We start from the raw sequence: 288,358 nt of genomic DNA on the forward strand, positions 1-288,358 counted from the left end.
GTGATTGTGTCGACGCGCCCATTTGCCGCGCGAGCCATGGAAAGTATGAGCCGCGTACGGCGGTTGCAATAGACCCGTTTGGAGAGACTGCACTCTGTTAGCAGCTGTGGAATCCCTGCACACTGGCTTACTGAAACCGCAACGTGACGGCACTCTTTATGCGTTTTTTTGGGGTCAGAAGGCACAAACACACCAACAGAGAAAGGTGGTGAGCGCAGTTACGTTGTACTTTCGCCGCTGTTTATTTGGCCCATCGGCTCCTAGAGTTGGCCGCGCTCTGACGTTTGCTATCTCTTGGAATGACTTGCATGTTCCTCGATGCCAGTAGTGCCGCCATCGTGCAGTGGTTCTGATCTTCTAATAATCGGCACGTGACTTTCGAAAAGGGTATACTGGCTGCGTGTGTCGGTGATTGTTTCGTCAGCATGCACCGCGACAGAGTAACCGAGTGCTTTCAAGTTACACTCTAAACAAAACTCTGATTGTACAAAAAAAAAACTTTTCGAAGTTCTTCGGCTTATCTATATTTTGCATCCTAAAAAAGTTACTCCAGGCACCCTTAGAAGGTTTTTTTTTTTAAAAAGCTATAATAATGGTTTTTTTCAGCTCCTTTTTTAGGCAAAAGAGTTCTTCATCGCCCAGTTGCCTTTCTAGTGCACCAGGGGACGATAGCGCTTGAGGTGAAACAGATTCTTCACAAGCTGAAGGAGTTCTTGGAGTGTCAAAAAATCTTTCAAAAGCGATTTTTTTTTTTTTTTTTTTTTTTAGAGTGTAGTATAGTACGAATGGAAAAAGAACGAACGTGGCCGCAGATTACTGAGTTTGCGGGAAACAATTTGTAGCGGCGGGTGACGGCACTTTTCTAACTTCGGTTGCGTTAAAGTCAAATTTGGGGGTTCTTTACGTGCCAAACCAACGACGGACATCTGACACGCCCCAGCGGAAAATTGGCGATTAATTTCGACCACCCGGAGACCTTTCGAAGTGCAACCGAGAGCTCGGTTTGCACGGTGCTCCCTCCGCAATAAGCCTCCGTCAGATTGCGGGCACCTCGGCCGGGATTCGAACCCGCCACCGTAGGCCGGCGCTTTGCCTCGGAGTCACCGAGGCGGCTCTTAGTTACGTTCACGCACGCCTTTCGATTTGCTTTGCCCATTCGTGATGTGGACGCCCTTTGTTTTTCGCTTCATTACGCCGTTTCCATGTTTCGAGCGCACATTTGGGGCTTTTTCTTGCAGAATGCAGGCGAGCGTGCTGTTCCGTGAGCGACCTCGACGTCGGACCGCGCGTCGCATTGTCGAGGGTGACCTCGAGTGACACATGCCAAGGCTGACAAGGGCGAAAGGCGTGAAAAAACACCATATGACTGATACAGCGTGTATTAATGCTGTATCGCTAATATACTGCAAAGCCGGCGCTTTATCATCAAGACCAACTCTATTTCCAGTGCCCACTCCGCCGCTCACCGAAGCAATGAAACAAGGCAGGTAGCTTTTGCCTCTGCCCACTAACCCTTACCGTCACAGCTCGACAATCCACAAAATAACCTCCTGATTTGCATCGACAGAACGACGGCCGCGCCGAGGCCTCCTTTGGTGGAGTGGTTTATGTGGCGACGCCTTCTCCCCCACACCGCCTCCTCTCGCCGCCAGTTCACGTGACCAGGGTACGCTTCGGAGTGCGGTGCGGATGACGGTTTCGCGGGTGATGAGGTCGCGGATGCGAAGACGGTACCGCTGCCGCCGTCACGCCTATTTCCACGGCTCTACGTTGTCGTCTTTCTCGATGTACTCGGGGAGTGTCCTGTATTCCCCCTAGTAATATATTTGTAAATACTTTACAAATGCTCTTATCTACCCGCGCATTCTCATTTCCCTTTCTCTCTCTGTTTATCTCGCTATACCTCCCAGCTGGCAAGCGCCATAAGCTAGGGCCATACCGAGCCACTCAGAACGTCAGTGTGCGGCACATGCCAATGTACCGTCAGCGTAAACTCCTCCCGTGGAAAGCTCTCATGTGTTTTGCTCCGTACGGCCTGATTGGTTCACAGCGGCTGTAGCGTTTCTCCTTTATCAAGTTGTGCTTAAACGAAGTATATGATGCCTCAACATTGTAGAGTCATGGCTGGACTGGATACGCGCTCACTGTCCAGTGAGGCATAATAACACCTATGTTTCCGAAGCGGCGCTGGCACATTGTGGCCTTATGCGCCACTGGGCCGCCGGAAGCTGCGCCAGAGCGCGGCTGCAAACACCTTATCAAAGGTATGGAGGTCTCGCTTGAGCGCTGATCAAAGCTCTGCACGCGTGCTTTCTTCCCCTCTGGAAAAGCCACAGAAAGTTGTCCACGAGTGTAGACTCTGGCATGGCCTCCTCTATATTGACAAAGCCTGGGAAATAGTCACGTGACGCGGCCGCCGAAAGTGGAATGGTAGAGCAGCAAACAACGGTTAAAGGGGCCCTGCAATCATATTTAAGCATCTACCTTTTTTGCGGTTTCCACGGCTCTTGGGGTTCGGGCAAGCCAGCGGGCACGGAGAGAATAACTAAATATCAGTGCGTCATATTTTAACCGGACGGCGCGGAAACCTCCTCCGCCGACGAGGGCGACCCGCGGTACCGAAAGCGCGCAAAATGTGACGTTTTTGGTCCTGGGCTTGCCACTGGTCAAAGCCGCTAAGAGCTTTTTTTTAGTCGAGATACAAAATAAAAGTGTCGCGAACCGTTTCAATTATGTATGAAAGTAGTTTTTGTTCACTATTTTTGATCAGAAAAGAAACAAATGCAGTTTAGAAAGTACGGAAACGAGAAATGACCCGTCGACATACCCGCCACCAAGCGGCGGAAAAAAAACGGCGCATACTAGAAAAGGCTAGTGGGATGAGGCTACGACGAACGAGGAGCGTAGAAAGGTCCCGGATGTACGCGGCGGCGCTGTGGTCGTATACCGGCTCAAGAATCCGACCGGTTCCGAGCATTCCGAAGGCCTTCGGCGCGGGCACTGCTGGCGATTTGGCCATTTGGCGGTGCGTCAGCGCGAAGTGGCTCCCATTTCTGAACTGATCTTTACCCCGTGTTTGCTGTCGTTTGTGGCCAATGAAGTGTTATGCCGAATTAGTTATTAGTCGCGCAGCAAATGCTATGCGAGTTGCCCTGGCCGCCCGCTTCATACAGCATATCCAACACGTGCTTCAGTGGCGCCCTCTCGAGCCGTCGACACGGAGTGCGGCAGCCGTGTGCGCTCGATGAGCTCACTACTCCTCCTCTAGTTCAAGGTTACTTAAGCCAGGACCTACGACGTCATGAAGGAGGTTATTTTTAGCTCGTTTTTGTAATTCTAATTGGCCTATAACTTTTAAAATAAAGCGAAATTTGAGAAGAGAAAAGTTGGATTAAGTTACTACGTTCAGTACGCTCAGGTTCAGTGCGAACTAAAAAACAGTCAAAAAGTCATTGCAGGGCCCCTTTAAGAGGAGTGTCATGTAACGGGTGCCCCGTTGCGGCGAGACGCGGAAACACGTCTCTCTCGTGTTGGTGAGGGTAACTGGAATGACACACCTTCCCCGTTCTTCTGTTTCGGTTTCGTCTGGTTCGTTTCGGCCCAAACTTGTGCGGCAAACTGCCGGGGCTGATTGATTACAGACTACAGATATTGATACACGGGAACAGCGTCGAAAAGTCTGTATCCCCTGCTTGGAGTGTTCAGCGCTCCATGCGCCACAGGGCACACAACTGCCCAGACAACGCAGATGGTCCTGAGGACGTCCTTAGCTGGTCGAGACGTTTTCGTCCCGACGAAGACGTCTCTAAGACGGCTATGCGAGGATGTTGTCACCTAGAATAGAGGCCTCTGATACAACGCCGTAAATAGACGTCGAAACAAAACTGTCGGTTCTTCCCTATGGCTTCTTCCGCTGCGCAGCTGCACAATGCGACGACGAGGCTGAGCACGCTGACTCGGCAGCCGCAATCGCCGTAGCCTCGATATCACCAGCCAGTCGCATCGGTTACTCCCGAGCAAACAGTGTGTTTCGGGTCCGCGCTGCTCAAACGCTGTGCGCTCACTACCAGACTCCCCGAGAAATCTTCTGTGCTACCAGATCCTCGCGCTCTAAATCTGCGACCGGGCGCTCTATGGCTCTGTCGTCGAACTGCCAGGCTTTGCAAGTATTGAGGAGGCTATGACTCTGGTCAAAGCGATCTGGAGAAGCTGACAAAGAAGCGAACGCGCCAACCGTTTGGAAACTATCGCAAAGCCTGCTATGCCCTATTCCTCACATTATGCTGGAAATGTGACAGCGAGTCAGTTGCTTCTAGATTCTGAGTATTAATTTTGGAAATCAATAGAAGATTCATAATTACAGCGCAGGTCGAAGATTTCAATGGTAACTCTCCCTGGAGGTAATGCCACGGCACGAAAATCGCAGGGTATGAGCATTTTCTTGTTGATTAATTTGATTGCCTTTAAAGCAATAGTCAGCTAAATGCTTCACTAAGGGAATAAAAAAACGTTTACGCGCACACCGTGGATGGGAACTTGTTGACAACAAGGATCTTTCTTGGTAGCTTCTTTTTTAACGTGGTGCTTAGTGATTCATCGCTGAACAACTGGTGGAAAGACACGCCGAAAGTCTTCCCCGATGTTAACGTGCAATTAGGGACACAACAGTACTGGGCCAGGAGAAACAGACCCCTTTGAGCTGCAGGGTCAGCAGAGTGGAACAACGAGAATAATCGGCTGCCAATGCCCCCGTGCAGAAAGATGTAAATGTTTCTCTTGTGACGGAAATGGGCGCATGAAAAAGAAGCGCTCGAATCCAGTCCGGTAGTGGTAGAGCCTTTGTTGGTGATTAATAGTTTGGTTTCAGCAAGGCAAGCGCCTTTCGTACTACTTCAGCAAAGTAAATAAAAACGAACAGAGGAGGTCCGGTAAGAGCAAATTAATAAATGTTTAATACAGAGCGTCGCACCCCTGAATGAGGAGGATAGCGACCTCTCCCTTCCCCTCAAGCGCGCTTGTTTTTTGCTTTATTGCAGTTTCCGCCATTACTATCATTCTCGGATATGATGCAGCATTGCTACATTTGGATTGATTGGACGTGAGAGCCAGTCGAGGGTAGTATCGCGAGATGTGCATCAAATGAGAAAAGTTAAGGAATTATAAACTTGAAAGCAGCTGCTGCTGCGTTATATTAACTAAATAATTTATTATTTAGTCCATTTTGTATAGAACCAGCGAACGCTCGATTCAACAAAGACGTGCGACGGTAATAATATATATCTCAAAAAGTGAAGTGAGAGTCTTCTGAGAGTTCCAAATAATTATAAATTGTAGACATTGACAAAAAAATTGAAAGTAACTAAGTTTCTATGGCGAAGTAACTGTAACTGTAACCCGTTACTTTTATTTTTAAGTAACTGTAACTGTAACTTAAATACATCTTTGACAGACTATCTGTAACTGTGGCTAATTACTTTTTAAAGTAACTCACCCAAGACTGGTGAGAGCGCAATGTCACGGTGCGTATTTTCGGATCTGATTAGGTTAGCTGCAAAGAACACTTTAAAAAAATATGTCCATAGCCATGACGGGATGAAAGGGGAATGGGCATTCCCTCTCTCCTCCTCCTCCTCTTCCGCCGCTGCGTGCAATTCGTTTCGTTGCTCCCCGCTTTCGCCAGCCACTATGATTGTTCCAGGATAGGGACGTTCTTTAAAGGATGTCGTTTACTCTCTATGGAGGGGCTTTACTTAGTACCGCTCCCACAAAACGTCTATGAAGCGGCCTTGTATAGTTGAACGCGCTTAACTTTCGTCTTCCAAAAGCAACAAATCTAGGACTTACCTTGAACAGCCTCTCTCGAGCATGACAGCAGCCGGTACGTCATGAGCGACCAAAAGAAAAGGACTGTGACGGATGTGAATGTATCACTTTTATTTCACCCAGCAGGGGTGTGAGAAAACAAGAGCGCGACGACAGGACCGTGTGCCGATAACGCGCGATCTATGTACAAGACCCGCAGAAGGGCCGACGCTCGCTGCGAGCGGGCAGCGCGCCTGAACTCGACCGGCCGAGGGCAGGACACCGCACGACGAAGATGACCGCTGAGAAATGAAGGGCTGGAGGGACCGCTCTGGAGCTCTAAGTTGGACACTCGGTAAGAAAGTCGGCGAGATATCTGCGCTGGCCAATCGCAGCGGTAGGCGATCTCGCCGACTTTCTCGCCAAGTGAACAATTTAGAGTCCCTGTTCGTACAAACTTTGGCGTGAGGCTGCTCAAAATGCGCAGACGACGTGACCATACGCTTTGCGTTTTTTGACAATGACCTTATGCGTTCATGGCGTCATCTGTGGACAAGTTCTTGGACCGCGGCTTGGCAGGTTGGCAACCTTGATGACGTGCGAGTAATGGCGCTGAAAGAATGTACTTTCTCCAACAATGCGTATGACCCCTTCCACGAGGCAGTTGCTGGCGGTTCTGCGGCATTCGCTTAGGCCGCGTTCACATTGCAAGGAGTGGGAAAGTAAATTGACCTTCTTCTATTGTGTCTCTGAGAAGGGCCTCTGACCGAAGTATAGACGCTTTCAGGCAGCTGTGCATGGGCGCCGCCATAACCGACCTTCAGCTTTTGTTTCCTCTTATTTCGTTCGATCCACTTCTTCATTACCACAGCAGGACAGGTAATTGCCATTTCAGATTCTACCGTGTCCTTCTCCCCAGCATAGGCCCTTGTGGAGACTCGTCAACGCCCGCTTCAGTCGCTCGACATCTCGGTAAGACAAGAGAAGGTCGGCTATGGCGGCTGAATTTGGCGCGCGCTGAAAGCGTCTATACATAGCAGCACCGCATAAACTGCCACGGCGATTGGGTCTTTCATATTGTAGTAGTCTGTACATGGGTGTAATGAAAAGTTTAACTGAATCACAGATGCTGCACGCCATAGCCATCACGACAAGACATTGTGATTCCGCCATATCCGTAGACTGCAACCTGAGGGGGCCGTAGATGGAATCCCAAGAGCATACAAGGAGTATCCCGCTGCCAGTCTAGCTATTGGTGGGGGCGATGGGATTGACAATGAGGGTTCGCGTTGACTATGCGGCGCCTGGCCCTCGACGGCAGGGATGGTGTGGTCAAAAGTGGGGTCGAAAGTGAGACACCGGTTAGGACCCCGTGTTCGGGATCCTGTTGGGAAGGAGGGGCGTACCGCGGAAAATCCCCTTCGGGTGAGAGGGTGCCGCGAGAGGAAGTGGACGACGCATGCTCCTTGGGGTTGCGAGAGCGATCAGATCTTATTCCGAGGAGGTCGGGAATCACCAGACAGTGCACTTGTTGACTGGGTTCATGGGAGATCCGACCGGGCAGTTGAACTCCGCGGCAAACTCAGGCGTGTTGGACATGGGACCGATGACCCTGCACGGCAAAATCAACATTCGATTGCAGTAATAAATCGAAGCGGTCCTAGCGGCGTAGTACCGTGAGAAGCATCTTGGGAACCCCTTGGTTACAGTTTCAGTTTCGATTTGCCAACCTCATTTTACGACATCTCGTCACAACCAAATGCTGCGCTTGCATTTTGGAATATCTGACTTTCCTCAAATGTATAACACTGTAGGCGTTACATACCAATACTAATAAAATGCTGGGACACGGGCTTTCTTTTTGGGCTCCCGGCGTGCCAGTGTTTGTGCGCTCCTAAAGAGGACTACGAATGCACATGAAAGAAGAAGTATACTGGGCCGGTCACCCTGTTTCATCTTCCTCTCAGTATGCTTCTTAAATTATTCGTGAGCCCGGTAGGTCATGCTGCACTCTAGAGTGGCAGCCAGGCCGCCAAAAACGTACGGGACGCGGTCGGCCGTACCCCTACTGCCCTCTAAGCCTGGGCGTGTCCTTAGAGCCGCTTGAGGTCCCTGTTTCAACAGGGCCCACGAAGATGAATGGGTGCAATGCAAGCGAGCCCTAACTTTATTTTTATGCAGTGCTGAGATACACTACTTTGTCAACGGGGCGATTGAAATCGAAACCATGCCACTCCTCTCCGTGGCCAAGAGTGTTCGACGGGGGCAGTGCTGCGCGTAGAGATTTTGGAAGTAATCTATTCCTGGATCTATTGTAAACACAAAACTAATGTTGATAAATACGCATGGGGTCACGTGGAAACTATGGCCACTGCCAACACCAAAATGAATAATCAAGGCAGGCGAACATTCTCGTATTTTTCCATGAAACGTCATCACTGTCAGATGACGCCAACTCAGCAGTTGGGCCCGGGCGCGATGCCGACAGTCTTTCGACGCGTTGATTGAATACGAGGCGCAACCAAACCCTGACGCGGCACTCGTATCAAATCAGTGTCTTCGTTTGATCTGTGTGATGATGATGCCAATATTCTAGTGCTCAGGCATTTGAATATTTTGCGTGATGTTGGCACTGCACGTATACAGAGGGCTCTCGCTGTTTTACCTTAAAGAAAAGCTGAAAAGGTTCTTGAAAAAAAAAAAAAAAACACTTGTTGGCTACCTATGAATTGCAATAGCATTGTCATAAGATTCACGACGCAGTTCATTGTGAATGCAACAGCGCAAATTTTGAGTAAACACTTTATTTTATAAATGGTTTACGACGAAATCATTGACGTCAACACAACTGCAGCGCGCCACTTCGAAACCGAGTGATTGCTTCGTCTCTGTGTTATCGTTTAATCTTCTGTCTCTGTGTAATCGTTTAATGATCAAGCTGTTTCCTCGACATCATTGACCGTGTAACAACTATATATATATCTCAACTCAAGCCAATAATTTCTTCGTAGCTTGGGCACAAATGTGAATGTGTGCGTACTGCCGCTCAGAGTATGTGCGGCGTGGGCTTATCTGCTTGCTAGGACGACGTCTAGGACGACCTCTAGGACGACCTCTAGGACGACCTGTACGGCCACCTCAAGGGCTACCTCTACGACAACCTCATTGACGACCCTAGAAACACGTCGAGGACGACGTCCGCATGCGTGTGGCACTTGCGTATGCGAACGTTGTGTGCACACGGAGGCGCCGGGCCGCCGCGCGGCGCGTTCCCTTACGCGCGCCGCATTCGAGGCCAAAGAGTGTACCGTGAAGACCGGGTGAAATAGCTAAGAATGCTATCGCGTTAAAAACGAGTTAGAGGTGAATTCTAGAGTACTTTTATCCGGTGTGTTTGAATATCACGTTCGTTTTCCCCGAAGGTGAAAACGAACGTGATATTCAACGTTCAATATTCAACACGGAAAACGTCGAACCAGTCCTTACATCATAAGAGGACATTTCGGCCTTCAAGGACGTGTCGTTCGCGTGGGCAGCACGTGCAATTGCGAGCTTACCAGCTATAGTGCCCCGCACTGACACCAGTTGTGACGTCTTTTACTGACCTTGTTGAAAATAGCAGGAGTGTGCGTGCATAGCTTCAATGGGCGCTGGAGATGCGCGAGAGCGGGGTTTCCGAAAACTACGTTTATGACGTAACGCTCCGGGAAGAAGGGGCTTCGGCGGTACTTGGAAAAAATAGTTTCCTGCAGCCTTCGTGCACCAAATTGAGAACAAATATCGATATTTGTGATCCTGGAGGCTAAACGAAGGCGATTTAAATGGTTTTACTCTAATACAATATCAATCGTTTCCCTTTAAAGGGGTTCTGCAGCGATATTCGCTTGGGATGTTTTTCACTTTACACGAGCTTATTGGCACTATTGTCAGTTACAAATCTGTCAATCTCTACTTCGCACAACTTTATGACACAGCTGGGAGGTCACAGTCCGGTATTTGAACGTGGCTCATTGATTGGACCAGAGCATTTGGTGAGCACTCAATTTGGGCTCGTGATAATCAATAGCTCGACAAGCGTTCGGGTAGTGACTCGTGTCCAATCACGGCAATAACAATAGCCACACCATAACAATGTCTGCAGCTCAGCACGTGTCCTGTGCTTTGCCAACCTCAGCGTGGTTAAGGCCGGTTCAGACACTTGCGTTTGAGTGCGTTTGACTGCACTGCGTCGAGAACCGAAAGTGAGTCACCGGCACAACTGTGCTTCGTATGAAGCATGGAATCCAATTCAAGGAATCATCTTGGCACGCGATACAGGCAGCAGGGATGCCCTGGTTTCTCGCTGCCGCAACGCAGTCAAACGCTGTCAAACGCAACTGTCTGAACCAGGCTTTACGCACTGTCGGCCTATATTCGGCTCCAGATTATGTCGTCGCTTGTTGTGGCTGCAAGTTGAGGGAGTGAACTCTGCTCGTTTTTATTTAATTTGTAAAGCTCTTCATAGGTCAGTAACGTGAGGATTCATTCTAAACGGTATTTGCGCAAAAGTAAAAAAAAATGTTGCATTTCTTACGCACAGTTTCGTTTGAGAGCGTTTGAGAGCGTTTGAGTGCGTTTGACTGCGTTGCGTCGAGAAACGAAAGCGCGCCACCGGCGCATATGTGTTTCGTGTGAAGCGTGCAATCCTATTCAAGAATAGCTCGGCATGCGACATAAGAAGAAGGAATGTCCTGGTTTCTCGCAGCCGCAACCCAGTCAAACGTACTCAAACGCCCTTACAACTCATTTGTGCGCAGGGGCTTTAAGTGTAAGCGAAGCGGAACCTACAAGAGAAAGCATTACTTATGCACTCCACGGGAAGGGGTGTTCGGCAGGTCCGTTCCAAGCTCGGCGCTCGTTTATTCAGTCTCTGCTACAATCAAACCGCCCAATTCCCATAAGGTGTTCGTGAAACGTCGGGAAAGTGCCACCGCCGGGAGTAACGTCAAATATGAGTTCGTGTATGAGGACATGGAAATTTATCTCATCCATGTAAATATATGACAAAAAGCGCTAAATGATTCAAACACTTTTTGCGGGCAAGAGGCATCGAGAGTGACATGCACGTGACAAGGCTGTTTGCATGTATGCCGGCTCCTGGACACCACAGGCATGGCATATATAATAAACCCCTTTCCAAATAGAGCCCTCTGACGAGCCAATCAGCGAGCCATCACACGTGATGGCTCGCTGATTGTCTCGTTGGCTCGTAGTGTTGGCCGAGCTCCGACGTTCGCTCTCTTATGGAATAACCTGCACGCTCCTCGACGCAGTTGTTCTGCCATTGTGCAGTGGTTCTGACCTTCTATTTATCGGCACGTGACTGTCGAAAGCGGTTTATAATGAAATAAGTAACATGGAATAACTTTCCCGGAGTCATGAGAGAACTGTCAAGCTCCTAAGAGCGCTTCAGCAATCTGGCCGCTCTATTTGCTCCGTCGTTGAGGCGGTGCTGCCGCCGGTCGGCGTGAAGCCTCTTGACACTGGCCATGCATTCCAGTTAGCGAGTATTCACGGACAACGAACATACATGACAAAGCACATTTCGTGTAAAAAAGACGACGTCTTAGTGGGTAGCGCAAATAATGTCCCCACTTCTACGGAGCGCGGAGTGTGCTTTATGATCCTGAACTTTGTCAGCCAGTTCGGAAAGCGTTTATTCTATCCCGACGCAAATCGCGCGGATCACAGTCCAAGTCTTTGGAGCTCTTTGGCCTGAGAAACCCTTGCGCCGTAAAAAACCCAATCCAAGCCAACTGTTCAAGCGTACTAGCATGCCAACAAAAAATGAAACACGAACTATAGTTTCTCTACCTCTAAGTTTGTAAGGCCACTGACCATGAGCGTGTTCATCGTGATTTCAACACCGCTTTAGGGTAACCACAGCGGACATCTGGCTTCCATTTCAAGTCACAGTGAAACAGTATTTATTCATCTCCTTTAGGGCCTTCGATTAGCTTATTTGTAGTGCTTAAAATCTTGCCTGTACAGCGGGCTTGCTCAAAGGTCAAGCAAAAGTGCGTAACACAATCAACATGAGTAAAACACCCATGATAACACCAACCCGCGTCAGCACTGTCAAGTTCTGGATTGAGCGGCAACGGTACCACAAGCAGTATTCGCGCCGCTGCTAGCAGATTGCATGAAGGAGGGCTCGGCTCTTATCACTGGTCCTATTTCCTTGTGACATGGCAGAATAATACTTCTCTAAAATTCTGCTACTCTCACTAAAAGAAATGTGGCGAGGTTCTGAATCTTTTATAGTCGTAACTTTTGGCCGGCTTCTGATATCACACTCTAAAAATCATCTGCGGAAAGCCTATAAACCCCGTTCCAAAGTAACGTGCCGATTATTAGAGGGTCAGGACCACTGCACAATAGGAGAACAACTGACATCGTGGAAGGTGCATGTCGTTTCGAAAGCGGACGTCGGAACGCGGCCAATGCTAGGAGCCGACGAGTCAATCAAACAGCACCGGACGCGCAACGCCACTGCGCTCTTCGCATCTTCTTGTGGGTGTGTTTTTCTCTTCTAATCCACCAAAACGTATAAAGTGTGGCGTTGCATTGCGGTTTTAGTCCGCCATTGTGCAGGGATTCCACAGCTGTCAACAGAGGACGGCCTTTCGAAAAGGGTCTATACTTCGCTTTTTCCTAATTCAGAGTGCTACCAACGCCATGGCCCAGTGGTCCAATCAAGCTTTACGGAAAGCACTAGATCACGGCGTTTCTTGTAGTTTTATGCGAGTTTTAGCGCCAACTGGACCTGTCAAGCGCGAAGAGTGCGTCTTTAAGTCGCGTATTACTTTGCGCAAATGTATCTATCTGTCTTGGAACCAGTTTTTGGCCCTGCTTAGAATTACGATGAAACAGAATATATACAAAGAAGCCCCCTTCTCTAAACACCCCTCTTCTCTTTCCCCTTGGCATGAAAGTTTAAAAAAAAGTTCTCGCACTTTTCTTTTCTTTTTTCTTTCAATATAACGTTGGTGCTTGTGCGCCCTGTTACCTAACGCAGAAACCGCACGAAAGCGCTTATCACAGTGAGCTCAGCATCTGTGAAAGAAGCTAGGAATTTTCGCGCATGCGCACAGCACTTCTTGCAAGGGTACATTACACGCAAGAAAGCAAGCGCTTGGGCTTGTATTTGGCAGGATATTCCGTGTCAGAGCTGCTGCACTTCTCAGCAGGGCCCGCAGCCTGCTGACTCGTACTCTGGTTAGAGTATATAAAAAAATACTTGAAGTAAAGTACGAAGTAAATTAGAGGCTATGTACTTCAAGTAATGTAGTACGTACAACGGGCGCAATGTACTTTCAGAATACAGGTATTTTTTTAACAAATTTTTCATGATGCCCTTTTATTCCCATGCTGTTTCTTTTCTTTTTTTTTAATTTGTGTCCCTTGTTTTAGAAGTAAGGGGGGGGGGGGGCATCAGTTATTTCCGAAAATGGCGGCAAATTTTGAATAAACACAAGTCACCACAAACTAACTACCCGTATTTACTCGCGTATAGGTCGACCTGTTTTTCAAAAATCGCCTCATCAAAACTGGGGGGTCGACCAATACGCGAATCCCGGTATTATATTTTTCAACTTTTTTTTTTTTGGGGGGGGGGGGGGGGGGGTCCCGAAGTTAGGGGGTCGACCTATACGACGTATCGACCAATATGCGAGTAAATACGGTAGTTCTTTTACTCACCAATGAATTATTTAACACAATCAACTTATAAGAAACATATTTGTTGGGAAAACATCGTTTTTTATCAAAACTTGATAAGACCGAATTTGGGGAATACGCTATAAAGTCGGGAGTTGTACTTTTTTTTCGGAAAGTACCAGAAACGAGTATCCTAAGTACAAGTATATACTCCGAGAATGTACTTCAAGTGAAGTACAAGCTTTCTAAGCCTTCTTTAAGTCGTACTTTAAGTACCATGTACTTAAAGTACGTCCCAACACCGGTAGTTTCAATCAACACCACCACCATCTGTGACGCACCTGAATGGAGCCGGGCTGTGCGAGCCCGAGAGGATGCGGAGCTTCATGACCTCGGGCCGGTACTTGCCGCACCATACCTGCGTCGTGCCGTTCAGAGTCAGAATCGCAGAGAGTCTCCTTAAAAAGTAATTTACTTCCTGTATTTAATTACACATTTTTTAATAAATACTTTGAATGACAATTACGTTTCGGTATTTTTAACTTACCTACATTTGGGGGGGCAACTTGTAACATAGTTCAGTGACAGATACGTCTCCAAATTATGTTGACCAGGGCTCCAATTACAAGTTGATCAATTTTCAACGCTAGCGCTTCGCGCTGTCCCTACCTTAACCTACGCTGAAACAAAACGAAGCTGTGCGAATACTGTACTCAAACAACTGAAAAATGGTTTCCAGTGAGAATCATTGTTCGAAAATCGCATTCAAAAATTGGTCAGCGGTTGCAGCACAACTATGCTCCGCCTCACAAGTTCATTTCAGGGCTTGCAAGGCTGCGGGCACGACCGCGTGTTTTCGGAAATTACTTTCAGTGCGTGAGTGCGCGTGCACACAAAGCATTTAGCAAAGCCACGCCATTGCACCCGGGCATTTTAAGCACCCAAGAAACCTTGTCAGATAGAGTAAGGACACTTCATAGGATATATCAAAAGAAATTTAAATCAAACGTGGTTACTAACATTTCTGTGAGTTACCGTAATTGCAATTATACACATTTGTAGAAATCTAACTAGTATTCTTACATTAACATTCTAGAAAACATGAATATAAATTGCAACTCAATTATCTTTAGGAGTAACTTTTAGAACCCTCTTAGAACCGAGGCGGCAGAGATATCCTCAGAGATATCCTACGCATGTCTGGATGGCACTTGTGTAGCCTTAGATATCTTACAGACGTCTGCATAAAACGTATTAAAAAAAGAAGAAGAAAGAAGGTTGCAAGCATTTTAGCAACAGAGCCAGCCAAGCTTCAAAATACCCCCAGGCCCTTTGAAAAACGCACTAACCAAACAAATACAACCCGGAAACACAGACCACCAATCACAGTTTCTCCACTCAACTTCACGGAAAAATTAATGACACGTGACCTGACGTCACGTGACATTAGCTTTGGGGCTGACGAGGTGTTAGCAAGAGGCTAGCAAGGGTGCTGGCAAGGGTGCTGGCAAGGGTCCTGGCAAGGGTCTTGGCAAGGATGTCCGCACCCTTGCCAACCCTGAAGTCCCATTCTGAGATCGAGCATAGTTGTGCTGCGACTAATGGCCAATTTTTGAACACCGACACGAAACATTCAGTTTCCCCACTAAATTTGATAGGAAAACACATCACGACCTTGAAATCATTTATGCATTAACAATCAACGCAGCGTCATTTCAATATCAGATCCCCATTTGACGCACGATCGGCGCAATGTCAATCGATCGTCATCGTCATATCGTCGAATAAGCAGCACGGCTGCCGCTCCCTAAACGCACCACGTCGTGTGATCGTCACGCAGTTTTAATTGGAGCGCTTTGCACGTTAGTCATGTGGATACGAATATTTTTAGAGCGCAGCTCTTAGGCGCCCGTTTTCGGCTTGAGCGACGTCGCCGTCGGCGTCGGCGTAACCGCGCGGTGCATTATGGGAAACGTCCCATAATGCACCGCGCCGAAAAAGTTGCGTGACGACGCGCGTTTCGCGCGTGAAAGAAGGAGGAGGGGAGGAGGGAAGGGTACGAATGGGGAGGAGGGGCATACAGTCCCCTCAGTACCCTCCCCTCCTTCTCCTCAAACGCTGCGCTCTAAACCGGCGCCACAGGAAGGCGTACACGTCTTTCTTTTCTTTTTTTCTCTCTCTTCCCATTGTTCGCCACTAGTTTTAGAAACGTTTCTTCTACAATTATTCTATTCTTCTGGATTAAATGCGGTTAATATACACCAGCTTTTCGGCGCTATTGGGCACCAGGGTGCATGTCCGGTCTCTGGGCTCTGGCCGCTGGCAGTAGTTGCACAGGTCATCCAGCATGATGCAGAAGCGTTCAGAAGAGGCACGCCAAGCACTCACATTGGCGGCGCTGATCCAGAAGAGCTGCGATGGGGTGTACTTGAGGCCCGGCAGCCCGGCCTCCGGACCGTTTTCCTTCACCCACTTCTTGTAAGCCTGCGAAAAAAACAAAAAACGGGCTGTCAGACGCTGCGCTTCAACGTCGTCAGGTATAAAGGACCGTTTACGCAGTACTATTTGCTTACGTATGCGTTGCGAGAGTTTACATCTGCGTACGCAGCGAGTTACCGGGACAGCCGTGCTTGATTACGAAGTGTAGCAATCAGTTCAAGGGGTAATGACACGCGGCGTACGAAGCACGGATGTCCCAGTGATTTGTAACTAGATTTTTTTTTATTCGGGGTGTTTTTTTTTTGTTTGTTTTTTTTTTTGTAATGTTTGACACAGATTTCGTATTTTGCATTGTCTAGTTTCGGGGTCGGACAAAACGTCGGCGCTTATCTGGACTTACGGGGAATAAAATAAGACACGGACATAGGATTCTCCAAATTCAAGGAAACATGCGCGTGACCCGAATGCTTGAAAAACTCTCCTGTAGCAATGAAAAAACGAAACGAGATAAGCAGTCTGGTTTCGAAGTAAGAAGGAGCTTCGCGCACAGCTCATTGGGCTATGTGATTCGGGTCGACAAGAAATAAAGCTATAGAAAGATAATTCTCCCCACGAAGCTTGGACATTTCTCTTACTCAGGACAGCTCCAAATCGTTTTTTTTTTTTTCATTTTTTTCTCTGATTTTAATAAACCCGACACAACGTTAATTTTTTTATTTTATTTTCTGTGTGTGTGCGGGGGTGGGGGGGGGGGGGGGGGGGGGGAGGGGTTGGTGGTGTTACTGGTATCTTTCGAAAACGAAAAATCCTGCTAGTGATGCATCGTAAGAAAACAAATAAGCGAACGGTCGTGTGTGAATGAACCTCGAGTCGTCTAATGGCGTTACTTACGTTAAAGGCTTCCTTGATGCCTCCGTTGTCGGCGATGTTCTCACCCTGTGTGTTCACGCCGTTCACCTGCATGAGGGGAGAGAAAACGCTCGCGTTATTTGCGACCACGGCAGTGACATGCACTTTAGAAGCAGTGTGGGCGTCTACTTCGCCGTGGGATGAGTCATTTGTCGAGAAGCCCCAAAAGTAAGAAGGATGAGAAAAAATAAATTATTTTGTGGAAAGATTAGCTGGCTCAGATGGTGTGACTCGAAAATAAAGTGTTTTTGTTTATGCATTGCTTTCTATGAATGTGGTGGCAACTTTCCGGCACTCGCATGGCAGAGGACGATCATACTGCAATAGAAGACATAGAAGGTTAGATATGCGAACACTTATCCGGGGGAGCCGCTTCCCCAGCAGAAGCAAGCACAGAAGACTAGCCTTTCCCAAATATTTGCAAAGTGCACTTGTCCTCCGTCACCTGCGTCTCAACCTAAAGTAAAACGGAGCATAGTTCCGCTCTATAACACAACCTGGGTGGGGCCCGAATATCGTGGCTAGAAGCGCGCAAAAATTATTCCCGATGTTGTGCGACCGCGCCGAAAACTACTGGGACAGACGAGTAGAGTAAGCGTCGAACACAAAAAAAACTCCGCCTGTCCAGCCGTCAGAATATCGTATATTTTCTTTATGTTAAAGAAAAATATATTGCTAATATTACCACTAAAGTTGCACGTTAATGCATGCCACTCTAGGTTATTTTATATCACAAGATTATTTTATATAACACATTGTTTGCTTTACATTGAAAGTACTGCCGGCTTGTATGGGGCAATACGAAGAAATTAAACCTAGACAGATTATACATCGCACAAAAAAAATCTTGCGTTTAGTAGCCGATGTACTACCATATAATAGTCTAGCCAATACTTTATTCTAAAAAAAAAAAAAGTTAAGGCAACACGTGTTTTTGACTTATATACACAGACTTTAATCCAGCAATATAAAGATAGTATTTATTATAATAAATCATGTCTTCACTTAGCTTCGCTGGATAAAAGCTCTTCGTCTTATCATACGCGTAGTCCAGAGCACTGGAGAGTGCCGCATCCAAGAACCAATTACGCATTTCAAATGTATACTGTACAATCTACGATTAATGAACTCATAAAAAACAATATTCACATAGCGAATATGCCAAATAACCAAATTATACCATTGTATTTTAACAACAAATAGCATTTTAAAAGTTCTGTACTGATCATGGTATCAAAGGCTGTATCATGGACTGTACGTTTTTGTTTTTTTTCTTGTTTTCTGCAAGTGCCGACTAATCTGCCCAAGTCTGTATGGGAGGCAGAGACCTGTCAAGCTACTGAACGCAGCTTCTTTTCCTGTCTCCTTCTCCAAACTGGAGACAATAAAGATTAATCAAATTGAATTGAATCGAATATTATAGATACAACGACTCTCACCTTCATGGTGCCTTCGGATACCGTGTAGTTTCCGTACTGCTCCACGATGCACTGAGCCCTCTGGCGGAACTTGAGGTCTGTCTCGTGCTCCCACCAGTTGATATTGTTGCCGTCCTTGTCGAACTGACGCCCTGTACAGCCGACACCGAAGTGCACCAGGGAGTCAGAGTGGGGACACCACCTGACAGCCTGTCCTTTCTTGTGAATGGCAACTTCATGAATGGACATTGGCGCGCCCACCTACCACGATCGTCGAAGCCGTGTGTAATTTCGTGGCCGATGACAAATCCGATGGCGCCGTAATTCATATAGCTGGAATAAAAAAAAAAAGAAACGGAACACGTTTTAGGCCGGGACATTTCGACGACAGCTCAAGCACATTGTTTCACCTGGGCCGATCTTTAGAGAAGAAGGCTCCCTGCAGGATGCCAGCAGGGAACTCTGCGTGAGCAAGGAAAGAAATACGTCGTTATGTGCCACCCCACGTAAAAGGGAACGCGCGAGTTATCTTTGTTAACTGCAGTGACGTCCTAAACAGTATTTTAGATGTCAATCAACCTTGCCTTGTTGGTGCGGCGCTTTTCCAATAATACTGCATTATAATGATGGTGATCTTGCAGCGTATACTGATGATGAATGCCTTAATATTATCAATAATATTATAGCGTAGGTCACATTTCCGATATACTTGTATGTTCACGTGAAGCGTTTGCTAGGGATGCAAACTTGACTTTGGTTAGAAATGATCTTATCCGTTAGCCAAAGCCTAGTAGTCGTCATGTTCTGTTAACTGAACAATTTGCTTATGCAGCTCCATTAACACTTCGGTTGAGGTCACAATCTGGTTCTAACTAGTTTTCTTTTGAGAGGTAGTGAAGCAAATAACAAAAGAGGAGTTCAACAAAACTTAATATCTCCCTCTATATATCTCTCTTCTATCAATGAATCTCTGGAAATTGAACGTTAAGGTCAGCTCTATTTCTTAAGTACTCATGGATCAGAAAAGTATCTACACATTTTCCTTATCGCCTCACTTTCAGCGTACCAACAGTGGCCACCTGAGATCCAGTCTTTCCTTCTGAGCGTACCGTTAGTGCATCGAGACACGATGACCAGTGAAGCGACATCCGCCGACCAGTGACGTTGCACTCACCGATGCAGTTCTCCAGGCTGTTGTAGTAGGCGTTTACCACAGCAACCTGGGCGTGCTTCTTCCACTCGCCCTTGATGTGCGGCTTGCGCAGCTGCCCGAAGGCGTAGTCCGTGGACCACTTGCGCAGCCGCATGATGTTCTCGAAGTACGCGTCTGGTCGCAGCGTCACGTTGCGGTAGTGCTCTTCCACTAGCGCGTCGCGCAGTAGCTCCTCGGGGTATCCGATGTACGGCTGGATTGCCTGGGCCTTTTGCCGGGCACGTTGCCGCGTCTGCTCGTCCATCCAGTCTATGTCGTCTAGGATGGCCACGAACTCCTTGAGGATGAAGTTAACCATGTCCAGCGCTGCGCCCTTGCTGTCCTCCTGGAAGAAGTGCCGCACGTAGAGCGAGGACAGCGCGATGCCCAGGGAGCCCGTGAGCGAGCCCATGCACTGCTCCCAGCGGGCTGTCTCGCGAGTCTTGCCCGTCAGCACTGCGTTGAACTCTTGGAGCCGCTCGCGCCATGGCTTGCCCAGCGTGGCGTACGACTGGAGCACCACGCGCCACACCATGTAGTTAGCGACGGTGCGCGCCGGCGTGCGCAGGATTAGAGACTCGAACTGTTGCACGAACTCGGGCACGACCACATTGATGGGCTCGTCCGAGGCCACCTTGTCGACGAGCAGCGAGTTGAAGTAGCGGTCCCAGTCGATCTGCGTGTGTACCATGGCAGTTTGTGAGCCGACCCGGACTTTCTGTGAGCTCTAGCTGCGGCTCTACCACAGTTCACCCAAGGTAATTTCATCCCAGGACAGTTCACCCCGCATGCATCATATTAAGGGCTTTTTATTCCGAGATGTTTTAATGTCAAGATCTTTTATCTCATGCGAGGACGTTTTATACCACTAAATTCCATGCCAGTAGAGCTTATGCGGTATGTAAAGCACTGCAGGGTGTACCATTTCATCCGAGGTAATTTTATCCTGGAGAGTTCATCCTGAAAACTTTAAACCAAAAACTTTCACCCCAAAACGCTTAATATGAAGACACTTCAACACTAAGGATTCATACAACCAACCTTTCGCAGTGGTTCGTAGATTGCAAAAGGTTATTTCCGAAATTCAGACTGACCACTTCGATAACTGTAACCATCTATGTGTATAGCATATGTCTATGCTAGAGCCACTAAATGAGCTAAGCTTAGAATATCGCCACTCTGTTCCCCGATATTGCTCTGGGCGCCGTCATCTTGGTGCTTAGTGCACAGAAGACACAACTGCCGATCGTCATGATTCAAAAGTGCGACATGCTCAGCATTAGATTCGGTGTTAGGAAGCTCATGTATAATTGCTTTGCTTTGTCGCGAACTGTTTAAATATTTGTGGAGAACAAAAAAGCGTTTCCTGTGATTTGAGATAAAGCTTCAGGTAACTGGCAACCATGATTTTAAGCTTCAAGATGGGTAAGTGTCGTTACTCTAAACCGTAGTTTATTTAGTGGCAATAATCTATGCCAACGTCAATCCATGCTAATGGCGGCATTTCAGAGTAAGTTGAAGAAAATAACCGATGCAGAACCTGAGCATTCTAGACTTTCGTTCGATATTTTGTTCGATGTCAGCGTGGTGTCCCTTATAGGCTTCTACGCAAGTTATATTTGAGGGTGTCGTCTTAATCTTAGGAATGCTCACCTTCGGCACGTGCCAGGCAGTTCATACTAACAAAATGATAGTCATTTTGGACTCGAGTCTAATAAATCAGTCGGCACACTCTCAGCCCACCACATCCTTGCTGTGTAGGCAATTTTTTAATCCTTGCACCACTCTGGAGGTGCAAGTAAGCACCTCAGAGTGGTCGATTCTTGTCACCATCAAGATTGAAACGAATGGAGGGAGAATTCTACAGGAAAAAAACCGTCACTTTCGTCCACCTACCGTTGGGTAACAAACGTTCCTGTGCTGCTAGATACTAGATTTGTAGCGCCATTAGCATCCGAAATGTTAGACTGTGCATAGCCCACTAGATGGCACTGGATACCTGAAGGGGTTAACCCTTTCGTGCCCAAAACTTTACTTGAAATACTAGAGACCTACAAACTCTGACATTGTTTTAGAACACAGAGAGTAACATAAATCTGGTCTAAAAAACAAATATATATATATATATATATATGTATTACCTTTTCCGTAAGCAGGTTTTCGAAATGCTGCTCGTGAGCAACATTGGGCATTTGCGGCGCTGCTCCACGTTAAACGAATTAAAGCAGTTACGACATAGGAGAAGGCCCAGGCGCATTTCGAATTTTGTGCAGTAGAGAAAGGTAATATTGGTTGAATTGGTACTATCTCTATCTGGTAATATTGGTAGTATCTGCGCCGGTCTTCCTTGTCGCAGTATTGAGGCCAGTGGAACACGCCGTCATACGTCCCATCCACCGTCGACTTTGGTTTTGAGGGACGAGTGATCTGTTTTGAAGATTCATTCCGATCCTCTACTGCTAGCGCAGGTATCCTCGCCCATGCGACAGATGGCGCTAAATTTATTGAGGCGCACGTGGCACGGGAGGAAATAAATACTTCTTGAGTTGGTGCACCTGGGCAACGCTGGACGTCAAAGGGTTAAAGCCCCTTCATGTTTTAAAATTAGCGCATTGCAAGGTGCGTCGGTGCAAGAGGCACCTACAACGCGCAGCCCTTGGGAAGATTATGGCGGCACAGCGCAGCACTGAGCTAGATTTCAGACGCTGTGTTCTTACCAGAAATGGCGCGCGGCACGTGTCTCGAGCATTTCCACAACAATGAATGGCGCCACTTTTACCAGGATTGAAGGGCTTTAGAGGGGGTCAATCATGCTATGGGACTTTAGGTCTATCTGCTGTGATCTTGGTGGCTATTACGCACTGCGTCTTCTACTTCGTTCGAAACTGCGCGTCCGTGTCCGGCGCATTATTTGAGTCCGTGTTCTTGCAAAGCGCTCATAACAGCGGGCTAGCGCTGTGCCATGTAAGGCATTCGTCCACTATAGTCTGTACACTGTCGGCATCACCCAGTCAAACAGTCCAGCCGGTCCACTTCATCTGTAGCAATTTGGCTTCCGTACAGAAGCATGGTATACTTTCATGGCCTCTCGTCGAGACGCGCAGAGGCTGTTCTTCGGAGGTTACATGCACAGAAAGCGGTCGTGAGGACCAGCACGTTCCGCACGCCTTGCAAAATTCGAATACTAAATGCACGTATACCTGAAATCGGGCACGGAAACGTCGTCTCGCAAAATGTTTTATATTTTTTTTAGAGCTTAACTGAGGGGTGGTGAAATCATTAAATATATAGCAAAACGCGGCGGCCGAGCATTTCCTTTTTCCTAAACAGGATGTTCTTGATCAGAACACTGGTCTGCGAGCTTGCGCCCGGGTGGTCATCCTCCATATATTTTGTTAAAAGTATTACGGTACCTATTACAATTATCCTACGCGTCGCCAGCCTCTATGGAAACCCCGGCGTGTTTGCGTTCAGCAAGCCACACGGGAAGTGAGCTCGTAATATAGTGTAAAGACGACGAACAGGCTGGTATAAGACACAGGACATGCGTGGCCGACGTTTTTGCTTTATTTGTAATATTTCACCACCACTGAGTTGAGATCTAAACAAAACAAACATTTTCTTTACGAAACAACGCTAACGTGCCCAATTTCAGGTGTATACGCTTAAAATTCGAAATTCGCAATGCGTGACAAATGTTCTGGTCCTTAAGGCCGATCTGTGTATATTAAGCACAGAGGCGACGAGGAGGGGACAGCATGGAGATGTGAGAGGTAACAAGGTAGTTGCCGTGAACGAGCGGTTACTGAAAGTGAGACGACTACTTTGACAGAAGGTCCCACTTGCCATCTGCCGAGTTCAGATAATCTCGCTTTAGCGCTTCTGCGGGATGTAGTGAAAACTGCAGCCATGCGTTCCTACGGCACCCCTATTAACTTTCTTGCTGCACGCAGGGATTATCACAAAAAAAAACTATTGTTTGTTGTCTTTGATTTGCGGTAGCATTTGCGTAAGGTACACGACGCAGCTCAATGTGAATACGACGGCGCAAATTTTGAGTAAACACTTAATTTTATTAATGATTTGCGACACAATCATTGACGTCAGTACGACTGCAGCGCGCCACTTCGAACTTGAGGAATTGCTTCGTCCCTGTGTAAACGTTCAATCTTCTGTCTTTGTGTAATCGTTTAAGATACAGAATCCTGGACAAAAGCTCACCGGACAAAAGCTCACCGGACAGAAGCTCACCGGACAAAAGCTCACCGGACAAAAGCTCACCCATTTTTTCACACACCCGGACAAAAGCTCACCAGGAGAAAATTTCATGTTGGTCTTCACACGTGTGCGGACAACTTAGGTGCATGCGTACGACACTAAAATACAACGATAAATTAAATTAAAGAAAACCCATACATTCGTAATGAAGTGGCATTGTGCCTAACCTTTATGTGCGCGTTTAGCGTGACATAAGCGCAATGACAAAGCGAGGTCAAGAAAGGGTGACTTCGCTTCTTCGGTCACTCTTCGGGTTTAAAAACTTCGGTTCACGAAGTTTCTTGGGCGTGGCACACGGGTGCTCCGGCATAACTTGAGTCAAGGAAGCTTGATCTTATCAGCTCCATTCAATTTCAGTGACCAAAATGTTGGTCCCAAATAGTTGCTTCACTGCCTGTAATGGCTTATCTGTCGACACCTTTGCATGGAATGGGATGCCAGTTCTCATAAAAATGGTGGAATGTCCATCGCGTCCGTACTTTATAACAGCCCGTGTTTCACCCGGGGTAGCAAAAAAAAAAATGAGGTGAGCTTTTGTCTGGGTCTCTGAAAAAACGGGTGAGCTTTTGTCCGGTGGGCTTTTGTCCGGTGAGCTTTTGTCCGGTGAGCTTTTGTCCGGTTACCCAAGATTCAAGCGGTTTCCCCTCCATCATTGCAGCTTCGTGTGTGTATGTCTTCTCCTGTCTCTGTGTGATTGTTAAATGTTCAAGCTGTTTCAGCAGCTCAACTCAAACCGATAATTGCTTCGTAGCTTTGGCGCATGTGTGAATGTGTGCGCACTGCCGCTCCGTGTATGCGCGGCGTGGGTTCATCTGCTTGAGCCGCAGCCATGAGTGATTGCTTCGTAGCTTTGTGCAAATGTGAATGTGTGCGTTTTGCCGCTCCGTGTATGCGCTGCGCGTGTTTATCTACTTGCTAGGTCGACGTCGAAGACGACGTCCTAGAGGAAGACGTCAAAGACGACGTCTAGGACGACCTCTAGGACGATCTCTAGGTCGATCTCTAGGACGACCTCTTGGAGGACCTCAAGAACGACGTCTAGGACGACGACTAAAACGACTTCTGGGTGATCTCGAAGACAACCTCTAGGACGACGTCAGGAGCGACGTCTAGGACGACTTCTAGAACGACCTCTAGAATGACGTCGAGGACGACGTCAAGAACGTCAAATCGTTCGAGGAAGGTGCGAATGTGAAGGAGCTAGTCCGTACTGCCACTCCGCACACGCGCGGCGACTGCTATACGCGCGCCGCGATATACGAACTCCGCATCCGAGGCCAGATACCGCATCACGAAAATCGGAAGAAGTAGCTAAAAAATGCTGTTAAATAAAACACAAATGATCATCGCTGAAAAGAAAAATTAACAGATTTCCACGCGAAAAACGTGACACTGTTCAAGATCCCCACCGAATCGAAGACATCAAAATATGAAACCACCTGCGTATGACAGCGGCAGCATTTCCTGAATCGCTTGTTGCAGGTGACACGGATGTCAATAACTCGGAAACTATTATTTTTGCCTCTAACACAAATCTGAGCCGCCTAAACGCGTGCAAAACCTGGCTGTGCGATGGATCATTGAAAGCCGGAAATGCTTTATCGGCTCTGGGTTCTTCACAGGCTCTATGAAGAAGGGTGCTTCCCCTTGTCTGTTGCCTTTTGGCAGATAATCGCTAAGCAACCTATAAGTGAACAACGCGCCTGCTACTTGGTGTCGTTGACTGCTCATTGGCATGGGTTTCGAAAAGGCTAAAAAAAATGCTAAAGAAAACCTATTTCGCGAATACTTTCCTGGTGTCGAGGTCCGTGGATCCCTGTTTCATGTCGCACAAAGCATCTCGCGCCAAATTCTAGAGCTTGACGTGTATACAGAATTTATTGCCAAATCTAACTATTACCTGATGCTAAAGAAATCCATTACATTATGGTTTCGTGATGTTTCCGACGTTAGCAACGTCAGATTCCTCGTCAAACAGTTGCTGGAATTGTTCGAACGAACGGAGCAGCACTAAGACTTTGTAGATTACTTTGAGAATACCTGGGTTGGTCGGAATCACAAAAGTCCAAGGTGGAATTTGCAAGCACGTGACGGAGGGATTCCTTGGGACGAATAAAGGAGTTGAAAGTTGGCACAGAGTATTTGAAAAGTGTCTCGGTGCCTCCCATTCTATAGTCTTCAAGCTATTCAATGCCCTTCTTTCTGAGTAATTCAGTGTGAACACCATAGCAATCCGGCTCGACGTGGGATTCAAGCCATCGTTACACAAAGAAGTACGATCAATAAAACCAGCTTCTCCGACGAATTCTTGATGATTACGACAACCAAGACGCTGACGGCTTGCTCAAGGCGTGCTTGTGCTATGTTCTTAGTGATTCTTGAGTGTATTGGTTTTTTTCTGTGTTATGGGCAAGTGTCATTAGGCTTTTGTGTCTAGTAAAAGCTATATCTCGTTATTCAGAGATGCCCACTTTGTTTAAAACTAAACTAACCAGTGGCTTCATATTCGTGGGTAGAACCAGTGGCGAGGAGCCTTTTTCACTCTAAAGGTGGCGGGTTTGCTTGTATAAAGATTAAATAACGCCCAACGACTCATAACGGGTGTATACAGGGTACCGAATTAATCTGGTGTGAGTCATTGCATTAAATTTCCAAAGAAATGGATGTCTGGAAAAAAATTATTTTGGGATGAAACCACTTTGGAGTGAGGGGTCTGGAATTAATTGTTCCGGTATGAAATAATGTTGGTATGAGAAGTCCGGGATAAGTGCAACGTGATGAGGTGTCCTGGGAAGAGATGGGATGGGGCCAGTAGAAGGGTACAAAATATCCGGTTATGGAATGTCCCTCGGATGAAATTCCTATGGGACGAAGAGTCTCGGGACGAAGCGCCTTGGGATATGAAACATCTTGAGTTGAGATATCTTTGGTATGAAGTGTCCGGATGAACTGTTCTGGAATTGAGTGTTCTGGGATAAAGTGGGTCAACCTTATAGCGGATGTGGAGACCGCGGTTTTCGGAGGAAAGTTTCCACGCGGTTGTCTTTCGTCGCTATAGGTTTTTGCGGCGAGCAGAAGGTTTTTATAGTTCGCTTTAAATTTCGAACATTTTTAGGAAGTTATAAAATCGTATAGACATTCAAACGCTAAAAATGTGCGATCAATTATTTATTACTGAGATACTGGCAGACATATAGGCGTTACTGAAATAAAGTGGCTAAATATAATTACTCGTTATTCACTCGAAATGTAACTAAGGATGTTACACGTTACTGCGATTCAGAAGGAACGCGTTACCTCACTCTGAAAGTAACGCGTTTTTTTCTCGTCACTGTGGATCTGTCGTTTTAATGAAGGAGTAGCCGCTTTTAATACTTGTCGTCGTTAATAATTTCTTGCTTTCCGCGTTCATTCAGAGATAACTGTGGCTATACTGAAATGGAGAGCCAATCACCGCAACTTACGGAGGCAGCTCAGCGAATGACGATGACGAAACATATGTTTAGACCGAAAAAACGCAGTCTGGGTTGCGACATTACGCAATGCAAAGCGTCACGCTTGCAATGCTTAATATCAGAACTCATACTGCATTTTTTGGTCTAAACATATGTTTCGGCATCGTCATTCGCTGAGCTGTCTCCATAAGTTGCGGTGATTGGCTCTTCGAGTGTTGTGCGGGAAAGTACACGCAAGGGCTTTTTGAGTGTGCACTTTGTTACCGAAAAAAGTAAATAGGTAGAAGTAGAGCGCTACATTCAACGCTTTTCGTACACGTCTGGTGGCTACCTTCAATAGGTATCGACACTAAAATTATTGGTCACATTAAAGCCACAAACGCGGAGCAGATTATGACAAAAAAAAAAAACAGCGTTATGTCGCCTTATTTATGCACAAAGAGTTTTAGTTAAGTTTTTCGTTAAAATCAATGGGACGGATTTAGCAAAGTGTTTTCCAACCTTTGTCCACTTCTTTATGTTTAGCCGCCAGGTGTTGTTGACGTTCGCCACGCCCGCGAACGGACTATTTCCTCAGCTTCCTGCTTTGACTATCTCATCCTATGATTTCGCTGGCGTCACCAATTCTGTGACTACCGACTTATAAGACAAGCGTCTCCGAAACCTCTCGCACGTACCTGTGGTGCGAGCTTCTTGAGCTCGTACAGGGGCATCTTGTTGTACAGCCTGCTTATGTTGCGCCTTTCTTCGCGTGGCAACGAATACTGCAAAATAAAAAGAAGGGGATCATTACAGTTCGCTTCATTGTATGTCCGACCAAAACCGAACCTGCAAGCAGGAGTATGCTGCGCCGAATGTTACTTGCACTGCCCTAGCGCATGTGCTCGGCAGACTATGAAAGCCTGTAGCTCGCTCTTGTAGCTTCTGCTTCGCTCGCACTCGAAGTGAAACGAAGTATATATAAGGCGACTAATCGCTTCTCCGTGCTCGCTGAATTTTACATACAGGACTATCGTCAGCGACAACTTTTCTTGGCAATGCAGTGGAAGGTACAGGCCGCGTCCCCTCTCCCATTTTGAGTGTGTGCGGGCTCTCCTCCTCTCCCCAGAAATGGGGGAGGAGAAGAGCCTGCGTACACTCAAAAATGGGCGAGGGGACGCGGGCCTGTACCTTCCACTGCATTGCCAAGAAAAGTTGTCGCGGAGTTATAGACCGACACGCGGAGCGGCTCTGTTTACCAACACGGCCGGAAGGCCGCGCATGCGCGGTAGCTATGTGGGCAAACGCGATTCGGCCCTCCGTGTTTTCGCCATTGCGTTGTGTGGCCGCGCTCGTTGTTGACGTTGTAGGGACGCTTCTAGCTTTATTTGTGATCTCATTTCCTGGCAACGTATGTCGTATGCTATGCCCGACTATTTGAGCTTGCTACCCGAGCCTGAACGGCGGCGTTATCAAAACAGACTATGCGTGGACGGCGTTGCCTACGAGGATCCGTACGCCGTAAACAAGCAGCCCTGCTGGACTTCCGACGTGATGTTGCTGCCACCGAAGTCGACGGCTCACGTCGTCGTTTATTTCGTTTTTTCGCCAAGCCAGTTCACGGACGACACGGAGCAGGCATACAAGTCTCTCGAGGCCTACGATTACTTCGAGTCGGTTTCCGTACTGTCGGCGGGATCAGCAGACTGTGGGTCTGCGGAAGTATATTTATTAATTAAATAAATATACACAGCGTCTTCAAGTCAAGGTATGCTATTTTTCCTACTCTCATGACCACATGTGCACAAGGCATTACAAGCAGTAACGCTTTGTCCGTTCTGCAGTCTTGGCGGTAACACGTAACAAGTAACGGCGTTACCAGGAACACGTTACTTTTTTCAGTAACGTAGTAACCTACTATAGTATTTTTCGACACAGTAACGGGTAACGTACTTACGTTACTATTTCAAGTAATGTAGTTACGTTACTCATTACTGCAATCACACTTCAAGTTTTTCCGTGTTTTTAGGCATCAAGCCATGTTTTTCTTTGCGTTTTTTCTCGTCAGTATTTAGGTGAAACCGTAAAAAGAGATAAAGTAATTATGTTCTGTTTCTGCATGAACATAACGTTTCTTGATATATGAGCTTATGCATACCTGTATCTTCAAAACCGTAAAACGTGTTAAATCATAATTTAAAAAAGTAACGCAGAAGTAACATGCTTTACTTTTTATCGGTAGCGGTAACGCGTTCCTTTTATTTTTAGGCAACGTCGCTCAGTAACGCGTACCGTTGATTTGCAAGTAATGAGTAACGTATTTCGTTACTTATATTTTGGTAACGCCTACCACACTGCCGTTCTGTCGCCGATCCCCTTCTGCTGGGTAACACGGGCGTAGCGAGCCTCCGACGAGCGCTTGGCCGGTGCTTTGTGCGCATACACCGTGGGAACAAAATCCGGGTAATCTCGATCAGAGGACGGTTTCCCTGTACATAAGCAAGCATCGGGACGAAGACTGAAATGGAAGCCGCACTTGACTCCAAGAAAGTGCTTGCCGCACAAACGCGCGAGGCGACCATTCTTTTCGATCCACGGATATTATCCACCTTCTATGCCTTTCAGAGTCTGCCGGGAACTTGTAGAAGCTCACTCCGCTACTTTTCTTGTACATTTCGGTGAGATTAACGGCAACACAGCTTCGCGGCATGCTGAAATGCTATGACGCTCATGCGAAACGTGCGCGCTTTTGCCCACACCCCCCGGCTCCGGCGCGATCGCAGCGCCGCCGCAGCGCCGTGACGTCAAGCCCGCGTGTCGGTCTATAGGTACTAAAGTACTCTTTAAGTATCAGGAGCCGGTCTTCCTTTAATCAGCCTAGCCAGTGAAAAGGACGAGCCTTACCTAACTTTAACCAACACATCCTGATGACAAGGCCGCACTGCTGGATGTGTGACGTAACATACCGGAGGCCAGAGCGTGGCGCAAGTCGGACGCGAGCTCTGTGTCAGCGTTCCACAGCGACTCGTGTCCAATTTGCGCCCCGCGCTGGCCTCCGGAGATGACGTAGAATATTTAGCACAATCGCATTGATTATACTTCTTAATAAGTTTGGACGCAGCCGACGGAACGAGGTAATGAGACCAATCAAACATCGTCAAAAGCACAAGTCCCTAGGACTTTTCTGTTTGTAATTGGTTCAGCGATAATAGAACACGTACAGTAACGTGACGAACAGCGAGAAAGTGCGCTTTTGATGCCGTCTGATTGGTCCCATCAGCTCGCAGCGTCGGCTGCGTCTAGTCTTAAAACGAAGTATAGTAAACTGTGATCATAACTCTTAGTAACAAAAACGGATGGGTGCCTTTTGCCGCTTTTAAGAGGAAGATGAATGGATGTTTCTTCAAGGGCAGAGTGCGTCAGTATGAAATGAATACGGTGGCATTTCTGAGCGTGCGTATGGAACTGATGTTTCTTGACGGCCGCCATGTCGAATTTGGACGTAGCTGCGTTGGGGCAAATGGGCAAAATACCAACAAACTTTATTTGACAATTAGAAGACGCTAGAATTCTAGGGGTTGGTTCCACCCTAACCGCTGACAACTTGTGGAACGGAGCGCATGCACTCTAAAAAAATCCCGTGCGTCTGCTTTCCCGCACAGCACTCGGAAAGCCAATCACCGCAACTTACGGAGGCAGCTCAGCGAATGACAATGCCGAAACATGTGTTTAGACCAAAAAACACAGTCTGAGTTGTGACATTAAGCAATTCAAGCGTGACGTTTTGCATTGCTTAATGTCACAACTCAGACTGCGTTTTTTGGTCTAAACGTATGTTTCGGCATCGTCATTCGCTGAGCTTCCTCCGTAAGTTGCGGTGATTAACTCTCCGAGAATTGTGCGTGAAAGTAGACGCACAAGCTTTTTTTAGAGTGTGGCGGGTCCCGAGCAGATTATTGTTGATCGACAGACAGACCAATTGCGGCATGAGCGATAAGAACGCCCAAGAGCCAATCGCGAAGCGTGAACATAATCAGCCACACCCTGCATTGCTGAACCTACCAGTAGGCACACTCTACAAACTACCCGTGCGTCTACTTTTCGCACAACACTCGGAGAGCCAATCACCGTAACTTACGAAGGCAGCTCAGCCAATGACGATGCCGAAATATATGTTTAGACCAAAAAACACAGTCTGAGTTGTGACATTAAGCAATTCAAGCGTGACGTTTTGCATTGCTTAATGTCACAACTCAGACTGCGTTTTTTGGTCTAAACGTATGTTTCGGCATCGTCATTCGCTGAGCTTCCTCCGTAAGTTGCGGTGATTAACTCTCCGAGAATTGTGCGTGAAAGTAGACGCACAAGCTTTTTTTAGAGTGTGGCGGGTCCCGAGCAGATTATTGTTGATCGACAGACAGACCAATTGCGGCATGAGCGATAAGAACGCCCAAGAGCCAATCGCGAAGCGTGAACATAATCAGCCACACCCTGCATTGCTGAACCTACCAGTAGGCACACTCTACAAACTACCCGTGCGTCTACTTTTCGCACAACACTCGGAGAGCCAATCACCGTAACTTACGAAGGCAGCTCAGCCAATGACGATGCCGAAATATATGTTTAGACCAAAAAACACAGTCTGAGTTGTGACATTAAGCAATTCAAGCGTGACGTTTTGCATTGCTTAATGTCACAACTCAGACTGCGTTTTTTGGTCTAAACGTATGTTTCGGCATCGTCATTCGCTGAGCTTCCTCCGTAAGTTGCGGTGATTAACTCTCCGAGAATTGTGCGTGAAAGTAGACGCACAAGCTTTTTTTAGAGTGTGGCGGGTCCCGAGCAGATTATTGTTGATCGACAGACAGACCAATTGCGGCATGAGCGATAAGAACGCCCAAGAGCCAATCGCGAAGCGTGAACATAATCAGCCACACCCTGCATTGCTGAACCTACCAGTAGGCACACTCTACAAACTACCCGTGCGTCTACTTTTCGCACAACACTCGGAGAGCCAATCACCGTAACTTACGAAGGCAGCTCAGCCAATGACGATGCCGAAATATATGTTTAGACCAAAAAACACAGTCTGAGTTGTGACATTAAGCAATTCAAGCGTGACGTTTTGCATTGCTTAATGTCACAACTCAGACTGCGTTTTTTGGTCTAAACGTATGTTTCGGCATCGTCATTCGCTGAGCTTCCTCCGTAAGTTGCGGTGATTAACTCTCCGAGAATTGTGCGTGAAAGTAGACGCACAAGCTTTTTTTAGAGTGTGGCGGGTCCCGAGCAGATTATTGTTGATCGACAGACAGACCAATTGCGGCATGAGCGATAAGAACGCCCAAGAGCCAATCGCGAAGCGTGAACATAATCAGCCACACCCTGCATTGCTGAACCTACCAGTAGGCACACTCTACAAACTACCCGTGCGTCTACTTTTCGCACAACACTCGGAGAGCCAATCACCGTAACTTACGAAGGCAGCTCAGCCAATGACGATGCCGAAATATATGTTTAGACCAAAAAACACAGTCTGAGTTGTGACATTAAGCAATTCAAGCGTGACGTTTTGCATTGCTTAATGTCACAACTCAGACTGCGTTTTTTTGTCTAAACGTATGTTTCGGCATCGTCATTTGCTGAGCTGCCTTCGTAAGTTGCGGTGATTGGCTCTCCGAGTGTTGTGTTGGAAAGCAGACGCATGAACTTTTTTTAGAGTGTACATTATAGTTTTAATTTTTTTCCAGTTATTCATATTTCTATGTTACGGCGTGTCTCCTAAAATATATGTACAGTGTTTATCTCACCGCAAATATAAACTGTGTATCGCCGAAGGCTTATAGTCTCTACCCCATATAGTTGGGGGTTTGAACCAGATGTCAAAGTTTCAGAACTAACCGTTATCTTACTCAAAAGCTATATACGCACTTTTCAGAAAATTTGATGAGAAAATTGGAGCCGCGTTCCCTGTAGCTGAAGTCATTTAGCATACATTCGTGGGGTTCGTCGGCCGCCATTTTCACATTGAAAATTTCCGAAAATCGCTCGTAACTTTTGGACTAGATAACGCCAAGATCTGAAATCTTTGCACCTGGTACGGACCGTTAGTGCAACATTTCTGCCTAAACACCTGAGCGAAGAAATCAGACGTCGCGTGGCGGTTGCCATAGCAACCGCCACAGACGTTGTGACGTGGACGTGTGCCATGCAGTTATGTCACAGTGTCCGCGGCAGTTGCGATGAAAACCGCCGCCCGACGCCTCTTTTGGTCACTCATATGTACGGGGCTTTACTTAATTATCTGTCGCCCAACACAACCAAGTCCTTTTTCAACGTGGCAGCCGTCACACAACAACGGTCTATACTGAGACTCAGGCATGGAGGCAGGCGCCGCTCACGTTGGCCAGCGTGGTCTCGAACTGGAGCGCCTCCCGGAGCTCGGCCTCTGCTGACTTCTTGTCGGCACCGAGCAACTGGGCGGCCTCCGTCATGAGCTTCAGGTAGGCCGCCACGGCGCTGTCGTTCAGCCCCTTGAGCAGGTAGGTGCGATCCGGGAGCCCCAGGGACGTCTGATCCAACTGCAAGCGCGGCGAAGAATTCATTTTTAACATTCAGTTCGTTCCAGATTCATCTCACACACTGTAGGGCGGTTTCACGAAATGCCCGCTCACTTCAGGAAAACCGCGTTCCGCCATGTTGATAAACTGCATCCGCCATTTTCCCCATTGGTTTGCATGCAGGCCCTCAGTTATTGGCCTTATTTTATGGTGTTGGTGAAGTGCACAAGTAAAACGAGTCGCTCCCTCGACGAATTAAATCGCTAAGTGCGACCGCGGATGTTTTTTAAATACATAAACACATGCTTACTTCGCTTTTATTTTGTGCGAAGTCACCTCGACGGCACCTATGCCGGAGCCATTCTGGTTACCGACGGGTCGACTTCTCGATCGCCGAATCGTTTTAAGTCCAAATAAAAAGGGGAATGTATAGACTCGACTAGCAGCCAATGCTCTTTCATGTTGCCTACTACTCTGCTGGTGCAGTCAATCATAATGTTAAAAAACTAGAGCAGCCTGTAAAAAATTTCCTTCGCGCTTAGGAAGACAGAAATAATGTTAATCAACATCGCACCCGGAGAGACTTCGAGCCAGATATATATTACGTGAAACCTCAACATAGATAACATTCGTGCGTCTATTTCTTAGCAGAAGTCATGGAAAACTAAGGGCTGTGATCAATGGAGGAAGCCGAGCGGACGATGAACCTCAAAAATATTCATGATTTTCAAACCAAAGTCACTAAACCCTAAAAAAAAAAAAAAAAAAAAAACGGTGCGTCTACTTTTCCGCACAACACTCGGCGAGCGAATCATCGCAACTTACGGAGGCAGCTCAGTGAATGATGATGCCAAGACAAATGTTTAGACCAAAAAACGCAGTCTGAGCTGTGACATTAAGCAATGCAAAACGTCACGCTTGCATTGCTTAATGTCACAACTCAAACTGCCTTTTTTGGACAAAACATGTGTTCCGGTATCGTCATTCGCTAAGCTGCCTCCGTAAGTTGCGGTGATTGGCTCTCCGAGTGTTGTGCGGTAAAGTAGACGCACGGGCTTTTTTTTTTTTTTTTAGTGTGTACGGTCCTAGCACATCTGGAAAATCAGACGTAATGCTATCAGTGTCCCAAAGCGAATTTCATTTTCGATTTTTCAACTCAGAAGGTTTCTAAGTGTTGGGGAGCGAATGACGCTGCACGCGCTGCGGTTCACGCGGCTGACCGAAGTTGTTTTTGTTTTCTTCTTTTACTCTAAACCGCCGATCTATCAAGATCGGCCGCGCCGAAAAATAAGGCAAAACGACGACGACGACGAATAAACGCTCAGTCTTGTGACAACCAGCTAGGCGAACATGACTCCTTCATTTTGTCTTCCGAATTTACTTCATTGGCGACGAGGATGAACCCAATGTCTGAAACCGGTCAACCCACCTCGACCAAGCACACCATGGCCTTCTCTGTTCCCCAGTTCAACGAGGGATCAGATAAGTGGACCACCTATTTGACACGCTTGGAAGCGTTCTTCGAGGGGAATGCAGTGACCGACGCGGTGCAGAAACGAGCGTTGCTCGTGTCCGCCTTAAGTTCAAAGACAATTGAAGTCTTGCAAGCGTCCAGTTCGTCGACAGCGGTCAATTCGCTTACATATACCGAAGTCGTGGAGCGCTTAGGAACGTACTACGCACCGAAACTGAACGAAATCGCTGAGAGCTTCAAGTTTTTTAAAAGAGATCAGAAGCCAGACGAGACCGTCCCGGAATACTTCGTCGCGATTCGCCGTCTAGCCGAGACCTGCAACTTCGGGGACATTCGCGAACGCCTTCTCCGTGATCGCATAGTCCGCGGAATCACCAACGAAGATGTAAGGAAGTTGCTGCTCACGAAAAGAGACTTAACGCTACAAGTGGCCGAGGACATAGTGCTCGCCGCGGAATCCGCTACCGTAAACATCGCAGCCATGAAGCCGACGCCGGAGTCCGATATCAACGCGGTTACACAAGGCCCACATCGCCGATCGCCACTTCCTCAGCGCTCCCGGAGGCGTACGACGCTAGCCTGCTCACGCTGCGGAAGCTCCACGCACGACGCGGAATCGTGCAAATTTAACAGAGCCTCGTGTCATCACTGTGGTCGGGTTGGGCACATTGCCAGGTGTTGCCGAGACCTTACTACTCCCAGGAAAGGGGGCCGTGGATTCAAAGCCAACCACGAACCTGGAATGAACGCCGTCGAATACAGCGACAGCTTATCAGGCGAGGAAGGAAGCTTGTTTACGCTCCAATGTTCTCACGCTAGGTCTGACAACTTGGTTGGTTTAGTAGAACCAGTAATACGAAAGTTTGTTTGGGCCGGCGTGCCCCTCAAGATGCTCGTAGACACAGGGTCTCCCGTGAGCGCAATTCCCCAAGACGTCTACCACAAGTACCGAAACTCCTGGCCGAAACTTCAGAAAACGTCTGTTCGTTTGTCGTGTTTCCTTGGAACATTGCCAGTGTTAGGCGAGCTGAACATGCGCGTGAAGTACCAGGACAAGACTACAGAGGGTAGTCTTATTGTGCTCGGCTGTTCAGGTCCTTCTTTGTGTGGCCGGGACCTGATTACTGACATGAATGCTCGCGGAGTTCCTGTCCTCAGTCTTTCAGGCGCTAGAACGCCTACTTCCACTCCTGCCGCCGGACCCGGAGCACCAATGGACGATCGGAACCTTCAAAAGCTACTCGAGGAGTTCTCGGATCTGTTTGAGCCTGGACTTGGAACCGTGGAAGGCCCGCCGGTGAGTCTGCTCGTACGCCCAGACGCGCAACCCAGGTTCGCGAGAGCAAGGCCTGTACCTTACGCGCTACGCGATAAGGTATCCAATGAGTTGGATCGCTTAGTGGCCGAGGGCGTGTTATCTGCCGTGCCCTATTCTGCTTGGGCTGCCCCGATAGTGCCGGTCGTTAAAAAGGGTGGTGACATCAGAATCTGTGGGGATTTCAAGCTCACGGTAAATGCGGCATGTCATACCGAACAGTACCCATTGCCTGTTATCGAAGACATATTTGCATCTCTTCGTGGTGGTGAGGTCTTCAGCACGTTGGATTTGAAAAACGCGTATCACCAGCTTTGCCTTGACGAAGACGCGAGACAGTTGGCCGTGATCAACACGCACAAGGGGTTGTTTTGCTACAATAGATTGCCATTCGGCATCGCATCCGCACCGGCCGTCTTCCAGCGCAGAATCGAGTCCATTTTGAAAGATCTCCATGGAGTACAAGTTTACCTGGACGACGTTCTGGTAGCCGAGAAACATGGCGAGTCAACGCTGCGGCAAGTGCTACAAAGGCTGCGGGAGTACGGGGTCAGGTTGAACAGGGACAAATGTAAGTTCCGTCAGAAAGAAGTCAATTACCTGGGTCACAAAATAGATGCCGCAGGTCTTCATCCCAAGGAAGAGAACATGGAAGCAATCATGCAAGCCCCTAGACCGCAGAACGTTTCGGAACTGAGGTCCTACCTCGGTCTCATAACGTATTACAGCAAGTTCCTGCCGAACATGTCGACCCTGTTAGCTCCGCTTTATGCACTGCTAGTGAAAGGCCAAAAGTGGCAGTGGTCTGGCGCCGCCGACAAGGCTTTCGAAGGTAGCAAAGCAGCTTTGAAAAACGCAAATTTTCTTGCTCACTTTGACCCCAGCAAGCCTCTAAGAGTGGAGTGTGACGCCTCGCCTTATGGCATTGGGGCGGTATTGTCCATTAAGGTTGGAAGCGAGTATCGACCGATCGGGTTTCGTTCACGTACGCTATCCGTAGCCGAGCGTAATTACGCTCATCTCGAAAGGGAGGCTTTAGCTCTGGTTTTTGGAGTAACAAAGTTCCGGCAGTACTTGCTGGGCCGCCATTTCACGTTGGTCACCGATCACAAGCCGTTGATTGGCCTTTTTCGTCCGGATCGGCCAATCCCATCGATGGCCGCCGCTCGCATACAGCGTTGGTCGTTGTTACTGCGGGCTTATTCATTCGATCTGGTGTACCGAAAAGGAACTGAGAACCTGAATGCAGATGCTCTCAGCCGGCTGCCGTGCTCAAGGGAAGGTGAATCATCAACCGAGGAGCTGTCGGAGTATGTTCTTCTGATGGAGCAGCTCGATGAAAACTTCGTTTCAACGGCAGACCTGCAGCGGCTGACGGCTGAAGACAATGACTTAAGGCAGGTCCAAAAGTGGGTTCAAAGTGGGTCCTGGCCTCAGAAGAGTCATAACGGGAAAATGACCCTAAAGCCATTCCTGGAAAGGCGGAGCGAACTAACCACCTCGCACGGTTTGGTATATTGGGGATCTCGAGTCGTAATACCACAAAGGGCTCGGAAGACTGTACTTGCTCTCTTGCATGAAAGCCACCGCGCCGCATCGGCCATGAAGGCGTTAGCTCGGTCCATTATATGGTACCCTGGAATTGACCAAGATCTGGAGCGTATGGTCAGTCAGTGCACGAAATGTGCCCAAGTTTCTCCAGCCCCACCGGCAAGAGATCCTGTGCCATGGCCGGAGACGAACGAGAAATGGTCGAGAGTGCACGTGGACTTCGCCGGCCCAATAGACGGGTTCATGTTGTTAGTTCTCGTTGACTCTCATAGCAAGTGGATTGAAGCAGTTCCACTCAAGTGCACGTCAGGGGAAGCAACCACGTCCGCGTTACGCTCTATCTTCAGCCGATTCGGAATACCACGGACTGTGGTTTCCGATAATGGGCCCCAGTTCGTAAGCGCCGAGTTCCAACGATTTTGCGAGCGGAACAATATCCGACACATTTTCTCGCCTCCCTATTTCCCCCAATCAAACGGACTCGCGGAGCGAGCCGTCCGCACTGTAAAAGAAGGGCTCCAACGGCTGAGCAGGGGCAGTATGGTGACACGACTAGCGCGATTTCTGCATGAGTATCGTCGTACACCCGGCAAAGACGGTTGTTCCCCATCTCAGCGTTTACTCGGCTACGATATACGTTCACGTCTGGACGCCGCCTTGCCTCCATTACCCACTCCTTGCAGTCAATCGGAAGCTAGTCCCTTTCGCCCAGGTCAGCCAGTGTGGTTCCGAAACTACGGTCCTGGCGACAAGTGGAGCCCCGGAATCGTAAAGGCAACAACTGGTTCCCGCCTGGTACAAGTTCAGTCCCCAGGCGATGGCAAGGACCACCGGCGCCACGCCGACCAGCTTCGCCGTCGTGATCCCGGTGACGCAGCTACTGAGCCTCCCGCGCCAGCACCCGCTTCCGAGACTGTCCCACCTGAGGCGGCTTCCGCGCCAGACCCCGCTCTCGAGACCGTCCCACCTGAGGCGGTACCAACATCCGTGCCTCCAACTCCGCGACGATCAACGCGAAGTCGTCGCTCGCCATCACGTCTCTTCTACAAGGGGAAAGGAGTGTTGGGGAGCGAATGACGCTGCACGCGCTGCGGTTCACGCGGCTGACCGAAGTTGTTTTTGTTTTCTTCTTTTACTCTAAACCGCCGATCTATCAAGATCGGCCGCGCCGAAAAATAAGGCAAAACGACGACGACGACGAATAAACGCTCAGTCTTGTGACAACCAGCTAGGCGAACATGACTCCTTCATTTTGTCTTCCGAATTTACTTCACTAAGCTTTAATTTGTTTCGGTCTCTACGGTTTCTAAAACTCTACTGTAGAGAAGCCACGCTTTATGAAAATCGTCTTGTGTCTTGGGCAGCCAATTACGCAAAACACAGTCTGACACGAAATGACAAAAACAACGGTAGCATTGGCAGTGACATTCAACCAAGCTGAATTCAACATAACATATCAGCGGTGGCAGTATAGTGCATGCTCGAGGCCTATTCACAAGTATATTAAGCTTCACGCATTCTGGCCACTGTGGCACGAAACCCCTTTGTGCAACAAGAGCTCCCGAAAGCTTCTTTTTTTTTTTTTATGGAGCTATATACAGATGTTGAGCAGCTTTGGTCAGCATACTTACAATTTAAACCATCATATATACACTGATTACCTGAGTCATTTTAATGGCAGGTGAGTGAAAACCGGGAAGACAATTATCGCCCCATGCTGGTTGTTTTTGGATTTCTGTTTAAACTCAGTAGCCTGGCATTATACCAAAAACAAAAATAATTGTATTTGTTTTTGTCTTACTTTCTATGTTTGTTTTGAATATCTGCCATATATGGGCACGAGAACCGGGTCTACAACAATTTTTTCTTCCACAATGACTTCAGGCACCCGGTTCTAGCATCTTTGAATACGCCCTGGGCGCTAGTTAAATGTCTCGAAGTTTCTTATGTTCGCACTGTAGCTGATATGGCCGATGCAGAATTTCCCGCGTAAAAATCTGCAACACCTCTGTAAATGTTTGATTGCAACAATCATTAACGTTTGCGAGTTTGACCGCACTATGACAGAATTGGCATTAAAATAAAAAATTTTGACCAAAGCCAGACATTTCTGCGCTTGTAGTTGCTTGCCCACTATACGTGTTTGGTCACTTGTTTGACGCGTATATGGCAAACTTCGAGGCTGCCACCGGGACGCAGGTGAAAGTTAAGCAGCGATACGACAGGCGACCTGGACATTTGCCAGAGACCGGTTTTGCTTACGTCGATGATGTACCGCGTGTTGTTGCGGAAGTCCGGGATGACAGACAGGTCGAGCAGAATGTCATGGCTGTAGCCGAAGTTGCGGTACTGTATGAGCGCGTCCAGCCAGTGGAACTTGGACGCGTTCCATCCGGGTCCCTCGACCACAGGCCAGCCTCCGAGCACCTTCAGAACCTTCTGCAGAGGCTCCTCGGCGTACGAGTCGATAAGACTGGTGTTGAAGCAGGACCGGTACATGTGCTTCATCTTGTGGATGAAGCCTGGCTCGGAGTCCTGCGGCGGCTCCTCGACCAGCGTGCGCAGTTTAGCGTCCAGTTGGTCCTGGATAAGGGAGAACTGGGACAGCGAAGACTTGTCCTCCGGAATGAGGTGCCGATGCACCCAGCCGCCGCACGCGAACTCGTAGAAGTTCTCGCACGGGTCCACGCTCTGGTTCATGTTCTGGAGCAGGGTGGACGCTGCGCAGAAGGAAGCAAGCAGCTGCAGTCAGGCTGTCGGTCTTTCCTGTCTAATACCAACGTAATGGCGCAGCATCCCTATCCTATGACCGTAGGGTCAATAGCTAGTCAAGAGCTTCCACCTGCAGCAGAAAGCTGCCTGGTTGACAACGTTTTGACGCGATGGCGTCGCTGGCCAATAAATGTCACATTTATGTCAACAAGTACTATGGGACAATTTAGCAGGCTATGAGTGAACAGACTCCATTTCAGCGCTCTGCGAGGGACTACCTATACTTTAGCCCACTATAGTCTGTTGCAAGTAAAGACACCAAGACAAGCTCCTCCGCACAAAGCCCTTCACCATTTCTACTTTAGAAGTGCGAACGCTGGACGAGAGGGGAGACTCGGCGTTCTCTATGCTAAAGTGGAAAGAGCGGAGAACTTTAGCGGAAGGGGCTAGTATTCGCAAAATAGGGGCTTTCTTCTCTTTCTCCTGTCCGTGGCTTCCACAGCACTCCGGGCAACTAGTGTGCGAATATTGAGACTGCACGCGCTTAATGCCAGTATCCAAGGGACTGCGCTTGAATGGATCTCCAACTGCAATGCTCTTGAACGCTTCTGATGAATGATATTTATAAAGCCTAACAGCATTGCCAGTGCGCTTTTTAGTTAGAAGTGTGCGAACAGTGGTTCGAGTAGAATAGCGCTGGGTCGTTCTTAGCTTCGAAGATGTTAAGAGAGCCTGTAGTCGGTGGCTTTCCCTGTCAATGTGAAGGCTATGAATGGCAAAGTGCTGCTCAGTTCGAACAAATATCCGCTAATTTCTATTTTTCATACCCGGAAGAAACGTCTGTCAGAGTTTTTCGCTCGTTAATATTGGTGCAACTACTAACTAGTGGTTTTAGAACTCTGAAGTACCTATTCAGGTATACTAAGAAATAGGATGACCATATTCCTCAAGGTAGAAAACGGGACATCCCAGCGGGACGGGGGGAGGGGAGGGGAGGGGGGGGGGGGGGTTGTAAGATTGAGATTGGGAGAAAAAAAATTTAATGAAATAACTGCTCTCATTTCGAAACGTTACCATATTGCACTAACCCCTAGGGTCTACGGAACAGTCATACTGCTTCGCGTCTTTCTTTGGTGTGAACGCATTTTGCCGACGACTGAAGTTTCCTAAGCAGTACTTTATCCTGCAAAACTCGGTCGTAAAAGTCTGAGCACTTATATATACAAATAAAATTATGTCCCGAAAACGGGACATGATTCTTTATTGGGACAAAAAGACGGGACGGCAGAAGCGGACCTCAAAGACGGGACTGTCCCGGCCAAAACGGGACGTCTGGTCACTCTACTAAGAAACCATGCACGAATACGTGCAATTTAGACTCACAGAATATCGCTTGCCTCATAATCTGTAATTTCTCGGTAACATTAACTCAGACCGTTAAACATTTCGTAGACCTAAACTTCTTGCACCCATTGACACGACTTCTCATTTCTGAAGCGTTCGTTTTCTTCTATAGCCCTCCAGCCCTCAGCTTTGTTTGGAGTCAGTATTGGAAGACTGCGGGCGATACAAGATAGCATGGCTCTCAAAGGCAATCGGTATTAAGGTGTGCAATTTAAAAAAAATTGGTGAATTATGAGACGAAACGAAAGAGTGCAAAAGAATTTAAAAAAAAAAAAAAACATTGACAGGTGTAACGCACGAACAGAGTGCCGATGTATTTTGTTATAAAGGACAACGACAGTCGAAAGTCAGGGCTGTGCTTGTTTGTGTTTCCACTTATCCTTGTGTCCTTTTTGCGCTCTTTTATTTACTCTCAAGGGAAAATCGGAGAGGGTAAATGAATGCTTTAGGAAGTTGCCGTCATCTGAGGCTAGAGTGATCCCTCACGGGATCTGATGCAGCGTGCTCTTACCGGCGTTGACGCAGCCCGGCGAGAGGCAGAGCTTGGCGCTGTCTTCTCCGACCCCTGCGCTTCCGATGAGTCGGTCCGCGTTCGAGGGGAAGGGCACGCCGCTGCGCCCTGCGGAAAACACAGCACATGTGCACACCTTGCATTAGACACATAGACATTCGACACACTATTAAGTCACCGATAGCTTATTAAAAGCAGTGCGCAGCTTATTGTGATCGTGCTTCTTGCTTAGGGACTCATTCTTCGGGTTTTTGATCGGATAATACTGCAATCTGACCGGCTTTGGAGTGATAATGAGTTCTCGTTACTTATCACGCCCTTTGTCCCTTAAGTTGTGAGTGAATATGGTGTCCCAAGCGGACCTTCCGCTGTATAACGAGCCGTAAAAATCGGCGCCCGGAAAGCTCGAATTTTCACTGAATGTGCACTAAGCAGGTCAGTTTTGCAGTGTCAAATTTCAAGACGCAGCTCTCTTCCTGTATAAAAAACAGAGCAAACAAACTTGCCAATGTCAAGGGTGGGCGCATTCGCAGACGACCAAGTTAGTGACGGTTACTTGTGGCGCCATCTCCCAATAGGCGCGGCGAGTGGGCAACAGGGTGCGTCAACAGTTCGCTGCGCTTATCGGGAGATGGCGCCACAAGTAAATAGCGTCGCTGACTCGGTCATCTGCGAACGCGCCCAACACAGGTTTTGATTTTATTTCATAAGAAGCGCACTACGCCTTGAAATTTCGCAAGGTAAAACTGACCTGCTCAGTGGCCATTCGGTGAAAGCGGGGGTTTCCTATATGCAGACGCCAATTATCCCGGCTCGTTATATAGCGGAAGGTCTGCGTGGGACACCCTATACTGACTGAGAGCTTAAGAAACACGGGGCGTGGTGAGTACGAAGCACCTCAGCTACTAAACATATCTAAGGTTGTCACTAAGCCGCGGAGCCTTTGCGGTTAGGAGGGAGCGATTAGATTTACTCCAGAACGCCTCTACGCATGATGAAGCTCTGTGCACTCAAAAACTCGACTTTCTTTTTATTTGATCCAGCCGAGCTTATTATGATGGACGGGAGACGATGTCACACTTCAGTGGTTACGAACTGCTAAGGCTGGTTTACGCACTTGCGTTTGGTTGCAATCGAGTGCGTTGGGCAACCTTATGCAGCATTACGACGAGAGAACACTGACAACACATGGAGGGCCTAGATCGTAGACAGGGCCCATCTCAAATCGTGGGGAGTGAGCATTTGCAATTTAGTGGCACAGGCCTCCTACGAAGATTGGTCGTAAGTGCGCATGCGCTGCGTTACAGACTGGCAAGGAGGAGAGCGGGCAGAAAGGCTGAGACGTTTGCAGACAACCAATGCTTTCGTCACCTTCTCGCAGCCCGTATTGCAAATGTAACACACAAAGCACGTGACCAAGATCAACCAGTTGGAAACTGTAATACTATCTCTCTGAGAACACAATGGCACGCTGGCGCCATCTACAATGTAGTCCCGCCACTGCATTCACTAAAGTGAATGTTCTGCAGTATTTCCGAGATCAAATGTACACTGCGCGACACTGTTAGCGCGAACAAGCGATCGATGGTTTTAACTTCTTTATTTTTCAAATCAAGATGCTGTTATAAAAGCTACTATTATGAGGGGAAGTGCTCAGCTGCAGCACTAACTTTAGGGGTAAAGGTTAATGAACTCCAATACTCTTTCGTAGTGAAACGCTAAAAACGCACACCCCTGTCCGCGCAGACAATGTCGGGCAGTATGTACGTGCTATCTACGAGAAACGGTCGGTCGAGAAACGGTCGTAAGAAGGTTGGAGTCACTGTTTAGTTAGCGGAAGAATCGACGGACCACAGATGGCGTTACTTGCAACCTGAAATCTCAAATTTCAAAAATTCCTACACGGAGCGGTCCCAAGAACCATCCCTATTGGCGCGCCTCGCAAACTTTGAATTACAAAACGTGAATATCTCAAATTGAGCAAGCAAACGTCGTTTTGCAAAAACAAAAAAAAAGTGTTATGTCAATATTTTTTAGACCTTGGCGGTAAGTCTAAAAATAAAGCAAAAACGGCGGAAGTTCATTTCCTCTGTCTTATACGGCTTTTTCGTCGTCTGCTCACTGCTTCGCGAGCTGGCTCTCGAATAGCATGTTGTATGCAAAACCGATCTGAACGCTATAGTACAGAGGCTGGCGACGAGCGGGATTATCACCATAAGTAATAATTTTGACGAACGCGATAAGTAAAGGTGCAATCTTAAAGGAGCCGTTTCATGGCTCCTTTTAAGATTGCACCCCCTCTGAGTTGAGTTCTAAAGGATAGAGTCATAAAAATGCCTGAAAACGACGTTTGCGTCGGACTTTCCAGGTTTCTACGTTTGAAATATGAATTTTTCTAAACGTGCCAAACCGTGCTCGTTTTAGGTCCGCTCTACATGCACACTGCCCGGCGATGCAATGGATAGACCGATGATTGACCGTCATTTGACCAGCTTAGCCCCTGAAGTAGGTGATACAACTATCGCTTTTCGGTGGTTACAACTTCTCAGTTTGCGAAATTCGTATAAAATAACGCGAAGAATTACAAACCAAACTAGGTTTTGGAGTATAATAAATTGGAGAACCCATTGAATGGTGCTGTCTAAATTATAATGGTTTAACTTAAAATGCGCAATGCCTAACTCGATTGAGAGAGAAAGGTTTCCTTTAGTGTGCACTTGAAACATTTCGAATGGAGACGTGATTAGTTGACAATAGGAAATTAGCAGCAGGGTTGTTAATGTGCCTTGGTAAATAAAAAACTGACGACTGAAATTATTGACGTTATCACTAAGCAGTGTAGAAGTCGGTAAATTAGACCGCCCACTACTAAAGGCAATTAAAACAGTCGTAAGCCTACGTAAAGTTTGAAAGAAAATTTAACATAAGACGCATTATTAGAGCAACACCATATTCCAATCATACCCAGCCAACGACAAAGAGAAATATTTCTTGTCGAATCCAAACTCTTGACTGTCTTTGATCCCTCTTTGCGTCACTCGCAAAAGATTAAAAGTTAATAAAAACAAATCTCGACTTTTGACTATGCGGTGCGTCACAGCTGCACAAGATATTCTCGTATATTTGAGTAATGAGTCAGGCACTATAAAATAAAATGCCGTGCAAAGTCGAAAAAAAATATATTTTGCCCAAACTTACTTGCTCACCATCGCGCCCTGTAAGGGTGGCTTTGCCTAGTTGCGCAGCTGCGTTAGGGGGAGCGATCGAGCAGGAAGCCGTCGGCAACAAACATAGGCAAGATAAAGCGAGTACTATCACAAATCAAAGAATTGCATCAGTTGTCGTAAAAATAACTATCCAGAAGCCTTTTTTTGTATAATTCAACTTTTAACATTCTTCCTACTTCAGGTGGTTGCTGTTGCTTCAAGTTTCGCGCCTGTAATGGCTGAGAGAATGTATGGTACTAACCGTCGTTTTGCACACCGCGTAGTGCAGCTGGGACGAAATAAACATGAGGACAAAACTAGACACGCGGCAGCACGCACTGCTAGCACGCATGCTTGCAAACTATTCACTCTTACGTTGCTTCCCCGCAATGCATTCGTGCTATGCGTCAGAAGCACGCCGCTCAAGAAGCTGGAGAACTTGTTTGGTGCTTGGAATTACGATAAATATTATATTTAAACGGTAGAGTGTTAATGTTAAATATGAGCTTGAAAGTAAGCTACTCAAATAGACCTGTCGCTAAATCGAAGTGGTCCTGGTGGCGTAGTGCCATACAAATCATCTTGGCTACCCCTTGGCCATGGTTTCGGTTTCGAATTGCCAACCTCATTTCACGACATCCCGTCACGAGCAAATACAGTGCTTGCATTTTCGAATAGGTGAATTTCCATAAATTTACAATTTTGTAGATGTGGTTTACCAATGGGGATAAAATGCTGGGACACGTTTTTTTGGGGGGTCTCCCGACGTGCCAGGGGTTATGCGCAAGTAAACAGGACTCCGAAGGCACATGGAAGAAGGAGTACTCGGCAGGCCGTCCTGTTCCACCTTCTCATCAATGGGCTTCTTAAGTTATCTGTGAGCTGGAAAGGTCCTTCTGCACTCTGGAGTGCTAGCCAGGTCGTCAATATAGCTATGGGATGCGGCCGGCTGTGCTCCTCTGTCTTTAAACGGGGGCTCTCACAAAAAATGAAACAGTGCATTTCAAGCGAGCGCTGACTTTGTTTTCATGCAGCGCTGTGATGCGCTACTTCATCGACGGAGCAATCAAAATCGAAACCGTGCCAGTCCTGTCTGTGGCAAAATATGCCCCATAATGCAACGCGAGCAGTGTTGCATGCAGGAATTTTTGAAAGTAGTTTGTTGTTTTCTCGAGCATGCAATATTGTATTTAGAAAAAGAAACTGAGAAAGAAAAGACCGAGGACAAGAAAAACCGAAAGGGAACAATACACACAAAAATCGGTGTTTGTTGTCCTGATTATTAGTATCATTTTAATAAACATATCCCGTGCGAGAGGTTGGTTCATGCCACGTCTAACTTAATTCAATGACGGATCCCTGACAAAAAAAAAAAAAGAATAAATATTTTTTTCTTTGGGAGAAAATGACCGTGCACGAGAAAACATAATTCATGAATAGCCCAAAGCGCTGAGTTTTAAATTGGTTTCAATGTTTCAACCACACTGCACACTACTCGATCGGTGAAAGAAAAAAAAATAATTTCTTCTTTTATTCCTTCTCATAATAGGAAGCCCTGTTCAATTTGAAGTACATATGTAATTGGAAGGTTACTAGGTAAATAGAAAGAGCAGACGTTATTTTTACTCTTCAATACGCATTTTATCCTTCGTTCGTCTTTGTTCATATGCTGCAGCGGCTTTCAAATAAACCCAACCATTGAAATAAACAACAAAAACTGAACGCGTGTCCTAAGTATATGTATTTGGTTAAATTTTGCTGAAAGGCTTCTCCCATCGCAAACCGGAAAGCAGATTTTTGGTCGTCTGCGAGCTTTGAGTGTTCTCATTTGAAAGCTATATCCATTCCAGTTCTTTCAAACTGCTGGGCTTCACGTTGCAAGAACGTGCGAAAAAAGACCACCATTCAGAACATGTATACAGGCCCACATTGTGAAGTTACCCTCACTTCAAAAAGGCTGTTTTTCTCTTCTTTTTTTTTCAAGTTTTTAGATTAGAAAGTGGAATAGAGTCCCGTTTATACGTTTATTTAGGGGCTTCGCGGATAAGTCGCGTTCAAGAAATTGTAAAGAAATCTAAAAGACTATATTTTTTTTTCTCAGTTGTTATGGCGAACCTATAGCTTGTCCGGTGCTCCAACGCTGTCAAAGCTACATGCGTCTTCTTCGCACGACAGCGCGTATTGCGGAGAGAAACTGCGTGAGAGGAGGTGATGATGTTTTAGGGGGTAAACGTCTTGGCCCACCCCTTCCAATCAAATGGACCAAATATTGTCGTCTGCTTTTCGCGCAGGGTGCCGCATACCAACACCGGACGCCGGCGCTCACCGTTCGAAGGCATTTGAAGAAAGGTTACAAACAAAGGCATTTAGCCTTTCCATTCACTCACTAATTCTTACACTCGGAGCTCGGTGCTCTATCGTTTCCGCCCGCTCTCATCCCTTTCTCTCCCTCCGTTGCTCTACGTACTGACGGAGCCACGTGCTCTCCCAGCAACGCGGAGCTGCAGCCTTGTGGAAGCTACGCTAGCCTTGAGAATGTGGCACAAAATGGTTGACGCCAAGTATAATACTATGCAGCAGCTCTGCATGGGCTTGAACATTACCGACCTTCAGTTTTTGCTTCATCTCATTCCTTCAGCATTACCATAGCGGGCCAGGTTACTGCCATTTTAGATTCTACTGTGCCCTTCTCCCCAGCATTGGCCTTTGCGGAGGCTCGTCAACGCCCGTTTCAGTGAATGGGTGTCTTAGGAAGAAAAGAAAAGGTCAGCAATGGCGGCTGTAATCTGGCGCGTATACAAAGCGTCTATGGGACTCTCGAATATTGCAAGATTGTGAAGATAGGTATGTCAGGCAGGGCGCGTTAGGAACCTATGCACGTAGATCTGACAAATGTATTTATTATTAGAGGGATTAGCCCTGTGTTCCGCTTAACATTAGGTTAAAGAACCGTTCTATGGGTTTGATTTTGGTCACCGCGAAAGCGAGAGCGAGATCTAATGTGTTTCTCGAGGAGCGAGTGAAGGGAGCGTCCGTAGACGGTTTGTCTGCTAACGCGAGTAAAAATGCGGTTCGTCTGCTAGGAAGCGCCATTCGCCGGCGGAAATGAACAAAAAAACACCGTACGTCGTCTCCTAACCGACCGCAAAAAAAAACACAAAAAAACGTTAGTCGTCTGCTACTAACTGGGCGCTGCTGCGAAGTGAGATCGGACGCAGCCTGAAATTGTGATCGTCTGCAATTTCGCGTTGGAAGCCATTGACGACCCGCGCTTCGTTTGCAAATTTCAAGTTGTTCTGCTGCCGTACACAAGCTGATATTGTCCGGTGGATGAAGGCGTGCTAGGGGCAAGCACATGAGAGGCGTTGAGGCCACTCCCTCGTTATCTATATGTTTGTGAGATGATCGCACCAAACTATTGTTCGTTTGCGAACTCGCGAACGGGTCAAAAATGTCTCGTTGGTTAGTTCGCGAAAGCTGTGGCACCATCTCCAATCAGCAGCCGAGAACGCTCTCCGTCTCACCTTGACAAAAAATCGAGCCCCACAAAAAATTACGACACCCTGGAAGTGCATGTGTGGCGTAGTTTTACATGCACTTGCACCCACTGGGTTATAATAAATCAATCCAAAGTTTATCTCATTCCAGAGTGGGAGCTTTCATTGCCTTATCGGTGATGAAACGAATCATGACGTCAATCCTAGGCCTTTGTTGTACGCGGTATTGACTGAATGGGGAAATGAACACGCGGAATTTAAAATGTACAGGAAAGCCGAACACCGGTTGATCATATTTTTAAAGGTTTGTATTTAAATCACCAGTGTGTTAGGGTATGTTTATAGACATTGAGCATCAACATAAGTAGTATAATAGGGTGGTCAATAGGAACCTAAATCCCTAAATGTGTGTATTTCTAAATCGAAATGAGACAAAATCATCAAGCGGAAAAGACGTGAAGGAGAGACGCGGTGAGCTATCACCTATCAAAGTGTCCAGCAATAACTGGCGCGGCCTCGTGACCGAAATGCTAAATAGGGGAAAAGGGATTAAATGCTCGTCGTTGGAGTTGCGAGTATTCTGAAACAGCCACAATGTCATATTTGGATGACATGTTTTGTGTATGCACATAAAGTGCAATCTGTTTGCAGACGAATAAGTCCAAAGTTTACGACGCAGCCCCCGAATCATACGAGGTTCCGGGAGTTCGCTTGCGTTGCTGTCGTTGCTGCCCCACACCCGTTGCTCACGAATCCGCGTTGCTGGAGCAGTCAGCTGTTCGCGGCACGGAGCGATCTCTTCCCCGCTGGATGTTACCCGTTGCTTACCTCCTCGGGCCAAGGACTTGGTGCCACGACCGTCCTCTGCGTTAGACGCGCGCCGCAACGCGCCGTTAGCAGAAAATCGCTCAGAATTTGGAGCAGCTCTGTGTGACTATGGCGTTTCGAAAACACTGAGCGCTGACGCTTGCGATATCAACGAGACATGAGAGAAAGTAAAGCGACTCCACGGCCGCTGACAGGATTAGAACGGCAGAGACGTTCCTCAATTGTCCTGCCTCAAGAGCAAACTTCCTACCTCGCCACGCTTCGGCATATCGTTAACCTCGAACGTGCACGGGCAAAGGGCGACAGAAGGCAACTTATGCAGGGTGTTTCAGAGAACGGAGGCCAAATCGCTCCTGCGAATACTACTCATCGCAACGAAAAACGGCTTGTGGCGTTTTGATCCTGGGCCAAGGGCCCATTTAGAAAAATTATTAAAGTCCGGGATAATTAAGTTATTCAATATTTTTGCGTAATTAACTTTTTTAATATTGTGTTTAAGGGCATGGTTTAAATTAGAAAATTGCTCAGCATTATCAAAAAACACTAAATCAACGAATTGTAGAACGATAGAAGGCACGCGAAGCATTTTAGAGCTTTCTGAAAAACCGCACAAAATCGACGAGTTGTTAAGTTTCGGTTTGCTATCGGAGCGCATCTCAGCCCCGGCGGCACCACGGCCTCTGGAGAGATAGTGCAACCAGCCTCTTATGCGTCGCGCGATGACAGCGCAGCAGAGGTTGGTTGCACTATCTCTCCACGGGGCGCGGTGCCGTCGGGGCTGAGATGCGCTCCGATAGCAAACCGAAACTTAAAAACCCGTCGATTTTGTGCCGTTTTTCAGAAAGCCCTAAAATGCTTCGCGTGCTTTCTATCGTTCTGCAATTTGTTGATTTAGTGTTTTTTGATGATGCTGAGCAATTTCCTAATTTAAACCATGCCCTCAAACACAATAATAAAAAGGTTAATTACTCAAAAATAATGAACAACTTAATTCTCCTGGACTTTCATAATTTTCCTAAATGGGCCCCGGGCCCAGGACCGAAACGCCACAAGCCTTTTTTCGTTGCGATGAGTAGTTTTCGCGGGAGCGATTTGGCCTGCGTTCTCTGAAACACCTTGTATATATTTACTGTAAGCGACTCAATTTTCGTGGGCTCAAATTTTCGCGAATCAGGCCAAAGCTAAAAGTTTGAAGCTATTCGCGGGTTCTAATTTTCTCGAATCGCGTGTAGCCTCCGTAGCGTTCACATATTGCCCGAATTGTTCGCGGGACGTATTTCTCGCGAATTTTACGCGAGTCGCGAAATTCGCGAAAATTAGGTCCACGCGAAAATTGAGTCGTTTACAGTATATCGTGAGCGCTCGAAATGGGGCATCCAAAAAAGAAGCCTTGCCGCTCTCATCGTGCAATTTTTTTTATTGTTATAACTATTAAAAAGAAACTGGTGGTTGTTGATTCCAAAAACTAACTAAAGAATTCTCTTCAAGCTATTAGAGAACAGTGTATTTATGCCTGTGCTGTGGTTTTGATTCTATGATGCTATAGCACTCCTCTTCTTCAGGTAATGTCACTTTGTTTAGCGTCTGGTGAGATCAAAACGCTAAACAAAGGGAAAAACAATAAAAAGAAATATCACCGGTAAAAGTAAGCCGAGCAGAGAAATAATCTTTCAAGTGCCCAAGATCACAGAATAAAGGTTGGTTCACACATTTGAAACGGTTGCGTTCGCATGCAACTGAAACGAAAGTAACGACAAAAACACCGGAACAACCGTGACTCATGGATAAGCTACCACTTGCATCGCTTGCCACGCTGTGTATGGCGAACATATGTCCCGGTGACTTTGTCGTTACGGTCGTTTCGGTTGCATTGGAACGCAACCAACGCAGATGTGTGAACCAGCCTTAAGACGCATTATGCATACAAATCAACCTTAGAATGCCTTCACACAAGCGCGCGCTTTTGCTCAAGAGGTGGCAACCCAACCATTTTCCCGCCCAATCGTTTTTATTTTTTAATGTATTTTGAAGCGCGCTTAATCTGGTGTGACTCCACACCAGCGCATGGCCTTGGCTAATGTTTAGACGCCGTTTTACCGCACAAGTCACGCACTGAATGCGCCAGCGCGTCACGCCGTTAACTGAAACAGAGGATGTCTTCCCCCTCAGAGAGAGAGGCTCTAAACAACCTGATGTCACCGCTTCGTGTCACCCCAGTGAAATTCAGAGTCGCCACACTGAAACCCGTTAGTATTCGGGGGAGAGTGCGATACACGGGTCGTCTTCCTCTTCCTATCGCGCGCATGCGCGGGTAGCGAGGAGAGACGCTCACTGGATATCCGAAAGTCTTGGCATTGTCTCGCAAGAGGAATGAGCGAACTGACGAGAACATAGCTGAGCAGAAGCGGAGACGGGCTGAGTATTTGACCGTGCTAGACGCGCCAAAGAGACATTGGAGGAGAAAGAACGCCACGTTTGGCTAAGGATAGAGGGATAGAAAGGCAAGCCTTCATGGAAGACAATTATATCGTCTTTTGACGTATACGCACGAACGTTAAAAATAGCACCGATTGGAAGCTCTTTTTTTGAACACCCACGAAACAAAGTATAAAACAAAAATCCCAAAAGGAGTGTTATGATTGCCCCGGCGCATTCGCATTTCCTCGTAGCGTAACACCTGTTCCGCGCTGCACGCGCATATGAACGAGTTCGTGCTTAATATAACCGCAAAAAATGCTCTGGTTTCCTGGGCGTTGCGCCAACCGCCCGAGCAAGTTGCAAACTCGAGGAGACGCGCATCTGCCCCGCTCATCTCGGGCATGCAGGCTTCCGAAGGCTGCCCGCCGCTGCTTTTCCCGCCCAAGGCTCACTTCGAACGTGAGCGCGGAAGGGCAAAACACCGACGTCCCGTTCGAGCCCACCTTGGCCGATACGACGGGGCGGTTGACCTCGCCAACGCCTCCCCCCCCCCCCCCCCCCCCCCCCCCCCCCCCCCCCCCGTCTTTGGTTGCGCCTCCCGCTGCAGTGAGCAAGGACCTTTTGCGTCGACTATAGACGCAGCGCGATCGCGAGACCTTCCGGCACCGTTCTCGATAACGGAAGCCTTGACGAGCTCTTTGGAGCGATGTCACGGGTGATGTTACGTGCATGAACGGTTTGTTATTGCGGTGTGTATCTGGTTAAGCTATTCTCGGGGACAACTTTATTTGGGTAATTTACGGTCCCTGGAACGCGTCCTCGAGACTGGTGTGTTTAACGTCCTATTCCGCGCACATACATCAAAAGGGGTCCCTAAGTGGTAACCGATGACGTCACAGAAGCCGTCGTGTCGCGTTGTCGGACGTCGCGATCCTGGCGGTTGGTTTTATAAATCCCGGCAAAATGTACGAGCGACCGCGAGTGCCGCTGTCGTCGCGACGTCTAAACTCGCCACTGCAGAAGCTGCCGTGGTCTGTCAAGCTGGAAAGTGACTCAGTGACCTGAGAACAGGCGCTTGCCACATTCACCACCGATGCTATGACACCGCCAGGATCACGGCAGGCGACAAGACGACCCTTTTATGACGTCATCAGGTGTAAATCGAGGGACCCGATTTAGCACGCGGTAAACACATCAGCCGGAGGTGCCCTCCAGGCACCATAGGCTACGGGAGCGCGCGTTTGTACGTCAGTTAAAACTGCGTTGGCGCGCTTGTCCTCTCGTCCTAAATACCTGAATACTTTTGATGGTAAGTGTAACGCGTCCCTTTTGTTTTATTGTAGCGTAAGGTCGGTAACGCGTTCCTTTCACCCACAAGTAACGAGCAACTTAGTAACGTTCTCGGTCGTTCTGCATCAACATAGGACAAAGTAAAAAATGCTGGAAAAGCAGCGAGCTGGCATATATTGATCACGATGGTAAACCCTGAGGGGTGTAAAAGAGATCAACAACATTAAGAGAAGCAAAAAATAAAAAAGAGGGACTGACAGGTCTCAAATACGATCCCCCATTACCTGTTCTCCTCTTTTTCAAGTTTCTTTCTTTTCGGTTTGTTTTGTTTTTGTTTTATTCATTCCAGTCCTAGGGTTTACCATCATGCTCAAGATGGGACTATGTAATTAAAGAGATGCTCCTTTCGCAGGGTGATGGCAGCTCGACCATTTCCCCGCCATCGCTGGTGCTTTGAGATTACCTTAGATAGCGCCACCCAAGGTTTCTTTACATTTGTTTGCTTCGGTATGCGCTGCCCGCAGCCTACTCTAGAAAATTTAAGAGTGGGAGTAACTCAAATCATGAACAGCGCTTGAAATTTTATGGCGTACGCGTCTTGCACAGATTGGGTGCGCGCTCGCATGCGTGAGTGGTCGCATGGCGAGAAGGGTAACCAGCGGAGAGGCTGAGCCAAGCTTTGGTATGCTAGCATACGATCGGCGCTTTCTCTTCCTCCTCGCAGCTTGTATTGCAAACGCAGCCCATGAACCACGTGACCCCGGCCGACAAGTTGGAAACGCCCTGTAATCTGGGCAGAACGCTAGTCTACCCACCGAAGGATATTTTCACAAATTACAGCGCACCGTGCCTCTGTAGAAGTGAATCGTACGTGGATTTATAACGACAGCACAATACTGACTAGTATGTTCCGCTCAGCTGTTATCAGCAAACTAAATGGCAGCTTTCTTTCCAGTCCTGCCTCGTAGGTTATCTAAGGCGCACATTCAGTATTAAAAATAGATAAGAATACAAACCCCATTTTTTTTTAATTTCAATTGACTAAGTGAAAACAAAAAACATTTTTTTTTTTTGCAGTTAACAGGAAGTGCACGTACTAATTCATTCTTAACATGGCGACGTACCGCGAGCTGAACTGTCGTTCGCTGTATCGGCCAATCAATCTTCAAACGCAGAACAGCGAAGCAATCGCACGACACACGGTGCACGTAACGTGGTCGTCGTCGTCGTCTGCTTTCATCAGACACGGGAGAAGTGGAGTAGCGTAGGAAAAAAAAGGTAGAGAGAGATAGCCACGTGACTTCCGGTAACTCTCTGTTCGTCCCCATCTACCCCTCCTTCTCGGTACGCTTAGTATGGCATGAATCTCCGTGCTCATGGTTTGGTTTCGGTTTCGGAGCCGTTGTGTTCATAGTTTTATTAAAAGGATACGTGACTCTGCAGCAAAACATTGAATGGGTTGTGTCCTGACACCATTATTAATCGCCTCGAAAAAAGTATAAAAAAAATGTTTGGAATGTCTCTTTAAGCTGCCAGGGATGATGGTCGCTTCGCTCTATGAAATCAGGAGCCTCTGTACTTCCCCGCAAAGCTCTGGGAGAGTCAATCGCTGCAATCTACGAAGCAAGCTCGACAAAGGGCAAGACTAAAAATATGTTAAGACCTAAAAAAAAATTTTAAAAAAAGTCTTCGCTTTGTCACGAGCAAGAAATTTCCCCGTGCTTACCCGCGCAGACTCTCTCTAGGTATAAACATACTTTTAGCCTCCCCCGTCATTTGCCGAGCTGTCTCCGTAGATCGCTGCGATTGGCTCTCCAAGTGCTTTCCGGGGAAGTAGACGCTCCAGGTTTCTTAGAGCGCTGGTTGCTTCCGAACATCTTTCAATAAACCCTTTTCAAAAGTGCGCGCTATCTAGCGGCTGCTACGACAATTATCCGAGTCCGCCATTGCTTGAGCACGAACTCTTGAGCATGTACCGTACTTACTTGTGTAATAGCCGCACTATTTATGAACAAGGCCCTTGCGTCTACTTTACCGCAAAGCCCATATACAGCCAATCATCGCGTTGCGCCTAAATAACATAGCGAAAAACTAGATCGAGAACACGATTCTCCGTACAAATACAATCTTCACAGATGGTATCTTCGCGCGAAGACGTTATCTCTGTCCTGTAAACCGCTGGAATCATGCTGTCGATTGCGGTGATTGGCAAACTGCGTGCTCTGCGGAAAAGCGAAGCCTCTGGTTTTCTTTATAAACAGCGCGGCTATTGCTCCAGTGAATATGGTATTGGACACAAGGGCTGTTTAAGCGCTCGGTGAGCACTCGACTCCAACCGTAGTACGATTCGTACTCAAGAAAAGGTGACCGCCAATGTTGCTAGATTGGGTTTTGAAAAGTGTCTAATATGTATATTTCAGCTCGTTAGTGTCTCGCTCTCCAAGTAGAACAACTTGAGGAGAGCCTATAGACCTTTGCTTTGCTTATCACCTGGGCGAAAAATGCTGAGTCACTCAGCTGTGAACGCATCCGCAGTGTCCGATATACCGCACAGCAGATCAACAGCGCATGCTCAGAAGGCGTTCCACAGGCTAGCAGAAAAAGATGGCGGCGCGCAGAAGGTGATTTTTGCAAACCTTACCGGCCGATATCTCGCATGCCACAGTTACGCATCAAGACCTTTAGCGTGTGTACTCAGTTAAAAAGAAACAAACAGGAAACATAAAATGGTAATTCGTGTCGCGTCTGTCGGAATAATCAGGCTCGATTCGAATCTGCGCGCTCATTCAGTTTGAACGATGAATCATTCTCTTTCCCCGTCTGTCGCGGTACCTACGGTATCTCTCTGAGTGCTAGAAAGTTTGAAAACGGACAATGCCTGCATTGATGAGAGAGACTTTTAGCAAACCGTTACCTTATTCCGTATACCGCACTACTGTGGAGCCTTCGAAGCATGCTTTTAAGCGCGCGCCCGGACGATACCGTGACCGCGGGGTGCGCGCTTAGAAGCACGCTTTATAGGCCTCAGACGGTACACAAAACGCGGTAACGGTTTGCTAAAAGTCCCGTGTTACTATTACTAAATACATACCTTAATCACTTTTTTCAAATTATTAGGCAGCGTAATATTACGAAATAATAAAGTTTCCAGGGCAAGACCAGACGAACTATTTTATGAACACCGAGGATTACTGAGGTGTCGGTATCGATATGACCCTATGACAATGTAACGAAGCCACACATGAAAAATTGTGAAATGGGTTTCGAAAAAAATCTGCAGAACTACTTTGTTCCCATGTTTTCCATTGAAGCCAAGCGAGGCTCGGAGTTAGTATTTTTGCTTCTTCACGTATAAATAGCAGAGTGCTCAAGATTGGCGACTGATTTCTGTCCTTCGCGGTCCGTCGGGCGCGTTAATGGTTGCATCAGATGGACTAGACATTAATGCGTCTCATGCATACTCAGTTCGTGACAGCTCGTCGTCTGACACCTCGGCTTAAAACATCGCACCCTCTGTAGCTGCCCCTTCCTCTCAAATTACGGTGCGACGCCTCAAAAAGCCGAAGCAGTCGGTCACAGAAAGTCCCGCGAGGGCTCTCGGCACTAGCGAGCACCGCGATGGTTGGCACCCAGAAAGGCGACAGTGCGTATCGCAGCTGCTGCAAGGTCAGTGTTACAAACTCGCCTTCCCTTTCCTCAGCTGCCCTATGTTCGCTCAGAAGGGGAAAAAGAAAATAACTGCGCGTGAGAGCATCTGGAAACGTTCATCCAACAATCGTCGGCGGCAGAGGTCAATGTGTCGTTACGCTGCCCGGCATTGCCAAGGCCGCGTGAGCCGAGCTCCGCCGAGAAGATCGCGCTAATTGCTCCGAATTGCGCCTCCACCCGGGTCAGGGTGATTAACGTGCGTGTAGTGCGTACACCCTAAGGAGTCTGATGCGTCTGCTTTCCTGCAAAGCGCTTGGAACACCTAACCGCTGCACTCTATACCGAGAGAGATGTTATGGGCCAATAAAAGGACAGGGAATATTTACGCCTCAAAAATATATTGTTGCCATTGTCGCTGTGCAGATCGTCATTTAAATGCGATAGCGTTTTGCGCCCTCTTTTGGTGTGCACGTGTTTCTATAATTAAACAGATTAGGATCTGTGTGAAACTAACTCATCCACTCACACAGAGGTTACCTCGGGAGTCCCCCGAGTGTCAGTTCTTGGTTCCTTACGTTTTTTTTTTTTTTCATTAATGACCTTTCAGACAAAATTTACGCAAACATCCTCACTGACGACTGCATGTCATATCATAAAATAAATTCGTTGCAAGACCATCTCCAACTGCAAAGCGACCTGGTAAAGGTCCAGGCATGGTGTACAAGGTGGCTAGTGACATTCAACATATCAAAATCTAAGCCAGCCCACTTCTCACGGAAACGACAAGTATCTCAGCTCGCGTAAAAATTAAAAAACGACTTAGTCCAGGATGCCCCATCTTATAACTACCTCGGTGCGACCTTAACAATCTCACCTGGAACGCTCATATCGAGCTTATCTCTGCTGAGGCATCTCGTCGCCTCGGCTACATAAAACGTAACCTAACACCGCCCCCCCCCCCCCCTGGTTTGTGAGTAAAATGGCATATGAGACGTACATTCGACCCAAATTGGAATATGCTGCGGCCATTTGGAGCCCTCACCAAATTTAGTTCTCAAACCATCTCGATGCAGTCGAGACTCGCGCTGCTATGTTCATTTTAAGAGATTACAATCGGTCAATTAGTGTATCCGCCCTCAAGAACGAACTGAACCTTCCTTTACTAAACGTCCGTCGCAAGATATCGCGCTTTTGCCACTTTCACAAGATTTACTACCGCCTTCCTGATCTTCGGGACTGTTTCCTTCTTCCCCCAAGGTGATCCTATTGGCGGCTAAATCACCCGTGTCACGTTGTTTTTGCATTTCAGGCAGCACAACCAATGTTAACTCCTCCTTTTCTCCCCTTACTAAAATAGACTGGAACGACCTCCCCTCACATATTGTATGTAACCAAGGCGAATTCAACCACCTTTCGCACCGCCCTTTGCTCTCACCTTCGTTGATTTTGATTGTGGCGTTTTGCTTGTCTCGTGCTTACTGATTGTGCCATGTACTGTAATGTTTCACCCCCCCCCCCCCCCCCCCCCCCCGGTTTGTCACTGTGCTCCGGATGTACCCAAGCTAACATGTGTAAACCTTCTGCCCGTGGCGTTGGCCGTTTTGTCCTCCAACACCTCGTGTATTCATTTTTAACGGTTGTTACTGTTTTTACGCTTGCTCTCGCGTATTGTACCCCCCCCCCCCCTCTTTCTTATGCAACGCCCTCAAACGAGGGTCCTTAAGAGAATTTGAATAAATAAATAAATCCAATTCACATACTTTTCTGGTGCGACTGTCTACCTCCAGCGGACGGGCGCTCCTTGACCAACGAACGACTTTTGCTGTAACATTACTGCAATTCAAAAGTTTCTACCTTACTATATCGATACAAACGTAATTAGAGCCTAGGCAACGGTATTTCCCGTTCAGAAGCTAATAGTATATCGCACCACTGCCCCCGTGTTCTGCAAAAAAAAATTAAAAAATAAACTCACTGCCTTTTTTCTTCTTTTTTTTTATCTCTCATAGCGCGCAGCAGTCCATTCGTTCGGGCCCCTGCGCTGCTCAGGAACGTCTAGACTGAAGCCGCGCTCTCGGCAGACAGCCCGTCCGTCACCCAGTCACCTACGACGACGACGACGCGGAACGTCCAGTCATCTGAGCCAATGCCGCCGACGCTGTTGATCCGTGTCGCGCGACAAGTTGGCAAGCAGCGTGACGCAAGCGACACAAGGGACTCGCTGGAGCGTGGCTCTCCCGAAGAGAAGCCGCCGCCTCGAAGAACAACACGACCCAGAGGACCGGTCTGCTGTTTGCCCACACCGCAGAACAAGTACCGCAGTCGCCTGCGAATACACTCGAGGAAATTGAGCGCGTCTACCTTGCCACTGAGCGCTTGAGAGAGCCAATCGCTTCAATCTACAGAGGGAACTCGGCCAGCAACGGGGCGGAACACAAGTTAAAAAAAAAAAGTATGAGCTATGACACTGCGCACGGTTTACGTGCTCACATCATGCTCAATGACGCAATGCAAAATCGTTTTTTTTTACGTATTTTTTGCATCGTTATTTGTCGAGCTCCGCCCGCAGGTTGCAGCGATTGTCTCTCTCAAGCGCTCTGTGGGGAAAGTAAACGTGGTGAATGTTTTAGAGTGTATGTCTAAACGCGGTTCATATTTGAGCCCGTGCATTTACAATCTCGCTTAGCACGCCGCACTATTTAATTATCTAAACCTAGTCCTCTAAAGACGCCACCAAATGAAAAAAACGGAAATGTGCGTTTTCAGGAACAAACAAGATTTTTTTTTTTTTCATCGAGACAGTTTAGGTTTGTTCACACATACAGCGGAGCGCTATAAGAAGTATTCACTGGGCGCCATATTTGTGGGTGATGTTTAGAGCGCATGCTCCGAACGAGCCCACATTAATAGGTTGCTAAAACCGGCAATCTTGAGGGTGCCAATTGCACGTTCCAAAAGAACTGTGGAAGCTCGCCATCAGCACGCGCTCAGCAGTCGTGCACACAGCTATGGCCGCCAGTGAATACTTCCTATAAGCACAACGCTGACCTCGCGCTAAGTGCGTGCTGGCGGGAGCGTTCACCAGCTTCGTATCGCACTGTCAAAATTGCTTCCCATGGCAGACGATATGTAGCTGACGGCACGTGAACAGCGCTGCATCTCCGCTTCGCTGCATGTGAGAACCGGTCTTTCTGACGTCTCGGATTGACCATGTGCCACTCCGAAGAACGAATCATGTAGCAAGAGCCGTGAACACAGTAAGCCACGCTGTACGTTTCTTAAGTGTGTCGGTGAGCATATACTTAAACGGACATGAGATGCGCTATAGCTTCTGAGAAATTACGTTAGTCCATATCGAGGTCAGGTCTCTGCAGTCGTGTCGTATGTATAGGTGTGCGAATACCGCTTCGAATCAAATAGCGCAGCGTCGTACCTATTGGCGCCGTGAGCGATCGAAAGCTTCGCTGTGGTCGGTCTGCCACGATTGGCCGATTACTGACTCAGCAAAGAATTTCCTATGGACGGAAATAAGGGTAATGTAAGAACGTCAATCTTGGCAGCGTTGGCAGCCTTGATTTCAGAGGGCAACAATTTCAAGTTTCCCGCATACTCATTAAACACAATCGAATTTGTTGTTGGCGATGTAATGACGTCAGGAGAGGGAACCATTGGAGGGCGCCACCGAAACACCTCGCCATTAGTAGCTTCGACACTGGAAAGAGAGCCGATGTGCCGTGGGGTACTCGTGCCACTGCGAGCACAAAGCTGACGAGGTCGAAAACGCGGATGGTTTTCCTATCCTCCGCGTTTTTGCATCGCCTGCTTAAAGTTTCTCTCAAATGGTCCGATCTAGGGGTTTTACATGACGCCCGGCGAGTTTCTAAGTGGAAACATGTGTTCATTTTTACTAGATAAATATATAATTAGTCGATTTTAGTTAAATATATTAATTAATTCGCTACTTTGTGTGTTATTTTTGCGATCCCTGACTGGCAATTTATTTTTGAAATTAGCTTTTTGTCTTTTCAACCACCCAGGGTAGAATACTTTATGTCTTCGCTGAAACAACCGATATATGATAGCGTAGCTTTGTGTATATGGATATACCATACGATACAGACAGCGCAATTACGGCGTTAGATGTTTTCTTTCTTTTTTTTGCATTTTATTTTAAAAGGTTTTTAGCGGGCCTAAAACTTTCCCGCATAGGTTAATGCCCCAAAGAAGAAATTCTCACCACGCTAGTTGTTCTGGTGACAACCTTTTGACTATAAAAAATGTCACGAAAAAAGTTACTTTTTTTGTTTGCGTTAACAGTATCGCGCAGTGTACATGTATACTTCTCTTTTTCTTCGGCATTCCTCGCTGTTTTTCTTTGTGTTCTTGTTTTCATTGCTATGTCCCTGAAATGTATCTGTTCTTTCGTGTAATTCGGAAGCCTCTTGAGGAAAGGTGTCCCAACATCGCGTAAACTTCCTGAAAAGTGGCTCCAGGGGCGCCTCGCGGAGGAACCAGACGAGGGGGCGCACTCTGCAGGTTTTCTGCCGGGGGCACTTCCTGAAAGTGCGCACGGCGATCGGATACGACGCCTAGATCAAGAGCATCTGATAGCCGAGCAAACGAGTGCGAGAACGGGGCTTTCTTTCACGGGTCGCCGCATAGAAGTGCACGGTGCCTGGCCAACGCCTCCTTGACTCGCGTGTGTTGAGTGTCCAACCCCGCCCATACATCGAAATTGTTCCCGATGCGGCAATAAATGACGTCGGTCACAGAAGTCGCCGTGTCATGGCGTCGGACGTCTTGACGACCTTGGCGGTCGGTGCTATAAGTCCCGGCAAAGAAAGTAAGAGCAAATGCGAGTGTCGTCGCAGAGTTGCAACTCCAGGCTGCTAAAGCTTCCGCGGACTGTAAAGCTAAAGAACAGGCGTCTGCCACATCCAGCACCGCGGCGGTGACACCGCCAGGATCGCCACTGGCGACAGCTTGACACTTTTATGGCGCCACCAGGCGGAAATTGAGGAACCACTTGTTTGACTGCGGTAAACACACTCGTTGGAGACGCGTTCCAGGAACCATAGTAACAGAGGCGAATGGCGAGTGGCCGCTTTTTATGAAGCATTCTAACGAACGGGAGTGATGTTTTCGTATCTCATTTTTACCCTAATGTATTTTTTAAGTTTGAAAAAAAAGGTGATGAAGAATGTTTCTTGTGTCGATATATCGAGAAAGAGTGGCTTTCCCCCGCATACTTTTATCTTATTAAAATATGGATGGAAAGTCGGTAACCCCTGAAGTATGGCCTCTTAAATTGCTGTGGACGGCTGGGATCTTAAAGTACGTCACGGGATTATCCATTGCGGTTGTAATCACTAACGGAGTAGTGACTGCCATTACAATCACTGCTACGATAAGAAACTTTCTTACGTTCTAAACCAGGGATCTACAAACCCCGACCAGCGGGCTCTATCCGGACCGCGGAAGTATTTCGACCTGCCCGTGACTAGGTGTGATCCTTCCAAAGGAGCCTGGCCCGCGGCCCGCTTTCAGCAGACCCGCTGCTACCGGCGCAAAAGGATGCGCGCTTAGAAAGCAGCGCCACAATCCGCTCCAAGTGCGCAAAAGAAGATACCAGGAAAAACGAGAGAAATTGCATCGTAACGCAGTTCTATCACCATGACTGAACATGGTCGTCACCAGTATCACCATTCTTTGTTCCCGGGTTCATGTTTGTGTAACTATATGTACGTGTACACTAAAGCTTTGATCCCACATTGGGCGGTCCGCAAAACTCGGTTGATCAACGTATCGCGCTAAAATTTACAACAAAGGTGCGGCTATGTGGTGCACGCATGGAGTTAACATATCAAGGGATGAGCTTACCTTGTCCAAAAAAGAAAAACTTGTTTCGGGCTATCTGCCCCGGCCTTCGCAGACAACGTTATGACCGGGCTCGCAGCGACAATTGTCTGAAGCATCGAGCGCGCCAGCAGAGACGCGCGCCGAGTAAAATGATTTAAAAAATCGCCTGCGTTGGACACCTCCAACCTTTGTCGGCGGCAGATTTAACTAGGTAAGCCCGGTTATGACGTCGTCTGCGAATGCTGCGGCAGATATTTCAAAACAGTTTTTTTTTTTTTTTTCTAACATGTTAAGAGTCGATATTTTAACTGTGTTTGTGGACCACCTAGCCGCACCTTTGTAGTAAACCTCAGCGCGATACGTTGAGAAACCCATTTTCGCGGACTGTCCAAAGTGAGATCGAAGCGTTAGTGTGCAAACTGTGTATGTTAATAATTATTCACGTTCTTATGCACATTCTGTGGGCATTAGTTTGGTAATTTTTATTAGTCTTTTGCACTGGCGAGTGCGCCGAAGCTTTCATGAGCTTTGATTTATGCTTCGTGAATATTTCTTGTCACAATTGTTGTGTAACGTCATAATTAGTTGAATATAAAATTTCAAACTAAAATCAATAGATTCTTCCAACTTTGATTTCCTACTTTATTTTTATACTTACTCCAACATTTATTTATGTGTTGAAATCATTAAATAAGTTTATTATTGTAGTCTTTCATCGTTTATCATTACTTTTTTTCTGCCCGGCCCTTTAGACTGCAACATATGCCTAATCCGGCCCCTTAGCCAAAACGTTCAAAAACCCCTGTGCAAAACTTTTTTTTTGTGAGAAATTTGTAGGAGAGCAGTACGAGCGTTTATTCTAACTCGCGTTAAAGGTAAGCGTTGGTCCCGCTTGAACTGCGAGCAAAACCGGAACGGCAAACCGGAAGCGTGCGGACAAGGGCGGACAATTTCATTATTATGAAATACCGCAATTATGCGATTATTTGCTGCAATATTTATTGGGCCGAAAATAGCACGTCTGCTTGCTCACGAAGCACGCGGCACTGCTTAATTATTTTAACCTATTATTGCGGAAAGACGCCAGCAAAGGACGAAGCAGACATTTACGTTCTCTGGGGAAAACGTTTCGTTTTGCTTTTCCAGGTAGTCACGGAGAATGACGTCTTAGACTGACCGGGTGCACTCTAAGAATGTATGTGCGTCTACTCTCCCGCACAACACTCGGAGAGCCAATTACCTCAACTTACGGAGGCAGCTCAGCGAATGACGATGCTGAAACATATGTTAGACCAAAAAACGCAATCTTAGTTGTGATATTAAGCAATACAAAACGTCACGATTGCATTGCTTAATGTCACAACTCAGACTGCGTTTTTTGGTCTAAACATTTCGGAATCGTCATTCGTTGAGCTGCCTCCGTAAGTTGCGGTGATTGGCTCTCCGAGTGTTGTGCGGGAAAGCAGACGCACGGGTTTTTTCTAGAGCATAGTCACAGACAGCTGCTTCTTTCATCGCGATTGGCTATAATAATCGGGCTTCTTACATCGTGATTGGTTCTTGGGCGTGCTTAACGGCTAATGTCGCAATCTGATTGGCTGCAGAGCTATAACGAGACGCACGATACTCGCCACGCCCCGTGTTTCTTAAGCCCTCAGTAACAATGCGGAGCGAAAGTTCGTCTGCTTTTTTCCTCAGGGGCCGCAGTGATGTCAGAATACCGAGCTCTTATTGGCTGATCGAAAAATACAGTGGGTAGACCTCGAGGCATCTAGCATTGTGGTCTATCCATCACCTTTTCAATCAAAGCCAATCAAAGCTCGGCGTCGTTCTGACGTCAACGCAATTCCTGCGCAACAAGCAGACGACTTGCATTCCGCGTATACGAACAAGTTCACGTTTCGCAGTGACATATACGCGCGCGTAGTACACACTTGCATATCTCGTCATATCTAGGCTGATTAGTCGAACAGATGCTCTAAATGTCCGAATCCATGGAGCGAACATGGGGCCAACAACCGACGAACTTCGCCCGGCGGCACGGTTTGCTTTGCGCGCCGCGTCAACGAAAGCCAATGTTCTGATGCTACGCGAGGAGTGAACGCCACCGCCGGGCGGAATTCGTCGCTTGTTCGCGGCATATTTGCGCTCCACTGAGCCGATCTTTTAGGGCCTGCGGGTTCCACTAGGCCAACAAGGAACCACCACTGATCACTAACATAACAAAAATCTTCTTTTTCTTTTTTCGGCTGACTGAACACTTTTAGTCGTACCGTTTCCTCACAAACATTTCTTTTTTGGCCCATTAGACCGAAAGTAGAAATATTGCTAACAAAGCATAATAGACGCGCATGCTAGCAAGTGCTGTTGCGAGTTCACCAAATATAACAGTCCATATCAGCCCACGCAGACAAATAAACCTACCCCGTCAAGCACCTCTTCGCCATAATCTTATCTCAAACTAAATCGATAAAGCGGGTACGCTGGCCTAGAATAATTTATTTCCCAATGTTGACACCACCCGCCGCTTTGCTTCCTTCTTTACACCACTGTTGAGGTTTTATGATACCACAGTGTCGTAGGCAAAGCACTGCGATCAACTTCTTTTACACATTGAGCTCGCAGTCAGTTATCTGACTACGAAACGCGAGGAAAAGCTAATAGTCTGGATTTACGACGCTAGAGCCAATTACAGCTTAATAATCATAGGGAGGGGCTTATCATTTTCACACTCCTTGCGTCGTAGATCGCAACGCCCAATGCGATGACTGTCTTAGCTATGGGTCCTAAGCGACCAAAGGAAAAACACGCTTTTTGAGAGCTTTCAGCGAACTGCGCGGTGGAGCTGACTGGGTGAAAGTAACCCCCCGCCGGGATGTACTGTACGCACTCAAGTAACGTCTCCGAGCTCGCGCTTCTGTAGACCACGGCCAATCACGGCGGACAACAGGAGGACCTCGGCGAATGGCGAGACTCTTATTAAGACATTTGGGGTTATTTCACGCTTATGACATCGTAATTCGTGCGGGTTACAAAGAGCGCTCAGACCAGGGCGGAGAATAAAAATCAATATTATTAAACCGTGATTTAAATGAGACCAGCGCTTTTACTATGACAATATAGATGCCTTTCCTGCCTTTCCGGCAGGAATAATCCCGAAAATATTTTTTTTATTTATCGTATGTTTCTGACTTAATTTTTTCAATGTGCATTTCTTTGGTATTTAAATGGAAGAATCATCGACCGAGAAATATTTACATAAAGTTTAACACGACCAAAAAGAAGTGCTCTTCCCAGCGAATCGGAGCGTTGAGCTTTCTTTCTGCCTTCTACTTTATTCTTCATCTACTTAAAGACCTATTTCAACAAAATTGGAATACAAAAGAAAGACACGAAAACTAGAAAAGGATGTTCTATCACAATCAAGTCAGAACTCGAAAAAAAATTCAAGTGAAGATTTTGTAATCTAACTAAAAAAAAATCAAGCTCTTTATGCTATAGTGGGGGATTTACAGAAACAAAAAGTTGCGAAGTAAACTGTACTTTACACTTAAAATATTTCTTTCTTCCGCATCTCTATCAGTGATCAATCAAATCGATCAGTCAATCTGCGATGTTGACAAATACATCCAGTTATAAAGGAATGACAACTTTCTAGCTACAGTCACCTAAATCAAATTAATCAAACTGAAAATTTAAAAAAATCTAATTAATTTCTTTGTTTTTTTTTCTTCTTATTTTGGTTGTAACAGTGGATTGTTTGTTTTATAAATCATCCCATTCTACCGAACGTTCTCCGAGACGCAAATTGCAATATCGTCACCTTGCGTGACTTTTACGGGTGGGGTCTGTATCGTCACAGCTGTAGTCGTTTTCACCTGAGAAACGGTACTAAAATGTCCGGCTCATCGCGGAACGTTACTAATTTGCCCCTTCATGCGATGAATGAAGACTTGTGTAGGTGCATCTTAGATCAGCATTACATTAGTTCATCAAGACGCACACGTTCCAAACGCTACAAGCATCATTTCTTCCTTCAAGAACCAAAACGTGTAAGCACTACTTCGCGCGACGCATAAATAATGCGCTTTTTTATCTTTAGGTTATAGCGAGTATAGAGTCATCAACCAAGCTACGCGTCCGAGTAACACCCCTTCAGCCATCTTGGTGCTAAAAATCAGGGTTGCCAGTTACGGGAAGTTTTATTTGAAATCAGAGGGAACGCTTTTTCGTCCTCCGGTAATCTTAAAACAGACCGGGACGGAGCAAAACGACGTCGTCTGCGCTTCTTGACTTCCGTATACAAAACGCAGAAAGTAGTCTTTTTTTTTTTTAATCTTGGATGGCGTTTAGTTGTTGCGTCAGGTGCGTCATCGACCGAGGCCCAAACTCACCGAGGTTCTCCTGGTAGTGGTATCCGAGGACGGCCAGGGCCACCGCCATGGCCAGGAACATGACCATGGACACCGTGGTGACGCCGCACAGCGTCCGCTCCATTCGCGTGCGCCGGTTCCACCATGGCGGATTCCTGCGCAGGCCAAGACAGGGACTCGGTTGAGCGTTTTTAACGCGCAATGTGTTTTATCTGCCGAAGTCTGTGAGAAAACCAATACAAAAAACCGCCACAAAGGACTGGGACATAAGGTGACGTCCTGCCACGCAGTACCGTGACGTCAGATGACAACGAGGCATTATGTGATATCCTTGACGTCAGGCAACATCGCGGCGTCACCTGACGTCATAATATCAAATGAATCTGTGACTTTGGGGGACCATGACGTCGCGTGACGCCATGACATTATGTAACGTCAGTCAATGTGACCTTATGAGATAGCGTGACGTCACACGGGCCCGCACCCACAGACACAGATAACATGTGCCCTGCTCATGCACAGCACCTCCCAGTCTTTTTCAACATAATCAAGCTTGTGTATATTTTTTTTGTTCATCTAACACGAACTGGTAAATTTACTTTCACCTGAAATGGAGCGCAGCTCGTGCTTTCTGACTGCTAGCCCCTGGTTAGCTCAGTTGATAGCTCCCTCCCCTGGTCTTGAAGAGGTCCCGGGATCGGTTCCCGTACCAGGCGGAATTTTTCGGCTGTCATACTAAAAAAAGCCCGTAAGTCTTCTTTCCCGCACAAGACTCGGAAAGCCAATCACCGACCCTTACGGAGGCAGCCCAGCGAATGAAGATGCCGAAACATATATGTTTATAGACCACAAAACGCAGTCTGAGTTGTGACATTAAGCACTGCAAAACGGCACGCTTACACTGCTGAATGTCGCAACTCAGACTGTGTTTTTTTGGTCTAAACATGTTTCGGCATCGTCATTCGCTGAGCTGTCTCCATAAGTTGCGGTGATTGGCTCTCCGAGTGTTGTGCGGGAAAGTAGACGCTTGGGCTTTTTTTTTTTTTTTAGGGTGAACCACCAGTCGTCTATGTTAGAGGGTGCGAATTGCACCTCATTTCGAATGAAAGTCAATTTCTTACTTAAATCTTCTCCATCTTGGGGGCTTCCCGTTAATTATTCCATCCAATATAATACGAGCGCCGCAGTGTTTGAGGTAGAAGATGCGTAGAAGAAAAGGTATTTCATTTGTTACCCTAAGGTTTGCATGGTATACACTGGACAGTATGCAGAAACGCTGGACCGCTGCAGTCGCTGACAGAACTGGAACGGCAGAGAGGTCTTTCGGTTGTCCCGCCTCCAGCGTGAGCTTCCTACCTCCGATAACATGTCAGCGCCACGTGGGCTTCGAGCGTGCACAAGTAGCGAAAGCACGGAGGAGGGCAAGGGGTACGTGTCGGAGCCCGTCCATTTAGAGGAGAAACCCTGCCGTTCTCATACACTTAGTGACTTCAGTACGCAAAACCAAGAGTAACAAATATATATAAAAAAAATGTGAGAAAATTGTTACGAAGAGTCATCATTGCGGTTAATGGTCGATCTACAGAATCGTCTTCTGCCGGGAAGACAACCGGTTCCCAGCATCCTTCTCTTCCTTACTTCTAGCACTCTCCTATCCTCCTCTTCCCAAAGGAGCGGATCTCTGAGCGACTCCCCGCAGAAAGAAGGAATTGAGGGAGAAGTTTCTCCTAACTGGCAGTTAAAGCAACGCATGCAGGGTTGAATGTCGTCCAGGTGAGACTGTAGAGCTGCTACTCTCACCTGCCAATTTTATAGTCCAGTGACAGATAAAAAAAACTTTAGGGGGAGCTCCTCCCACCTCTTTCCACTTTAGCAGAGCAAATGCTGCAGGGTGGAGGTCGCCTCCTCTCCAGCGTTCGCTTTGCTAAAGTGAAAAGAGGTGGGAGGAGCTCCCCCATAACCCACCACCGACTATAAAGAGACCTCTAAGAATAAACAAAGTCAACAATTAGATGCGAAAAAAAAAGAGGGAACAAAGGAAAGGGAACATAAAACACAAAAGCCAATTGCACACAGCGTTAAGACTAGAACGAACATTTTACAATCCATGTTTTTACGCAAAACCATACCCATACCTGAACTTTCTGGGATATCACGACCGGGACAAGGGGGTGCTCAGAATATTTACCAGGCACCCTAATTGTGGGAAGCTCACAGCACGGACTGGCAATTTATTATTTAACCGGTGCAAATCGAACGCTTTAGAACTTCGAAATGATGAAGTTACTATTTTAGTAACAGGCTAGAGACTTTGTATTTTCTTGTTTCTAAGAAAACAATATGAGTGGCATGCCTTGTTTTTTGTTCAACGTGTAAGGGGCGACGAAATTTAGCAGTTGCTTCATGAATGAAACTTCTGTACGCGCCGACACAACGTTTATCATAAACACCAGTGTAGTTCGGCGCCGGAAGCATACGGATTAGGCGTGATCACCTCAATACCAAAGTATATTGCGAGCGCATATGTTCTAAAACAGGGTTTCCATGAATTTTTAGGTGATTTGACAGTTTTTTTAAATATTTCATTCACCGAGCTGATTTGTTTTTGGCTAAAGCAATTTAGAATTTATCAGATTGCACGACAATGACAACTAAGACCATTCTTCTCGAGTGGTGCTTATTCGAAGTTACCAACAAATCATTTTGCAATCGAGGGAATTTTTTGTAATTATTCGAACGTACACAAGCACAACAAGCAAAAATAGAAACGACGATCCGGACTCTATTTTAGTTTTTACGCGCAATGCAATAATTATGCAGCAACAAATCTTGAAAGTTTGTGGAAGTTCGCGATTCCTAGTTTTAGAAAACATCCAGTGTATGTGCGTGTTCCCACCGCAAGAGCACGCAACCAACAAAGCGCTACGATAAAACAACAGACGCTTTGTGGCAAGCGAAGCTATCGTCGAGAGTACCGCTTATTTGCCAAAGTGTTTTATTTTATTTTTTCGACGGCTGACGAAGATTTAGAGTTATAAAAGGCAACGCAAACCAAGTTAGACTTAAGTGTTCTGACTGTCAGATGGGCCTGCATTTGAGACATGGAGACGATCGTTCAGGCGGTAGACTAGGAATCGAACCGGTTCAGTACAGCTGCTAACCTGTGATTTCCCTACACCCTTCCCCCCCCCCCCTTGTTTCCCTGAAGGCACCCCCTTAATTCGCAATGACTCCTATATTCTCAAAGCCCCCCCCCCCCCCTAACTCGCCTAAAAATTTTGACAACCCCCCCCCCCCCCCACCCCATAATTTCGATTCCTGGGGAAACCCCTCCTGCTAACCTATCGTCTCTAACGTGCATCACGATAAAGTGGTTAGGGTTAGTCGCTGGCAGTTTAAGAACGGCGGGCGTCCCGAGTCCCCAGTGTTTTACTACCGCTCCGCAGTCAATGAGAATAGGAAGTTTTAAGGCTGGCTCACACACTTGCGTTGAGCCGGACCAAGTGCGAGGGTTGCTATGGCAACAGCTGCATCGGCTCCAACAAAAATTGCAGTGGCTTAGCTCGGCTATGCCAGGATATACGTAGCGTAAGCTTAGGTTCAGCTGGTTATTCTTAGCTTTCCTGGTTGTCTAGGATTAGCTTGATTCTCATGCTTACTGCTGCTTCAATGACACACACACGGCATACGGATTCGCTAATTGCCAGGCAACTACTTCGGGATCCGATGAGTTAAGCTTATCCGCTCTTCTGCGCCGCTGAGCAGCAATTACGCTCTCCTTCTTCATGGCTATACCACACTGGCAAACACCCCGCTATATGTATACCCCCACTGATACCTCTGCGCATGCGCACAAAATGAGAGGCGCTATCAAGCGGCTCCGGTGCAGCGTCAGACTTGGCTACTGCGCAACGGAGGCGCACAGCTGGGCACATGGCGGCGCCAGTGCGTCTCCCGCGGCTATGACGTCACTCCTCTGGAATGCACAGACCGGCGAGGCGCGCGCGGTGGCGGCGGCTCCGGCGCGCCAGCTGTGCGCCGTGTGACGTCACTGCTCCTCGCGCATGCGCAGCACGGCTCTCCAGGAGCCACGGGAAACTGCTCAACCTGGGCCAGTGTAGCTCACGCTGCAAAACCGGATTTTACCCCAATTTGTTGAAGCCGACGCAGCCGTTGCCATAGCAACCATCGCACTCGGTCGGACTCGACGCAAGTGTGCAAATCGCCCTTTAGAAGATTGTTCCGACACCTGCAATATTCCCGACAACGATACGATGCACGCGCAAAGGCGGCGACGGGGTATCGGTATCGTTATCGTAGTCGTCGGAACGATCTACTAAAACTCTCTATTGCTGCATTAGCCGATAAATCAACACCTCCTAGAGAAGAAAGCCTAAGTGCCCTTGTATAGTGACGCAGGAAAATTCGGCACTCAGGCTTCCTTATCTAGGAGGTATTGGATGAACGCGACGAAGAACGAAGCAAGGAGCCTGAACGCATTAAATCACGCCCAGCGTGGGACAAGGTCATCGGCCAGCGTCCGCTGAGCCCCGGGAAGCTCACCAAGGGACGCGCGCTCTTTTCAACGACCAGCAAAGACCGAACCCCCACTAGTGCAAGAGCGCCTCGTAATTGCTGCTGTCGCCGGCTCTGCTTTTGGGTGGTGTCGTTTCCCAGCGTGGTCTCGGGCTGTCTTCGTATGCTTTTTGATCCCGGTTCGACGCTCCTCGCGGGGTTCCGGAAGACCAAGAATTGTGCTGAGCAAAAACCCTTTTCTCGGGTCTCTGCTTTCTAGTGAACAATGATAAATTCTGGGTTCGTCTAAGTATGCACGTGCAGAGGGAATGAAACGCCCGACGGCAGGCATTCACCGAATTCTAAAAACGCAAGGCAACGATGGAAACTAGATTTACGAAGCACTGTAGTTGAACACCTTGACCACGGCCAGTTTAGTCAAATATCGTATAGTAATATTTCTTCAACAAACTATGTTCTCTGGATTACTTCGAGTAAATAGGCACTCAGAAGTGATAAACAGAAAAGAACCTGGTTTGTTCCTTATTCTTAAAAAAATCCAAATATCTGGTTTGCTCGAATTAGTGTCCTTGACGTCACTTCACGACGGTGGCGGCGCTTGTGCATTTTACGCGTAAAACGGTGGGCACTTGGCACTGGCCTGTGAGTTTGAGAATAGCCTAAGTTATTCGCTACTCCAGCAAAACGGACGGCACCTAGCGGGAAAAGCGTTAACTATATAGCCGAGACAGGTCGTCTCGCAACCCTTTTCGACTGTGCGGAGCTGGCGAACGGAGTGGATTTACAGAAATCCGAAGATTTTTCATTTGTTCTTCAGTGTTTATTAACGTGGTGGAACGGCAGTAGATTGCTTCCTTTCATCACCTTCGTTTCCAAAAACGTCGTAGCTATTGAAACCCCGCTGACAACAACATATAATCGCGGGCTTCAGAATTCTTGCGTAAGTGTAGGGAAATCAACTTTTGAAGGCTTGTCCGTCTCTAATCACTTTCTAGATAAAAACCATACTTGGTATCTGATACCTGATGTTTGTGTGACCTTGTAAAACAGTGGAGAGGCGGAGATAGCCTCTTTAGTTGAACTTTAAACCTTTTCACGGGTGAAAAGACGGGCGTACCAGTCAGGATGGGTTCGATGGCTGCTTTTCCTGAATTCGGTTGTGACCGGTCAGCTGGACACTCGAACTACCAAGGCCGATCGACGCGTTTGCTATTTTACTTGGTGGCTTCTCTCATTAAAAAGGTCCTTCGACAACAGCGAAACAGTTGGGCCAATTTTTTGAATACGTGATTTCGAAAAAGACCTTCCGATTGGCCCTTTTCCGCTACATACAAGTGAGGAGAAGTTTCTGCTCTCCAAAGGCATGGGGCGTGGTCTCGGAAAGTTCGAAGTCGCAACAGCGCCACGATCACTCGTGCATCCAATATTTGCACGATGCCTGCGTCGCAGCAGTAATGCGCCTTTATTTTTTAGGTTGCTGTGTCACGAGGGGTCATTTGCCCGTGATTAATTGCATCAACGCCCTTCAGAGTTCGGAGTCCATTATTCGATGCAGTGATGGTCTGTGTGAATCCCCGGCGTTGAGATTAGAGTCTCATCACCCTCCGTTTGTCGGCGTCTCCGTTTGCCGGCTAGAACCATTGAAGGCGTTGAAGTAGAAGTTTAGTAAAACATATAAAATAGCGCAACAGAAAACAAGGACAAGAAGTAAACAGGACAGGCGCTACTGCTTGTCCTTGTTTTCTGTTGCGCTATTTTATATGTTTTACTAAGATGAACCAACTAGCCCAACAACGTACCTTACTAAAGTAGAAGTTTACTTACGATAAAATACGTTTATTCCGCAGTACACTTAATGACTACGTAACTAAACTCGAAGTTTAAGCGAGAATAAAATGCTAATATCGCCCAGGTTAAATAGTAGGGCCATAACAAGCACATATTCGTCAAAATGACTCCGCGATATCTTTAAAATCTAAATTAAAATGAGATTATCAGTCGCTTAATGATGCGCAGGAGGGTCATCTGCTGCTCAATATGCGAAGATGTTCTGGCTTAACTTTTTTGTCATTTTCACGCAGCCTGTGCGCTTTGTAGTCGATGGTTAGAGCTGTTTCTTGGATGTGGGCGCAAACGACCATTCAATTTCGCGAGCGAAGAAATCGCGCGGTTGAGGTTTATATAGCTTACTTAAACTTCACACCTAGTATCACAATAGAGTCGCTGTCACCATCGTTGTTAACTGATCAAAGCTGATTAGATCTGATCACCGCAGCTGCCGAGCCCGTAGTTCTGGTTTCGACTCAACTTCTCTAAATCAAAACACTGATGCGAAAATAAGACACAATACCGGAAAGGGAAAACTATGCTCTGTCATTCAGGTGCGCCGACTGCACTTTACTGTCGCAGTTCACATATCTAGAAAACAAGGCGTAAAACCAAGAACATGCGCTAAATTGAATGCAGCTCCCATTGAGCCAACCCGGCCGGATCGAGCGCCGACGAAACCTGTTCCCAACGAAAATGTTTGTAAAGAGGTGTCGCCCCCTAACAGGTCGCTCGAGTCGCGAAAGCTGCACACAATCGAAGGAAAGGAGGAGATAGGGCTCGGTGAAAGTGAATCATCACGTGTGCGACGAAGCTCCGCCGTCGTAGCTGCTCCTCGGCCCGGAGCAGACGACATCTCGACCGCTTGTTAGGACGCGTCTGGTTGTCGTTAATGGACAAAACCATTGGATACCGTTTCGGGGAATTTTCTTTTCCCTTTCTCAAAAGCTAAGTCCTCGTTTATCAAAGTCCGATTAATTTCCGAAAGCCATAGAAACGGCAAGACAGCCGCTGCTACAGCTAGCAGACGATGTCCGGAGGTCGGCTCCCGAACACCAGACCCTGGCGCCACTGATTTCTGTGCGTGAAGAGTAGACAAGAATTTTGCTCGCTCTGATTGAAGGGATAGTGAATTGATAATGGTCAGACAGCAGACGCAAAGGCTATATCTGGTTTTATTGCAACCCACTCGCTGCCGAAACATCCAGTACAACTTTTCACTGTCCAAATTATGGAACCGGAAATTTGTTTCTGGAAACCAGAAATCCAGATAGAGTCCAGATAGCATCCAGATAGATTTCCGGTTCCATTATCCGGATAGCGAAACGTTATACTGGATTTTTCGGTAGGGCTATCTTTCCTCAGTCATGAAATTACACTGGCCACAGACGCCCATGAGTATGGCCTAGTCAGTCAACCGATCCGGCATCAGTCTTGAAAACATAGACTGCGATGACGATATCGTGTAGGTGTAATTAGGACCCCAGCAGTTAGCGCTATCAAAGTCAAGTTCAAGCCGATGTGATCGATATGACACCAGGTTAAAGACAGTAGCAATTAAAAGAAAATACTTCAACCAAAGCCCTAAGCAAAGTGACCCAACGTTTCGAAACCAGCATGATTTCTTCTTCAAGTGAGAGTTCCAGCGCACCCCAGGAAATTTATACAGGTCTCTAAGTGCCCTGCCATCTGTGCATGCCCAGGGCCTACGCCATCTGACAAGGAGAAATAACAAATGACCGCCTCTGTAGAAAAGGGTTGTTCTTAACAAACGATAAAGACTAGAGCTTCTGCTGCCCCGCGCTGCTGCCCCGTGCGATTTAGTCGCCCCAGAAGAACAACCCAAGCAGGTTTCGAAACGTTGGGTCACGTTTTCTATGGCTTTGGTTGAAGTATTTCCTTTTAATTACTAGATAGTTCCACCCAACCAGACATATTTCTAAAATGGAGACCTTCCGGTCTTACAGGACGTCTTGCACGTGATGTCTTAATCTCTCATTGCGCCATCGTAAAACCAGAAGCATCATTTCGCACTTGCGACTTCTTAAGACTGTGTGCCTTGGAACATCTGAATATCTCTAACGACGAGGGGACGCACTGGCGTCATTTATTGGGTAGCAGTGGAAAGTTGGCGGTCCCGCATGTTTTCTATTTCTCTCGAGCATTATCCTTTCTTTCTTGGTTCGAAAAACTTTTGTCAACTTTATAAACGAGCCTTTCGCATAGGTAAATACGCACATTTGAACTCGTAAATCCCGCAAAACCTTCGCTTTCCGTGAAATGCAGTTCCAGGGTCACCGCGTAGATGGCGCCAGCGTGCCAGTGTGTTCCCTCCTCCTAAGAAATTTTAAGAGGTTTCAACAGGTCTTGTCTCTCTCGGTCGCAGTCGGTTGCAAGTGTGTGAACGGGCCTTTAAGATTGCCGCTACTAGTTGATGAGGACGACAGGAAACACATCGCGAAACAAAAAGCGCCAAGGTAAAAGTACACCCTGCGTTTCATAAAGAGTGAGCGACTCCACACCTTTCCAGAAACGCTCCAAGGCCGCCACCATCTCGCTGATGATGATGCGACTTTTGCGCCACCTATCAGCTAGAAATGTTCTGCCGTTCTCTTGAGCTGTTCAAACGTACTCTGCGCGATCCTCCGCATATGTTTTGCGGTTTTGGATTATAATATTTCGCGGCCTCTTTAAAGTTTTTATTTTCTTTTCCTTTTCCGTGCTGCGTACACTTTTGTGTTACCTTTCGTTGTGATATCTAGAGAAGTGCCTGTCATTCAAGCGTTTTTCCTCTACATTCATGAGAAGCGAAGGAACAGAAAACGTCCAACGGCCCTCGACGCAATTTAGCGAACAATGACAACTTTTCTCACCACTCCTATGGATAATCCCCGTAGAGCCTTTCTCAGTTTTCTCACCAAACATAGTATTTCGGGTTTTGGTGGGGAACAAATCAATCGCGTTCGTTCTTTTGCCTTGGTGTTGATGCTGTGAAAAAAAAAAAAAAAAAAAAAGAAGCTCTCCCCAAAACGTGCCCCAAAACGAGCCCCAAAACGAGGACATTTTGGATTCTGTCTAACTGTCGAGAAGTGACTGTCATGGACACTTTTCGGCTGATAACACAGATATTTTTGTTTTTTAACCTTTTCGGATAACGTTGCATTCGTGTGATACGCACAGCATATTGTTCGAATGTTGACACTCGCTGAATGTCATGTCTGAGTCTTGTCATATACATCGGTGATAACATTATTCGTGCACGGGGGTATGCATGTCTTTCGGCTATCTTCTGTTGTAAATTATTTTCGACAACTAAGCATTTTATCGATTGGCATAGCTGAGCGGGTGGCACCGTCAAATCTGATCGTAAAATAAAACAAACAATCCAGCCGCATTTTTAATCATGACCAACTTTCTGGGACCATTCCGTGAAATAAAAATCTTTCAATAAAATTCTAAGATTCCAATTGATTTGCGTTCTATGATACCCAGGTGTTTACAGTCGTCGGGAGTATTACGATCTTTTGTCAAGAAAAGCACAAATATACTTTTGTGAATGTGACTATACAGGAATCAGGGTCCATATCACATGAGCGAATTATGTTTTAGCGAACAGCAACATTTGAGGGAATCAACGTTTTAGCAAAAAACAGGGGCACGTGTTAAGCAACCCCCCCCCCCCCCCCCCCCCCCCCCCGGCATGCTCTTGAGCTGCTTCGCGGCGGCAGTTTGCGGCGACTCATGACAAAACTGCTAACCCATTTGGCCCACCCGTAAACGCCGCTTCGCTGTGGCCGACTAATCGCTAATGTATCATTCGATGAATCATTGGCGTTCTCTGAAATGTAATTTTAGTGAATGCCTCCCAGAATTCAATGCAAAAACATTTCTAGAGCCTTGTAATTAAAAGATATACGCGTCCAAATGTTTAATTACTGCTTATTGATATTTTCTAACTGTCATCTAAAATATTCCCCGCGAACATTGTGACGTTCGTTGTTGTTCAGTGGTTATTCTCAATTTAGTGCACGCGCCGAGGCGTTGATGTCCAGCAAGTTAAGTATGGTCGCCCAGCTACTCAACCAAGATAGTCGCTGTTTGCTTTTGGTTTCAAATGTGGTACAACGCTTTCTATAATTTCTCCGGGAAAATACATACGCCATTAAAAAAAAGATGAAACAGTGGAAAAAGGCAAGAAATAAGCCGCCAGCAGTGTCTGCAATTGCACCTAAGTAGCCTGCGCCTATCAAAATCAGCAGTCCGCTCGGTTAGGGTTAGAAAGGGACAACGGTGAGAGACTAGCATCAAACCCAGCGAATAGGCTCAAGAAAGGTTCTCTCGTCCCTGCGGCCGAGTATTTCTTGGAAAGGTACACAATTATTGGATTACGTCCAGTGTGTCTCCAGTTACAACAGAACTGCGAATTCCGCAGCCGATGACACAACTGCTCTTATCGTGACATCGAAGGCAACGGTTACTACACTATACATACATTTAGGGAGTGCACAAAAACGAACGAATAAGATTTCTCTCTGCTTCTGTTCTTTCCCTAAACCAGCATATTTTTTTACCCCATATGCACGGCCCCCCCTAATGAAATGCCCGAGATACCTGCCCCAAGCTCACGGCGGCAATTCATCAATCCAAAACGCGTTCTGAGGCAATTTTGTGTGTTGGTCGCCGACCAAAGGAATACGCAAACCAGAGTACGGAAACAATTAAAACAGCGCGAAGACGGACGAAGGACACTTCGTCCGTCTTCGCGTTGTTTTTAATTTCACGACGCAGAACCAAGTCGCCCAAGTTTCAACGATACGGAAACCACGCTCTTCCTGGCACGCTACCATGTACCGAAAGCAGTCAACTCCAACGAAGCCTCGGCCGTATGCGACTTCCACCGCCGGCGAACTCCTTGCTGCTGTAGATTGATACCGCCCTGCTATACGTGTCGCAACCGCAGCCTCGAGTGCTCACCGCGTCGCCTCCGGGTCCTCATGGACGAGCAGATGGGACTCGTCTTCCGCTGGACACCTGACCTCCTGCCTGCGGTCCATGGCAGGGCGTTGACTCCGGCCTCCAGTTGCTGGAGGTGGAGATCCGCCCGGCGCGAGCGAACGATGGTCACCAGCGCCCTTTCTTCTTCATCTTCGTCTCTGACTGTACTTCGGCTTCCTTTTCTTCGTTTTAGTTTTCGTTTTTAAACGAGTCGTCGTCGGCGTACTCGTCGGGACAAACACCGTCCTCTAAACGCATTTCGTGTCCCTCGCAGAGCACTATACACGGGCCTACTTTTTAAGGCCCGGCACGGCCTGGGCCTACTGACTAGTATCACCAGGCCCGAGCCTGGCCCTGTGGGTTGCCTACCTGATCAGGCCCGGCCCGGTTGGGGACGTTCAGGCTATGGGAGACGAAGCACGTCTTCACCCGTCGAGAAGCCGAGGCGTGTTTTATCTCCTAAATCCGAAGTCGCTTTGGGAAAGTGTTGGTAGACTTGATCAGCACAGAAAAACGTCCACTATTTCCTTCATCTGAACCAAAGTGGCGTTCGCGCTTAAGCTGAAACTAGAAGCTCCGCTTTCAGCGCGAGCAACTTACAGAGGCAGCTCAGCGAATGACGATACTGAGACGTTTGTTTAGACCAAAAAAAGCAGTCTGAGTTGTGACATTAAGCAATGCAAGCGTGACATTTTGCATTGCTTATCGTCACGCGCCAGACTACAGCCGCCATTGCCGACCTTCTTTTTTGTTACCGAGAGACTGAGCCACTGAAATGGATGTTGACGAGCCTCCACAAAGGTCACTGCTGGGGAGAAGGACAAAATAGAAACTAAGATGGCAGTAAGATGGCCTACTATGGTAATAGTTATGTGAAGTAAACGGAATAAGAGGAACAAAAACTGAAGGTCGATTATGGCCTCCCCCATGCTCAGCTGCTGCAAAGCGTCTTTACAAGAGCGAGCTCCGGGCTTTCAGCGTCCCTGCCAAGCACGCGCGCTCGTGCAGTGCAAGCACTGTTCAGGGCCACATGCTCGCGCTTGTAGCATTGGCTATGTCTGGACCACTGATCTCTATTGTATACTTTGTCTCACTCACGGTGGAAGAAATACATTTAGGTGGTGACTCTGGCCGCTCTCACCGCGGGGAGCGAGCGACCGGATCGTGTTCGGAACTAGGAGTATACTCTGTTTCACCTTATGATGTACCGCAGGAAAGGCTACAAGCGCGAGCTCCTTACTCTGGGGCACATCCCGGCGGCACAAGCTCTCGTGACTTAAGAGCAGCTGCCAACGCTATGAGCTCGCGCTTCTAGCCTTCGCTGCGGTACAACGTTGGGTGAAACAACGTGTAGTTGTTCCGTGCCGCCGCGGAGGGCGCTGAGGTGTGAGCACCGTGGCTATAAGGTCTCTCTTCGGCGGCCACGGAGTCGGGGGCGTAGATTGCTCGCCTTTTTCGCGGTGTGGTGGTGATGTGCGGTCAGTGGCTGACCTCATGTTTTGCTTTGGTGCTGTGTCAATCACCGGTGCCACCATCGTGCACGAAGATGAGCATTAACCCGAAGAAGAAGTTATAGGACGGGAAAGACGCGCTTCGTTCCCAACTGCAATTCGGGGTACCGGAACTGCGCAGAGCGAGTGTCCTTGTTTAAAGCTCCATCGAATGACGCTCGCCTGGAGCAGTGGCGTCGTACAACCTCGAGGGCCGATCGCAAGTTACTACCTAGTTTACTCATCTCGTTGACCAAGTGAAGACCGAGCTTGAGAGTCCAATTTCTGTCGAAGACTGGGAATGCGAAGATGTCTGAACAGAAAAGGCTTATGAAACCAAGGCTGTGGACCGCATGCTATATTATGTAACTGGGTTTTTGAGCGTGAAAAAAAAAAAAAAAAAAGCTACACGCTGCCCTGCATGCCGATCCGCTTTCAGCATCGACAAGAACACTTCTACTCAAGCGGCACTGACAAACGTGAAGAACAGAGGAGGCCTTACACACCCCAACAAGAGCCTTTTCCAGCTACTGAAGAAAGCGGAACAGCTAGTTCTTCGTGAAAATGAAAGCCACAAGACTGTCTACTGAGCACAATCGACAGTGTTCTTCACACGTGCACAATAACGTTTCCATGCGCTGAACACAAAGAAGAAACAATCGCCCACACTCTAAAAGAAAGTCTGTGAGTCTACTTTCACGCACAACACTCGGAGAACCAATCAGCGCAACTTACGGAGGCAGCCCAGCGAATGACGATGCCGAAACATATGTTTAGACCAAAAAACGCAGTCTGAGTTGTGACATTAAGCAATGCAAAACGTCACGCTTGCATTGCTTAATGTCACAACTCAGTCTGCGTTTTTTGGTCTGGACAGATGTTTTGGCATCGTCATTCGTTGAGCTGCCTCCGTAAGTTGCGCTCATTGTTTCTCCGAGTGTTGTGCGTGAAAGTAGACGCACATACTTTTTTTTAGAGTGCAGTTGCTCCACTACTACTTCAGCATGCGAATGCGACAACACTGTAAGCATATTACGATGAGTAGGAACAAACAAGTTTAAGAGATAAAGAAATCAGCAAAGCAGCGCTCGTCTTAGTTTAAGGGCATGGGCGAGGAACACAGGATGTAGGAGATCGCGTTTTTTGGTAGTATGCAGTGAATTCAGCTTTTATGTCCATTTTAAAGCAAAAATATTTGTCAGGTATTTTTTTACCCGTAAGACGGGGTGACACCATATTGTGCGAGTATAGATGAAAAGTGATTTATGTCTTATAACCGCTACAATTGTTTGACTTTCAATCACTGTGTCATCATGTCAGTCAGTACGTCATCATACTGTGTCATCGTTTCAGTCCCTACGCCATCATATATAGGATTTTTTTTCTGCTCACAAGGTTTGTATATTCCACAGTACAAGTTGACATTGTATGTATAAACCATTTGTAATGCTAAAACCTGTATGCGCATTTAAAGAATTGTTTAGGCCCCACTATGTAACATTATTAGAATTTATTTGTTTCAATAAGGCAGGAGCAGGGTGGAAAAAATCACCCGACCTCATATAAAGTCACGCAATGTGTGTAAACAATTTATGGAACTGTTACCAAACATGTTGTTTGACAAAACATTCGAGCATGACCCAGGTGTTTACTCTAAATTACTCTAAATTATTGAAGGCCCAGTAGATTATGCCGGGAAGTTTTATATTTATACGAGTATTTTTTTTACGGTGAGTCATCATCAAAATGTTCTCGTTCGAAAAAAAACAAAAAAAACAGGAACCGCACGGGGGAAAAAGGCATTCAGTGCCCGTGCGCCAACATAAATCCATCATTTCACAACAAAGTACACAGGGACCGAGTAAAGAATGCATAATTTCCTTCACAAGCCCTATAAACAAGCCTTCACAAGCCCCTCTATACTTGCGCGCCATCTATCCCTGTGCGAGTGAAGCGCGCTCGGTGCGCCGAACATAATGTGGTCACCGCACGAGACAGAGAGTCATCACCTAAATGTATTTCTTCCATCGTGGTCTCACTTTAGCATGGACTATTGTTAGCCGCGCATGCTAAAAGCGCGAGCTATTTGCTTTGGATGAAGCCTCGGTGGCTGCACGAGCGCTCGTGCAGCGAGTCCTCCAGTCAAGGTAGTTAAGGCTACCCGCGCTCGCGCTTGCGCAGCCTTCGCAGTTAGTCCATGCTAAGGTAGGACGAAGTATAGTAGGCTGGATCGCGGACCGCGGCCTCGGTAGCTGGGGCCGAGTGTCGCCACCGGCGGCCATTGATTGACACCAGCCAATGCATGGGACTCTATGGGAAAAAGGAGAAAAAGTGCTGTTTCCCCCGTTTCAAGGGTGTTGTCGGCACTGAAACTTTTTGGCTGCTTTTCGATAATCCCCGCAAATAGCTTGCGTACAAACATTAAAACTGACACCCTTGCGGTTCTTGTAAATAAGTTTTTTGTGGTCGAGAGTGACTCCGCTGTAGTGCAGCCCAGTGAGGCGAGAGTTACTTAGAGTTACCGCGGAGTCGGTGGCGGTTTCGTTGAGTTGGGTTTAGCAGACGACAAGCTCGAATGCTTTGCTACGCGGAATTCGCTCACTCACGGAAAGCCTCTGTCAAGATGGAACTTCTTTGTCGTTCATCAACTTCTCGGCTTCCCCGAGGAAGGTCTTGTTGACGGCAAGTTTCTTTGTTTACTCCACTACGAGAGCAAGCTCGCCAGCTCAGGTGTAGGTGCTCCGGTACGTTTGACTTTTTTTGATCGGCGTTCGAACGTTTGACAAATACTGATTCGATCTCTAAACATTCGACGTAAGGATCGCAGCACACCATAAAATACTCGTCTCTGAGCACAGCGTATATGCTTCAATATTCTTACTTTTGTGCGTTTCTCCCATAGACTTGCGTGTATTGCCTGGTTCAAGCGATGGCCGCCGGTGGCGACATCGACGGGCTCGCGATCCGCGATCCAGCCTGCTACAAAAGAAATCAGTGGTCTGGACTTAAGGTGAAACACAGCCTTCTGTATACTGACAAAGCCAGGCAGATCGCCATGAGAAGCGACCGCCGAAATTGAAAAGGTAGAGCGGCAGACAACGGATGAGAGGAGAGCCACGTGAAGGGCGCCCCGCTGAGGCAAAACGCCGAAACACACACTTCTAAAAAAAATTGGGTTGTGTGTGTGTTTATACAGCCTAGAACTTGGTATGTCTCACAGGAACGACGAGTCTCCCAGCTGTAGATGAGAAATTTAGCGAGTGCGGTACAACCGCTAGCCTGGGATCTTTAACGTGCGTCACGCAGTTCTCTCAAGCGATGGAATGTCCGCTCGTGATCCTCGCGTTCCTCGCGCTACCGCTTCTTTTCTCGTGGGGTTTGAAAACCATGTGTTGCGCCCCCGCCACTGTAAAAGCTGTGCGCTGGCGTCCAGATTCTCCGAGAAATGCTCTGTGCTACCAAATCCTCGCGCTCCAAATCTGCGACCGTGCACTCTATGTCTCCGTCATCGAATTGCCAAGCTTTGTGAATATAGATGAGGCTTTGGGGTGAAACGAAGTACCTGTGCTTATGCACGCCGGTTGTTTCAGTCAGTTGAGAGGGTACACACGTTTAATTAGACTATAGGGAGTACTCACTGGACGCCATACTTGAGATCGCTATTTAGAGCGCATGCTCAGAACGAGCTCACATCAATAGGTTGCTAAGACCGTCAATCTTCATGGTTTGGTATGCATGTTTCAATGAAACTGTGGAAGCTCGACATCAGCAAACGCTCAGCAGTCGCGCCCCTAGTAAAAAAAATCATTTGTATGAGAAATTTCTTGTGTCCAATAAACACATATGAATCATACAAGATATATAAGAACATACAAGAACATATAAGAACCATATAAGAATTATATGAGAACTATATAAGAATTATATAAGATATATAAGAACCCCATAAGAAACTTATAAGAAAGTTCCCACTAGTTTCTCATATGGTGCTTGTGTGTTCTCATATATCTTATATAGTTTTTATATAGTTCTTATATGGTTCTTATACGGTTCTTATATGTTCTTATATATCTTGTATGATTCATATGTGTTTATTGGACACAAGAAATTTCTTATACAAATGAGCATTTTCAGTAGGGGCACACAGCTATGGCCGCCAGTGAATACTCTCTATTGAGGTGAAAAAATGTGAGGTAGCAGTTTATGTATTACCTTGGTATGCTAGCATCAGCGTTACTAGAACAGCTCTGTTGAGAAGCTGCCATAGAGCCTGCTTTGAAAAACTGGCTTCGATCCGTACTCGAGAACCGAACTAATGGTGATCGCAACGCCGCCATTTCTCCCGCAGCGGCCACTCCGGGAACTGCACGTTTGCGCACGTATCGATTCAGGTCGAGTCCCACAAGGGCCGGTGCCGCCATCTTGCAGTGCCGTTTCTCAGTAGCAATTCAAAAATACGTTCAAGTTTTGACTAGCCGCTAAAGGGTGGCGCTGTTATCGTATTTAGTTTGGTCCCGGTGGACGCGAGCGTCTGGTTTTCAAGGGTGAATTTTCCAACTAAGTGTTTTAGTAATGTTGGCTAGCACCGATGCAGGTATTTGGACACCGCGGATGCATCACAGTGAAACGTCGGGGAGCTTTTGAAAGAAAGAGTAAGAAATTGTCCGCGATATCTTTTTGTTTCTTTTTTTTTACCGGGAAGCAGTTTTTTTTTTTTCCTTTCTACCCTCATTGTTTCCGCCCAATAAACGATATGCAATCTACAATCATTCATTCCAGCCCAAAATTCATTTCATGGTCCTATCATTTCAGGTAGATTACGTATTACATTCATGCTGGATGACATTCCTGGTGAACTCCTTTCCTACTTCATATTTGTCTCCTACGGAAAGAAGTATGCTCTTAGAAATGACTGGATGTGAGCGGTATCGTGCTCCAATGGTTACGAAGTATTGTGGAAAGAGACGTCCATCCCCTTTGCCCTCTGCTTTTAGAAAAATGCTTTAGCCATCACTCCTGTATAAGCACCGGACTTATTACAGTGAACAATTCGGGAATCCGTTCGCTCGCGCACCTTAAGCGCTGATTAAAGTTGTGCACACGCCCTCCTCTGCTCCTCTAATATCTCTCATAAAGTTGTGCCGACATATAGCTATCATGATAAGCTCCTTTTGCTTAACGATTCAGGATTGGTGTTCGAACCTCAACAGACGTCGGGATTCCTTACATTCATGTGCGTATTTCCGTGCACTCTAAATATGCTTGAGCATTCACAGTCACGCAGAGCACTCTGAGGATCGGTACAATGTAAGGAGGAAGTTCGGCGAATGAGGAGGCTTAAGACCTACCTAAAAAATAAAGCGTGAGATGTGTCACTGAGCACGGTGCACGTCAGACTCGATTCCACATCGCAGACATTAATTCTATGTTTAATAATATTTTTCGCTTCGCAATAAGTCCAGCTAGCTCTTCTTGTAGAGAGCAGTGATTGGTTTTCTAAGTAATCCGCTGAAAGGTATACTCTAAAAAAGCCCGTGCATCTACTTTCCCGCGCAACGCTTGGAGAGCTAATCACCACACCTTACGAAGGCAGCTCAGCCAATGGCGATGCCGAAGCATTTGTTAAGACCAAAAAACGCAGTCTGAGTTGAGACATTAAGCAATGCAAGAGTGACTTTTTGCATTGCTTAATGTCACAACAAGATTGCGTTTTTTTTTGTTTTTTTTGTTTTTTTGTTGTTGTTTTGTTTTGTCTAAACATGTGTTTCGGCATCTTCACTGGCCGAGCTGCCTCCGTAAGTTGCGGTGATTGGCTCTCCGAGTGTTGTGCGGGAAAGTAGACGCACAGGTTTTTGTAACGTGCAGACGCATGGGCTAATTTAAGGTCGGGTGTGCCTCAGTTTTCAGTGATCATTTTAAAATAAATCCTCGGCAGTTTGATACTTTAGCACCATGTTCCAGGAAAAAGCAAAATCCGGTGGCCGGATAGTCAGAAAAACAAGCTTCGCATGTAAGGTTCGTCACTATATCAGGCGCAGTAGAAAATCAGCCATCCGCGTTATGTTCTTATTTTGAACTGTTCTTGTTCACGCTCGGGCCATTCAAAAGCACGGCGCGATAAAGTCCGTCTGCTATGCTCACCGTCCGCTTGGCGACGAAACGTCTGCTGAATGAACACTCACGTGGTCACGCCACGTGGCCACCTAGCCATAGTGGCCCCAACCACGTGACCGTCGTACTCCTCATGTTTTCGTTACACGTTTTCGTAACGATCTCGAGTCCATTGCATTCTGTTCAAAAAAAAAAAATCCTTACGTACCGATGATCGTTGCAAGCTTTTCGGTACCACGAAGACCAAGACACGACGCGTGCGCCGGTCCGCCTTGTGCCTTGAGCCAATTGCCAATTGCGCGCCTTGTTTACCCAGCCTCGTGCGGGGCAGGAAGCGCTCGTAATACGCCCGGCTACACCCCGTTTCACCTTATGATGGACCGCAAACAACGCTACGAGCCATCGAATACAATCCAATGCCCTGTGCGTGTCACGTGGTATTTGGCAGGTGCGCAGCGATGAGCGGAGCGCGTCGCGTGACAGGTTCGCAGCACTGGATGGGTTGGGATGACTCGTAGCATCCGCTGCTGTCTACCATCGAGTGAAACGGGGTAGAATGTATACGTGCATCACCGTCTCGCTCCGATCAACGTGCGTTGCGTCTGTGCAACAGGATGAAAACCAGAGCCGTCCTCACAGTGTGCGATTATCGTATGCTAGCTACAACCGAGTAGGTGTGCCTTTGTTAGTGGGAAGTGAAACAGAGAGTTACATTGGGGAGTTTTAGTAGAACGCTTCCGCACTCCTTAATGGCCTCTGCAACCCGCTACAAGATCCGAACTCGGCAGATAAAGGCTAGTGGTGCGCGTGCGCAGTATACCTACAGCGGCGCCTTCGTTGTGAAGAGCCCAGCGGAGGGTGAAAGTCGGAACGCTAAAAATGAAGTCTGCGCTGTCGCATTGCGCAATGCAAAGCGTCATGCTTGTATTGCGTAATACCACAGCGCAGACTTCATTTTGAGGTCTAAACAGATGTTCCGCCTCATCATTCACCGAACCTTATTTCGTAGATCACAGAGATTGGTTCTTCGAGTGTTTTGCGGGTAAGTAGACGCTCAGGCATTTCTGAGAGTGTAGCGAATAGTTACTTACTTCATTAACAGCATAAAAGTGGCATTGCTTTAGTTAAAATTTTTTTTTCTGGCCAGTGAGCGACGTTCAACTTTCCAGTGTGCAGCGTTTAATCCTATGTTCCACATCAAGTGTATAAAGCCAAGCGACGAATCTAAGCAATACTAACAGTAGCAAAGAAAGTAGGGATTTTTTATGGGGTGCAAACATTCGTATGCCGCTAGTATTAATATTTTGCGAGATTTATATTCCACTCAAATCATCCCTCCCCATCTACGAACGGTTAAAAACGCGTAAAACAGTAAAAGTACGCGACCTATAAAAGGTGTTTCTCATTTTGGTATTGCACGTATTTTATCGGATGATACAAGTTTTCTGCCCTTCTAATTTTAAATGTTCTTCAGCACGCACACATGATGTTTTGAACACTAGAACAAGATGACCTGTACCTATGCAGGAACAGAGATAATTACACAAACGTTTTTTATTGCAAAGCGCACTCGTTGCTTGGCTTTCACTTTGCTATGATTGTCTACGTGCTAAGGTAGGTATTGATCTAGTGTTAGCTTGTTAAGGAGTAGTTTTTGACGTCTCTCTTGAATTTTGATATGCCTTTCGTTGCTTTGGATCGTAAACGCCCTCGCAGAAAAGCACCGATGTTGCGTTCGCGCTAACAGTGTCGGACAGTGTACGTGAATGCATATATAAGGCTATTTTTGCACGGGGTTTCAAACCATCGATTTGAAAGTGAAAAAAATTAACTAACCAAAATTTTCATCTGAACGACTGAAAAATGCTCCAAGCTATGTATCCCAAAAAATGTTTCGTAATGTTCCCTTTAATTATCAAGCGCAGAAAGAAAATTCAACCACCTACTCTCATACAAACATATTACCGGGAGTCAATTTTAAATTGGTTCCCGTCTGATTTAATTTGAAACCGCACGCTTGCACGAACATTAGAATAACTCCATGGCAAGACTTGGCTATCAGACAATCTACACATACCAGCGTCAAGATGGCAGCTCCCAGAGGTCATCCTTGCAAACGTGCATGGAGTTGAAAACTATTACCATTAAATGTAAGGTTTTCTTCTTTTTTTTTTTTTTTTCTTCTGGAGTTCTGCTATTTTCCCTACTTCTCTCGCACCGGCCTATCCGACGATGTTTTGTTTTGATTATTCTTTCCGGTAGTGTTGGCTCTAAACCAAGAAGGGGATTCGTCAAGTATTTAATTGGTTAGGTCACGTTTTATTGATTCTGCCGATAGCTAGCCCTTTAACCAATACCACCTAGAAGAGAAGGCCTGCTCATGACGTCATCGTTTGTGAATCCCCGATCGACCCTAAGTGACGCTCAGAGGTCTATGGTTGGCGGTGGAGACAACCCTGTTCGGATAGTGGATACCTGACCTTGGACATATGAGCTAACGGAATACGCGCGTCTAAATACCGTTTTTGTGTGCGCTATACCGAGATTTATTATTTAACGACCTTCTCTAAACGACTGTCTTACCGAACATTTGAGAACTCATCCCACATTGAAGGGTTCTTTGGTGGACTGAGCTCAAGGTGGTGTGGCTAGTCCAGCCCATAGTAGGCAAAAACGTTCCAGAAAAATATAGAATTATAAAATGAAGATCCGGGCTAAGCAGGGTACGCGCGGGGGTAGGACGCCGCTCCTCCGCGTGGCAGCCACAAGCGTTGCGAACTTCGCCACGCACGAGGCACTGTTACGATTGCTATTGAGAAGCTGTACGTTCCATAAGAGCCATTACGGGTCAGGTTCTGCGTGCTCAAAGCCCCGCGTATACCTGCGTAAATCCTTGCACGAAGTCGCCCCAACATCGAAAACGTTGAACTGCTGAGGTTTGCCGGACGCGCTGATTACGAACGATTGCCGGTTTTCTAGTATTTTCAAAAGTAAAACATTATCATATTATTCGACTTCTTGTCCAATCTCATATTCAGGTACTATCGTGAACAGTATGAGCGCGAACGCGAAAGCGGGTGGCCTTCGATACCTGCTGCACTACCTCGAAGCTGATAAAACAGCGTAGTGGGGAGGGGGTGCTGCGAGGTTATGCACATCGGTGTATGCGCACACGCTTTCGCAGCCCCCTCTCCACTCTACAGTTTTCTCAGTCTCGAGGTAGCCCAGACTGTATCAAGGGCCAGGCGCTCCGGCGTTCCGGCACTGTTCGCGATAGTAAACTCCGCGGTGTTGATAACGCGGACAAGCCATCGCCGGTGTTGTGTTTTTCACAGTATTAAAGTGCTAGCTGTCGTCAAAACTACTGAAGTGGTGGAAAGTGCTCAATGGGGTTCTAACTGAAATAGCAAATTTTGAGTTACTATTTCAGTCATCAAAATTTGCGAAGTCGTCAAATTTTGCAAAAAAAAAAAAAGAGAATAAAAAAAAACTTTCAGCCTTTTCATTTTGGTCAAGAAGGAAGGCCAGCGAAACCGCACTATGGTGGGAATGAAGTAATGGCCGGCCGCAAGTCGGCAAGCCAGAGTGAAAAGGCTGGAAATGTTGCCGCCGTCGCTCATAGAAGGCGGTAGCTGTCCAGAGTTTTGTGTCGACATTTGTTTGCCCGCGGACGCGGTACTGGGGAAACTATAGCTCTTAACAGCTCCGCTGTAAAAGCTCAATATTATCCTTAAATCTACACCGCCAACAAATTAGCTTCTTGTTCAGTGGCGCTGAACAAGAAGCTTACTTGAGTCCAACTAAAACCAAAAAAGCTCGTGTAAAAAAAAAAAGAAAAAAAAAAAGTCTCCTGCGGGGATTGCGTTGATACATAGCAGCGGTTTCCAAACTGTTCGGCGAAGGGGCAAGATTAGGGATTTCTCGCAGTCTGAAGGGCAGGAAAATTAATAATTCAATGTAAATAAGGAAATACTAAGTAAGTTTTTAAATGCTGAAATTTAAAGTACAGCAAAAATTAAAAGTGGGTAAATCAAAACAATATGCAGTAATTAAGACATTGGAAAATAATTGTGACCTAGACAACTCACTCGGCAAAAATCAATCCGTATAGAAACTTTCAACTTTGGAATATTCACACAAGGCAGAAGGCCAATGAGAGACGGTAGATTTCATGATGACAGTATGCAATAGGTGTGACACCTTATACTAAGCAGGATACAGATGTAAACGCATAAGGAAGTTTAATACAGACATGAAATAAGGGAAAACGAATGGTAATACTTGAGATGAGAATTAAAATAAATAGCATGGCGAGAAACCCGCGTTTTAATGCCGTTCTGTCTATTTCCTTCCGATATTTTCGCTCGCGTGTCGTTGCTCTGTTCGTTTTGCATTTGTAGCAGCTGGCTGCGGGCCGGGCGTCACTGGAAAAACAGCGTCAGAACTTGCCCTGCGGGCCGGGAGGCCCCTGATATATAGTATACTGGAGTGGCAAGAGAGAAAAAGAGAGAGAGAGAGCCTTCCGCATACAAAAACGCCGAGTAGGCTGCTTAGCGATTGACCCTCGATTTTGATAATTGCTGATTCTCAATCAGCCTAATGGGCTCCTCCGCGTCGCGGTTGCTGTAGAGTATCCTGCGAGTCCCAAGACAAGGTTCTCGATAGATTAAATGGGCCAATTTCGGATAGTTGCGATAACATACCTTTAGCGAATACGCAAAACCAGAACTACATACGTACAAAGGACGCTTAAAAAATACACGATCAATAAGAAGGAATTAAGACTGGGACTAATTCGTTGTACCTCGAAAAGATTTGTTTGTTTGTTTTTTGTCGATAACGCGTACTAGTTTAAAGACTTTGAAAAACGTCTTCGCTGATATATATCAAAAAGTACATTTGAGAGGTTTAGGCGCCAAACCAAGAAGTTGTATCCGCACGTCCCAGAGAAGGACTTGGTTCAGGCCAGCTGGGGTCCTTTGGCGAGCAATCGAAGGTTAAGTTCAACCGCGCTTTCTCTCCCCTCCAAGAAATTAAGGAAATCTTGGCCGGGATGCGTATTCGGACAAACTTGTGGAGTAACTCAACAGACAGATTTTGCCAATCTGACTGCCGCGTCTTTGTGAACGACGTCACATCGCGTGGTTTATGGGCGAGAGAAAGAGGAGGGAGGTGGGGAGTTGAGATTTAGATAAACACGCCTCAGTGGTTCAGCCTCTCGCCGGCTCCTAGATTTGCTTACACGTATAGGTAAGCAAATCTGGGAGCCGGTTAAAGCATAGCTCGTGAATCACTAAAACGTGTTTACTTAATGTCCCCCCCCCCCCCTCCCCCGCTTCTTCTCTCTGCCTCCGTAAAACAGGCGATGAGACGCTTATGAAAACTCGCCAATCAAAGTTGCGAAATTCGCCAATTGATCTACTCCAGAAGCTTTTCCGAGTACGCGGCCGGGATTTGAACCCGTCCAATGGGGACTACTCTGCTCTGCCAATACAGTTCCCCTAAATGTCGTAGCGCAAGGTCATGGACAATCTGGCCCGCACTTCGTCTGTGACAATCTTCGGTTCCAAAAACATTTGCACGCCCGTCAAAGCCACGGGACATTCCATTACTTACACTGAAGAACATACGCGCAAAAAATTCTTTATAAACTTACGCACTTTTGCCGACGGGACCTATGGGTGTTGCTACGCACTATCGGACCTAAAAGTGAAGCGGCTGTGACAGGGTGCGAATCCAGATTCCGCCACAAGTGTGAGTGAATCAGAAGATATAGGGAGAATTCACTGGCGGCAGTAGCTGTGTGCGCGTCTGCTGTGACGTACTGATGGCGAATTTCGACGGTTCTTTTGCAACGTGCAGTCCACACCATCAAGATTGACGGTCTTAGTTGCCTATTAATGTGAGCTCGCTCTGAGCATGCGCTCTGAAGAGCGTCCTCAAATATGGCGTCCAGTGAATACATCATGAAGGTAGGAAGCTTCTGGTTGGCTTCTGGAGGCGACAATTGGCCGCCGGAAGTAAAGCCAGGAGTGAGGAGGAACCCGTCCACAACGATCCTTTGTCTCCCCCGCACCCGTCGAACGCGTTCAAATGCGAAAACCAAACGCAGGACGCCAACGTTCCGCGTTCTAAAGCGGAGACAAAGGCAGCTTGAAGGGAACCCACTAATCATTCCAACCGAAGCTCGGCGTTCTGACGTCTCCACACGCTCTCGCCACCTCCTCTTCCTTAGTTTCTCAGCGCATAGCTCTTCGTCTACTCACAAATCCTTCCAACAAGCGCTTGGTATACTGACGTCCCCGCGCGCTCTTGTCTCCTCCTCGACGACAGCTTCTAACCGACAAGGCGCGAACGGCAGGGCGTCTCTTTCGAACGCCCGACTTTCTAGCACGCGCCCCTTGCCTTTTTTCGCTTTGGCTAGATGTGCATGCTCGAGGCACGCGAGGCGCCGAAGCGTTATCGAAAGCAGCGCGCGCTGGAGGCGGAACAGCTGAAACTCTATGCCGTCCTCACCTTGCTTGTGATCGCATACCTGCAGATTCATGGTTCTATGGTGCCAGCTGTGAGCGTCTCAAGATGGCTCGGACGTCACTCGTTTTTTTCTGAACCACAAAGGGAAATAGAGGCCGACATCCATGCCTGCCACTTTGTGGGTCTCCTCACTGCCAGGTACCCGCGTGTGTCCAGGGACCCGGCGGGTGGGAAGTGTAGTCAATCCTAAGATGGTCCCGAGGATTGGTACACAAAGAAGTGATACGCAACCGCCGATCGAGACAGCAGTCTCGATCGATTGAACCCCCGGGATCCCTGGGTTCGACAACGCGGTCTTTCGCTCCGTGTGCTCTTCTCCCCCCCCCCCCCCCCCCCCCCCCCCTCCCCAGCCTCGGTGATGACTTCACGTCAAGTACCGCATTGCAACGCATTCACCCAATAAAACAATCTCAACCGTGCTTTCTGCACGCACCGAACTGCACTCTTCCGCGAGCATCGGGTTTGGTGTCGTCTGTTTTGACCGTCCTCACGTACCCCGAAAATATCGCGCGTTGAACCTGCGTGGGGTTGCCTCATCACGTGAGCGGCTGCGACGCGACCACGTCGTTGGGTCATCTGGCGCAGCCTTGGGCGCGCATCGGGCCCCTTCAGAGCCGCACAAAGGAGGTCGCAATCAGAGCGGCGGCGGCCGACGCGTCCCTCCCGCGGGACAAAGGACTGCGCGCGCACAAGACGGCGAGCTGCGGGCGCCCGATAGATGCCCGGCCGCTTTCGTCACGAGCATCGGGCACGCGAAATTCAAAAGGACTTGGGAGAGGGAGAAGGGCTCCAGTATTCCCCGCTGACGTGTGCGGTAAATGGACGCCTCTGCCTAAATGGCTCGGCATTTTCTCCGCTCGCGAGACTGCGTACACGACGTCCAAGCTTAATATTACAGAAAAAAAAAAAAGACAAAACAAAAACTCGTAAAGTTTAGACTTTCTTCGCGTCTTTCGGACATTCGTGTTACGAACGACCCGCGAGAATGTATATAGGTTTAGTGAGACGATTCGAGCGCCTATAAAATCACAGGCTGTTTTTACACGAGCGAGACAAAAGCAAAAGAACAAAAAATCGAGATGCGACGACTGCGATTGTCTAGAAGATGACGAACAACTGTGATTGTGATTGATCCCTCTAAATTCCATGCGCTACAATACAAAATAGGACTGCGCTTTCACTGTTCCTAGAATACAGAGGCAGCCAATCACCGTGAATAATGAAAGTACTCAGCAAATGATGAAGCTGGGCGTACAATTCTAGGCTTCAAAAATGCTGTTTGCGCAGCGACAATACACCAGTAAAACATCATGTCCATTGACCCTGCCTGCTGAGGTCCTTCCAATGTTCGCACCGATTGGATGTTTCCGTGTTTTGCGGGAACTGCACACTCACACATATTACTTTTAGAATGCGCGCTATATTCATATAAGCGGAGCAGTGCCCTGCAGAACAACCACTGGCCGTCTTGGCAAACGAGCAAAGCACGGGCAAAATGTGTCATCGGTCCAGTGCCTAAAATTGTATTCGCCAAAAATACTTTGCTGGATCTGGATCTGGCAAAGCGAGCTCCCGATGTCAGTCTCCTTCTACGAAAACACGATCTGCTAAAACTTGCCGACGTTCACAGGTGATCGGCTCTGAAGCTTAAAAAACAGCAGCACACATTTATCTAACCAAAATGTACAGGCACAGCCGTAGATAACGCTCATACCCTCTCTCTCTCTCTCTCCCTTTTTCTTTTTAAGCAGCTGTTTTGCTTTTGTTGGTTTTCATAGCTCTATTCCCAGCGGTATTGCGTGCGCGGGCGAGCTAAGTTCAAAGAGCATCAAAGCCAGGAGCGGAGAAGCGGCCGCGCGCCTCAACCTACTTTTAAAACTGAGGAGAAACAAAGTGAGAGCAACGACGACTGCACGCCGACCAAGAAAGTATGACACGGTTTAGCGGCGTGCGAGGTTAAGGGGCCGTGCGCGGTGCACTCTCCCACAACCATCCAACGGTGGCTGCTCTTTCTTGTTCCGTCCAAACAAGCTTCGCTTCGGGAGCGCTCGAGGCGGCAGAACGCCGGAGTGACGCGTTCTTCGACGGCCGCCGAGTTCTGCGATCTGACTTCGTTCATGCTTCGTTTCACCTTACGATGGACCGCAGTAGAGGCCATCCCAGCCAATCGAACGCTGACAACATATCACGTGACTGAACGCACCGCATGCCGCTGTTCTCCTCACGTGGGTCACACGACGCCTGTGTGCGCTTTCGTCGTCTCCTGTCCGTCTCGTCGCATCAGGGAGGACTATAGATTGGCTTTGACGGCTCCCCAGTTTCGCCAGCGGTCCACCGTAAAGCGAAAAGAAGTTGAGCCGCAGATACACCCTCGGACGGCCAACAGAATGAAGCTTTGACGGCTTCCCCGAGGCGAATAGACGTCGCGCGACGGTCAACTGGGCGTTCGCTTTCTGCGAGATAATAGAGCCCTTTCAAAGATTCCACCCCACCTCTCCGGCGGCATTATATTATAGGAATGGCTGCTTGATCGCCAGCGATTCGGTAAATGGCAACGTCACGGCATGATGCAAGTATTCGCTGAGAACAAAGGTGGGCCAAGATATCAAACGTGCGTTCCGATTAAGTTTCACGCTTCGCTCTATTACGTGTAATGTGGCACGCGTTTCCTTTTTCTTTTTTTTTTTGCAACGGAATAGGGTTGCGTGTACTCCGAAGCACTTCTGAACGAAAGACACCGGCCGTGTACTTACACGCACTGTGAAAGCTGTAAGTGAAAAGTTACTTTGGGTGATGGGACCAGTACCGCTGTTGGTAAATCCTAGCTGGTGACAACCATATCTAAGCGTGAACGCTTGGGATTCGCACGTTACTCAAAAATACGGGTACTTCGTTTTTCTGATGTCCTTTTTCGTTGGAGTTACATTGTTGCGCTATACCATACGATGGTAAACTGAGAGGAGATGTTTGTGCGCGTTCTAACGAAGAACGCCGGTGTCCGGCGTCCGAGCGCGAGGCAGTCCGCGAGGAGCAGACGACGCTCTTGTTCGCTCTGATTGGAGGGAGAGAGAGGGTAGAGATTGATTGGTTCAGCTAGATTTCCCGCTACTCCTTCCATTCGTTCAGCTAGTTCCCACTACTCCTTCCATTCATCTTGGCACTCTGACGTCTTCGCGCGTCAGTGTTGTATTCCTTACCAAAAAGAAGCAGCGAAATACGTTACTCGTCACATGCAAAATAAAGGGACCCGTAGCCGTTACCGATAAAAAGTAACGCAGTGAATTCTGCATTACTTCTAATTTATGAATCGACGGTAACAGCGTTTTCTTGACGACAGCGTTTTTTGACACTGGGACAAAGGGCGTGGGCGTTGGGGTTTTTGCTAAAGTGGGAGAGACTTTTTGGGTTGGGAAAAGACAGGCAAACTTTTGAAGGTATGTGGAATGACTGCAATCATTAATGACTTGGCGCCTATGCTTGGTTTCAGCTTAAGTCCAGACGCAGCCGACGCTACGAGCTAATGGGACCGATCCAGCAGCATCAAAAGCGCAAGTCGCTGTGCCTTGTTTTGTTTACGATTGGTTCAGCGGTGATAGAACACGTACAGAAACATGACGAACACCATGATGGTGCCCTTTTGAAGCTGTCTCATTGGTCCCATCAGCTCTATAGACGCTTTCTGTTTCCTTTCTTCCTCAGTCACGTGGATTCCGTATCTGGTATGCGGGACGAAAAAATAATAAAACATTTCAACCTGGAATATACGAAAAAATGTAGGTGGGGCAAAACAAGAATGTGTGGCAATCACTCATTTTTCGTAAGCACTTTCCAGCGAAGTGGAGAGATCAAAACGATGTTTTATCGCATAATAGAAGTGACGACATTCAACATGCCTGCGCCCTTTTGAAAAAGGTGTATTTACTCTAAAAAAAGCCCGTGCGTCTACTTTCTGCACAACACTCATAGAACCAATCAGCGCAACTTACGGAGGCAGCTCAGCGAATGACAATGCCGAAACATCTGTTTAGACAAAAAAAGCGCAGTCTGAGTTGTGACATTAAGCAATGCAAGCGTGACGTTTTGCATTGCTTAATGTCACAACTCAGACTGCGTTTTTCGGTCTAAACATGTGTTTCGGCATTGTCATTCGCTGAGCTGCCTCCGTAAGCTGCGCTGATTGGCTCTCCGAGTGTTGTGCGGGAAAGTAGACACACGGGCCTTTTTTAGAGTCATAGCGTCGGCTGCATCTGGACTTAATCAAAAACAAAGTATAGAAGCGCACAAAAAAATTGAGGTCTACTTTTTTTTTAGGTCATGGGAAGAAGATGTAATGAGTAACGTAATTATGTTACCCGTCACTCGAAATAAGTAACGTAAGTACGTTACCCGTTACTGTTTTGAAAATGTAAGGAGTGCGTTACTATAATTAAAAAAGTAACGCATTAAATGTAACGCCGTTACTTGTATACATTACCGTTCCTAATTGCAACGGTAACACGCTACAGCCAACATTGCCGCGTGCGCTCACCTCCTCCTCTTTCTCATGTTCGCACTGTATATGCTCCCAAGCACATCGTTATCGCAACCCATGAGATCGCTTCATTAACCGATAACACCGAAAAACATATGACGAACATGTTAGGCCACATCCTGCATTTCTTCAGCTATCGGAGATTTTAGTACGTCAGCGCTCGATACACTCTAAAAAAAAACCTGTGCGTTTACTTTCCCGCACAACACTCGGACAGCCAATCAGCGCAACTTACGGAGGCAGCTTAGCGAATTACGAGGCCGAAACATGTGTTTAGACCAAAAAACGCGGTCTGAGTTGTGACATTAAGCAATGCAAAACGTCACGCTTGCATTGCTTAATGTCACAACTCAGATTGCGTTTTCTGTTCTAAACATATGTTTCGGCATCGTCATTCGCTGAGCTGCCTCCGTAGGGTGCGGTGATTGGCTCTCCGAGTGATGTGCGGGAAAGTAGACGCACGGGATTTTTTTAGAGTGTATGGCCCGTGTTATACATTTTGACGCGATGACCTAGGTATTTTCTTTGAAACAAAAACGGCATATATCGGTATAATCATCCTTCCGCTTGTCTGGCATCAATGATGATGTTGCTCATGCGGCACATTCTGCAAACATTCCCGAGAAGCCAGACCCCATTGGAAACGAGCGGTTGCTGTCCATGCGCGACTCAAGGAACGACGGCCACGCCGCACGCGACACGGGAGCGTGCAGGAGGCGCATCGGCCATCGGCCGGTTCTCGAGCGGTCGTTTGTCCGCAGCAAAGCGGGACAAAGGGGCCAATAATGAAGCGGAAGGACATCTAATTAGAAAGCACGGGCAGGGTTCCACGATTGCCTTCCGCTGCAGGTGTATGTGAATGTAGAAACGGAGAGAGCTGGAGAGGTGCTGCGGGCCCCTTCTTCGGCGCTCGCCTCTTCCGGCATTTTATTAGGCTCTCCTCTCCACTCGCCGTTTTGCACGTCCCTTCGTCGCCGAACGCTTCTGTTCTGGGGGAATTCGCGTCGACAAGCCAAGCCAGAGCGTGCGTCAGTCACAAAGTCGTGTATAAGCTATGTGGAGGGCAAGTTCGTCTGCTTCTTGCAGAGGGGTTGACATGATGTCAGAACGCCAACCTCTGATTGGCTCATTGAAAAATAATAGCGGGTAGGCCTCGAGGCATCTAGCATTGAGGTCTACCCACTATCCTTTCAATCAAAGCCAATCAGAGCTCGCCGTCGTTCTGACGTCACCACAATTCCTACGCAACGAGCAGACGACTTACTCTCCGCATAGTCACTGGCGGCTCAAGAAACGCACGGCACGGCTGATCACGCGCACGCTTCTTGCTTCGCGATTGGTTCTTTGGCGTTCTGATCGGCTGATGCTGCAGTCTGATTGGCTGCGATGCGATAATGAGATGACGCGCCACGCCCTGTGTTCCTTGAGCTGTCGGTGGGTATGCCGGGTGTTTCAGCGAAGACTCGCAAAAATTCCTACTTTTATGATGTTTGAGATAGAAAAAAAAAAAAAGAAAGAAAAACCTTTTCAGAAACAAACTTCCCGTAACGGTAAACATCGGGGATTTCCACGCAAAAACAGTTAACGAGCTAATTAACATTTTAATCGGCGCAGCTTGGTGGCCAGTACCAACGACAAGTTTGATGCTGGAGACAAAACAATCCCATATCTGTTGTTGTTGTTGTTGTTGTTTTGCTTTTTTTGTTGTTGTTATTGTTGTTTTCTTTTTGTTTTGTTTTTTAACGAAGAAAAGTCATCGTAAGGCCTATAGCGCGAGAAAATCTCGAGCTCTTTTCAGCAGAAATCTTAAACACAACGCATGAGAAGGGCAGGAAATCACGTGCAAAGTTAACTTCCTCTCGTGACGTGTTGAAATGGCACCTCTGCGTCGCGCAGTTCACATTGTCTGCGTTCAAATCGTCGGCGCGCAGTTCACACCGTCCACACACACACACACACGCGCACACACTCGCACCCGCGCGCTCACGCACACACACACACACACACACACACACACACACACACACACACACACACACACATGCACCGCGCAAACATTTACGAAGTCCTTTCCAGGTAAAACGCATGCCACGGGGGACACGGTCAAAAACCTCGAGAGGCTTAGTCATCGCCGACAAAAAGAAAAGTTCGAAACGAATACTGCCGAATCTGCGGTCGGGTGGTTTTTCCTTTGTGTGCGTTCTCGGGACGACGGAAGAGCAGTTTTCAGATAGACGCAGGATGCATCCTAAATACACAATGCGTCCGTGGAGCCGCGCCGGCGCCAAGTCAACGCGGTGGAAAAAAAATGCATCGAGAACCAAACCGATAGGACAATGTCCCGTGTACATTTCGCTCTTTGTGTTCGCCTTCGTCGCTCCTAAGCTGACACCGTGGTGAAAGCTACTTGGTCATTTTTTCAGTCATAAGTCTACGTTTAAAAACGTTTATTTTCCATTCGCAAAAATTTGGGGAAAGGGGGAAAAAGCTGCACAATTAAACTAGGCGATTGTTCCAACCCATGGGCAATTGGTGAGATAACAACTTGTACGATTAATGAACGCCTAAAACGACCCTCACAAAAATAATAAGACATATAGTCAAATCGAAATACTAACAGTAGAAAATCAATGCTGGAAAGAGAACTACAACAATAAAATGCTTAATTATGTACGTTAAAAATGTTCAAAGTATGCTCGATTTTTTAAAGAAAAAAAGAAGAAAGGTCCTTCGGTGGATTCTTAAGGAATGCGTTAGCACGACCCTTGGACACTCCACATACGTCCCCCTTTGGGAAACGCTATCGCTGACCCCTTCACTTTTTCTTTTGGCTTTCTTTCTTTCTTTCTTTCTATATTTTTTGCTGCCTCTTCGTTTACATACGGTCATCCATACAGTCGTAAAAAGAACCACATCCATACCACTCGTGGAAGGATCCGCATCCATACCACTCGGGGAGGGAACAGCATCCATATTTTTTAACAACACACACACGTCCTAGCCCACGTGCAGACTTGTACGTAATCCGTTACAAGTAACGAAATTACTTGTAATCCCTTACATTTATCAGTAATTTAGTAACGGAACAATTACATATTTTCTAGAGTAATTTTAAAGTAATTCCCTTACATTTTTGACGTAACGGATTCCTTGTAATCCGTTACATCATTTTTGTCAGAACCAACCCACCCCCCTTCCCCTTCTAAATAAAGTTTTTTTTGTTTTTTTTTTGTTTTTTTTCATTTTTGTAAAGTCGAGCGCAGTGACACTATCACGCGAATTGACCAGCGCAAATGTCAATAAATCCAAATGAACATTTCTACAAAAAAAAAAAAAAAGGAGGGGAGGGAGGGCGGAGGGGGCGAGATATTTCCTCTTTTTTAGTCCCTTTGTTCTTTTCTTTGCGATCGAAGACGGGAGGAGGAGGACACCAAGTGATTGTGCGCCTCTTCGAGAAGCTCGGGGCGGTAAATGCACTGAAAATAATTAACAATGTCCTTCTACGACCATTTTCATAATGTCATAACACGAGACAACGCTCCGTCTACCCTACCCTTTTTGTGAGTCAGCTTTTTGCGAGCACTTAGAAAATGCTAATAGTCTTCCCTTCTTCTTCCTGTTTTGCCCCAGCAGGGCCCATCTTATCTCAAGCAGATATTTTTACAAATAAAACATAATGGTGGCTGACGTAGACTTGATATTCTGGGCTTGAGGAAAGAGTGAAAATCATGAGTGGGGCCATAGCGCGGCTTACTTCTACCCTTTGCTGCCCTTGGCATCAGCGGACGTCTATCTGGAGAACACCGGAGTAAACTGCAGTCAGTTCGTGCTCCGTGCGTTTTTGAACGGCACCAAGAAAGGTACACACGGCAAACGTGCGTTTACATTTCCTTGTTTTAACCGACGTTCTAATTAATTGTTGTTATGAGTGTCCTTTTTCTTTTATTACTTATATTTATATACTGGAAACTTTCTTTTATTCACCAACGTCTCAAGTGAGGCTCGAACTGTTCAGAACCGAAGGAGAAGAATATCGAGCCAAACATTATTTATTAGAGAGTTTTAGCTTACCGCGTACCGGGCGACCGCCGGGGTTACCGCGACCGCGACCATCGAGCCGGTACCGGACCGAGAGCGTAGCGGGTAAAGAACGTTTTAGCATACCGTAACCGCGCCTGACCGCGCCTATGGAAGTTTCTTCTTTCTCCAACGGCTGGAAAAAGTCATGATGATGATAGTGAATACCGGCGTGGTTCGTTTTTAAAGCGGTACATTTATTTGGACAAACGCCGCATAAAAAGCCACTTTTAAAAAATATTTTCCTCATTACGAGTAGTTATAGTGGTACTTCCTTGGTATACGACCAAGTAACTTAATTTGTCAGCTAAGCTGTTGGATACTGGTCGCGCCTCAAGCCGGTACGATGCTCGTCCAGATCGAACCGGGCAGGGACGGGGATTTGAACCCAGTGCTCTGAGTTCTGCAGCGCGAGCTTTCGCTACACGTGCTCCGAGCTGTGGTGCGTTAGCCCACTCGGCCACCGTTCTCCCACGAATGCAAGCAAACAGCATCATCCTGTACGCTGCTTGTTTGCATTCGTAGCTCCATTGCCATCAGCACCAGTCTCTAATGTCGGCTAGGTGGCTCAGGTTGCCGCCCGAAACAAGGGGCATAGCAGTTACCATCCATCTATTCAACCGGCCTGTCCGGCGGCCATGGAAGCCCGGATTTTTGCTATGGACCTCGGGTAGGCGAAAGCCTTTATAGGCCAACCAGAGCCGCTTCACTTGCCCTTTCCCATGTTATGTCGTGCGACGATTGTTTCTAGACGCCTCCCCCGCCATTCCAAAACAGTAAAGCGCGATCCAAACCAACGCTTCTTTTTGCGCCTGTAGGTCGTGCGGCTGCGGATGTGACGCATTCCGCGTCGTTTTTGCTGTTTCCGGGCGCGCTTTCTGAGTCAGAAGCGTGCGCTTTGGTTTGGACGGGCCAGCTACGGGCGGGGGCGCACGCGCGCACGCAGGCACGAGCGCACAAGCAAAGTGCAACAGCGACAGACTGGCCGGCGAGAGAAAGAGAGAGGGAGAGAGATCGCGTTGTCATGTTGGAAGAGAATAAAAGGGGGGGGGGGGGGGGGGGGGAGGAGAGGGCAGCCAGACGGCGAGGGAGAAACGCGGAGCCGGAACTAGCTTGCCCTCCACCGATTGGCCGGGACACAGGCGCGGCCTGCTACGTCACCGCGCTTTTTTGTGCGGCTTGAGAAAGAAGTTGAAATCAACCAACTTCTTCGTGCGCGCCCGGAAGGAGCGAAGAAGCGGCGCGACGTCACGAAAATGCGTCACATCCGCAGCCGCACGACCTACTGGCGCAAAAAGAAGCGTTGGTTTGGATCGCGCTTTAGTGATCAGTCTACGCCGGCCGTCGGAGCCGATGCCCGGCAATCGCCATTGACGGTAAACGCGGTAAACCGAGTAGCGTTTCATAATTGGCGCATGCGCAGTTCTGCAGTGACGGTCGCGGTAACCCCCCGGTCGCCCGGTAGGCGGTAAGCTAATACTCTCTATTATCTAATTATCACCTAACTGTTACAACAATGTTTTGCTATTGATGACTTCTACAGCTTGGCGATATAGAGAATGGATAATTTTAGTAGATCGGTCCGATGACTTCGATAACGATATCTGATACTTCGCCGCCGTCTTTGCGTATGCATCATATCGTTATCGTGGGTACCGGAGGTATCGGAAGGATATACTAAATCTCTCGAATAGCAGGCAACGGCTGCAACGACGAAGCTTTGCTCTACATTCGAGGTAAATAGTACTTCCCTTGCTTCGCTGAAAAAGCTCAATGCAGAGCATGAAGCATTCGTGAGGAACAATATGGCACTCCCATCCATTGCCTCACCTCAAATGGTGTTCAGCGTAACAGTCGACATATTGAGTAAGAAATAACGCAAAATGCCTGACGAGACTTTCGAGGGCCAGCTGTTGCTCAAAATACTCAAGGTCATTAAATGGAACTCGTTGCAACAATAAGAACTTGAATAACCCTCTTCCCTTTGTTTCTTACTTGAAAACAATAGTGTTAAAAGTAATGCCACGAAAGTAACGGATTACTTTTTGGGGTAACGGTCACTTACTTTCATGGGAGGGTAATTGTAATTGTAATAAATTACAATTTAGCCTCGAGTAATTGTAAATGTAATTCCTTACTATTTTTCAGTAACGTGTACAAGTCTGAGCCCACGCACCGCTACTACGGAAACGCAGAGCGAAGAAAAACCGGTGGCGGCAGAGCGGCAACTATGCACGCGCGCACAGTGGCGTCAGAAGGGCGAGAAGGACCGCACCGGGTGCAGCGCTCAGGGGGGTGCAGCTGGGCAGTGCAGAGGAGGGTCGCGGCGGGCTACCGCTCCGGGTGCCGCTGACCTTAGTGACGCCACTGCACCCGCATTCCACTGCGCCGCGGCGCAACAACTTCTCGATAACAAAGCCGTAGTTTTGAATGAGATGGAGACATCATAGAGGACCCACGCTGAGTTCAGATTGGACGCGACGATTACCTCAACACCCGCCTTAACGTTCAAACTTGACTCGGAGCCGAGCGCTGACGCGACACTCGTTTCCAATTTGTGTACAGCCTTGGCCTTCTCTGACGCCGCGATCTTATTCAGCACTAAGACTTTGCTATCTAGGCGGTGTTGCGCGGCTCCTCCACTCTGGCTCCGCGCCAGAGGTGCGCGTGGCTTTGACGAAAGCCAAAGGGGTTGTTTTGACGAAAACTCGGCGGTGTCTTTCAGTTTGTCAGCTGCGGGAAGAGAGGGAGAAGGAGGGGGACAGGTTGACGCGTGCTGACGTCAGCGCTTGGAACCAACGGGGGCGATGTACGCGTCACACAACACCCCCCCCCCCCCCCCACACCCCTTTGTCCCTCTCTCCCTGTAGCTGAAAAACGAAAGGCACCGCCGGGCTTCGTCAAAACGAGCGTTCTAAAGCTAACGCGTAAAAAAAAAAAAAAAAAAACGTGCAACGTAAACATTTGGACGCGTGCTCACAATTCTGACCATACACACGCGCCAAGAGTAGGGGCAGGCGAGGGAAGGGGCTGTTGATTAGTTCGGCCAGCATGTAACTCCCACCGCGCTGTCAGCTTAAGGGTTAAAGGGGCGATGCAACACTTTTTTTACTTTGCGCAAATACCGCTTAGAACGGATACCTGACGTTAATGACCTATGAAACACGCGTTCGTTTTTCACCCCACGCAAGGGAAGTTTCAGAAAAAAGTTAAAGAAAAACGTGCAGCGTTCACCCCCTCAACTCGCAGCCAGAACGAGCGGCCACGTGATCTGGAGCCGATTATATGCCGCCAATGTTCATCGTAGCCACGCGCTGGGGTTGGCAAAGCACAGGACACGCGCTGAGTTCCGGACATTGTTATGGCTCGGCTATTGTCGTCGTTGCAGCGATTGGACACGGGCCACTACCCGAATGCTTCTCGAGTATCGATTATCACGAGCCCAAATCGAGTGCCCATGCAATGCTCGGGTCCAATCTATGAACTGCATTCAAATATCTTCATTGGGGTGTGCTGCGATCCCCACGTTACGTCATCAAATTTTGCAAAGGATAGATTGAATGAAAATGATCGCTTTTGTGCTTGAAATTACACCGCAACAAAGGAGTTTCTTGGCCAGTGGCGTTGCGTGCGAGTATCCTTGAGTCCCACTATACTTCATTTCACCTTATGTCCGAGCGCGGCCAATGTTTTGAGCCGAAGGGCCAATCAAGCAGCGAAAAAGGCAAAACGTCATGGCGTGCTCTCTGCAGTTGATAGGACGAGCCGTTATTCGCCGTCTCTCTGTGCGTGCTTGTCCGCCGGCTAGTCCTATCAAGCGCAGAGAGCACGCCACGACGTTGCGCTTTTTGCGCTGTTTGATTGGACCTTCGGCTCATATAATCGGCCGCGCTCGCACCTAAGGTGAAACGAAATATACAGGGTGAAACAAGGAGACGGCAGGCTCTTTAAATCGACCGGAAAATTCGGTTTCTTAACCTGTCGCGCTACGACCTTGTGCAGCGTTGCCCACAGATGGTGCATTTTTTTTTTTTTTTTTTTTTTGTAAAATTTGCGAAGAACGAACTTACCTGAGGAGAAAGTAAAGAAAGAAAAAGGCTTAGCTCTTATGGAAACGCAGCGACGCCACTGGTCTGCAAACAACACGGCGCCGTTTCGCACGGGAAACAAGAGATGGCGCAAGCGGTCGCGACGCCAACTGCCGCCAACGAACGAGCAGACGACGCCGAGAGCCGGCCCTTTTGCAAGACAAGGAACTGCAGTTCCTTGCTGTTACCGCGCCTGTCTTTTTTGTTTCTGCGACTGTCACCGCGTGCGGAACACGCGCCGCTTTTGAGTCGAAAAGATCGTCTTCTAAAAAGGCGTGCTCTCGGCGCCGTACGCTCGTTCGTTGGCGGCGTTTGTTGCGCCATCTCTTGTCTCCCGTGCGAAACGGCGCCGTGTTGTTTGCAGACCAGTGGCGTCACTGCGTTTCCATAGGAGCTAAGCCTTTTTCTTTCTTTACTTTTTTCCTCAGGTAAGTTTGCTCTTCGCAAATTTTACAAAAAAAATTCACCATCTGTGGGCAACGCGGCACAAAGTCGTAGCGCGATAGGTTAAGAAACCGAATTTTCCGGTCGCTTTAAGGAGCCTGCCGTCTCCTTGTTTCACCCTGTAGTGTCAGCAAGCTCGTGTAAAGTGGAAAACATTCCAATTGAATATCGTTGCACCGCTCCTTTAACAAGATAACAGCGAGCTTGCAGACGAGCCGGTGATAGTAGGGAGTTTTCGTAGATCGTTTTCGCCGTGCCGCAAGGCCCTCCGCAACCCGCTGCGATAGCGAGAACTCCACAGCCAAGACTATCGGCGCGCAGGCGAAGTAGCAACCTCTTCGTTGCGGAACGCTTAGCGGAGGGGGCAACGCGGTCTACGAAAACTTCCTAATGAAATGATTATAATGTAGCGTGGTAGTATACGCTCTCCTACTGTTGTCTTTTCTTCTTTTTTTTTACTCGCGTTTTTTTTTTTTATTTTTCCGCACCACCGTTTTAGGTGTTACATTATGAGCTTGTGAACGCAGTATAGCTGGCATTTGCTTCGTCAAAATTCGCGCATAACCTTCATTTTCGGCCAACGGCGTTGGCGGTTCCGGTATCACTTTGAGCGATCCCTTCAAGCGACAAGTCTCCTTAGACAAAACCTTTGGAGACCCCCTGGACTAATAAAACAATTTCATTGGCTGCGGAACTTTTATAACATGCCTCGTCCCGCTCTTAATTTCTTCAGCTGCCAGTGACTAAGTAATCGTGAGGAGACAGAAAAATGGGAGCTTATAATATCGTTTTGTTCGCTAGCTTTCTAGAAAACGAGTTGTGTAGGCAAAAACAGATACCAGTTTTCTGCCTTACGAACGCCAAATGTTTATCTCCAGTAATAGTTTCCCACAGCGAAAAGTAAAATAACAATTGCATTGCCCTCACAATGCTCGTCCAGGTGGGCTCAACGTCTGGGATCGTAAAGTTCGTTTTCTTTTTTCGAAACTAGCAGCATTTGCACGTGCACATTCGGCAGACGTGGACAGGTCCGCCCTCTGGGCGTCGGGTCGGACTCAGGGGCACGTACGCCTCCGTCGACGCGCATCTCCGGTCACCGGATGACGTCCCGGCCGAGAAGTCCGGCAGCTGCCCCCTGGGCCCGCTCTCCCCGACTCCCCGGAAGTTCGACGAGCGCCCGTTTGCCCAGCTGCCTCGCCGCGCTTTCAACCCGCCCATTTCTCGCCGATACTGGCCACTTCTGCCCGAATCCACTGCACCCAGTGGCTAGACACAGAAAGCTGGTACGCCAGGTTCGCTCAACAGCGTTCTCGAGCGAATCATGACGAAAACCGAGAAAGTAGGTTGAAAGACACGTGATCTAAATGGCTACATAGACCGTGCACTCACCCCCAAGCTGACAGTGCGGCGGAAGCTACGTCTGGTTAGAGCAGGCATACGTCTGTCTTTCGTCACGTGCTCACTCATCTTCCCGCACCCCCGCGCGCAGAGAGCACGGGTCAGGTGATGAGAGGGAGGCGGCTGATTGGTCCGGCTAGCGCGTAACTCCTAGCGCACTGTCAGGTTATGGGTAAGCGGATTATGGTACCTCTTCAACTCTTTTTAGCGGATTTCCAGTATGAGTGGAATGGACGGGACGCGCAGCCCTCGTGTCCCGCCTTTGCTTCGCGCTCGGTCGAGGAAGAAGATGCTCGCTGTTGACACTTGTGTCGCTAAGTCTGCGAATAAAGGCATTCTCGCTCAGAACTTTCACAGCGTCGTCCGTAGAGCACGGGCTTTGTTTTCGACGCAAAGCAACGAACAGGTGCGCGCTCGGCTGGAGATTTCAATACAAAATACAAGATGCATCTCTCCACACCGTGAGAATGCGAAGCATATTTTTCTCACTCGGGAAAATAATAAAGAAAAAGATGACGGCTACGGATCGTTAAACCCAGACGGCCAGAAGGCAGTGCTAGCAGTTGGAATGAGATGCCACAGTTTCAGAAGTGAACGTTATCTGATTTGAAATTTAGAAATGGTTTTCGAACATTTTCAGTGAGAAAAAGGATAGCAGCCTGAGGTATTTCTTTCCTCGTATTCGCTACTCCCTCTAACGACCTTCTTTCTTTTTTTTAGTTTAGAATGTCTAGAAATTCTTGCAATATTCGTATTTTATTCAAACCGATGATGCGGGCAAAATAAACAGTCTAAAAAAATTACTTTCTTTTTTTTTTTTTTTATGAATGAAAAAGTTTTATTACTCTGGACACGCGCCCTGTAATTTTCGCATACACCAAAAAATAAATCTACGAACGGCCGGAGCGGGAGAGAAGAGGCCATGAACAACTGACGACAAACCCTTCGCCTCACTCGCCCACCAAGCTCGTAGTTTTTGGGGGGTTTTTTTTTCCTTTCTATTATTTCTTTCATTTTAGGGTAAATATTGAAGGTGCAAAGCGAGGCATACATTTCTAGCCTTTATAACCTAAAAAGGGGCACTTTCCGCTCATTTTTATTATAGGTACAAGGGTCACAAAGGTTTCCCAACGACCGGCAACAGCTATGAGCCATTGATCTCCCCGAAGTGCATCACCGCCTATCTTTCACCCTGACGGGCATCGTCAGCCGCGCTGACAGCTCACTGACGAGCACTCCAGACTGAAAGGTATTCTGCCGGGCGAGTCACTCGCAAGTTCTTTGCCAAGCACCCGCATCGCTTTTCCAAATGACTGTTCCTCGCCTCTGTCGCTTTCTCCTCCGCCGAGGGCAGCTCATTACTCGGTGCTTCTGCTCGACTGCGAAATTATAACGTTTGACGGGACCACCGTCGCTCTGTTGTTTAGTTAACGATAGTTTAAGAAACCCAGGGCGTGGTGAGTCAATAAGCCAATAATAACGCGAAACATAAATCACAAAACAAAACCGCGACCATAATAAAAACTGCGTCCCGCTTTTCTTAAACTAGCTGATACTATAACTAGAAGCGTTGCGAGAAAATGAAACGAAAAAAAAAAAGATCAGGAGCAGGAGCAACAGGCATTCTCACATCTTCAGAAGTAATAAGACATGGAAAGTATTAAAATGGTCGCTTACCACCGCTTTTTTTTTTCTTTTTTTTTTACCGCGTGTTCAGTGTACCGTACAAAATGTTTATATGGTCGATTTGTTGGGTTAATTTGACTATACTATAATGTTTCATGGTAAGTAATAGCGTATAGTCAAAGGCTAGAATACGCAGTAGAAACGACAAGAATACTAACAGCGCGAGGTCGACGGTGCGCTCACTGCACTTGATTGGATTAGCTGCAGGTATTTCAGACGCACAACAAGGTGACAAATGCAGTGACGTTGCGCTTTTAACGCTCTTCGATTAGCCTCGTCTTCTTGTAGGGTCTGTTGCTCTCTGACTCTAATACCCCGGGGTTTTCTTCATGGTCCCCGATTCGCCTGAAAATTTTCAGTACCCCAAATATAGGTCGAAATATTTTTTTCGCGAAGTTAATTAACTTTCATGATTAGAACTCACCATTTTTTTTTTTTTTCTAACCAGAAAGTTTTTATTGGTAATAACGAAAACGTGACGGCAGCGGCAGGCCGGGGTTCACTCTTTGAACTGCAGAATTTGTTCCCAACTGATTCGAAGCAGTTTCATGGTGTCAAGGGAATGCTTAAGAAGCTCGCTCCAGCCCCCGCGCTCCAGCACAAAACGAGTGATTGGCATATTCTATTTTTTAAACTGCTCGCTCGACTGACAGGCTTGCCTTCGACTGACGTCACGGCACTGAAAAGTGCGGGTGTATTTGAACGTTGGTTTTTTGTATAATTTTCATTTGCCGATTTCACAACAACTGCTCTGAATTTCGCGATACTAAATGTCACACCGGAAACGGTCAACCGGGGTTTCAGAAAATTTTGTTAGTTGCGGTAGCTTAGAAAATCGCCAGAGTAAACTAGCTTGTGTTTACAGGTTGCTGCGTATTTTCTCTATTTAGTCGCTCTTCACGTGTAAATTTGCTGACCTAGTTTCACCACCTTCCGCACGGTATACAGAAATTGCTCTTGTTTTATTTAATGAGACGTAACTTTGCTGCCGTTGGCCCATAATGAATTAGATATGACTAGAATTCCGTGCTTCCAAGTATATCTCACATACTCTGAGAAAAACACTCGCGGGTAAAATTTTCGACAGTTCGGATTTATCCTAAAAACTCTAAATTTCAAGGTCACTATGACAAAATAAAAAAAAAAATAAAAATGTATTTTACTAATTAAGTTTGTCAGAGCACAGTGTTAATAATCTTAAAACAAAACAATTTAATTTTTATTTTATCTTGGATTTAGAACAAGAGGGAGTTTTCCGCTTACCTCGTCAAGGTTCGCTCAGTACAATGAGTCAATGCACTTCTGGACCACGACAGAAGTCACTGTTCCGGTTTTAAGTTTGAACCATACATTTGTGCATTTTAAAGGGGGGAGAAATTATGTTTTCATAAAAGTGAGAAAAAAAAGTGAAACTATAGATATTGTAGAATGGGAAGGAGATGAAGTGTTTATGGGTCCAACAGTGTGGCTATTTCAAAGTACCGACGTTTATTAAAGTAACATTGTTTTCGATATTCGTTGTGCGACAATGAGTACTGCCAACCGCAAGGTCGCCAATGCCAAAGGCAGCTGCAGAAATTCGGTACCGGTGAAATTTTCATGAATTTAGTAAACGTTTTTGTCCAGACATTCGTTTTTTTTTTTCATTTAAAAAATAAGAACATAGTCTAATTAAATTGGGAATTAATTAATTGCCAATTAATTGGGAATCTAGCAAAGATAAAGCTCTGTTAACCTGACGGTGCGCAATGCACGTTGCAAAAGAACTGTGGAAGCTGTTATCCGCACGCGCTCAGCATTTGCGCACACAGCTATGGCCGCCAGGGAATACTCCCTATAGGCAGAGGTAACGATATATTCTAAAACTGCCTACTTGGACCTATTTTAGCTGCCGCGGGCACATCAGGAATCGGAAAGCCAAGGTGTGAACTACTGGAGACACGCATGAAACGCATGCGATTTTTCGTGACTTCCGGAAGGCTTTGGTTCTGTGTCCAATCATTTGTTGTTGTATAGGCTGCGCTCTTTGAGCCTTAATAACAACGTCTACCGATCAATAGAAAATTATCTTTTTGAGAGAAAGCAATGTGTAGTCATGAACGGTGCAAAATCTGAACTTGATGCTGTGATATCTGGCGTTCCGCAGGGGTCAGTCTTGAGGCCTCTTTTATTCCTCGTTTTTATAAATGACATAGCTGTAGGGATTGCCTCGCCTGTGCGGCTGTTCGCAGATGATTGTGTTTTATGTCGCAGAGTGGAACATTTACGTGATTCTGCTCTCTTACAACCTGATTGAGCTGAAATATCCAGCTGGTGTCGGACGTGGGAATTAAGTCTCAATGCTGACAAGTGTGTCCCCGTCATTTTCGTGAAAAAACGCAACAGCGTCTTGTGTGTTGTTCTATGAATTATCAACATTTACATAAAAACATAAATGTCAAGTATCTTGGAATCATTTTATCAAGCAATCTTTCTTTTATTGCTCACGTAACACTATCTGTGAAAGAGACTGGTAGAATGTAAAATTTTATTAACCGAAATCTACGCAGTGCACCCAAAGCGCTAAAAGAAACCGCTACTTTGATAAAACCGACACTTGAATATACGTGTGTTTTGCGGAACCCGCACCAAGCGTACCTTGCCACTAAAATAGAAAAAATGCAAAACCGTACTGTAAGGTTTGTATCGGGAACGTACAATAGAACATCCAGTGTGATAGAAATTAAACGTGAGATCGGTTGGAAACTATTGGATTTAAAGAGAAAGAAGTTTCCTCTAAAGTTTTTATTTTCTGTTTTTAGTATCTTAACTAGAATTGATAAATATAAATATCTTGAATTATCAAACTATTTTTCAATCCGAATAGATCATTCTAATAAGATCAAAAAAATATTCTGCAGAACTGATTATAAAAAAATACTCATTTTTCCCTCGCACAATAACGGATTGGAATTCATTGCCTGCATCAGTATTCACTACAGATGACATGGGATATTTTTTTCACTATCCTAAATTTTAACATCCAAGAGTTTGAGCTTTATTTAACAGTATTTATTGTATTTCGCCATTGTTTTTATGTTCGTGATTATATGTTTATTGCGTGGTTCCCTTCTCTAATGCTTTGGCGCAGAAGGTTGTTTCCGTAAATAAATAAATATAAACTAGCTTGCTTTTCTTTATTTATTTATTTTGTTTGTTTTTTTCCGTTAGCGGACCCGCGCTGTCTCATTGCCGTACTGAGTAGGTGCGTCGACGCGCAAACTGATAACCAATTTACACGGCGTTCGAGCGTGAACGTACAACTTTGGGAAAAGTAAACTGACGCACGGGACACGGACGTGCACTGCTTCAGTATAGACATTTTCCACAGGGGCGCCGCCATCTTGAATTGTCGTCACTTCCAGTATAGGCGACGACAAAATAATAAAACGTTTCAACCTGTAACTAGCAAAAAAATAGAGGGGAGTCAAAAACAGAATGTGTGATGGTTAGGCTTATATCCTAAATGTCTTCTATTGGCTTGGCGACAGCAAAACAATGTTTTCGCCCATACTGGAAATGACGACAATTCAAGATGGCGGCGCCCTTGTGGAACAGGTCTATAGACGTGCTTAAAAAAAGACCTCCATTTATCGCGAAATTGTATTCGATACGCTCGACGTCTGCCCTTCCTACACGCTTCCTTCTTGGTATTCCGTGTTATCCATATTATTTTCCTCCTTTCATCGGTCGTGCATCGCTGCCACTTTACGGCTCTACTGCCTGAACAAAAAGAAAAAAAGCGAGACCGGACTCGAAGTAGGAAAGAGAAAAGATATTGAGCAACATCAACTCAACCTCGACGATAAGTTTAGGGTTCACTGACAGCTCAAAAAAGTCCTATTGCGAGTTCCGAGCGACTTATTAACGCTCAGCAGCCAATAAGTTTGCAGCATTACCGGGACTCGCGCAACACCTACGTTTCTTCAGTTGTCAGTGGCCATAGTTGTTGAGTGGACCATGTTAGCATATTGGTGTCCTTGACGAGAGTGAAGAGCTTGGTCCGACATTTGAACGGTAAATCCGGTACATTCTCTTGATTTTAAGGTTACTACTATTTCAGTGAAGTAAGTGTCCCTAAATTACGAGGTGTCAATTTTTTTTCCGATTCTTTTTTGTAGTTTTGAAGATATCTTATCTGTAAGTTTTGTTTCGGGAGTTTAAGACGAAACCAAAAATACCGGCTCAAGCATGATGGCAACCCTTGTGATCAGCTGCACGGTCATCGTGTTACGCAAAGTTCGTACCGCGCGGTATACCGGATAACGTACGAGTCGCAAAGGCAGTTCCGGCCAGTTATGTAAGATTTTACGGCTGCTTTACTGCTTTGCTTCGTAGATGTCGACCATCTGCAGCATACACGTGAAGTTGCCGGCCGAAAAGCGAGTTCTCCACGATGAACGGAGGCTCAGCGCAAACTCAGAACGAGCCCCCACTTAGCTTATGAAAAGAGCTACAATCTTGGTGGTGCGCAATGCACATTGCAGAAGCCTGGTGGAAGCTGACCGTCAGCTTGCGCTGAGCAGGAACGGCCTAAACTATGGCCGCCAATGAATGTCCCATTCTGCACCACGACGCGCTTGAGCGACCAGGGAGTCGAAATTTTAGTAGATCGGATGTCAGGTCACGCTATTTGTTGTGGGAGCTCGAGCTGCCACTTCGATGCATGCTCTGAAGCGCGCACCCATAGCGGTAGCGGGCCTATGAAAACGATCTACTGAAACTCCCTCATAAGAACTTTTAGAAGATCGTACTCTAAAGCTCCGCTTTTGGGAGCTCGTGCCGTCACTTCGAATCATGGATTGAGCACGCGCCCGCTGGGCCCGCTTTCCACAGAGTACAATCTACTAAAACTCTCTATTGGTCTTCAAGCGCCACCACTTAGGACCACTTAAAAAATCTACGCCCAATAAAACGTAACATAACAAGCATAAATTGTTCGCTGGGAGGGCTCGAAATGCAGCGCAGAAAAACAGGGCGAAAGAAGTCGCAATACGAACAAGTGACCTCTGTGAGTACGAACGTGACGTCGGGGCACAAGGTTGCTTGACAAACAACCAACCCGTTAAATGCCTGCTGAGAAAGCTGGTGGTAGTTTTAATATCAGTTTTAGAGTGGATCACCGTTTCCCGTTAGTGTAGTATTTTGGCACTGCTCGTATCTAGTATCCGTAAGTCGATATTAGTCATTAATACTGGTTCGTCTTTTGACTGTAGTTGTCTTTTAAACAAAACGCTTTGGCTTTTACCATTTTCAAGGTAGAGGACTCTTCCGATAGGCAAGAATCGGCCATAACAAAACGGGATAATACACACCCCAACTCAGCGTGGTTTCTGACTCTTTTTGCAGGAATCAAGGAGTATAATGACCTCGCCAATTCGCTCTTGAAACCAAGCTGAACAATGTATGGCGAAGGAGGTTACCCCAATTTGCGGTCGGGTACCTTTGCGATGTCGAGCGCAGTGCTCTTTAAATTAGAGCTTAAATATACTTATCACCATCCAGCCATTCGGTGTTGAGACGCAAAAAGAAAGGCATTAAGACCTGGTAATTGGTGCTGCGTACCCGTGCAACGCTGTATCATATGTATGTGTGAAGAAGGGTGCTGGCACCAGTACTGGTCAATGCGAAGCTAGTATTTATTTAAAACTGAAAACACGCGTCATGTCTGTTTCTCTATTTCATGCTTCAGCCGCTGCGCGGTGACAAATTATGCAGCAGCTTTGAGCAGGTGCGAGGTCCTCGTTCCCTGGCATCACGTTCCCATCACTAGATGGTGTTTCTAAGCTATGTTGAAATTAAAAGTTTTGGCAGCGCCCTTTATGTTCGAGGCGCCATAATTCGCAGAATTCAGTATTTAAGGAAATAATGTTTCAGTTTATTTAAAAGACATTGAACAGACGTTTCGGGAGTGAACAAGAACATATTGCTTACTAATTTTTTCGCAAAATATAGGGAAAATTTTACATCATGTGACATGACATCACGCAACGTGGTCGCGTGACGTGACGCCACGGAGTTAGGTCAAGGTGACGTCAATTTCATTACTGCATTTAGCCGCGGGAACTGCACGGGCGGGCGGACAGACAAATTCCTAGTATTAGGGGGTTTCAGATAAAAAGAATTGCTCGCTTCAGAATACCGACTGCTTGGCGCTAGCCGTCGCTCCGCTAAGGAAATTTGAGACTTGTGCATTTATGCTTCTTTCTATCTTAGGTCCACCAGACTATTCGGAATTATATATACAACAAAGAAAATTCAATGACCATGGGGAAAGTAGCCGAGGTAACAGCACCTTGGTGTCCCCCACCAGAGCCATATATTCCCCAGTCGCCATAGTGCCAACTACATGCAACCCAAACATTCTAAAGCCTGATTTGAAAAATTGTTGTCCCATAGGCTAGTTTCTACTGCCCGCCTGTTCGTAAATAAAAAAAAATTCGCTTCCATCTTTTTTTTTATGTCCTGGGAATACGCAGGTGCGGGGTTTGTAGTATTGGTAGCTCTGCTGAACCAATCACAAAGAGCTGCTAGCCGCTTGCCGCGAAATCACTACGATCGCCACAAAGTAAGCAACTTTGAAGTTTCAGAACAGGCAGATTATAAGACAGCTAACAGCTCTCAGTCAGGCTACTCAGCACGAAGAATTAGCCAGTCTTTCTTGGCTGCCGTTATTTGTTTACAAAGCTTTTTCAAAAGGCGGTTGACCAATCACAACGAACAGAAGCTAAACGGGACGGTGGAAAATAAACCTGCCTTTAGAATAGTTCCCAAATTGGTAACTAATGCGCGTGGAAAACGACTGTCGCCACGCCAACTGCACCGCGTTACGGAGCTGTATATTTAGAATCAATAAGGACGTCCAAACTTCTACCCCGTCTGCAAGAAGTCATGACCTCGCAGAAATTATTCCGTGCGTGGGCGAGCCCAAGGACACGGGATTGAGCTTTTAGTGTATCTGGTAATGCACCCGCCAAAACTCGATGATCTCATCGACACGGGGGCTGACGTATCAAACTATGTCATCACCGCGATTGCGAAGCCAGTTATCTGAATTCCCATTAGGCCGGTTTTACTTGCGCTGCTCTGCAGTCCGAAAAAAACGCCCTTCATTTTTTTTTTTTTTTTTTTTTTTTTTTTTTTTTTGCAGACAGCGTTGGGTGCGACGCGGTTGTTGACACGACCGTGGGGCGCCGAGAGCGTCATGGCACAGACGGCGTGGTTTCCGAAGGTCAATCGTTCGGCATGGAACATGTCCAACACGGCGGCGAGGTACGCATGTGAGACGCGTTCCTCGTCGCCGAGGTACGCGTCTCACACGTGAGACGCGTACATCAACGCGTGCTGGGTGGTCGGGTCTCACAGTGTGAGACGCGACCACCCAGCACGCGCTGTCTACGACACCCATCGCCTGCGCCTATAGACCTTTCCAAAAAAAAAAGGGCTCTTGGACGGTTCCACATTTAGTGTTAGTGCGTATGGCGTGTGATTTGCTGGCCTTGTGAAGCGACGAGCATGCGCGTGCTGGGCTGAGGAGATTGCACGCTGGGTTGAGGACTTGAAAATATAGGAAGTATCCACTGGCGGCCATATCCGTGTGCGCTGTTGCTGAGCGCGTGCTGACGGCGAGCTTCCGCAGTCCTTTTGGAGCGTGCATTTAGCACCATAAAGGTTGCCAGCCTTAGCAGGCTATTAATGTGAGCTTGTTCTGAGCATGCGCTCTAAACATCGCCCTCAAATATGGCGTCCAGTGAATACCTCCTATTGGAGTGGTGTACATACGTAAAGCCGGGGCCACATTCACGCACGCGGCACTCAAAACACGGATATTGCGGTGACTCGTGTTTGCACACTGTCTTTTGTATTATGTATGGGCAGTGTGACCCCGATCTTGCTTGCATTTTGAGACCATATCAGCATGTAGCACACCAGTGTCTCAACCAAGGAACGCCGTTTTCTTTTATTTACTAATATTTTAAACTGGATGATACCGAAAATACAGCCAGGTGTCTGCTCGGGAATATTTTGCTTCATACGTATTTGTAACGTACAAATACTGGCACTCGCGTTACATGGAAACGGTCAGGCAAACTGGAATTTCATCACGAAGCTGCGATTTCGGTCGAATTCGAACCGTCAACTTCACGAAACTTCAGGTTGCTGAAGTTTCATTTTAAGCGGGAGCGGTGGCCGAATAGGGGTAGGGCGGTTTACACATTTGCGTCGGATGCGTTCACTGCAACCAAAACGACCGCAACGACCCAAACACTGGCAAACCCATGACTGAATATTCCATCCCGAAGCTACTTCTTGCTTCCTTGCCACATTGTATACGGCGAACAGTTGTCCCGGTGAATTTGTCGTTGGTGTTGTTTTGTTCCTTCAAAACGCAACCGACGCAACTGTGTGCGAACGCAGGCTTGATGGTGGGGAAACGCTCTTCGGCATTTCAAAAGAAATGAAGCGTGCGCGCGTAAACAACCTATATCGGTGCTCATAGTGCGCGAGCGCACCCATACATGGCTTGCACGTGACGTCGTTCGAAGGGCGCTCCGATGGGCACCAGAGAAGAGGGGAAGAAGGGGCTCTCTTCTCAACAGGACCCTATTTTGTGCCTCCCAGATTTGCCGAGATGTCGCTCTTCTCCTCCCGGAAGACTATAGAGGATTAACTCATCACTCTAAATTCCTACAAAAGCGGCTTTCTTCTCTCTCTCTTTCATGGTTGCCAAAAGTACGCGACGTAACGTCACTGCCGCCATCTTGAATTGCCGTCACTTCCAGTATGGGCGAAAACATTGTTTTGCCTTTGCCACGCCAATAGAAGGCATTTAGGAAATAAGCGTAACCGTCACACTTTCTCTTTTTTCCTCCCCTTTATTTTTTTTACTATTTGCAAGTTGAAACGTTGGATTATTTTTTCGTCACCCATACCTGATACGCCTATTAGGTGGCTGGGGACGAGAGTACACAGAAAAGGTCTATAGCTTTGGTTTTTTTGCCGCAGAAAATTTTGTCCGGAAGTACACACCACCTGCAATGTTTTACAAAACTACAATTTAGGGTGCGTTCATGTGCGCTTTGCTTGGGGAAACGTCCTTGCTTGGGGGTGATGAAATCTGTCCATTTTGTTTCGGACGCTTATATTTATTTTTTGTTCTCAAGCGCGTGAAAGAGTGGTGTCCCTGCACGCGCTCGTGGCGCTGACAGTGCTACAGCGACAGTTTGTTTCCTGCGATTTCTTTCTCTTTTCCCTGTGAGCGCGTGCTGTCGGCATCGGGTACTACAAACGATGGCAGCACCCAAAACAAAAGGACGTTAAGGCACTCTACTACAACCCAGCGTGCGATCTTCCCAACCCAGCACACGCATGTTCGCAGCTTCGCAAAGCGAGCGAAGCACGCGCCACGAACGCTGAAAATGGCACCCGATTGCTTGCGCGTTACACAGCCCCGGAATCCTGAGCTTGACCGTAGCCTCCTCTATACTCATAAAGCACGGCAGTTCGACGACGGAGCCATAGAGTGCCCAGTCGCATATTTGGAGCGCGAGGGTCTGGTAGCACAGAGCATCAAAGAGCCATTTCTCGGAAACCTGGACGTCAGCGCACAGCTTTTGCAGGGGACAGGACACGAAACACACTTGTTCGCTCGGGAGACGTATGTTTCAACGTCTCGCCGCAGCGGGGCGCCAGTCACGTGGCTCTCCTCTCATCCTTTGTCTGCCGCTCCACCTTTTCCTTTTCGGCGGCCGCTTCTCGTGGCGATCTGCCAGGCTTTGTCAGTATATAGGAGGCTATGGCTTGATCATGTACAGGCATTGTACTGGCGTGCGACCGCGTCATCACCACTGAATGATGCACGCCAAGGATCCCAGAGTTAAAGCTACCCTTCTACAGTGGAGATACAAATACTTAATTGCACACCATAGTCACTGACAGGATTAGAATGGTAGGGAGAAGTTTCAGTTGTCCCGCTTCCAGCGCGAGTTTCCTATCTTCAATAACGCGACGGCGTCTCGTGAACCTGGAGCGTGCACGCGCAGCCAGAGCATGACGGAAGGCAAGGAGCGCGTGTTGAAGGCCGGGCATTCAAAAAGAGACCTCCAGCCGTTCTCATCCTGTCAGGGGCTAAAACCTCACGCTCTCTAAGAAACATCAAGGGTTAATCACACGCTCTTCATTTCATGTTCTAGTTGCGCCTTCACTTCGCACGTGCTATACGTTGGTCCTGATTTCGACGACACCTGGACCGTAAAGACTGACGATCCGCATGTCATGGAGGGAAGTGAGCGCGTCGCTATGGTTCATAAACAGCACGGGGCATCATATTTGAGTTGACTCAGTATCCTATTAATCACTCCTTGTCGATAAAGCAATTCGGGTGACGTCCTGACTGCCTTCGTTGCCACGTCGGTTGCGGCGACTCTCGGCGTCCCAAGAAAGCACCCTCACTCGTGTCGACCGTGCACTGACCTCCTAGCGAGGGCGCGGCGCTAGCGAGGGTACATCCGGGCCTTCGGAGGTCGCGCCGGGGAGCGCCAAGAAAGTCTGGCGCGGGGGCTCTTCACGCCGCAGCGACAAGCCCGGACATTTAGGGCGTCAGCCCCCATAGACCCGTTTCAAATTTACGCCCTCTAATAGCCAGCGCTGGGAATACCGAACAAATCGGTGAAAGCCTCAAGCAGCACTTCTGAACTTGCCAACAAAGAAGTACTCCATGACTGAAGAATTGCCACCCCCAAGAGAGATCTACCAGGCAAACGGGAGTTTCCAGGTGTATTGAATTTTGTTTAGACAAGCTAGAAAAAGAATCCAGTGCATCTACTTTCCCGCAAAACACTCGATAGAGCCATTTGCTGCTGTCTGTGGAGAGAGCTCGGCGTATGACGAGGATGAAAATATACGTTAAACCTACCAGAAATGTCTGCGCTGTTGCATTGAGCATGACGTCGTGCTCATTGTAACAAAGCAAATATTTCTTTTAGGTTTAACATATTATCAGCTTCCTTACTCACCGAGATCCATCCGTACTTTGCAGCGATTGGATCCCTCTTTCTCTCTCTCTCTCTGGTATGCCGGAAATTATGCGAACCATATATCTGGCCTTATCTAGCCATATATGTTAGTGTGTTCAGATCGATAGATCTATGTATCAGTGTTTGTGTTTGAAAGGCGGGTAGACCATTGTAATCTTTACAAAATCACAGCGTGCAGCGTGCAATCTTTCCAGCCCAGCAGACACGAATTTGTCGCTCCAGAAAGCCAGCAAAGCGAGTGCCGCATATACGCGAGGACACGCCAAACGGCATCGGCCAGAAGCCTTTTTACGGGAAAGTTTATGCCAACGTTCGTTGACAAGCTCCACGGGAGAGCGTCGTTACAAAACGGTTCTTCTCCGTTGGCAGCGTGTATGCAGCTATCAGCGCCACCAGTAACTCCGCTCCCACTGGGTACGGAACAGGACCGTTTGCGAACGACGCTCTTTTTGCGCAAATCTCATGTTCCCTATAAGAACCACAATGAACCCAGTTTCTACCGCAGGCAATGTGCACCCGACGCCCCCCCGGTTCCATCACTTCTAGCCATAGGGTGGGCCAATAGCGTAGCAAGCGCCACCGAGCGGAAGCGCCACGGAAAGGCGCCGGGCGTTCTAGGAAGCGTGTCAACTGACTTTGATCTCTCGACGTTGGCCTATGCACCGTTCCAATGAGTGCAATCTCACAACCCGGCGTCCGATCTCGACAGTCGGGAATGCGCATGTCCATCGCTTCCAAAAACGCGAACGCTGAAAAGCTCACCATTTATAGCGACTGACAGAATGAGAACAACAGGACTTCGAAAGCCCGGCCTCCGGCGTGAGCTCCGCGCCTTCCGCCGTGCTTTGACTGCGCGCGCGCGCTCGAGGTGCACGAGACTTGGAAGTGCCGTCGATGGGCTCGCGCTGGTGGCGGTGCAACTGAAGCTGCTCATTGCTGTTCTCACCTGACTAAAGATCACGGCTAAAGATGCAAACAACGAGCGCAGACCCAGCTTTCCTCGTGCGTGTGTCCGTCGTGCGCGCGGCGCTTTGGCGAAACAACAGCCTCGGCCAGTCCTCTGGGAAAGCGATGTTCAGATCCAAGACTCCAGCCGGCGAAGTCACCGATACATACGGTTGCACGCGGCTTCGCCTGGATACGCTGCTGCCTCTAAACCTCGGTAGACTCTCCCAAGGCCGGGCATGCCCCCTTCGCTCAGCTGAGCACCGCGTACATCTCGGTTTCGGTGGCCGCCTGAGAACGAGCGTGTATCTCTTCATGCACGGATGGTCGCAAATCTTTTCCCCCGCGAGTACCTCCTAGCGAGATATATCCGCTTTAACCTCCGTGCAAGTGATCCTCTAAACTTCTGGACCAAATGTGTTTTGAAGGAACCACCGAAAGAAAAAATTAAAACCAGTTTGGTTTTTGGTTCTATTTTTGCTACGTATAAATGGAGGCCACTAAAGTGGTGACGAATTAAACTAGCTGACACAAAATGCGAGTCAGACTCTTCAAAGGATGCAAGATCATAATTTTCCTCGCCAGACCGACAGAGCCCGCCGAAGTAATCACCAAATTGCTAACAAAATCACGATGCCCTTCCGTCGTCCGATAGCGACTCGTGGGAACAGAAAGCAATACAGGAGGAGGAGATGACGGCGTGTAGTGACGTCCGGGCGCCGTGCTCTGATTGGAGGGATTAGTGAGTAGACGCCGAGGCTACCTGCCCTTGTCTGCCCACCGTCCCCCTTCAAAGAGAGCGAACGAAAACGTCGTGGGCTCCTCGCGCACGGTCTGGCATTCGAACGCCAGACGTTGGGACATGGCGCCTACCGACTAATCCTTCCGATCGGAGCTCGGCGATCTGACGTCACCGCATGCTCTCATCCCCTCCTCTCCCTCAGTTGCTCACCGTATTGCTTACGCCACCCACTTCGCCGGTGTGAACCTGAATGAAGCAGGGATAGCTCGTGAAGGATGGGCGATGCAAGAAGAAATAAAGTCGATGCAAAAGCTCGTAATATCTGCGGGAAAGCCTCCTTCCCCAAGAAACGACACTTGGATCCGCTCAATGCACCGCGCAGGCATGGAGCATCAGGGTGAGCTTTGTTCCCGCAAGCGCCGATCAAAGGCAAGTGCTGACAGATGCCCCATGTTTTCTGTTACATAGAGCAGGGCCGGATTAAGGTACGGGCTAAGGGGGCTGCAGCCCTGGGCCCCAGGCTGTCAGGGGGCCCCATGCTGTCCCCTGAAAATTTAAAAATGTTAGTCTTTTTTTTTTTTTAAAGAAAGTTTAGGCAGAGAGCAGAAGAAACACTCCGAAGGACCTCTTGCGCAATGGCCTTCTCGTTCTCTTTTTTGCTCAACAAGGAAATAAGGATGCCATAAAGTTCCCGTCTATAGATCAGCTGGCGTTTGTGAGCTCGCTGTACAAGAGCGTTCCAGAACAACAAAATTTAACACGGCCTCCCATGCCCCTTGTTAGATCTTTTGTTTTTTTAATTGGAGCTTGATTGAAGGACGGTTATGGAGCTTTCTTTTGTACTGTGGCCCCCCTAGCGTGTTTTACGGACAATTGTGGGCAGGAAGTTAAGGAAGTGTTAAGCAAGCAACGCAGATGGTTCACACATGTTGTTTTAAACCTTTTCGCGAAAATCCATATGGAGTTTATTCCAGGACGATAAGTTTGGACCAAGTGAAAAGGTGCCCGTAAATCTGCCGGACACCGTCTCTATAGCCACCAACGACGAGGCGTTTTAAGGAGCCGGCTCTTAAGGCGCTCCTTAACAGTTTTCGGTGGGTAATGACTGCAAGGAAGTGCTCTGGAGTCGATATCTGGTCTGCCAGTGCAACTGAACACTCTTCCTTTTAGCGACTGATAAGAATACTGCAATAGTTTCACCAACCTCTGAGGCATAACCTTTTAATTTTTAACGTTGAGTCGCAGAGCAAAATGGCCGCCGATGTCTAAATTACTGCATTTAAAAAGAACAAGATTAGTACTAAATTTCATGCAAAACATTTTTCCCATTCAAAAAGACAGCGTGTAGATACAAAAAGAAAACATCTCGATTCTCATGATAAATTCTTTAAACGCACATGTGCCCAAACGACAGCGGTCAATGTCTTAGAATCGCACGCAGTTTCTCCTATGCTTTAAATGTGGAAGTCTGTGTTTGTTGGCGAAACGAGGGTTCAGTTATTACAAGAGCGTTTACGAAGTAGTTTGATCCCGAAAAAGACTGCTTCAAACACCGAAATTTCTTTCTTGCCTATGTCAATCCCTTCACTGTTCACACCAGTAATTAACTAACAGAGGGCTAGCTAGAAGTTAAAACACTTCCAATGATTTGGAACAATTACAAGAATAAGGGCTCTAGATTTTCGTGGCAGCTGTCGATTTGCGAGGCATGCCATTTAGTTTAGGGTAAGGGAAATTAGAATGGGAATTTTGCAGGTACCTTCTCGGTTGCTGCATAACTCAATTCATGGGTGATTAATGGTGTCACTCGACATGTTAGCAAGAGGGTCACCTGTGCTACAAGTCGACATCGCGACCAATTTGTGTAAACTTAGCCGGGCATGTACTCTATGAATCCAGCTGTAATTCTAGTCAAGCAAATTCATGAGCAGAGTCAACATTTTAAACGGAAGCAATTTAGTGTCTTTTGTTGTTGTTGTTGCTTTTGTAGTTAAGTAGCTGGATGTGAACGACAAACCCTAATATTTTCCGCAATGTTTATTTGATTTCAGTTTTATATCTCAAAATTACTATATTGTAAATCGCTGGAGGGGTTGATTATTTGCGAAGTAGCTTCTAAACAATCGCATCCGCTCAATGACAGCAAGGAAAACTTGAATTCCATTGAATCTACGGATCTAAACAAGGCTCGACAATAATCATACGATGAAACATATCTAGATTTAACAAGTTAAAAGATATACATATTCCCGTCGTCATCGTTACCTCCACCACCACCATCATCACCCCCACCATTATCATAGGTAGAGGCCTCATAGCAGCCTAAGCCCAGGGCCCCGAAATGCCTTAATCCGGCACTGACATAGAGGAATCGGTTCGTTCGTATATTGATTTATGCAGCTACGCCATTTTTTTTTTTGAAATTTTTCCTTATTAAGTTTTTTACTTCGCAAAAGGTAGTGACAGAGCGCTGCACGCCTTGGTAACAAATCTATCACTCAATAGTTGGCGGGCACCGACGACCGCCGTCATAATGAGCCACGTCCTACTCTAGTAAAGCAGTCGGCATCAAGCGGCCTAAATGTTAAGTGTAGCGTCTCTCACTCGATTTCTCTGCATTCGGCAATATCACACGGCGCGTGGAGGCAAAAAAGGCAAGAAAGCTGCCATCGAAGCGCGACTTCGTGCCTTCATTCCTGCCTTCATGAAGACAGGAACAATAACGTTATTTTGTTTTCTTTCTTTGAAGTGTCTGAAGTGCTTTGCGCTACCCAGTGTCCTCGAGGCAACGAGCTGGGAACTATAGTCCGATACGTCTACTTTTCCGCAGAGCAAATCAGTCTACGGACGGAGCTTGGCGAAGTAAGTGGTTGATAATATACTTAATCCCCCCCCCCCCCCCCGAAAAAAAAAATAAAAAAGATAGATCCACGTTGCGGTATTAAGCATGACGTAAGCACGTAAAGTGTCATGCTTAGTCATGTAGGCATAAAAAAAAAACCAGTTTGCTCTGTGACACTAAGTGTCAAAGAGCGAACTGATATTTTTCTTATGTGTACTCTAAACATATTATCCGCATCGTCATTCATCGAGCGCCCTCGACAGATTGCAGTGATAGGCTCTCCGAAGAACTCGGCGGGAAAATAGACGCACCGGACTTCGTGGGCACTCACCGGTCCTTCGCATAGCGGTTCATAACGTCGCGCTCGTTGGTGCTGCGAATCCGTGTCCCGATGGCGAAGGCTCCTATGTTCCCGGGTCGTCGCGTCCTCTCGGTCTCGGTGTCTGTGTCCGCGCGCCCTGCTGACGACGCTTTTGTGCCGCGGGAATCCGGAAGCGCAGCAGCGGCACGGACGAATCTCCCAGATTGTGTTTCTTTTGCTTGTCTTCTGCTCCGCGGCCGCGCGGGGCGAAGCAACCACTCTATAACGAACTGGTGGAAGCCGTCTGACGGGTCCCGGGCCCGATAACGGCGTCGACCGTTCGCCGCCTTCGACGCCAGACGCTGCCGATGGCCTTTAAAGTGACAGCGGCGCATTCATTCATTGGACCAGTCAGCTGTTGACCTCGCACCACGTGACCGTGCTGTCCCCCCGACTTCGGGTACGCAAAGCGCGTAGTGATATTTGGCGCAGAGTCGACGGCTGATTGGCTGAGTCGGCGCGCATAATTTTGGGCGACGCTGTCAGCTGTTGGGACGATCGGTGGGTAAGTCTCTGTGGCGGCTGGGGTAACGGCGCTTCCGTCTTGGGACCTGTCCTTGTTCTTCGTCGTTGGGCGTTCCGGGGTGAAGGTCGGCCGCGACACGGCTAACGACAGCGCTCCAGAGTCGTGCCGAGGAGAGTGCGTCTTTACAAAACTCCGCACGCCCGAACGGGTTGCAAGTGCTCTGCTAAGCCAGGACTGCATCGTTTAAAGTAGCGACTGGGTTTCGGTGACCTTTACTTCCGTTCGCACTAAGGTTATGCCCTACAATCGCTCGTATATTCATGGTACTGTCCTTAGAGAAATACCTATGTTTGTAAGTATAACCCCCCCCCCCCCCCCCTGTCATACACAAAACTAGCGAAATGCGTTGTCAGATTAACCAAAGGAACCTTCATTTCAAATAAAACGGAAATCCGGGAGTCTAAACTCTAAAAAAGAGGTTTGTGAGTTTATTTTCCTCCAGCACACAGAGAATGCCAATCACGGTCACGTGGTGTTATGTCGGCACACTGTTCAATGAATGGCACAATACTTCGTTCCAGCTTAAGTAAACACGCAGTCGACGCTACGAGCTAATGGGATCAATCAAACAGCGTCAAAAGCACAAGTCACTAGGCCTTTTCTGCTTGTCATTGGTGCAGCAATGTAGACCACGTACGGAAACATGACTAACCCGATGATGGTGCGGCTGCGTTTGGGACAGTATGTTCCCGAGAAAAGAGAAGTGTTTTTCGGCCTGGGTAAATAAACGATATGCATCGCAGAATGCTCGAACTCCGTGAGAATGTGGCGCTAGAGGTTGGGATAGAATGCGGAAATTTGAGATAATGAGGTTACCTGAATCAAAATATAGTTGAGAAAAACTATTTTTCTTTATGAACCGACGTCCACCTAAGCCTAATTTCATCCAGACAAAAACAAAAATGACATTGTAAGCGCCTGTAGCGTCAGTGGAACAAACTTTCCAGTAAGAATTAGAAAACAAAATTCACTTTCTTGCAGAAAAGTTTTTTATTGATACAAATTCCACAAACGTTCACAATATCATTTCTTGTTTTGACGATATTAGGCGTAGGTGGACGTCGGCTTATGGAGAAATTTAGTTTTTCTGAATTATCTTTTGATTCAGGCAACGTCATCTTCTCAAACTCTTTTTGCGTTCTATACCAACCTCTATAGCTACATATTCTCAGAGAGTTCGAGCATTCCGCAATGTATAGTTCATTAATCCGGGCCGAAAAACAGAGTTGTCGTTTCTCGCGAACTCCCTGTATATACACTCCGTACCGTGGCGTGGTTCGTCGGAGCTGCGAGTCGAAATTGCGGCTGACTGACGGGTGGCTGTGATCCGCATGACGCCGAAAAGCACTTTATAATTCACGCGGTTGTTGAAAGACGGCTTCTCGTGTACGCTGAAATAATCGACTCAAAAGGCTTGTTAACTGAACTGAAGTCTGCCAAAGCATCGGTCACTCAAACGTATATGAACAAGCTGTTGCGACGTTCGGCTGGCATATCCTCTGTTCCGTGTTCCACGGTGTATTTGTAACCACCCTGAGCTGGTTTGTGATGCTCTTCAGAGGAGGCTCGTTGAACACTCCAGAAAATGCTTGCGCATCTATAGTTTTCCAGAGAGTACGAGGTGCTCTCTAAAACAAACTAATGTTCCCACAAATTATGCAACTAGCCAATCACGCAAGGAGAGATTAATGTCTGAGTGTGTGAAAGAAACAACTCAGAGCACGTGGAGAGAGCTCGCGCAAAAGAACCCGAGGACCCTGGGCTAAATCTTCACCCCTGCCCGTTTCGATATGAATTAGCATCGTACCGGCGTACGGTCGTGCATCACTACTGCGTGATGCACGCTAAAGACTTCCAGGCTAGCGAGGGTACTGCACTGGCGACATTTTTCGTCTACAGCTGAGATACCGGACAACTTTCGGCTGTCTAAACAAGCACACGACATATTTAGTTACTAAGCGTCGCGATCATCGGAAGGATTCAAGCGAATGACCTGCAATTACACCTGAAAAATGTGATGGGCGCAGGTGAAACGACATGCTCGTTGTTCCAGCGCTTGTACATTTTTCTTTTCTTTTTTAGGTCAGATAGACCGATCTCACCAAGCGCTCGGTGCATGCGTGGCGCCGCCATAACTTTAGTTCACAGAAAGAAAACGGCAATGCACGAGAGGGCTCGTGCTTTCTCGTGCTCCACACGCGCAGAGCTCCCGCGAAGTTGTCGCACGCACAGAAAGACTATAGTTTCCTCGACGCATTGCGGCAGCGGTGGCGTAGTCAAACTGGCTGGTGAGATCGGTCTATTGTTTTCTGAGTTTAGTCATTCGCTCGTAATTTTCTGAGGGGGATCGGTGGCCGAATGGGCTAGCGCACACCAACTCGGAGCTCGTGGAGCGAAAGCTCGCGCTGCGGAACCCAGGATCCTGGGGGGCAATGTTGCGCTTTTTGGACTCCCAGGAGACTTGGAAGAGGGAAGTGACGTCAACAACACAGCAAACGCAGATTGGATGTTGACAGAAGAAAACGAAATCAACACCCAATCTGCGTTTGCTGTGTCGTTGACGTCACTTCCCTCTCCCTAGTCTCCTGGGAGTCCAAAAAGCGCAACATAGCACCCCTGGGCTCAATCCCCACCCCTGCCCGTTTCGACCTGGATGAGCATCGTACCGGCGTGCGGTCGTGTGTCACTACTGCGTGATGCACGTTAAAGACCCCGGGCTACCAGTCGTACTGCACTGGCTAAATAGACCATTTGCTATATTACCCAAGCATCAAGGAAAATGCAGGGATTGGTGTTCCATGCGCCAAATAACCAAAATGAAGCGTTGACGAACGCGCGTGCAAGATGCCATCTGTTTTCGGTATTTGCTTTAGAATAGTTACTACTGCTGAGGTCAGCACGTGCGGCGCGTGGAACACCAATCCCTGCATCCTCCTTAATGCTTGGGTAATATAGCAATAGGTCTATTGCTTATCTACAGTAGGTAACAATGTCGCCATGTTCTGGCAGACTAACCTCCGGCTGTATAAATCAACTAACGACTAATTTGACTTTGACGTCCAGCATGCTTGTGAAGATGACCTCGGCAGACTTGCAGCTGCATGTGCTTTCTCGCAGAAGCAGACAAATTGTGACGACCAGATGTGCCGGTGCGTCGGCGGCTATTCGGCCTGGTTCGCGTTCGCGACTAATCAGTGTCGTGGCGGAAATCGCCGAACCGCGGTTACATTGCTAATACCTCGTACGAAATACAGGCTGTAGACACTGTATGAGGCAGATTTCTTCCAACGGTCCTGTCATATCGACCATGCAAAATATGCCCGCAGGCATGTTCGAAGCACATAGATGTGCGAAGCAAATAAGGCTCCGAACAGACGTGAGGTCTGTGTGCAGATCTCCAGTGGCTTACCGAACACGGCAAAGCGTAATTCCTGCATTACAGTTGACATGAACGGTATCGTTAAGTTACTGCGCGGAATCGGTGCAACCAAGGCCGTTGTAGCGCGTTATCTTTTTGTTATATTCAACGAATCTTCAAACGCAGCGATGGTTCCAATGGATAGGAAGATGGCAAACGTCACACCTGTTTTTAAATTCGGGTCTAAATCCAGTGTTGAAAATTATCGCCCTATTTTATTAACGTCGATATTAACGTCGTGCAAGTTGTTTTAACATATTATTTATAGTAACCTTTACTCGTTCCTGGATTTGACAAACTTATTTTCCCCCTTACAGCATGGTTTTCGAAGCGGTTACTCTTGCAACACACAGCTGGTAGAATTTTATCATCAGACATCCAGATCATTATAAATAGCAGGAAATATGTCGACTGAGTGTTTTTAAACGTTCGCAAGGCATTTGACACGGTGGCACATCAGTTATTATTGTATTAATTGGCTTTGCTAAACATAGATCCAAACGTCCTGAACTGGATACGAAATTATTCAGAACGTCGAGAGCATCGTGTTGTCCTAAACGCTACTATATCCAAATCGACTCGGGTTACGTCGGGTGTGCCGCAAGGGAGTGCCTTATAGGCCTTTGCTTTTTCTCATATACATAAATGACATCACCGAAAATGAACAGTCTAACATCAAACTGTTCGCCGATGACTGCGTAGTATACAGGGAAATAAACACGTCAGACGACCTTGCCCTATTACAAACCGACATCAACATTTTATCTTCTTGGTGCAATCAATGGAAAATGAGCCTAAATCTAAGTAAATGCAAACATATTCGTTTCTCGAGAAGCAAGCTGAACAATTTTCAAAGCTACCGGTACCGCTTTATGCACTGTGTTCGAATATGTTTACCTAGAAGTGCTATTCGTAGATTCCCTAAAATGGAACAGCCACATAGAACGTACAATCGGAAAGGCTAGTAAAATGTTTTATATTATCCGACGAAATCTTAGGTCCGCATCAAGAAACGTTAAATAAACACTATTTTTCTTGGGCAAAAACGATCCTTGATTACGCGTGCGTCGTGTGGAACCCTTATCACGACTTCCTTATAAATAAACTAGACGAAAATTCAAAATCAGGCCGCGCGCTTTGTTCTGAACAACGATGACCTTTATGCTAGGGTTACAGATATGAAAGCTATGCTGGGATGGGAAACACTCGAATGTAGAAGAATCAAACTAAGACTAAAATTCTTCCACCGCTGTTTCTCACAATAAAACAGGAATTAATAAAGCCACCTATCTTATGGAGCCATCCTACGTCTCCTCCCGTTGCGACCCTACTAAAAAGGTCGCTGTACCCACTTACAGGACTGACAATTTTGCTAATTCATTCTTTGTCAAAACCGCGGGAGAGCGGAACGACCTCACGGAAGATAATTTGTCCATTGATAATAAGGATTTGTTTTTGGTTGTTGTTGCTTTTTTTCACTTCTCATAGTGTTTTCTAGAAAAGAAAACTACAATAATTCCCAAAGGGCGATGTAGGTACGATGTAAATAAATGAAGAAAATAAATATATTTGTGTCGTCATGTTCGTTGCGATGTGTTCTTGTATGAGCAGTGCGACTTTAACGTGTCGAGAGCACTTTGTGCGTTCCTAACCGGGGACAGAACACGTGACGCCTTGTTGCGGCCATGAATTGGGGCGGTTAGCGTTTTCTAGGACAATTAGAAATGCAGAGTGAAAAAAAACAAAACAAAAACTAACGTACGTTTTTTACATTGCGAACACCGGGGATCAGGTCTGAAAGAGTATTAAAGTTCCACGAAGGAATCATTGAACGGTCCCTTTAACTAACGTCGCTCGTATCGACTGCATCCTTTCGTTTCCGCCTCTAAAATTTTTGGGATTCAATTATCGCAAATATGACCCCTCGGGCTTAATTTGAGAAAAATTGGGGCCGCTGAAATAAAGGTCGGGTTTTACAGTTCTATCGTTCGCTTTAAAGCCTTGCTGCCATCATATAAGTTAAGCTTAAGTCATACTAGGTTGGAACCGCTTACAGTATTTGACAGCTTAAGAAAAACAGGGCGTGGCGTGTTGAGAGCACCTTAATAATCTAAACCAATGAGGTTGCGGGATCGGTCGATAGGAACCAATCACGAAGCAAGAAGACTGAACATACGAAGCCACGCCCTACGTTTGTTAAACTCTTAGAAACGTCCGCTTTTTATCATCGACGAGAACGACGTGACCTTGAACGAAGCGGTCACGAACAGTTAACGTTCGAGGAAAAATAAATTAAAAGGAAGGCGAGTCGTGGCTTCTTCGGTAGAGCGCTGCCGGCAAGAAGAGTTCTTGACTTTTCGTGTAACGCGTGAAAGCACGCGGGAAAGTTTCTCAGAATGCCCACTACAAACCTAAAAAAAAAAAAAAAAGAAACCTAGCGAAGCAAAAAAAAAAAAGAGAAAAGAGTGGCTAGGGAAGTTCAACAGAGCCAGACGGTCTGCAGAAGAAACTCTTCCCGCGGAGGACCCGCTTGAATTAAACGAGATGCAACACTCGGCTGCGGCTTCCTCCAAAGATAAAACGGCACAAGAAACGTAGATGCTCAAATACTATTATGTTTTGTTTTCCTTCTCATTGTTGAGTCTGGGTGTGATACTCCGCATTCTTAATCCTACGGGGGCGCTGCGACGAAAGGTGCTCTGGCAAACCCGTAGCTCTATTCTTATACGAATGGAAACAGAGAGAGAGAAGGAGAGGAGAGCGTGCGAGGAGGTCAGAACACCGCGAGCTCCGATTGGAATGATTTAGGGGTAGACACAAAGCTAGCGACATTTTTCTCTACTCACCATTGAAACAACGCGCTCCAACATAGGCGTCCGGCGTTCACGTTCGAACAATGGACAAAGCCAGCCATAACTTAGCTTCTAACCACTGATCATTCAATCCAAACAGAGTTCGGCGCCCTGACGTCCCCTTGTTCTCTCATCTCCTCTCCCCGAGTCTCTATACGTATAGCGTTTTGTTTTTACGAGCCAGCAGACCAACAGGTGGAGACATTACTGAAAGTACGTGTAAACACAAGGACGGACAAAACAATAGGTTCATTCGCTCGTAATTGGTCAACATATTTGGCAGAGGTATGGCTCTAGGACAATATGGTCCCAAACAAAAACCAAAGTGGTCCTACAGAACTCCCGCAGAGAAAATGATTCCGGATGAATCATTCTCGGACACGATGATGTGAAATGCCACAAGAGAAAATGAGCCCAAGTGTTTTTCTGAATGCATTGCACTTTCTTTACGGATCCTTTCTTTATAAATTTCTAACGCGTTCAGAGTTTTACTCATGAATCTTGTTTTAACAACAAATATCACTGTTTTCTTTTTTCTTTTTTTTTTTCTTTTTTTTTTAATGGTCCGTTCAAACCACGAGATATATCTCAGGCAGCTTTATGGCTAAAAAAGGCAAAATGGTCGGTTAGAGCGGGGATTATATCTAGCGTTACCACCACCCGGAATCTATCAAGAAGGTACCGTACATTTAGCAATTTTCATTCGTTGATTTATGTCGACTTAACCTTATGTATGTCGACTTAACTTATGATGTCGACTGTATGTCGACCGTAACGTTATGATGGGTAATTTCCGAAGAGTCAGAGAATTCATCGTCTATTATCGTAACATTAGCAGCACACTCTAATTCGTCTCGTCTCTCGATGTCGTTCAGACAGTAGTTTTTTTCGCTATCACGCGTGACCTCGACTTTGTTAATAAACAGTGAATAAAAATTTAAAAAAATAATAATGTTGTGACGAAAGTGACAATAAAACAATGAATCCGAGATAGCTGAATCAATATCATTTCCCATTTTCAGAAATGTATCGCACTAAGCAAACCGTGACACATTAAAATTCAATATATCTACCTGAAGATTAAATAGGAAACTTTTATTTTTAGTTTTCGTCCATCTTCCTACAACGGGCAGAACTTTCCAGACAACAATCGTACCATATCAGTGCCTCCTATAGTCCGTTTCATGCTATGATGGACCACGGAGGACGCTACGAGCCATGGAGGTCAATCCAACGCCACGTCAAGCGCACCTTTCGAAAGGGGCTCAGAGCAGAGCTGCGTGCGGGACGCGCAGTCACGTGGTAAGTTGAGCGCGTTAGATTGGCTAGCGTTATAGCGGATACCGTCCACTGCAGTCCATCGTCAAGTGAAACGGAACATAAAAAAAAAGGACCTTTGCACTCGTGGAATCAACGAATTGCCGGCGAGGGATTCGGTGACTTTGGCGAAAACCAATTAGCGGGTGAATCCCGTTCCCGAGCTCATCGGCGACTTTGGTACCTTGTCGCGGGAGACAATTATACGGTACGGGGAAATCGCTGATTGAGCAAAAGATATCAATCGCCGCGTGCTCACTGTTCGCGTAACGGAAAGGCCGGACGGTGTCACTGTTGGGCCCAGTGACGGATTGGCTCCGAGTCGCGTTGGAATCCTGGGGTATATTACGCAACGTCAATCGCCCCCTCGGAAACCGTTCGAGCCAGCAGTGTAAACAGCGCGGAATGGAAGGATTCGTCCGCACGTCGACTTCCTCGCAAAGCGTGCACGCAGAGAACCCACTTGCTGCAATTTTGAGTAGAGTTCTAGAAGGCCGATTTCGAGCTCCGGTAACATTATCCGATAACGATACGATGCATGGGCGCAAAGGCACCGGCGGAATATCGGGCAAAGTAAAATTTGGGAGTTTGACGTGCCAAACCAACGACAGGCATCTGGCACGCCCCAGCGGAGGACTGAGTATTAATTTCAACCACCTGAGGATCTTTTGACGTGCGACTGAAAGCTCGATTATACGGCGCCTTCTCCGCAATAAGCCTCAGTCAGATTGCGGGCACCTCGGCCGGGATTCGAACCCGCCACATGGGGATCCGTAGGCCAGTGCTCTCTCCTCGGAGCCACCGAGGCGGCTTTCGGAGTATGGGGCAGCGTATTGGAAGTAATCGTAATGATATATTAAAACTTCATGTTTTTTACGGCTGGTGTTCGATCACTGTGCTTTTCTGCAATTACTGAATGAATTCCCCTTGGAGTTGTCGACTACCAAACTGCGGGTGCGAGAGGGGAAGAAACGGGCTTTAATCGATGTTCGTCGAACTTTGTTCTTACTGAATGCTTTCTGTTCGCTTCAAGGCCCGTTCACACGTACATCGCAGCATTGGCTCAGTCCTGTTAGTCAGCGCCGAATACAGCGCTGACCTTGCTGATAAAGAGCTGACTTTTCGACAGCGTTGGCGGTAACGCGTTACAGGCAACGGCGTTACCGGTAACGCATTACTAGACAGTTTCTGTATAGCGTTGCTGGCTCTAGTATAGCGTACGCTAAGAAACGACCTGCTCGGACCGAATTTAGTTGTGCGTTACGTTTCTGAGTGAACATCTCGCACGATCTTGGTTAAATTTGCAACAGCCGTAGAAAAATCCAGAAAAAAAAATATTGAAAATGAAAACGTGTCTAAACATTTTATTTCAAATAAACCAAACCGCAGCTGCCTCGCCAAGCGCGCTTTTCTGCGGAGTACAGAAGCTCCGAGCCCGAGTGCGTAGGCGAATTCGATCATGGAGCCTCCGTTAATCGTCCCGTGGAAACGGCACCTTTCATGAATGCTGTTGCGGAATAAGATCCATGACCTACTGATGTCCGGCGAAGCGAGAACTTCGGCGATTTCTTGAAGAGTCGTTCGTCCGTCGGCGATGGACTGTGCGAATAGGCTTAGCGTTGAGCAGATCGCAGCGTTGGCGCTCATTGCGAGCGGTGAACATTTTTAGTGTGCACCCCTTCAGCTGCACGGCAATCTGATTTGACCGCGTAAAGTACCGGAAACAATTGCCTAGCTGAACATTGCGCAATTTCACGTAACACAGGACTTCGAGAACACCACGTCGCCCTTGCTGCGCCACTCGAGGTAACCGCCATCTTGAAACTGGCGCTCTCGTTGGGCCCGAGATCTCTCGAGAGCTCCCGCAAAGCCCGCTAGCCCGCAACGCGAAATCCCCAGCGTTGCGTGCGTACGCAATACGCTAGCCCTTCTAGTGCGTTCTGTGCATGCGCACTCACGACCCGCAATTTCCTTGCGTACGCAAAGCTCTATCTAGCGTACGGTCCACTAAAACTGTCTACTATCTTCTGTGACGTAGTAACGTACACGTTACTTTTTCAAAGCAGAACGGGTAACGTGCATACGTAACTTATTTCAAGTAACGGGTAACAGAGTTAAGTTACTGGTTACATCTTTTTTCCGAATGCCAAGAGAGAAAAGAGGTGACAACCAACTAAATCGCGTCTCGCGCAATCAAAATTGCACCAAAAAAAATTCCCATAAAATTAATTTTTGACACGGGTGTTCCAACCAGAATGTTAAATAAAAACTTATTTTATTTTTAGGTGCCCTTTAAGTTTAGACGCAGTCGACGCTACAAGCTGATGGGACCAATGGGATAGCTTCAAAAGGGAAAAGACCAATGGGATAGCTTCAAGAGGGCAGGGACCAATGGGATAGCTTCAAAAGGGAGGGGACCAATGGGATAGCTTCAAAAGACCTAGTGACTTGCGCTTTTGACGCTGCTTGGTAAATTCCATTAGCTCGTAGCGTCGGCTGCGTCCGAACATAAGCTGAAACCAAGTATAATGTGCCACTTGTCTGGGTCATCCACGCTGCACCGCACTATCTTCTTTTTAATGTTCTTGAGGCATCAAGACTCATTGCACTCATTCCACGTTCCTTGAAAATTTTGCCCCCTTTCCCCGCGCAGAAATTTCCACCTTAAAAAAACCCCTGCGCCCACGTCCTTCTTTCCCAGTGTAAACAAATGCTGTTAATTAAAGAAGAAAAAAAGAACAATGTTACCGTTACTTTCTAACTAAAAAGTAACGCACAAGTAGCGTGCGTTACATTTTACCAGTAACGGTAACAGTAACGCGTTCCTTTTATTCTGAGGTAACGAAGGTCAACAACGCTTTACTTTGTTTTGCAAGTAACGAGTAACGTCTTTCGTTACCTTTTTTTTTCGGCAACGCCTACAACATTGCTTTTCGCTATGATACAGCGCCGCTTCGGTGCTAAGTTACTTTCGGGTCAGCACTGCATCAGCACTGATCTTGGCGTTCATCTATCGCTGCGCCGTATGTGTGCGGGTGAGCCGGGCTCAAACGAGAGAAAGGATAAAGGCGTGCAGCGAGTGACAGACCCGTAAATAAAGCACTGAGAACAGTGGAAGGTATACAGAAAGGTGCAAGGCCATCCGCGCGCTCCACGCTCCAAGGGAGATGTTCCAAAAGCCACGGGTCACACTGCTAACACATCATAAAGAAGGCAATCTGCAGAAAGTTTATGGGAAGCGTTTTTACACACGCGATACGGTACGATCGGCCCTCCAGTACGAAGTGCGCGTATACGCGAGTCTTCTATGGCAGCGCATGCGCAGTTCGTACCGGATGGTCCATCGTACCGCATCGGATGTGCAAAAACGGTTCCCTAAAACTCTCTAGTGTCTGAGGCGCATGACGGTGCGCCTCATTTATTCAACGAAATCTTTCTGCGTACATTTTCGAAGCCTACATACGTAAGAAACAAACATATTGTATACTTGGAACATGCATGAGGCGGGTCCAACGGTAATTCTGTCATCATGTCTGTAAAGAACACCGAGTTTGTGTACGATGTATGGGCAGTGTGACAACGGCTGAACTCTCTGGAGAGGAAGCACCATGAACGCGGAGAAAGAAGGAAGAGGGGAAAGCCCATGGGAGTGGGCAAATGCAAGCTTGAAGAGTCCATACTCTTATTTTTTTCCTCATTTCGCGCCTTCTCTCGTTCTCCTCCTCTGAGTAAAGCTATCGCTGTACTTGGCTGGGGCGCACTTGGGGCGCGGATTGAGTGCTTCGTTATCGTTCGACTCGGAGTCGCGTTTAATCGGTGAGGACGCACTAGTTTCAGGGGAACACTGACTTGGCACCGGCGTCCCATTCGTAACCTGCATTTGTCTCTTTAGGTGCACCTAAGAAAACAATAGTCACTATTTTTTTTTTTTTTTTACGTCGCAACGCAGAGAATTCGGGACAACGGCCTTCTTTTCTATGCGCTCTAAGAAATCGGAAGCGTCTACCTTACCGCAAAGCATTTGGGAGACCCCATCGCTGCACTCTACGGAGGGAGGTCGGAGAATGACGCGGCTCAAAATCTGTTTAGGCCTAAAGAGAACAGTATGCGCTGTGCACAAATTGCGTTTGACTACGTCCGAGTGAAACAAGACCAGTTTTCAAGAGTCTTGTAACGGCTCAAGACGGCTGCACTGCTGCGCAGCCGGTCGTAAGCCATCATAAGATGCTTAAAATGGGTTTTTAGCCCCTCCGGTCGTAAGCAGTGGCATGTGTGGTGACCGGGCCTTTAAAACTCTTTTCAAAGCCTTTAGCGACTTCTTACGACCACGCAGGTGGTTGTAAGCGGTCGAAAGAGTCTAAAGAAAACAGTCGTTATAGGCTCTCCGGTCGCAATCCGTTGCCAGTGTGTGGTCTAGCAGTCAAGACTGGTTCACACACTTGCAAGCCTGTTGGGACAGCTTACGACCGCGCAGCCGGTCGTCAGCAGTTACAAGTCTTAAAAACCAGTTTTTAGCCTCCCCGGTCATAAGTAGTCGCGATCGTGTGCACCAACATTCGCAGTGCAGCGATTTACTTTTGCAACTGCTTTGCGGCGACGTAGACGATCCAGGTTCTCACAGTGAGTACGCTAGAAGCTTCTAACCGTATATGTGCGCGACCTTCATGCCGCTCCGCTTCTCCGTCTTCTTTATCCGAGCGCGACACCAAGCAGCGTTACAGTCGGTGAACTTAATCTATCGTCCCTAATCTATCCTCCCGGATCTGCGTCGCGAGATTCGACTCCAAGCGCGTTTGATGAGGCGAATAGTGAGTAACGAGATCTCCGGCGTTCGCCGCGGAAACACCGTCAACCTGGGAAGTTGGCAATTGGATCGGACACCGTCTCCCGGTGCCCTCGGCTCATCGCACACGCCGGGCGCCCTGTCGACTTCGCAAAGTCCGGCTTGTTATGCGAGTCTCTCGATCCAGAGCCGCCTTGGAGCATTACGAGCCGTTGACACGTGGACAACGGAAAACACCGCTGCGAGTCGGGAGGGGGTGGGGGGTCAAAGTCTTGGCTGCCGATCGGATTACAGAGCGAACTCGACCAATCCCATTTTGATTATTTGAGAGCATAGAGCTAATTCATATAATAATCCAGAGGAGATTGTCCTATGCATTTAGGCCGTTTCGAAATGGCGGGGCACAGACGCTGAAATTGATGGTATACGGATGGAAGCTTCGACCTTAGAAACCAGCACATTTGGCACGCCTTGAAGAATTCTCATTTCAAACGTACGCGAACGTCGTTTTCAAGGCGGTTTTCTGTCTGCTTTTCTTTCTTACAGCTCAACTCGGAATGCAAAAAAAACATATAGCATACGCCAGTAATGTGATTGGCCTAAGCCGTTTTGGAGCACCTTTCAGAGCAGCCAAAACAGTGTTTTGGAGCAGCAAAATTGGCCTCTGAAGCAGCCAAAACATTGTTTTGGAGCAGTAAACACGGCTTTTGAAGCAGCCAAAACAGTGTTCCGGGGCAGCAAAATTGGCTTTTGGAGCAGAAATTAGAAAAATAAAAATATTTCTTTTAAGTGCGGGACAGATGAAGGGCACTTTGCTCGCCGCAATAAACAAATTATGGTCAAGATATAGACCACCTGGGAGTCTCTCAACATGTTAACTGAAATGTCAGTGACATGACACATTTTGCAATGCTTCAGTTAAATTATAAATATATATGTACCCGCTATAGATAAATAACAGCCAAACTACACATATTAAAATTTATTCGAAAATGACCAGCTTAGTAGAAAATATCACAGCATTAGGTTTTTACTAGTTATATAATATAATAAAGTGAAGCAGTCTCCAACTGATGAAACACCTAACTACTGCAGTCCAATGCGGAACTGTACACAAGAAAACGCAGCATTATGACTAAACCTAGGTAATCAACACTTCGACACAGCAGTTCAAGTTCAAGAGGGATTTTCGTAGTAGCGTATAATTTAAACAATAACAGGAATGTTGAGGACCTTGCGGAGGTCCTTACGTTTCAGTTTAGGAAGCGCCATATCGGCAGCGACGTGGGGACGAAAACACCCGACGTCATGCGACCACGGTGACTGGCAGGCAAGGACCAAATATAGTTTACCCACGGCCATTGCTTTCAGGAGTGAGTGCTTCAGCTCACAAAATAATGTACCCCCGCCGCGCAAAAACGTGGTTTCCTTTAACAGCATTACGGCATGGCTGGTACCCAGCACGCTTGCGTCGAAGCGTCCGCACACACCTGCATCAGCGCTTGCACATATCGTTGTAAAAATTTTAAAGACGCGAGACTATGGTGTTATGGTGCCTGGATCGCGTTCCAGGCACCATAGCGAGACGAGACCCACGAGACGACGAGGGCGCGAAACGAGAAACGGCGAGAAAAACCATGCAAGACTGGATATATAAACGATTGATGCAGAGTACTTTGTGTCGGGCGGCCGCTTGCGCCTCTTAGCTCAGACATGCTTAATTACGGCACACAGTTTAGTTTCGGTTATGAAAGGCGACCGAAATTGGTCCTCTGGCACAGGCTTGGCGCAGATAACCCATTTCTCGGCAAAATGTAGCAGGATTTAGCAGGGTTAGTCCCTTGTCGCAGTTTGGCGCAATTGGCGCAGCAATCACATCACTGCATACGCTAAACATATAGCGTACGCCGGCTTCCGTGACGAAGCATCTGCGTTGCTGTGCTTTTGGCCAATGGGAATTTAACTGCCGTTTCGCTGCTACAGACGGTTCCAGACAACGTCCACTTCGCTCCATGGGACCAGTTTCGCATTAAAACGGCGGCCGTGCATTTTCTATGTCCTACACCGGCTTTCTCGTCGTCTGCACACTGCAGCTTGCGAACTTGCTCCCGGGTGCTTCTCGTTCACATATTCCAAATTTGTTATTTATCGCTATATTTTCTTGCTCGTCGCCAGCCTTTAGACGCTTTACACACGCGCCAAATTACAGCCGCCATTGCTGACCTTCTCTTGTCTTACCGAGATTCCGAGCAACTGAAAAGGTAAATGACGATCCTCTACAAAGGCCAATGCTTTAGAAAAGGACACAGTTGAATCTAACATGGCAATAGCCTGGCCTGCTATGGTAATGATGAAGTGAAATAAACGAAATAAGAGGAGACAAAAACTGAAGGTCAGTTATGGCGGCGTCCATGCACAGCTGCTGCAAAGCGTCTATAGAAAATTGCAAGCGGCGTAACTGGCCGCCACCATGCCTCTGATCGTGAGAGCATGCCCGTGCAATTGCAAGCTTTCCAAAGCTACGTCCACACGCACGCTTCATGCGCTTGCGTGCATGGGGCATTACTCGGGCCGCCATGCTTGCAATTGTTTATACAAAGAATAAACAATAGACGTATTGCTAAATTACCCAAGCATCAAGGAGAATGCTGAGAGTGTATGTACACGCGCCACACGCGCGCTCGCCTTCCCCGTATAAGGGATTCGAAATAAATAACCAAAATAAAGCGTTGACGAACGCGCGTGCAAGAGGCCATTTGTTTTAGGCATTTGCTCTATTACAGTTACTGTTGCAGACGCCAGCACGTGAAGCGCGTGTAACTACACTCCTTGGTGCTTGGGTAATTTAGCAAAAGGTCTATTATATAGACCTTTCCAGAAAAGGGCTGCTGGCCGGTTTGATTTTCAATGTTCGTGCGTATCGCGCGTGATTTGCTCGCTTTCCGAAGCGACGCACACGCGCGTGCTGAGCTGTGGATTTGTAAACATTGGAAAGGTCTATTGCAAACATGGCTTATCCCCGGTGCCCCGTGCCTGCAAGCATGTGCATCGTGCACGTGAACATAGCTTTTGGAACACTGTAGTTTTGGCAAGCCCATAAATGCACGCACTTGCCCGCACGAGCAGAGACATGGCGGCGGCCAGATACTTCCTCAGCGGTTTTGCGTTCAGCGCGCCACCTGGGAGCGAGCTCGCACGCACGCCTTTTCCGATCTTGTGCTTTCCTTCGCACTTCCAGGTTGCACGGTGTGCAGCAGTCTTGCTGTGCAGCCTAACAATGATCCCGTAACAGGGCCGCTAGACTGACCCGTGAAAGAGGTTTTACCGTGTGTATGTATCCAGGATCTCAAAATATTCGGGCATTGCGAAAGTTTCCAAGGGGCACCAGTTGAAACGTCATGCTTTGCAGCTACCGTAATACAACGAGTGTGAGCTGTCTGCCTTCACGATAGTAGTTGTCACATATATAGTACGGATATATCAGTAAGTTTGAGTATTGCAATACGCGCAACCGCAAGCACTGTGCGTCTACGTCAACGCTGTATGTTCCACAATGCGCGTGCGCGGGAGCCCAAACTCAGTCTTGGATTGGCCCATGGCGACGACGCGCATGCGCTGCGTGGAGCACGTAACGCTAACGCTAACGCTTCTATGAACGGTTCAAACGGTTTGCTTCTGTGCGCAATACAAAAACGCTCTTAGCAGCGCCATAAACACTTCAATTTTACTCGGGCTTGAACGCAAAACGAAAGGCAGCGAGCTGGCGCTAAATGGACAAGACAACTGAGCTCACAAACTGTCAGCGAATAACCGTTTAGGAGTGTCCTCACTCCCGAAACGTCGCCCGCGTGTCCACACTAAAGGCAGGCTCAGCTTTCATCAATCTCGAGGCGGCACGTCCCACCAACTATCGACAACACGCTCGCTCTGGGCTTCCGGAACGGGCGACACCCAGGAAACAATCCCTTCTGGAAACGGAGACGTCAAAGCGGCCGCGTCTGCATGCTCGGCGGCGGATGGCCTGACAAACGCGTTGCTCCCTTACTCTCTACTCGGTCCTGCGTAGTGCACTGCACCGCAGCGTTGTCGACGCTCCGCCGGCACTTCCTTTCCGGCACGAGAACAACGGGTCGTGAGCGTCCGAGAAGCTCCCACGGGGAAAAGTCGGGCTCACGTCCAACAAACGGCGACGACGGGCTTCCGCCGTCGCCGCAACCACCGGGACGGGGACGGGGCGGTGGTGCGTCTCCGAAAGCGTGGTCTCTACGGATAGAAACCGAGGGAGAGGAGAAAACGAGAGCGCGCAGGGAATGATTCGAGGGTAGGAACAAAGCTATGCGGAGAGCGAGTCATCTGCTTCTTGCGAAGGAGTTGCAGTGACGTCAGAACGACATCGAGCTTTTATCGACTTAGATTGAAAGGATGGAAGATAGACCTCAATGCTAGATGTCTCGAGGTCCACCCATTACTTCTCCAATTAGGCAATAAGAGCTCGGCGTTTCAGCGTCATCGCAACCCCTGTGCAAGAAGCAGACGAACTTGCGCTCCGCATAGCTGCCTTTGTTTCAACTCACTGTTTTAACGCGTTCGAACGCGAACACCGAACGCCGGCGTTCGATCGCGTTCGAAGAAGGAGATGAGACCACAAAGTTAGCTTTGCCTCTACCCACTAATTACTCCAACCACGAGCTCGGCGTTCTGACGTCTACGCGCGTTCTCGTCTCCTCTTCTCTCTACCAGTTTCTCCACGTTTCATGCGTTGGCCACAAATGTAATTATACAGTCCGAAAACTTAAGAAGCACATACCGAGGCAGGTCTCGAGATTCTTATTATAGCTCGTACACTTTAAAAAAAGTCTGCGAGTTAACTTTTTTATTTTTTTTTGCAGAACACAGACAGTTTATCTTGTCTAAAAATGGAAGGATACCAGCGAATGACAAAGGTGGGAATGCGATTAGAACGAAAACAATGTGATGCACCGGCACAATGAGCATGACGTGTCCCATGTTCCTCGTCCCCGCCCACGCCGAATTTTTTTATTATTTTTTATTTAGATTTTTTTTTTTATTATGGGCTTTTTTATTTGTTGGGATCAATTCTTTGTTCGCTATGATTGGCTACTTCCGTCTCCTTCCGAAAAACTAAACCAGCCATTTTTTTTTCATTTTTTTTAAATGTGTGATTGTAATTCAAACGAGATTGCGTCGTTAAAAATAACTGACGCGATGAGGACGGCAGGAATGAGCTTTAGTTGCCATGCCTCCTACTTAAACTTTCTACTTTCGACAACGCTTTTCGGCGCCTCGCGCACCTCGAACGCGCACGCGTAACCAAAGCACGGCGGAAGGCATGGAGCGCGTGCTGGAGGCCGGGCGCTGCAAATTCGCTCCCTGCCGTTCTCACTTCACGGAACTATATAGGGAGTATTCACTGGCGGCCATATCCGTGTGCGCTGCTGCTGAGCGCGTGCTGACGGCGAGCTTCCGCAGTCCTTTTGGAGCGTGCATATAGCACCATCAAGGTTGCCGGTCTTAGCAGGCTATTAATGTGAGCTCGTTCTGAGCATGCGCTCTAAACATCGCCCTCAAATATGGCCGTCCAGTGAATACCTCCTATAGACGTGTGCAAGCACGGCCTCTGGTCGCCGCCTTCCTGCTGCTGAACACCTTCCAGCGGCGCGGAGAGATAAAAACGGTGTTTTACCGCACACCAGAAGAGACGACATTCAAGATGGCTGCGCCCTTGTGACGAACGTGTATACTCCGTTCAAGCTGGGACCGCAGCTAGAGCTACAGACACGAGCTAGCCCGCGCTCCTGGCTTTGAGACATGTATTTCTAGCGCGAGCTTTCGTTCTGCAGAAGAACGTTTTAAAGAAGCGACCTGGAGCTCTCGTGGTTGTGGCATTAGCGGCTATTAATGTGAGCTCGTTCTGAGCATGCGCTCTAAACATCGCCCTCAAATATGGCCGTTAAAGGTTAACGGAGTATTGGCGACATGCGCGATCGAAAGCGTCGCTGTGGTCGGCCTTCCACGACTGGCCGAATGCTGGCTATGACGTCAGCAAAGGTTTTCTCATCGACAGAAATAAGAGGAATGTGATAACTTCAATTCTGACGGTGTTGACTTCAGCACGCAATGATTTCAAGCTTCCACCACGCTAATTGCAAACACCATTGAACTTGTTGTCTGCTAGATAATGACCTCACGAGAGGTAACCGTAGGAGGGCGCCACCAAAACATCTCGCAGCTAATAGAGAATGTTATTATCGCGCCTCATTTTAATGAGGTTGCGACATAGATAAACAAACACTCCAAACTACAAAACGTTTCCCGCAAAGGTAGGAAGATCTTCCTCGCCACCCTTCCCTTTTCTCCTCTGCCAGACGGCAGGGAGACTCCTTTTGTTGCTGCATCTTGGGGCTGGATGAACGGGATGAGCTACCGGTTTATCCAGCCGTGGGATGCAGCAGCAAAAATGAGTCTCACCTTCGTCCAGATACCATGAGAGAGGAGAAAACGGGAAGGGCGGTGGGAAGGATGCGGTTATTTATTTTGTATGCCGGTCTTCCAGTCCAGACACACCCAACGCTACGATATGTTGAGACCAATCAGACTGCGTCAAAAGGGCACCATCATGGTATTGGTCATGTTGCTTTACGAGTTCTTTCATCACTGGACCAACCATGAACAAAAGAGGCCTAGCGACTTGCGCTTTCGACGCTGTTTGATTTGCCCCATTAGCTCGTAGCGTTAACTGCGTCAGGACTTAAGCCGAAACAAAGTATGCACCAAGAAACTGAAGAATGGACGAGACGAGAGCGCGCGGGGACCTCAAAACGCCGAGTTCTGGTTAGCGGGTAGACCTAAAGCTCGCTGCCTTTGTCCCGATGCATGGCAAACGCGTAAGGACGCGGAGCGCCCAGGTCCAGCGTTTGGCTTTAGCCTTTAAAAGCATTCGACGAGTGCAGTAGAAACACAAGCACCCTTTGTCTCCACTTATACTATTCGAAAGCTTTATGGAACGCGGAACGCCGGCGTCCGGCGTTTGGCTTTCACATTCGAACGCGTTCCACGTGTGCAGGGGAGGCAAAATCAGCTAGATTTAGGCGCCGGCGCAGACCGACATTCGTCGGCCACTACGGTCGCCGAGTAGCGCCCGAACGATGGTGTTTACAGTCCAGCCCTGACCAACGCTGGTCCAGCGCGCCCCGACGAACTGCCCCACTTTACGCAAGCGCGTCTCCGTGGGCCGTGGCAACCGCATCGTCTTTACGGGTTATCTATGGGCGGTAGCTTGCGCCATCTAGCCTAGATGTAATCGGTCAGTGTGGTTCGTCTTCATGTTGTCAAGTCACGCTTCGAAACAACCATTCGGTGTAGGGGTTAGCAGTTCAAAAACAAACAAATGATGGTGATAACGAGTGCAAACCAGCATTTATTTTCTCCTAAATGCCACACAAATGTCAACGAAAAAAAAAAAAAAAAGCCCGATAATCGTCGAATTTAGCTGCTTGCAGGTTCGCCGGAATCGTGCCAAGCGACTCCGGCGATTTTGCCGGAATGCTTCAATGAAATCTATGCACACGATATCCCACAGAAACCTCTTCCTGACAGGTATGCGGTATGTTATCATCATAGTAGGTGTAAGGATCAGAGCGTATGTTTTCCTTAATTAGTATTGTTTTGTCTTCCACCGCTTGCCAGCATTGCCGGGAGGGTCACCTCTTCGAGGGGAGGGGGTGCTGGCGGTGCGCGAGAGCGAGCAAATGGCCCCTCCGCGAGCGCGCGCGGCGCCGCCGCGCGGAAGGAATGTGTCCCCTTGGGGGACGTAGGCGGACCCCCGGAGGAGCGGGGTCTGGGGAGGTGGAGCGGGGAGAGGTCCCGGAGTCGGCCGCGGACGTGTGTCGTCCGCAGGCCCTTTGTTCTTTGTTAATAAAGGTATAGTTAAAAAGCATGAAATCGTCGTCGCTGCCACTGCCTCGCCATCGAAGTCACCAGCCGCGATCGGGGAGAGGATCTTCGACAGCTGACGTCTCTCCCCACCACAACAAGAACTTTACTGTAGGCTTTCACACTGACTTGAAACAGACACCGAAGAGAGCCGACGATGCCTAAATTACGCAATGTACGCGTTCGAAATCGTAACGCGCTTTACAAAGCCTATACAAACAATACAGGATTCAGTTTAATTGTCATCGCGTATCGCTACTATCGTTTACAAGCTGAGACCATTTACAAGCTGGGACAGCCTAATTGAAAATTTCTGGCCGGCCAAATATTTCAGAGGTTTCCGTGACCGCCGTTTTCGTACATTCGACAACGCTTTTTCGATCGGGAACGACTGCCGGTGAGTGCGACTGGCACATGATTATAAATAGCACACACATTAGGTCATCCTTAATTCTAATTAATCCTACCTCTGGCGCGTCATCGAGCTTCCAGCTTTTGCCGGCACCCCAACACCACGCCTCACCATTACCGGAGGTCGATAGGCCTATCGAGAATCGAGGGTAGCGCATCCTCGGAGCGGTCCACGTCCACGCACACACTCGCCCAGTCAAGCACACGAACGTTAAATATGCTAACCAACACGGGAACACGACAACAGCACACGACACACGACAAGAACGACAGGTTCAGATCCCAGAAACCAGCATCTCGCACACTCTGACCGGCCCCGACGACCCCGCCAACAGGATTCTCGAATGAGGCATTCGCGCGGGGGCTTCTGGGATAGGCTCCGTCGGCGCCGTCGTCGTCCAACGTTGAACGTAGAGCATGTCCAAGTCCGTCGCAAGCTACGACGTCGCGCGTCGAGCTGCTCAGCGCGGCGCCGCGTTCAACTTGATGTTGGAGTTTAGACACCTTGTTCGCAGACAGCGTCAGCGAGCGTGAGGCGAGCGCGTGCGTTCGTTGATGTTACGGCGGAGCATAAACAGCCTTTTGCGACGGCTTACAACGGGCTGCATTGCAGCGCAGCAGGTCGTAGGCCGTCGCGAGAGGCTTAAAGACTGGTCTTGTCAAAGTCGGTCGTAGTCAAGCGCAAGTGTGTGAACGAGAAAGAGAGGTCGGATTAAGGGGGGGGTGCAACGATTTTAAGATTAAAATAATTTGCATCTCGTCATTTCTACGTTGTTTATCGTGTCCAGGAGGATATAGAAAACGTCTCCTTTATTAAAACAGGATCCATTGCATAATCGCAAAGCGAAAGTCGAGCTTTTTGACCCACCTGCAGCCGGGAGTGGCAGCCGAAGGAGCTAGGGCGAGAAGATTACGTGACATCGCTCGGCTCTAAGCTGTAGCATAACGCCCGCTAATGTCAGCAGAGAGGGGGAGAGGAAGCATCCTCCGACACCGCACCCCGAATTACGTCACTAGGAGTAGACCAGGTGAAGCCCTGAAAACTGGAAGTAAGTTGAGGAATGCCAGAAATGGCAATTTTTTTTTTTTTTTTTTTTTTTTTTTTTACACGACAACTAGGACACGCAGGCAAAATCGGTGTTTTGTTCTCTCCTTTAGAAGTGTCAGAGGGCAACTTCCACATATTTTTGGCGGATGTCCAGAAATCGCTGCACCTCCTCTTTAATCGCAATTTTCACGGCCTACACTTGTGCCTATTGAAATGGCTGTCGTCTTGATGATCGTCAAAGAACAGCAGTACGAGGTTGGGTCTGCGACGGATGGAACTCCTCGTACTCCTTTCCACTTTTGCAGAGCTAACGCTGAAATGGAGGTGACCTTCACTCCAGCGTTCCTTTTCTGGTTGTGTACAAATTCCCCCTCTCGTGTAAAGCGCGTTATGTCGGGCGGACTGGAAGATGTTTAAACGATAGGCTCAGACAGTAGAGAGGGTTGTGTACAAAATTTCCCTCTCGCATAAAAAGTGATATGTCGGGCAGACTGGAAGATGTTTAAACGATAAGCTCGGAGAGAATAACTACTCTCTTGCTGCCACGGCTGACACCTCCCGCTATATTGCTAAGTGTACAGGGTCCTTTGGTGACGCTACAATTTAAAAAAAAAAAAACTAAGAATAGAATGACAAGAAAAGATTTCGAGGCTTTTGACATTGTTACTCTGGGAACCAGCGCGTACGTAAAGCCTCAATAGCGCTTTCAACAAAAACAAAAAAAAAAAAAAGATTGCATTTTTGCGCGCGAGAGTGACAGGTGCCCACGTGGTGACGTGACGGCTATGGGGGTAATAGAACAATGGGTTGACGGATGTCTGACTGATAGTGCACGTTTGGTTTCTTCCTTTCTTTTTCGTCCTTTCTGTTTCAAGTAATAAAAACTTCAGTTTCGGGTCAGCGTTCGCCCCGCTTGCAAGTTCCTCCTTGTCCGTCCGGTTTTGTTTCTTTTCCCCCGTTGTTTCTACGTTGTGATTAACGAATACGAACCAGCTCAACTCTCGACGTTATTTTACTTAAACGAACTTTTTTGTGTCCGAAAAGCGCTAAGAAGCAGCACGTATAGTAGGTGTCGTAAAAAACCGGGGGCGTTGTTTCCCTGTCTGCTCTGAATAGTAAGGACAGGAAAACCGTGGGTCGGTGACACCGTTTAAACATCGCGCGTCTTCTGGGCGCACGAGTCGGCCACTCGACCGTCGACGCCGTCCCAAGAGACGCGCACGCGGCGGCTTCTTCGCTGCTGCCGCCTTCTTTCTCCTCTTCAGCGCGAAACAGCGCCTCGCCGCCAATATCAGCGCGTGCACGTCACCACTAGGCCAAGGTGCACTGGGCTCAATCTCAAAGGATCATGTTGTGCAGTGTTCTGGGAGGTATCTTTAACTCCAATAAAGTAGACGGAACCAAGTTTTCGAAGTACGTGTTAAATGAGTGCTTCGCGGCAATTCAGAGTTCCTCGACAAGATCTTTCGACGTATTAAGGTCCATGTGCACTTCCACGGAGTAGCTTTTGACTGCGTTTGGCTGCATTGGGGTCTGGGTGGCTATTTCGACTGATCCGCTACGTGGGCGCGGCTTTCTTGGCCAACACACTTCACCGTTTTGTTTGCTTTTTCCCCTTTTTAGCAAGATGTAGTTGTTTTTATGCACTATTTAGCATCCAAGATTTGGAGAAATTTTGCATTGGATCCTAGAAGTGGCTACCCCAACGGTGTCTAGAATGCGTCTTCGACTGGCGTGCTTAGCATCCTACCCCTTTCGTACATCACGAGTGGTGCCGAAATGACAACAAGCGACGTCACAGAGCCGGCGCGTCATGTTGTCGATGTCGCGACGCTGGCGGTTGGTGCTAAATGGACCCAGAAAAAAGTACGAGCGCGTACGCGAGTGTCGCTGTCATCGTGAAGTTCCAACCCCTGGCTGCTGGAGCTTCCGCGTACTGTCAAGCTGGAGAGAGACCTGCTACAGAACAGGTGTCTGGCACATCCACCACCACTGCTGGGACACCTTCGGGATCCAGGCAATACCACCTAGAACACAAGGCCTGCGCGTTTCCTCCTCTAAACGTCATCACTAGTAGATCCCCTCAGCGCCCCCTAGCTAGCCCGGATGAGCGACATCGTCTGCTACATCGTCTGCTCCATCGCCTGCTTCAGTGGTTTGTGTAACAGATAATGAAACAGATGCTCACGCCGAGTGTCTCTTGCAAATATCATACGATGAAGTTAGACGTTCACGTGGAGCGTCAAATGCATGAGCGAAATTGCCTTACTGCTGCGCGAAGGGGTGAAAAGCCCTTCGTTGGACGCTGGACGCTGACACTGGACGCCATTTTCGAGGGCGCTGTTTATACCTCGGGCAGCTGCTTCGAAGCGTTCTACCGCAGAACGAGCGCGCGCGCTAGAAATGCGCGTCCCAAAGCAAGGAGCGCGTGCTAGCTCGCGCTCTTGGCCGAGGGAGCGTTCGCGTGCACGTCGCAAATGCACTTGGAAGCTCGCTATCAGCTCGCGCTCAGCAGTCACGCACACAGCTGCGGTCGCAAATGAATGCGACGTAGTTGCGACGCGGCCCCTACTCTCGTCAAGCTTCGGGGTGTTTGCCGCTTGGGGCGGGTCGGGGATCTACTAACGAAACGTCATGCGCAGGCCTTGTCTTCTAGGTGGTATTGATCCAGGCCGCCGACAGCGTGAAACTTCTATGACGTCATCGTTCGGGAATCCAGGGATCACTTTTAAGGACGCGACAACCACAGCAGTCTGAGTCGCGGTCCCGGCGTCAGAACTAGCAGATGGCTGCACGAGAGCATCAAAGAGAAGAGCCACACGGCGTATACACTTGAGCAAGGTCGTGCTCGGGGCCGCGGCGGTAGGCGTACAACACAGTTGTTAGCCGCTTCGTGTGCTATCTCGCACCAGCGAAGAAGGGGTCGCCAGGTCCCTCACCCTGTTCGGGTGACCGGGAATGCGGCGTGCCCGACTGTCCACGCGGCAGAAGACTGGGCGATGGAGCCCGGGCTCTCTTTTATGGGGCAATCATGGGATCGTAGAAAAGCCGCCGGCCAGCCAAGAAGGGAGAGCGATCCTCTACTCAGTTCAGGCCTAAGCTGACCGCGGTGAAAGCTACGTGCTCGTTGGAACCAGCCGTGCGTCTGTCTTCCTACGCGTGATCGCTCTCCATCCACACCCAGGCACGGAGAGCGGAATCAGGTAATGAAATGGAGGCGGTTGGTTGGCCCGGCGAGCGCGTAGACTCCGTCCGCACTGTCAGTGTGTGTGCCCCGCTGGTTGGTGGGGGTCAATAGAATAGCGCCGGTCGTGACGGTCGGAGCTGGTGCGGGGGATGAGTGCTCGAGTCGACCGCGGAAAGGTCAAAGAGAGACAGTGACTACGGTGTCAGGGAGGAGATGGGAGATGGATCCGAAGAGATAAGAGGAAAGCGGAGGAGCGATCAAACGATCCTGATAACGTGATCGCCGGAGCGTTGGTGCGAAACGAGCGAGCCGCTTCGCATCGGGTCTCATTGAGCGACGGTGGATGAGTTTCTGAGGCCTAGAATGTTCGCACTCCGTTTTAAAGCGTAAATAAACATGGTTCTACGTTACAACATGTTTGCGTTCTTTGTTTATTTCTTCATCTTATTTTTTTTTTTTTTTTTTTGTCGAGAGCAACCTTGGTAGCACATTCAACTTATATAAAAATTACAATCACCAGAAAATTGTATAGAGTTTCAATTTTACAAACTCTGTGTTGTGTAGCTGTAACACAAGCATACGATTCGCGGCGAGAAGTTTTAGTATCGCCGCCTGGTTGAATTGTCTTCACAACCCAGAGTGAGGATACTTCAACTTTCTCTGCCGGTGCAAGCACGTAAAATGCCAAGCTTCTATGCAGTCTGAAAATTCCAACATAACCGCGTGGGTAGCACGTGCACCACCCAGAGCTAAACTTAGGGCGAATATCTTTTCTTTCTCTCCACCACGGGAAGCTTGCTGTCTTGGTCGTGTAGGCCAACTCGTTGAGAGCCAGTTTGTCGAAGGTCGGCTCGTCGAATAGAATAATTCATCCTATAGGACTATTTGCAGAAAGGGCAACTTGTCAAAAGGGGCAGTCTGTCGAAGGAGATTTAGTCGAATTGGCCGGAAGAGTTTTCTAGGCGCAGATTCTTTTATTGCTGTCTTTTTTTTTTTGCTTCCTAGTTTTGTTTTTAAGTTTATTTTGCTTCTTAATATAGACTCTGGCTCAGAAAAAAACTGGAACATTGGGAAAGCGGGTGTTTGTGCCCCTCTCCTCACACTAATACTAGTTTTCGTTATTTTAGTTAATTGTATTTTTAATTGCTAGGTGCCCTGGTGCCTTCAATCCGCAGCGTTAGTGAAACTCAAATTATGCCAAATAATGGAACACTAATGTGCCATTGGTCTGGGTAACTCACACTGGCTCCGCGATGTCTTTCTGTTAATATTTTGAGGTGTGCATCGGATCGAACTCGCATTTTTGTACAGTGAATCTACGTCGCCCGAGCAGCATCTCTGGAGAGTTACACAGAATAAAAAAAGGTGATTAAACTTTTCCTACACATAGATGATTCAGAAAATACATTAAGCAAAGCGAAAAGCGATTATTCAAATCGCGGGACACACAAATTGGTCATGTAATATATTTGCGTTCGGATACAGAAGCTAAATGCAACGTTAAAAGAGTGGAGACCAGATGTCCTCTTTGACAAAACTGAGCTTCGACGAGTTTCCCTATGACCAGTTGGCCTATTCGACAGGTTACCGTTCAACGAGCTGACTTTCGACGAGTTGTCCTACCCCTTGGTCGTGTAGCGCACAGGGAAAAAGTGTGATGTGAACTAGGGTTATCAGGGCTGTTGATCAGACTTTTGTCGCTGCATTGTTTGGTGCTAGATTTTTTCTTTCTTTTGCCGTTTTTAATTGTGCTTTTTGTCGCTGTGCCGTATACTGTCGCGTGCTATTTTGTCGCTGCGTTGTTTTGTCGCATACCATTTCATCGCGTGATGTTCTGTCGCGCCCCGGTTACGACGATGCTTTCTCTGCCGCCCCTGTCCCACACACTTTATAAACGGCACGCCGCAAGTGGACCATAGCGTCCTCTCTCTACCACAGTCCGGGGCACTGTGTCGGTGCACAGCTGCGTCCAGTGCAAACCGACTCTGCCTCCTTAGCGCGCTTTTGTCTCGGGGTCCGGGTAGTCCGTCGGACGTGCATCTGCTGTGTTTACGCAGCTGGACGTAATAGCGGGACCGCAGTGCCGGTGTGCCGGCGGAGTCGCAGACAGGCAGCCCAGCTGCCGGGTCACGCCGGTCACGCCATCGGGACCTCGGTCCCCGCAGCTTCGTCCGCTCGTGGCAAACGGGAGCGCGAGAGGAGACCCGCCAAATCACGGCCTGGCCGGAAATGCGCAGCTCCGTCCGAGTGATCGTTCATTCGCTCACTCGAAAAAAGAAAACGCCTTGCGTCTATACTTTGCAACAGTGCCCTCGGACAGAGACAACTGCTGCTATCCATGGAACAAGTTGAAGAAATGAACAGGCCGAAATAATCGTTATAAAACCGAGCGCAAAAAAAAAAAAAAAAAGAAAAAAAAATGAAAGGAAAGAAAGAAACAGGGATTAAGAAAACACACGTTCAACACGTGTTTTTTTGGTGTTTTTTTTTGTCTCTGTTTTGTGTACTCTGTTCTATTCGCGGCGAGAATTCTGGGTATATTGCCGGCTGGCGGAATTTTTTCACAACCCAGAGTGAGGATACCTCAACTTCCTCTGTTGGTGCAAGCAAGTGCATTGCCAAGTTTCTACGCACTATAAAAATTTAAAAAAAAAATAACCGCGTTGGTAGCATGTGCACTGCCCCTATAGCACGGTGTAAGATGCACTCTTTAGGTGAGGACACGGCAGGGCTGAATGTGCGGCGCGAGGAATCAGATAGCGTTCGTTCGACGGGCATCCGAAAGGCTGCATTATTCCACGGCCACCGTACCCGACTACCCGCACGGCTCTGCGTGCCCGCGGCTGACAGTGTCGCCGACGGCCAAGCGGCGAAACTGTGGGAGAGCGAAAAAAAATTATCTCGTTGCCATGACGCCCCGGGTACACCGTGGTCTTTCTGCACGTGCGACAACCTCGCTGGAGCTCTGTGCGTGTGGAGCATGAGGCGGCACGAGCCGTCTTGTGCACTGCTTGCTGCCTCCTGCGTCTTACACCGTGCCCACGAGTCGACGAGTCATCCGGCGGCGCCGCTTGAAACCGCAGTGAAAGAGAGAGAGTGAAAAGCGAACTTTTATCGGCACGTCGCGAGGAGCGCGCTGTCCTCACCTGAAGAGTATTATCTTACACCATGCCCCATTAGCACCGAGATGTTTAGATGGCGCCCTCTCATGGTTTCCATCCGCGACGTCACGACTGGGATTTGCCTCGCCGTGACGTCCCCAGTTGTTACCCTGGCTTTAGGTCGCACCTTCACGTCGACGACGAGTTCAGTGGTGTGTTTAAAAAACACAGTGGAAGCTAGGGGCCATCGCAATCCGAAACTAACACCGTCAAAGTTGACAATCTGACAACGCTCATATGCCCATGGTTTGGCCAATCGTGGAAAGCTGACCGCAGCGACGCTTTTGGTCGCGCACATCGCTAATTCGCGTCTCCAGCTCGACGCTCGCCCTCCCGCGGCGGAAACGGGAAGCGCTCTAGTGAGGGTCCCCCGACTCTCCTGCTCAGCGGGCATGGCGGAACTGCTCGCGATCATGGCTCGCGAAATGTCGTTTCCGAATGTAAACAAGACTCTTCACTGTCCCAACGTAGTGCTGAAGCCGGTATGGGATTGTACCTTACTGGAGAGTTTTAGTATTGCGCATAGAAGCAAACGCAAGCGGTATGCGTTTGCGTTAGAGTTCCGTGCCCCACGTTGTGCGTGCGCCCCATCGCCATGCGCCATCCAAGACCGCAGTTTCGGGCTCCGCGCACTCGCAGTGTAGAACACGTAAAGCTAACGCAAACACACAGGGCTTGAGTTCGCTCGTATACGCAATATTAAAACTCACAACTGTTTCACCGGCTTCCAACGCCAACGAAACGTGCTGCAGTGACCAGACGTGCAAGCAGGTAGGCGTTCCTTCGAACTGGAAAGGTTGAGATTGGCAAAACAACGGCGAGCAAATACTACAGTAAATAAATGTTATGAAAAAACTAATAATTAAAAAAAAGCTTTTTTCTTTCTTTCATTTTTTTATTTTTTTTATTTTTTTTTTGGGGGGGGGGGGGGGGGGGCATTTGGTTTGAAAGGTTATTGGCGGCGACTTTGAGCGTTTCGCCGGTTGTCAAAAGTCGCGACTTTGAGCACAATATACTTTATTCACAATTAATGTAATTTTACATGAATTTCTCACATTCGCTAAAATGTTTTCATTGATTTTAGACTATTTTTTATTGGTAATTAAAATGCAGCAACTGAAACCAGTGATGATAATTAGCACAGTTTTTATTGTCATATTTCTTCGCGCGTTTAAAATTAGATCATAAGCAACAAATTATATTAGAACTTGAAGAATTACTTATTCAAATATGTGACTTTTAATATTATTATTATTGATACAAATCGCGGCAAAGTATGCCTCCAATTAACGCCAAGATCGCGAGAATACGCGATTTAACAATAATAGTCTTTCCAGAAAGGTATAATTCTGTTTTCTTTTTAGCATATGAAAAACTCTGACATAGTTATCAAGATAGACAAACAGTCAAACAGTGGATGTAATATGAAGTCCTACACGTCACGCGGTGCTATAAACACACACACACACACTTCAGCTGTCTGACTCGGATTCCGTCTTTGGGTTGTTGCAGTGAGAGCAGCGTTTATTAGTTTATACGTTTCGTGGACATATTATAAAAAATAGAATTATTTTCTTATTCTTGTGCTGGAATAATTGTCATTATTTCCCATGACAATTATCTGAGCGAGAGAAAGGCTGCGAGAACGTACAGATATCAGCACTGATTTTTTCAGCAACTACAAATATCACCCTGGATCGAACAATATGTCACAAAATAAAGTTTCCGCGAACAACTTTTCTGAGTAAATAATTACGATGTGAGACACATATTGAGTCGTGAAATAATTCGAAATTAAGGCCTATATCGAGACATTAAATCCAAAATAGAGGTAAGTTTCGGTTTCGCTCCAGAATTAAAACGCGCATCCTTCCGTAAAAAATACGCTAAACGCTGTTCTTGTTTTCAGGTTAAAGGGGTAACCTGCGCTCATAAAACATTAGCTTCCTTGTATTACCAGAAATAATTTATGTCGCTCAGTGAAGCCAGCACACTAGACGGGCTCAACAGCGGCACGCATCTCTGACCCTCACTAAACCCGCCATCTTGGAAAATGAGTGGCGCCCCCTATAGTTGGAGTCGCGGATAGTCAGGAAAACGGAACCGCCTCTAGCAAGCTTCTCACCGCGAATACATTTTGACCTTTCCAAAGAAGGGCTCCCGGCCGGTTCCATTTTCAGTGTTCGTGCGTATGGCGCGTCATGTGCTCGCTTTCTGAAGGGACGAACATACGCGTGCTGGGCTGAAGACTTCGAAATTCCAATAGCCGAAAGTTCTCAGTCCAAGACAACGAGCGCGTGACGAAGGCACTGACTGTATAACGGTTATCATACTTGGGTAGTAATTCAATCACAGTAATTGAATTATTGTAATTCAACTATTTTTCTTGGTAATTTGTAATTGTAATTAATTACTTTCGGGTAAAAGGAATTGTAATTGTAATTTAATTACTTTCTAGTGTCACTAATTTCAAAATTTCAGGCACGATTACAATTACATTTGGAAAACTTTGCGGCGCCGACGAAACCTCTCTGAAAGCCCCATTGCTCGCTCAAGCGGCCTAGCTCTCGGTGAAACACTCACACACAGACACAAACTCACACACATGCACAACAAAAATAGCGTCGCATCGTTTCTTGTTTGGTTGCTTACACTGCAGGCTGAGAGACAATCCTCTTTGAAGTCTACGTGAACGGTTCCGTGTTGCGCCGTCTGCTGTGCGAGCAGAAAACAATAGCGTAAACATGCCAAAATATTGAAAGAAAAATTTAGCTTGAGCTTTTCGTATAGCTAGAAAGTTTTAATTGCCTATAAAGCTTTTTTTGCGTTTTTTAAGTTGTTTTTTTAGTACTGCCGCATATTTCCATCATTGTATTATTTTCAAGTTTATTTCTTGTTGGTGTTACTTAGTATATATATTTTTTCTTTTTTGCATAAGCATTTTGGAGACTGTGAATATTGTTACCAATGATTCGGTGCTTTTATATTCCGGAGCCGCTATAATTTCAACCCAATGAAAATAATTTAAAATACCATGATGCTTGTATGTGAATGCGGTCGTATTAGCGCGTGTAGATTTTAACCTTAGATAAACACTTGTAAAATATTCATATAAGACTAATTGTCGCATTTTCATTTGCCGGGCTAACAGAACTCTGCCAACCCAATTGTTTCTTTAGCGATCTGGCGTCTTCCAGCATATGAACTAATTTATTATTATTTATAATAAATATAATAACGTAGTACTTCACTGCCTCATACTGTCAAGTTACATCATGCATTATATTAACAAAATTCATAAAAGGAAAGTACAATACGTGGCATTTATGCAGCTATGCTTAAGCTTCCTCAAACTTTTGGGGCAAGGAATGAACAAATACGTTGCATTCTATACAAATCGTTTAAAGTTATATGGCCCAAGTTGGGTCGCTCTCAGAAATAAGTGATTGTAAAGTAATTGCATTACTTTTAAAAATAATTTGTAATAGAAATGAATTACTTTTCACATAATAGTAATTGTAATTGTATAGTTAAACTACTTTTGAAGCAAAGTAATTATAATTGTAATTAAATTACATTTTCAAAGTAATTTACCCATGTAGACAAATCAGACCCACCGAGGAAGCCGCAATTCCATCAGAAGCTTTTTTGTTTATATTATTATTGTGGAAAGAAAAGAAAACCAACTCCGTTCTGCGACGTGCCGGGATCGTTATAAAAGAAGCTCTCACCACTAAGTATGGCCCCACCGTCAATATTTGCTGCAACGAGTGTTTCTATAGGTGGCTCCTCCAGCGCTTTAAAACAGCAATGCTCGTGTCCCACTAGAGGGACAGACAGAGACAAAAGACAGCGACAAGCCTCCAACCCATGCAGCATGCTCGCGATGGTACCTTTGGCAGGCGTTTAGTCGTTCGGTGCTTGTGAAGTAAGCACGAGCGATTGCAAGCCCGCCAAAGCCACCCTCGCGTGCATGATGCTCGTGTTGGAGCATAGCCTCCTTTATTCTACAAAGCCTCTCAAATCGCGAAAGACTCTGGCTTGAGGCTTGTCGTTGTCTTTTGTTTCTGTATGTCGTTCTAGTGGGACACGGGCATAAGCGGGTCGTCAACGCTTGCAGTGCGCGGAGCGTGGACGCCGCCATGTTGAACACAGGGCCCCCGGCCGCGGTATCGCGGTAAGGCTCTAGTAAGGCGACCAACGCGTTTCGGGCACGTGACGCCGATGCGAGTCACGCATGCGCAGTCCGGCCCACGGTAACGGTAGTACAATAACGGTAGCGGCAGGCCCCGCAACTGTCGGTGACGCTAGTAATCCGAGGCGAATGGCGGGGCAGCGAAAACTGTCTCGATCTGGAAGTGAGGTCTTGAAGATGACACCGAGCGTTGGCGTCTGCTCTGTTCCGTGGCCGCCGCCACGGCTGTTGATGCTGACGCCAAGACACCAGTAAATAAGGGGGCTGCGCTTTTTACGAGACTCCGTTCTTTTTTTTAGAAACCTTCGCACATACCGTAGTGCAAGAACGCCACAAATTCATAGTCACGAAGCTCCAAGAGCAACACCGATGCCAAGATCTTGTTTTATATGCACAGTCCATCTGTTCGTAAAGGGGTATTCACACGAGGGAGAAATCCCGGGGATTTCTCCCCGGCACGCGCGCATCACGAGATGAAAACGCGAGGCTTTTGCACATCGCAAAGCCTGGCGTTTTCGTCGTGGGATGCGCGTGCCGGGGAGAAATCCCCGGGATTTCTCCCTCGTGTGAATACCCCTTAAGAGCCTGCGTTTAAGATTATTATTGCCCATTTTTATCGCTGGGGGCTAGGATTTCGGACACTGCAGGTCTATATACTCGATGCCATGAATTGTAGACGCTAAGGTCAAAACGCCGTTTCAACGTCGTGATTTGCGAAGAACTCCCGTCGTAAACCGCAGTGATTGACTCCCCGACACAGAGCAAAAGCGCGGGAGCTTCGATTGAGAGTGAGCGCATGGTTCCTTTGACGAAGCTAGCCGCATTCAAGTCCCACCACGACTTCGACGGTCCCTCCATGACAGTTGGAGGTCCCGGGAGCTGAGGTCATTCATTCATTCGCACTTGATCGATGCGATGAAGGAGAGCAACTCCTTTAGAGACCGACTGCTTCCAAAGAAACGTGGGAATGTGTGGATTGACCAAAGTATTGGGCAATCAAAATACATTCATTTTCTTGGCACCACTTGGCTTTGAAGAATATAAACAAATTAACTTTAAAGAACGTTAAACGAAAAGCATATATTTATCGCTTGACAAGTTTTGTAAACAGTATAAAGAAATAAGATGATTATTAATAATATTAATAATAATAATAAGAAGAAGAAGGAGGAGAAGAAGAAGACGAAAAAGAATATATTTGTTTGTGCAGATAGTTCTTCAAGTCGAGGCACGGGTCTGTCAAAGACAGTTAAGGCTTGTGGGACAGCACCCTACTGGTCATAATATCAATCCCCCCCACACACACACAAACAGTATCAAGCTCACCATGCAATATCCACACTGTAATGCAATACCGTATTTACTCGAGTAATAGCCACATTCGCATTATTTATGAACAAGGCCCTTAGGTCTACTTTCCCACAAAACACATAAACAGCCAATCAGTGCGTTGCGCATAAATGACAAAGCGAATGACCAGATCGAGAACACGATTCTCCATACAAATGCAATCTTCACAAATGATATCTTCGAACAAAGACGTTATATCCGTCCTGTAGACAGCTAGAATCATGCTGTCGATCGCTGTGATTGGCAATCTGCATGCTCCGCGAAAAATCGAACCATCAGGTTTTCTTCATAAACAGTGCGGCTATTTCTCGAGTAAATACGATAAACTATCATGCAAAAAAAAAAACATGCGCATAGTTTCAATAAATATACTGTGACGCAATAATAATAATAAATGTTCGTAACATGTCTGTGACGAACGGAAACACACAACAAAAAGCTGCACAGATGCTGCGGTACGAGTCCCCACTCCTCTCTTGTACAATAAAGGGAGATCGGTGGCCGAGAGCAGACGACGTAGCTATTTTTTGTGTTGACGAAGAAAGTGTTCGAAGAGCAGTTGAGGTAACCAAAAGGTTTTGTGAGCACACGTGTAGCACGGTAAACTGGCACGCGTGTACCGGTTTTTGGCACGGTACCCTCCGTGCCGACTGTGTTTGAGCCTTGAGGGCATTGTATGGTCCTCCACGCCGGTGCGTTATCTCGGAGTGCCTTTGGAACATTATCGTACCAGCGACCAGTAGTGGCGCGATGAAACTGAATCTATCCGTGCAAAGACTGAGATGGTGAGAGAAGTTCTTGTCCATTTTTTTGCGTGCAACTGTGTGAAACATTTTTTTTTTCGCTGCCACGCTGTGGTGCGTCTTGCAAGTTTTGCATTGTTTACAGATCAATATTCAGCGCATGCATCGGGTATTAGCTGTTTTTACTTAGTGTTCGGCGTGGGAAAGATAAAGTCGATCAAATCTCTTTGGTAGAGTCACGTCTGGCGGTCTCGGCCTTTCGCATTTGTTTATTAGACAGCTGGTCAACAGGTTTCTTTTTCTTCGAGACCACTGTAATTCAGGTAAGGCTGCACAATCTACTGCCCGAGTTTATAGTAGCGACGAGCGATGAAATCAGCTTTGGTGTCCAGGGTTGTTTGAAGGAAGTTATCGGGGCCTATCGGTTTGTGGCAACACGGTTTTCGTTAGAGCATTTGTCTGGAGTTTCACGCAAGCGGTTGTCGAAGGACCTGATCGAGTTGCTTTTCCCCACACCCTTGCAACGATCGATGTACAGCGCAGGCACAGGGCAGGATGTTCTAAAACGAGTCAAAAGAATGGTAATTTCCGCGTGCACAAAAATTTTTTTCTTCAAGTTACATAGCGGATCGCTTCCTGTGAAAGCTTGGTTAGTTGAAAAGGGCATATTAGTAGCATCATCAGAAAACTGCCTATTGTGCAAAAAGACAGGGACCATTGAACATGTGTTCCTGGACTTCTGGGACACAGTGTTTTTTTGGAACGTCTTTCAAAGGACTATAACAAAAAAAGACCTCCCTTTAACGTTCCACGGCATTCGGTTCTGGTCTGTGGAAGAAGCTACTGTAGAAGAAGGTCTGTAGAAGAAGAGCTGTACAATGCGCGGCAGCCTCAACCTGAGTGGCTGCCACTTCTGGAGGACTTGTCCTCCATCAAAGACTTTTAGCTCTGACATTAGCCAGGAAGGCTGAGGGTTTTACCTTCTTAGTCTATCTTGATAACTACTTATGCCACCAATGATAAACAAACAATTAATAAAAAATGGAAAGAAAGATAGGTGGCCGAGTGGGCTAGCGCACATCAGCTTGGAGCACGTGGAGCGAACGATCGCGCTGCAGAACCCAGGCATTTCGGGGTTCAAACTCCACCCCTGCCCGGTTCGATCTGGATGAGCATTGAACCGGCGCGCGGTCGTGTATCGCTACTGCGTGATGAACATTCAAAACTGCACTGGCTAAATTTTCTTATCTTCAGCTAAGAGACAGTCGCTCGTTGAGGCAGACTCAGGCTGTATAACCATAAACACACCAATATATTTTTCTTGTACAATAAAAGAAACAGTTTAATCATACAATAGCACCCATAATATCCCCAAGGCATCCCTACTGGGCTAACCATTAGCTGAAACACAGCAAACATAATCAGTTTTTACTTTTTTTTTTTCACGTATATAAATTCGCCTTGACTAATGTCCCAAATCTTTGTGAGTTTTACTTTTTTTATCTATTTGTATTAATTTTGTGTTTTGTCGTGTGCTGATTTTATGTGCTATTTATGTTGTTTTTATTCATACCCACCCTCCTACTGTAATGCTTCAGTGCTGCAAGGTTTTCTGAAAATAAAGTAACTAATTAATTAATTAATAATTGATTAATTTTGCACGCCTTCAAGTCTCTAACACAACGCAAATATAAAAATATTGCACGCAGCGAAGTATACACACAATGTGTTCCCGCGACATTCTTAGAAATGTGCAATAAACGTTCCAATTTTTTTTTTTCGTGATATATTATGTAAAGTTTTGTCCTTCATTTTTATGTGATGGCGGTGCCCACCATTAAATAAAAGAGTTTTGGATATATAGTTTCTTCGTATAAAGTGTGTGAACCGGAACGCCGAACGTTCGCGTTCAAACAGGTATTAAGAGACCAACGTGATAGGTAAAAAGCCCCCTAACCTTGCAGTCTAGAGGTTTTTTGCGCGACACAAGGGACAATCACAAGCGAGTAGGCACGGGCAAGCGCAAACTTTCAACTAGTTTATTCGTGCTCGATCGACCACGGACATCCAGAAAGAGCATGCGCAGTACGCTACACAGAAGAAAAAAGGAAACAGAAAACAGATAGAAAAGTCACCCACCAAGATATATTCCACGATAGTCATTATCAAACCAGCAACCCGGATAAAAACTGCACTTCACTTTCAAACAAAGAAACCGAGGTATCGCCAACACAGTCACGTCCCTTCTTTATATAAAAAGCTTCCATCAATTCTCTGGCTGCGCTATCTTTGCTTCTACCCAAGATCCTGATCTCTTGAAATCGCGCCTCACACCCACAGTTGGCACAGTGAGTTGGCAAGTGTGCATTGCATCATGAACCAAATAGGCCAACAACAAGGTTTAATCCACCTAACCTTGCGCCTATGTTGCTGTACTTTTATATATATATATATATATATATATATACGTTATAAAAATACATAGTTAATTCTTCAATTGGCACATTGGTAAAATGTCGAACTCGCAATCATGAAGCCGTAGGCTCGATTGCCGTTGGGGCGCGCTTTTAGAATATCGTTCTATCCTCTCGATTCGCCACTCCTTTCTGAAGATTGTCCTCTGCGGCACGTCTTACGCATTTCGTAACGGTTTCCGTGGCGCTCCGTCACACTTTCCTCGAGGCTCCCTGCCCTCAACACACATTCAGCGTTAATAAATAAATAAATGTTTACGTTTATCGAGCATCGAGCTCCGTAGAGAAACCAAGCCGAAGGAAGTTCGCTCGGTTTGATTTCGTCGCCAGTAACCGTTCATTCGAGACGTTCGACTTCTCCGCAGACCCACCGAGACGGAGGACTCGTCTCCGCGATGATCCGCGAAAACGAGCGTACGACGACAGCCGTCGAAAGGACAAGTGCCACTCGGTCGTGGCCAGTTTGGCAGGCCGAAGAAGGGGAGGGCTTCCCCTCCGAGCATCGGCCGAGCAGGAAGTAGCCGAGGGGGAAGTGATGGCACGAGTGCTTGTTCTACCGCGGCGGCACATGGGGGGGCAGCTGGTCGACAGACGCAGAAGCGCTTTCGCTCGTTCTCTCCGCGTGAGCAGAGGGAGACCAGGGTGTCTCGGAGTCGGCGTGCGTGTGTTCTTCCTCGGACGTTGGGGTTTCGGAGAAAGGGCTACGCGGTCGTGCGACGGAAGTGGCTTCCTCGGCCCTGGAAAACCGACCGGCTCTAATGGGGCTGCACCGCGCACGACTCTGATCTCGGGCCACTGGTGGCGAGAGTGTGCCACAGCGCGGGAAAACATTAGAAAGATCTGTTGCTGAATGCCGAGCCAAGCCAAGCCAAGTGTGTGCGTGTCTGTGTGTTTTCTTTTTTTTTTTTTTAGATGTTAGTTTATAAAATATGTATACATTTATATTCAGGCAGGGCTGCCAAAGTTTTCATACAATACTATTGGATCCTCGGTAATAAAGGGTTAGTTAGCGATCAAACGTTAGCCAAGTATTCAACATAAATCAAAGAAACAACATTGTAAATAAAAAAAGAACAAAGTTAGGCGTAGTAAAACAGCAATTGCGGCTGCCGTTGCTGGATCGCGGTGTCTTACATATGTTGCCTGATCATTGAACTGTTTTCCTTGTGTGATTTATGACAAACGTAAGTGTTTCTTGACACTATACCCTGTGGCATATTCTCGCGCCCGATTGCTTGTAAATCGGTTTCGAGTTCGTAATTCTCGCGTAATAAATATAGTTTAAATGGCGACGGCCCAATGTGTTATCGCACCGCTGCTCGAAGCACGCGTGCAGCGAAAGATCGCGTTGTAGAGCTGAGGGATGGTGGGCTCAATCAATGCGGAGAGCAGGTTCGTCTGCTTCCAGAACATTGGTTGCGGTGACGTCAGAACGACACCGCAACCAATGCTCTGGTACCAGGTAGAAGACAAGGCCTGCACACATGACGTCAGTTTGTGGCCCTACGCGCACCAAGCCGGCAAACGTGCTGAAGCTGGACAAGAGTGGCCGCAAAGCCTCATACGCGTCCATCTTAGCGTTGTCGCGTTCTATAGCAAAAGAAGGGAGCCTTTGCGTCTACACACTAATCACTCGAATCAGAGCTCGGCGCTCTGACGTCTCCGCGCGCTCTAATCTCCTCCTCTCCCTCAGTTTCTCTCCGTATAGCCGCTTTTACTCGAATTAAAAGGTTGATTGCACGATCGGCCCTTTCACATGCGCGTTAAACGACCCGTACTACTTTATGTGACGTCTAGAACATCAAGTTTTAAATATGGGCGTGCACTGCGGCGCGGCACTGTTAGCTTCCACAGTTTACTTCGAAGGGGTATTGGAGGGGAAGGGAGGGGGACCAAATGCGACAGTTCGATCCTCCCTCCCCCTCAGTAGTTTTGATGAGAGCCTTTTCATTTTAGCTAAAACAATAGAACAACTGGCAATTGCTTGTTTGCGTTAACAGTGTCGCGCACTGTACGTAACGCGACAATCAAACAAGCGATCGCTGTTGTTGTCGTTGAAATTTCTTTTCTCCCTTGGGACTTAAGGCTGTCATCAGAACTATTAGTGCGGTTTGCAGTTCTCATTTTGAGGCATTAACTTTATAGGTAAAATTTGGTGCCCGCCAATTAACCCCTTCGAAATAAATTGCGAGAAGGTGCCGAAATAGTGGGCTATCACTTCAAGTTCTCGTACTGAAAAGCAGGTTTTTAACTTTTCGCCCTCTTCCTTTTGGCCCACTAAACGATATCTGATTAATAAAACCCCAAACTAAAATCATTTATTCCGGCCAAGAAATTTATTTCATGACCCTTTTAAACCAACATTGTCGAAGTTCACACTTTGGCATTACTCTAATTTCCGTCGATGTAAGCAGAATTAAGTCCACTAAGAACATCATAGTGAGCGTTGGGCCGGCCGTGGAAAGCCGACAACGACGGTCGATTGATCGCGCACGTCGTGAATAGCGCACGTTGGCAAGGGATCATAAACGTTATTTTCCCTGCAAAGCTTTTTTTTTTTTTTACATTTAGAGCGGGTTTTTACGTGAATGTACGATTACAAGTTTATGGAAACAGCTGGAGCTCATTTGTGTAACCAGCACGCGATGCTGCAGCACTCATTAGTAAGTTCACGTGTTCTTCGAGCCGCTGGTCGTCCTTAGAGCTGGGCATAAATGTCGACGTTTACGGACATAGCTATAGAAGCGCGTTACGCGGCAAGTGACGCGATACCCACTTCTCTGCGATGGCGTTCGCTAACAAATTATCTCGGCATCGTCGCCACAGTGAACGTAACCTTCAACCTTCTTTCGACCTCGTCTCGCCCTTTTACGCCATCCAATAGCGTCTACTTTCCCGAACAACACTCGGAGAGCCATCACCGCTATGCTTACAAAGGCAGCTCAGCAAATAGCGATGCTGAAATGTTCAGACCTCAAAACGCAGTCTGAGTTGTGTCAGTAGATTACCAACACGCTCAAGTCTTTAAAAAGCAATGCAAGCGTGACGTTTTGCATTGCCTAATGTCACAACTCATGATGCGTTTTTTTTTTTTTTTTGGTTTAAACATGTTTCGGCATCGTCATTCGCTGAGCTGCCTCCGTAAGTTGCGGTGAATGGCTCTCCGGGGTGTTGTGCGGAAAAGTAGACGCGCGGGCTTTGTTTTAGAGTGTGGGGCCTCGTGCGCACGCACTCCGCACAACATGCGCGTGAATGTATGAATAAAACCCGTAAGGTGAAACACAGCGACAGCTGAGGTGTGACGTCGAAGCCGCAAAGGTATCGTTTCGGGGATGGTGGACTCAATCAACGGCAAAGGTGGTAGCGCGCACAATAAAGTCCGCATAGGCGTTTCGTATTAAACCTAGGGTGCCTCAATATCCTTCTGTTTAGGGTGATGCCACCCTTTGTGGTACCCGGTACCGACAGCACGCGCTCACAGGGAAAATACAAAGAAATCGACGAAAACAAAATGTCGCCATAGCACCGTCAGCGCCACAAACGCGTGCACTGCAGGAACACTCTTTCACGCGCTTCTGAACAAAAGAATAAAAATAAACGTGTTGAACGAAATGGCCAGATGCCTCCACCCCACCGTGCTCCACCCTAAGCAAAGCGCACATGAAGACACCCTAATTAAACCGAGTAACACACCGCACGAAAGTTCCACAGCGTTTAGGAACCAATGGGTGTGTATTAAGTAGAGATCATTTCAGCTGTCTCCGTAAGTGGGGAGCGTGTTTTTGCTAGTCGCTTGGTTACAAATAGTCACACGTGCTAAACGAAAAGCTCCAAAGAAGCAGGGATAAGGAAGTAGACAAGACGAAGTGCGCACTCAAATGAAGGTTCATTGAAACAAACACCCACCATTAGTACCATCTTCCTGGCTATTCGTATGGAAAATAAAACTCTGTATCTGTCAGGTGCATTGACGGGGCACTAAGTGCCACTAACGCACTTGCTTGTCCCCTTGCTTTCTGGTACAGAATGCATCGTAAAATTATAAGGTAGTTTTATCTGCGCAATTCCCAAGAATCGTTGTTTGTGCTAATTCTGGGTGACATGGACACCTATCCCAGTGCACTGCCAGATTGCCTGACGGGGACTGTTTTACAGACCATGAATGTTATCTTGCTTGCTGGTTACCCCGTGGAATGTTTTGGCGGAGTGCCGAATATGACCCGCGTCTATATGGAGCGCGGTCGACGGCGCGAAACCGCGAAGTGTCCCATTAACAGCTATCGCGGTAATATCGCTGTAATAAGCCAAGCTGTAAATTGCACCCACTTGCCACGTGAGCATAGAGAAGCTCGCACAAGCAACACCGCCGGGCATCGACAAAGTGGCGTGGCCGGAACGCCCTCCTGGCTACTCAAACGTTATATCGTTCCCTAATAACCTCTTCACCTTTCCGGGCGGATGTCGAAACGCTGGCACCTTGACAACTTATACAGACCGATGAATTACAAGTCTCAAATGCGGCTCTTCCGCCTCGTTTGTGGGGTATCGTCCCACTGCAGCAATAAATTAACCAACAACACCGTCCACAAAACCTTCAAGTAAAGCCATGATTACCAAATGACCCGAGAGTCGCCAACAACTCTCAACGAAAGAAAAATATTGCTTTTGCGTCCTTTTCCGGGAACCTGACCGTTGATTTGACGCTGGTATGGCCACGAGTCAGGAGCTTTGTGTAGCAGTTTGCGCACGAAGTTAGGGTATGCCTACGACATAACATCTATACAGGAGAGAATCTGTCCCGCCAAAAACCAAAGCGTCATTCCCGCGGACTGCTGTGCCAGTAACCGCAATCTCAGAAACAAAAATTATTCGGCAACAGCTGCAAAACAACATCAAGTTGACGATTGTACTGATTTTATAATGCTGATTTTTCAACAGTTGTAAGTGGCTTCCTTTATACATCATCAATATCAAAATAGTATCTGGCGAAGTCGCGAAGAAAATATTTTCATACTTCATTTTACGAGAGATGTGCGTATTTGTTGATTCGCAGTAACCGTTGACCTATATTTTTAAACAGCCTTTCAAAAATTCAATTCTGTATTTTTTTTTTATTTTATATTTCCTAGATACGCCTTTGATTCGCACCGTTTTGTTTATATTTTATTTCGAAGCAGACACTACGTTAGGCAATTTCCGGAGTAGCGGGTCGCCATGAAGAGTATTCTGGAGAAGAAAATTGACAAAATCGTGTTTTTCGAATGAAATATATTTATGTAAACATGACACAAAGAGGGAAAACCGCTTGCGTGTGCCGACCTGCCCCATGCCTGCAAAGTAGTAACGGCATGGCAATCAAATTTTTACCACCTCACGATAATATACCTAAAGGTAATGACTTAGTGCGTACCCTGTCGCGAGGTCTGGATGGTGCGACCTGAATCGCAACAGCTACAGGTGTTGAAACGTAATACAACATACAAGCACCCTGACAAGGCTTCTGAGATCGCCTAATTATGGCGATAACTCACCTCTGTGGGCTCTAAGCATCCTAGAAATTCACAAATCATAATGATGCGGGGCCGATTTCCCTATTAAAAAGGAATCAAAGTTAGAAAATATCTCCGTCGATGGCAGGAGCATTGTGCCGGAAGCCAGGAGGGCATGTGACCGATGAAAACGCGACGTTTGGTTGAGATTTCTAACGTTGTATTATTAGAAAATGTATATGCTTTTGTAGATCATGGAAACAACGAAAGAGTAGTCTAAAATTGTTTGTTTTTTCGTGGAGAGAGAAGTAATACTGCAGTATTCGTCTCAAAAACAGCCAACTACTGTTGTTGTTTGTTTTGTTTTTGTCTCCCGCCGGAGCGATGTGTCCTGTCGTCAGCTCTCGAGCGCGCGCTCGCTGGGTGCAATCGTAGTCCGAGCTGTATGGCCGGAGGTGAAATCGGTGTGGTGCGATCTATGACTGCTTTTTTTAATAGGGAAATAGGCCGCGTATCATGATGTATGGTTTCCTATGATGCTTAGAGCCAGCAGAGTGAGTTATCGCCATTTTTAGGCGATCTGAGAAAGCTCCTCAGGGTACCTTTAATTCACCTTATAAAGAGGGAAATTAATAACGCTTCGCGTAGAGCCGAGCTTTCTTCGACTTCGGTTTCCGAGATGAAAGCGTAATTGGTAGCTAACGAGAGAACGTCTCTTGCCCAAGAGGCGACCTCGCGTCTGTGGGCTCACCACGGGATGCCCATGCCACCGTCGTCCACTATCCTCTCCAAAGGAAGGTCAAATTACGCGCACGTGCAAGAGGTAGACTAAACAACAAGGGGCGTGCCGTCAAGCGCGCGCTATCGTTTGGGCTTGCTTAGCTATATGTATAGGCGCCCCAGGCCGTGCAAACATGCCGGCGCCGTTGGGCGACTTTCCAGGCGAGCGAAACCGAGCCGCGGGTAGCGCTAAATGCCGCCCTGCTTCTTCCTTGTCTATGTTTGCGTTCCCGCACATGTACAATCGGAGCGCGATCGACTCCCTCCGTCACCTGGCCTGAAAGAAGACGGACTGGGTGCCAAGCGACGCTACATGGGGCGCACCGGTCACGTTTCCAAACCAGAATTCGTTGTACACGGTTGCATACTTATACGAGGAGAGCGCGAGGACGTGACGGTATGCCCACGCGGTGATTCCGACATCTCTCGAGTGTTTGTGTCCCCGCTGATCACTCTCCTCGAGCCGGACATTTCCAATGTATTCCCTTTGGAATCGGTCAGAATCGGCGACAAAGCTGGCAATCTTACCACTCCGTTCGCGCTTCGCGGTAGCAAGCGCTTTCACCGATTTCACACCTCTCGTTTCTCAATATCTTTATTACGTCTACATGACGGGAATACTACAACCCACTTTTTTCCCCCGTTTTAAAAGGAAGGCAAAAATTATAGCCCTACTATGCAGTACGAAGGAAATACGAACAGCGGTGCGTGTGGCCTACGACGATACATGCAGCGCTATCGTGAGGAAACTAGGAACTGATAAAACAACGGGATGGAAAGGGAGCTGCCAGGGTGTGTGCACACCACTTCGATGCGCATACCCTCGTAGCCCCTCTCTCCACTCTGTAGTTTTATCAATTCCTAATTGCCTCAAGGTTGCGCAGCAAGTATCGTACGGCACGCACTCCGCTGTTTGCGTTTCATCCGTGCCTGATAGCACGTCTTGTTTTTCTGCGAGTTGACGACATATCCGACCGCCGTGGTTGGCTGGCGCTAAAGTCAAGCGCGAAGCTGGTCAATCGCGTAGGTCGGTGATCTCGCCGATTGTGGTTTGTAAATAAAGTAAATAAAGTGGTCTGGTATTTTGTCCCAACCTGCAGCCACGTCAACAAACAACATAGCGGACATCACAAAACAAAAAAAAACAACAAAAAAATCGGTCTATACACTTAAAAGAAAAAAAAAAAAAAAAAGCCCGTGCGTCTACTTTCCCGCACAATACTCGAAGAGCCAATCACCGCAATTCACGGAGGCAGCTCAGCGAATGGCGATGCCGAAACATATGTTAGACCAAAAAACGCTGCCTGAGTTGTGACATTGGTCAATGTTACAACTCAGACTCCGTTTTTTGGTCTAAACATAGGTTTCGTCATCGTCATTCGCTGAGCTGCCTCCGTAAGTGACGGTGATTGGCTCTCCCAGTGTTGTGCGGGAAAGTAGGCGCACGGGCTTTTTTTTTTAGAGTGTATACAATATAGAAAATGTTATACACTGAGCGCCAGACACGTGGAGGATAAAGTGGTCGATCCGCCATTTAACGCTTTGAAACATGACCTCCGAGCTACCCGCCGGTGTGGAATTTGCACAGCGGATATTTCGTTGAAGCGTCGTGCTGCCTGTCGGATGTTTTGTAGTACATGTGTCTAGCCTCTCGTGCGTTGGAAATAGTCGCCAACCGTTCTAAACGCCCTTTGAGAAACCACTCAGATACTGCTCGGGCGATGGGCTAATTAATTCATGTCCCGTGGAATACAAAAAAAACAAAAAAAACACGAAGGTTAAGAGCCGAAAAAAAAATTAAACTATCAAACCTCGCTACTTCGCATCCCGCATTCCCTGTGTAGACCACTTTCAGGTAAAGACCATTTTTCTTTCCGAACGCCACCAGGCGGTGCTCCAGCTTTCGACGTCCCAGCGAACTTCCGGTTCATAAAAAGAATGAACAAAGTCCAACTTAACATTGCGGCTTGAATCGTCGATGAAACATTTAACCACCAATCCTCCAGGTGAACGCAAAAGATCCAAGAAGCGCAAAATGTGTTCATTTATTTCTAATATTCTCGTAAACCAACTTGTCTCCCCGAAGACGTTAAATTGTACAGCCGAAGGCCCTGGCTAAATCTCCAATTTTGTTGTCCGTGTAGCATTTATACTAAGTTTCTAGCACTGGTGACATAACCAAACTCGACGGGCTTGCAAAGAAGGAGAGACCGGAAGTCGCTTGGGACGCAAGCAGCGGTTGATAATTTTAAACAGTAAAAGGGTCTCTAGCGTACTTTTTTTTTTTTTTTCGAAGCTTTGAAAGCACGAAATATTGTCGCGTGCGTGACGAAGTTGATGACAACGCAAACGGTTGCCACCCGGCGAATGCTCACACGCCATTCCGCCCAGTTTCTTTTCTTTTTCCATTCCTTTTCTTTTTTGGTCAGTTTCATGTTAAACCTATTCTCGGCCCTCACCGTATGTTTTGGTTCAGAACATTTTAGCGCGTGTATAACAGCAGCGGTAACTCGTTGCTTGGGATCAGTCGCCCTTTGTAGCCGTCGCTGGATGTACGATGCCCCCTTCTTTCTTTGAGGCGGGCCACGTTCGCCTCATTAAACATTTATAGGCAGTTTTAAATTCATTTCTTTTTCTTATACGTGACAATATGATGTTGTACACCTGCACACACTTGGAAGGGAATCAGTTTCAGTCTTAATAACCAGCACGATTGCCTCTTTCGCGCACCCTACTGCAGAGCCTTTTCAGCTCTACCGAAAGAGGGCATCATTTATTCTCAGATGTTGCGCGCGTATGCGCGAAAACAAATTCCAAACTGCTTTACTCGTTTATTTTATTTTATTATTTTTCCAGCATTTTTCTGGAAAATTTTGTCAAGTACCGAATACCACGTGGTCCCGAAGTTCCGTCAATTCGGCGCATCACGAAGGAGAAGTTTTTTTTATTTGCCTTTTCTTTAATTGTTTTCCGCGGGTTACCAGGAAGCGAGGCCTTTCACCGCGGGGCACACGGCCGGTGTATACAGCGAGTTACACGTCACGTGACGACGAGGAGAGGAAAACCGACCGTGTTCCCCTCCCTTTCAAGAGTGCCGGTCGGTCCGGCTCCTCCAACTGGGTCAGACGCTGCTCGAGCGCTCCAGCAGCGAAGACGGCGCGCTTCACGCTCGGCTCACCGCTAAGCCGGACGGTGCGGTGGGATGCCCACCCGCTCGCCGGGCCAATCAACCTTTCATCACCTGATATACCAGCAAATCGGTGGCCGAGTGTCTTATATATCGCACGGCAGCTCAGAGCGTATGTAGAAGCAAGAGCTCGCGTCGCGGAACCCAGGGACGCTGGGTTAGATCCCCGCTCCTGTCCGTTTTCATCTGGACAAGCATCGTGCCGGTGTGCAGTCGCGTATCGCTACTGCACGATGCACGTTGAAGGCGATAGCAGTGGTGATCTATTGGCTTAAATTATCGCCTAAAGCAAAGTACACCAGACACTCATTGAGGCTAACTTCCCTCTTCGTAAAAATTCACGCAACATAAAAGTACAATTATTGTAGAGTTTTAAAGTAAGAGGACCTCCAACCATTAGGTCCCCCAAACAGCCGAAGTACGCGTGCGCAGTGCGACGCCCCAACTCTTTAGGGAACCCCAAGCTCTCTATTGGCCGACTTACGCTTTACTCTCGTGGGATATGACCCGGAGCGTGATCACTGATCACGTGGCGAAAGAGAGACGTATGACTGCTCCAACGAGCACGTAACTTCTGTCGCACTGTCAGCTTGAGGCTCATTCACACTGCCCTATTTTCTTACGTTAAAGGAGCTGTGCAACGATACTCAGTTGGAATGTTTTTCACTATTCACGAGCTTACTGGCACTAGTGGGAGTCAAGGATACTCGCACGCAACTCCGCTGGCCAAGAAACTCCTTCGTTGCGGTGTAAATTCAAGGACAAGAGCGATCATTTTCTTTCAATCTCTCCTTTGCAAAATTTGATGACGTAACGTGGGGATCGCAGTACACCCAAGTGACGATATTTGAATGCTGTTCATAGATTGGACCCGAGCATTGCGTGAGCACTCGATTTGGGCTTGTGATAATTACTAGCTCGAGAAGCATTCGGGTAGTGGCCCTTGTCCGATCGCTGCAACGACAACAATAGCCGAGCCGTAACAATATCTGGAACTCAGCGCGTGCCCTGCGCTTTGCCAACCCCAGCGCGTGGCTATGATCAACACTGGCGGCATATAATCGGCTCCAGATCACGTGGCCGCTTGTTCTGGCTGCGAGTTGAGGGGGTGAACGCTGCTCGTTTTTCTTTAATTTTTTTCTGGGGCTTCTATTGCGTGGGGTGAAAAACGAACGCGTGTTTCATAGGTCATTAATGTCAGGGATCCGTTCTAAGCGGTATTTGCGCAAAGTACAAAAATTCTTGCATCGCCCCTTTAAGTTACATTACGTGTAAGTCACCGAAACATTCGTCTCTCGAATGTCGCGTGTCATGCTCTCTCCCTGAACTGGTAGCCTCGCTTAGTTTGAAGCACAGAGGTCCCGGTGACTTCAACGTAATATTTCGTAACGTAACTTAAAGGAGCTGTGCAACGATATTTAATTGGAATGTTTTTCTCTCTACACGAGCTTACTGGCACACCTGGGACTCAAGGATACTCACACGCAACGCCACTGGCCAAGAAACTCCTTTGTTGCGGTGTAATTTCAAGGACAAAAGCCATCATTTTCATTCAATCTCTCCTTTGCAAAATTTGATGACGTAACTCGGGGATCGCAGTACACCCAAGTGACGATATTTGAATGCGTTTCATAGATTGGACCCGAGCATTGCGTGGGCACTCGACTTGGGCTCGTGACAATTGCTAGCTCGAGAAGCATTCGGGCTGTGACCCGTGTCCAATCGCTGCAACGACGACAACAGCCGAGCCATAACAATGTCTGGAACTCAGCGCGTGTCCTGCGCTTTGCCAACCCCATCGCGTGGCTATGATCAACACTGGCGGCATATAATCGGCTCCAGATCACGTGGCCGCTTGTTCTGGCTGCGAGTTGAGGGGGTGAACGCTGCTCGTTTCTCTTAAATTTTTTTCTGGGACTTCTATTGCGTGGGGTGAAAAACGAACGCGTGTTTCATAGGTCATTAACGTTAGGGATCCGTTTTAAGCGGTATTTGTGCACAGTACAAAAATTGTTGCATCGCTCCTTTAACGTAAGAAAATGGGGCACTGTGAATGACCCTTTAGGAGTCAAAGAAGTATATAATCCCGCGAGCACCTCCTCTTTTAGAACCCCGCTGTGGTGTCGCGTATGCGGAAAGAAAACGAATATTTAGTCCATTCCGGGAAGCGTGGGTGCAGCGCTATCCAAGATGTGCAGACCACGGGAGAGGGAAAGACTTTGTGCGTGCACGAGCATGCCTGCGAGAAACTCCATTCTACGGGGCTACCAGCTCGTGCTCAAGAGTTGCGCAACGCTGCTCCGAGGGCCCCAGCTCTTACGAAAGACTGCAGGGCACGGCAAAGTCAGCACGAACACGCGGTCGCTTGCCTTTCTCGTTTTGCTCCTGCCAAACTCTCCTCATCATTTACTCTATCTCTCTCTTTCTCTCTCTCTTTCTCTCTCTCTCTTTCTTTCTCTCTCTCTCTCTCTCTATCTCGCTCTCTTCTTTTCTCCTTACAGCCTGAAAGGTCTCCCTCATTAAAACTCCTAGCGCAGCGGAATGCGCGGCATCACCTCATATTGTAGCGGGGAGGCGAAAAGCACTGGCAAAAATGTATTGAAATAGAAATACAAAGTACCTCGACAAAAAGGAATGTAATTACAAATGATTTTTATAAAACTATTTAAAAGCAAGATACAAATACCGCGACGGTATTTGATTACCTTCGAATAATTTTACAAATTACGTTTTTGGTCTCATGTACTGACATATATGACTTAAATTTAACCCAGGTGAGAAAAATAAGACCGTGCCAAAATAGAACGTGGAGTCCATAAAGTATGTAAAACTCAAGCACTAAAAAAAAAAAAAGGATGCACATCTAGAAATAAAAAAAAAAATTGTTTGTCGTAATTTCATAGGCGGGTACAACATCAGGAAAAAACAATGAATTCAGTGTGATAATAATTTCAAAGGCTGAGTAATACACAAATCCTTTCAAAGAACATGTTGTTAATGTGACGTTGCTAAAAAAAATTAATCACTCGACTAAAAAACTCCATTTTTCTTCGATGTTTATTATGAGCAAAGCGCAGCAAGTGTCGTGCTCTTCGCACATGACTCTCATCGCGAAGGGTGTCCACTATCGGATTCGATTGCGAAGGACAATGACCAAAATTGAATTTGGGGCAGTATTTGAAGTACATGTATTTGAAAATACTCCATTTTCAGTATTTAAATGCGGTTAACAAATACATTACCTCATATGTAATTCAATACGAAATAACTCAAAGTAAGTTAAAACTGGATTTGATATTATGCCTGACTATCCCTCCTTGTATTGCCATTCGCCTTATTGTAAATATAAATTAGAACTTTGATCGTTCACACCGAACGGTCAAAACCAATCGCGTCAGTTAGATTTTAGCAAAACTGTCACAGGTCGTTAGCTGAACGCATCGCCATCGTCACCTCTTACCAGTAAATGCGGAAGCATTCGTTTATAATTTATAACTCGTTATAATTTATTTATCGAAGAGCTAAATTATTGTCAGAAAAAAACATCAGCTCTGTGCTCCACACACACACACACACACACACACACACACACACACACACACACACACACACACACACAGAGAGAGACGCACACACACACATAGAGACGCACACACACACATAGAGAAGTGTTTTATTATGCAAAAGAAACACAGTCATGTAGCAAAAGAAAAACGTACTAAGCAAACAAAGCAAATTCTTGTGTGTATGCTTATACAGTCGGAAGTTAATCCGCCTCAGTGGGCGTCTGGTGGCTCAGCTGTAGATGAGCAATTTAGCCAGTTCGGTACAACCGCTAACCTGGGGTCTTTAACGTGCACCACGCAGTAGTGATACACGATCGCACGCCGGTACGATGCTCGTCCAGATCGAAACGGGCAGGGGTGGGGATTGAGCCCAGGATCCCTGGGTTCTGCAGCGCGAGCTTTCGCTCCACGTGCTCCGAGCTGGTGTGCGCTAGACCACTCGGCCACCGATCCCCCTTACTAAGCTTTTAAACCTTATTTTGAATATATATGTGACCAGCTACGTGAATCTTCTTTTTCGGGTCTGAAAGTGACACATACATAAATGGTTCGTCCAAATAGTGTTTACATGAAATATATTACAAAAGTGTGCAAAAGAATGTCCGTAACGTTACCGAAATGGTATCTCTAAAAATCAAAATGATGAAACCCGCCTCACATGGAACACAGATGATTGTTAAGGCGGTGTCACGCTGTTTATAAACACTCTTAAAAATGACTGCGCGCCTACTTAGCAGCAAAACACTCGAAGAGCCAATCTTTGCGATCTACAAAAACAGCTCAGCAAATGATCAGGCAGAACATCTGTTTAGATCTCAAAATTAAGTCTGTGCTGTGGCATTACGCGATGCAAACATGACGCTTTGCAATGCGCAGTGCCACAACGCAGACTTTATTTTCAGGTTTAAACGGATGTTCCGCCTCATCATTCGCTGAGCTAATTTCGTAGATCGCAGAGATTGGCTCTTTGAGTGTTTTGCGGGTAAGTAGACGCGCAGGCATTTTTTAGAGTGACGCGAGTCACCGCGAGGTCCGTGCGTCGAATGCCGCATGGCAGTGAGTTCAAGGAAGACTTTGCACGCGCTCATTCGAACCACGAATATTGCGTTGACTCGTGTTGGCAGACTGCCCTCTGTATGTTGTATGAGCAGTGTGACCCCGGCACACCGTGCCCCGGCATTAGGCCATCAATTATAAAACAACACACAAAAAAAAAAAGCCCGTGCGTCTACTTCACCGCACAACACTCAGAGAGCCAATCAGCGCAACTTACGGAGGCAGCTCAGCGAATGAGTCTGAGTTGTGACATTAAAGGGACCATGAAGGCAGTTTCGAAGTTTTATTCGACGATTGAAATGGATCTCAGGCACGTCTCAGATACTGTTGCCCAAGTTCTAGCCCGAACAGAAGTTTGGGTGCCGCACCAATCGAGCAAACAGGCGCGGTAATAATAGCGCCGGGAACGATGCCTGAGACCCCACTGAGGCGGCGGCAGAAAGGTGAACTAAAGTGCGCCGAAGCGTGACGACAACGGGCACCTCGTCTGGCGATTGGACCAAACCGTTCAAACGATAGACGCGCTCTTGGTTTCGATTTCGGTGGTGAGATGTGATGAAAAATTTTTATTTGAACGTTGCATAATATTTTGAAGTTGTAGTTGGGAATTAATAGGTTTCATACCGTGTATAAAAGCATAATCTGAAGTGATCCCTCCGTTTGTCACTGGTTGAACGCATCCCGCACTGCTACCTCGGGCGCGTAAAAAGCATCGAGCAAGCATGGACAAAAAAGAAAAAAAGAAGAAAAAGGTAGGAGCGCCGGGGGCGGCGGACTTTTGGTTTTGGTTTCGTGCGTCGTCTCGTGTTCGCTTTGCGAACTGGTGTCTCACCACTCATGCCGCGTTTATGAGCAGTAGTCGGTTGCGCGAAAGGTCGGCTAAAGACGTGCGGTCGATCGGGCGACGTTAGTTTGCATAAACTGCCGACCGATGCAGCAATGCGCAGCATTTGGTTGCGCGCCGTCGTCTTGCGTAGAGCTGTGGACAGCGGTGTCAGGATTTGTTCGTTGCATTTCCGACCAGAAGACTTTGAGCAGCACCTTCACGTCAGCCGGAGCCTGGGTAAAAGTGGGGCGGGGAGTCGCTCTGAGGCGGCGACCGAGGAGTTGGTGGTAGGACTGGGGCGCCCTCGTAAAGCGCCAATCCAGAGTTCTGCGTCCTTAGCAGCATCTCCCGTTCAGTCGGCGTGAGGTCGCTGAACGGGAGCTCAAACTCGTTTGTGAGCGCGGCGTTGTCGTCCATTTCTTCCAGGTTTTCTTCACAGACCGCCGTGCACTAGACCGAACCACGGGAACCACACTGAGTGTGCACTAAATCCTACCGATGCCGACAGTGCTCCCTGACGTCACTTCTCTTTCCAGAGGCGAAAAAGGGAAGAAATCTAAATGTTTGTTTCGGTTTCGCAAATTTATTTGCAGGTACAGAAATAAGAGTCACAACGTTCTAGAAAAAAATGTGTGGCATGGCAGGACCCCAATCCTTCCGAAAACACATTCTTTAAAAAAAAAATTAAATTGCCTTCATGGTCCCTTTAAGCAATGCAAAACGTAACGCTTGCATTGCTTCATGTCACAACTCCGCAGACTGCGTTTGGTGGTCTAAGCATATGGCTCGGCATCGTCATTCGCTGAGCTGCTCCACTAAGTTGCGGTGATATGCTCTCCGAGTGATGTGCGGGAAAGTAGACGCACGGGTTTTTTTTTTTTAGAGTGTAGTTCTTGAATTTGTCGGGTTGTTAGAGTACGGCGATGAATTTTTTAAAGCGTTCTTGTTGGCACGTTAAGCTTGCACCCCGGGCGTCACCATCACGCGCGCTGCCTGATCGCAATCCGACCCGCACATATTTCCTTAGCCACCGACAAGTTAAGAAACGTAGGGCGTGGCAAGTTCCTATGGCATCTCATTATCGCACCGGAACCAATGAGTTTGAGATTGCAGCATCAGCCGATAAGGACGCCTTATAAGTTATAACCAATCACGAAGCAACGTAATTAACATAATTAGGTCACGCGATTAACATAACGTAATTAATATAATAAACCACGCCCTGCGTTTCTTGAACATGTCAATAAAGGGTTTTAAATAACTTTTTTTTTTTTTTTTTTGCTTATACGGTAGGGTACAATGGGCCCTCCGGTAAGAACTTTGCATGTGCGAGTCTTCTGAGGGAGCGCATGCGCAGTTCGCACCGGAAGACCCATCGTACCGTGTCGAATGTGCAAAAACGGTTTCCTAAAACACTCTCTGTTTCACCTTATGATGTACCGCAGGAAAGGCTACAAGCGCGAACTCCTTGCTCTAGGGCACATCTCAGCGGCACAAGCTCTCGTGCGTTAAAGGAGCTGTGCAACGATTTTAACGTCGAAGGAATTGGCATTTTCTGCTTTTGATATTGTTCACTGTGTCACAAATGGCAGAAAACACACCTCTTTTCATCGCAATGTTGCGATTCCGCCGCGTAATAGCGAGGCAAAACTTGGAATATTTCCCGACCTGCAGCCACGAGCGGCGGCCATGAGAAACAAGCGGCGTGACGTCACTTGGGTCGTTGTAAGAAAGATAGCAAGTTGTGCGAATACCTGCTCGATAAAAGGTAACTCTTTTTACAAATCTTGTCGTTCCAACATATATATAAATGCGTCAACACCCTGGTATCATCGACAAAACTTTTATTATACGGAGTTTTAGTGGCGCCATCTATCCTAGGTCCACAAAACCGCGAACAGCCGCCAGAAGCCGGAGGGGGAGGGGGACAGCGCCACACTGGCAAGGACGGGTGGTCACGCGGTCGGCAGCGGATGAGTTCTCGCTGCTCGCTGATGGCTCTAAAGAGAGAACTTTTCCGGAACTCCGCGCCTACTCTAGTGACGTCACTGTGCACGTGACCCGGAAGACGATGCACGAGTTGAGAGGCGGCAAAAACCTGGATCTTTTTCATTTTTTTAAGTAAAAACTAGGGTATCCAGGCAAAATCTGTTTTCTGTAGTTCACTGCAGAAGTGTCAGGCATCAACTTCCACAATTATTTAAGCAAAGCCCTGAAATTGTTGCACAGCTCCTTTAAGGGCAGCTGCCTACAGCTGCCAAGCGAATGAGCTCACGCTTCTAGCCTTCTCTGCGGTGCAACACAAGGTGAAACGGGGTATTAGCGATGTGCGCGACCAAAAGCGTCGCTGCGGTCAGCTTTCCACGATTGGCCAAACCATGGGTATATGAGCATTGTCAGACTGTCAACTTTGACGGTGTTAGTTTCGGATTGCGATGGCTCCTAGCTTCCACTCTGCTTTTTAAACATACCACCGAACTCGTCGTCGCACTTGATGGTAAGTAGCCAGGATAACAACTGGTGACGTCACGGCGAGGCAAATCTCAGTCGCGACGTCACGGATGGAAACTATAAGAGGGCGCCACCGAAACATCTCGGCGCTAATAGTAACTACAGTGGTATTTACTGTTTACCCGCACGTTCTTCGAAATGCCCGCGCGGAAAGCACGCGATGCAGTAACCTGAACCAGTGTCCTGTACGGAACGGCGTTCCAAAGGACGACCTTCCAGAAACGCGTTCCGTTTTAGGAAGAACGGACACACGACTTATTGTGCGTTGTTGGAACTGAAACAAAAAATCGTTACGTTTTCTTTTTTTTTTTTTTCTCCCTTCTGCTTTTTTTTTCTTTTTTTTTTTTCTTTTTTAAGGAAACGGTAGCGAGGAGCGGCGTTTCTTTTGGTAATTGTACCCGCATTTAGTAAGTATATAGGGCATTTTTATTATGTGCTATTTCAACCTCCGCATTCGAGTGATGGGGAGATAGTCAAAAACCAAGAGCTGGAACAAATCAGATTGTGACGACTGTTTATAGTTCGATGTGGATATTTTTGGTCGCTCGCTCGATTGTGTTAATGGATCATCCGGCACAACAGGAAGTTTTCGTAGATGGTTTTCGTCGTCTTACAACGCTCTCCGCAACCCACTACGATACGCGGAACTGTAGAGTCCAAGGCCATCGGCGCGCAGTCGCAGTCGCGGCTTCTTCGTTGCGGAGGGCTTAGCGGAGCGTGTTGCGACCGTGCTGTGTCCGTGGTGGTGGAGGGCGACTCGAGCCAGGCACCGGGCTATAGCCTCAGCAAGAACCACGATAAACCGCGATCTCTCTCGAAAAGTACTGTTTCTTTACATTATGTACTGTTGGTTCCCAACCAGAGGAGATGATCGAGAGTGCGGTGGACGGGCCTTTATATAACGGATACTGGGATTAAGGGACCGCACTGCCATTGGTCAGACGGCTCGGCACTCCCTCGCGTGATGTGACGTCATGGAAGTTTCCTTCGGAGTCGGATCCTGGCGCCAGGGTATGAAAGTCATCCAGACGGCAGTATCTCACTGCTCTGGTGCCGGCGGCCCCATAAACCGCGAGTGACTCACAATAGACGCGTACACAACACGCGACACTCGAGGTCAGGATCGAGTGTTGTTTCCTTTTCGAGGAGAGCAGGGGCCTCGGAATGCACCCACGGGCACGTGCGTCGTCCACTTAGCCGACCAAGGTTAGGGTGCCTCAGGAGACGGAGCCGACCAAGGTTACGGTCCCGCAGGCAGAAAAAAGTAGACGCGTCGCAATGCAGTCACGGGCATCGTCCGCCGAGCCGACTAGGGTTAAGGTCCCGCAAGAAGACGGAGCCGTAGACACGATTCATCACCGGCACGGTTCCTTCTGGAGGCTAGTTTCACTTTGAAGCCATAGGGCCGATTTCAACACCAGACATATAACAGAAGGCAGTTCACAACAGCAGGCTGGTTGACTTCATGCGCCGATTTAACCCCCCCACGGGCCATAGGGAACAAGGGAGAAACGCGGTCTAAGAAAACTCCCTATTGACACACTGTAACTCGTCACGAGAACTCGTTCCAAGATTGAGGACGAATGAGAAACGAGCTATTCGCTCCTGTTTGTATGGAACACGTAAAACACTGATCTGAACCCGTTACCCGCACATTTTAGTGACAGCAGGCTTCGCGTGACGACGGCCTTGCACGAAAACAGCTGTAAGCCGAAGCCTAAGTCGAGAGTTTACGGATGGCTGAAAGATGGTTGATATTGTAGCCACAAGCAGAATAAGAAACGCAGGACGTTGTTTATTATGACCTCATCTTCTTCATGATTTGTTCTTCGGCTTACTAATCGACTAAAGCGGCAACAAATTTCGTTGGCAATCGGTCAATAATAAGGCGCTCAAGACTCACCCTGTCCGGCGTTCCTTAATCTGGCAGTGACTGCATTTTTTTTTTTTTTTTAACGCTGAACGTGTTTGATGGCTGGCACCTAACCGTTTCCGTTTATCACTCCGCGCTGACGGACCGAGAAAACGCGAGAGCCAGCCGAACGCTGTCGAAGCGCATGTCTCCTCATTGATTGGATACGCGCGTCAGCCGCGCGTCTTGCCGAGGAGATGCGAGTTACTCCCGTGGGACACATCGCGTGATCGAGCACAGAGAGACATCAAGGAAGTGTACATGCCCCAGGACCCGGCATGGCGTCCTCCTCCGCAACGCAGGAAAAAAACTCAATCCCAGACTACCTTGCGCACCGACGCTGCTCTCATCGTCTGCTCGCCGCTCGGCCGGTTCGGTCGGCTACGTTAAGCCGGGGTCACACTGCTCATACATCACACAAAAGACAGTCTGCAAACACGAGTGAGCGCAGTATCCGTGGTTCGAATGTGCGCGTGCAAAGTTTCTTCTTCAACTCATTGCCATACGGCATTCAAAGCACTGATCTCGCAGTGACTCGCGTTCGAATCTGTATGCAGACTGTCCATTGATCTCGCAGTGACTCCCATTCGAATCTGTGTGGAGACTGTCCACTGATCTCACAGTGACTCGCGTTCAAATCTGTATGCAGACTGTCTTTTGTATGATGTATCAGCAGTGTCACCCTGCCCTTAGGCTTAGGCTACATCGGCTCCGTGCCTGTGGCCTGCTCCGTCTGCCCGTTGCTACGGCGGGCTTTCGATACCATCGACGCTCGCAAGTGCAGTCAAAACACGACGGAAGACAACGATCGCGATGCCGGAAGCGGAGCTTTTGCGGCATTCTTAACCCGGTGCCATTATCAGCGTTCGTGCGTATTCGCAACTTTCACTACCTATAAGGGGTGCACTGACGCATAACAGAAGCGCTGTCATCTGGATGATCGTCGTAGAACAGCGGTACGAGATTGGGTCTGCGAAGCATAAGTAATTCTAGTTCTGCTATATACGAGCAGTATTAGAGCCTACATTATTTTTCCAAGTCAGCAAGGTGTAAGCAAGTACCGTTATTGTGAAGCCAATCATCCAGGAACTAGGGAGTGCGATTCTCACACCGCGGTACCACCATCGTTGAAAGTTGCGAATTGTCCCTGATATACAGCTCTCCAAATCCGCACTGACGACTATAAACGACAATCCCAGCGCGTTTCTTATACTCTCGTCTCCAGCCACCTGGCAGGCATATCCGGTGTGGGCGACAAAATAATAATAAAACACTCCATCCTACAAATAATAAAAAAAAATAGAGGGGAGGCTAGACAAGAATGGACGACGGTTACGCTTACCTCTTAAATGTATTCTATTGGCGTGACGACGGCGAAACCATGTTTCCGTCCATACTGGAAGTGACGACACTCAAGATGGCGGCGCTCTTGTGGAAAAGGTCTGTACAGAGCGTCCGCCACACGCCGACTTCCTGCTGGCCAGGCAAGTGTTGGGGTTGACTCCTGTTCGACACTGATTCAGTGGACACGGCCATGTAAAAATGGGGCAAACAACCGCGTTGCCACGGCACTGCCATGGCAACGCGGTTCCTTTCCCTATATTTACATGGAGGCGACCATTAACTAAGTTTTCTATTGGGTAAAAGACTGAGGGGACATTTCGTGGGCCACGACAACTTCATCATATGGAGAATACGGACGCAACCTCCTTCCCACTATAACCTCCTTGCCTGCAACGGGCCCTACCATGACTCTACACCTACTGGCGAGGAGATCAAACTATAGGGAACGCAGTTTCATTATCATCATCATCACCAGAAACAATCGCTGTGTAGCAAACAACTCCGACGCCAGCACTCGCCTAGCGTACACCGCGTCGTTTCCGCGTTCGCTGCATATTTGTTTGCGGCAAGCGGGGAAACGATAAATTCTATGCTTTTGATCCGACCACCGAAAATGTGTACGAGGTCAATCCCTCTACTACGCCGGTTGTTACTGTCCCACATAATTCCCTACCCGCTAATGACTCATCTCAACCATCAACATCGCACTAAAAGGCCGCGAGGGGTAGAGTGTCTCTTTCCCCTGTTTCTGATGTATCGCTACTTTTTACAAATATTAGAAGCCTCGTTAAAAAGCGAGACGACTTGTGTTCTATTGTTGATTCAACAGCTACTGATGTTGTTTTAACGGAAACTTGGCTCACTGGGAAGGTGCGTGACTGCGAACCTTTTTATGGACCTAAAAGGTACAATATTTACAGGAACAATCGGCAAAATAGGTGCGGTGGGGGTGTTTTAGTTGCAATTGCAAGTCATATTGATTCTTTTTGTTTAAACATAGCTAGCGATTTAGAAATAGTTTGGGTGTGTCTTGGTACTAACCACATGAAGTGGATCATGGGTGTTTGCTATAGGCCGCCCTCATGCTCATCTTCTTTTATTAAAGCTTTGCAGGACTCCCTAAATCTAGTCGTCATTCGCTTTCCAAGTTCGCCAATTTTTTCTGTTGGGAGATTTTAAGTATCCTGATATTGTGTGGACAGGTAATAACCCACCAACAGTCGCACCCTCATCTGCCTCATCTGAATGCAATGATTTGTTAGCCTCTGTTTGCATTTTTGTTGCACGAAATTAGTTACTCAACCAACCAGAGTGACCCCATTGACGGCGAACGTATTGGATCTTGTCCTCGACACTCATCCTGAACTCGTTTCACCTATCTCCTATCTTCCAGGGCTTAGTGATCATTCCATGTTGCACTTTAATGTAAAAGCAGCAGTACTAAAACCATCAACTAATGTAAAGCAAATTCGAGATTACGCCAAAGCTAACTTTGATAAAATTAATCTTGACCTTGCAACTTTCCTCGATGAATATTTGTCACTATTCTCGAGTCGTTCAATGGAAGAAAACTGGAACTTTTTCAAAACCGAAGGTAATAAACTAACAAATCAGTACATTCCCTTAAGGACAGTTATCAAAAACTCTCAGTCACCCTGCTCCACCAGAGCCTTAAAATGCTTATGAAAAAAAAAAAAAAAAGTTTATTTCGCGCCGCAAAATTATCCACGTGCGAGCACCGTTGGTTGCGTTATCGTACTGGTGCTGAAGTGAACAAAAAAGCCATTGATAACGCCAAACTATAATTCATAACTCATAGCCTACCCGCAATGTTGATCAACAATCCTAAACAGTTCTGGAATATCATAAACAAAACGACGGAGTCATCTATCACACTAAAAACCGTAAATGGTGATTGTATAGCCAACGATGAGTGTTTAAATTTATTAAATAGTACTTTTGCATATTCATTGTCTACTGATAACATGCACGGTTTCCCTTCGCTAGAGAGTGCCGATTACTTGCCCATGAATCCTCTTTTTCTTGATTACCTTGGTGTCGTTCGTGTCAAAAATAAACTCAAACTGTCATCTTCAGCAGGAGTGAACGGTATTAATTTAAAGTTTTTAAAAAACACTAAACAATACTCCTCAGTTATTTTAACAAAATTATTTGAACAATCTATACAAGACGCTGTTCTCCCAGACTGGAGGGTAAGGAAGGTAGTACCCATTCACAAGGCTGGAAATAAACATTCCCTTCTTAATTATCATCCGATCTCAATAACCAGAATTCCTTGCAAACTTCTTGAACATACCATTTTTTCTCACCTCGTCAACTTCTTAGAATATAACAACCTCTTCAACAATGCCCAACACGGTTTTCGAAAAACATTTTCGTGTGAGACCCAACTACTCTCTTTCACGAATGACCTACATCACATTCTGTACCGAGGATCCCAGGCGGACCGCATTTTCCTGGATTTTGCCAAAGCATTTGACAAAGTTTCTCACAATCTTCTGCTTCTAAATCTTTCCAAACTTAACATAGACAATAACGTTCCCGCATGGATACAGTCTTTTTTTTTTAACTCAACGGTCTCAATTTGTCACTGTGAATAACAATAACTCCTCTTTTGTCAAAGTTGCGTCAGGGGTTCCGCAAGGGACAGTCTTAGGGCCGTTGCTATTCTTAATTTATATTAACGACGTCCCCACTTATGTCTCTTCATCAGTGTCTCTGTTCGCTGACGACTGTGGACTTTACCGTGAGATTCTCGATCATAATGACACCTGTATACTCCAATCAGACATTAATGTTATTTACTGTTGGTCTGACTCATGGTCCACGAAGCTTAACACTAACAAATGCAAGGCCATGCGTGTGTCTCGCCAGTCTCATGACTGTCCTAACTATTTCTTTAATAATGCTCATGTAGAACCGGTGTCTTGGTAAAAATATTTAGGCGTACATATAGCTTCTAACCTTTCATGGAAAACACATATTCAGCATATTTCAGCTAACGCTAACCGCATGTTAGGTTACATCAAGCGAAATTTTTCATTAGCCCCTGTTTCACTGAAATTAACTCTTTACAAAGTTTTAAATCGTCCCAAGTTAGAATATGCAGCTTCTGTCTGGGATCCCGGACTAGTCACTCTCGTATCTACATTGGAAGCCGTTCAGAACAGATCCGCTCGTTTTATCCTCACAAACCATCACCGCACATCTAGCGTCACCTCTATGAAAACAACTCTATCATTACCCCCTTTATCACTACGTCGTAAAATTTCTCGTCTTTCCCTATTCCATAAAATGTATCACCATAATTCCTTCCTGCGCGATAAAATAATTGCTCGGCCTGTCTATGTTTCCTCCCGTCTTGATCATCAACATAAGGTTGGCATTCCTAACTCTATCACCACCACGTTTTATTTATCTTTCGTTCCCCGTACATCACAGCAGTGGAACCACCTTCCCCGGTCGATCGCCATTATCACGGACTCTGAGCTCTTTAAAAGTACGATTACTATAGTCGGATGCAACCTGAGAACAATTTTTTAGCTCCACCCACAAGCGCATTGCGCCCATCTGAAGTGTTTCCGCCGTCGAGAAAGTAGTTCGCTAGCAACGTTGCTTTTTCTTCCTCCAGGAAACGTGTCTTAAACTACTACAATATTTATTTAATTCATTGAGGACATTTAAATAAGTTAGAATACGTTTTTGTCAACGAAATAGCTGTTTAGTAAAGAAAGAAAGTCATGTCCAATGTACCGTCTTTCCAACTCATTTTCTGTCCAAGATACTGTCTAACATACCGTCTAACATACCTCTCAGAAGTGCTAAGCCTCGCGCCCGCTTCGAAATTTTCGTTGGCGATAGCGTAGCTGGATTCTCACGTTGTCGCGCAAAAACTGCTGCAAACGTAAGCCGATACCATTAAGATTTCGGGGCGTAACCTCGGGCATCTAAAACACGGTGCAAAAAAGCAGAATAATTGTCACGAGAAACTAGCGTCGCGTTGCTAAAGCCAGCAGCCATGTTGAGCTTTTTTTTTTTCTTTCAAAAGGATCGCGAGTGATCCACGGAATCGTGACGTCATGAAAACGATTGGCTGGCGTTTCTCGGCGTAGGATTACATTTTCCTCTGAGAGGCATTTCCGGTTTTTTCTTAGCTTGCAACCGACTATAATACTTTATTACTGAGTGCGTCTAATATGTTACTTGCATTAACCTTCTTGTTGCTCTCCCCCTCTGTAATGCCTTCGGGCCCTGAGGGTATAATAAATGAAATGAAATGATTTGGTGCGCACTTGCTGCGTACCGCAATGCTCGAAGCATGCTTTTAAACAGGGCATATGCAGCGCGGAGGACTGCAATACGCACGCGTGTCATGTGTTCAAGAACTCCCCCCCCCCCCCCCCCCCCTTTCCCCGCCCTAAAGTTTTTTCACATACTAAATTCAAGAGGGAGGTCAGGAAAACCGGACCTCCGCCCCGCCCCCCCCCCCCCCCCCCCCCCCCCGGCCCCTTTTCTGAATGGCCGAGGCTACATCCACGCGCGGGGACGTAGCCAAGTCGGGAGGAGATAAGGCTCCATCCACGCAAAAGGTCACGTGACTTATAACATAAAGAGATAATTTGTTTTTATGTACATATTATGTTTTCTTACAAGTAAATATAGGATATAAAAATAAAGAGGTTACATTTCATTGTTGTTTTAAAAGTTAATATGTCACGTGACCTTAGAAAGTTTTAGACAATTCATCAATTGTTTACTGCTTTCTAAGAATAGTAGCAAATATCGTACATCATAAAAATAGTACCAATATATATCTTTATAGTTATGTTCTCCAGGAGGGCGGCGTGCGTGCCATCCAACGGTGCCATCCGTACGTGCGGGCGGTACGGGTGCGGCCTCTGGGGCCTTCGCCCATGTGTGCATCGCTCCTGAGACGAGGCGGAGAAGCTTCGTCGTGTGTGTGGTTGGCTTGGTTCGAAGCGTTTTAATGTGAGCTTATGTGTATCAAAGGGGACAAGTACGTGCTCACCGCTCCATGAGTTCTTGACTTGCGCGCACGCTCGCAATCACACAAAGATTGTGAGAAAAGGGAAAATATGCATTAGTCCCATTAGTAACAAACATACTGAGAGAATGCAATCGAGAAAACTGGGTAAAAGATTTTAGAAACAGTTTATTCCATGAGAAATAAAACAGTAGCCGATGCACAGATGCCACTCGTCCACGAGATCAGCGATGAACGCGAAGCCCTTCTTGCGGCAGAACTCCTGCAGGAGCCAGTTCACGTCTCTGTGTCGATCATTCAACGCCTGGATCTCGGCACTCTTGACTACGCTGACACTCCATAGAAGAGAACCTGTTCTCCCGCCTCGGAAAAACGGAAGAAAAGGCGATCTGCATCGTCGGACTGCGTTCCAAGATCTGAGCGGCCAGCCGACGATACTTGTCAACTTACGCGCTGGCGCAAACGCTTGTGTTGCTTGTGCCAAACTCGAGCAGGGCGTCAGACACCTTGGAAAACAAAGCCTCGATCCTAATGCCACTAAACGCCCGCACTTCGACAGCCACCCGGTTATTCTATGGGAAATACTAGGACAAGCATTTCACCGTCGAATCCCCGGCAACCAAAACTTGAGGCAGATCAGAAGCGCGACCGTGCTGATGCTCAAACGGCCGAACTCCTTGTCCGAGAAAACCGGAAAAAAAAAAAGCTTCAGAGAAAGTCAAACTCGCTTGCGGAAGACCAGGCAGGCACAGTAGACAGTAGTCCGCGCACGGCAGGAACGCAAGGTGCAATGGCCGCCGAGCAGATGGAAAAAAACAATGGGAGGCTAGACCGGAAGTTGATCGTAGTGCGCCGGAAGTGACGCATTGCGTGGATGGAGCCTCATCTCCTCCCGACATGGCTACATCCCCGCGCGTGGATGTAGACACTCCCTTTCTGAATCCATGGAAGGCAAAACAAGCATGCGATTGTTTTGCCTTTCACGAGGACTGCGATGACATTGAACACAAGAGGGGCTAAATTGTTTTTATCTAGATGCGTTTAGAAGAAAATAGTAGTGTTAAGTATCCTTTACGACCCTTGCGTCGTCGTCTTCTATGGCAGCGAATGCTCTAGTGACCGCGGTCGAAGGGTTTATTTGCCACACGGCGTTAGTTCCCGAGGTGGCCGCTAGGGAGCGACACTCCTCGATCTCCTCCCCAACAGTATGGTGCCTGGAACGCGTCTCCAACTGGTGTGTTAACTGCGTCCAAAAAAGTTGTCCTCGATTTCCACCAGATCACATCATAGAAGTGTCATGCTGTCGCCAGTCACTCCTGGTGGCATCTCAACAGCTGTGGAGTATGTGGCAGTCGCCCGTTCTGTTGCAGGTCGCTCTCCATTGTGGCAGTCCACGGAAGCTTCGCCAGCCACAAGTTGGGACGCCGTGACGACAGCGACACTCGCGTTCGCTTGTGCTACTCGCAGTTTCTCGTCAGCATTTCTACGACCAACCGCCAGGATCGCGACATGCAACAGCATGACACTCCGGCTTCTGTGACGTCATTTGTTGCTACTTCGGGACCACTTTTGAAGTATGAGCAGCATACGATGCTAAACACACCAGTTGAAGACGCGCTTCAGGCATCATACGAATAGCACGCGCTAAGCGAGCGAGCTCCGGGCTTTCGGCGTTCCCCGTTGCGCTGTTTTCTTTCTACTTATTTGTAGTTGTATTGCACTTCGAAGCGCTTTCTGGAACTCGCAGCGCAGTCGCCACTCTTTTGTTTTCTCCGTTCCGGTATATCTCGATCGCGGATTTATGCTGCTGGAGTTGCCGCAGCGCCAGAAACGGCGGCGTTGCGATCGCATCTAGCTCCACTCAGCATCACATTCTGCGTTACCGCCGCCTTTGGCACAATAGTAGAGATAAGGGGCGATCTTTTTTTTTCTATTATTATTATTACTTCCCTCTTTCAAGCATGACTAGCAACAGTTAATGGCCTATAGTCCCCCCTAAACAAACAGCCAGTCAACACGGGTAGCGTACATAACGAGAACAGCTTTTCGACGATCAGCGAACAATCAATGACCACCGAGGAGAACCTATCAACGAAGCTGCTGATTAAACGCGACGCCAGGACCGTCCCCAGGTGCTTCTCTCTCGCGGCATGCCACGCGAGTGCTCTGCGTTCGCCCGCGCTAATCCGCTGCCACCGATTTAGCCCGCTAATTAATCCCCGGCACTCTTTCGCTCGAGTGGTTCCAGATCGGGCGTCGGATCGCAGCCGCCGGCGTTGCTTCACTCTCGGGCCCGGCCTTAATCTTCCTAATCCCCGAGCGATGCCTCGGCGGGGAAGCCTCGCTGTATACGGGAGCGCACAAAGCCCGGACGCCCCAAGATGCTGCCGCCATCAGCCTCCTTCTGTCACTCCCGCTTCTGCCTCCAGACGTCCTCTGTTGCGTCCAGGGGTCGCTGGGGCGAGGCACGGAGACTCGTGGACTACCGCTTATATTCGCGGTTATCATTAGGTTCCATGTTTCCGAGAATTTTTTTTTTTTTTTATATATATATATAAATAATTTCGCGTATTTTTGAACATTTGACCTACAGATTCGGTGTTTTTCAGGATCGATATTTTATGTCGGACAAGATATCTGGGTTTATTGGGGCTGATGTCGAAAAAAGCACAATAAGGACTTTAGATTCTCCTCCGAGGAACGTATACGTGTGACTTGAATACTTGGAAAGCGTCCCGGTGAATAATTATTGTGTTGAATGTATGTTTATACAGCCGGAAATTAGTCTGCCTTAAAGGGTAAAACTCTGCTTCATTTTTGTTCTAAAAAAAAACAAAAAAAAAAACAATGGAGTCATCTTGAGTATAATTTAGAAAGGCCACAGGTCATATTACGGTATTGTTCCGTCACAAAGTTTCTTAAACGGTCCGGCAAACTTTTCAGCGCGCCAAGTTGCTGAAATCGGCTGACTCCAGCGGGCAAATTGAAGCGCAATCAAAAGCGCAGTCAAGGCTACGGTGTTGGCGTGGCCAACATTGAGCTAGACGTCATAAACATTGCTACTTTTTGTTTGTTTTTACTTCTCAGGGAAAGTGTAACCGGTGAAGTCCGCAGCGTCTCCTCTCGGCGTTGTCCGACTGCGTTAGCTCCGCGGTGTCCACGTGATTGGCGCGCCTGCGCAGCGCGCTTCTCAGCATGGAGCCGTCCGGCCGTCTCCCCTGTCCCAACCGACGTCGTCGTCTCGCTGTGGTTATTAGGGTTTTAAAATAGCGAGCCCCAACGCTTTGGGTCCCCCCAGTATGTAGCTCGGGGCCTCGCACTGCGCAAGCGTATAAGTTCTGCACACGCGCAGTGTGGCACATTAAGCTGCTCGAAGAACCCAAAGCGTCGAGGCGCCCTATTATGGAACTCCCTATTGTCTCTCGGAGTTTTGTTCACACTATATACGTGCGCGAATACGCGTGCCGTATACGCACACGTATAGGCGTATACCAAGAAGATATCTAATCATGGGTCGTGGATACATTGATATGCTTCACAAAGCAATGTGAGCACGCGGACCTGTGAAATATACCGATGTTACCTCATATATACGCTCGCGAATCAGGTGGGAACGGTTGATTCATCACGCTTCGCTCTTCGAGTTGGCGTGCGTTTTCCTCCGCGCGTCGGAGCGCTTGAAGTCGATTGCCACACATCTTCGACTCCCTCCAGACTGGTTCACCGCGAAGTTTCTTCGGAGAGGAAAAGTACGGCGAGAGCGAGCTCCGCCCGAGGAATCCAACACCTATTCTCCGGCTTCGCTCTCTGAGAAAGTCGGCGGGGTCGAAGTTGGGCCGAGCAGCTAAACTCCGATTCACTCGAGGAGGATGGACCGCAGAGGACGCTACGAGACGCCCAAATTCAATCAAATGCCCCGCGTGGGTGTCACGTGACCCCCGGGTATGTCGGCGACACGAAGGGCGCGAGTTGGCAGCGTTGGATCTGACCGGGCTGACTCGTAGCGTCCAGTGCGATCCATCGTAAGGTGGAAACGGGGCATTGCGCCCTAAGGGATGCTTCGCAAGCCGCGCGGCGAGACGCATCGCTGAACTCGTATATAGATATCTACGCTATCGCGTTGCGTGCCCCCGGCTGTTGCTGCGCGCCTGTTTGTGTAGCAGCGAGCGACGGCGAGGTGCGGCGGTGCTTAGAGGATATTGGCCCGAGAGAGAGAGAAAAAGGTGGCCTTCCGCGTACTCGTTACCATCCCGCCGCCTATAGTCTCGGCGAGGGGAGGCGGCAGATGTGAGCGAAGAATTGCCGCATTCCTCGTCCAATGACGCCTCCCAGCCTGACAGAAACGAGCGAGATCTTCTCGGCCGCGCTCCTTCCTCGGCTTGTCAGAGTCGCGGGGTGAAAGACGCGCGCAGGGGCTGACTGACGGACGGCGAGACTGGCAGGAGGTCACGTGATCTGTCGGGAAGTCGACCTTCCAAATCTCACTGGAGCCGACGGTACACGAGCCACAGGAGCCAATCAAGCTTAGCGCCAAAAGTGCGACGTCACGGCGCTCGTTCTCATTGTACGTTTAGTATGACCGCCTAAACCAATCACGGACAGCCTAGCGTAATTTGTTGTTGTTTTTTTTGTGTGCGCGTTGTTTCCAGTTGTATCGAGCAGCAACGCGCCTGCACGGCCACTTTTGATTGGCTCTATCGAACCATAGCGTGGGCTGCGGTCCGATCAAATGCCCCACCCGCCCGCTTTGTATTTTTTTGTGTAGAAATAGGGGAAAACCGTTTGAACGTCCCACTTGGTCAAATTTTGCAGAAAGTTCGAAGGTGAGCTGAACCGGTCCATCCTCGCGATTCGACGAAAGTTTGCGGCATACCTCGCGTGATGTTGGGGAAAGGGGGGGGGGGGGGGGTGCTGAATTTTTGGAACTGACAATTACGAGTTTTATTATATTTAAATATTTTAAAAAAATGTTATCTCATACTTAATGGACACACTGCGCATATCAGATGCACAAAAACGTCAATAGCGACACTTTTATCAATTAATTCATTCATTCATTGGATTTCGAAGGTCAAGGCGGCCAGGGTGGTAGAGGAAAGAAGAGTTTCTGGTTCAGACAACTTGGGTTGTATAGCACCCGTCCCTGTTAGGGTTCGACTCCCAAAACATAGATATCATAGAGTTACGATTCGACTAAATTAGATTCTTTCAAAAAGTCCCCTTTAGTCCGTGCTTTTACTGTAGATTGCTCCCACGTACAGCAATGCGTAATAACTTTGGAAGGTCGGGGAATCGTGGCTTTAACGGCGGGGCCGTGCTACAGGGATGATAAAACAATATTTAAAGTGATTTTTTTTTTTTCACTTTACACGTGCTTATTGGTACTATTCGGACCAAAATATAGTCACACGAAACGCCATTGACCGAGAATCCTCTTTGTTGCGGTGTAATTTCAAGAATAAAAGCGAGCGTGTTCTTTCAATCTCTCCTTCGCAAAACTTGATGACCTAAATTGGAGGTCGCAGTCTCCCCCAGTGTGGCGATATTAGCCCCGAGAAGTTCGCGTGGCGCCCCCTTACGGCGAACCGGGGTGACGTCACGGCGAGGAGAGAATTTTTCTCCGACTCGTCCCGCTCGGCCTGTGGAGGCTGTGAAGACGCTAGCTGTCGGCGCGCTCGTTTCTATTTCACTTTTTTTGGCGTGTTTTTCGTAGGAAGTGTAAATTTTTATATGTGCATTTATTGAGGTATGGCCTGTAGCTACTGGTGAAACTTCAACCAACATTTTAAGCATGGTTGATAGGGCAGGCAACGCATGAATCGCAGCTGGTTAATGAAAATAAAGAAATATGGCCACAATTGCAGGAGCATCATTATAGATTTACATCTCGCACAATAAAGGATGTTGATGTCTGAATGAATTGGCAGGTTATGTATACTATTTTTTTTTTTGTATCTCTGCTTTTAAACAAGATCGCCGAAGCAGAAAAGCTGCATGCTCCTCGAGCAACACGCTAAGTACAGTCTGGGCCATGGGGAGAGAATCACAAGTAAGACAGCCCAAGTGCAGGAGCAAAGTAAAAAAAACAAGGAACATTTATTATATACATTGCTCGCATTTAACCTTTGCTGGATTCGGATAGTATGTCAATGGACTACACGGGTGCTATGTGTGAACTTGTTTATATCAACTCTCAAGAAATGTATAACAAACGTAAGCGAAGATGTCTAGCTCGTTATTAGTCCCTTAAGCCCTAAAATTAAGACTTTACTTAAATCGAACTGCCCTGAAGCTAAAATACCAGAAGCTTTTCTCACGCAGAGTGTCGCCCTTCACAGGTTCCACATTTTCTGCTGCTAGTGCTGCATCTACCACTGTACAGACGTTCGAAGGCTTGCTTTTACTCCTTCTTTCCTCTGTTGTCAGAGAGTCCAGCTGTAGGGAGTTTGGAGGCTGAGGAAGCTTTTGGGGACCTGCAGCAGTGTCTTTTAATTGGAAATGACAATTCAGACTAAACGGTGTATTTTCTGAATACCCAAGACTGGACTAAAGAATGTCAGGAGCAAAGTATAAACATTTCAAATTACGGCACTATTGCTGTGAATATTTTGGGCAGTTCAATACATATCATACAGGCAACTGGGGGCAATTCGGCCGTTTTTGCTGCTTCCATACAAACTAATTTCCAGTAATCGTGCATCTTCTAAGAAATATGCCTGCATACGCGTATAAACTTTATAATTATTTCACGAAGAAACTACATTTATGTAAAACAACCCAGTTCCACGAGCACTTCAAAGATGATCAGACACAGGGCCTTAGAACATCTGCGAACCAGCGCATGCAGAGTGGAAGCGCAGAGTCGGGGTCGCGAGCTAATTTGCCGACCACCCGAAGGCCCTTGATATAAATGCCACTTCAAATGCCTTGAAAGCGGGATGTAATATCGTCCTAAATCATGAACAGGCAAGGAACAGAATTGCAGCGTCTGAAACACTTGCGCCACCGCTTCACCGACCCTTCGCAAGATTGCCTTGTGTCGTATGGACGGACGGAGAGGTTCATCTCCTCCGATAGCTTTCGGGATTTGTAACCCAATTTTAAAGGTAAAAAGGGCAAGCAGGCTTATAAAATGTACGGAAGCACGTCAAATATCGGCCTAACTCAACGTCTTGTACACCGGGTACACGAAGTCCAGCTCTTCGAAGAGCTTCCGGGACACAACGCAAAATCGGGAAACCGGTGCTTGGAAGCGAGCCGATGCGAGGTCGCGGAGCGGAGTCCTCCCCCTGACGTCACGGTAAACCTCACCCTATCAGGGCGCTGCGACCGCAGCGACGCTTGTGTTCGCTCTCGGGGCTAATACAGTCCCCCATTGACGATATTTGAACGGTTCATAGTCTGGACCCGAGCATTCCGTGGGCACTCGGTTTGGGCCCGCGATTCTCAATGCGGAGCGCAAATTCGTCTGCTTCTTGCCCAGAGGTTGCGGTGATGTCAGAACGTCGAGCTCCTATTGGCTGATTGAAATAAAAACAAAAAAGTGGGTAGTCCTCAAGGCGTCTAGCATTGATGTCTACCCACTATATTTCCAACCAAAGCCAATCAGAGCTCGGCGTCGTTCTGACGTCATCGCAACCCCTGCGCAAGGAGCAGACAACTTTCCCTCCGCATATACTCGACAAGCATTCGGGTAGTGGCTCGTACCCAATCGCTTCAATGACGACAGTAGCCGAACCCTACTAATCTCTGGAACTCAGCGCGTGTCCTGTGCTTTGCCGACCCCAGCGCGTGGATATATGATTCTTGCTTTTTTACAGCGGAGCCGTTAAGGGCTAGTTTCCCCAGGATCGTGTCCCCCGCAAAGAAATGAAGACACCGAACTCTGGACACCTACCGCCATCTATGAGTGACGGTGGCAAGCCACGTATCCGGTTGCCGCCGTCGCTCGTAGATGGCGGCAGCATTTCCACTCTGGCTTGCCGACTTGCGGCCGGCCTTTACTTTCCATTGTACAGCTCCGCTGGTCTTCCTTCTTCACCAGAGTGGAAAGGCTGAAAGTTTTTTTTTTCTTTCTTTCTTTGCGAACAGGGACCTTTTGTGGATTGTAAGCTGCGGGCCCTGCGGTCACCTGTAATATCCGTGCTCAACGTGATAGCCCGATCTCCCTCTAGCTCCCGACGCAAAGCTCCAGGAAACGATCTAGGTCCCTAATATAAGGAAGTTCTAGAATAGGCGGCCTGAGCGTTGGGGCCTCCTATTTCGAAGTTCTATATTATCAAGACGTTTTAAAACATGGAGCCCCAATGCTTTGCGTCCCCCTGCAACTTGCGGCATTCGCATTGCGCTTGGTACTACTCGGGGGACGGAGAGTGTTGGGGCCCGCTATTCAACCACTCCCTAGTGAAATAGACATCTTAGTCGACCCCCAAGTCTGAGCGCAGGTGATAAGCGTTACAATAAGCGCGAACTGTTTGCTTTCGAGTGGACCTCTCATGCAACGGGTGTATACTTGGAAGCTATCTGCTCCCTCTTTTAATCTAAGTATAGTTGCACGATAGTAGATAAAAATATACGATGTGCAAGTATTGTGTCGTACGCATACTATCGCGGACATAGCTGTCTATATAACATTGTCAAGCGCTTTCATTGGCGCCGTCTGCTTCGCGCTAGCAGATGATCAAGTGAGGTTGCGATCGCGTTCTGCAGGAGCAATCAATCTCTGAAAGGTATCGCAAAGTGTTTTTCTCCTCGGAGGGTATGTGGCGCTGGGAGTACGCGGAATGACCACCACTCACGCGTTATGGCCAACTGTGTCTACGATAGTACGTCTTGCTTTTGGTTACATGCAGGGTGAGATCGAGAAAAATGAAACCCGGTTTTTCGGCCCGCATAAATAAACCACCCATCGCAGAGAGCTGAAACTTCACGAGAATGTAAGGTACGATGGTGGTGACAAGATGCGAAAGTATAAGCACATGACGTTAACTGGATCAAAAGGTACAAAGTAAAACGATCGAGGTCAACCTAAGCACTTCTTATAAGTTGTGAATACGAAAGCATGCAAGCCGCTCGTCCGCTCCCCTTGTTGTCTGCTGCGCACTTTTCGTCGCCGGTCAGCGCGCGTTCTCCCCTGGGCACGCTGACCTTGGACGGAGCGTCCAAGGTCAGCGTTAACGGCGCGCTGATGGACACGCAGCGCCATGGGGTGAGCGGTCGTAGAAACTGACAAGCGCAGCGGCCAATGGGAGCCCCGTCGACGCGCGCCAGCCAATGGAACCGAAGGATCGGGGAAACTAGGTGCCGTTTTCGCGCTTCAAACTGATGACGTCAGCTCGCTCCATGGAACAGTTAATGCTTTCGCATTAAAACAAAAATTTTCTATGAGTCAATGTCAGCCTATAAGCCTAACTTGCATAGTACCGATATTTGAGATTGTTGGCGCCTGTAGTAAATATTTAAGTGAAAACAGTTATAAGTTAGAAATACAACAATGCTTTCTTTCTGACTGACGTTTTTTTTTTGTTTTTTTTTTATTGACGTAATTGTTACACGCGCCCACAACCTCAAATTTCAATTTGATGAATATTAGGCTTAGGTGGACATCGGTTCACAGAGAATTTTTGTTTTTCTTTTGTATCTTTTGATTCATGATAATGTCACGTGTACAAACTTTCGAGTTTTATCACTACCGCTAGCGTCATATTCTCACGTAGTTCCAGCTTCCTGCGCTGCGTAGTTTATTTATGCGGGCCAAAAAACTCGCTTTCATTTCCTGAATCTCATCAGCATATACTATGCATCCGTCAGAAAATGCTGAGTCACTGTGCTGTGGACGCATGCGCGGTGTCTGCTAATCCGCAGAAGAAAGCTACAACGCATGCTCAAAACGTGTCCCAGAACACAGCGCACAAAGACGGTAGCGCAGGAGGCGATCCTAGGAATGATGAATATGCGCTCACGTGTTTTAAATTTTCTTTCGCCACATCTCCATTGCGGTCGTTCTTGTTGCACGGAGACTGACTGGCGTGCCATCTCTTAATTTTTTGGAGGACCGAGAAATTCATCGATTAGCCTTCCGAATATTTAATGTTTGCTTTAATCGCGATTTCTTTTTTTTAAACCGGTTAATTGCTTGTATTCTGAGTTGGAAGCGGGAAATTTTAAGTGACAGCACTGTCCTCTTCTACAGTAAGCCATATTTTTTTTATGCGTGCGTGTGTGCGCAGTACTTTTATGCACTGCAACGTAAGGTTTCAAACGTGGCTCTACATTTCGCTGTTTATATTAGTCGCTTAAAGGATAGCGACTCATCGGCTGAAATCTTTTAACCTCAGGTCCACCTTAATCTTTTGCCTTCTGCGATAAGTCGTCCGAGCTGGTACTCGTGCGCAAAATACGCAATTTAGGCGTGCCTGCCGAGCGTCTATAGAAGCGTCCACGCACTAAGCAATGCCTAGACGTCTGCTTTCCCCCCCATTATACGCGGTGGCCCAAATCACGAAGCACGAAAAACTCAAAAAGTAATTTGTATGTAAAGATACTAAACTAGGGTGCGGCGGCAGAAACGCTTCTATTTTAAAACCTCTTACACAGACAAATCCCGTAAATAAATTCCTCCCGCAAAAAAAAAAAAAAAAAAAAAAAAAACAACGAACAAGCAAACGCGATCTGTCTCTCGTGCGAGAGTTGAAATCACGTAGTGCAATCCCGTCTGTCTGAAAGGTTTGCCGCGGATGTTTATTTTTCACCGTAACCGTGTTCTGGCGCACTTCCGTGCATCGCGTTTGAACGGTGCTACAAGGCGTCAGAATTGACGTCTTGGCGAGCGCCGACGCGGTTGTTTCACTTTTGTTTTGGGTACAAGATGGGCACGGAAACTCCTCGTCTTCGCCGCAAGCTGCGACCGCAGCGGGTCACGCTTGCACGCGCCATCGGCCAACCCGAGGGAACGCTATCACGCGACAAGCGCTTACGGCGGTTGGATGCGAAGCCCCAAGAACGTTTGAGCGCAGCGAAAGGTGCGCAGAACGCGCGCCTTTTATTGGCCGGCGAGCAGGACCTCGATATCTGCGACCAATCAGTATCCGTGTGCGCTGCGCTACGCCAGAACGACGTAGTTGGACGCGCACGTCGCTAATGCGGACACGATACAGTGACGTAGACAGGACCTTTCTTTTTTCACGTTTTGGGGAGGGGAGTTTTGCTCTTAAATTGCGTTTTCAGGGCTTACGCCACTCCACCGATACATATTTCACGTCACGTCATCCGGGCCGCCACATTACCTGCTAGCTGCGAATTGCATATGCTCCTAACTCTGCTTGGTTTCATTTAGCCAACGCCACGATGCCTTGAACCCAATCATTCAGGTATAGTGGAATTTACATATATCTAGTCTACGTCACCATAAAATCACAAGAACCTCGCGCACTGTGTTCTGACGTCATCAGAGTGAGACCGCGTGAGCGCGGACAGATTGGACACAAGTGCTGCTGCTCTTCAGAGTTCGGCTGGGCGTCACGTGTGTCGTGAAGGACGACGCTCGGCTTCGGAATCGGGCCCAAGGGTCGTTACGTCGCGGTATAGACATGTGCGCCGGCTTCGATTATCCGAGGTGGCGTGTTCGCTAAACACGGAAGGCCTCAGTTTAGTAATAGTCGAGTCAGCGGCAAATCTGACAGCTATGTGAAAGCCAAACTCGCAAGCAAGGGCGTTCAGCTGCGTGCATCGAGTGTTTTCACAAGCACCTGCGCGGGAAAAAAAAAGTATTAAAACTCTTACATTTCAAGAACAATTAAAATAACTTATTAAATTCGCTAAGTCAACATCTCTTGCGACGCAGCGACGCAGCTCTTGAGATGGAACATGTATTGGCGACCTAAGCTGCCGTATTTTAAGATAAATATGCGCGAGCCGCACTCGGGACGACAGTCCAGGATACCGCGCTCGCTTGGCTCGGTGTCAATCTTTGGAAGTCGGAACGACTACGTCAATTTCTGCGAGCATGCGGATAGTTTTAACTGCGTACTTTTTATACGGTGAGAAACTGAGGGAGAGGAGGAGATGAGAAACTGCGCTCTGATTGGAAGGATTAGTGGGGAGACGCGAAGGCTACCAGCGTTTGTCTCAACCCGCACTCTCCCTCCAGTCAGAGCGAGGAAGATCGTCGTCTGCTTTTCGCGCAGGGTCTGGCGTACGAACACCGGCTTTTTGGGCGTTAGAACGTGTTCGATAGGTGAGTAGACACAAAAGCAGATAGCCTTCGCGTCTAACCACTATCCCTCCAATCAGAGATTGGCGCTCTGATGCCCCTGCACGCTCTCGCCTCCCTCAGTTTCTCACCGCATCTATATCGTGTATATTATTTCTTTAAAATAATAAAACAGGCGGTTATATATAATATCCGTTATATAGATATCCGCCGAAGAAGTGTAAAGAAACTAGAGAGGACGACATAAAATCAATCGTCATTGTCTCAGAATGTGAAAACACAAGTAGTCCCTACACTCTAAAAAAAAAAGAAAATGTTTGTGAAGTCACTTTTTTGCGTAATAAAAATACAATAAATCGCGACGAAAACTATAAGGGTCCAAGCGAATGACGAAGCTGAGAATGCAGTTAGTATGACAATGAGTGTGACGTTTCCCTTACCCATTCTCCCTGCGTCCGTCGCATCTCTTTTTTTTTGTAACATTTGTACGGATTCTGGACAAACTGAACGTGTACTCTGAGCAAACGCATTTTGAACAAAGCAAACAAACGTTTTGCGCAGCAAGACTGTCCCATATGTACGTCGAAGGGAGCTTGTGCGCTCTTGTGATTGCAAGGCAGTCTAATTCTTAAGTCGCCTTTATTTCTGTATCCCTCCCATCAGAGCGAACATGATCTCCGCCTCTTACTCCCGCATGGTCCGGTGTCCGGACGCCAAACTTGGGCGTCCGGCGTTCCATTGCCAGATCCGCTCTGTCCTCACCGCACGCTCTGATCTCTTCCTCCCCTTCCCTTTCTCTTCGCATGGACCACTCCAGAAAAAGACTTCTCGCCGAGGTACCATTTTCAGTGTACGTGCGTACGGCGCGTCCTTTACTCGCTTTCCAAAGCGACGTATGTGCGGATGCTGGGCTGTGAAGATCGCTCGCTGGACTATGCGTTTTTACCGATTCGAATGTCGCGTAAACCCCCCGAAAAAAGATTGGATTCCCGGCTGCCACGCAAGTGTCCACATGCCGAAACCGCAGTGATTGTCATTCCGTTTTTTTTTTTTTTTTTGTACAACGAAGTTATTATACTTGGGGACAACTTTTCTTTGCAATGAAGCTAAAGCTATAAGGAGTATTCACTGGACGCCATATTTGTGGGTGCTGTTTAGAGCGGATGCTAAGAACAAACTCACATTAATAGGCTGCTAAGACCGGTAATATTGATGGTGTGGAATGCACGTTGCAAAAGGACTGTGGAAGCTCGCCATCAGCACGCGCTCAGCAGTCGCGCACACAGCTATGGCCGCCAGTGAATACTCCCTATTCGCGACTCCAGCGACCTATAGGGGACGCCACTATCGGGCAAATATGGCGGTCTGTTACAGGTCGTGCCTTGTCATGTGCCAGCTCAACGCACAGCGCTGGGGCAGCAGCAAGTAAGCATTGGACTCAAAATTGGTTCCCCCGCGTTTTATCTTCCACGTTTCGAACCTGCGGCGACGTGCTGGGGTAAGCGTGCTTCCAGAGGCTTGACTTTTTCGAAAAAAGGACTGCCCACTGTCCTTCCACGGTGCTGACGAACGTTGAAAAACATAGAATGTCTGGCTCACGCGGTTACATATAGGTCGCGTGAACAGCAATTTGGGTCACAAGGCGATACTACGGTTACGACACAGTCACCGGTAGAACTGTTCTGTCGCGCAAACCACCGACAACATGTAAACATGGAAACCAGAAGAGAAGAGCAGAAATCGCGAGGGGACCTGTTCCGGCTAAAGCCCCTCGATGTGTTTGTTCCGGCCAGTTCAGTGTTTTTCCACTAGGTGTCGTTCGTTTTGCCGGAGTGCGTATTGAGCGCCGATCACAGCTGTGCTCGCGAGGTCTTTACTTCTTTGGAAAAATGTCAGAAAAAGTTGGTCCCCGAGCCTTTTCGCGCTTTGTGACTGTAACGTGACCAACAATGCCGGAAACTATACGGAAACCATCGCATGCGCAGGTCTACACTCGCTACTATTTCCGCTTCATCGAGCTCGTAGATGCCGGCGACACCTGTTTGTGCATTTGAGCCGGTGGGTATCACGGCATTCCAGGGTTCCTTCTGCCATTGTCCAGTCGTGCTTCGTTTTACTTTTCTGTTTCTAATCTTGCAACGCTTGAATTGTGACTTCCAAACTGACCGATTGTTACGACGTTGGGGACGCGAAGTGTGCAGGCGCGACAACGAAGCGTTCGACTCAAAGAAACCCGAAATCTCAGATAACCAACTAAAAGGAATAAAGAAAGCAACGTTGAATGTATGTTTTCCCCTGAATTCGCGAGTGTGTGTGTTCGCTCGTATCGTATTTACTCGAGTTATATATACGCACTGTTTTACGAACATGGACCGCCCGTCAGTTATATATTATATTATATATTATATATATAAATTATATATTATATTACACGCTGCGCGGGGGTGATACGTGAAGAAATCCCGAGGTTCGTTATCGCCGCTTCATTGCACTACAACCCGACCTTCGAACGAGGACGGGCGGAGCGTCACGCCGGTCCAACCACGTGGCCCTGACACGCTAAACAAACAATGCGAAGCCTCCCAGGCGAGGCACCTGACGCAAGCCCCGAAGACAAAACGAAAGAATTCCGCAGAGCGGTCGCGGAGTCAACCGACTTCAGCACGCGAATGCGTCGAGGAGCGGAAGATTAAATCCGGACTCTCAGTCAGAATTCTGGAGCGTCGCATTTCTCTCAAATAAATCGGGAGAGCCAATCGCTGCAATCTGCGGTGATGAGGCTGAAAAGTGCGCGCAATTTAGTATACTAGGTTTCACGCACTTTTGAAAAGGCTCTGAAGAAGGCTTAAGACTGATGCAATCTTCTATACTGCCGTAAATAAGGGGTTTCAGAATAGCGAACTCAAAAGCTTTGCGTATACGCAACGAAATCGCGTCGAGACTTCCTGCTCCGCTAATTACTTGAGCCCGCCATAGTTGGACCATGTACTCCGAACGTGATTAAACACGTGGGTTCCGTCAGTGTTCGGCGAGGATTACGCGGAGCGAAAGTTCGTCTGCTTCGTGCACAGAAGTTGCGATGATGTCAGAAAGACGAGCTATTATTGGCTGATTGAAAACAAAAAGTAGTGGGTAGACCTCAAAGTATCTACACTCTAAATAAAGCCCGTGCGTCCACTTTCCCGCACAACACTCGGAGAGCCAATCACCGCAACTCACGGAGGCAGCTCAGCGAATGACGATGCCGAAACATATGTTTAGACCCAAAAACGCAGTCTGAGTTGTGACATTAAGCAATGCAAGCGTGACGTTTTGCATTGCTTAATGTCACAACTCAGACTGCGTTTTTTGGGTCTAAACACGATACTTCCAATCAAAGCCATTAGAATTCGGCGTATAGTTCTGAAGTCACCGCAACCCCTCCGCAGGAAGCAGATGACTTGCTCTTTGAATAGGATCCAGTCGTACGCTTGCATGACTGCCGACAATTTTGTTTGATTTTGAAACGGGTCTATTACAAAGGCTCAAGCCGGTGCAACCAGTGATACCGAAGATTTGAGAGAACTTAGAAAGGATTCCGAACTGTGCGAGAGGACGACCGCCTGGCTGGAGCAAATGCGTTCTCAGGCGAGATCTATACTCAGCAGGAAAGAGGAGTGGAATTAGTTGGGGAGGAGGAGTTGAAGCGCAACGTGACTTCCTTTAGTCAGCGAAACCGGCCGGCGCGGGCATGTTTGCAACAGTGCGGACGACGAAAAGAAAAGAAAACTTCCGCAATGCAATTGGAACTTTCCTGCTGCTTTCTTATTAATATTACTACAGAAGTTATTTATGGGTCTTTCAATGACACTCTTTCTGTACGGTTCAATTTTAATATACACGATGTTAGCGCGACGCCTGAGAATATATCCGACGCGTTTTAACTCACTGAGAGCAAGGAGTCATAGCCTTAGCTTCTCGCGCTGTCATAATTAAATGAAACAAAAATTAATGAATTAAGTATCCAAAGCATTACGGAAATGTCGTGCCAGTACTCTCGTGTAAAGTCAAGATTAAGAAAGGTCACTCTAAATAACGACGAGCGGATCGCTTCCGTACATCCAGTAATCCGATAAGGATACGACGCATACGCAAATGCGCACGCGTCGTATCGTCCGCGCTTGGAACTTGAATGACGCATCCGCATCTTATATCGGCGGCGGATTAACGAAGCCCTCGCTCTTCTGAAATCGCTGTATTAACATGACTTCCACCCGAGTCACTGAGAGCTCGGCTACACGTTGAAAGACCCCAGGTAATCGGAACTTTTTCTTAGTCTGTCGCAGGAATGTAGCAGACTCGTCGCTCACTTTCCTTCGACACGAAAAAAAAAATAGGATTGTATTTTGAAATAAAAACATAATTCTCATTTCGTAACCAAACGGCAGAAGACTGGCGCTTTTGAAAGCGCTTCATTGCACAACGTACATAGGAGGCGTTCAAGGATGACGTGACGGCCCGGAAAAATTACACTGCGCGTATTGAACTAATATTTACAAATACTAGAATGCGTCCTGTATGATACTTTGAAACACTAGAATGTATCATGTCTAGTGTTTACAGACACTGAAACACTAAAATATATCACGTATTGTGTTTGCAAACACTACAATACCCCACTTTCGATAGGCGCGCTCTTTTAGCCCATGGTCGCAACGAGAGAAGTTGCACGATGTTACGGAGAAGCGTGCGCGAGTCGACACGACCGCCGAGCACACCGAGTCGTTCGTATAATTTTACGAGCCTAACAGCTGCCCCTACGCGGAAAAGAAGTAATAAGGTTCGGTGTCATAATCTATATACTGCAATAACCGTTACGCGACACATTACCGCATGCGTAAGATTCCACGATGTGGAGACTATATAGTGCCTCTTTAACACGTGAAGTAGCGTCAGTTAAAACCGAGGAACGTTCTGAGCTCTCCTTATGAAATCCCCTTCCTAGCGTGATTCCATGAGCGCAACGCACACCAAGACTGTTTCAGCTTAAAGGGGCCATGAAACGAATTTTGAGCTGGGATGAATGATTTTAAATTGGGGTTTTACTAATCGCATATCGTTTAGTAGGCCAAAAGAAAGAGGGTGGAAACTGGAATGTAAAAAGCCAGCTTTTCGGCAGTGGCGTCACAAGGGGGGGGGGGGGGGGGGGGGGTGGCGGGTGGCGGACCGCCTTGGGTGCAGCGCTCAGGGGGCTGTCGCGTCACGGCGGGGCCACGCGAGAGCGGGGGGGGGGGGGGGGGGGGGGGGGGGGGGGGGGGTGAGGGGTCCCAGCGCCGCCGGGTGTCTCTGACCCTCGTGACGCCACTGCTTTTCGGTACGAACATTTGAAAATATAGCGGACATATTTTGTACCTTCTTTCCTTCGAAAGCTCTCTGCCTTTTCACTATGATTCATCCGCGGTTCCCACAGCGCGTCGGCCCAGCCCAGCTCACGCATAGGACACGAGAACTGCGTCGCTCGGACGTATGCGCTCGTCAACAATCATCCCGTGGACGAATATTTGGATTCGCGTTCGTGCCAATGAGTGCCCTGACGGAACTTATCGTCATTGGGGAATGACAAGTTCTATGGTGTACATAAAAAGCGCGGTGGAAGCCAGGAGTCATCGCACGGGTGCCGAAGAATGTCACGACGACGTGATTTCACAATTCGAGTTTGAGTTGAGGATTAAAGCTAAGGAGGAAGAAGTAGAAAAATCGTTTCATGACCCCTTTAAAATTTTTATTTTTACTGAGTGCAATGTCGACCAGAGTGTTTATGTTACGCAAAAAAAAACCGGTTCCGGACGAAGACGTTGTTACAACCCAATTGACGTTGTGGTAAACTGATGCTCATAAATCAGTCGCCTCTTAAGTCACCAACATATGTCCGAGCAAGGTTTGACAAGCACGTTGCTCCGCGGTTTCGTAATCTGGGTCACAAACGAAAGTACAAACAGGCATTCGATCATCAGTATTGGATGTCTGCATGCGACGTTAAAGGTCGAGCATGCGGCGTATGACAGTCCCGGATCGGAACGAGAACCCAGGCGGCTGTCGTGAAACTACTCCCGTTAACGAGTGCATAACCACTATCCAGTCGCGATAACAGGAACCCTCACAACAGCCCCGAGAACGGGTGGTGTGGTGATATGAGTACGATCGGGCCAAAATATAGCGCACAATCGGGGCGTTACACAGGCAGTATCACCACGTATGACTCATCAAAGTCGAATGTGACAACGGATACGATAATTGCGGGGGGTATTCCCGTCTCCAAAGTTCAAGTTCATCCCGAACCGACAACTTCACGGCGGACATTTAATCATTCAGTTTTGTACGCGTTAGTCTAAAAAAAGTGATCGATTACAATTACTCTCGGTTCAAAAGCATCCAATTAGGTTACGCGATTACTTAAGAAGCAATGTAATTGGCCGTTACTCGAGAAAGTGCCCGTTGTGTTTCCGATCGATTTAGATTTCCAGAACGACAGATTTTTCGGCCCGTTTGAAAACGGGTCTTTCGTGCTGTTTATTGGATTAGGATCACCAAATTATAAACTACGCGACTCCTTAATCCGACAATTTTCTATAAACCATCCTCATGTCTGAGGCTCGGATCAAGGAATCCCTGCAAGGAAACTTGTAGAGAAAAAAAAATGGCGCAATAGAAAAAGAAAGGGAAAATAGTAAGGGCAACGACTAATTCTAGCGCCTCCAAAAATAATGAAATTACTCTCGTGATTACTTCCTAATAAATGCATCGACATGATGGCGAAATTACTAAGAAAAGATAATCCATTACGAGTAATTTGAGTACTCGTAACGAGTACCACGTACCGCGTAATAAAGATTAAAAAAAAATGCGTTCCCCGATTTAAAACGATTCTAAACGTTTTAGGCACATGATATATCAACGTACAGCTAACGGGTCTATTGTTGTATTGCGGATACTAACCAAGGCTAATATCCGGGGGAAGACCGAAAAACGCCGAAAATAGTCACCGACATTGTAAGAAAGGCGAAGCGTGGCGAGTCCAAAGCATTTAATTATGCACTGCTCCGCAGCCAGTGAGATGGCGCCACGAGCCGATAAGGAGGTCTCGAGAGCGAATCACACGAAGCAGGACGTGTAAACATAATAAGCGTTTCGTAAGCTCTCGGTGGCTCTATAGACTAACACGCGGTTCGGACGTCGCGTCACAGAGGTGGCGCTGCTGCTGGCACGGCACATGCGCGCGGATTCTTCATCTCCCGCCAATCTGGTTTGCGCGCACGCGCAGAAACGCGGGCTTGTTTGTAAACAGAGCGTCGGCCCATAGCCAACGCACACCTTCAAGATAAGGATGACTATAAACAAAACAAAAAAAAAATAATAATAATTACCTTTTTTCCTTTTTTTTATTACTTTTAGATTAAGTAATTTTTATGTATATTTTTTGGAGATTTGTCAGTCTCTTCGAAGCATCGGAGCGATTTATAAAGAAATAGGTTTTTCCTCCTGCACTCCGGAACTTAATTTTTTAAGAAAAATTAAAAAAAAAAAAGAAAAGGCGTAGAACCCGAGAGTAGAGGTGTGCGAATACCGGTCGGAATTGAATAGCGCAGTGCCGACCCGTCCTATAGCTTTAACACTGTTAAGAAAACCGGCTGTCGTGGCTTTTCCCTCCACTGCGAAGGCGGTGAATGACGCGGTGCTGTTCGGTTCGAACCGGTATTCGAACGGAGCGTGCTTCGGGCGGTGCAGCGCGGGACGGCACGCCAGCTGCGGGGCACGTGTCCCTCCGAGAAAGCGGAAGCAGCGATGAGGCGAGGCACTCACCGGAACTTCTCCAGGTCGGTGGCGTTGCTGGTGAGCGTGAGTTGGCTCACGCTGACTGGCATCGCGCCGGCCCGCGTGTCTGCAAGTGACGCCGTTGCCCGGGCGCGCGCCGCCCGGCCTCGCTTTATAGCCGCCCTCCCCCACGGGACCCTCCTCGCAGCGGCGCCGCACCAGCGCCGCGCGCGGGATGCGGGGGGCGCGTGCGACGCTCGTGCCGACGGACTCCCATCCCCCGGCATCTTCCGAACGGATGGAGAAGAGGGGGCGGGGCGCTTCCACTGGAACTTGGCAAACACAGTCAAGTGCTACTGTCCAAATGAGCCAATCATAGCGTCGAAGGGAGTCACGACTTTTTTTTGCTGGGGTTGTGGTGACGTCCGAACGCCGAGCTCAGATTGACTCTGACTGGAAGGATAGTGGGTAGACCTCGAAGCAAGCTGCCCCGAGGTCTACCCGCTATCCTTCGATCAGAGCCAATCGGAGCTTGGCCTTCTGACGTCATCACAACCGCCAGTGCAAGACGTCGAAACCACGGATGGGAGAAAGAGAAAAGCCGCTTTGGTACGCATTTTGAGTGACGGGCTAATCTTCTAGGGTGACAAAAGCGATCTTGTTGTGGTTCGTTTTACGGCAACCACATGCCCCAAACCTAGGTTTGGCTAGATAACTAGGCAATCTTTTTTAATTATAATTGCGCAATAAGGTGTATGGTCTTTTTAGTTATCTTGTATCAAACCATTTAAGTGAGATGTTTATTAAGTTATTACTTTTCACGTCCTATTATTTTTTAACTTCTTCGTGTGATAGTTTATACGTGTAAAACAAAAGAAAATTACCTAGTTATTTTGCTGGACAAGCTATACTGATGAAGGACCTACCAGCCAACGGTGCTACCAGCTTCCAAAATATTTCCTGAATTTTCTATCGCCCCAGGAGATCATAACGCCCGACTCCCACTAGAGCGACGAACAGAAACAAATGATGCCGACAAGCCTCGGAGCGCCACTGACAACCTCAAGATCGATTTCTGTTTACCGTGTCAAACGGATCAAAAACAAGCAAAACAAAACAAACAAAAATTGCGGAAAAAAGTTTTGGCACGCGAAAGAGCCCGTAAACTGTCCTCCTCCCCCAATCTGAGCTACTCCTCGTTTCTTTTTTGTTTAGTAACGAAATTGGCGAGGGCATTTTTGAAAACGTTCAGAGATGCCGCAAGTTGCATGTCTGTAATAGTTATTATTGTCATTCATAATGTACGCTCTCTACGACGACTGTAAAGGTCGCACAGAACGACCTTTGCAGTCGTTCTCTACGAAGTCAGTCAGCCGTGTCGGAACGGCGGCACGTTCCAGTTGACGTAGGAATCTAACTCCCAGTGATTTGGACACATTGAGGTCCTTCTCATTGTCCTTTTCAACAAGGTGCACGGTGAGGACAGATCAGGTGTTATGACACTGGCCCCTTCAACTGTTCTTCGGGGATGCCAGCCAACTACGCATTATTTTGTGCTTCATCTTTTGGAAAACTTGTATAGCACGGCACTTTTAGATCTGGTAGTACTGGGGCAAAACTTCACGCAGCACCTTCGCGACATCACCCCTCGCGTCGCTCACCAAGGTCTGCTACACGTCGTTTCCTTCCTCAACTTTTTTTAATAATTGTTTTATACGAACTAACACTGCTAAAAAAGAATAAAGAGGAACTGAGAAGTGACGCGTCGTCTGCATGATATACTGTATGCAATACTCTCGCGGTTCGTCGGGTGGCACGTGTGCGTGCCCATGAACGATGAGTGGGAAAGAGAGAAAGTTAAACGATACTTCCCGTTCGAAGTCATCCAAAAAGGTCAAGAGTGCACCATTTCGTTAACTACGTCATAGATTCGGGCGGGCGAATCAAATCACGCATTCTGAAGATATATACGCATTTATTTTTTCTCTCAATATACGCAGTTTTCAAGCTTGATATATTTAGGGCGATCCCTAAAAAACATTTCCAGTCGCTCCCAATAATAATTTTTTTTTTTTAATTATCGTTGTTGAGGTTGTCAGTGGCTGTTCAAAGACGTGCACGCGAATATAATTTTGGCAGGCTTAGAATCACTCGTATACTCACTTAACGAGCACCGAGGTACAGCAAGCCTGCCAAAGGTAGCATCGCGTGCATGATGCACGTGTTTGAGGCATGTCGGTGTCGGTTCTTTCTGTTTGTCGTTCTAGTCGGACTTGGCTATAATCATCTAAGGGCAATAGTGTCCTGATCACAATATAAAAGCGAACACGTGTACTTTTAATGCTTTAGTGTATTGTATTAATGTCGTACAATGCAACAATACATCCAACAAGCATCGCATTTTGCCTCTGAAAGGGGGCGTAAGCTCGTTCTCCAATTTCCCCGCAAGCGCACCAAAATTGAAACTTTTTTGAGCTTTCGCCGAATCTTGCAATCTTGCAGGTCAGAAGTGGCTAACCTGGTCGAACTCGGCCCTAGACTATTCCGCAAGATCTCTAATCCAGTCGCTTCTTCCTTCGCTCTTCGATCATTCGACACCTGTCAGATAACGAGGCCTAGAGTCACTAACAAAGCTGTAGTGCTAATTTTTTGTTTCGTCATCAACCGGAGGCGATTGCGGGACAAGGGGCCATCGGTGGCACATGCACTGTGTTAACGCACCGCAACTCGGAGCATGTGGAGCGAAAGCACGCGCGGCGGAGCACAGGAATTCCGGTCTCAGTCCCTACCCTCCCTTCCCGTTTCGATCTGGATCTTAACATTGTGCGATGGTGTATCCGTACTGCGTGAGGCACGTTGAAGACCTCAGGCTGACAGTAGTATACATGCACTGCCTAAATCCCTCCCCTACAGAGGAGACATACAGACGCCCATTGGTGCTAACCTCCCGCTGTATAAACAAGCACACGAGACAATTTACTTGCTACTGCAAACAAGTCTTGTAATGACTATCTCGTGAAGCGCATGACTGATGCATAAAACTTCGCTTTTTTCTTGACGTGACAACAGTGCGGCCTCAACATACAGCATGGAACTCGTACTCTTTCTTGATCAAATTTTGCGAGGATCGCCGATATCCAAGTATCGTGCTAACTTTTGAGTCGTATTCCACGCTCGGTGTTTGACAAGAAAATCATTTTTCTGTAACTTCAACGAGCTTGACCCACATGTCAGTCGTTAGTCGTACGAAAAAGGATACACCAAGTTGTGCTTGGCGACGGCTTCGAGTAGTTAACGCAGAAAACGCCGCACGTCTTGTTGCCAGGAGGCACTGCTTCATCGCGCAGCGTCGTGAAGAAAAAAACGGAAAGGTCGTTTCGACTCTCGAGCATGAGATCGAAGACACAGCTCCTGAAGGACGCTTGCATCGGTCACAGTGTGGATCGGTGAAGCTTATACCCGGTCTAAGGGTAACTTGGCAAACAGCGAACGCGACTGTCCTGAGCCAATCAGCGCGTCCGAGGGAGACACGTGACTCGAACACTAGTTTGCGCGTAGTGCTACCAAAGCCGCAGGCAGGGAGAAAGGAAAACCGTTGTTGCCCGAATGCTGAGTAACAAGCTAATCTCAGAGGGAAAAGAGAAGAGGCGTCTGGGACACCCAGAGGAGTTCCGTTCAGTTCAAAAAAAAAAGTTTACTGATTAAAATCAATACCGACGACGCTGGTAGATGCCGCTGACAAGTTACTCTAAATGGTAGAGTAAAATTGGAGTTCACCCTTTCCCTCTTCTCCAACTATTACGACCTTTGGTAAGGGCTGTCACGTCGCTCTGACTGGCTTGTCGGGGCAGTAGCGTTCGCTCTTTGCCAAGTTACGGTGAAACGAAATATGACTATTCCGTACAGGCTTTTTGCCTTGCAAAAAGAACACTTCAGTCCTTACCGATCTCAGCGCATGCCAGTCTTCCGCTTGGAAATGTGAGCCAAGCGTGCACATAACGCACGGACGCTGCAAACGTTGATTGAGGAGGTAAAGAAAGGCAGGCGGGCTTTGCACTAGCGGGCGACCTTGTGCTCATGTAGCCTGTGAGGGAAGTCGATACTTCAAAGTCCATAATTTTCTTCCGCTTCACGCGGCAGCTGCGAGAAAATACCGCAATAAAGTCCATGTGTGCGTTGGTACATAGTGTGTTGTTTCCTCGGGGAGTTACGCAACTTGTCTCAGTGACTACACAGGCATAGAGCTTCGAGTGAGCCAATCGACTGGAAAGGTGTGGCTCGCCGGGGCCTTCCAACAGCACCCTTAGTAATCAAAGTCTCTGCACTAGAAGGTTTACGTCATCACAAGAGTTGAGCGAAGACACTAGCTGCTTTCGATTTACTTGCACATCCTGCACCGGTGCAGAAAAGTGCAGGGCGGTGTACTTACGGTCGTATCTCAATACACATACCTGAAGTACCGTATTTACTCGAGTAATAGCCGCACTGTTTAGGAAGAAAACCTGAGGGTTCGCTTTTCTGTGGAGCACGCGAATTGCCAATCACCGCAATCGACAGCATGATTCCAGAGGTTTACAGGATAGAGATAACGCCTTCGCGCAAAGATACCATCTGTGAAGATTGCATTGGTATGGAGAATCGTGTTCTCGATCTAGTTATTCGCTATGTAATTTATGCGCAACGCGATGATTGGTTGTATATGTGTTTTGCGGGAAAGTAGACGCAAGCGCCTTGTTCTTAAATAGTGCCGCTATTACTCGAGTAAATACGGTAGACTGACTGCCCTACACTTTTTTGCACCGGTGCAGGAGTTGCAAGTAAATCGAACGCAGCTACTGATTGGAGGCGAGTGCAGCGTCAGCGCTCGGCACGACCTCGTGTCCAATCAACACGTCGAAGGGCGTTCGTCATTGCGCTCGGGTCCAATTGCTGAGTTGGCGTCCTCCTAGCGCGATGGCGTTCATGGAGGTAGGGGACGGAATTCTCGGGCCTTGATTTTTCTAGGTGATGTTGGTTCTTCGCTCTCCGTCTTTTGCTCAGGGTGACGAAACTTAATTATTTATTTCCAGCGCTCTGTTCTGCTCTCAGAGGCTTTTGCGCGTGCGCCTGTGCCTGCCCCGCAATGCAGTGAGAAGACCAATGATTGGTCCTCCTTTAACCAGCTCAGCCAATCAGAAGGCCGACGGTCGTGCCTAGGCCTCCAGAGCCAGTGACCAAAGCGCCCCGTGCGCGTACACAATTGGTCTCTCCTCCCCCCCACTCCTCTTTCACAACGCCTACACACACACACATATGCCTCCTGCGCTGAAGCTTTGAGCAAATTGTGGCGCCCTCATTTTGGGTAGTACAAACTCACCCGATCGGGCCACGCACTACTTATGGCACATTGGCCGAGCTTTTTTTTTTTTTTTCCGTGTGGTGCTGAAGAACGAAAAAAAAAAAGCATATTTCGACGTCCGAAATCGGCTAGATTCGACGCCTCAAAACAATCGAAAGTGCTAAATTCATACCACCACGGCTAAGACACGCGGCTCTTATATCTGGGTGGTGACGTTTAACCGTCTAGCGTCGCAACGCCTTCTTTATTTATTTATTTATTTATTCATTCTTGCTTTGGAACGCGTAAAACGGCGTCTCTTGGCTCTCGCTCTTAGGGTTTTAGCTTCGACCTGTGCTTCGACGGCGATCGCACTTTTGTTGTATCTGTGTATTTTCCGCTTGATCTCGCGTTCCGCAGCAAAGCAGGCACGCGTCTATACATATGTGACAGTTTGAGACGCTCAAGTTTATACTGTCCTAAATAAGTCCTAACAAGTCCCTTTTCGCCGCGCCCCCTGGGCAACGCAGGAGGCCTGTGGCTCAGTGGCTAAAAGGCGAACACTCCTATAGTGACGCAGAAACTTCGTGGCAATGGACCTTTTTCAAAATAAATAAATAATAATAAATGGCGGCCTGGCGGCCGCCATTTATTTCGGCACGGAGCGCGTGATCGGATCCAAGTCCTCACCGAACACATGACGCAGCACCCGTTCGATTCGAGCTGAGCCGAGTTCACGTCCAGCGCTGGAGCATCCCTCTAGAGACACGCACTCCGAGCATGTGTTGGTCTAGAGTCTAGACCAACACATGCTCGGAGTGCGTGTTCTGCGATTAATCGAAAAATGTGCGATCAAGTGCGCTCCAACCGCTTGGGACCACTTACGACGAGAGAACACCACTGTCGCCATCTACCGAGTAACCCTGAATCACTTCTGCGCCTATGAAATATTTCTGACAATGCTAATAAGTAGCCATGCCTAATAGATATAGTGATGTCTACTTAATACAACCCCCCCCCCCCCCCCTCAAGAATAAAAAAAAATCGTCCATAACGTGAGTTATCCATTACGAACGAGACAAAAATGCACGTATCTACGTAATTCAACCCCGGAAACTTTGTACAACGATTCGTTATAATGAAGTTCGAATTAACGGGTTTCGTACTCACGAGACTCGACTGAATATTTTATACCGCAAGTGCTGCAAAACCTTCGGTCTGGTTATACGGAGATAAAACGTGTTCCAGAGCTCATATTTTAGCCGCCAAGATGACTCCGAGCAAAGCACCGGCCTACGGATCCGCAGGCGGCGGGTTCGAATCCCGGCCAAGGTGCCCGCCATCTGACGGAGGCTCATTGCAATGAAGGCGCCGTGTAACCGAGCTATCGGTTGCACGTCAAAAGATCCCCAGGTGGTCGAAACTAATCCCCAGTCCTCCGCTGGGGCGCGCCAGATGTCCGTCGTTGGTTTGGCACATAAAAACCCCAAATATGTTTGAGCTCGGATTTTAAGCCTTTTAAGCAGACAATACGAGATGGGCACCTGTATTGTATCAACGTATTTCCCTACATATTGTTACGTGACAATGTGCCGGCTTCTAAAGGATCCCATGAAGCGATTATGCTGCGAACGACGAATTTCGCCCGGCGACGCTAGCGCTGTGCGCGGCGTCTGGACAATGATTTCTGAGCCGTGCGAAGTTCGTCGGTCAGTTGGTAGCGACTTCTGAGAAATCGACGGCCCCTATAGTGGCTAGGACACAGAGCTGTCACAGCAGGTTCCCTCCCAAGCTTTCTTGTGGTATTAGAATCTATTAGGATGGGTGTCTAAACGGGCATCCGTGAAAGTAAGTTCAAAAACATCCAATGAAAATTACTGAACAGACGGTATTAACGAGCCAAGAATTAAAAAAATGTTTTCATTTGATTTGGCCTTTTGTCTGTTTGAATCTTAAGTTAAAACACACTGAGCCGGTTTGCAGATGAATGCGGATATCGCTTCCGTGCAGCAGTTAAAATAGCCGCAAGTAGGGTGCCTCAATGTCCTTTTGCTTAGGGTGATGCCAATTTTCGTAATACCCAATCCGACCGCGCGCGTCTTCGGTAAAAATACACACACAAAAAAAATAGCCTATAACAAAATGTCGTCTTAGCACTGTCAATGCCAAGAGCTCAAGCCGGGAAACGCGCCTTAACGCGCTCCGGAAAAAAAAAAAAAAAAAAAAAAGGAAACAAAAGCGTTCGCAACAAAATGATCAGATGACATCAACCCAAGCAAAGCGCGCATGAAGGCATCCGAGAGGCAAAAGGCATTTTGAGAGCACGTTCCTTCCTCCCTTTGTTTATTCAAGTCCGATTTTGAGCGCCGAAGGAGGGTGAACAGGCTCGAAATGAAAAGTGAAATCAATCGCAATCGTGAACTTTAGTAGCGGCACGTGAAGTTATTTCTGGGGAAGGTCGTGTTGGGCGAGAATCAAAGAAAACGACCGGCAAGGATTACGTTTGCTGGGATGAGTTGGATGGAACGCTAAGCATATACTACCCATGGAGAATTTGCCTGCAAACCGGCCATAGCCCGTTTGCACTGTGTTAAAAGTTCACAAACATGCCGGGTGCTTTTATTTCTTGAACGGGGAGGAACAAGAGCGTGCCTGCACCAGCCCACATTGCCTCGTCGAATGCGGGTTGTCACGACACCAGTTCAAGCTCACCAAAGAAGAACACGACGCTACAACTCTTGGATCGCAACTTAAGAAGTGTTCGTCGTCATATAAACAATATCGTGAAGAATTTCCCACCACTATCACTCAGGAAAAAAAAAAGAGCAAACGTCAAGTTATTAGCGAGTGGACAAATCTTTATTTGACATCGTTGTTCTGTCTCAAAGATCCAGTGAACATACACAGTTTTAGTGGGTCATAAGCCCACTAAAACTGTCTGTTGTCGTGTTAGTGGGCCGTAAGGAAATAGCAAATCGTGAATGCGCATGTACAGAACGCAACAGAAATGCTATCGTATTGTGTAAACACGCCACACTGGGGATTTTGCGTAGCAGGCCAGCGAGTTTTGCGGGACTCTTGCGAGAAGTTTTCGTTGAATTTGGGGCCTATGCAGAGCACCAGTTTCAACATGGTGGTTGCCTCTATTGGCAGCATGGGCGACGTCTTGCTCACAAAGTTCAGTGATACGTGAAGTTACGTAAGATACAGCTCGGCAATTTTTTCCAGTACCTAGCGCAATCGAGCAAGATCGCCGTGCAGTTGCAGGTTCGTGTGCACAGTAAAAATGTTCGCCACCCGCAATGTCCGTCACCGCTGCGATCTGCTCACCACTAGGCCTTACTCATCGTGCAGTTCGTCGCCGACGGACGGACGACTCTTCGAAAAATCCAAATAGACTAGCTCTTGCGTACTGCGTACGCACAAGCCAGTCTAAATGAGGGTTTTAACATTGCGTAATCAAACAAATAACGTCGTCGCCACGCGGCAAGGCAAAATACGGTCCGGGCTCGGCGCATGTGCAGCGGCGACCATTGCTTTGGGTAAGCACCGCTTTTGGATACGCTATTTCAGAACTCCGTGGTTGTGCGCGTGCCCGAAGGGCCCCTAATCCGCAGCGTATATGCTTTGCTGAAACTCTCCAGTGTCAAGCAGCGACGGACGCTGAACTTTCGCGTGGAGAACGTTGGCTGCGCCTAGCTCTCAGACCGACAATGAAAAGGCGCGCCATGAACAGGTGTTGTATACGGCATGGGAGTTTTCCTCGGCTAGGCGCCTTCTCGGCTCGCTTTTGTTCAACGCTTATGACATAAAGCGTCTCTTCACAATCGTACACATGACTTGCACGAGTGACGTCATCTCACCGTGCTTTTATTTGTTCCTAAAGCGGTGAGCCTTTGTCCAGGTCTGTGAAGAAACGGGCAAGTTTTTGTCCATTGAGCATTTGTCCGGTGAGCTTTTCTCCAAGATTCGTTACTACCTGTTCTCCAACAAAACAAATGCGGTGGGGCGGAATGTGCACATGCTGTGGACGGCACGCGCTCAGCAGCAAGGTCACCGCAATGGTCGCTGATGGGACGTTCCTACAAGTCGTGTACATACACACCCGAATACTGAGTTCCACAACAAGGTACTTTCCTTTAGGTTGGAAAAGTATTCTTGCAGCTGACGGTAGATTGGTGTCTGTGTGCATGCGTATCTGTCCGTGTGTATAATTTCCTAGTGTCTCTGATTTCGCGTGTGCGTGTCTATATGTCTATGTGTGTGCGTTTATCTCTCTGCATGTATATGGGTCTGTGTCTGTGCTCGTAGGGTATCTTGTGTTTATGTGAGCTTGTCTTTGTACGTGTTTGTGTGTGTGTGCATGCGTGCGTGCGTGTGCTTGTGCACGTGTATGTATATATGTGTTTTTGTTTGTGCGTGTGCGTGTGAAAATCCCTCAAAATGAACCACCGAAAGGTTTATGATCTGGAAATCTTGGTCCGTCAAGCCTACCTGCAGGTCGACCGCGACCGTTACTATCATCTACAGCCTGGTCGACCACAGTGATTCGCGAGTCCCAGTCTCTCATCGTCCCTTATCAGAGCTTTGAGGCACGAGCCATCCGATTCTTACTCGAGGGCTCTGAAAACAAACCCGGGCAACGGCATCATCAAACATAAAAAAAGAGAGTTTATGTGCCGAGAAATTAAGGTGGAGAAGACGAGAGCGCGCAGGGACATTAGAACGTCGAGGTCTGGTTGGAACGATTTGTGGGTAGACCTAAACCTAGCTGCATTTGTCTCCGCTGCACTCGTCGAACGCCTTAGAACGCGGAACACTGGCGTCCAGTGTTGGTCTTTCGCATTCGAACGCCTCGACGAGTGCCATGGAGACAAAGGTAGCCTTTGTATCGACTGCACTCGCCGAACGCGTTCGAATGCCGAACGCCGGTGTCCGGTGTTTGGAACTCGAATTGAAACGCGTTCGCCAAGTGCCGTGAAGAAAGAGGCAGCAGCAAGCTTTAGGTCTTCCCCCTAATCATTCCAACCAGAGCTCGCCGTTCTGAAGTCCCCACGCGCCCTCGTAACACCTCCTAGATAAGAAAGCCTCAGCTAAATTTTCATGGGTCACTAAGGAAGGCCACCTTTGGCCAGAGATCGTACACGACTACGGCGGCACCGTTCGGTAGCAGTCGTGTGCAACCAGTGAGAACACGACTCCTCACCGTCCGCTGACACCGTAGTCGTGTCCAATGTCTACCCTACCGTGGCCTTCATCAGTGACGCAGGAAAGTTCAGCACTTGGGCTTTCGTATCTAGGGGGTGTTGGCTCTTGTGCGCTCCTCTTCCTCAGGTTCTCGGCGCAAAAGTATGAATGAAATTTTTGCTGAAGCTGACTTTGATTTAGCCTTGAGAGGTAAAGCATGTCACGGCAGGGCGGCGGAGAAAAGCTCACCGGAGAAAAGCTCACCGGAGAAAAGCTCACCGGAGATAAGCTCACCGGAGAAAAGCTCACCGCAAAACCGGCAGATGCGGAGAAAAGCTCACTGATATTTTTTTTTAGTTTAGCTTGATTCTGCGTAAAACGTGGCAATTTAACACAATTCGCGTTCGTCACTTCATTAAAATATGTCCTCGTTTTTGTAATATTCTTGAGGTTCATTGGGCATATTTACTAATTCCTCAGAAATTAGTAATCACCCATTTTGTAAATTAATGAAGCCGCAAGTATAAAATCAGAACGTCGTACACCGGTAAAAAAGGCAACAATTTATTGACAGCTTGCGCCGTCGGTATCTCTGTCAGATAAAGAGGTTTGTTTTTTGCGAGCTAATATGAATAGCGGTGTGTGAATCGCTTGAGGTCCAAATATTGTGTAGTGCCTAATAGGTAATTAGATGTTTGCTAATGTAATCAGTGTCGGCTACGTTGTTTTCTTTCTTTTAATTTCACTAACAAACCTTTAGTTGCGAGAACAGCTTCGTCGTGTCGTGTTTGTTGTCTTCACTCCGTCGTCGTCGTTTGAGCGGTTTTCATCATGTATATGTTTACCAACTCGCCCAATTCGCTACCTACCTTACAAATGACTAGTTCGTATATAGCTCACGAACAACAACGGAGACAGTGTGCACCTCTGAAGGTCATGGGTGGCGCATCATAGAAGGACACTATCACACAAAGGGAACGTGTGGAAACACCAGCACGAATGATTAGAAAGCGTGCATGTCCGTGGAAGAAAGAAGCCTCGATATCCTATTGACTGTTTTATCCTATTTTCAAATGTTAACAAAAGCTTCAAAGAGAATTTCAGGCACCGCGGTGTTGCGCGTGCACTTTTGGATTTTCGGAATTTACACCTTTGACTTTTAGGTTTTAGGCAGTCATCATTACGTTTTTTTTACTTTTTCCTGTTCTTCAAGTTCATAAAGATTTTAGTTAGGCATTCGTTGCCTAGCGAGTAAGGCACAAAAAACACTGGCCCGCAATTATTAATTTGGGAGCAATATACCCATTAAGCTTAACAAATATTACAAAAGAGGACATGTTATTTTTTACAAAGGTGGCGAATTTTAATGATATTAAATTGATATATGTTACGCACGATCCAACAGCCTCCATATAAAAAGAAGAAAAAATATCGGTGAGCTTTTCTGCGCATACGCTCATGGCCGGTGAGCTTTTCTCCGCATCCGCCGGTTTTGCGGTGAGCTTTTCTCCGGTGAGCTTATCTCCGGTGAGCTTTTCTCCGGTGAGCTTTTCTCCGGTGAGCTTTTCTCCGGGATTCGTCACGGCAACCCATGGTCGAAAAGAGTTGACCTGTACCGCAGACTTCGCTCGACACACAACTGTAAAAGAAAAAAAAATACGAAGGAAAGAAACTGTAGATGCAGGAGAGAGGACTTCGACGCGCTTCGAGAAGACTTTGCCGGTTACAAGAGCTTAGAAAGGAACAAGAAAAGAGGGGGAGAAACGGTACAAAATGAGGATGTAGCGACGCTAGACGCGGCATCGCGTGCCTGGAAGTCTTAGACTGGAATTGGCGTCCGCCACGTCCCTTATAGAACGAAATGCTGCTTATGATCGAAGAAAATACAGTCAGTATGCAGGCGATCCGGTGGAATTTTAACATTATAAATTTAACTCGAGACTGGAGCAGGAGGAAAAAAAATTTTACAGTGGTAGATAAAAAAAAAAAAGCAAGGACAGACATCGTCTCTATGTGTGCTAAAGATTTTATTTGATCACTCTCCCTAGAAACACAGATCCCCAACACCAGCAAACAGTTGGACGTCCTGTTTTCTTCAAGGACACGCACAGAACTTTTACCCACATCACAAAAGAAAAAACAAAACAAACTTCAGAACCGACCTCAGAATAAACAGAAAGTTCTGGACTGCTTTGCTTCTAACAAAATTACAAATAAAACACACACACACACACGCACACACACAGACACACACAATCTAAGTTCCAGGCTTCCTTTCTTTTCAACACTTCTCTCTCACACACACAATGATTTTAAACATGGCACGCAAACAAAGCTGCAAGGTTGACCCAGCATTTCGCACCCCTACCTCTACTAAACAGTCTAGGCTAACAAAAAGACAACTAAAGCCATCTCATTCTTTATAAAAAAAAAATCACATTGATTGAAACTTGACGTACAATGCCGCAAAGTTGGCCGTGCATTTGGCACCCCGACTTCTAGTAGACAGGTTTGACTCACAAATGGACAACCAAAACAAGCTCATTCTTCCTTAAAAAAAAAAAAAAAAGGATTAAAGTCGCAAAAGTTTTTTGGAACTACCAGGATCGATAGAGAAAATGGCATCCGGCTTTTTGGCCGACATAGAAAAACTACGCCTCCTAGAAAGCTGAAAGTCCGTGAACGTAACCCTATAGCGGTGGTGATAAATGCAAAAATTTTAGCGCACGACGTTACCTGGATGTTATCTTTAGTTTGTAATTGATACACCTCGAAGTTTGTCCTACGTACTGAAAACCACAAGCCAAAGGTATTTCATGGGCTATGTCATTTTTCGCATAGGACCGACTTAGTTGTCCCTTGGGTTTTTTCGCCCTCGACTCGAACCAGTCTGAAAAGGTGTGAGTTTACTTAATTTAAAATCTTAACTGAAAACTCTACCTACATCGAACATTTTGGCAAATGCTTTCAAGTTTTATCATATTCTCTGATAATACGACATCACAGCACACCTGTTTCTGTTTTTGTTTCCTTTACCTTTCTTTCCGACTTGTAGAGATAATTGCCTTTTTGATAACCCTAACTTATAACCGGTGGCGTTGTGGATCTGTGTATATAAAGATGATTAAATACATTGTTCAGTTAAGCAAGAGATGTTGTCTGTCCCTGTTTCTTTTTCTACCACTGTCAAAACTATTTTACTCCTTCTGCCCCAGCCTCGGGTTAAGTTCCTCAGGGTACATAATCGACGGTTTGATGGCTAAATCGGAATACGACTGTGTTGTTGTTTTCTTTTGTGGTTTTTTTTTTTTTTTCTAGACATCTCCGAAAGGGGTCAAATATTACTGCTACGATCTCCGGTATGCTCTAGTGACTCTAATGTGCTCCTTCGATGGCGGCCGCGTGCCGATGAAGGCTCGTCAAAACGCAGGGCGACCGCGATCTTTTGCAGAACCTGAAACACGCAATTTCTTAAAATAAAGCGTTTATTTTCTTTGAGAAGATGAGATGCATACTGCGGATAACAATTTTGTTGTCTGTATGTTTAGACAGTCAAAAGTTAGCCTCAATGCGCGTCTGGTGTTTCAGCTGTAGATAAGAAATTTAGACGGTGCGGTACAACCGCCAGCCTGGGGTCTTTAACGTACACCACGCAATACTGACACACGACCGCATGCTGGTAAAATGCTGTCTGTTTGTGCTGAAAAAAGCGGGGGAGAAACTGCGTCGTGACGTTTCCGGTGGGAAGAGCCTAATCTCCATCGCCGACAAACTACATCGGAAGAGAACTGCACCGTGACGTGTCCGGTGACGTCGCCAAACTGTGGCGATTGAGTTGAAACTACATCTTTCTTTTTTCTCCCTACAGGGAATTTCTGAGAATCGCCGAGTGGGCTAGCGCAAACTAAAGTCACTGGATCCTGGGAAAGTAGCGCCATTGCCTTCCCTACCTGCTAGCCGGACACAAACGAATACTGACATACAGACGACCCAAACCTCGCAAGGCGATTGGCTAATCGGCCTACGTTGCCATGGAAATCGCCATCTTGGTCCATTTAAATCTTCGAAGCTTCCAGGGGGTCGTTCTAAACCAGTCGCGCCAAGATCACCATGGAGCAACATCGTACTGGAAGCGTTTTTCGCCAATATAAGGGTCTTTTGCACTTCATATGCGATCCACTTAATAATCATGCCCATCTTCATGGATCTCTTACAATTACATTGTTCTTTTTGCGCATTTCAAGACAGTAAACTTATTTTTCAGTGCCTCCAAGCGTCGACACGGCATCTGGTGGTGGTACGAAGGTGTAGGCTTGTTTCGCCGGTGTGTGGTTAGCAATATCTCGGTATACAAAAAACCACTCCATAAAGCTGCCCGTCACCAGCGAATCTAGATCGGATCACCAAGAACGGAGGGGTCAAGGAGAAATTGCTCATTTCACGGACCAAGATGGCGACCACACGGGGAGCTTGGCGTTACTTTCCCAGGATCCAGTGACTTTAGCGCAAACCAGCTCGGAGCACGTGGAGCGAAAGTTCACGCTGCAGAACCCAGGGACCCTGGGTTCAATCCCCGCCCCTGCCCGTTTCGATCTGGATGAGCATCGTATCGGCGTGTGGTCGTGTATGACTACTGCGTGACGCACGTTAAAGACCCCCAGGCTGGCGGTTGTACTGCACTGGCTAAATTGCTTATCTACAATGTCGCCATGTTCTGGCAGACTAACCGCATGCTGTATAAATAACTAACGACAAATTTGACTTTTTGACTTTGTTTGACTGCGTTAGTGCAACTACTCTCGTGATGCACGAGAAAAAAAATGTTCCTTCGGGGGTTAAATTTTTGGTGAAGTAGGAAGCAAAAAAGAAGAAAAGAGAATATTTCCCTCAAGTTGGGTTCGTAGTAGAAGAGGAGGAAAAAGAAAATCAGTTGTTAGTCCCACGGTGTTATGGTCTTTTCTTTATGTGCATGTTCATTCTAGTTCAGCTGGCCTTACCTGAAGTAGTTGCTTTAATATGAAATATATCTCTCTCTTTCTCTACGTGAAGTATGAACCAACTAGCTAAACTTAAGCCTGTTTCCGTTGCTTGCTTGGCTTTTCGCTCAGCCAAATTGCTTATATTGGGTGCACTCAAATGAAAACACAATCGTGTTGAATCGTGTAAGAGTATTTAGAATATTTATCGATCACGCCGCTGAACTTGCATCGCTCGAAGAACTTCCTTTTTTTGAGCGCCTTCTCTGCTTGAGTCCGCTGGAAACACAGCCACTTCGATCCCAGGCAATCGATTATAGCGTTGGAGACATCAACAAGTTTGCGACTCACAGAGCACTGGTGAACACCATTGCTTTCGTCGCTCCCGACGGTTCCCTGGAAGCCGCCAGCGGCGTAGAAGCTTAAAGCTGCGTGGACTTGTAGTTCGACCGTCAGCACACGGGGCCTTTCGCGACGCCGCTGCAGCTTTCCGCGAAGCTGGTCGCACAGCCAGCGAGTCACCCTTTGGTCAGCGGGTATTCGCCCACAAACCTCGCATCGCTATAGCCTCGAAAGCATCCCGGTGATCTCTAAAAACTCGATCCGTTTGCGAACCCAACAGTAGAGATGCATATGTAAGGGTCGCCATCTTTTACGATGCAGTTTGATCTCCGGCTTCGTCTCGACCACTCAGTTAACTGCATCGTCAAAGTGCATCGTGGCGAAATTTTGACGTCACCGCCAACTGCATCATTTTATGAGCACAGCTCGAACTGCATAGGGAAAAACTACATTTCAACGTCATGTCACGTGACCCGAGAGGATAGCCAATCAGTGCCCGATGCAGTTTTCTAAATCATTTAGTTTGCGTTCCAGCATAGATAGACAAATCGAAACGTGCAGGGGTGGGGATTGAGCCCAGGATCCTGGGTTCCGCAGCGCGAGCTTTCACTCCACGTGCTCCGACCTGCTGTGCGCTACACGCTCGGCCACCGATCCCTCTTTTTGCACATAATTGTAGTATTTTGAGCGGGAAATCTCGACGAGCTTGTCAGTGAAAGAAAGAGCTCGACGGCGTCCCCCGTTTTCTGGAGATTTACAGGAAAGGAACTTGAGCAGCCATTTCCGCAATACTGCGGCATCTTCCCCCCAGCCGGCGGATATTCAAAACACACACACACAGCAAAAAAACAAAAAAAAAGGCCTATACAAAAAAAAAAAATGGAACTGAAAATCTAAGCTTTTTGCAGATAATGTGATTTGAAAGGCAGCGAGAAATTACCTAGCCGGAAGTGAGTTTCGCGTCGTATCATGGCAGCTAGAACTCCGCAATATTTCCTATATATTTGCTCCCTCTGGAGAGCTCTCTGCAGCGTGGGGAGAGCGAACAAGCTAAGGGCGGTTCCCACACGCATGGTGGAGCTCCGATACAGCGCTGTTCACGTGTCGTCAGCTACTTATCGTATGCCACGACCAACAGTCTTGACGGTGCAGTACGAATTTGGTGAACGCTCCCGTCAGCACGCGCTGAGCGCAAAGTCAGCGCTCTGCTTATAGACGCTTTCAACACGCGCCAGATTGAGCTGCCATAGCCGACCTTCTCTTGTCTTACCGAAATGCGGAGCCACTGAAGCAGACATTGACAAGCCTCCACAACGGCCTATGCCAGGGAGAAGGACGCAGCAACATCCAAAACGGCAATAACCTGTCCTGCTGTGGTAATTATAAAGTGGAGCGAATGGAATAAGAGCGAATGAAAACTGAAGGTCGGTTATGGTGGCGTCCATGCACAGCTGCCTGAAAGCGTCTATACCGCTCCGCTGTATCTGTGAACAAGCCTTTAGAATGTGCCTGCTTTGCACGACGTTGCCTCGCACTACTTCTCGTGAAAGCATGCCACGTTGCAGGGCTAAGCTCGTACCGCTTTGCTACTCGTGAGACTCGGGTTTGTGCTACACCACCTAGATAAGCATAAGGCCTCCGCGCCGTGATCGCACTGCCGTCCCGGTCAGATCGGTCGGGTCTTGAGATTGGGCACGAATGTTGCGTCAGTGTTCGGCCGGGGCTCGTGTTCAATCAGCGCGTCGAAGGCCGGACTCCGGCCCAATAGCCGAGTTAGCACGATCCGAGTCTGATGACGTTTCATGAAGAAAGAGGAGGCGATGCGGAGGCTTTGAAAATCCTAGGCGGTGTTGGCTTGTGTCAGCTTCTATAGACGCTTTGCAGCAGCTGTGCATGGACGCCGCCATAACTGACCTTCAGTTTTTTGTTTCCTCTTGTTTCGTTTATTTCCCTTCATCATTACCATAGCAGGCCAGGTTATTGCCATATTAGATTCAACTGTGTCCTTTTCTAAAGCATCGGCCTTTGTAGAGGTTCGTCAACTACCGTTTCAGTTGCTCGGCATCTCCGTAAGACAAGAGAAGGTCAGCAATGGCGGCTGTAATTTGGCGCGTGTGTAAAGCTTCTATTGGCGACGATGTGTTTCGGTGGCTCCCTCTTATCGTTCCTATCTGTGACGTCAAGACCAGGATTATCAATTGCCAGCGGCAATTTCGACGGTGCGTCTGAAAATCAGGGTGGAAGCTCGGAACCATCGCGTCTTTGAACCAACACCGTCAAAGTCGGTATTCTGACATTCCTCTTATTTAATGAACGTAGAAGGCACCATAGTCAAGACGTCATTCCGAGTGTCTGACCAATCGTGAAAAGTCGACGGTAGGCCAGGGCTTAAAGTATGGGGGGTCTCAGGGGGTCTGGGACCCCCCACTGATTTTAACGGATGGTCTGGGACCCTCCTCCACAGCCCCATGATTAGTGAAATCAAAATCATATCTTGCAATAAAATAGCTTGTTTTCAGGGATGTGAGATTTGGGGATTATCAATTTGAGGGTCGCAGGTTACGGCGGGGACATAGTCAGCCGTCGGTTTTATTTTATGTGCATCTAATACATTTCGTCAGAACCCCCCCCCCCCCCCCCACCCTCCTCCCTTCTTGTAGGGACCCCCCTCAACTTACGGGAGGCTTCAAGCACTGACAGTAGCTCCATTACTGACAATTCCTCAGCCCAATGTGCGACCTCAACAGCCCAGCACGCGCATTTTTTCGTCGCTTCGGAAAGCGAGCAAATCACGCACGCTCCATACTCACGGACACTGAAAACAGAACCGGCCAGGACCCTTTTTTTCGGAAAGGTCTATACTATACTGTGTTTCACTTTTTGATGTACCGCAGGAAAGGCTACAAGCGCGAGTTCCTTGCTCTAGGGCATATCTCGGCGGCACAAGCTCCCGTGACTTAAGAGCGGCTGCCAACGCTAGGATCTCGCGCGTCTAGCCTTCGCTGCGGTACAACATAAGATGAAACGAAGTATAGTCTATACGGTTCGAAAAGTCCAGTTCGCTTCGGTTTGAGTACATGGCTTGCACCGACTACTGGCTTTAGCACCTACGTCCCAGCAAATGCTGAGCGCGTATACCTTTCGTAGCGTGTGTTTCGCACAAGCGAATTTGGTTTTCTAGGTAAGGACAAGCGGCAACTAGGTGGAGAATAAAAATCATTATGATCTAAATCGTGATATGAACTAGAGCAGGTTCGATGATATAAATCGAACCTTTCCCACAAAAATAATTCCGAAAATATTGCGAAGGTTAGGCAAAGCAGGCTGGCTGCCGTTGACCAGCTGCCAATTTTATTTTAATTTTATTTACCGTTTGTTTAATAGTTCATGCTTACTATGGTGCATTTCAATTTCTTTCGTATTTAAATCAAAGAATTACCAAGGAAGAAAGATTTATATCAGGCTAAACACGAGCGAAAAGAAGTGCTCTTCCAAGCGAATCGGAGCGTTGAGCTTGATTTCTACCTTCCATTCCGTTCGTGAACTACGCAACGTCCTATTAAAAAAAAAATCAGAAAGAAAAACAAAAAAAAAAAAAAACTAGGAAAGTGTTGTCCTATTCCAATCAAGTCAGAACCTGAAAAAAAAAATATGTTTTTGTAACTGTCTAAAAAATGAAGCTATTTTTGTTCAGTAATGCGGGAATTGCAGCAATAAAAGTTGCTGTTAAACTGTACTTAACATTAACAGTAATCATTTCTTCCAAGCTGCTGTCAGTGATCGGGCAGATTGATCAGTCAATCTGACATGTTGGAAAATTTATCTGGTGGTAAACACTCACATTATTTTAAGCTTCCGATATGACGTAAATCAAAATAATCTGATTAAAAAAAAAGAAACATAAATCTTTTAAATAGCAATTTCATTTAAATAATGTTAAAAGAAATATGTCGGACTTGAACCAAATAAATCTGATTTATTTGGGTAAAAATAGTTCTTTCCACTCCAAGTAGAAGTGACCCAGAATAACCACCAGCACGAGACCATGACGTCAGGTACAAGCCATGAATAGGAATGACCACGATGACGTCACGAACAGACCATGTATAGACTATTCCAGAAAAGGGCATCTGGCCGATGTCATTTTCAACGTTCGTGTTTATGATGCGTGCCGGGTTGTTGAGATTGCTGAGTTCCACATTTGTAAACATATTGGTATGGTTCATAAACCATTGCACTAATCGCTTTGCTTAGTAAAAAAAAGTCTTGTGTGTATAAGAAATATTTTGGTACAATACACACATATGCTCAGATAAAATCATATAAGAGAGAATAAGAGTCGTTTACGAACATATAAGGCCAACATAATATTATAAAAGAAGTTATAAGAAACTTTTGATCGTTGTCTTATAACTTCTTTTATACTCTTGTATATGCTCTTATGTGATCTTATTTGATAATATAAGTTTATTGGACTAAGAAATTTCTCTTACAAATAAGAGTTTTCGCTAGGGTTCGCGCTGGCCATCTTGGTCCACTGGGCAGAAAAAATGAGTTCTGAGCATACGCAAACCTCCCTTTTGCGAAATATCGAGCGCCCCGCATGAGTCCACATCACAGCGACTCGTCATTTTGTTCCCGGGTGAAAAACGTTGGAAAGGTGTACAGTATCCATACCTACGAGTGCACCGCGAGACGTTTGTACTGTACAACTGGGCTGAGGCAACCCTCATCGTCAATCATACAAATAAAAAATATAATCGATCATGAATCTGAATACTGGAAGACGTCGGAAATAAAGTGCGTAATCCCCGGAACAAGTTGCGTTTATTTAAATAAATTGCAAGTCCTTATATAAACACGCCTTGACCCAAAGTGCTATGTTGAGATTCATAACGTAGATAAATATTTTTTTTGTGTGTGTAGCAGCTTAGTGCGAGGCAATCTATAAAAAAAATTAGATAGAGGCATCCAAAAAGTGAGCACCGTTCGCGCAAAAGTCCCGCGAGACTATACGGAGAGTATGCTCGTCTGCTTTTTGGGCAGAGGTGCAGTGACCTCACGGCGGGGAGCTCTCATGCAGGACATAGTGGGTGGACACGTCTTCTGCCTTTCTGTAGCTGCAGAGAGAGCAAGTTTGTCTGCGTCTTGCGCAGAGGCAAGGAGGTCAGAAGTCATAGAGAGGCCGTGACGTCATCAGCCTCGTATAGCTCCCGCAAGCCATACCCTCTTGACGCTCGCCCCTTTCTCGCGCATTCTCACTCCCCCGCGCCGAAGCAAAACAAACCCTCTCGCAGCTCAAACTCTTTCCATGATGCTCGAGGTTGTTGATGGTTTACGGCAGGGATCTCCAAACACCGGCCAGCGGTGGCGTTTCAGCCGGCACGCTGATGGCCGCGGTTTGTCCGGGGACGCCCGGTCCGCCATCCGCGGCTACCAACGCCAAAAAATAAGCGCTCATAAGAAATTAAAAAAAAAAAAATCGGCTCCGCGACACGCAGCAAAAGCGCGAAACGCAGATGTCAGAAAGAATAAGAGAAAACTGTAGTGTTGTGCGAATATTCGAATTTTAGAGTAGTAGTTCCGAATAATACGCTATTCGATATTCGCATCGAGGTGAACTCTGATATTCGTATTTTTTCGAAGTGTTGACCACGGCGGGTTAGCCCCGTTGAGCGCGCTTCTTGGCCAGCATCGGTGCCCTGCGGAGAAGCAACACTCGCGAAGCTCGTTTCCATGGCTGTTGCTTCTCCGCAGTGCACCGGTGCTCGGTAAGAAGCGCACTCAGCGGGACTAACCCGGCCGCGACCAAGGAGCACTCCGAGAAGTACAAATATTGTAGTCACTCTTACGAGAAAAGCCAATTTTTAAAGTGGGGTGGAGCACGCGCGTGCGTTGTGTGCGTAAAAGGAAACGGGAACTTTGCGAATGTTTATATCTACACTACAGTAAAATTTTCAAAATTAAACTGTGGTTAAAGATGTCCTGACAACCTACGTTCATCATTCGTAATTGTCTTCTTAATTCTTTCAAATTTAAGACTTCGTAAAGAATACTATTTGCATTAGCAAGACGATTTATAAATCCCCTCGATTAGGTATAGCTGCGCATCTCTATAGGCTTAATTTTACGTCAAATGCATCGTTTACTTGCCATCCCCGTGTGGGCAATGAACTTTCTGAGGTCATATTCATAAATATAGCTAGATTGAAATTAGCTTAGATATGGACAAGTGGAAGCTTGAGAACAACCTTTACGAGTTCAGATGGGTTTTCGTTGAGGCATATTGCAGTAGTGAAATGCTTGGAGAAACTTCAGGTCATTCGATCGAAACATATTCGGCCAAAAACAACTATGAGCTCTCGGAGTTAAAATTATTTTGTAATATCCCAAGTAGTAAAATATTGCACTTAAAAATAAATTACATGTATTTGTCCACCTTACATTTCTCTTTGAATGCGCGCTCTAGATAAAAGATCCGTATTTAAATGTTTATTTAGGCTTATTTATTTAGTATTTCCTCGTTTCTATTGTCTTACCTAATTTCCGGCACTCGGGACTGCAACAGGTCCCCAATCCGCCCACCTAGACAAAACGTTTGGAGTTCCCGGCGGCGCTCAACGAGAGCAAGCATGCGTGGCGTTTCCGCTTCTGATCGTATTTGCTGGAAACTCGGTGTTTACCCACGATCATCGTTATGCTCTTGATGAACGGAGCAAACATCGAGCGCCGATTGCGTCTGACCTCCCGTACGTACCGATTAACTTAATAGATGTCCCCAAGTCAGAGCGGAGCAAACGTGCGGCTGAATAAAAGATATCGTGACTGGCTGAAAATACGCAACTTGGTTTCACACTTTGCATATGTTGACAACTTGGCTCGGTTTTAGACGTTTAGCCGGCCGACAACTACGCGTCCTGCGCGTCAGTTTCCTTTCTTGTTGTAATTTAGTACTCCTCTTCTTTCTTTCCATGTGTATTTTAGCGCTGTACATGTGTCGTGCTGATTGGGCAGGGCGAGCATCTCATGCTGGCGCCCGATGTACTTGTGTAAGTAACAATTAAATTCGCCTCCATCACCCGAACGTCCCAGATGCGTTTTTTCTTCACCTGCGGGTAGGCGGAGTGTCTCGGAATAGAAGCCAACGTATGTGAACTGTCACTGAAGAAGTCTGGCTCTACATATCCTTCGACACGCTCTTGTCACCTGCTTTGAAGTGCACAGGGTCGCAGAATACTCCGATCCTCTTCGATGGGGTTGTCATTGCCGCGACGGCGATTGAGGAACGAAACCCATCGCTTTCTCAGTTCGGTCGGTGAGCGTCATAAGATCACTAATCATTGCATGTTACCACAAAATTCTGAATGGAATGCACGAGGACCAAACCGGTGAAACGAAAACGAAGGACAACCGGCGCCATTTTTGCAGCCGCTCACTCAGCAAAACCCCGTGACGGCAACGCGTGACGCCACACACTTCCGTTTCGCCGCCAAGCCGCCCTGAATGCCCCGTGCGTCTGCTCGTGACCGTACGGAGCAAACGCAGTAATGCAACGCAACGTAAAGAAAAAAAAAAGGTTTTGTTTACACGTGACTTGCGTGTCTCGACCTCTTGGTGTTTACCAAATCGTGTTGATGTTTACGTTCATCTTGTTTACGTTGTTTATTTTTTTTTTTTATCATTAGGTTTTAAATAAATGACGACATGCCCTACCCATGTCTGCTAACCTTCTTGCGCAGAGGGAATAGAGTGGCGTCAGGATTCGAAGCGTCGTGCTCCTGCAGTGTTGTCCGCTACTTGTGGTAATGGCTGCCTTGCTTCTTCCAAATCTTTAAAAATCCGCCGGTTCTTGAAGAATGAACACTTCGCCTTCGGTAAAAGGGACATGGAATACCTTGAAGGCCGCATTGTTTTTGTCGTCTAGAGGGCTGTATATACAGGACACAGCAAATGCCGTGAACGGCAAAAGAAGCGTGCACGCTTCTAAGAAAAAAACGTGGACGTTGCGGCGCGCTCGTCTATTTTCAGGGACGATATCAGCCATGCAAACAGCACGGATTGTCTTCTCCCATCTTCGCTGTCGATCGTCTCCTTTATTTTCTAGTTTTTGGAAAACTACAAACTGAAAAATAAAAACAGTCCCGTTTTAGTTTACAGTGCACCCAGTCACAGCGATAGCTGCCCCACGTCGCGGCGAAGTCGTGTGGCATCGGCGTCGCGTTCACACACCGTGGAGCAACGTAGATCGAAGTCAGTTGACAAGCTTCCAGAACGCCTGGCGCCGTTTCGTGGCGCGTACGCTCGGTGGCGCTCGCTACACTACCAGCCCGCCCAGTTGAGCCCGTAAGTGATGTCTAGGGCTTCTCGTTTTCCGATAAATCCGATAAACTCCGATAAACGCTCGCCGGTAAAAATATTGCTGATTCGAATTTATCCAAAAAACGAAAAATTTTGGAAGTTGTAATTACCCGAAAAACTCCGGCAAAGCTAGCCTACATCTCTCCCTGGGATACAGAAAGAACTTTTCTTCTTTTTTTTTTTTCTACTTTCGTTTGTTTCAATCGGGTTTCTAAGCTTTACAAAGTATCGGGATTTTTTTTTTTTTTTTTTTTTTTTGCTTATTTCCGCGAAAATTTAGCATCCACCAGACAACAGTAGCCGAACCATGGTTAAACACATCTCGAGTCCTCTCCAGTTCACTTGGAATTTTCCACCTAAATATGTTTTTTCTCGAGATTTTGCTTTCTTCGTCGATCTTTTCGTAGAAGATTAAACGACATCTTGTAAGCCCTGAGATGGGGAATGATAAGAAAACGGACGACGTTTTTTTTATCGTTCCCCATCTCAGGGTTTACAAGATGTCGATTAATTACCAGCTCGCCTGCACTCTCTCACTGCTTACAAGATTAAACCATTGCGCGTGTTTCCTTGCCATCCGTGCTGACGACATATATTCGAGATTCATTCAGTTATTTTCAGCATATCCGCGCCATGGGCAGGAAGCGAAATCTCCCTGGTGATTACGCCAAGGAATTCCCAGATTTTGAAGCGACTGCCAGCAACGAAATCATTGTCTGCAAGTTCCGCTGAATCCAAATAAGCGCAACAAAATGGAAAGGGTGCATGCGCCCCGCATTGCAAAGCACCTAAATTCAAATTAACACATTTAGCTGAAGAAACCGCGTCTCGAGACAGGTGAGTGTATTTAGTTTTAACTATATACTTTTTCGGACAAATTGATCTGCAGAATCGTGAACACCTGAACTTTTAATGTTTTGTATATGAAACGGCTTCTCAACTAAATTCAAAAAATACGGTTCTTAGCATAGGTCATTCGTCCCGTCAAGGCTCTCTAGAGGAATTTCAGTAGAGAGGACGCTGATGATATATCGCGCAAGTTCCGTCGAGCACTTTGCCAAGCGGGGATTCCTCCACACCATAACGGACGGGCCTCTTGGTGGCCTGTTCGGGGACAAGTGCCCAGCCGCACGGACAATGCCGTCAAGCGCTCAAATGTAGCGAAAATAGCTACCAGGTCTACAAGCACGACCTCGAGGCGGCCGAGAGCGCCCAAGAACCGCCCGATATCTCTAACCATCGACGAAGCGCCGGAGATCCGTGGTGGTCCAGCATTGGTAGTGTTAGTAACATTCCGTGATGACGAGCTACCTGGCCGCCAGACTTTTATGGCACACTTACAAATTCTACAAAAGTGCAATGTCGTGTCTATTGGGTCGCTGATACCAAGACGCTCTTCAAAAACGTGCCAAATCCCGCTCAGCGAGGTATGCGCGTTGTGCTCATGACTATGCTTCCTACATGCATAAGCTCCACAGGGACATGCATCAGTCGCACACGAATTTTCGTGCTCTGCATTTCAAAAATCCTTGCCATCTTCTGAACATCATCCTTGAGGAGGGGCTAAAAGTTGATTGCTTCAAGAGCGCTGACGATGTTCATTTTCCTGCCTGCGAAATTCAAAAAGTGGCCGCAGTAAGCGAAATAACGGTTCAAAAACAGGTTCGATTGCTTGTAATAAATTCAGTCTTCACAAATACTATCAGCCTCGTCATTGGCCGAGCACCCTCCGTACCTTGCAGTGATTGGCTCTCCCAAGTGCCTTGCTCGAAAGGAGACGCACCAGATATCTTAGAGTGCAGACGAAGCCACGGGCCCGTGCCACTACAGCTATGACCTCGTTGTCCTCTGGGTATAAAATCACGTATAGTCATAACCGAGAAAGTACGGCAACCCCGTGGTCCTCTGACTGTCCTCTTCAGATTCGTCTCAGCGGCGCAGTTACGTTACAAAGAAGCGGCCACACGAACACGCCCTCGCGGACGTCCGTCATAGTTCGCTTTATCGAGTCTCGAGACTCGAACAAAGCGAGTGCTCGAGCCGCTCACTGCGAGATCACGCGGCCAAACAATCGTGATCCAGTGCCTTCAAAAGCCCAGAGGCGTGAGCTTCGCTCTCGTCTGCGCTTGCGGACTTTCGTGCACGCCCAGACCTCGCTGCCGTTCGAGTCGTCAGACACTCGACGTGTTGACTGGCTCCCGAGTGTGGCAGTCATGATGCACTACCGCAACGAAACTGCGCTGCGAGATTACTTTTCGCGGTAATGACTAGCGCGTGTAGTTAATTACTTTTGATATTCAAACGGTTATGTGTCACTACACCAAGCAGGAGCCATCCGCTTATACTTCGTTTCAGCTTATGTAAGTTGAGATGCAGCCAACGTTGCTAGAACACTCAGTTGGGAAACTCGCCGTCGAAACCTGGCCGCTGGCGTCCACCGAGACCGAGCTAAATACGACAACAGCGCCACTCTTTATCATTTTCTGTACTGTGGTCACCTTGAGCTTTTAGAAAGCATGTTTTTGCGTAAAAGCAAACAAAAAAGACTCCTTTTTTTATAAAATTTTTTTTGGAGTTTAGTACAAAATGAAGGGCGCGTGGTGTTCTTATAATCTTTAGTTTGCAAGGTTTTGCGCAACAATTAATATTGTTTTTATACAACCATGCCTCAGCGGTCCTTTCAGGTAGCGCGTCCCGACCTAGGTGCATTTTAACTTCGGTACAAATTCGCGGCGCGTCCGCTGGGGGAGACGGGGGTGCCACCCCTGTAACCTCTTCCGCTGTATCTGTTTCGGCGCCGAAATGGCCGATTAAAGCCAAAATAGAAGTAATGTGCAGTTCCTCGAGTGGCCGCTGCGGCAGAAATGGCGCCGTTGTGTTCGCCATTAGCTCGGTTCTGGTGGACAGATTGGGGCCACTTAATCAGAGCAGTCTCTATGGCAGTTTCCCAGCTGAGTGGTTCTAGTAACGTTGGATGCAGCCGAAGCTACCAGCTAATGGGACCAATCGAGCAGCATCAAAAGCGCAAGGCACTGCGCCCTTTCGCTTATGATTGGTTCAGCGACAATAGAACAGGTACAGAAACATGACGAACAGCATGATGGTGCCCTTTTGATGCTGTCTGATTATTCCCATCTTCTCGTAGCGTCGGCTGCGTCTCTTGGGGCGATCATTCTGATACAATATAATGCTTGGTAATGGCGAGCTGGGTGGTTTCGGATACGTAGCACACGACACACTACTGCACTCACAAGGTTTATAATAACGACCGGAGAAGTTCAAATTTAATCAGGAGTGGAGCGCTTGGGGCGTATATGCTTTAATGAGAAATTTCTACGGGTCCTATACTTTTTCCGAATCTGCGTGTAATGCATTTTTTCTTCGCGCTCTCGGATTTTGAGAAGCCCTTTGTGGTAACTGAATTAATCGCGAGAGGAAGATGTTTGTCGGTCCCGCTAATCTATCTGTTGGCTGCGTGCGCTAAGTCTTGACGTCATGAGCTTGCTTTGCTATCTGTTGGTACTATATCAGATTACCTCAGTTACGGAACTGCTCATAGACGCCGCATGCACGAACAATACCCCCCTTCACTCACCACGACTCGCCCAGCGTCGCTCGACGCGCCGCCAGACGGCTGCTTTGGTAACTGAATCAGGATACGTACGTTTCAACGTTACTAGAAACGTAAAAACCAACGAAAAAAAAAACTCTTTTTGTAGTAACTTTTATTAGAGTTTAGTACAAAATGGGGGGTATTTTTAAATTAAAATTTAAAAAAAACTTCGTCTTTTTTATATTTTTTTGTGTCGCCGAACAAGGGCGTCGAGCTGTGGATCGCACGGTCCGGGGTCCGATTCCCACACCGTCACTATGTGAATCTCGCTTGTTACAATTATCGACGCCCAATTATGAGTACGTATAATTGAATACGGCTAAAAACAATTTCTTTTTGTAGGCTTATCCATTGGCTATGCATGCTTTAACGTTGCCTTGGCCTACGAGTGAGGCTTTTATTTTTTTTTTTACATCCGAGAGCAAAGTTTTTTGCATAAAATCCAGATTATAAAGACAACCTGTGTGTTTAAATTGAATTAGTAGCATTCACAAAAAGGTCAATAAACTGGCGAGCGAACGCTTTGACGGTATACCATGAAAACAGCGACGACACGGTACTTGATCCTGAAGATACCGTTTTAAGTTGAGTGCTGGAATCGAAAATTGTAGCCCATATTTTTCTTCCTAGTTGGTGGCACTCAAGAGTATAGAAAAGGTTGAATACAATGTTTTACGTGTGGGTGGGCAGTTGTTGTTATTTCTGTGACAACGGTCCACCTTCCAGTGCGAGCTTTCTTCCTTTAATAACGCTCGGTCGCACGCGCTGTGAAAGCACGACAGAAGGCGACTAGCGCGTGTTGGAAACAGAGCACTAGTGCTCATAGTCTGTCACTGAGTAGAGGTCATTGGAAGATCAATTACGGCGGAACACTCAGAATATCTTTGGCCTTTCGGAGACTGGCGTCAGCGAAATCAAAGTGAGCAATCAAACGTTATTAGAGATATTTCTTAAACTGGTTCGGGCGTCACGCTTGAAATAGGTCAAGCGGTGCATTAGGCAGGATTGATACGAGCCGACCAAATACGACCGAAAACAATGAGCTTCGCGGATTTCGCAGCAAAAAGCAGAAATATTTCGTCACTCTTGTGAAGTTGATAAGTATCACGGATATGTATAGTAGCCGACGAGTATGTAGAGCCGAGCAACGATTAAATGACACGGGTAAATTACTTCTGGAAAGCACATCAAATAGAAAGAGGGAAAAATATGGCGCATGAGTCAAGCTCGTTCGCGATAATATTTAGATCGATGGTGATTCGTATTCCAGGCGTGGCGACGACAACTGTTTGCACCGTGCTTCGTGGAAACCGTTTTAAAAAACATTTCACACTGACTCGTTTAGAATGAAAAAGCCCCGGCGGGTTCCCACTGAACAACTAGAGGAAAGTACCCTGGCCTTTTTTTTTTTTTTCAAATAAGGTTGCTTCATTTAATCTAATTAAGACTTTCTAGTGCCCAGCCGGGTTACACCCAGAAGGAAATGTGGGAACTCCTACCGCCAACGTGAGACAAGATGTGCGGAAAGACGGCGACGCGCGAGGGTGTGTATCCGAGCGCGTAACAGTGGATGTCGAGAGCGTTTCGTGCAAAATACATGCCGACGAAAACCTAGTAATTGTATCGGAGTATATTCATACGAAGAGAAACTCAGGCAGAGGAAGCGATGAAAGCATGCGGTGACGTAAAAGTGCCTAGCTCTGATGGAAATTATAGTTGGGAGACGCAAAGGTTAATTGCCTCGGGGATAGGTAAATCATATTGTTGAATGTTAGCTCAAAGTAATAAGAAGAGTCATCAGAATGTCAATTGGGCCTAATTAAAGTCCGTTGGGTCAAAGTAACTTAAAGTCACCAAAAGAGTCATATTAATGGTAATTTAGGTCATAATACATAAGTTGGTGGTATAATAACTCGAAGTAATCAAAAGAGTCACCTGAACGACCCGATGAACTAAAGTTCATTTGTCAACAGTGATTCAGGTAATAAAAAGAGTATTCGTAATGTCGATTAGGCTCGTAATAAATCAGTTTGCTGAATACTAATTCAAAGTTTTCAAAAGAGTCATCAAAATCATAGTTGAACAGTATCGCGATACTAACGTATCGCGATAGTATTTCAGAAATACATTTCGTATCTGTATTTCTGTATCGCGATACATATTTTTCACCCGTATCTGTATTCTTCTATCGAAATATATTTGGAATGGTTCTTTGTATCGCGATACAATCAGGATGAAATGTATTTCGTTACATTTCTTTAAAAAAACTGACCCCCCCCCCCCCCCCAAAAAAAAAAGTCCGAATGCATTTTTTTTTTTTTTTTACTTCTCGGGGCATTAGGGTTAAGGAGATGCTGGGTCATTGTTACTATGCTGACCAGAGTTCCTTCCGATTCTCCAAAATAGTTTTCTATGCTTCCTCTTTTCTCTTCTGAGAAGTGTTGCGTAGTCGGGGACTCGAACCTGCAGGTGGCGTGCCAGGAGTGGAATCAGAGCACCTTCTGCCGCAGGTCTTTAGAGGGGTTTCTTGAGTCATTGTTTGCTGGCATCCAATGTCCGCTTATAAACATCTCTCTTGCCTTAGCGTACACAGTACACCCAGCCGGCAAAGCGGAGTCACAGACCGTGGCAGCACGAGCCTGGCGGTGGTTTACTTGAAACGGTAGGATATGACTCAAGCAGTGAAGTTCAACACACATTCGAATGCGTCTGCGGCTGCGCCCGTAATATTGCACGGCTCAAGGGTACGCCATTAGCCGACGTGAACGTGACCCGCTGCTCTGGTGATCCGAAACCCAGGAAGGAGGCCAGACGTGGCCTCGCTGTGCAGACCCAGACTTCGTACAACGGCGATTCATCTCGAACGCGCTGTTTATTGGAGAGCTCGCACCTGTGCCGGCAATATCAGGTCGCAATCCACGAGATCTCTGTTTTGACGGTGCTAGGTGAAACTTGAGGATTGCAATCCATGAGGAAGGACCTTCACAACAGGAATGCCACCGTATCGTTTTTTTCAACCGTAACAGAAGATAAGATATGTGTTCCAGGATGCTTCAGGCATGGGCGTACCAACCGGGGGGGGGGGGGGGGGGGGGTGGGGGGACAAGGGGGGCGCTTGCGCCCCCAGTTCTCACAGTGGGGGATCAAAAGCAAGGCATGTGTTTTGCCGCCACTGGGCAGGGCAAACACTGGCCGGCGGCGCCCAAGGTATACCAAGGGCACCGCCCCCCGGCCCCAGGAAGGGGGGGGGGGGGGGGGGTTCTGGTTTACCCTCCCCCCCCTCCCCCCCCCCCCACTCAAAAACAAGTTGGTACGCCACTGGCTTCAGGTGGTCCGCTATTCTCTAAAATTCCAAATGGTACTGCCTGCACGATCTTCAACGAGGTAACCCACAACGAAAATACGTATTGTCCTTTCATATAGCAGCGTGATGAAGTTTCATGTTCAAGGCCACACCGACGGATAAAGAATACCAGTTCATTCCACCGTAACGTCATGTGATCAATGCTGACAGGGGGCGTCCTTATTGGACAGGGGAGTGGTGACGTTTTGATGGGATTGAGGGTGACAGAGAATTTATTCAAAGGTCGATGTCTTTTCGCATCCCTCGTCAGACAGAGAAGATCTCAGGGAAGGGACCGCCGTCAGTCCTTGATGGAACGTTTTTTTTAGTCCATTGAAGACTCTTCGTCGTCCGAAACCACGACCTTCAAGCCAAAGTACCAAGCTCACGGAAAAGTAATTTCGGGATCAAAAACTTCCACTTCAAACTTCAAGCTTCATTTCAGTTGACGTCCCAAACAAATGTGAAAAATGTATTGCAGTATCAGTACTTCTGTATTTCTATTTCTGCCCTCTCTAAAATGTGTTCCTCTATTTGTATTTTCAGAGACTTTTTGCCTCTATTTGTAATGTATTTCCGTTACGTATCGCGATACATTTTTACAGATATATTTCAGTATCAGTATTTTAACTACTATATTAATGTATCCCAGTATTTGTATTTCCAAATACATTTTTAAGTACTTCTACCCAACCCTGATCAAAATGTCAATTAGGCCGAATTGAAAAGTTATTGGGTCAAAAGTAACTCCAAGTAGCCAAAAGAGTAATAATAATCTGAACTGCGAACAAAATTAATAGACCAACTGGTTGTATAATAACACGAAGTAATCGAGAGAGACACCAAAATGTCATTTAGGCTGACATAAAGTCTGTTTAGTTAATAGTAACTCGAAGTAACCAAACCAGAGTGCTTTGTGGCTGCTGCCAAACGCCGGTCACCTATGGTGTGCACCGGCCCTGCCTGAGATTCAGTGAACCACATTTGAAGTAGGGATAGTATGTATAAAATATTGCCAACATTTTATTTAGACACTGTTTAAAAACAAGTCACCTTTTGTCTATACAACAGGTGTGGGCACTGCGCGTGCGCATATTTAAGTGAAGTGGAGCTTGTGCGCATGCGCAGTGCCGACAGCAGCGCCACCGCAGTGTCATGACGCCAGAGAGTTGAGTTGGTGTATGTTGCACTTCATAACAACCAAACGCACAAGTTGCGCCACTGAGTACAACTGGGTAGCACAAAACACTGTTTGACCCGTTTGTAACTTGTAAGAATCCACATATGTTAATTCGAAGGCAATCAACGTGATCGCATTCCACGTCACAAGCCAAAAGGTTTGCGCTTCCGAAGTATTAAGGTATCTGAAGCATCTGATGTGTTACAGTTTTTGTCTTTTTTTTTTTTTTTTTTTCAAATGGAATGATATATTTTGGTTTGTTTGGCTGTGCAGACGACGAGAGTTTCAGTGGCAGGAACCTAAAATTGTCAATTATTTTAGGCCGAATGATACCTAATTAGAAGAGGGTTAATCGTGCCAAACGTTTTAATCCTTGATTTACCCGAGAAATCATTTAGCGTAAATGTAAGCTGAGGCATGGACGTTCTCGGAAAGTTGCAAATCGATTCAAATATTATCTGCACTCCTATTATCTTGAAACTTATATTGGTCCACTGTCTTCTCAGCACTTTTTGTACGAGGTCGCTATCGCTCCTGTGAACGTGTTACGTCAGCTTATTTGTGACTGCAGCGCGAGAAACAATAGCTGCCTTATACTTGTGCTTTGAAAGAAGAAACAGCATCGTTCAATGATTCTTTTTTTCTTCTTATAAGGGTGTGTTTGGCACTGGCATTTATCAAATACTTCGTGCACAGTACGGAGAAGGTGTCTTGCTGCGAACAAGTGTGTTTGAATCAGCGCAGAAGTAGGCGGAAGAACACACAGGTGTCAGTCACAAAGTACGAGATCTGGCCACAGTAAGAATATCCTGTCCAAATGCGCGATATTCATGAACAGTCAGACGAATGCGAATGGACCTCCGAGGGAAGGGAGCGGGAAAGGTGGCAGCGATCGCGACACATGGGCTTAATGAAACCAGTCTGTCTTCTACAGCTGCTGCTTTTTGGGAGCTGCCACCTCGGAAACGACACCGTCATGGAAACGACCCCGCTGCGGCACGAGCCTGATGATCGCCGGGGAATCTCCGACGACCGCATTCAACACACTGGTCGTCGTTGGACTGCTCAGCATTTCTGAGACGCCAATTTACATCACATCCGTTCGGGAGCGTCAGCTGACATCCTGTACGGGGGAAACAAAAGGACTATGCCCGAGAGGTCCGGCTTCAGTGGGCTTCAGTGGCAGCGATCGCGACAACATGTGCTTAGTCAGACAATTCTGTTTTCTACAGGTAAGGGCAAATGCACCCTGCTACCGTAGTAACGATAGATTTTTATTGTTGCTGCCTTTCCCACAAAGAGTACGCAAATTTATTCTGTCTATGAAAGTGCTTGTCATAAACTTGTTTACTCTAGCGGGCGATGTCGAGGAAAACCATGGCCCTGACACTGATATCGCTATCATTCTAGGGCGACTACAGAATGTTCAAATTGCTATCTTGAGTAAGCTAGATGACACCGAAACAAGACAAACAAGGTTGGAAAGCCTGATTAGTGAGTTTGGATCTAAAACTGAATCATTAGAATCAAGAATGCAAACTTTTGAAAATACAGATCGCGACACGGCGCGAGTAAATAACCAGGTCCAGATCTTGTCAGGAACTACAGATGATATGGTTAAGAAACTAGATGACTTGGAAAACCGTGGTAGAAGGTTAAACCATGTATTTTATAGCATTAAAGATCGGGAGCCACGCGAGAGTTGGGAATCGTCTGTAAACCTGATTAGGGGCCTCTGCCAGAAGAGATTGCCGTTAGCGGTCAGGGAAATTCAGAGAGCCCACAGGATCGGGAAGTATCGACCTAACGACATTCGTCCGATAAAAGTAAATTTCGCGTCTTAGAAGGACACTGAAACAATTATTAGTAACGGTAGGAAACTTAAAGGCAGTAATTACGGCGTCTCCAGGGATTTTTCACCTCGTGTCAGGGAAATACGACGTCGGCTATGAACGGTTGGAAAAACACGAAAACAAAACGGCCAGAACAAGGTTTCGCTGGTACGTACATGTTAAGCTATTCATAAGTAGTGACGCCTATGGATGGGATGACATCACAGAATCTGTTAAAAAAAAATTGAATAAGCAATGACGACCTGTGTCCGCATTGAAAACCGTGACAGAATGCAGCGTCTTTCTGATCAACTGTCAAAGCATAAAAAATAAAATGGATGACTTCAATGGGCTCCTGCAGATTTTTAATCCCGATCTCGTTTTTGCAACTTAGTCATGGTTGGAAACTTCAATTAAAAATGCCGAACTATTTCCGTGTGATTATCGTGTCTATAGAAAAGATAGAAATTCAAGTGAAGGAGAGGTGTATATAATGGTCAAAGAATCCATAGCACAGAAATTAATATTCAATGTAACGACGCAGAATCTCTATGGTGTAGACTAAGTACTCCAGAAATGGGCACCATGCCATTGTGTTCTTTTTATCGTTCTCCTGGGGCCAGTGTTGAGGCTGTCAAGTCATTAGAGTCTATCTTGTCCACTCTCTCTGACGATCGTGTTATTTTATCTGGGGAATTTAATTTGCCGAATTTAACATGGGACAGAAGTAGACCATCTAGTGGTGTTTCTTCAGCATTTTTTTATTTAACCAGTACGTATGGCATTAAGCAGTGCGTTTTGTCTGTCTGTAGAGGAGCCAATATTTCAGATTTAATGCTATGTAATGACACAAATGTGGTCCAATCTGTGAGTGTTCTACCCGGAATAACAGATCATAAGATAGTTACTGCCAGGTTCGTCCTGCCCCAGTTAATCCCTGCCAACTACGATATTAAAAAGTGTAAGTGTGCAGTAAGGCCAATTACAATGAAGTTATAAATCGACTAGGGGTCGAATTAGATATGTTTATGGCTAAGTCATCGACTTATGATGCCGAATCACTGTGGGCTGATTTTAGAAATATGCTCTCAAAGCTTGTTGATAAACAGATTCCTTGTAAACATGTAAAGGACAAGCCAAAACCCGATAAGCCATGGATGAATTATAAAGTAAGAAAAAAATAGTTAAACGACGCTCACATTTGTATATCAAGTATATACGGTGTAAAAAAAAAACTTCTGAAAACCTTGAGAGGAGTCTTAAAGAGCTAGGTTTCGTTTATAAGAGTACCATATATGTACGGTCAAGGAAGATTATTTTTCTGGTTTGGCAAAGGATACCAGCACCAACTCCAAAGCATTCTGGAGCTATCTTAAGAAAACACGGAAAGAAAGAACAGGAGTTTCGAGTAGAGCACTACACGGCCCGGAATTTCTAGGCCCGGCCCAACCCGGCCCGATCCCGACAAAAATTTTTAATTTCTTGGCCCGGCCCGACCGGGTCTGGTAGAGAAACGGCCCGGGCCCGGCCCGAGCCCGGTAAATTTTTAAAATATATAAGCCCGAGCCCGGCCCAAGCCGGAAAATGGAGACCGAGATTTTTTTTTTTTTTTTACACCTAAACATGCCGACTTAGAAGAGGCATTTTCGAGAATATGGGTGGAAGATGCATATCATTTGCGACAGTCTTTGAAGTCATGGAACACCGAGAATTCTTGAGACAACAAAAGATAATTTTTTATTTATAATCTCTTTGAACAGATATTGTACTTTTCGTTGTTCCATTCAATTCGTTTCACAGATAACGTTCCTTCCTACATTTTGTTTTCGTCGAGAAACAATAAATTGTCCATTGACTCTTTCTTCGGGCAGGCCCGCCTTGTTTGCATGACGTAGCCCTCCGCGCTAAGGTTCCGTTCGCTGCTAGCACTCAGGGTCCATGCACAGGATGCGTTTGGATAAAAAGGACAGTTTCGGGGATTCCTTCTCGTGCGCTTTCCAGAAGTCGCAAAGCTCAAACACTCCTGAGCTGGAGCAATTCTTCTTGCCGTGCAGATACTCCTTCAATTTGTCGGTGGCCACCTTGTCATCCTCCGCGTCACACCATTCTTGAAACAAACCCAGGCACCTTCTTTTCGAAGCGGGATCTCAAACGTCATCGTCAGTCTCATCTTCACCTTGGGTCATTGCTTCAGTGACACGGACAAGTAGCTCTTTGATGTGCGCGTAGACTTCAAGGAGCTCGTCCTCGGGCAACATGTGGAGTTGGCGGAACTGAGGCTAGAAAAATGTGGTGGTCTTGTGGAGGAGAAAAATGTTCTACTTTGTGCCCAGGAAATGACGAACACTGACCTTGATCCTCTCGATTTCCACTGCCTCTACTGCAGACACCGGAGCACGTTCAAGGTTATTCTTTAACGCGGAAGTGGAAAGCACAACCAGAGGAAGTGTCGGACGTTTTTCCTCCTCGAGTGCGTCGCTAGCATCTTTAAATGGTTGCAGAAACTCGATTAACTCGTTGAGTGTTGTCCTGTTGACGCTTTCCATCACTGGATTTTTCCTTGACTCCAGCGGAGCTTCTATCTCCTCGAACTGAGAGCAGACGAACTTCAGCATGGATACCTTCCGCGCACCGCGGTTGTCACTTTCTCCTTTACGCCCGCGGGCACGGGAGGTTTCGGGCGTTGAGGAGATAAAAAATAAGAAATGCTCGCGCTGTTCGATGAAACCTTGTATTTGTGACGACTGAGATGAGACGTCCCGGTCTTTGAACGAACGAAATTGAACATGTCCTTTGGGCACCGACTTTCTGGAGTCCGCAGCTGTCTATAAAGTTTTATTCTTCTTCTTCTCAACAAGTTTGTAGAGCGTAGGTGATGCCAAGATCGCCTATTGTCGATATTGGCGTAGCACCTTCCATTGCTGCCACCGGGACAGAAGGTGGCAGTACAGAAAATAAATGATAATACAAGAAAAGTTTCTCTGGAAAGATGGACTCGTCAAGTGTCTCTTTCTTATTAGAAGGTTGGTAACACGGGCAGGACATAGGTCGATTTTATTGGTCATTCTGAACCCAGAAAGATTCTAGAAGAAAAGAACTGACAATCACAACCTCGCATGTGCATCTTCAAAAGGCTGCGTAAATAAACAAAAAAATTATCTAGGGTACGTTACCTTGTTTTTGGTGGCATAGTAAGGCCCCCGCAGAAAGTACAAAATCGAGGTAACGTTTTTTCTTCTTTTTTTAGTTTGAAAAGCAGAGGGAAAATACGATCATGTTGTACCCTGCGACAGGGGTGCCCTCGTTTTCTTGCCCGCACTCTCCCCCTATGCTGGTGGAGTGCATACGTTTTCTTTTATCCGCTTGAACGCTTTCTAACAGCAAGACGCCTTTTTGTTATTGTGAACGGCGCAGTAGTGACTTTGCACTTCGCCTGTTTTTGTTTTCAATGAACCTCAAAGATGAATGAGCAAACTTTTTTTTCTCAACAATATATGATTTACGGCATACGACTGCCCAGGAACGAATCGGGCCGGCCCGGGCCGGCGCGGCCCGAAAACATTTTTGTCCAGGCCCGAGCCCAGCCCGCGCCGGGCCCGAGAAAATACCCGGCCCAAGCCCGGCCCGGCCCGGGCTGGCCCGGGCCCGTGCAGTGCTCTAGAACTTCCCAGCATTACAAGTAGAGGCACAGTCAGAACTGACAATGCTATTAAAGCTAACTGTTTCAATGATTATTTTCAATCAAGATTTCTTAAAAACAGTAACCATCAAAATTTTCTGATTCCATGCTTTCCGTCATAATCACACTAGAGGGAATAAAAAAAACTATTTAAACTCCTTAAAAGAAGACAAGGCAGTCGGCCCAGACGAGATGTCTCCCACTCATAACGGCGTTTAACCCCGCCACGGGCCATACGCAATACGCATAAGAAAAACAAAAATTATCTTCAAAACCTACAATTTCTCTTGAACCCTACTTTCATTGCATTTGAGTATACTAGTAACCGCGTACCACATATAGGCAGATTTGTGAAAAGTCTCAGTGTACTCCGTTCTTTATTTTTTTACACAACTTCTTCTTCTTTTTTTTCTTTTTTTACGCTCGAATATTGTTTAGAAGCAACCTGCAGAGTGTATCCAGTAAAAGTGAGAAGCATTGATTTCCTCGAGCAAATAGAAGTCTATCAACTTTTTTCCGACCTGCCCTCCTGTTGTTGGTCGACAAACGCATCGGGGAGAAGCGAACGGATTCTGGAGTCTCGCCCTGCGAGATCTCTCTCTCTCTTCACGCCGCCAAAAGGAGCGCCACGGGCAAAACAGCAACGAGCACACCTTTTTGCTTCCGGCCGCGGCACTTGGGCGGACATTCGAGTGAGTCCGGTCGGCGTTACGCCAGGCACCACGACGGACATCGCAATGCCTCACGCGGAATCAATGCCAGCCGCGTCAACAAGAACTGCGTTTCGGCGAGAACGTTTCTCCCCCTCGACCTCAAATGCCCCGATAAGATTCCGGTTGCGCTCGTGATTCTCGCGCCGTGGGAAGAGAGCGGACCATGCGGAACGCGTCGTGCAACGTGTTGTGTCGCCCCGGTCGCATCGAATACAAAAAACAGTCTGCAGACGTTACGGAGTTTTAGGAAACCGTTTTTGCACGTCCGATACGGTGCGACGGGCCCTCCGGTACGAACTGCGCATGCGCGACCGCAGAAGTCTCGCGCATGCGCAGTTCGTACCGGAGGGCCCATCGTACCGTATCGGATGGGCAAAAACGGTTTCCTAAAACTCTCTGGTGTCCGAGGCGTTTTACTTTCTTGTATGATGGTCAGCTGTCAAGTTGCTCGTACAAAAGGTGTCTGTCAACATGTTCGAAGCATGTAGGAAGCCAACGTTCTTCGAAGATGCTTGAGGTGTGCTCGCAGATAAATCTGTCGCCATGTCTGTAGAGATCACCGCGTCCTTTGTACGATGTACGACCGTACGAGCAGTCCTGGCCTACTGGCTGAATGCAGATGATTAAAAAAAACACTGACAACGTTTCTGAACAAAAAGATCCGGTCTAATTTCGATAAAGAATCCTATAGCATGTGTGATATTAAGAGACATTTTCTATCAAAGTAATTATGTGGTCACACTGACTCCCTCGAAGGTGTTTTTCTTTTTTGTTTGCTCCTTGCTTTGATATTAGGAGATATTTTTCTATCAAAGTAATTATCTGACTACACTGATTCCCTCGTACGTGTTTACAGTTTGCTCTTTGCCTTTATTGTTTTGTTTTGTTTCCTTTATATAATTTATTGTGTGTGCTTTCGCAACCGCTGTGTACCTGACGGGGCTGAGGACCAGTCAAGCTGCTAAGATAGCTTTTTCTCCTCAACTCCCATCATATTTATATGGTAAATACGGCTACTATTATTATTCGCACATCGATGAACGCAATGAAAAAGGGAGGCCGCCAACTTCCAAGTCCAGTGTTCACGCTCCTTGCCTCGTGATTCGGTCCGCGGCGTTCTCGCCTGCTAATGCGGAGCGGTGATAAGCTGCTCCGGAATCGCCACACTCTACTACGCTTCTTTAAGCTCTCGGCGACTTTAACAACAACTTATGCGGAGCGCAAGTTCGTCTGCTTCTTTCGCAGGGGGTTGTGGTGACGTCAGAACGGCGAGCTCTGATTGAAGGATAGTGGGTATGGAACTGGATTCTAGCTGCCTCCGGGTCTACCCACTATCCTTCCAATCGGAGCCACTCTGAGCTCGGCGTTCTGAGGTCAACATAACCCTTGCAGAAGAAGCGGACAAACTTCACGGCGTGTTGCTTGGTGGAAGTTTGCCCTTTCTCAATGTATGATTCCCATATTATAGTAGTCTGTTTCACCTGACGTTGTACCGCGGCGAAGGCTGGATAAGCAAGCTCATAGTGTTGGCTGCCGCCGAGATGTGCCATAGAGCAAGGACCCAGCGCTTGTAACCTTTCCTGCAGTACATCATAAGGTGAAATAGAGTATACAAACATGCTAATCCTAACTTTCTCCAGTGATTTAGCTTTCTTTTTTTTAATATTAGAGTTTATAAATTGCTACTTAACACTGCAATCATTTAAATAAGAGGCTTATCCTCGATAACTTCACCTCATGACGCGTGCAGCGTATCACCATAAAAAATTGTATTTTATTGGCTAATAAAAGGTATCTAAATTTTTTTTGTCATAAACGTATTTGAAAGAATCTAGTATTTATACCACAAAGGTCATTTTAAAACTTACTTGATCCCCCCCCCCCCCTTTTTTTTTTTTTGTAGACGTTGTTGCTTGGCAAATCTTGCTGCCCGACGGTGGCATGGCAGCGGTCAGTGTCACCGCCGGCGGCTTTGGTCACCCGTGTCCGTCTTTGCCGATGCATCTCACGTATCGTTCCTCGCGATGCCTCCCGTGGCGTCAGAGGGGTGCCATTGCGCCACCCGCTGCGGCACCCGTTGGTGCATACCGCGCTGGCAAACAAACAAACTCTCCCCTCAGCTCGTTGTTTACGCGGCTTCCGCGCAACCCCTCACACACACACTTCCGGAAGAGCTTTCGCCCGCGGAATCGGCGTCGCGTGACTGCGACACAACCGCGTCGAAGACGACCTCGTGCTCCGGTTGCGCAGGTGACCCGACGAGGTCGTCCCAGCCGGGAACGCGTCTTCGCGGGCCATCTCACTCTTCTGCTGTGTCACGCGGCGACGTTTCGCGCCGCTAAGGGCAGCGTTCGCGTGGCCTTTCGCTTACCTTCTCCGCGTCTCGCGTCCCATACGACGCGGCTCAAGGATCTCGCATACGTAATTCCGTCTACTGGGGGACTCTCACACGAAGGATTAAAGAGAGGAGAAACTTGAAGTTTCGGGCGATACGAACTTACACACCACACTGAGAACCCACGTTGGGCGCCAAATCTGGCGCCCAACGTGGGTTCTCAGGAATCGGCATTTCCACATCACTCGAAGTATTGTTTTTCTCGTATACTTTGCCAGGAAAGCACGACGTGCGACCTCTGAGTAAATTTATGAAAATCAGTGTTGTAAGGTGTGAGTCACGAGCAGAGGCGGAACGTTTTTAATTTCCCGGAGGGGGCTGAAGCTAAGCCTCCCCCCCCCCCCCCCCCCCCCCCCCCCCGAAAAGACGCATTAGCAAGTAACAAAGACGATTTCGACTAGCGAATAATAATTCGAAATAAATCATTTTGCAGTGCAACATGGGAATGAGAATGAAACTCTAGATAGAGGAGCAGCTGAATAAATAAATGACTATGCTTAATTTAGTTTTGCCATCTTGTTAGTTTTGACCGCAAACATTACTCTATGCATATTACTCCTTCCTAGTACTAAAATAGCAATTACTATCGGTTTGCTTGTGATATTGCTAGAACAGTATTAACGTGCAAGCTCCCACCTTACTCTTTCGTGTCTCGAATGTCAAAATGTACGAAGACAAAGAAAGTACTAAAAACAGAAGGACAAAATAAAAAGGACAGAAAGAATTGTTTAGACAAAACGAAAAAGAAAAAGTACACGAGGCTTGTTTGATGCTGGTTCGGCAATCCCCTAACAAAAAAATTAAAAGAAAATACCTCCATTGTCCTCCTCGTCCCCCCCTCGTACTGTTGAAACAACACCCCAAGCAGAGAGCTACCGTGAAGCCAGGCTGGCGCTCGGTATGTAGCCCGGCGGCCAGGCGACTCTTGCGTCCGCGGTAGTGATGCAAAACTATCGATGAATTGACTATCGATATTCTCGAAAGTTTTTCCAAAACTATCGATAGTGACGCAGAACTATCGATAGTCGACAAACGATAGTTCTATCGATAGTTGTACGATAGTCGACTATCGATAGTGCTCTCGATAGTTTTTCGATAGTAGGCTATCGATAGTACTATCGATAGCTTCTTTGTTTTATTTTTTACTATCGATAGTCAGATTTTTGGCGACTATCGATACTATCGATGGTACCATCGATAGTTTTGCACCACTAGTCCGCGGTCGTCGGTCACTGAAACTTCTTCGCTTTCACGGTCGTGTCTTGTGGCTCCTTCGAATGTTGCCGCCTGTTGCGGCCACAGAACAACACATCGCCGACAACACATAGATCTTCTTTTGTCTTTTATGTTCGTTTCTTTTTTCTTTCTTGTTTTCTACAAGTTTTGGGGAGCATTTTTAAAGCGCATTTGAGCGTCAAAAAAGGCACCTAGCTGCTGTCACTTGTGCGAGTGAGGGGATCATATTTCTTTTTTCATCAGTCCCTTCGTCTTGCTTCTGCTTTCTTTTTGTTTCCGACTCCACAATTGTAAGGTGCCCGAGCTCTTTTTTCGCATTTCTCTGTTCATTTTGTAGGGCAAGCGCACATTAACCGCCTTAATTGCCGTCGCCGAGAGAGTCTTTTAATTACTACGTGTTTCCTGCTGCCTGCAGGCGTGTTTCCGTTTGTACTGCTATTTTTATTTTTTTTTCGTCTGGAATTGACTCTCTGAAAATGTCTCGCGTAATAATGTTTGCGAAATGTCTGCAGTTCATTTTTCTCGTTGCACTGACTCACGGGCGACACCTGTCGATTGTCGCAAGCACCCGCCATGGCACACATATGAGGTGAAGGAGAAGTAGGTCCTGGAAGCGAGTGTTCTTCCTCTCCGGGGAGCTCCCCAAGAAAGAGGTGGGGGGGGGGGGGGGCGGAAAAGGGGGGGGGGGGGGGGGAACTCGGTGTAAGGGTAAGGCCAATAAGGTTTGACCAGAGGAAAACTGACGACTCCCTCGCCAAAAAAAGAAAAAAGCATTTCCTTTCCTTTTTTTTTTTGGCTGATTTTTTAGCGTTATTTTGCCGGTATCGCACACTGCCTAGAGCAGGTTACAGAAATTCCGAGGGGAAGAAACATTTTGCTTAGAAGGGCGAAAGAAGGATTTACAATAAAAAACTCAAAACTTAAAATAAGTAAAAGGAAAAGAAAAAAAACGGACAAGCACGCACAGTTTTAAAACACAACTCCTTCTTTTTTTCTTGTTTTCATTTTAGCAGAGGGAACGTTGGAGCAGTGGCTGTGGATGTGAGGAACTCACCTCCTCCTAAGCGTTCGCTCTAATAAAGTAGAAAGAGCGGAGGGCTTTGTGGAAGAAGCTTGTCCTGCACTCGCAACCAAAAACAAAATGGAGACTGTGTATGTACCATGAAAAAAAAAAGAAATAAAAAACAGTATTTATGCGTCAGAAGCTCCTCCCACTCTCTCGTTGTGCACCTGCCAGTGTTCCTCCGCCGTTCGCAAATAGCACGCTACCGAGGCACATGTGGCATTCACGTCTGCATACCGCTTACCCACAGGAAGGACAGGAAAGGCTGGACAAATAAATTGTACGAACCACAGGGGGATTATCTCTGAATGCGATAACATTTATCGTTCCACACCGTCATATTTAGCGTGGAAACTGAATTGATGCATAGGTCGTCACGTCAATCTTTTCGCTAAATTTAGCGGGAAGACTCGACGCTAAGTTTAGCGTCGTCCCAGTGGTTCTCAAATGGTGGTCACGGAACCTTTTGCGTCCGCGATTCTATGCCTCACCAGTAAAGTCGTCAATAAACGCTGTATTTTGCGTGCATGTAAATGAGAGAAGTCTACATTCATAGTACCCCTAAGACCTAGGAAAAATTTAAAAAAAAAAAACGGACAGGACAACAAAGTCTACTTCACACTAGCCCTCAGTTATATTGATTTATTAAATCATTATCATTATTGGCTGATATATTTCCCTTCCCCTCACCCTGAACAGGGTCCACCATCGTGTCTGCCGAGCCACGAGGGTTCCGCAAAACATCAATGATTGAGAACCGCTGCTTTAGACGACGCTAAATCCTTGTCGCCCCTGAGATCACCCTAGAGGTCGTCCGTGAGGTCGTCCTAGACGTCGTTCTGAACGTCGTCCACGGCGTCTTAGATGATGACGTCAACGACGTCCTCTAGAACGACATCTAAGACCTTTAGGACAACCTTAAGGACGACGTCTAAGACAACCTCTAGGACGACCTCTAGGGTGATCTCAAGGACGACCTCAAGGACATCGTCCAGGACAACGTCGCAGACGACGTTGTCCTGGACGATGGAGCCTGACGACCTGACGACCTGACGACCAGAGGACGTCAAGGTCGCCAGGTTCTTCGAAGAGGGCGCGAATGTGAAGGAACACGTACTGCCGCTCCGCATACGCGCGGCGCAATGGGACGCAAACACAGTGACCTGAAATGTTTTGCTGTGCATTAGGAGGCCAGATACCCGATAGACAGAAACCTGTGACTGCGTAACTTAATAATGCATTAAAGAAAGCATCCTGAAGTATAAATAAATTCGCAGACAAAAACAACGATAGTTTATTGTGAAAAACCGCACATCGGAGTTGTCAGGTGCTCGTACTCGCAGGTTAACCCGACAAATTTTTGTGAGATATAGCCCAAAAATAGCCAAATGACGGGCTATAAAACTATCCCAAAACTTGAACTTCACACAAGGTATTTGAAAGATCTTTTTGGAACACTAATGACATAATACACGTATTTACAAAAAAAAAAATGCAGAAAGAAGGTCGAACATTACTAGGTTTCAGAACCAATGGCGGACAACCGGTACATCACTGCGGTGAGTGGCGGATTCAGAGGAAGCTCCCAATGTCCTGATCTCTCTCCCCCCCCCCCCCCCCCCCCTCCCTTCTCCCCTTGAATTCCGCATGTGTAAAATTTTAGGGTAAATGTGTAAAATTTTTGGGCTGGCCCTTCCGGAAACACCTGCACCCGCCCCTGACTGCGGTATTCAGTCGCACCAAAACACTTCAGTACTTCAGAAAAAAAAAAGAAAAAGCTCGAGTTACACCTAAGCACTTCTTACGAGTTGTGAATGCGGAAGCATGCAAGCCGCTCGTCCGCTCCCTTTGTCGTCTGCTGCGTACTTTTCGTCGCCGGTCAGCGCGCGTGCTCCCCTGGGAACGCTGACCTTGGACGCTCCGTGTTAACGGCGCGCTGATGGACACGCAACACCATGGGGTGAGCGGACGTGGAAACTGACGAGCGCAGCGGCCAATGGGAGCCCCGTCGACGCGCGCCAGCCAATGGAACAGAAGGATCGGGGAAACTAGGTGCCGTTTTCGCACTTCAAACTGATGACGTCAGCTCGTTCCATGGGACAGTTAATGCTTTCGCATTAAAAAAATATTGCACCTACACAACGAACATCAATGATGGCTCACACACTTTAATTTTCACGCTTGTGGCTAGGGGTGTCGCGAACCTTTGTCGAACCTCGGGTGCGACTGGTTCGGCGAACCTTCGACCTTTTTGCGAATTTCGACGAAGTTCTACTTATGGACAGTGTTGCCCCGCTGCCACACGAAGATGTAAAATTTTTGGAAACAAATAATTTAGAAAGTAGTTTATTTTGCATCTCATAAAATGGGGGGATTACCAATGTTTACACGAATTAAACACAAAAACAGGTAATTGTAATGCTTTCGTTAGTAATGTGAACCAGTAATGTAAACCATTTCCAGCCCCACTGGAAATGGAGAGGTCCCTGGTTCAATACCAGGACCAGGCAGATTTTTTCGGACGCACACCAGTCACCTAGCTGTGTTTGGAGGTTTGTGTTTGTCATTTGTCCCCCTATTCCCCTTCTCCGGGGACTATTTTCGTTATTCTTGTCCAGCTCGCTTGCACCTTTGCATGTAATTGCATTATCATCATGTCAATAGACCCAACAAGTATTGCAATTTTCCTCCACCAGGTCGAATCAACTCGTTTTTAAATTTTCGTGTATGCGCACAAAAGTCGAACCTCAGTCGAACTTTTGTCGAACATCACGTTGGAAGGTCGAAAATATGGAACTTGGTCGGCATTTGGACCTAAACAGGCTCGCGACATCCCTACTTGAGACTGGTATTTTCCTTTCCTACCCTGTTGAGTACATCATTGTTTTCTACCTCGCTCAAAAATACAATGAAATCGCTTAATCTCGAGTATTAAATAACCCCATAATAGTCAACCTCTAGATTTTCCTGCCAACAACAAAAATAAAACGTTAGGTTGTCCTAGTCGTTCGTCCAGCGAATTTTTGCCTACGTTTACGTCACAGAAGGGGGAGCTTCTGTCACGTTTACGGCAAAAAGAAAAAAAAAAGGGGGGGGGTGGTTAGGTTTGGATATGTGAAATATAGGTCGAGCCGTAAATGACAATCGCACGTTTGTATTTTGAGCCTGATGGCTGTATTTTTCGTTATACACGGCCCACTCTGGCAAACGCTCGGACAGCAGCCCTAGCGGAGAGCACGTCACATCCGCCGCAATCGTGACGAGGTTTGTTTCGGGACCTTACGTCCGGACGCAGCGGACGCTGCGAGCTTCCCAGCCAATCCCGCTCTGTGGACGTAGCCCCTGATACGCTTTCCGCGCGTCGCTGTGCCCCTTCTCCAAGGTCAAGTGACATTCACACGACCTTGGATAGGACCCGATGGCTCGTAGCATCCGCTGAAAGCAGCCGAAGCACGCCAGCGATCGGGCCACCGCAAGTAAGGCCAAAGCTGCCTTTGTACGATTTTTGAGTGACGGGTTAACCTTCTGGGAGAGTAGCGACTTCTGGGACACACAAAAAAAGAGTCTCGGGGAGAGGGAAGTTCCTCCTTCAGCTCTTCTCTCGTCATGACCGAAGGCGAGCCAGTTACCGTCACTGCCTGTCAAGGTTCCTAGACGGACATTACAAACGAGGCGTTAGCGACCCCTCCGGTGCCCTTTGCTAATCGTTTAATTCGTTTTAAAATTCATTTTCGTGTCTTTTTACAGCGGAGCTGTTAAGGGCTAGTTTCCCCAGGATCGTGTCCCCCGCAAAGAAATGTCGACACAAAACTCTGGTTGCCGCCGTCGCTCATAGATGGCGGTAGCTGTCCAGAGTGCTGTGTTTGCCGGGTGTCCGCTTGCCGCCGTTGCTCACAGATGGCGCAACCTTTCCAGCCTTTCCACTCTGGCTTGCCGACTTGGGGCCGGCCATTACTTCATTCCTAACATAGTGCAGCTTCGTTGGTCTTCCTTCTTCAGCAAAGTGGAAAGGCTAAAAGTTTTTCGACAAGAGATTGGTGTGTCTGATGTGACAATGCTCCATTGAACACGAATAGACCAAGAAATAAGCGCCGAAATTTCGTTGTAGTATCCCTTTAAAGGGGCGGCGCAACGATTTTCATACTTCGGCCAATTAACTGTGGAAATTAATCTAAGTCACATCTGGATGAGCATCGTATCCGCGCGCGGTCCTGTGTCACTACTGCGTGGTACACGTTAAAGACCTTAGGCTAGCGGTCCCGTACGAAAATGTCAGATTCAGGCCGGAATGAAAAATGCCGGTTCCGCCTAGACCCAAAATTGGGGCACCAGTTTGTATCCACGCCTGGAACCGCACATTTCCAGCCCCAATTTTAAACCCAGGCGGTGCACCGCCAGAATTCCCGCTGCGCTCACTACTGGACTATACAAAAGAATTTCGTGTTATGCCCTTAGCCGTTACAAGCGAGAGATCGTCGCGATTTCATATTCAAGCAAACTGGGTTTGAAATCGCCACGATCTCTCGCTTGTAACGGCTAAGTGCATCGCGCGAAAGACTTTTGTAGAGCCCAGTGGTGAGCGCAGCGGTAATTCCGACGGCGCACACACTCTCAAGAAAAAAGGGTGTCAAAGGGTGTATCGTTACACCCCTTTGTCGCATATAATACACCCCAAAATTTCAATTCGACATACAGCGCCCTACAGTCGAACAGACGGGCAGAAATTTTACGAGGGGCTTGATAGCCGTGTGGTACAACATTTTAAATAGCTAAAGTACGTATCAAAGACCACATACAGAAAACACCGAGTTTTTACAGTAGGGCGAAGAAAACATCGATTTTTTTTTGTGGTCAGTAGAACGTACATTAGCTATTTTAATAAGTTGTACCACACGGCTATCAAGCCCTTCGTAAAAGTTCTGGCCGTCTGTTCGACAGTAGGGCGCTGTACGTCGAACTGAAGTTTCGGGGTGTATTATATGGGACAAAGGGTGTAATGACACATCTTTTGACACCCTTTTTTCTTGAGAGTGCACGGTCGTTCAGGCGTCGTCGCGTCGTCATTAAACACGGTGCACAGAACACACACACAGCACGCACAAGCACGGTATCCAGTGTTGGAGTGCATCGGGAAGTTCCGGCGGGCAAGCAGTATCCGAGTTGTCCAAGTATTGTCACCAAGCACACCAGCGTATCCAGATGCCGAGCCAAACTGCAATGGGTCGGTAGCTTCACACTATATAAAGATTCAAAGCCGAGGTAAGTGGGTATCCATCCAAGGTAACGATAGGCGCGTCAGTATCCGTACGCCCGCAGCGCGAACGGCGCCGGCCGGTAGTACGACGGGAGCGAAGAAGAACCGAAACTCTCGAAACGCTGCCGCCGACTGCAACAGACAATGCAAGGCGCGCGTCGTCAAAAACACGGTGCATGGAACACACACACACAGCACGCACAAGCACAGTATCCAGTGTTGGAGTGCATCGGGAAGTTCCGGCGGGCAAGCGGTATCCGAGTTGTCCAAATATTGTCACGAGCACATTAGCGCCAAGCGCATCCAGATGCCGAGCCAAAGTGCAATGGGTCGGCAGCTTCACACTAAATGAAGATTCAAAGCCAAGGTCAGTGGGTATCCATCCAGGGCAACGATGGGCGCGTCAGTATCCGTGCGCCCGCAGCGCGAACGTCGCCGCCGGGCGGGCGCCGACTGACAGTTCGACAAGAGCGAAGAAGACACTAAACTGACTAAACTCTCGGCGCTGCGCTGCCGCCGACTGCAACAGACAACAGACAAAGCCAGGCGCGCGCGCGGAGAACGCCCGTTCGCAGCGCCTGCGTAGCAGATGCGCCTGTCCCTAACACGTGACCTGCGAGAAACCGCGAAAATTCCCCGCCGACCCCCCCCCCCCCCCCTCAGCCCCCCCAGCCCTACCCCTCCCTGCCCTCCTCCAATCACGCATGTGCGCGCCCGCTGGCTGGGAGCTGACTACTGGAACAACGGGAGCGGATCGGATCCACCAAACACCGTGCGATTCCAGTGCATTGCGTCTCCCTGGATCCGACTGGTTACTCCCAGAATCGCGCGGATCAGAACTGTCCACAGGTTTAGAATCCCGCAGATCCGAACTGGAACCGCTCCGATCTCTCATTTTCGTACGGGGTTGTACTGCATTGGCTAAATTGCTCATCTACAGCGAGTGACTCGTCGCAACTTTGAAATGGTTGACCAACTACACGCTGTATAAATACACACAACCCCAAATATTATCACCCAAGGAACGAAGAACAGAAAACCGTATTTTCCTGCGCGAGCAATAGTTTTTATCTAAAAAACAAAAAAAAAAAAAAATCGAAGGTCAAAGTGCCTCTCAAATCTTCACGTCGACTTTCGAGTGACGTACTTTGGGGGATCATGTGGTTTCCTCTTGGGTTCTCTCTTTAAGGCCCTGCCACACTGAGGCAACACGACGGCAACAGCAACACAAAACGTTATCCAACAGTCGGGCAACTTGTTGCTCGCTCCTCGTGTTGTCCGGCAAACCTGTCACATCGCGGCAACAGCACGACAACATGGAAGACAACTAAAATGTTGCGTCGGTATGACAGCTTTGGCCAACAAAAACAGCAGCAACTTGTGTTGGACAACGTGTGTTGCCCTGATCGCTGGCTGAGCGAATTTCGGGCCGGCAACGTGACAACATAGATAGCTTCGACGGTAGAGCTATATAGTCCCCTATCAGTAAAGTCTTACTCAAATAAAGGCTTGGAAAACGTTATTTAACAATTATGAGGTCTGGCGTGCAGCTAAAATATTTTCGATTATGTTTTTGCTGCGTAGTCACGGAAAGTGATTTTCGAAATGGTCACAGTTACGGTCGTGAACATTCAGACTGGTTTTGAAATTAGAACTCCCGAGAGACCAGCTCACATTACTGATAATGAAATAAAATGGCATGCCTACTCACCCGCTAATAAAATACAATAAAAATAATCCAGAAAACCAAAGATTAAAAATCGAAGCATAAAACGACCACTCTGATCATGATTGTTGATACTTGGAACTTGGAAACAGCCGCTACCAGACACCTGATCTGTTTTAAAACTACCCAGGACGTTTTGGGGAAATGAAGCGATCACATAGCAGGCGGTAGGCAAGTAGACAGCCTTGAAAAATATTTATTCCGAATTTCCACCGATTGTTATGGAAGCCGATGGTGTCGGTGTCGCAGTTTTGAAGCACTGTCAGTTCAGATCAACACCACGTTACAAAAGACGCTTTAGGGTACTGCCGGTGCTAACGCAATTTTACAATAGAAATAGGAATTACATGAAAGAACCGGACAGAAACACGTGATACGGTGGCGTAAATCCCGAACATATATCAGCGATGTCCCTTTACTCGGAGGGCTATCTGCTTTGTCAGCGAATGAAGAACATTTCGATAAAATAAAGAGCGGAAAATATTCCCCGTGTCAAGTTTTCTAATTACAGTCACTGGTTGATGTCGTACCGTGGTGGTCCCCGGCCCTTCGAACGCGCTAGCACTTTGTACAGTCACATTTCCAGCGATTCCGCGCCGCACACGAAGGTGAACAATCAAGATGGCGGAGCGTTTCCCGTGTTGTCCTCGCCATCAGCGCGGTGTGACAGGGTTATCGGACAACAAATCGGGCAACACGGTTGCCGGGCGGCAGCAACATGTTGCCCGACTGTTGTTGCCGCGATGTGAGAGGGTCGCCGGCAACACGACTTCCCCGTGTTGCCGGATAGAGTTGTCCAACTGTTGCCTGAATGTGACAAGGCCTTTATAGATACCCCAGCCGCGATTATCGACTTTTAAAGGATTAGCATCGTCGAAGGTCGCGGCGAGCGAGCGACACAAAAGACGATTCGCCACGGAAGTGACGGCGAGTGTAGCAGCGGAGGGGGACAGGTTTTGTTTACATTCGCGTATATCCAAGAGTATGTCACAGATCAGTTCCGTTAAAGGGGCACTAACACATCAAAATCATTTTTTTTTTATTATCCGAAACGATTGAAAACGATGCCGGGACTTTACCCTCAAATTTTGAAATTTGGAAATTCAGTATTTGTGAAGTAAAAAAACAATTTCCAAATGCCGAATTCGAAGTTCCCGTGCGATCCGTGCCGGTGCGTTGACGACAAATATTGCGGAGTCCTGAGAGTCCACTTTCTTTCACGACTCCCTGCTGTTGCCATGGCGACCCAAAGCGAGGAGGCAAGGAGCGAGCGCCGGCGTTGCGGCGAACCGGTTTTGAGCGGTGTCGCCTTTTTTCCGTGAGAGGATACAAATCCAGGAGACGGCACCACAACGAACTCCCGATTTTTTGTATTCCAAAAAGGAGGGTCCTAGTGCGTTCGCAATTGCGTTAAAAAAAACATGTTTTAGGATTGCCGTTTTTAAATGTTATAGAGATGTCGCCTACAAAGCTTCTAAATTTCATGATTCTTGACGTCACGAATCAAAAGAAGCAAGGAGGCGAGAGGCGGGAGATTTAAACGCCAAAAATAAAAAAGCGGGCGCGCGCGTAAAAAAATTTTTTTCGCGATGTTTTTTTTTTTTTTTTTGCGTGTCTATGACTGCAACTTGCATCGTTTTAGACAATAAAAAAAAATACGACCTTTGGGGTGTCAGTGCCCCTTTAAAGGGATACTACAACGAAATTTCGGCGCTCATTTTTTGGTCTATATATGTTCAAAAAAGCAGCATCACATCGAACATACCAATATCTTGTTAAAAAAGTCACGAAAAGGAATTTTAAAACGAATTAAACGGTTAGCAAAGAGCACCTGGTGGATGTCGCTAACGCCTCGCTTGTAATGCCCGTCTAGGAACCTTGACAGCTAGTGACGGAGGTTGTCTCGTTTTCGGCCACGACGAGAGAAGAGGGGCAGGAGGAACTCCCCTCTTCCTGAGAATGCCTTTTGTGTGTCGCAGAAGTCGCTATCGTCCCCCTACAAGATTAAAGAAGATTAACCCGTCACTCAAAATTCGCACAAAAGCAGCCGCTTCGGTGGCTGGAACGACAAGGCCATCCTCTCGACGTCAGCCTCGCCGTAGCTTTGCTCGTCTTGAGACGACCTACGTCACGATTGCGTTGGATGTCACGAGGCCTCCGCTGGGCCTTCTCCGAGCGCTTGCCAGAGTGGGCCGTTTATAACGAAAAATACAGCCACCACTCTCAAAATACAAACGTGCGATTGTCATTTACGGATATTGTGGATCATATTCAACCTATTTTTGAACACGACAGGAATATTTCAAATTTCGTTGAAGTGTCCCTTTACAGGGCCTGTGGGGAAGAAAGAGCCAAGGCATCCGACCTGTTCGAATTCTCAAGCGTTCTCTGTCTCGAAGCGTGCGTCTTGCGCGCGCCTCGAGAACCTCATCTTTTATTTCTTTTGATTGTTGTTTCTTGTTTGGATCTGTGTCACCACAGATATGAGCCCCTCTGGGAGGATTTATATGATGTTTTCATAAATCCTTCCAACTGACAATTTTTCGTGGCCGGAGGTCGCATGTCGGTGTAGTAGCCTCGAGATGAGCAGGCTTAAGTCGGTGGAGGGCTACCGCATCGTCTTTCCCGTTGATGCGTAGGACGAACGTGTCCGTCCTTCTCTGTACTACGGGAAACGGTCGCTAATAGTGAGGACGTAGTGGCTTTCTGTGATGTTCTTGTCGGACGAACACGTGGGGGGCAGTGTTTATGTCCTCCGTAACGTATGGTGATTTGGTATTCCCGACTCGAGTTGGAATTGGTCGGAGTTTTTCGAACACTTCTCTGAGGGTCTCGGCGTAAGCTTCGTTCGGGCTTTGTCGACGATGGTGTGTCGGCCTCGAAGAAATCTGATGGCAACCTCAGAGGAGTGCCATAGACGAGCTGGGCGGTAGAACATCCGAGGTCTTCTTTAAGGGCCGTCCGGACGCCAAGGAGCACGATCGCCACTTGGGAAACCCACTCGTTAGGCCTTCCACGGGCCATTAATGCCGATTTCAGATGGCGATGAAAGCGCTCCACAAGTTCGTTGGATTGCGGGTGATAAGCGGTCGTCCGCAACCGTGTTGTCCCAAGAATGCAGGTTAACTCTGTGAAGAGCGACGACTCAAATTGTCGTCCACGGTCTGTGACTATCTCGGAAGGGCATCCGAACCTGGAGACCCACGTCGAGATAAAGGCGGTGGCGACAGTGGTTGCGGTAATGTCCTGCAGTGGCGTGGCCTCTGGCCATCTCGTAAATCTGTCAATGCAGGCGAGAAGGTTGCGGTACCCCTGTGATGATGGGAGTGGCCCGACCAGGTCCAAATGTACCTTGTCAAACCGGGCATCGGGTTGGAGAAAGGTCCTTGTCGGGGGCACAGTGTTCCGATGGACTTTCGCTTGCTGACGGGGTATACAGGAGCGTACCCAGTCCCGGACGTCTGACTTTATGCGGGGCCAGACGTACCTGGACGTCATGAGCCTCTGTGTTGCCCGAACGCCTGGGTGTGAGAGGCAGTGAGTGGCGTCGAAAAGTTTTCGACGTAGTGAAATAGGGACGAATGGCCGGGGCTTTTCAGTCGTGACGTCGCAAGCGATAATGATGTTACCCGGAAAGGCGACATCCTGCAGCTGCAACGAAGATGGCGATCGTAGCCTCTTGAGCTCCTCATCCTCGATCTGCAGCGAGCAAATTCTGCAGGGTCTGGGAGCGGTGGTAAGGAGACGGCGTCAATACGGCTGAGGACGTCGGCAGGCACACTGTCTACGCCTTTGACGTGTCGGATGTCTGTCGTGAATTCCGACAGGAAAGCTAGATGGCGGATTTTCCGAGGTGTGTGATGGGATACTGCGTTTGAGATGGCATTTGTCAGTGGTTTATGGTCCGTCCATATGGTGAATTTCCTTCCTTCAACGAAGTGTCGGAAGTGACGCACGGCCAAGTAGGCAGCCAACAACTCGCGGACAAACACGCTGTAGCGCGTCTGTGCTGGCTGCCTACTTGGCTGGGTCACCACTTGTGGGGAAGAAAGAGCCAAGGCATCCGACCTGTTCGAATTCTCAAGCGTTCTCCGACTCGAGGCGTGCGTATTGTGCGCGCCTCGAGAACCTCGTCTTTTATTTCTTTTGATTGTTGTTTCTTGTTTGGATCCGTGTCACCACAGGCCCATGAAACGAATTTTGGGCTGGTATAAATCAATTTATATTGGGATTTTACTAATAGCACATCGTTCACTTCAGTGGGCCAAAAGAAAAGAAGGCAGAAAGTCAGAAGCCTTACTTTTGGTAGGAAAATTTGAAAACACTGCGGACTATTTCGTACCTCCTGCCCTTCTTAAAGGACCCATGAAACAAATTTTGGGCTGGAGTAAATCAATTTATATTGGGATTTTACTAATAGCACATCGTTCAGTGGGCCAAAAGAACAAAGGTAGAAAGTCAGAACCCCGACTTTCGCTACAAAAATTTGCAAAACATAGCGGACTATTTCGTACCTCCTTCCCTTCGTAAACTCTCCGCCTTTTCACTGTGATACATCCGCGGACCCCGCAGCGCGTCACCGGGCTACTAGCCACCATAACCGGGCCCCCGCAGCGCGTCACCAGGGCCCAAGCGCACGTCACACGACACCGCACCTCACTTAATCCCTTTACCCCTAAGCTGACATTGCGGTGGAAGCTACGCGCTTGCCGGACCAATCAGCCGCCCCCTTTCATCACCGGACTCATTCTCTGCGCGAGAGAGCGAGATCACGTGACAAAAGTATGACTGGTCCAAGGAGCACGTAGCTTCCACAACACTGTCAGCTTCGGGGTGAACGAAGTGGGAAAGCAACTTTTGTCTGAATTTTGAGCGGTGGGCTAATCTTCTAGGAGGAGAATGGATGTGTCCGGATTACACAAACAAGAGTCCGAGCAAGAGGGGACTCCCCCCTTTCCGTCTTCTTGAACTGTGTGGTAGAATGCGAGATTTATGAGTTGAGGAGGAAAGTTAAACAGATCGGCAAATATTTCGTTTTCTTCTTTGGGATTACGCACCGGAGTAGCAGTCTTTCGGGGCAAGATGACGCGTTTTCGGTCACTTGTGCATGGATAAACAATACAAAAAAATACAAATTGCCAATTCTTTAAACACTAAAATCGTTGAACTACCCTTTTAAAGGGGTCATGAAACGCTTTTCCAACTTTTTCCTGTTTAGCTTTCCTCCTCAACTCATAATCGCGCATCCCACCAAACAGTTCAAGAAGACGAAAAGAGGGGAGGCCTCTCTTGCTCGGATTCTGGTTCATGTACCCGGACAGAGCCATTGTCCCCCTAGAAGATTAGCCCGTCGCTCAAAATTCAGGCAAAAGTTGCTTTCCCCAACCCGTTCACCCCGGAGCTGACAGTGCTGTGGAAGCTACGTGCTCGTTGGACCAGCCACACTTGCCACATGATCACGCTCCTCCGCGCATACCCACGCGCAGAGATTGAGGACAGGTGATGAAAGGGAGGCGGCTGATTGGTTCGGCAAGCACGTAGCTTCCACCACAATGTCAGCTTAGGGGTGAAGGGACTAACTGAGGTCCGGTTTTGCGTGACGTGCGTTTGGACCCGATGACGCGCTTTTGGGACCGCGGATGTATCACAGTGAAAAGGCAGATAGCTTACGAAGGGGAGGAGGTACGAAATAGTCCGCTGTGTTTTCAAATTTTCGCACTGAAAGTCAGGCTTTTGTCTTTCTACCTTTTTTCTTTTGGCCCACTGAACGATGTACTATTTGTAAAGTCCCAATCGAAAATGATTTATCCCAACCCAAAATCCGTTTCATGGGCCCTTTAAGCTAAACTACTGCGAAACGAATGATTAGCAAACATGCACCATGGTAAAGCTTTTTGCTCCTTAATTATCACAGCGAAATATTTAGACACAATCGATTGTACGCCGCTTAAGACCGGAGACGACGGAAAGAATGGAGACAGGATACGCAAGACGTGTGCCCTGTCCCCATTCTTTGCGTCGTCTCCGGTTTTAGCGATGTGCAACCTAAACTAGATCGCCTGTTTACTACCCAAGCAGCACAGATGTCCTGCGAACGTCCACAGGACATCCCTAGGACGTTAGGACATCCTAAAGACGTTCACAGGACGAAGTGTGGTACTTTGCATTACGATTTTCATGAGCGTGTAGTAAAATAGCCAAACATAAGGAAATATGCACAAGTAAAAAAAAAAGCAAACAAAACATCTGGTGAGCGGGTTTTTTTTTGTTTGTTTTTTCTTTTTTGCTTACCATTTGGGGTAGCCCGCTTAGACAACTGGTCCAGGCAAACCTCCCACTCTTTCCATTCCCTCTACCACTTTTGCTTACCAGAAAGAAAATATGGCATTCCCATCTTTGCAAAATACTGTACAGAATTTGGAGAATCAACTAGATATTGCAGTGCAGGCACCAAGCAATCAGACATTTTTGACACCCATATCTAATCTGGAGTTCTGGGTTGGAACATGCCAGATGCCCCTTCGCTAGTTTGGCACTGAACCTTCGAAGTCTCACCCTGGACACTTGTGAGCTGAGATCGGGAACTGCAGAAACATGCTCATAGTAATAAAACAAGGGCTAAGCTGATGCTATAAAAATTTATTGTTAAGGGTCAGGTCGTGCTTTAAAAGAGAGAGGCAGAGCACAGCAAAGGGTGCCCCTCTAAACTTTCCTTCGATCGCTATACATCGACTAGCTCTCTCCAATGCGATGCGGATTCATCCTCTCAGGAATGGAGATAACAAAGCAAACTTCAAGTTGCACAGGCTTTATTGGCTCTGAAACCGTAATAAGTTCAAGTGGAAAGGACAAACTCAAGACATACGGGTGCTACACTCCAATTACAGAGGGGGAGGGCAAGTGCTTAAATCCTGCCAAAGAAACTTCAGCACCGTTACAAAGCAAAAGGGATGAAAGCTAAAATCTCAAGCTACCAAGACTACACAATCAGAATGAAGGATGTGCCTCAATGTGAAATGAAAACAGGCACACCAACAGAGCATATGTACACACTTTGACAAAATGCACCTCAGAATACTACTGGCTAAAGCGCATCAATAGCAACAATGGCAGTTACATGGAACCTCGGATGTTGTTATACAAGTACAATTTGGACAGTTTCCTTGTAGCAACATTCCTTTTAGTAGTGAAGAAGCTGACAAAGTTGCCAGAAGTTGCCAGATGATAAAGATTTTGATTTCGATCACCAGTGGTTCGTGCTACGCGTTCCTAGGTGTTTAATCCGATAGATATGTGTATATATATATATGTACAAACACGAGACAGAAACAAACATAAAAATTAACTCGAGTGCAACGTAAAAATGTATTTACCTCATTCAGCATTTGGTTTCGGCTGCAGGAGGATCAAGAGATGTTTGTGAATGAGTCATAAAAAAATTGTCCAAATTGATGCAAAAAAAAAGTGGCATTGCTCGTAATTGTTTTTGTTTTCAAACAACAGTTATTCATCATTCAAGGTTGTAGTGACTGTTTGCTGCAACAAACTCACCAAAACCAAACAGAAATTACAATGTGGGCACACGTCGAGAAATCGAGACAGCTTTGACGAATATCTGAGAACTCATTTAAGAAGTCGCAATCAGTTTGCACCGTCTTCCATCAATGAGAGAATGATTATTTTTGATGTCGTGAATGTAGCTGGCTAGTCGTGATTGGGACATTTTGAGCTGATTTCAAAGTCCAATCACTATAGTTCATAGTATAAAAAAAAATTATTTTCGTTCAAGCTACAAGGCAATAACGAATCAGAGTTGTCTACAATTAAAATTTTATAAAAGTCACAAAGTGCTCACTACCTCGCGGAAAAGGAAGACTCGACATGCAACCGAAATGCTGCATAAAAGAGGCAGGGATGACCCATTGAGACTGTATGTACACCGGAAGGAGCAAGAAATAGACGTAAGACCACATCACCAACACCCATCGTCTCCCTACTATGGCATGGCTTCTTTTTTTTTTCTTGAGTCACACAGACTTCTACAAACCCCAAAACAAGCTAAGAACTGAAATCGCCGGGATGTTGTCAGTGTAAGCAGCAATGACACTAGTGGTAACAGATACTAAAACCTGGTCTTTTTCTATTTTTTAATGTTTTTGGATCACTCAACTTTTCCAGCGAATCCAACAAGCCAGTTCTCTAAGCAAACAGTGATCAACAAGTGCTTTTCAAAATTTGAATTGAACCACACTACTGAAACGTCGACCGCGGTCACGCATCACCGGCAAAGTTGCAAGCCTTGAGCGCCATTTTGTTTCTTCTTCCTCCACGCCAACCTGTCAACCAGGCTGATGTCCAAAGCTATTTGCTCCAGACTGATATATAAGAAGAGAAAAAAACACAGAGACTGCAAACATTGTCGATCTACCCAACTCATTGTACACGCCCGTCTCTTCCTCTGCACGCATTTTCCAAAGTCATGAAAACCATCTGTCCACCCGCCAAACTGCAAAAACCACAAGAAGAAGAAACAGACGGAGAGTTGACGAGGATAAAAAAAAGAAGAGTGAAACCGGAAAGTTGTGGCTACGGGGATGTCGGATGGCTTCTCTCTTGTCTGTCGCTGCGATTTGTGCCCGGAGGGACACTGTCCTGGCGACTTGCACCTGAGAAGTTCTGTTTGAGAAATAAGAGAGAAACATGTAAATGTCTGCACGCATCTAACAGAGTGAATGTTCCCAGACAAACAGGCAGATTCCAGAGTGGGGTTTTGTAACCCCGCTCTAAAAGCTTCCTGCATGTCTGAATCTTTGCAGGGCATACGAAGAGTGCATTACTGTAATCCGCACCAGATGATCAGCAGTAAATACAACCCCCCCCCTTCACTACCAAGAAAAAATAACCCCAGTACTTTTTTGTTATCACGCAACAGGTTTCACAGCAATGCTCGGTGTTTCAGTAATTTGCCATCTTTGTGGTGTCATTGTCGTTCTTGTGCCTCTTTCCGACCACAATTCTGAGGATTTTCACACCATTTTTTCCTCCGCTCTCAATTGTACTCCCATCCCTGATCCATACTTCGTCTATGCCGAGCCTCCTTAGGGCACCATACATGAAAGTCATGTCCTTCGTACCCGCTACAGACTTTCTGAGGTCTTGCCATACGGCATGCAAGTTCATCTGGTTGGATGTTTGTGCACATGCACCGGCATGAGGCGTCAGCTACAGCCAATGTCAAAGTTAAAATGGAGTTTCTTAGGAATGCCTGGCCGCCAGCATGAGCTCAGTGCTTTTCAACATGTGCTCTGGCTGCGTGTGCACCCTCGAGGTACTGGGAGTTTTTGCGAAGGATGGCAACACAATTCCCCGAGGACGTTCCCACTAACAGCTGTCACTGCAAAAATATCTTTCGACGCACACCCCGAAACATCGTACCCTCGAAGGTTGCAGAGAGAAGACATTTGCACCCCCCTGCACTCGACGTGGCATTGTCCCCTCTGAGCACTAGAGCTCAAAAGAAGACATATACACCTTTTCTACTCCTTTTCTTCCTCTTGCTATTCTTCAACATAAAAAGAAGAAGCAAGAAAAATACTTTTCAGCATTAAGGGAGACACGGCCCTAAAATGCCCATTTTTCGGCAAACAATGTGTTTGTCAAATTTCCAATGACGGAATTTGGTAAACTTCCGCACAGTAATTACCGAGAAAATAATCACTTTCAATGCTTCTGCAGTAGTCCGAGGTGCGGCGCGCTCGCGGAAGACGCGAGGAAAGTGCCATTTTTCCAGTTTTCGGTACGGTACAGCGCCATGCTCGCGAGGCCTAGCGTGGCATTCATACTTTCGCTGGAAAAGCCGTTTCTCTGACTTTTTAGTAAAATATAGTAAACACGAGTCAAGGGTATGTGTGCATGGGCAGAAACCTCGTAACGAAAACTTCTTCCACAGGAAGAATAACAGGGAATTTGATTGAATCCGTTTTCCCATCGGTCGGGAAACCGGAACTAGAGCCACGATTGGCTTTCAGCCATAATGTGATCTTTTGCGGTGGTCACACTTCAGACCACGTTATCGTCATATCTGCTACGTCTCGCCGCTTCGCTTCAATCTTTCTAATCTTTTTTTGTTCTGAAAATGTCGCCGAGTAAAGCCTACGCGCACGGAAGCTTCGATAAGCGTTCTCGGTTCACGAAATCGAGAGGCAGAGGTGGCTGATGTTCCAAAGCTCTTGACCCGGCCCCATCGACGATGTTGCCCAAACCATCTCCGGAGGCCTTTTCTTCTATGCCGCATACCGAAAGTGGTTCGGTATCGAAGGAAGCGGATGAGCTGACAACCTTCGAGCGGAAGATCAGACTTTTGGGCCGACCTGCCGACTTCCCAAAACCAGCTGACGACAATCATGACGCGGCGCTCAACGGGTATCGTTTTGTGGATGTGTCTGCTATGAAGACATTGGTGAGCGCCTTGCTGTGTCCCAACTGCTGTAAAAAGGACTGGACTTGAAGGAAAGTGGCATGAAGCTAATCTTTAGTTTGTTGTCGTGTGCGGAGACATCATGACGACGCCACAGTCGGCGGCCGTCGGAGAGACCCGGCAGAGCTAGCTTCCCGTGCACCTTTGTGTCATCAGAAATGACTGCGGCATCAGCTTCACAAAGCTGAAGAACCTTTTTGGGGACATGAATGCTCCATTGCCGATGCATCTAAAGATCTATCATAAGACTGCAGAGAAGGTGCATGAAGCGTCCATAGCAGCAGCGCGCGATGTGATGCAGGAGGCAGCGACCGCAGTGAAAGGGGCTCAGGTGTCCGAGGATGGAGAAGACCATGTCAACAATGCAAATGACTTGCTCGACGTCTGCGTCAGTTACGACGGTACCTGGCAGAAGCGTGGCCACACGCCTAACTTCGGGGTTGGCGCAGTCTTTGAAGTGACAACCGATTTTGTGCTTGACTTCTCCGTTCACAGCAAGTAATGTCACGGATGAAACCTGGGCCCAAAGGAGGAGGCAGAAGGCTACAAGGCCTGGATGGAGTCTCATAAATATGTTTTTCAGAAGAACTTTGGAGGATCGTCAAATGCTATGGAGGTTGTGGCTGCAGGAGTCATCTTCAGCAGATCTTTGGAGCTCCACAAGCTGCAGTATGTCACCATGATAAGTGATGGTGACAGCAAGGCATTTATGCACATTGCTGGTCTTGGCCTCTATGACAAGGACATCCAGAAGGAAGACTGTGTCAATTATGTGGCCAAGAGGATGTACAGTGGCATGAAAAAGTTTGAGAAGAGCAAGAAAGGCTTTGGGGAGAGAAGGGGAAGTTGATTAACATCATGACGAGAAAGCTAACAAACTATTATGCGACTGCTCTGAAAGGGAACGCACCTGACGTCAGCAAAATGCAGAAAGGTGTGTACGCAAGTCTCTTGCACTCATACTCTACCGATGAAGCACCATGGCATCTGGCTTGCCCTAGCGGAGAAGACTTGCGGTGCCACTAAAACCGCCACAATGCACCGGTTGCTGTTGGGAAACCGTCTGTGTCATGCCCACATCGCCCAGCCTTCACGAGGGACATTGCAAAGAAGCTGGTACCCATCTACAACCGGCTATCCGGTCAGAGCCTGCTTCAAAGGTGCTGCATAATAAAGACTCAAAATGCGAATGAGTCATTCAACGTGCTCACCTGGAAGAGATGCCACAAGATGAAATTCGCATCGCGGAGGATAGTGGAGACTGCTGTGGTCATGGCTGCTCTCAAATACAACTTCCTTTTTAAGGGTTTTGAGAGGATCCTCAAGAAGATCGGCATGTGCCCAGGAAGCCACCACGAGGAGCACACCAGGAAGGCAACCCAGCAGAAGATTCTGAAGGCCAAGGTGAAGGCACTGGACACCTCTAAGACCGTCCAGAAATGTCCCAAACTCGAAGTCATCGCAAATGAGCAGAAGAGGATCGAAGAAGGACCAACATATGGAGCTGGAAAGTTCTAGTTCACCCGTGAAGACATCCCAGACAACTCTTTTCAGGAAAGAAGTTGACAAAAATAAAGAAAAGTGGATTTGAAGTTTTAAGTGAGTTTCTCTCAGTTCAGCTTTTTGGCAGCCCATCCCACCTTAATAAAAAAAACTGTGGTTTCACTATGAAACTATAGAGACTTAATATTTGCAGCTTATATGCCCAAATTTCATGGAGCCGGTTACTATGAACTTAGATTTTGCATTTTCATGTTTCTTTATTATGAAAAATTTTAATTTGCAAAACTTTGTAAATGTAAAAGAAAAAACTTTTTTTTTTTTCGTAAAATATTTTTATTTGAAAAATGCATATTTAAAAAAAAAAATTAGCTGGCAACAGGTATTTTAGTATGCATCCCACCACAACAATATGTGTTTATCAACACCATTTATCAACGATAGATTCATTGAGCAGATTCCATGCAAAGCTATGCATTACTTTGTCCTGAGGGCATAGTACCTCATAAAATAGGTTCAGAGGGCTGCAACTTCGCATACCCTACTTCTATATACTACAAACACCACCTACAAATATTATTCAGATTGAGTGAGCAATTTAAAAGTTGACATTCCCAGGTAGTGTCCCCCCCTAAACAGTTTTAGATTGTTGCTTCAAAGAACAGCATACAACCAGAAAGTAGGATACCCATCCTGCATCCTGGGGGAGTTAGCTCCCTCAGAGTTTGGATGAGAAAGAAAAACGTGCAAGTACAAAAAAATGTAAGCTGGCAACCAATTTTCAGCCGGGTGGAAAACAATTTTTCAGTGTTGAGCTTTGAGAAGGTTAGCCAGGGGGAGTTTGGTGGGCGAGCAGGTTAGCGCACACCAGCTCGGAGCACCTGGAGCGAAAGCACGCGCTGTAGAGCCCAGGGATCCTGGGTTCAATTCCCACCCCTACTCGTTTCAATCTGGACGAGCATCGTACCGGCGTGCGGTCGTGTATCACTACTGTGAGGCGCGCGTCAAAGACCCCAGGCCAGCGGTTTTACTGCACTGGCTAAATTGCTCATCTACAGCGGGTGACTAGTTTGCAACTTTGAAATAGCTGACCAACTACACGCTGTATAAATATCCACACAATCCTTTTATTATTAGGTTAGCCACCAACCAATCTCACAGGCCTAGCATGTACTCTGGCAACGTGACTAGCAGGGTGTTGGCAACTCCAGTCAATCTTCTCCCAAACTACTTTCACACCTTCAGGTTTTCACGCTCAATTCAGATTGCTTTCCGGTAAATTCAGCAGAGAAGAGAGTCCTTGCTAAATTTAGCTATCAAGGTGCTTACAGACAAACGCGCACCATCTTGCAGTTTGGTGGCCCTAGAAATGCATTTAAACGAGATTGAGCTTCTTTCTTCGGATCAACCGCGGGTGTACAAGGGAGCGAAAGGGACGCACCCGCAGTGTGGCGTGCCCTGGCTCAGTGTCCCGCCATGTGGCTAGCCTGCAGGGCCGCCAGGGAGGAGGCGGTGAGCACGCCCACTGTTGCCGCAACGTTGTTGTTCCCCGCGCCGTGCGGCTGCTGTTGCTGCTGTGGCTGCTGCTGCTGCTGCTGCTGCTGCTGCTGCTGCTGCTGCTGTGGCTGCTGCTGTGGCTGCTGCTGCTGCTGCTGCTGCTGTGGCTGCTGCTGTGGCTGTTGTGAGGGGGACAGCATCTGTGGAGCGGTCGAGGGCCCCCCTTCCTTCTCCCTGCGCTCTGCGGCTGCTCGGCTCAGCAGGTACTGGGCTGCAAACTGGTGCTTGGGGTCCATGCGCATGTGCTCCATGTGGTGCAGGAGCCCTGTGGCAGGACGGCCAAACGCAAGGAACACCCTGTGAAACCCCGACAGGAGAGAGAGCCGCAGGGAGATTGACGCCGCACGCTATGTGCGAGGGTCGTTCAAGGTTGACCGGGACTCTTATTACCACAGAGGCAATGGAAAATCCGACGAGCAGGAATCTGTCAGTTTTTTTAAGTATTGCCCGTTGGCGTCCAGGCATTACTGCCATCGTTTTTGGCAGCTCCCCGATTTCTTTGGCGTAGAAACACCCAGGCTGCGTTACTGCTTCCGGCTGCAAACAAAATGCCTGCAGCCGGAAGGTGTCCGCAGGGTTCACGTGCCACCGGCTGTCATCCTTTGCGAAATTGTAGAAACCATTCATACAATCTTTTCTATGATGCTGTGCTTGACCCATACTCTGTTTGCAATCTTCTGAAAACTTCAGGTGGTTTAACATTACCGTTCACTTGAAATTTGATTATCCACCACTGCTCCAAAGCTAGAAATATTGTTTGCCACCATGATAGCTGCAACTGCAGTGCATGCATAAAATACCTTGTTCCGGGTGCTCGATGTTCAAGAAGGATTGCCGTAACGTCCACCGCAAGTTTCGTAATGCTACATGTTCAGCGATTTCTTATGGACAAAAATCCCGGTCGAGCTTGAACAATCCTTGTACACTCCAAGACACTCTTGGCACGAACAAGCCATCGCCGGCTTTCTGTTTTTCTCTCAGTAATGAAAGACTGTCATCAAAACTACTATAGTGGTAGAAAGTGCTCAATTAGTACCAGCCTAAGTGGTAAATTTTGTTGTCCACCTTTCCAAAGTAATGTTCGTGCTAACAGTGTCGCGCAGTGTATACATGCAACCCACTTGTAAGAGAAACTGCTGTTATAATGAACAGGTTTTCCCACACTCTCAAACTGTCTGCCAAGCTTATGGCATGCCATGCACGCCATGTCTGGCATGTGCACAGACCGCACATGAGTGGCGCACCTGACTCCTGTGTGAAGACGCTGTGGCACACCGTGCAGGGCCACATGCGGATCGGGGACGCCAGCGACGCCATCTCTGGGTGGCTGCTGACGTGTTTGCGCAGGGAACCTTCGTTCACATACGCTTTCCCGCACACTGGGCACACATGGGTCAAGGACCGTCGCTTGCCTGCGAGTGCCGTTCACCAGAGAAGACGCATTTCTTTCGAGAACACTCCAACAGCAACGATCGTACCGTAATCATCAGACTAGACGGACCAGAGAAAAGCATCGTCAGATGATAGCCTGTTATCAGTCAGTTTTCACTTTGTGTCTCCAGTGTGGAGAACTGGGGCTCCAAGTTCAACACTTGGTGAGATCGCCGACCGCCGTGGTTGGCCAGCACCACACAGCGATTGGCCAGTGTCAAGGTGATGTGCGGCACTGGCCAATCGTGGCAGTCAGGGATCTCCCCAACTTTCTTCCCGAGGGTCCAACATAGAGCCCCTGGAGACACAAACTGGAGTTTATGAGTTTGATTATCGCTCCTGTCGGTTTGAATATGGTACACTAGCAACCATCTATGCAACAACTACGTACATCATGTGCACATTAAGAAATGCAAAATGGCAAGTATGCTACACTAGCCAAACTGCTCCTTTATAGAAGAGATATAAGGTGCAATTCAGAGGCAGAGTGACAGTTTGCACAATATAAACATTCATATAACAAATCAACTATAGTATATATTCAATTCTGAACACCCCTTCTATTTTTACAAATGATGATGACCAAGCCTATGTTTCATGAATGTTTACATTTGCCCACAAATTTTATTTTCTAAATCTATGTCTTTTAAAGAGGAGCATAAAACTGAGTAAACGCAGAGTTGAAGGTCCAGTGCCAGTATGGCCATTTTGTCTCCCATCAATCATACTTTTCAGAGATTCATAACGTCACGGTGCTTTACTCCTCATGCACTGCATGTGAAGACTGGAGTAACTCCTACCTGGATCCTCTGGTGGCTGCGAGCTGCTGGGCACATCGCCGCCACTCCACATTATACCTAGGAGGGTACCAGGCATTAGGAACACTGTCAGTGACTCTGATACAGCTATCTGGCAAAAAAAAAAAGTAAAACAAACAAATATAGAAAGTAGAGGACAAATGACAATGCTTCCACGGAGGCACAGCCAACAAAGAACATATCCTTAACCGGTTCCAAAATGTATCTTGCACCAAAGGGTTAGCCTGGAAATATAGAAAAATATGAGCCACCCCTTTCCATATTTTTAGAGGAAAGTTTTACCAGGCAAAACGTCTAAGCTAGCACCATCATTTCTGTTCTCAACAAGAAATATTGGTACTGGCTACATTACCATGTGCTTGCCAATGAATGGTGCTCACAACCCACCTTGCCTCATCAGCAGTACATTGCAACAAACTCTTTCTCCGCGGTAGTTCAGAGTGAGCATACTTCGCTTTTAACCAGCTTTTTGCTGAATAGAGTTATGGTTCAAGATTCGACCCAGTGGATGGAACCCCCTGAATTACATATATCCTCAAGCTTCTTTTTAGGGATTACTTTTAGTGATTATTTGACTGGTTATCAGTAAAAAAAAAATGTTTGGCAAACCACCATAATTAGACTGCCTGGAAGGTTCCCTCCTATAGCTATGCTACAAATTTCATCTTGCAGAAGGAATGCCATAGGGGTAGAAAAAAGATGCTGTTCCTGAACTAGTTTCTTCCTCTTACAGACTTGAGGGTGTCTACTGTGAGGAACAATAAAATATTAGTCCAGTAATTTGAATGAGGAAACAAAACGACAGACGTCCGCTCCTTATGGTGGCTCAGACCGTTCCCTATCTCCCAAACCCTCCGTGGCATGTGTCTCGTGCCTCGAGTGTTTGTTTATCTACCTTCTAGTATGGTGAACCCGTGGCTGGAGGTGTCGCACACTACACTACCACTATTCAACTTTTTGATGGTGCAACTTGTGCAGGTCCTCTATAGCACTTCTAGTAAGGTGACCACCTTCCTGCTAGCGAAATGCGGGACAGGCGGGGCAGGTTGCAGGGCAGCGGGGGGGTAGAAGAAATTTACTTGCAGACCACGAACCGAGGCTCCGTTAACACATTTAATATCCTGTGCTGTTTATACACCTGCTAATTGTATTGCAGCGATTAAGCTCAAATAATTTGCACTCCCAGAGATATATTTTTATGCCAAATGTGTTATTAAATGTGTCGAAGTTGAAAACATGAAAACCGACTGTAGCCTAACTCAACACATCAAATGGAAACAAGAAACAGTGAATCTTTTCGGGTTATTGTTTCCTGCCAACGCTTACTTTTATCAACATGGTCCTACAGAAATTTTTAATATTATGTTCTTTTTCAACTGTTGTGAGTTGCAGGGTTTTTGCCTTGTGTAGCTGTCTTCACTAAAAAAAATAATCCATGACAACCCTTTTGCATTGAAACAATGATTTGAAAATAATTACATGATCTTATATTTAAAGTTTTGGCGAGCAATTTTCTCTTACAATATTTTGCCACCAAGGGGAGAGGCACAACGGAGCTTGCGCGTCAGTTTTACTGCAAGAACGACAGTCGCTTCCCGCAATGCTTGGATAGAAAATGGTGTACCATTGCAATTGACACAATCACCAGCAACCTCCACACTTCCCCATGCCCTATTGTTCAGCAGCATCATAAGTTGCAGAGTGAATTTCACGAGTATGAAATGCGGGACATTTGAAAGATTCAGAAACTTCTTGCGAGGCGCGGGACACCAGCCCTCTATCTATGCGGGACAGTCCCGCGAGTCGCAGGACGGGTGGTCACCCCACCTTCTAGAGGACATTCCGAGCCCCATCTGCCGTCTTTGTATGGCAGGCGGTTTGCACTTTGTTCAGGAAAAATGGCTGCCATAACTATAGTCAACTGTCCCGCACAAACTTCCCACCTCCGACAACCCTTCGATGTCCCGTGAGTTCCAAACGTGCAGTACAGTGAAAGCACGGTGGAGGGCAACAGCCACGTTCTGGAGGCTGGGGCATTCGAAAGAGACGTCCTGTCATTTTTATCCCGTCATTGACTATAGAACTTTCCGTAGGCTGTGGAGAAGCCAATCACTCCTATCTCTGGAGGATGTCTGGCAAAGGACAAGAGCCGAGAAATGCTTGAACCCTGAAATTCTATTTGCCCTCGAATTTTTCGACCCATGAACCGTCAGGCTGAGTACCCCAAGTCGATGTTGTTGGGTGCAAACACTGTCTCTTCCTTGTCATTTGCTATCATTACGTTCTCTTTTGTATGCCGCAAACTCTGGATCCTAGATGCATGATAGTGGGTAAACGTAACATTTTGACAGTAAATAATATTAACCTTCTGTGGCAGATTCATGCTGTCCCATTCAATGGAAGGTCATGCAAATAGATGCTTGTAAAAGACAGTTTCTGGCGTGTGAGTAGAGGAGGAGGAAGGAAATCTCGTAAGGATGGAAGGTTGTTTACTTCCTAGAATATTTTTACTTGACCTATACCCTTGCACCATTGGTTACTGGGCTCAAAGCTTTACTACCGTTCCCAGGAACATCCTGCCAACTGTTGAGAAGAAAAACCCAAGGCCTAAAGGTGTCTGCAATGGTTCCAAGGTAATCGATTACTTTTATACCGATTTTAATAGAGAAATTCGAGACGCATGAATGTAACGTTCGGTTTTCTAGGATGCTTAGAGCGCATAGATTGAGTTATTACCATAAATAGACTACCACAAAACAGTGGCTTATTGCCCCTATAAGAAACCCAAAAAAGGCATTTGAGTTTGTCTTCTTACGTAAGTAGTTGTGCACTAAGCATCCTAAAAATCCCCAAATTACTTTTATGTGCGTGGCCTATTTCTTAAAAAATACAATGCTTGGTTCAGAAAGATTAGAAGTGAACTAATAAAATATGGAGGCTTTTGTTCTTGTGAGCAGACACAAGAACAAAAAGGAATTCCATTATCTTTACGTGCAAGAACTAAACTGGATCACCATCTTTCATACTTCACTGTATTTTTCATTGCCTATCTTAAAATGTTGTTTCTACCTGACATCTTACTTTAGCACGTACTAAAACTAATTACTTGCTTCAATGTTGTCCCTCTAAGGCAGGGGTGCACAACATGTGGCCCGCAGGCACTTTCCGTGCAGTCCACAGACATGACACTGCGAGATGTGCTCAAGACGGCAACAAGTGCGATGATGCCAGATATTGAAAACCCAAGCAGTTCCCAATAAATATTTTTTTGTCCCGCGTCATTTTTGAGTTGTGCACCCATGCTCTAAGGACTATACATGAATAGACTTATTACAAAGCTCGAAGCGCCTCATCGCAACATAATGCCAAGCTATGCATTGTGGGAATCAGTGGGAAGCAAAATCCATACATGCTTCGCTCCTGGCCCACAGGTTCCCAGAATGCAACGTGCGGTGACGGATTTATGGAAGTAGTCTACTGACTTGGCAGTTTATTTATTTCAAATATTGTGAGCCTTTTTTAAGTCCTGGCAAGTCACAGGCTAGGAAAACGACTGATAATAATGCACTGCTCACAAAAAAAAAACAAAAAAAAAAAACTATTTAGACAATTAAGTATGGACAAGAAATTAAAGTTGCACTAAAGGAGTTTTTGAGTGTCTTTTATCGCGATAACCTGATCTAAGCACTCTCAAGCACCCTAGATACAGTCAAACCCGTTTATAACAAACAGCAGGAAACGCTACGATCAGTTCGATATAGCAAGTAGTTCGATATAGCAAAAACCATTTAAAACAAACTTCCACGATGCGTTCGTTGTAAGGCGAGAGCTTCTCTTTCTTCCTCATCTCTTCGCTTCTGCCTTGTAACAACGTGTTGATTTTTTTTTGCATGCGATTAGATTTTTTTTTTCCTTATCTTTCCTTCTGAATCGCTTCTGTTCGTGGGCAACTGCTTTGGGCTGAAAAGTTCCTTTTTTTTCTGTGCGTGCGTGCAGAGCATTTCTTTTTTCAGCTTTCTCCCCTTCTGAATTGCTTCACTTCGCTCAACTTTGTTCGGTGCTTGAGCTTTTGAAATTTTCTTTCTTTCCTACTTTTTTTTTTTTTTTTTGGAGGGGGGCGTAAGGGACAAGCTAGAAGACGATTGTTTGCGCGTTTTTGGGAGCCTTCCTGGCGGGAAAAGTTCGATATAGCCAATGTGTTGTTCGTTATAAGAAGTACTTTTTACGTGCGTTTTCATTTAAAGTTTTTGTGAGTTCGATATCGACAATAATTCGCTGTACGTGGGTTCGTTCTAAATGGGTTTCACTGTAACCCCGAAATGACTGTTATGTGAATCTTATTTCTTTAATAAAAATATGACCCCACATCCACTCGTCACAGTTTGGGGATAAGCATATTTCTGCATTCAAGTAAAAAGGGGTGCCCATCAGCCAATCGCAAACTATGACCTCCCATGCGGCAGGAAAAATTGCTCCGCTCGTCCAACATGTAGCAGGCCATGGCTTGTGATTGGCTGATGGGCATTCCTTTTGATACGACTGTGGAAAAGTGCTCCCCTCCTCCCCCCAACTGCAATACATGCGTGTTTGATGACATTTTTTAATGGGGCCTTTAAATATGACTTTGACATGAGCAGCTTCCAAGTGTTATTCTTGCAACTATGCTGTGTTAGGATTCCTGCATACCCATAGCCAGGGTTCTCCTCACGGTGGGCGGCAGTGGCTTTGCCGCCCACTGCTCCGACTGACCGCCCACCGCTCGATTATGCCACAGGATGACGATGCGATTTTGCTTGCTTACATGGCTGCAGACCGTCGTAACCGTCATACTCAGCAGGCCTGCGCACCGCCACCTTATCGCGTGTTATTGCATTGCCGACTGCCGCCACTCTTTCAAACAATGAAAGTGGAGCCGCAGAGCACTACCGGCAGTGCAACAGACACCCCGAACGCGCACTGTGCGGCAGTTCTCTTTGCAGGCAGTGAGTGGCAGAGAGCAGAAAGCCAAGAGAGCTTCCTTTGCCTTCACCTTTTCGCTCGCTCCTTGCCTATCTTTCCCCACTTTTTTTCCCCCCCAAGACAATTTGGTTTTTGTTTTATCACCATGGTGTGTCGCCACTCACAGGGCTGCAAAGCTTGAGAGCCCACGCGAAGTCCGTTCTGTCGGCAAGCCGAATCCACCCCCCCCCCCCCCACTCCACGCTGCTACAGACCTAGAAACAAATTCAGGTTCCCCAATAAATTTAGTGAAAAAATTATTGTCACGTGACCTCTCCAACAATGCAGTTTCCCCGCTAAATGCGGCGGGAAAACATGTCACGACCTTAAAATCATTTTCTTCGTGAACAACGTACCAATGCTAAATCAAAGCAACGTCATTTCAATATCAGATCACTGTATGACTGTCACAATTGTGAACAGGAGAAGAAAAGAGAAGACGACGAGAAGATGAATGAGACGTGGTGTGGGAAAAAGGAAGGAAAAAGAGGTGTGGAACGAGTATCAGGAGGATTGAGACAGCGCTGGTCCGGTGAACAGCACGGCGACTTCAGCTACGCTCCGGAGGAAGCCCACCCGAGGCCCGCTCTAGGGAATCTACCGTTAACCAACGAGGCGCCTTTCGTCAGGGCGGCAAGATGATGTTCTTCATCAGGGAATGAGACCTGCAAGCGCATGCGAGCAGGGACACTTCAAGATTGTGAGTGCTAGGGGCAGAGACTTGGTTTAGGGGTCTAAGACTATATTGTACTGGATGTTTGCTTCTGCCTTTCGCTTTGTTTATTTATGTAAATATATGTACATAAGATGGAATTTCGTAACCTGTTCGTCCTGTTTCTCTGATTTCGGGGTTTGTGTCGGTTGAACTTGACAAATTGGCGAGCCTGCCAGGATTCTTTTTTCCATCAAATTTCGTCTTGATCACATCGACCGGGACACCTAGGGATCCGTGAAACCGGACGTAACAGTACGGAAAACGAAAGGTTGATCGTGGCCGGGGAAAAGTTAGGTTATGTAGGGGAAGACTTGAAGAAATGGGTTGAGGATAAAAAGGCTAATGCATGAGAAGAAAGAGCAAGGGCAAGACAGAAACGGGAGGTGGAGGGAGCACTGTTGGAAAAAAAAACGAGAAGTTCTACAACTTAGACTTGCGGTACAGGAAAGAGCAGCGCCTGGTCGCGAGAGTATCCGAGGCAATGGGGAAGGTGCGATGCCGGAACAGGGACACCATTTTAGTCCTCACAAGTTGATTCCTCAATTTAATGAAGACAGAAGCGATTTAGATGCATATTTACAGCATTTCGAACGCACCGCGACGGGTCTCGACTGACCCCAGCAAAAGTGGGCCATGACGTTGAGCCTTTGCACGTCCGGGGAAGCACTGACGGTAGTTGGCCGCCTATCCCCAGCAGACGCGCTAGATTACGCGAAAGTCAAGCTTGCACTCATGCAAAGATTCAGATACACCAAAGAAGGCTACAGAGAAAAGTTTCGCGAAGCTAAACCGGAAAACGGAGAAATGAGGAGGCAGTCCGCCGCCTGGCTTGCAGGGTATTTCAACAAGTGGATCGAAATCGCTGGAGTGGATCGGACATTCGAGGCTTTCCGAGACAGTGTATGTATTAGTGGAGCAGTTTTTACTCAGTTGCTCTAGCCATTTGTCGGTAATTCTACAAGAACGAGACAGTAAAACCTTAGATGATGTAGCATCCAAAGCGGATCTATATCTAGAGACCCAGTTACAAACAGGGGAGAGCAGGCCAAAGATGGAGGGCTGCACCATGAAGTCGAGTACTAGAGAGACAGACAAAGCGACGAGCGGTGCAAGCAGAAAAACCATCCGATGCTTCCTCTGTAATAAGGTCGTCCACAAGGCAGAAAATTGCAAGAACCGACCGCCTACGTTCAAAAAGCTGACATGCTGGAACTGTGGAAGACCCGGACATCGAGCTGAGAATTGTGGGACGAAACAAAACGATCAACCTCAAGCGTCCTGTATATTAACGGAGCAAAGTGACGTCAGTGTTGCCGAGTTTGATGGAGCCTATGTGATGCTTATGTCTTTCTCTAACTAAAAGTTAGAGAAAGACAAGCAGAGTTCGCCCTCTCAACTCGTGGCCAGAACAAGTGGCCACATGTTCTGGGGACGATTATATGCCAGCAATGTTCATTATACCCACGCGCTGGGGCTGGCAAGGCACAGAGCACACACCGAGTTCCAGACATTGTTAGGGTTCAGCTATTTCCGTTAACACTGTGATTGGGCACGACCCACTACATGAATGCTTGCCGAGGCTCCAATTGTCACAAGCCCAAATCGAGTGCTCACGCAATGTTAGTGATCTATAAGTCAGATTCAAATGTCATCACTTGGGGATCATCGCCACAAACTACATCTACACTGTGACTATGGTGCAATGTCACCAAGCTTTGCGAAGGTAAGACAAAGAAAAACTGCACTTCTACCCGCTACAAAAACTTGGTTAGTGGTCAGCGGCGTTGCGTGCAAATATACTTGGTTCCCACCCACTACCGTAAAATACCGGGCAAGCGCCCACTCAGAATTTAAAAATAATCGCGAGAGAATGGGGATGGGCGCTTGTCCGGTCATCAATTTTACATATAAAGTACCGCGCATATTTCCTCAGATTTTACAAATTTGGTAATGGGCACTTAATGTGGAATGGGCGGATGCACGGTATTCTACGGAAGGGCCAGTAGTAAGCTTATGTAACGTTTAAACCAATTCAACTCAAAAGCATTACACTGCCCTTTTAATGCTAGTTCTGGTCAGGACTCCAAAATCAAAACTGGCTTCTCTTTTATTGTAGAATTTCAATGCAGGCATTAAAACCACACTTTTCTTCTTTGTGCTAGAGTTAATTTGCCATACGAGTTGCCAACGGCACTCAGGGTAAGTAAATAAATAAATTAATAAATTTTTTCCTCTACTCCCAATCACTATGTAGCCGAAAGTAAGCATGACTATGACTCGGTCAATTGTTTTTCTACAGCCAATCAATGTGTGGCCAAAAGTTTGGCTACGACTACACAGGAAGCTACAATAAAATTATCTACGTCACCACTTCACTCATAGTGCCGTGCAGTGAAACCTTTGAAGTTAAACAAGTTCAGTTGGTACCGGTGTAGTAGATGTTCCATGCAACGGATGCATACTCGGAAAACCTTGCGGAGCAAGTCCCGATTAGCCTAATGGACCTGATTGGCCTGCCTGTTTGGCGCGCCACTCTTCCGAATATGGCCGATACATCAGCTTGCGCCGCTCGTCAAAAAAAGATGGGTCACGACCGTAATGCTGCTAAGCCCCCGCTTAGATGGGATGCACATGCACAACCAACGCACCATAAAGTCACGAGGAGGCCTCAGACGTCTGTGTGAGGAACCACAATGTTCACAGGAGCAAGCCGCACTACATGCAGAGCGGTGTGCCATCGCTTTAGACCCGCTGGCGACACAAGCGACAGAGAGTTTTAGGACAGGGGGATCCAAAAGCTTGGATCTCCCTATTGGTGAGTTCCTTTAAGACAGGGGTCTCAAACACACGACCCACAGGCAACCGGCTGCGAGTCCCGGTTTCCATATCTCGAGCGTTAGAAATGACATATGTCGTAGTGATCTTATCTTGTCGATTCATTTTCGCTCGGAAAGTAGTTTTGTTCTTTTAAGGGGGGACACTACCCAAGAAAGTAAATTTTTGAACCACTTGTCCGATTTAAATTATATTTACAGGGCTTGTTTCTGTTGATGTTGAGAACATTTCTGCCAATTTTTGTTAACCTGGGTGAAGTACAAAAAAAATTGCAAACGTTCAAAGACGAAAGTGAGCGTGTCTGCGTAGGAAAACTATCGTTTTGAAATTACTTATAAATTTGTCGTTTTCATGTGTTACATTGCATTAGGACAGTTCAGAGCAGATAACTATGGAGCTATATTTCTATGTTATACCATCTTTCATGACAAAAAAGCCACATAAACACAAATACAGTTTTTTAGATTTCCATCCTTTGTCCAAAATTTTAATTCTTGAGCATGAAAAATGACAAAAATGAAAAATACAAGCTCATAGTTATCTTCCCCTTAAAATTCCACCCCAGAAAAACTCATAAAAATGAATCCAAGTTGCATAATAACAAAACGATAGTTTTCCTAAAGTGAAATTTATGCCAAAAAGTGGAATGGAGAAAATTGCGTTCAAAGTGCTCCAACCTCTGCCTTTTTTTTAGCATCGGAGGACCGAAAATAATTTATAAAAAAATTAACTATGCAGTGTAAACTAATGAAACTTTCTGGGAATACTCTCTAGATGTTGGTGGATGTAAATATGACATTTTTCAAAATCAACTTTTTTTTGCAGAAATTGTTTTTTCTGGGTAGTGTCCCCCCTTAACGCATGCAGATAGTTTATAGTTCTCTGTGTTCATATCCCCTTTGTTTCGCTTTAATCCTTGGTTCCCAGCTTTTTGTAATGTACAAAAATTCTGCTACTAGTCTGCAACCTCGAGCTATTCGTTGAAGAATGCATGTCGGCTGCACAAACTCTTGCTTAGCAGGAGCAAGTGCCAAAGATAAAGCTATGAGCTCGGGATTCTCACCTTCAAAAAAATATCACAATTAAAAGTATTTGTTCAGAGCGTTATAACAAAAATTGTGAGGGATTCAAGAACTTTCAAATTAAATGATTTTTTTTTTTTTTTTAAAGACATGTTGAGCTGGGAATGACATACTTGCTCTCTTGTTCTATTAAAAATGCCAGCACTTTGTCGGGGCAGTGTAATTTTAATTTCTGTTACCACATCAGGTCAGGGCCCAAAGTGGTCAATAAAAAAAATCAAATTTAAAGATGTCACTGGCAAAACTGTAAGTTTACGAAAAGCATAGGGCACGAGCTCTTTTCTCATTAAAATCTTCGAACATCCCCCCCCTGTCTCCCATTGGCCCCCAATCTTTCAGGAGTGGGCTACCTGGCCCCCACACTCAAATGATTTTGAGACCACTGCTCTAAGAGATAGAGACTCACCACTGCACAAGCGCCGAGCCCCAACTGCGTTTTTGGTTGGTGCTCGACCCTACTGCAAAATTCGAGAAATAGAGTGGGGCTCCCATTTGCTCGGGCCAGGGTTGCGTCAGCAAACATGGTGGCGCCCTTTTTACTCGCTGCGGAGCAATTTCGTCATGGTCACTGCCGTATTAGCCACATTCATTGCCAGCGGATGGTGCAGCCGGGTTTTGCTTCGTATTATCTCGGTCAAAACGGAAAGAATGAGTGGTGAGCTCGCTCCATTTTCAAGATTGTCCTCTGAATGCGGTCATTTTTAAGGCTAAAGAGACGTGGTACCTATTACAAGGCAACGTCTCGCTACTCCAAGACTCGGAGTGAATTTTCTTGGCTCGACGGGCCAAGTGTTTGTGGCACGTTATTTGTAGCTTGCAAACGAGTCTTTCAAGGCTTCCCAGTCACTTCAGCTCAGGTCTAAATAAAGCAACTGAAGCAACTGCTTGCAGAGTACGCTCGTCCGCATTTGTCTCACTTACGGCATGTTGAAGGCTTAAATTATCGGCGACAGAATACACGAAGGCCAAAAACAATCTGAGAATGAGCACCAAATTGGAATGCTATGGATTGGATTGTTTTGGCTAAAAACAGCTAACAATATTTATACTGATATTAGATTGTCCTTTGCTTGCGCTGGATTGATTTGGTTTTACCTTAACTAGTATCTGTAAACAAAAAGTACTTGTTAAACAAATATGTATTACATTTTCTCTTTTTTTATATATTATATTTGTTATCGGCAATGACGCTGCAGGCGGGAAACGAAAGTGCATTGTGCCGCATTGCAAAGACACTTTTCTATAAGCCGGCGGCGCCAGCTTCGTTGTGTATGGGTCCCCCGGTTTCTTAGGGGCACCAAAACTTGGGGGCCCTGCCTTTTGGTGGCAAAAACAAACTTGCAGGGCCCAAAAACATTACACTGGTTCAACGAAACATAATTGCGCATAAACGCGGGGGGACTGCACCTCAACCGGGGAAAGCAAACCTGCAACACCCCAATACGTAGGCATCAATGTTTTTGTGCCACATTGTTGAGGCTAGCATAGTTTTGGCAGTGCTTCAACGCTGTCAAGGTTGCTCGCGCGAGCACGAGGCTTCATCCGGCATCTCCTATGCATGAAAGTGCAAGCAAATAAGACACTAGACGAAGCCACATGCTCTCACAACCGCGCGGGGCAGCAAAACCGTGGAAACTAAGCTACCCTCGACAATGTAGCACAAAAAAGTCGGCGGTGAGTATGAGCCACTCAACCTCCATAAACTAGAGGAGGCGGTGGCATGCACGAGAGAGGACGAGGCGATTCCCAACTAATTTCGATGCGAGTGCTAGTTCGAGAAAATAGTAGTTACGACACATTTCTTGTAGGCAAACCGGAGCAACAGGACTGTTCCGTGGACTTAATCCACAAGCTTTTCCAAAGACATGCACCAGAAACCTCGAGTCCTGACAGCTCTCCGGGTCAAGCAGACCACCAACACACTTGCGGCGTGGAGGTAGGAAGCTTCTGGAGGGAACATCAGGCCCCCAGAGGTGAAGGCAGAACTGTGGAAGGGCACTCCTCCAACGATGACCAAAACCAGGGATGGGCAATATTTCAAATACAAGTATTTGAAATATGTATTTCAAATACTTTGTGTATTTTGCATTTGTATTTAATTACAAATTAGGTAATGTATTTGACGTGTGTATTTAAATACTAAAATGTGGGTATTTCAAATACAATTGTAATTAGATACAATTTCGTGGGCGAAAATACACCCCTCAAATTTATTGTCACTGTCCAGAGCAGGAAGAAAACTATGTTCTGCACCGAAAGCAGTGTCTCTCAATCAAGCACAAGTGTTTCGTGACTTTGTGATTACGGTGCCAGTCCGGGGCAAGAATAGGGCCGAAATCGACGTTCACAGGCAGACTGGCTAAATAAGTGCCCGAGACAACTTGTGATGCATCCAGCCTGATTTCCATCCACATTTTTGCCTGGAACATTCTAAATGCGCGGGTCGTCCATATTTTCGTAACTGGTGCGAGTTGCAACAATAAAAAATTCTCTAGCTAGTGCTGTGCGTCTTGGTCGTCTCGGTTCTTTATTGGTCTATACCAAAAATGTAATCGACAAAAAAGCTGCTTGAAGCTCTGTACTTTTTTCACCTATTACGTCCAAGCTGATTACATTTTTTTGTGATTATATTTCTATTACGTTACTACTAGGGCCTTGCATACTAACTCCCGAATGTGCGATGCAAAATTAAAATGAGATACCCAGAAACCCGTTGCGGGTGACCTGAAGTCGCTGACGCAAATTTTGAGGAATGTATTTGGAAAAGTATTTGGAGGAGACCAAATACATTTGGTTGTATTTGTATCTTGTACTTAAATGCTTTTTTGGAAATGTAATTAAATACATTTTTGACAAAGTATTTTGTATTTGTATTTCGATACATATTTGCATGTATTTTGCCCATCCCTGACCAAAACCAAGAGATGCTTGTTGGACGAAAAGGAGAGCTGACTCAGCGCCAACAGCTGTTTTGATCACCCTCAGGCATGCTCAAAGGTGACCAAAACAACTGTTGGTGCCAAGTCAGCTCTCCTTTTCGTCCAATAGCGTCTCCTGGTTTTGGTCATCATTAAAGATGTGTTCCTCCACACTTCTGGCTTCACCTCTGGTGGCCTCATGTCACCTCTAGAAGCTTCCTACCTCCATGCTGCAAGGGCTATGACCAGAAAGGTCTCGTCGTACAACTGGGCCACCGGGTGCTCTTTAAGGTCCCGAAACGAGCAAACACAAGAAGGCTTTCGCTTCGGGCGCCTCTTTTTTGGCACAAGTGCGCCACCTTAGAACAATTTGTTCCTTTTTGTCGGTGCAACTGGACCTCACACAATGCAGAGAGACCTATGACCGTAAGCAATGAGCTCAGATGAGACGAGGCAACTGAGAAGGACTCAAGGCCAATCCACACTTTCGCGTTTGATTGCAATTGGGAGCGCTGTGCAGCCTCGTGTTTTGTCGCAACTTCTTACAGTGAGAGAACGCGCTGGTATGCTGGCGTCATCTATGATGTGACCCTGGAACTGGACTTCACTAGAATTGAGGCTTTGCAGTATTCCGTTCACCCCGAAATAAACAAACAAACGAGCATTGGCGGGATCAAATTCACATAGTATCTACGAGAAATGGTCGTTTATGACATTACCAAAAGTTTTTCAAGTCCACAATGAAAGAATGATGCGCAAAAAAAAAAGAATACCCAATGTACGGAAAGCACAACTGTTCTACGTCTACCCTATAGATGGCGGCAGTGTACTCTCAATTCGTAAGAGATCACAAGACTGTGACTTGTGACTCTTAGTCCGTGTTCCAAAACTGACTTGATCTTATTCCAGGGTAAGGTGACCTTGGCGTTCTAAAACCTACAGGCATCTAGCATATTTCAATATGTGTTGCCATGTGACACAACCTGCTGGAGTAACTCGGATCCATTTGGGTAAGATTTGGAACACGGCCTCACAAGACTGTGACTTTACAGCTGTTCTAGAGCTTCCAGTAACCCCACTAATCACGGGACACAAAGCATCCTTTGAGCCATGTGCGTGAGTGACGTGTTCCTCATGCAGTTGGTTCACACACAAAAAACTGAATCGTGCACATCATTAGTAAAGATACTGTTTTACG

At 47.2% G+C, this 288,358-nt stretch overlaps 2 protein-coding genes across 3 annotated transcripts in view; both read right to left on the reverse strand.

The window, feature by feature from the left end:
• Positions 1-5,919: 5,919 nt before the first annotated feature.
• Positions 5,920-208,757, reverse strand: LOC120836841 (neprilysin-2). Of its 2 annotated transcripts, none has more exons than XM_042290839.1 (14): positions 208,664-208,757; positions 67,838-67,971; positions 42,698-42,805; positions 40,333-40,790; positions 33,572-33,751; positions 27,869-27,955; positions 19,441-20,134; positions 18,677-18,728; positions 18,532-18,599; positions 18,288-18,418; positions 16,831-16,896; positions 15,889-15,984; positions 13,842-13,918; positions 5,920-7,414 (listed from the first exon to the last, which is right to left on the reverse strand). In XM_042290839.1, the coding sequence occupies exons 1-14, from the start codon at positions 208,723-208,725 to the stop codon at positions 7,315-7,317; spliced, it is 2,313 nt and encodes a 770-aa protein (XP_042146773.1). In that variant the 5' UTR covers positions 208,726-208,757; the 3' UTR covers positions 5,920-7,314. The 2 variants fall into 2 exon arrangements, with proteins under 2 accessions (XP_042146773.1, XP_040061858.1); XM_040205924.3 differs by lacking the exon at positions 208,664-208,757 and adding an exon at positions 125,469-125,589.
• A 56,864-nt stretch (positions 208,758-265,621) lies between these two features.
• Positions 265,622-288,358, reverse strand: part of LOC8034871 (zinc finger protein 384) — a 44,455-nt gene continuing 21,718 nt past the window's right edge. The window contains exons 5-8 of the mRNA XM_029972739.4: positions 274,595-274,651; positions 273,608-273,775; positions 272,248-272,628; positions 265,622-267,505 (exon numbers count right to left, since the gene is read on the reverse strand). Of these exons, the coding sequence (XP_029828599.3) occupies positions 272,270-272,628; positions 273,608-273,775; positions 274,595-274,651 (584 nt within the window). The 3' untranslated portion in view covers positions 265,622-267,505; positions 272,248-272,269. The remainder of the gene's footprint in view (positions 267,506-272,247; positions 272,629-273,607; positions 273,776-274,594; positions 274,652-288,358) is intronic.

The sequence above is a fragment of the Ixodes scapularis genome, unplaced genomic scaffold, assembly GCF_016920785.2.
Source record: "Ixodes scapularis isolate PalLabHiFi unplaced genomic scaffold, ASM1692078v2 PGA_scaffold1__304_contigs__length_218370807, whole genome shotgun sequence".
Taxonomy (NCBI): domain Eukaryota; kingdom Metazoa; phylum Arthropoda; class Arachnida; order Ixodida; family Ixodidae; genus Ixodes; species Ixodes scapularis.

Bases quoted from the DNA above. Each gene is read 5' to 3' on its own strand.
- LOC120836841 (XM_042290839.1), bottom strand. From the start codon at position 208,725: ATGCCAGTCAGCGTGAGCCAACTCACGCTCACCAGCAACGCCACCGAC. The intron at 42,806-67,837 runs GTGAGTTTGGGC...TGTTTTCCGCAG, and splicing joins CCACTACCAGGAGAACCTCG to GGCGCAGCGGCGTGCCCTTC. The intron at 18,729-19,440 runs GTGAGTGCAACG...TTGCTCACGCAG, and splicing joins CAGCCTGGAGAACTGCATCG to AGTTCCCTGCTGGCATCCTG.